General features: G+C 32.9%; 2 protein-coding genes across 2 annotated transcripts; one reads left to right on the top strand and one right to left on the bottom strand.

Annotated features, from left to right (window-relative positions):
- Nucleotides 1-37,780: 37,780 nt before the first annotated feature.
- Nucleotides 37,781-49,291, bottom strand: LOC143248120 (zinc finger BED domain-containing protein 5-like). The gene is made up of 5 exons (XM_076496553.1): nucleotides 49,242-49,291; nucleotides 43,182-43,252; nucleotides 38,780-39,634; nucleotides 38,239-38,529; nucleotides 37,781-38,010 (listed from the first exon to the last, which is right to left on the bottom strand). Exons 1-5 carry the CDS (start codon nucleotides 49,289-49,291, stop codon nucleotides 37,781-37,783), a joined length of 1,497 nt encoding a protein of 498 aa, XP_076352668.1.
- Nucleotides 49,292-62,632: 13,341 nt separating this feature from the next.
- Nucleotides 62,633-232,067, top strand: LOC143249080 (protein unc-13 homolog B-like). The gene is given in 30 exon segments (XM_076498292.1): nucleotides 62,633-62,970; nucleotides 77,761-78,075; nucleotides 97,948-98,012; nucleotides 102,737-102,811; nucleotides 103,414-103,633; nucleotides 109,692-109,812; nucleotides 118,272-118,378; nucleotides 128,960-129,101; nucleotides 132,692-132,819; nucleotides 133,095-133,210; nucleotides 142,231-142,247; nucleotides 142,249-142,381; nucleotides 145,466-145,534; nucleotides 148,562-148,651; nucleotides 148,968-149,257; nucleotides 154,610-154,695; nucleotides 155,511-155,637; nucleotides 161,953-162,049; nucleotides 164,999-165,136; nucleotides 167,977-168,054; nucleotides 171,038-171,115; nucleotides 187,287-187,375; nucleotides 200,346-200,562; nucleotides 201,572-201,640; nucleotides 204,563-204,661; nucleotides 219,786-219,999; nucleotides 220,452-220,550; nucleotides 224,247-224,406; nucleotides 230,777-231,006; nucleotides 231,009-232,067. Coding segments are annotated over 27 exon segments (3,339 nt in total). The 5' UTR covers nucleotides 62,633-62,970; nucleotides 77,761-78,075; nucleotides 97,948-98,012; nucleotides 102,737-102,739; the 3' UTR covers nucleotides 231,062-232,067.
- The last annotated feature ends 4,731 nt before the right edge of the window (nucleotides 232,068-236,798 follow it).

The raw sequence follows: 236,798 nt of genomic DNA, 5'->3' as shown, positions 1-236,798 counted from the left end.
GCAGTATTCACTTAATCTGTTTAGTTGTGGTTGTAGGTTAGTGGCTGCTATTTCTGGTGTAGGGGCACCTTTTCTAACTGCTACATCATCAGCGAATTGTGACGCGTATCCATGGTTTGGGTCTTTAAGTGGCATATTATTTACATACATGATAAAGAGAATAGAACTAACCACCCCTCTTTGAGGGACGCCAAACTCTGAAGTGAAGAACTCCGAGAAAGTTCCCTCTACGTTTATTCTACATTTTCTGTTTTCCAAAAAGTTAGATAACCAGCTAATAATTCCTCGCGGTAGTCCCATTTCATACATACGGAACCGAAGACCATTGTGCCATACAGTGTCGAATGCTTTCTTGATATCGAGAAAGCTGGTGACAGTGCATTCTTTATTGTTAAAGCTGTTTATTATTGTTTCAGTTAATCTAATTAAATGATCTATTGTTTGTCTATATTTTCTAAATTCGTTTTGTTCTTCTGGTAATTTAAAAGTAATCTCCAAAAATGTGGAGAGTCTATTACTTAGTATTCTTTCAAGAATTTTGCCTACACAGCTGGTCAGGCTGATCGGTCGATAACTGTTTGACTTATTAGCTGGTTTTCCTTCTTTGTGGAACATTAATATATTAGCTTGCTTCCAAGAATCTGGTATGTATTCAGAGTATAGAGATAAATTAAATATGGCTAACAGATGGTTAAATAATTTTGGAGTGCCTTTTTTGAGAATAATTGTTTGTATTCCATCATTTCCCGGTGCTTTGTGTTTTGAATTTTTGATTGCTTGTTCAAGTTCAGTTAGTGTGATTTTTTTTTGGTGAGTAGTAGGGTATTATAGTCATATGTATTATTAGTGTTGCTGTTTATAATGTTGACTGGAAAATGTGGCTTAAATAATGTTATGTTGTTTGTTACATGGTTGTTTACTTTATTTTAGTAATATCTGTTCATGTCTGAGTCATTGTGTGTTTTAAATGTGTTTTGTAATTGATGTTTGAAAGCTTCTGCTTTTTCTTTGTTGGTTGTGCTAAGGTGTTGTTGTATTCCAGTGTTGAGTATTTTCTTGTCGTTGGTTAATTTGTGAATCTTTTTAAGTGTAGCCAGAACTTACTAAAGTCGGTTTATTCGTTTAGTTGGGAGCAGAAGTTGTCCCATTTTTCTTGTTTTAGCTGTTTAATTTATGTTCTAATTTTATTTCTAATGTTGTTAATTTGTGTTTTTATTTCTTGTTCTCTTATTGCCACGAATAGTCTTCTTTATTGTCTTCGTTGTTCTATCAAAGTTAATAGTTGTTTGGTTGGTTTTCATGCATTGTTTGTGGTTGTATATTGTTGTTTTGGTACCGTGTCCGTAGCTGCTTTTAGAAGGCACTCCATGATTATTTGACTATAACAATCAATTTCAGATTCGTTATTCGCTGTATGCTTAATTTTGTTTGATAGTATGTTGTCTAATACTTTTTGAAATTCTTGCCAATTTGCTTTTTTGTAATCAAATTCGTCTTGCCTACAGATTTTATCTTTATGGGGGGTGAGATTGAAGACACACCATATTGGGAGATAGTCGCTGTCAACATCTTTTCCCACATTAAAACTTATTAGCTTTTGTCTAAGATTAAAAGAGGTGAGACAGATGTCTAAGATATCATTTGAATTTATTGCATAGGTAGTATGGGTAGGTGTATTATCATTAATAAGGGATATGTTATTATTATCTATGAATTGTAATAAATGTCTGCCATTAGAGTTAGTGGATTTACATCCAAAGTTCTTATGTTTGCTATTCAGATCACCTATTACAATTGTATTTTGGTTGTGGGAAAAGCTGTTGTAGATGAGATTTATATCTGTGCACTTTGTTGAAGAACAATATATTCCTGCAACTATTATTATTGGGTGGTTTTCTAAGAGGATATCAACCATTATACTGTCATTGTTGCTGTTCATTTGGATTTCAGTAACGGAAAGGTGGGTTTTATATAATAACATAATTCGTCTGTTGATGTCTTGATTATTTCTTCTGTCTCTTCTTATTGACGTATAGTTACATATTTTGAATCTATTCTTGAGATAAATTGGTGTTTCACTTATAATAAGAATATCAGGGTTAATATCTTTTATTAAGTCTTCGATCTCGTGTTTCTTGGAAGCAAGTGCACCTTGGATTTTGATGCTTAGAACTGTGAATTTAAGATTTTAGCATGTATCCTGTGATTGTTGTGATTAGTTGTGGTGTTATGTGTTTTTTAGCTATGTTTATGAAAAGGTCTATGCTATTTTTCGATTGGGTCGGTTTTGTAAATTCTGTAATGAACTCTGTAAGAATGTTTTTAATTAAGTTTACTATTAGACTTCTTTCATCGTTTGTATTTTCTTTTACTGTAAGATTGTTGTTTCCTTGGTTGCTTGTATATGTGATTTTGTTAAGTTCTTGTAAATTGCTTACTGTTTTGGTTGAATTTTGTTGTTCATTTGTTAGTGGTTTTGGTTGTGTAGTGTTTTCTTTCAACTTTTGTGCATATGTAATTGGTCCTGTAGTTGTGTTATTGTGTTTGGTGTGTTATCTTGTGTTGGTTTTATTGTTTTTATTTTATAAATGCGTTGTTTTGTCTTTTTATATTTGTCGCATCCTTTATAATTTGCTGTATGTGTTCCTCCACAGTTACAGCATTTTGGTGTAGCTTGCTCTTTTTTACAAGCAGATATGTGGTGTTCACCGCCACATCCGCAACACCTCGGTGTTGCTAGACATGCCGCTGAAACGTGTCCATATCGTTGGCAATTATAACACTGTGTAATTACTACTGCTGGTGTTTTAGTTGTTCCACTTGGAATTTTTGGTACCACAAAATGATACCATTGTTTATCAGTTCCAAGATATTATAATGTTGTTCCATGTCAACTCTTACTAAATTTGTTGCTTTATTTGTGACCTTGGAGATAATTCTTTCCACTTTAGTGTATGGTATATTTAGGTTGTGTAATGCTTGCTCAATATCCTGTTTTGTTATGGAGTGGTGCACCCTACGGATTAGTAAAGCCTTAGGCTGTGGTTTAGTTCCTGGCAAATGTATATTTAAGTTCTCCGGTGTGAAGCCGTCCTTGGGACATTCTTTAAGTAGTTTATTTAGGTCAGCAGCTCCTTGACCTCGGACAAGGACACCGCCTCTGGTGATAAAATGTCATTTGGCATCTAGTAGCTATAAGTCAGCTTTAACGGATATTTCCTTAATTTCTTTCTATAGCAACAGTTCATGAAATAATTATTGTAGAGAAGGATCTGATTTAATTTTCTCAAAATGATTTTGGTATCTTTAGCTACCGCATTATTCCTGAAACACTTTCTTTATAGCTGTATTATATTTTTATTAATAACGTATAATTTTCTATTTTCGGTTAGTGATGATAAAAAACCTGGCACGGAAGGTTTACAGCCAAAATTTGAACCACTGAAATATATCTTATCTCGGGTACGATACGCATAGAAACAAAAATCTTAAGTTTTGAAGGAATTGAACCTCCAAACTTATGTGCGAAAATTAAGACACATTATGCCTTCCCACTGGCTAAAGCTAATAGTCAGACGTCTAAATGCTAATACTAGCAAGGCTAAGGATCAACCGTCAAAATGCAAAAGCACTGAGTTCCCAAAGCGTGACGATACACGACAAAGCGGAGAGGTAAGAATAAAAAGTGTTTAAATAGAAATCCAGTAAATAAGAATGTATGTAAGACAAGCAAAAGTGATAGCGACGATGGTAATAACAAGGTTAAGAGTAAAATAAGTAACAACAAAGTGAAGTAAAGTAAAGTAGAAAATAAAGTCTTTAAACAGGGAAACAATCAAATCCCTGAGATGACTCTACAGTTGTGTCTAACATAAGCAACAAACATCCCAACAAGAGGGTTTGAAAGAAAGAGTACCTGTAAGATTGGTTAAAATAACTGAAGTACTTGCAAGAGTCAATTTATTGTTGAAGCTAAAGTAGATGGTTTTAAACATAGTGATTGAACCTATTGGGTTAGAAGAAACAGTTTATATAGCTGCTTGTATTAGTAAAGTGTCCGGGAGAGATACAGTATCTATAAAGGTGTTGAACGTAAATGAAGAAAAAGTAATACTTCCTAAACATGTAGTAGGTAAGGCTACTAGCAGAGAAATATTAGCTGCAGTAGGACAGCATAATATCAGAAATATTAAGAGAAAAGCACAACAGAGTAAGATGAATTGGGATTCTATCTTAGGAAATATAAAGTAAGAACATAAACAAGATTTGATAACGTTGTTAGAAGAATATAGAGATATATTTGAAGGAGAAGGTGATCTAAATGGTCGTACAAACAAAGTTAAACATAGGAGAGTGTTAAATGACAGTAAACCTATAGCACAGAGACCTTATAGAGTGCCAGAGAAGCACAAGGTCGAATTAAAACAATGTGTAAAAAAAAATGTTTGAACAAGGAGTAACAGAGAAGTATTAGTCTTTATGCATCACCAGTCGTATTAGTTTTTAAAAAGGACGAAAAATTAAGACTTTTTGTCGATTTTTAAAAAAGTGAATGGAGTAACAGTTAAGGATATTTATCCGTTACCTAATATCCAAGAGACATTAGATAGGTTAGGTTATAGCAAATGCTTTTCATCTATGGATTTACAAAGTGGATACTGGCAGGTAAAAATAGGAGAAAGAGATAAAGATAAAACTGCATTTGTACTACTTTCATGAAAATATTAGTTTAACCGAATACCCTTTGGTTTATGTAATGCTCCTTCAACATTTCAGAGATTAATGGATGTTGTACCAGACTCAGTATGTTTCTGTTACTTTGATGATGTTATAGTGTTCACTGCGATATTTGTAGAACACTTAGAAATATTAAAACATGTACTTGATAGACTACGAGAAGCAAATTTAAAGCTTAAACCAAGTAAATGTCAGTTCTTGGGAAAAGAAATAGAATATCTAGATCATTTGGTGACTGCAGATGGTATGAAACCTGACCCTTAAACGTTAGAGGTCTGTAAAAATTATCCGGTGCCGAAAAACAGTAAAAGATGTTCGTACATTTCTATGACTTGTGGGATTTTATAGAAGATTCATACCAAATTTTGTGTTGTTGGTAAAACAGTTAACTGAATTAGCTAAGAAAGAAAGAAAATTTAATTGGACAAATAAAAGACAAGAAGCATTCTAGAAATTAAGAGACAGTTTATTAAAAGCACCCATTTTAAAATACCCAGACTTCAGTAAAGAATTTATGCTAAGCACAGATGCTTCAGGCTATGCTATAGGCGCAGTATTATCACAGTTAGACGAAAACGTAAAGGAACATCCTACAGCATATCATAGTAGACAGTTAAGAGAAGCTGAAGTAAATTACACAGTCACAGAAAAAGAATGTTTAGCCGTAGTACGTGGAATTAAAACTCCAAGATTATGACTTTGAAGTTATTCATAGATCAAGCAGAAAACATTCTTATGTAGATGCTCTAAGCAAAATTAGAGTAGAAAGCACTGAAACCAAAGAAACCCAAGAAAAACAGCCTATTAACTAAGTAATAGAAGTTAAACCTGAAATTGATGAAGAATTAGAAGTAATTTGGAATTTATGTAATGTAATTAGTGAACAAAAGAAAGATAAGTTAATAAATAACTTACGAAATAAAGTATTACAGGGAGAAGATACAGAGTATATGTTAGACTGAGATATCTTATGTAAAAGAACTGATAATAATAGATCATTACAGATAGTTGTACCACATAGACTAAAGACGAATGTTATGAAAACGTCATGATACACCATTTGCAGCACATTTAGCTTTCGCAACACCATATAGCAGAATAAATAGACGGTTCTTTTGGCTAAATATACGCAAGGATATTAAAGACTTGTGATTCATGCATAGAATGTCAAAAGCGAAAGAGAAGTCTACATTTTAAAAATGCTCTCTTACAACGAATGCCAAATTTAACCACACCATTTCAGTTAGTAGCTATGGATATTTTAGCTCCATTACCAAACTCATATACAGGAAACAAATATGTGTTAGTAGCTGCAGACTACTCAACTAGATATCCATAAGCTATATGCTTACCTGATCAAAAAGCAGAAACGGTAGCTAAAGCATTTGTAAGTAGCATATTGACACGGTGTTCCCCAGCATTCACTAACAGACAGAGGAAGTAACTTCGTTTCTAAGTCAATAAAATATATTTGTAAATTGAAATAACTGCTTTTCATCCAGCTGCTAACGGATTAGTAGAAAGCTTTAATAGAACTTTGCTGGATATTATTTCTAAACATCGTGAGAAAGATCAATTTCTTTCTTTACTTTTAGCTTACAGAAGTGCCGAAAATGAATCTAGACAGGAAAGTTCACTCTTTCTATTACATGGTAAAGATGTAATGTTGCCCATGCAAGAGATATTAACTCCTAAAAGATTTAATCATGCAGTAAATTATGATTACAGAGCTGAACTATAACAATGTATGCAGGTAGCATTTGAATTAGCTAATGAACATTTAACGAAAACTATTAATATCATTCGAGAACTCGTTTGACGTAAGTACTCGTGTTAGGTTTGACAATAGTAATTCAGAAGACATGATACCTTTCCACATGACAAATCAGTGAACAGCTATTTTACGTAGGGTAGACATTTTACAAGAAGGATTAATTAAGAATTATAAGACATTAGTAAGACGATTTATTATTTGAGTTAAAAACATTAAGGATAGCGTTTCAACAAAAACGAGGTTTAATAGAGGCAGGTGGAAATGTTTTAAATTTTTTGTTGAGAACCGCAACCATAGACGATTTACATGACTTGAACAAAAAGTAGAACATCAAAGACATGTGTCTAAAGAAATGATTAATTTAATAGGTGAACAAGCGACCATAATGAATTCATTAAACCAAACATTGGAGTTACATGATCAGGAAATTAGAAAAATGTGTAAAGCACTAGTAAATATTACTGACACTTTGATACACACTAGAGTAAGACAGATTGAGCTTCATAAGGTAGGAATTGAAATGTTAGTTTTCAATTATAAAATTTTAAATAATTTACAACAATTATCATTTACAGTTGGAAATAGTAGAACTGAGTTAGCTAAGTCAGTACAATCACTGTATATAGCTGCAGACAGAAAGATGAGTTCCTAGTTTATACCTCCAAGTAAACTAGAAAAAGTATTGGATGAAATTGAAAGAAAATTGCCTCCACATATATGATTCGTAATTCTTGAACATAGTGAAGATATTTACATGTATTATACATGGTCTGATGTAAATACAGACGCAGTAAAGGAGACGCTAAGAATGTTTATAGAGATACCTTTGTAAGCAACAGACAGAATGTTTAAATTATATAAGATCGGCCCTTTACCGTTAACATTAAACCCTTCATTAGCTCTAGCTGTAGAAAATAACAACCCTTGCAGTGTTAAGTGACCAACATACTTATGGAGAAATGACAGAAGAAGACATGCTGAAATGTATAGAAGGACCCATAAGAGTATGTGGCTTTAATTCAGAAATTTATTCAGTACCCATTATGACTCGTAGTTATGCAATATTTCAAGAATAAAAAGCAGGATAGCTGAGCAATGTAACAAAAGAACAATTATCCCTAAGACATTTTACTTCTATAAAACAAAGACCCTAGGAACTTGGTTGTTTCATGTAAAAGATGCACTTACCTTATCGGTAGTATGCCCCAAATCTAATGTAAACCAGTTCGATTATCAAACTGAGGTAATTAAGATAAAGAATAGTGGATATCTTGGATTGGCTAGAAATTGTTCTGCTCATAGCCAAGGAATTACATTACCCTCTAATTTTAGAAATAAAATTAAAATCGCGTTAAATATAAGAATACCTGATTGGCAAAAGCTATTGACTATAAAGGTCACAGTTAATTCAGAATATAAATGTAGATTCAGATCTTAAAGGACTGTCAAAGATCTTAGACGAAGTCCGAACTTGCTCCGTTCAAGAGCAGGGTTATGTATCAAGGAATTTCTACAACCATGTAGACCACTTGAGAGCTACAGCAAAAGAAAGTAAGTTATATAAGTGGAAGTTGACTAATTTAGTAATGATAACATTATGTTTGGTGGTAGTACTAGTAAGTATAATGTTATACACAATACGTGAAAGATGGGGTTTAATGATATTTTGGAAGTTATATGGGCTGTGTAAATTCAAAAAGAAAAATAAACCAAGGCCGAACAACAATAAAGAGTTGTCTTATCCAGAGACCACTGAGGTGATTGAATAACCCATCTTAGATAACCCATCTAATTAGGATGTAGACTAATTTATAACAGCTTGATGTCAAAATGAGATTAGTCTAGCCAATTGGCGAGGTTAGCTAATCATAAAACAAACATATAAGTCAAAATTATCAGAAAATTGATAGGATTTAAAGAGAGAATGTTCGAGAATCCAGAAATGAAGAGTTCGAGAGCCAGTGTCCGAAAAACAAGATTAATTACCTACAAGAGAAGTGATGAAATATTATCACAGAACAGTTAATCAATGACAGATAAAAAGAAAACTGATGTTACTATATTTCGATAGTGTTATTCGAGTGGATGAGAACACGAGTGAAGAAGTATTAAGTGATAAAGATATATCGAAGTACATTTAAAATAGTCTAGTGCGCGGGTGACTACGTCTTCAGTCCGTGATGGCATCCAAGTGACTTGAAAACCAGTCGTGACTCGATACGACATTGACTAGAACGTAGTCGAGACAGCATTAGAGAACACTGTAGGTTAAGTAAAGTTACTTATACCTAACCAAATGTTATGTTTACAGGACAAGACTACTACAGTAGAAACAGAAGGGTTCCAAGTGGAAAATATTTCCATAAGGAATTAACTATTCAGTTGGACTGATAACTATTGCTATAAAGCTCCAATCCCGAAAGAACTATTAAGTCAGGAAGACCAAAGACATGTAGACTGGTGTAGAACTTTGGGTGTCCAGCATATAAGAGGATGAGTATTCAACTACCCGGTAACGTGTATTTACCATGCATATCCACATGAACATTGTGCAAATTGAAAAGCGACGTTCTTATATTAGTGGATTTTTAATAGCTACGAGGCAGTATTTCAACATTTCAGATAAGGAAGAAAAATAACTTTTTTATATTAGAAAAAAGAAAACGTCAAGACATCATTATTGGTTAAAAATGAAGCTAGTGTGATAGTTATAATAAGAAATGTATTAATACTAATTTCTTTTCTATTTTTCTTTTATTTTTTATCAATTTTGTTTTATTTGTTTTATGAAATAGTATATAGTTAAATGGTATAGTTGAGAGATATTGTGTATGTAATTTCATATATGTTGCCTATAATAAACATTACTATGAATATAGCAGATAATAGATGATGTGTAAGTAATAATAATAGAGGAATAGTAAGTGATAACCTATGTGTAAATAGAAGGATGGAAATAAAGAGCTTGGTGATGAAAATTTTATCGGAGATAAAAGTAATGTAATGTAAGTAATTCTAATGCTACTGTTCCGTATCATTAGTCATCATGTTAATAGAATTAAAATAATTATCTATGATAAGCATTAATAAAGACAACTGTATATACATATACGTGTGTGTAAGTACTAAATGTGTGAAGGCTTAAATAAAAGTGTTATTGGAAGTCTTAGTCTCGAGTCTCTTTGTTTTAACTGTAAAACCTCGAGTTAGTACCTGTGTGCTACATTCGCCCTCATCCTCACTTCAAGTAAATATTTCACGTGACAGCAGGTAGTATTAATCGAAACTCCAACGACTACACCCAGAGAATCCACTCGGTCTGCCTGAAAGTTAGCCCACGACGACGTTACAGTTTGGCGCTAGTGTTTTATTATTTTTCTTGTATAACAACATATAGAAAACTATAAATTTCAACATTCTCTTAGCAGTGTTTATAAATATTTACATGCCGTTACACACTTGTTATGTATTCGTAAACTACAAAACAATATGTAATTTTAATGTAAATATGTTTCTGTAATTCAACTTTATGTTCATGACAGGGATTTGTATTCAAAACTTTGTGCTTTATATCCAACTATGTTATAGTAGAAAGTGATAGTCTTAATTCAGAGTAGACATGTTCACCCAAGTGTTGTATTTAATCGTCACAAGCTAACCACATGTTTGAATGCGGTTGTGTAATTGAGAGTAGGAATGTAGAGGGCTTGTTTAGATGTTGGATACATTTATTAACATAATCCGTGATGACGAGAAAACCCATTTGTACGGAAAATTATATATTTATAAACGGCTGGTGAACCTGACGATGACCGAAGAAGGTCAAAATGTTGTTCGCTCCTCTATTAATGCCTTTTCTACTCGTACCAGCCGTTTGTAAATATGTAGTTTATTAATATAGGTATAAAGGTGTTCCTTTGTATTGGTTTATTTTGGGCTTGAGTTGTTGTATAAGTAAGGCTTCTTTAATTTTGCGTTTGTTTATGTTTGTTTCTATATTTAGTATTTGGGTGTCTTCTATGGTTATGTTGTGTTTATTTGATTTGCAGTGTTCGAAAACGTGTGAAGATGACTTTTTGTGTTCTTTGAATCTGGTTTCCATTTTTCTACTTGTTTCTCTAATATAGAAGTCGTGGCAGTTATCACATTGTATTTTATAAATAATATTGGTGTTGTGTGTGTCAATGTAGTTTTTATATAGTATAGACCTTAGTTTTGTGCCTGGTTTTTGAATAAATTTGGTATTAACTGGAGTGTCATATTTTGTTATTAGTTTTTGCCAAATGTTGGTTATTTTTCTGCTGATGTCGAGAATATATGGTATGTAGCAGTATAAGGTTTCGTGATTTTTTTAAATCGTGTGGCATATTTACTTTAGTTAGTTGATTTTGCTTTCTGTCTTGGTGTGTGCGTATAATCTTTTCTTCGGTTTGTGGAGGAAAATTGTTGATGTTGATGAAGTATTGTTTTATTTAGTCTAATTCGTCGTTAATTTTATCTGATGAGCATAGTTTTATGGCTGTGTTTATTTGGTTTCTTAGTATGTTGAGTTTTTTGTTTTGTTTCATGTGCTAAGTCCCAAGGAATGTGTAGTCCAGTAAGTGTGATTTTTTCAGTGGATTCCTGTTTTAAATTATGCATCGGTTCTTGTAATTTTGAGGTTAAGAAATGATATTTGATTGCTTTCTTCCTGTTTACATGTGAAGTTAATGTTAGGATGTATAGCGTCAATGTGATTGAAAAAATTAAGCGTGTGTTCTGTAGATGTGAATCCCGTAATCGTGTCGTCTACATATCTGTACCAGTATAGTGGTGGTTGTAATGCTGTGTTAACTGCTTGTGTTTTAACTTGTGTCATAAAAATATTGGCTAGAACTGGTGATACTGGGTTGCCCATGCTTAGGCCATTTGTTTGTATATAGTTGTGGTTGTTGAACAATACGTTTGTCTTCATCGTGGTAAATTCTATGAGGGTTGCTGATTGGTTGCTGGGAATGTCTGTTGATGGGTTACGGTCTCGGATATAAAGTTCTAAGGCTATCTTGCAGGCTTCAGCAGTTGGGACTTCTGTAAAGAAGGATATGACATCGAAACTGGCCATTAAAGCTTTATGACTAAGTTGATTAAGGTTAGATTTGAAATTAAAAGAGTCCTTGATGAATGAGCTGGCTGATGTTACATATTTGGAGAATGCCCATGCTATGTATTTTCCAAGATTGTAATTAAACGATTCATATGTGGACATTATTGGACGTAGTGGACAATCTGGTTTATGAGGTTTGGGATGCCGTATATTTGTGGTGTGCGTGAGTCGGTTTTGTGTAGGTAGGAATAAAGTGTTTTCGAAATTGTGTTGTTTTTTTTCATTTTTAGTAGTATTTTGTTTGGTTGAATTTTGTGTGTCTTTGTTGGATTTGTGTGTATTGGTTTAAATTTGTTTGTGTCTGATAGGATGTTTTTCATTTTTTGGATGTATTTATTCGTGTTCATTATGACTATAGCATTTCCTTTGTCTGCTTTTAGAATTTTAATGTTTTTGTCTTGTTTTAGGTATTTAATGGAATTAATGTCTCTTTTTGTAAGGTTGTTTTTTTAATTTTCTGTTTTGTGAAATTATGTTGATGGTTTTGTGAGAAAATTCTTTCAAAAAATCGTTTGAGATGTTGTTTTTAGGTGTTTCTGGAAAATATAAATTTTAATTTTTCCTAGGAAGTGTGGCTGTTGGATGTCAATAGAATTGTGAAAGTTGTCTTCTTTCTGTTGGTTGGTTTCGGTTGTTTTTGTTTTCTGTGGAAAGTATCACAAGTCTCCTGGCTAGGTCTTCTAAACATGCTTTAATTTCTAAGGTTGGAATGTACCAAGGTACTATTGCGAAGTTGAGTCATTTGTTAAGTAGATGTATCTCGTCTGTGTTTAATTGTTGGTCAGATCTGTTAAATATAAGGTTAGTCAATGATTTGTCGTGTTGGTGTCTTTTCTGTTGTTTGCACCTTAGTTTCTCTAGTTTTTGTTGTGGAAATTGTTTTTGTCCCTGTCTTCCTCGTGTTGATTTGATTGATGTTTCGTTGTGTAAGTTGGTAAATCTCTGGTTTAATGCAGCATGCCAGTTGATAGTCTAGGTTTATTTTTTGTTTCTGTAAGTCATGTAGTTCTTTGTATTTCGTATTCAGCATGGCTTTAAGTAGTTTTTTTTCTGTAAATTTTGGATAATGTTTGTGCTTGATTAAAATGTTTTGATAGTTTTACCTTTACAAGGTTAGGGGATTAGTTGTTCCTCTCTACATTGTAAAATGAAATAGATGTCGTTTCTTCTGTTGATAATTTTTTGGTTTTAGTTTCTTGACGATCGTTTTGAGCGTGTACTCTTTATAGTGGTATAACGTATGTTAGTTCAGATATAATAGATACGTAGATAAGTACAAATACATTTAGTCTGGAATTAGGTAGTTTTGAATATATATACATCTCTGTACAAAGATTATTTATCATTGTAAATATTCTAGTTATATCATAAGATGGCCCATATTTTAAATAATAATTTAGTTTTTTCCTTTTCAAAAGATACAAAAAGAAAAGTACTTTCAACATTTCTCCATTACATAATTGAGTAAACAATCCTCTAGTTGCTAAATCTCAAGCTTACTAACACTACCTTGTACTTCTGTTTACTTTAAACTTGTGCGATATAATTTATAGTATTTTGTAAAATTCTTTTATTGACAATGAATGGAACTTAAAACATACTATATACTGTTGACAAATGGATGAGTTTAATGGAGTTTAAACTTTATTTAGTGTAGTGAGATTTGCTCTATCTGTATTCGTTGTTAACTTTCATCAATTTTATTTTATTTTACTTCAACCTTAATCATCTTTCAGTTACTGTATACAGAAAAAAAAATTGATCAGGGAGATGTTTATAATAACATTAATTTCTCATGTGAAGTACAATACCATTTTTTATCAAGGTTCTGGTGTTATTATTAACACTAACCCTGCCTAGTCTATGGCCACTAGAAGCTACATGATTGTGGATAACATTACTACAATTGTTCAGTATGTTGCAGGTTCATATTTCCTTTCTTGCCTTGTCTCTCTCCTACATCAGAAGTGCATTTCCCACTTTCTGAACCCAATTTTGATCAGCTCTCTCCATCTCCTGAGCTTGCACTGTCTTTTTTTTTTTTTTTTTTTACATGTAGAGGAAAACTTTCTTTGTCCAACTCTCTTTGTGGATTTGATTTCTCAGGTTTATGCTATACTGAGTGTTTTGTCAACTAACAGTTTTTGTGGACAGGGAATATATTATTGATGGAGGATATCCTACTGAAAATATTATTGAATGTTTATTTTCAGCTTATTTACCAGCTTCACATTATCTGTATGTGCAGATCTATGTCTTTTTTATTCTTCCTAGTTCTTTTGAAATATTTCTCAGGCTAAGGACTAATTATTTTTCTTCCTTTTTTAGACTTGCATATACATATGAACATGTTTCTGAATTAGTCTCATTCATGCTCTAAAATGTCTCATCTCCCTTACTTTAGGATTCCTTTGCATGACTTATGATTGTTCTATTTTTCCATTCTGGGATTTCCAATCCCTGGGGTCCAATTTTCTCCCTTGGAGATTAGATATCCTGTTTCAAATAACTCTCTTTAGTGGTTAGTTTCCCATCTTTGCCTTTTTTTTTCTTACCTCTCTTCATCTCCTCTCTGAAAGCCTGCACTGTAATCCTTATAGTTTTTCAGATCTATAGTTGGTTCATTTTAGTACCTAGAACATGATTTCATTATTTGCTCTGCCCCTGTTTACATGGTTTCTCTGTTGTAGGGATCTTCTACATAATATTATTCCTCTCATTGATATCTCTTCTTTCAACCTTTATCTGAGATGGAGGATTTCTTTTCTTTCCATTAGTCCTTTTTTCCCTAGACTATAGATTACTAAGGTCAATGTCTCAGATGCCTTTCTGTGTACTCCAATTGTCCAGTCCTTATAGTAATTTCTTCAATTAATCCCACAGGATCAGGTGTACTAGTTTTGACCTCTCTTCTTCAACACTGTGTTCTATCTAGTCATAATAAAGAGAACTGAAGATTGAGAATTTGTTTAAATATTTTCTTCTGAAATTAAGAAATTAAAACTTGTACAATATTAAAATGTTAATTACATGTTTTTTTTTAATGCCATATATATTGGTACACATTGCATGTAATCTTTTCAAATTAAATTTTGAATGTAACCATGTAAGAAGGTTATGAGTCTCACCATGTATGGTGTCCTGGCATGGCCGGGTGGTTAGGAAGCTAACTTGTAATCTAAGTGTCGTGAGATCGAATCCTTATCACACCAAGACATGCTTGCCCTTTCAGCTGTTCAGCTGTAAAGGGTGTTATAATTTTACAGTCATTCCCAATATTCATTAGTAAAAGAAGAGCCCAAGAATTGGTAGTAGATAGTGAAGACTGGCTGCCTTCCTTCTAGTCTTAAACTGCTAAATTAGGGATGGCTAATGCAGATAGCCCTTGTGTAGCATTGCAACAAGTTCAAAACAAACCACTGTATATGTATAGAGAGATAAAAACAGTTTGTTGTTGAAATGTTAATGGTGTTCTAGACAGGATATATTTAATATAATAAATGGGAAATATTATTTTCATATGAATATTTCTTGTTAGAACTTTTACTTTTTCTAATCTCTTGGAGTTTTTTTTAATCTATGGCATAGTATATTATATAGTATATTAAAGAATGGCTCTGAGTTGCACAAATACCAACTTTTTGCCTATTTCTTGACCAGTTTGTGATCTAATTACAGTTTTGCACTCAGGACGTGAAACCCTTTCAATTGATTTATTTAACCTTGCCTAAGGTGTCATAGATTAATTTACTCTAATCATGTCTAAAATAATTTGAATTTGAGGATAAGCTAATCCTGATAAGTAGTGAAATTAAATCAAGTATACAGGGACCCCACACTTGGTATTGCCTTGGCATGGCCAGGTGGTTAAGGTACTTGACTTGTAATCTGAGAGTCATGGGTTCGAATCTCCATCATACCAAACATGCTTGCTGTTACAGTTGTTGGAGCATTATAATGTGATGGTTAATCCCACTATTTGTTAATAAAAGAGTAGCCCAAGAGTTGGCAGTGGGTGGTGATAATTAGCTGCCTTCTCTCTAATCTTACACTACTAAATTAGGGATGGTTGACAAAGATAACCCTTGTGTAGCTTTGCGTGAAATTCAAAACAAACCAAACCACTTTGTATTGTTGGTGCACAAAAATGTAGTTAATAAAAAGGAAAAATTATATCCTAGATTAATTTATTCTAATCTTGCTTAAAATAATTTTAAATACTGTGGCAATTTAGGATCTCCTCTAGTTTTGAGAAAGAAGTAACCTAATGAGTTACAGTTTTTTTACTTCACATGTATCTGAAAACTTTCACATATAATCAGTTTTTAAATATGAAATATATGATGATTTGCCTGAAAATAAAGACGTAAATAAACGCATGTCTCATTGAAAATTTCTTGTTCTAACCAGAAGCAAGTTATCTATTTGTCATGTTTAACATCTGATAGTTACATTTGTTAGATTTTCTATCTACTATGAAACATTTTTATTTCTTTCATATAGTGTCACATTATTTTTTTAAAAAATAAATTTGATTATCATTTTATATTTAAAAGTAAGGAGCAACTATATCCATAATGGAGTTTTACGGTTTCTTGTTCTTTCAAGAAATAATCTGATGTAACACAATGGTGGGGGAAGTTTGGCTACAGTAACAGACTTGAATATAAGAGTGACCAAAGTTTTTTATTTGATACAAATTACCAGTTTATGTATCATAACTATGAAAATAGGTATGAAGGAGAAATAATTCAGGCAACCCCTAATTTACTTGAAGATTTATACATCAAAAACAGTTTGAGGAATAAGAAAACTTTGACTAGAAAATGTTAAATGATATATTTGAACCATCTCAGAATGACTGTCAACAAGATTCCAACACTCCTTACAGTATGGATACCTACAGACAAAAGAGTGCAGATAGTGCTGAGAAATGTCAGAAAGTAATGTGTGGTTTATGTCAGATTTCTTTGGATCTAGAGGTTTAATCATTTGAAACTGCAAAAGTGATTTCCTTTCTCAGGAACATTGGAACTCTGTTGAACAACCTTCTATTCCAGAAGAGTTTTATGAAAGAGCTGAATACCTACTTATGAAACCAGATGATATGTCTCTGGAATGTGAAAAAAAAGAAAAAAAAAGAGCAAGATATCATAAATAATCTAACATTTATAAAGACTGATACTAGAAATTATAGAGAAATGATGTCATAAGCAAAGGATCTATGGTTAACAGCATTTAATAAAACAATTTCTCAGCTAAATGAGGTAAGAATATATTTCGTTGCAATACAATCGAATAATTGTTAGCTGTATCTGTTGAGTTGAACAATTGGTATTAACAAAAAGATTTGGTAGAAATGTTAGATTTTGAAATTATTTGCTACATAGTTTGTTGACCTTCTGTTAAAATAATAGCTACACACATAAGCTGTGTCTGTTTTGAGTAAATAATTTTAATTGTGGTTATTACTACAACATAATGTATGTGTTTAGGATAATATAGCTTCTTAAGACTTATTATTATGACAAAATCAATAACTCAAAACTACAGGATTATAAAATTTGAACTGCTCATTACAAAAGTATGTCTATATATATATTAAGTGCACTAAATCATAACATTTATAAGAGATAAAAACTAATAAAATTTGAAAGAATAATAATTAGAAAGTAATCTTTTGATCAGTATAAGCCAAATATACATATATAATGTGTGTATTTTTAACTATATATATATTAGTTTGTTGTAACTTAAAAAACAAGCTGAAATAAAAATAAGTTAAACAAAAAGTGCTGCACTAATTGAAAAGAGCCCAGAGTATATACTGTAATGTGGGATTTGGAGATGACTGAAGAAGTAGGACCCACATTACAGTGAGGATACATAATCTACCAGTCTTAGCCTCCATTCACCAGTGTCACATAAGAAAGAAAAGAGTAGCAACAGATACAGAAATATAAGTTAGGAGAGCAAGATGTGGGTACTTATGTAAGCTTAATACTAGTTTTTTTACTTAATTATAATTTACAAATTTTGTATGATATTGCATTTTACATATTTGTTGTTAAATCAACCTCAATAAAGTGACTCTTATTGAGAACCAATGATATGATTGGTGAAGGAAAGTTTAAGGGTATTGTGTTTGGTTTTTACAGTACATGCTCTATAATCTTGAAACTATTTAAATGTTCTGATTATATGAATTATATACACAGATATATGCTTGCTCTGATAACATTCATCACTTGACTGTTGCCAGCTAACTATGGAACAGAGTTGTAGTAGTTTGAGCAGATCAAAATCATTGTTAAGCATAAGTTATCATTGCAATCATTTTCTGAGCTCCCTTGGTTGTACATTTTAAATAAAATTTGGGTTTATTTTGCATGTTATTTAAGAACAGCAAGTTGTAAGAGTGAAATGACAGGTCCATATTGATCAGCACTATCGAGTTTCATTCATTTACAGGCTGAATCTTTTGAGTTCAAACCAGAATATGCAAGTTTTCAACAAAACTCTACTGTCTTTTTCTTTATACTCTTTACACCAGGGGTGTGCAACAGGCGGCCCGCGGGCCACAACCCGGCCCGCCAAGCCATTTAGTGTGGCCCTAGTTGTTGTAATCTAACCATGTGGCCTGATCTGTAATCCAACACAAATGGAATATTTTTAAAAGCATCGATCCTACGGGATTCCCAGGCTTCGACTCGACAAACTTCTAAAATTATCTTTGCTAGAGAGGAGCAGGCCGAATTCGATTGGTCGGCCTCCTTAGGGCATGAATAGGTGACGTGCACTAGCACTATTGTCTACGACTCAACGTCATGTCCTGAACCTCGCCTTCGCCCGCTGGCGACAATTTTCCCTAACCTCTGCTGTCCGTCATTCATTATTGGTGAAAATTTTATTACCTTTTACAGTTACTACAAGAGATTGAAGGTAAATTGATTATTATTTAGCATATTGTTGTGACTTTACTGAATTTATTAAAATTTTTGCTTTCAGATGCATCTGATTCTATGTACAGTGTGACCTCGTTATTCGCGGGGTTACGTTCTTTACCCTCCCGCGAATAGCGAAAACCGCGAATATTGGACGCAGTTTTAAAACGTATATGTATGCGATTATATACTATATGAAATGCTTCCCAAACACTAATGATACGTATACTCATTGATGCAGTAATAATGTAGCAATATTGCATACTGTTATGTATTTCACTAAATTGTACCGTGCGTTACCGGGCTGTGCTTTGCCGTTTGCGTTGTTGGGGAAGCTGAGGCAGTCAGCCAATAGCAGTCCAATCTTGTTTGGTGAAGACGACAATTGATAAAAACGGCTTGATTGAGTAAATACAACAGAAATCTCCTCGAAAAGCCCTTTCAGTCTCTGTGACCTACAAAAACGCAGTTCGCGCATAACCCGCGAATGGCGAACCGCGAATAGGCGAGGTCACACTGTATTTTGCTATTCTCAATTAATTTAAGTAAAGGAAGGCTATGATCGGGATGCCAATTTAGAAACATGTGTTTCTGTCCATAAGAGGTTCCATGTGTAAATAAATTCTATGTTTTTTTCTACTTTGCTATTTTCGTGAGAATAATTTTTGTTTTGATTTCAGGGCTAGTAAAATGTCAGCAGTTAAGAAACGAAAAATTGATGATGAGGGAGGGTTATTCAACAGTGAATGGTGCACAAAATATCTTGTTGTCCCACATAATCAAGGTGTTGTCTGCCTCGTCTGTCAAACTACAATTGCAGTCATGAAAGAGTACAATATTAAGCGACATTACGCAACTAAGCACTCCTCCCAGTTTGATGAAATTGTTGGTCAGGCACGAAAGGACAAAATTGAACATTTAAAAACATCCATTGAAAAGCAACAAGGTGTTTTTACCACTTTCAAGAAAAATTCAGAACTGGTGACAAAACTGAGTTTTAAGCTTTGTGAATGTATGGCAGAAAAGGGAAAGCCTTTCAGTGATGGAGAATTTATTAAAATTGTTTAACAATATTCACAGAATATGCATGTCCAGAGAAAAAATATTTGGTGGAGCAAACTAGCCTTTCCCGCTTTACTGTCTCACGCAGGACAAAAGATCTTTCAGAGGACATCAAAGAAACTTTGAAAGAGAGATTGAATTCTTTATATCACTGAAGAGATTGAATTCGTGTGAAGCTTTCAGTCTGGCTTTGGATGAAAGCACTGATATCAATGACACATCCCAACTTGTCATTTTCATCAGAGCTGTTACTGCAGGCTTTGATGTTTTCAAGAGTTTTAGATATGGCAAGCCTTTCCTCCACAACCACAGGACAGGATATTTGTGAACAAGTGCTTAAGGTTGTAGAAAAGTTTGAACTGAATCCTTATAAATTATGTGGTGTTACAACAGATGGTGCTCCTTCCATGACAGGTAGGACAAATGGATTCACCAAGAAATTTCTAACTGCAATTGGAGCACAAGACGTAGTTGTAAGCCATTGCATTATTCACCAAGAGAGCTTGTGCACCAAAGTTCTGGATTTTGCAGAAGTCATGAAAAATGTCGTCCAATGCGTAAATTATATTCGAACACGAGGATTAAATCATCGACAATTTAAAACTTTTTTAGATGAGCTGGACAGTGAGTATTCAGATGTTTTGTACTTCTCTGCTGCACGTTGGCTTAGTAGAGCTGCTACTTTGAAGAGATTCTGGAATCTGCGAGAGGAGATTAAGTTCTTCATGGAGAGCAAACGTCAGAATGTGGACTTCTCGAGCAATGAGAACTGGCTGAATGACTTAGCATTCCTCACAGACATTACACAGCATCTGTCTGATTTAAACTTAAAACTACAAGGGAAAAGTCAACTTGTGAATAAGTTGTTTGAGCATATTTGTGCTTTTGAGAAGAAATTGGAACTTTTCCAGGTTCAGTTGAGAAGAGCCATATTGACCCATTTTACATGTCTTGCAACCAGGAAACTGGAATTTCCTAATCTGGATTGCACCAAATATGGAACCAGTGTACAAAAGCTGCGTGATGAGTTTGCAAACAGATTTCCAGATTTCAGACAAACTGAAATTAGATTGAAATTGTTCGCTCAACCTTTTGATTTGGCAGTGGAAGACAGTCCTGATGATTGCCAAATGGAACTCATTGAACTGCAGGCTGACATGGACACTAAAAGGAAATTCTCTGAAAACAGTTTGCTAGACTTTTACAAACTCTGTGTAATGTGAAAAGTTTCCCAATTTGTCCGTCATGCACAAAGAATTGCCTCCCTTTTGGTAGCACCTACTGCTGTGAGCAATTTTTCTCCAAAATGAAGCTCATCAAAACCAAATGTAGAAGTCAGCTGACTGATGAACATTTGACCAGTCAGTTAAGAGTGGCAACCACTTCTGTCAAAGCTGATATTGACAAGCTCTGCAAGGACTCTAAATTTCAAGTGTCGCACTAAAATGATCACTCATGCAAAAATATAAAATATTATTGCTTGCATTTTGAGAATTTTTTTTAATTTATTGTGCATGTACATGAATAAGCTTGTTTTTTAAGTGGCCCCGCTTGATTGATGAAGTTGGTTATATGGCCCACCGACGAAAAATGTTGCACACCCCTGCTTTACACAAACCAAAAAGAAACTTAGTAAATGATTTGGTATTAGTAGCTATCAGCATTTTTTTAATTTTTTAGTTAGTTGAATGTAGTTTGAGTTAAAATTAAGGCAACTTGTAGTTATAATGTGACTTTTCAATGTACATGTTTTAGCAAAATTAAAACTGAAAGTAATTGAGCTATGCTGATTCATCAATTGTGTATCATTGCTGTTAATTATGTTTTCAGCTGTTATTTTCATATTGAGAAGTAATGCAAGTATCAGTTGTAGATGCAGTTTTGTCTTTTACATTTAAGCAAGGATAAGGATGCTTGTAAAAAAAAGACAAGCCAAATTTTACTGTTTTTAAGCAGTAGTAGATAAAATATTTACTTCAAAAATTATTTAAAATTTTTAATCAAGAATCATATCAAAATATATTGTGGAATTTACTAAATTCTGTGTTTAATTGCTGTTAGGTTGCCTGATTTTTTTTACTAAATGTGCCAATTACACAGTTATCTACCATCTTTTGGATGTTTTTTGGAATGAATGATTTTTTTATAATCATATATATTGTTGTAAGCAGTTAGAGAACCACTTTTTTTATACTATGGCTCACATACAGGTCTTTTAAAAATGTGCAAATTGTGATTTTTATTTTGAACAGGTAAAGAAAATTAATAAACAACATGTATGAATTTAAGAATTTAAAGTTACAATTACATATATTCATCATTTATGCAACTCAAATTTTGTTTCATCAACATCAGATTAGTCATAAAAATATTTACTTCATAGTTATTTATTGTATAATTGTTAGCTGTACTGTTACTTCTTTCCACATTGGTGTTTAGTGTTAAATTATAATTGTATTGCACATTATTTTTTATTTTCCAACTTGTTTACATTGTTGTTTTATTGTCGTATGTTGGTGTCAGCTATCATATTTATTGCTTGTTTTTGTGCATTTCCATCTTTATATTCACTGCAGTAGTGGGGCTTATTTCTTAATATTTTATTTATTATAACATTATTATTCTAATTGTATTTTATACATTATATCCACTATATTCGTTTTCTGTTATGTATTTGCCTATGTTTGTTTTGGATGGTATTGTTTATTTTTGTCTTTTTTATTGTTGTTATAATGTATAATGCTGTATTTTACATATGTTCAAGATTAAGTCATCTAATTCAACCATTAATAATATTCATTAACTCACAACTTGAGCTTAATTTGAAGTCAAGTTATTTTGTGATACTAACATCAGCTTTAAAATATTGACTATTTTAAGTGAGCATTTAATTCTAATTTATAATTAAATTTAAGGCTCAAGTATTATGATGATATTCTTAAGTAATGATTAATGTTTTGCAACAATAACTTCCGATGTTTAAGTGAAAAAGAAAAAATCCATGTTATGTTACACTTCAGGTATAAGGTAACATCAATATTCCATGCATTTAGATTTAGGAAAATAATTAACAGTTCATTTTGTGAGATACAACTTCATAACTAAGTGAAATTAACAGTTTTAAGTTCATTAATAGTTTATGTTTTAGGCTTAAAATTTAAATAAAGGTCCATGTTCTGTAATAGTAGTTTAAAGTTATAATTAATGGCCAGGTTGTTAAACACTTTAGATTTAAATTTCTGGTGCTTGTATTGATATAACATTAATATTTAGAGTGAGATTAATAGCCTTTGTACCATGACAGTAAATCAGATTTCATGTGAAATTTTCCTGTGACAGTAATATAGTATACAAAATGAAATTAATTATCTTTGTATAGAGACACTTGAGGTTCAAAGTAAAATTAATAATTCATAATTTATTATATTAATCTCATATTTTATGCAAAACTATTATTTTAAAAAAATTGCATTCCATTTTTGTTTCAGACATTTTTATTTGCATGTACACACAAAAGCAATTCATTTGTATGTCTTACTACAATCAGTAAATATTGTGAATTATAGCAACTTCAAAACAGTCATTTTTGAAATACTTTTAATGGACTTCATAACTCACCATTAACATTATGTTAAGATCATAAAAGCTAGAGATAAAATTTGGATCTCTTCTTGTTGAAGTAAATTTGAAATGCAAGCATTTAAAAATAAAAATTTAATGTTTTTAATATGATTATGATGATTTTTAAATACCAGATGGAACCTTTGGTTATCTTTTTTGTATTTGGCAAAAAGTTGTATTTCAAAAGACTCTGCATCATGATGATTTATAGAAACTTTAAATATTTACATAAAATTTTTGATAGGTATATTTGGACTGTAATTTGCAGTTTTAGCATAACTTGTTAATTGTGCCAGACTTCTCTGTATTTTTAAACAAATTAGTAACTAGCCTAGTGCATAAGTAGCATTGGAAACTCAAAGACGCAAGTTTAACAGTAAACACCAAAATGTTTTATTTATTAAATTAAAATATATGGCATGACGCAAGACTCAATGGAGAAAAACAACTAAAAATATATTACTTCGCTACCCAGTGAGAAAGAAAACAGGCTGCGAAGCAACGACTAGTAAGATAATATGTACATGTACATTTTAGGAAATGTGTGCAAGTATTATACGTACTGACAATCTGCTTTTCCCAAATTGATAAACTCAACCACAAATATATATACATATATATGTAGGGGCGTAGATTTTTTACATCCTATGGGGGGGGATGGTTTTTGCAACCACTTATGTGGACTGTTCAATTTGCAAATTGGTAATATCTGATTACGTGAACCTGAAAGCTGTAAACATGCAGTCACAGAGTAATCTTGTTGCCAACGATACTTGCATGTATACTTAGGCCTACTGACTGATACTTACGAACTATCGCTTAGATCGAAAAGCTTAGAAGCACGCCTTTATTGAAGATGTAGACTTCGGCTACTGAAAAAGCCTACATCTAGGCCTAATTATGCAATTCGATTGGTAGGAACACGAGAATCACAAGAACAAACACAGTTTGTAGGTCTGTGATGCAACAAAACAATTCAACAGAACAAACTGTAGGGGGGATGATTGTATGCACTATACCCCCCACCTAAAATGAAGGGGTGATGTATACATTCCATCCCCCCAGGATCTACGCCCCTGTATATATGTAAACTAAGTATCACAATTAGCAAACTTGTATTTGGAATTTTTAACTTATTGCAAAATAATTAAAATATGTCAGCTTTTAACTGTACTTTGAAAGTATTATGTGATTGAGAACTCTTATCCCAGCATTATAAAATACAAATGCAATTTGAAGAGACAGTATCCATGACGCTGCAGATATCATTAGATGCAGTGCACTGACTATTATGTTTGTATGCAATCTTGTGATATGCTTGAAAATCATGGGACTACTGAACAGATAGATATTTACGATTAAAGATATCACGTACATTCCAGTATACTATTTTTATTGCTATGTCAAACTGTGTTCATTATTTATAAATAATTTTTGACGTAAGCCGCATGCTTTACTCTAGTATCTCACGTTTAAAAATTCAGATGCTCACATAAACCAAATTTGTTTCAGTTTACCGAAGTGGTCATCACAAGTTGAAATTTTATTAACTTTTCACACAAACAGCACATATAGACAGTATATTCGAGTCTGTACTATTACCTATAAGCCGTTTGTTTTTTTTGTCTTAAACACAGATAGCTTTCATAGCTTTCGGTAAATAGAAAATGTGATAACGTACGAACGGACTTAGGTTTTTAGTACTCTAGAGAATGTTTTGTAACGGTGTAAGAACTTTGTCTTATAGTACAGATATTAAAGAACATTGTGAAACTTCTAATATTTTTCAAGTAGTAAAACCTGCAACAAGATAAATAATATTGAGCTTCAGTTCGTCAGTGGTAAATATGTGGACTAGCGAAACAAAAATCTGTAGCTCGATTTTCGCGGTGAACGGAGCGCATTTAGCCCATTGTATAGCTTTCTGTTAAAAAAACAACAACAAAGTATTAACTTGTATTGAAAAATTAAATGTTTTGAAGGAGGTAGAAAAATCGATATTTATTTTACACACGATTAACTTTATGCCACCTAATAATTTATACTTCTTGTACTTACCTTTATATTTTTATTAATATAAATCTCCCCAAATCTGCACACTATAAATTTGATTATGTTAAAAAAGTTTCGATGAAGTGATGTGCAGAGAAGCTTGTTTGAACAATAATGTTTCTGACACGTATTTACAAAAGGTAGGTTGTGTTTAGCCTAATAGCTAGCATATGAGGTCGCGGTTTGAGGGTCCAAGGATCCAGATGTAATGTCGTTGAACACATTCGATACTGTCAAGTATAAGCAGATGATAGCCGTTTATGTGGTTTAACCCTTTGAACACTGCATACCTCATTACTCGTTACGTATTACATACTACTAATTTCTAATATATTAAGTGAAAATTACAAAATTTGGTAGACTACTAAATATTACAAGGCTTTTGTACAGGAAAACCAGATTTTATGATGAAGTGTATTTAACACTGAAAGGGTTAAAGAGCTGAGGAGACCGTGCATGTAGGTGCTATTGGCTAGTTAGCCTGAATTTTCCAATTTGTAACGGATAATTCTTACTGAATGTGTAATATATATATGTGAAAATCAGATTTTTGTACATATTTAATGAATTTTGCAGAAAGCATGATTATAACTATGCTACTTATTAATTAATTTGTTTAAGGTAATTTATGAAACAAATATAAATATGATATAGGTATTTGTTTTTTTTTCTTCCACTTGAGTAGTATTTTAAGGAAATAAATTGCATCTTGAATGTTGTCTTTATACGTGTTTCTCGACAATTTGATGGATTATATAATTTTGACGTTAGGATTGGCAGCTGTTTACATTACCCGATGATTTTTATATCAAAAGTGCTAATTACATGAACTTTATAAATATTTCTTGCTGACTTAAATCAGGAGTGATGTTACTTGTCTAGTCTTTACGCTTCAGTAATAATTTTACGAATTGATTTCTTTAAGCTTTATATTTTGGTTACTATGACTTAGTGCCATTTTACGGCACCTTCCATAAGTTTATCCATACATGATGGCCCGGCATGGCTAAGCGTGTTAAGGCGTGCGACTTGTAATCTGAGGGTTGCGGATTCGCATCTCCGTCGCGCCAAACATGCTCGCCCTTTCAGCAGTGGGCGCGTTATAATGTGACGGTCAATCCCACTATTCATTGGTAAAAAGTAGCCCAAGAGTTGGCGGTAGGTGGTGATGACTAGCTGCCTTCCCTTTAGTCTTACACTGCTAAATTAGGGCCGGCCAGCACAGATAGCCTTCGAGTAGCTTTGTGCGAAATTCCAAAACAAACAAATCTTTTATACAGATGAATGTGAAAGGAGAGGTTTATTCAATTATAAGGCTGTTAATATCTGTGTGTACAGATTTTAAAAAGAAAAGTTTCAATGTTTGACATGTGATAAGTTATATTGAAATCATGTTTTCATGATGTACTACTTCTCCACAAATTACATTTGATTACTTTTCCAACATCACAACGCCGAGCACGGCATGCCGGATTGTGGAACGGAGGTGATCTGGTTTGCATTAAATTAGGTCTAGCATGGCCCAGTGGTTAGGGCGCCCAACTCTTAATTTAAAGTCACGGGTTCGAACCCCAGTCACCTCAAACATTCTCGCCCTTTCAGCCGTGCGGGCGTTATATGTACGGTCAATCCCACTATTCGTTGGTAAAAAGACTAGCCCAAGAGTTGACGGTAGGTGTTGATGACTAGCTGCCTTCCCTCTAGTCTTATCTTACACTGCTAAATTAGAAACGGCTAGCGCAGATAGCCCTCGCGTAGCTATAGGCGCGAAATAGCCAGATGGTTAAGGTATTCGACTCGTAATCGTAGCTGTCGTGTAGCTTTGTGAAAATTCAAAACAAACAAATTGCCCTCTTTGTCTCCTCCGAGATCGCACAAGCTCTGTTAATTATCTCATGGATAGGGTCGAAAAGAACAGAAGATAATGAGTCTGTACGATTCGAATAGAATTTACAGTAATCAGTCATTACTTAATTACTAAACTTAAGTCATTACAACATATTTGTGATAAAACTTGCCACTATTTTAAACAATCACTAATATTCCCATGTGATATAGTTTTTAGGACAAGCATGCCAAATTAATTTACAACATATATAAAGTATTTGAATATTGTTATGATCAGTTGAACAGTACTGAGAAACTGACGAAACTTGTAGCATTTCATTTAGCTTTTAAAAGGTAAATAGACAAAACAAAACATACATTTCATTTAGCTTATAAAAGGTAAATAGACAAAACAAAACATTATTTATCTTTGATAATTGACTGACAGTTTACTAGCATGTAGCATTACCGCCATTTTATTAAAGCTCCACAAGCAGTTGGTTAAAGTGCAATATAATTGAAAAGTAAACCTCTGCAATTATTCGACAATCTAATGCAAGTTATTAAAGTTGTTCTTGGAGGTCCTGAAGTGCTGGACCGTTACTTGGAAAATCCAGTTTCTAAACTTGTTTTAGTTCTTACTGTAATGACACGAGGCACCAGATCTCGTGTAGTCAGACTATCCAATCATTTCGTTAGTGCCTTGTAACTTTTAAGTGGTCTTGTGAGTTTTAGTTAATGAAAGGAATGTTATGAAGTGTTTGTTTATCATATTGTTTATTTTTACTCTGTTTATGAGTAATTACTGGAAGAGTTGTTTTCTTTGAATTTGTGCGTACATTAATTTATGACTGTCCATTTAATGCAAATATTCAGTTTATTCGAACGTAATAGTGTACTGATTCGATTGATGTTGAGGAATTTTAGTTGCTAATTATTTAGAACGAAAATAGTTTTTTTGTGATAGATCTGACCACTTAAACGCTTCTAGTGGCGCAGATTATTAGTTATTATGAAAATTAGGCATTATTTTGCCGAAAATAATTAATCAATTAGTAAATATAGTTTATACTATATAAACGTACTTTGAGTGCTTTACTGTTAAGAATTATAACGTGCGCAACTTCTAAGCAGTTCAGATGCTATATTGGTAATATTTTTATATTTTACAGATAGAGGAAGAAATCAGTGGTTTCTATTAACAATTAACTTACTGTTTATTATACCGTACACACTCTGTACATGCAATTCTCGTTACTGTTTCCTGTTCCGTTTAAAAAATCAAGCCAAACATTTGTTTGTTCTACCAATGCCAAATTTCACAACCCGACTATGGTCAGTGCAATCGACGTTTGGAAAATTTATATTTGTCAGAAAGAATAATTAAAAGAGTTCATGAACGGGAAGTTTTTGATTCGTGATGTGTACTTGACAAATGACATTAGCTTCAAATGGACTGTCTGGAAAACGACATAAGAATGAAATATTATTGTCTAGATCTAATTATCTCCGGGCAGAAGTATACATCCACACAAATGCACTCATAGAGTATGTCATGCCATACTTTGACATACAAGGATTAAGCAAACTGTTTTAGACAGTCTTTTTTTATACTTCAGCAAGACTATGTTTAGTAATACATTGGAGATGAGAAAATTCTATGGCTATAACGTTCGTTATTGGTGTTTGTCATCATCAGTGCCATTTTCGAGATCGGGATATATCCCAGAACATTCTTAGGGGAATATATGATTTTATGTGAAATTACATTTTTGTCACTGTGAAACAATAAAAAAATTATTAATTGATTTTTTTAATTTGTTGTTTGACAATATTGAACGTTTCCATCTGGTTTTTCACAATTTAGTAGTTAACAAGATTGGGTGATTTGTCAGTTCTGACGGATTGATTAATTGGGTATTTTATAATGGTTTATCAGTACAAAGTGTTTGACAAGATTATGCTGTTTCAATGGTATATTAATACAGAGAGTTTGATAAAATTGGGTGGTTTGTAATGGTTTATCAGTATTATGTGTTTGACAAGATTCGATGATTTTTGATACTACAGTGAACAGGTTTTAATTTTTTCAGTTTATGCTTTACGCGCAAGTTTTGCAGAGGCCATAAGACTCCTGGTATTCGACACACTTGATATTAAGGCCCTGAAAATTCTACCGAAGTGTTTGAAGAGAGCAGAGCCTTAGGATAGCGTGTTGAACTGTGGAATGAAGAGTCCATGTTTTGAAGCGCATTGACGTTGAACACGTTCATAGTTAAAAGTGTACAATGACTATAGGAAAAACAAAGAGTCAATGCAGGGGTGTTGTGGGCTAAGTGACTAACGAACCGAACTGAGAATCCTGAAGTCTGTGGTTCGTGTTTTTTGTCCCAAAAATTTTCTCCACCCTTTGGTCAGTGGGTGTTACAAGAATAATGATCAGGTCATATCATAGTATTCAATTAGAATAGCCCGAGAGATGACGGTAATTGCTGTTGACTTGGTCCCCTCCATCTATTGTATCGATTCAAATTGGTCACGACTTGCGCAGATAGCTTTTATATAGGTTTGCGCAAATTTTCGAAACAAACCAAATCGCTAATTAATAATTTAAAATTAGAGAAAACTGTCTTGGGGATCTCTGACCTGACCTTACTTGCACATGAGATATCATTCAGTTTGAAAATTTTAATTTCATTATAAATTTTAGTCAACATATAGATATGGAATACGGTATTGTAGAAAACAGCGTTCCTACACATTTCCGTCACACTAAAGATGCTCGCTCTTTCAGCTGGGGGAACGTTATAATGTTAGTCAATCTCACTATTCATTGGTAAAAGAGTAGCCCAAGAGTTGGCAGTGAGTGGTGATGACTAACTGTCTTCCCTCTAGTCTTACACTGCTAAGTTAGGGACGGCTAGCACAGATAGCCCTCGTGTAGCTTTGGGCGAATTTCAAAAACAAACAAACAAAACGCTGAATAATCCGATTTTAGTTAAAACAAGATTTCAAAGAAAATGTACATGAAAATGGTAGGTAAGGTGTTTAATCTTGATGTTCGTGATGTGAGCTAATCCTGTTATATGAAATTAAATATTTATTTATAGGAATTTTGTAATTAAAGATATTAAAATCTTTGACTCTAGAATTACCAATGAGGTCAATATGAACTACATCGGCTTTTGTTCTTTTAAACTTGTATATTTATAGAATAGTTATCCGCATTATTGTTCGTTCATTATGACAGTTTTTTTTTAAATGGTCCTTAATAACCTCGAAATCACATACCAAAATAAAAAGCAAACACCATTAGTATTGCAGTTGTATTGCAGTAAGTTGTTTACTGCAGCTACATTTTACTTTTATATTGAGTGTTATAACAGGCAAAAGTATAAAATTAGACAATATCATGCTGTACGTGGATCCTACCGGTAATGACGAGTACAAAAACAAGTCAGTTATTTTCAATATAGTGTGTAAACTTACACATACAATTGTAAATAAATTCCAGTTTTCGTGTCTCACGAACTTAAAGTAGAATCTTTAAGTTTAGCTTTACGAATTTAGTTAGAATGATGAAGGTTGTATTAGTAAGCAAAGTAAAGCTTATCACTTGTTGTTGAGACGTAATATGGCGGCTGTGCACTTTGCACTCTTACTAAAGCATTGGCCCGGCATGGCTACGTGGTTAAAGCACTCGACTCGTAATCTGAGGGTCGCGGGTTCGAATCCCCGTCACTTTAAACATGTTTGCACTTTCAGTCGTGGGGGCATTATAATATTACGGTCAATCCCACTATTCGTTGGTAAAAGAGAAGCCCAAGAGTTGGCGGTACGTGGTGATCACTAGCTGCCTTCCCTCTAGTCTTACACTATTAAATTAGGGACAGCTTGCGAAGATAGCCCTCGAGTAGCTTTGAGCGAAATTCAAAAAACAATCTGAAGCATTTGCGTATGGGCAGCTGATCAAGGATATTTTTTTAATGGAAATGTGTGTAATTTTATCCTGTTTAGAATTAGAACTATTGTACTTGTAACGTTGTAATTTTATCGTTATTATAACATTGTGAAAGGGTTAACCTTTACCTTGTAAAAGTTTTAATAACTAAACTACCTATTTTATAGATAATTAATATGTTATCAGACATCAATATCATACTTTCAGTGGTGAATATTTTGCATAAAAAACTTTCATCGTATTGATTGAGCCCCACAGCGGCTTACCTGCGAACTTACAACGCTTCAAACGGAGTTTCGATACCTGTGGTGGGCAGAGCACAGGTAGCCCTTTGTGAAGCCTGATACTGAATTATAAACAAACAAATTCATATTGAATGAGGTGCGCGCAAATTTACGATTGTTGTATACTTGGAGAGAAACTCGTGCTTTGTGTATGACGTATTACTAATATTATTTACGTACTGGAACATAGTTTATGGAAAAAAAACGAATGCAGAACGAATTGAATTTGCGAATTTCGCATATAAAATGTGCTGTACCATTTGAACCACGGCGCAACGATGTTTGTGACATATGAAGCATTATTAGATGGAATATTACATGTATGAGAATAATGTGTGTTTCAAATAGATTATGTGTGTGTGTTTTTCTTATAGCAAAGCCCCATTAGGCTATCTGCCGAATCTATCCAAGGGAATCGTTGCAAATCCGTGGACTCAGTTATACCAGCGAGGGACGTTTAAATAATGTTGTGTTGTTGTATTGGGTAATAAATAAGCACAAAATGGGGTGTTTGTATTTATAGTTAAAGTGAAGCGTACAAACGCAGTATATCAGTGTACACATTTTTTGTAGAAAAATTTTGTCTTTATGAATAACTGCTTTTTTTATGTACAATATTTACATTTTTTTTCCTTGATCAAATTCTTAATAAAGGGACGTTACAAAATAGTAAATTTTTTTTATTTGTAGTATGAAGAAGAATAAAAATCAACTATCCTCGTTAGTCTTGGTCGCTGTTTCACTTATTTTTTTCCTTCCCTAACGGTATCAATGAGTTTAGGCCTAACCGTCGATTTTTAGGCACATATTTTGGGGTAGTTGAAAATCTGTAACAGTTATAAAATAGTGAATTATTAAAATTATTATTTCAAGAAATGTAAAAATCAGCTGTATTTATTTTTCGCTATTTCACTTATATATATATATTTCTATAATGAAATCAAATATTTTCTTTTTTTTACTTTCCCTAAAATATTAATAGAGCGTTGGGTCTACCACCACCAAAAACGTATCAAATGTATCATTTCCCCAAATGCATAAACTTGTTTTATTCTTACGAATATTTTTTAAACTGTAGTTGTTTAAATTGCGATTATTTGGACCTATATATCCCAACCGTGTTTCCTCCTAAACTCCGCAAACTAAATAAAATAAAACAAGAAATGGCTTATTTATAATCAGTCTCTGGTTTCTGTGTGTTTTTGTTTTCTGATATTCCCTCTGTTTAAGTTCAAACATTAATAGTGAATTTTTAGCCATGGCATAATGGCTTATAGAATGGCTCTGTGTTTGTTCTTTTTCAAAATAAACTTTTAGCTCATAACACATCATCTCTTGACCAATTTGAGATCTAATTACAGTTTGGGACTGTTAGATGTTATAATTTATCTCTAGCGAGTTCCCGATTTATTATGTTACGTATTTTAATTTAGTAGTAATTAATTGAATGTTGATTTGCATCAAATTTATATTTGCCAATAAGATTGATACACAGAGCTGTCTTTCCTAACTTAAATGGCCCGGCATGGCCAGGTGGAATAAGGTGTTCGACTCCTAATTTGAGGGTCGTGGGCTCGAATACCGGTCGCACCAAACGTGCTCGCCCTTTCAGTTGTGGGGGCGTTATAATGTGACGCTCAATCCCACTATTCCTTGGTAAAAGAGTAGCCCAAGAGTTGGCGGTGGGTGGTTATGACTAGCTGCCTTCCCTCTAGTTTTACACTGCTAAATTAGGGACGGCTAACACAGATAGCCCTCGAGTAGCTTTGTGCGAAATTCAAAAACAAACAAACATCCTAACATAAATGTATTTTAATATACAGAAAACAATACAGTTTATAATAACAGTTGTTACAAATAATTATTTATAAATAAAATTTTAATAAACTTACAAACAATACTGAGTTTTCTATCTGGTCTGGAATTGAATGTTTTATCAACGGTGGATCATAATGAGCAAATTAGTTCAGTGTTGATACACAGGTACTCTTCATTTGACAGGAAGCTAGCTGGCTCTATTCTTGACTAACCTAACACTTTTTTTCAAGCTGACTTTTAATCGAGGAAGATATTACATACACACATAGCATACTGTTGATTCTTGCACTTGAGAATCTTCTACAAATCTAGAGAATAGGCAGGACTTTCGATAGAAACATTTAACAATACAAGTGACATTCATTTCTAAACATATATATTTAACTAAAACAAACATCAATATTAAATATGTAGCAATAAATCCGCTACAGGATTGATGTATTGACCATGCTCAAGGTCTCGTTGGTTAATTTGCTCTAATCCTGCCTAAAATGATTTCAATTTCATGATAGGCTGGTAGAGATCCTGATGAGTAATAAAGTCGAATCGGTTACATGCGCATCCCACGCTTGGTATTGCTGCCAGTCTGGTGTACAAACAATATAGCTAATATAAAGGAGAAAAAAGTATCATGGATTAATTTCTTCTAATCACGCCTGAAATAATTTAACGTACTGCGGCTATGGAAGACACCCTTTCCTTTGTGTTACTGTGTCAGAGTTTTAAATGTGAGTGGGCTTAGGATTCTTTAACACTAGGTGTCTGGGAGTTCTTGATGACAAAATTGAAAAAACGAATGGACAGCGCACAATTCACCTGCACTTATGTACATTATAGGATATTGGTTGTATTTAAGATTCTAAATATATTTTTCTTTTGACAAATGTTCACTCGGGGTGATTCAATTACTTGAGAATCAAATTGATAAGATGAAATATTTTTCTCTACTCTTATCAAAATAGTATCGTGAATAATTCGCTTGCGTTATCCCGTGAGTTACAATAGTTGTATCCTGAACGTTAAGTAATTGTCTCCTTTTCATCAACGTCCACATAGATGAATTCAATTATTTTAGAACATCCTGTGACGAGACAAATTGTTCTCCTTATCCCTATTCAGTTGTGAAGCTCATTTTAAAATAGCACATGTTGCGACTAATCACTGTAGCTAATTTCACGTTTTCTAACTTTTTCGACTGATCTTTACCTTCACCTAAATTGCTCTTACGCGGTCACCTATGTAAATATATCGTTTTTACTGAGGCCTCGAACTTTTTGTAAACTGTGACAGCGATGCTAAAATGTAACAATACCTACTTAAGGAAGGTAATGCTAAAAATTCTAATAATCGATAACTTTACGTCAACAGGACTAAAACACCTGAATCACAATTGCAACGTACGACTGTTATTTCCCGAATTACGTAACCAAACCTGTCATAACTATTGACTTTAAAATTGCATTTAACTCTTTTGGTATGAAAAGTAAATAATCAGTAAATATTAAATCACCAAATAAATTAAATAATAACTCTTAAATTAAACTATCTTTTATTTAGTCAACACTTCATACTAGGCTATCCATGACAAGCCTCATTCATGAGCGGGATAAAGAGAAATACATTTTCTGAACATCCCCGGTTGCCTTTGGTCCTGAACCGTTTATGAGTTTTGGGTCAAATAACTCAACTTCGAATTACTACTAATGTAGTCAGTCGACATTTAGGAACGTATATTGAAAAATGTGGAAATATATAATTGTTATAAAATAGTAAATTGTTTAGAAATATGAAAAGAAGACAAAATATCAACTGTTGTCATGTGTTTTGTTTTTGCAATTTTTTCATGTATATTTCTAGAAATTATATTTCTATTTCATCTGCAAACTTGTAATTATTTTCTTTCATTCAATATATTATCTCTAGAGCATCGAAAATGAATGAAGTGGCAGTGACTAATTAATGCTAATTGGGTAAATAATAGTGGATAAATTTCTGCTTTTCGTACATAGGTATTTAAATTTTAAGACTAATTGTTTATTTTTAGACGCCTGTTGGAATTTATGCCGATATACTAATAACATAAAACGTGTAAGTAAAAAAAAGCTAAATGTGTATCTTTCCTTATTTGTTTGTTACATAAATAACTGTCTTTTACAGAAAAACATGACTCAGAATATGGTATTTTGGTAAAGAGAAAACTAATTACTTAATTGTTACAAAACGATATTTTCATTTATGATTTATTAATAAACAATTGGCAGCACAACAAACGTATAGTATTGGAAACAATTACAAAAGTTGCCTCATCTTCCATAATGTCGTTTAAGATAAAAAGGAGCCCGTGCTTTCGTTTTTTTACCACAATGGACAAATTAAGCGAAAATTGAAAACAAAACTGCATTCTAAGCGATTCACATCACAATTATTGAGCCCATTAAGTCCGAAAAGCATAATTATAAATGTTTATACATAACACAAGTTCGAACTCAGTAATGAATAAAATAAAAGAAATAAAAATAAAATCTGCAACCTAAAAGATTTGTATCACAGATTTTAGGCGTATGGATTATTATTATGTCATATTCGTTGGCAAAATAGTAGTACAAGAATTGGCGGTGGATTGTGATCTAACTTCCAAGTATATCATTGCTAAATTACGGACGGTTAGCACATGTAGTCTTCGGGTACCTGTGTACGAAATTCAGAAACAGCGAATTTGAAATACAAAAATAAATTAGAGCTAAAAGGGTAAAACAGATTTCTTTGAAGTATAAGTTAAAACTTTACCTGAAGTAAATGCCACATAAATCTATAAAAATGAATTGGAAAGTGGTATAAAAGCAAAGAATAATTACTCGAAAAAGTTATATTAAACGAAAAGAATATTACAAGTAAAGCTAATATGACCCTGAAATTGAAAGCGAAAGCGTTGCAATATATTTGAAGGGTCGTGAAAAAGGAGTAAAAACGGAATTTATGAACAGTTTCCAAAAACAATTCATTTTAGTGTCAAACAATTACCCAAAAATCATCAAAGATCGTCCAGACTCCTATGGTTTCTGAGTTCCGATGTAGTTCCCTAGTCACCCTGCCTAATTTTTATCTTGGAACAGTTATTTTCTTGGTTTTTTTTTTTTTTTTTGTACGAACTCATAAATACTGTGACGCAGAAGACTGTGTTTATTCCCATGAAATTATGTGTTAATAAAAAATATCCGCCAAGAGCTGCAATATATTTCTCGGTGTGTAAGAGTGTAGCGAACGATATGAGAGTGGGTCTACAGAAGAGTTAGCAACGCAAACACATCTCTTGAAAAGCAAGTGTTGAAGCTGGATCTTAGTGTTGTTATTTCAACATGAGGCTGTAGCTGGTAAATAGACTCCAGAAAATGGCCTTACTTCTAGCACTTAAAATTTACGTGCATTGTATAACTGGCAGAAAACTGCCGTGGAAAGTATAATAGCAAAAGCAATAAAGTGGACAATTTACGTTGTTTGAATTAAATGGCAGTTGCACTATTCTATTATGGTACAAACATTTACAGAATGAACAGCACAGACCTAATCTATATATCGATTGATCGGCCCTGCATGGCCAGGTGTTTAAGGTGCTTGACTCGCAATCTGAGGGTCGCGGGTTCGAATCCTAGTCACACCAAACATACTCACCCTTTCAGCTCTGGGGGCATTATAAGGATGGTAAGTCACACTATTCGTTGGTAGAAGAGTAGTCCAAGAGCTAGCAGTGGGTGGTGATGACTAGCTGCCTTCCCTCTTACACTGCTAAATTGATCTTTATTACTATTTACTTCGTTTTTGCCAATGCGTTAACCAACCCACTGGGAATTTGATACGTATGGAATTTTAAAATAAACGTTAAACGCAATTTTAAGTTTTGTATAATTTTGAATTATCAGTCAAGTCAAATTTTTATTTGATAGAAAAACATACTTAACTTTCACGGATTGTTTTCAAGTTTAGTACACTGATCTTTAAAATCTACGAGTAGATGTCATTTTTCGTCTATGTATAAGTCATCTGTGGAAAGTTAATTAACAAAAACTACTTAGTTTTGACCAAAATACTTGCGCACGTTTATGCAAAGAGTCACATGATGTGGACTTCACCCTAAAGAGTAAAGGTAGACCATTTTCTTCAGTTTTTGTCATTTGGATTAGAGACTGAGAGACAACTGATTTGGAACAGCAAAACCATAGGGTAAAAGTATGTGCAGACAAAAAGTATTGGTTAGGCCACGCAAACTAGTTCAGCAGTTTCTAGATCAAGTTTTCAAATGAAACATATGGATGAACGGTTATTATTCATTTATTATTGCTGACTTTTAACCTCAAATTTGCTAAATTTTATGAAGTTATCCTAATTAGAAAACGTTTAACGTCACATGATATAATCGAAAGTAATGATGCTTGATATAGCTGTACCAAGTTTACGCGGGTAATGACAAGAAACTGTTAATTTACTTTTCATGGGGTTAATTTAAAGGAAGTTAAAGATGTTGCTTTAGAGAGGAGAACTACTACCATATACAGTAAACTCTCATTGTTTCGAAGTCGCTAGAACCGAATATATCACTTGTATCGAAGTTGTTGACTGGTCCGACCAATTGTCCATATAAATACATCGTAACAAAAAACCCCTTGAACCGAACTGCATGTATCGAAGTGTCGGCTTGTAACGATGTATAATTATAGTCCCTAGGGCAGTGCTTTTCAACCTTTTTGCAGGCGCGGATCCCCCGAGGAGCTCATTTTTTTCTTGCGGATCCCCTTGTACATGAATATATATATATAAGATTTTTTCAATGAAATAAAAACGGTTTATATACACAAAAACACAATACAGTACCATCTAAATTTGTTTATTCAAGAGAATTACAAATTAATGTGAAATTTGTCCTTGGTGATTTTTGAACAGAACTGGATAGTTTGGCCTGGTTTTAGAAAGACATACACGCATCTCTTCTTCAAGTGCTAGTAATTTATTTCTTTTCTTACTTTTAATGTTCGTCATGGTGGAAAATCCTATTTCACACAGGTATGATGTAGAAAACTGCAGGAGAATGCGCAGAGCCTTATTCGAGATTGATGGATATTCTTTTGCAGTTAAAATCCAAAATGAGTCCAGATCAAGTTCAGTGTGCTTCATTCTAAGTGTCCGGTCATTTGAAATACCTGCCAACTCTTCCTCGTCGGTCAAACTGAAATCCACGTTCAAAGATTCAACAAATGGATTTCTAATCCAATCATACTCTTCAAGCGATATTGAAGGGAAATATTTATCCAATCCTTTAATTAAAGATTCCAGATGGTTAATTATCAATGGCAAAATGTCAATTAAATTTGTTCTTTGAACTAAAGTGGGAAACATTTCACAATTGCCTCGCGAAGCATGCTTTTCCAAATAATCAATTTCCTTTTGAACGCATTGATTTTATCTACCGAAGTTAGAATGTTCTCCTTTTCCCTTGCATACTCATATTCAAATTATTCAGGTGCTGGAAGATGTCAGATAGGTAGGCCAATTTTAAACACCAACTTTCGTCACTCAGAAATTTCACATATTCAATATTGTTGCTTGTAAAGAAAATCATTAGTTCTTCTCTAAGTTCATAAAATCGAGATAGCACTCGTCCTCGAGAGAGCCATCGGACTTCTGTATGAAATAGAAGCGTGACATGTTCAGCATCCATGCTTTCGCAAAGTTTAGTGAACTGCCGGCATTTCACTGGCCTTGACTTTAAGTAGTTGACCATCTTGACCACCATATCAAGTACCTCTTTTAGCTCTGGGCCAATAGCTTTGGCAACTAGAGCTTCACGATGAAGAAAGCAATGTGTTATGAAAATATTTGGCTGAGATTGCTTTACCAATGTGACAAAACCTTTTACACTTGCAATCATTGAAGGACAACCATCTGTGCATATTCCAACACACTTTTCCCATGTCAAGTCCCAGTGATTCAAGTACGAGGTAAGTGCATCATATATATCTTGTCCTTTCGTTGTTTCTGGTAGTTCTCTGCAACATAAAAAGTCTTCAACAATTCCATCATTTTCAATAAATCTAATAAAAGCAAGTAACTGTGATTTTCCACTTAAATCTGTGCTTTCATCCACTTGAATAGCAAAAAAATCAGCAGCTTTCAATTTTAACATAACCCCTTTTTCGATATCAACTGACATGTTCGTAATCCGCCTGCCTATTGTGTTGTCAGACAGAGGGATGTTCTTAATTTCTTCAGCAGCAGCATCTCCAAAAAAAATCTTCGCAATGGTAACACATGCTGGTAATATTAACGATTCAGCGATTGTATGTGGCTTCATCTGCTTGGCTACGATCTCTGCCACAGCAAAGCTTGCTTGGTTCGCTTTTTTTGCTGATGTTGAACTTCCTTTCAAATATACGAGCTTGTTTTGAAGTAGATTCTTTCAGTCTTTGAAAGTATTCTTTGGTTTTATCAGCCAAATTAGGATGTTTTGATATCAGATGACGCTTCAACTTAGATGGCAGCATTGAACTGTTTGATAAATTCTCACCACAAACTAAACATAATGGTGATGGGCAGTTCCGATCGTCGCTAGCAATAAATCCAAAAGCTAAATAATCTGAATCATATAGTCGAGTCTTCTGATTTTTATCAATTTTTATAACGTTTTCTTTCTTCAAATCCATTTACAAGCATTCAATAAAAAAAAAAAAATTGAATAGGTACTCACACTTCACGTTGTCTAGCCGATGACGAGTAATCTGAGACAATGTTTTATGGTTTAAATTAAACTACGCTAGGCTATGCATCAGTAGCGCCTGGCGCTGCATGATTGGATAACGCATACAGTTCTGTAACCCTGAATGACGCCTATTCTACACCGTTCTTTCGGCAATGCTTCGTCATCGAACTCATACAAGCCGATACGCACGCATTTCTTCATTCATCTATAGTTTTCTCTTCAGCAGTGTTGCAGTAGCCTCCTGCCTGCCTTTCCCACGCTCCGCATAGACGTCACGTGCGCACGTCTGAGTCCCGACCTTCGATTAACACTGATGACCTTATTTGGTAATCTGCCACCTCGCGCTCTCATTCGTTCCTTCCTTCCTATTGTACCTCTCCTAGTTAAGCGAGCTCGAGGTAAATTCAAATATACAATAAAGCTGATACACAAGAAGTAAACAAGCAGAGCGTCACGCCGGATAGTATTGGCTACATTAAATGTTTCAATTAAATGACGTAGGTCGTCGTCATAACTGGACTGCTCGACTGCAAATGTGCGCGCGCAGTTCTTCCCTAACGTTAGCGAAGGTTGCTGGTTTCAGATGTGAACGACGAGTTATCTCGACAAGATGCACTAATTACATTGATACAGTGTACTACTGTACCTACATTGATGTGATACTACATTAATTGCACATTGTACATCTGTCGGTCTTGCGGATCCCCTGGGCGAACTTCACGGATCCCCAGGGATCCGCGGATCACGGGTTGAAAACCACTGCCCTAGGGTGTGAAAAGCATCAATATTACATCCTTTGTATCGAACCAGGTACGGAGATATTTATTTTTCTCTTCTTCCCTAAATTAATTGTCACCGCTTCCGGCTGCCGACCACCCGCTACGCCGCTAGCAAGTGCAATTAGTCAGTCTCCGCGCAACAATGTGTGGTGCCACCATCAAAATCTTACACTTGAGAAATAGCGGACTGCAGATGGGGTAGTAGATTAGCCTAGCAATGTTTTTACAACAATTATGGTCAATAACACTTTAAACCCCTGCCCGCCCCAACTCACTCGCCCTCCCAGCAAAAATTAGCTTAGATATAAAATTTTCAGATTATGGCTTGAGTAGATTATGCCTGGGCAGCCTGCATGCTGTGGCCTATAAAAGGCTAATCACAGTCAAATTAAACAGATCATTAATCATTGATTATGGCGAAGCGCAAGCTTGTATCGATAGAAACTAAAATTGCAGCAATAGAAGAAGTTGAAAAAAAAGTTAAAACAAAAACAGAAATAGCAAAAGCATTTGATGTGCCTCTGAACACTTTGTCAACATGGTTGAAAAATAAAGAGGCCATATTGTCTTCTCGAGACAACTTTTGTCCCAATTGAAAACGCATGCGAACTGCAACACATTCTGACCTAGAAGCGGCATTGCTTCTGTGGTTCAAAAATGCTAGATCAGAGAATGTTCCTATCTCTGGGCCTGCTATGCAAGAAAATGACAGTGAAAGTGAAGATGACGACAATGAGGAACCCCCCATCCCAACACATTCTGCAGCTCGTGAGATGTGCCTGCAACTTCAGAGATATCTTGAACACCAGGCTAACGCAGGACAGTTTATCTCTCAATTAAACATGATGGAGCGTTTTGTGACCAAGTGCCAGAGGGACAGCAGTTCGCAAAAAAGCATTGTGCAATATTTCAAGTGACTCCAGTTAGACGTTCTTGCTGGTGTTTGTATCCTGTACATTATAATTACATATGTCTATATTATGAATGTTATTTTTTTTTACAAGTGCTATTAATTGTCCTTTTGAATTTCATTAAATGTGTTTTAAGTGTTTACACACGTGTGACTTCTGAGTCTTTAATCCAATTACCGGTACTGCAACAGCCGTCAGTTATAGGGCCTACCATTACCAGACTTGGCTAGTGAATGAAAAAAAAAAAAAATCCTTTTTAACGAACTTCCTTTGTAACGAACAATTCTCTTTGGTCCCTACGACTTCGTTACAACGAGAGTTTACTGTACTTATTTTTATTATTATTAAATAATCTGTTTGGTTCTTTAAAGTATATACCTGTTCCAAATAATTTGGTTGCTATCGTAATGCTGTATGATCAGTGATGTCGAGAAACCCACTTGTTGAGAAATTTATATGCAAAAACGGCTCGTTTGGGTTGAGAAAATATTTTACATAGAAGAGCGAACAACGTTTCGACCTTCTTCGGTCATCGTCAGGTTCACAAAGAAAGAGGTAACTGACCGGAAGCTGACCACATGTTTGAAAGGGGTTGTGTAACTGTGTGTCGAAATGTAGAGGGCGGTATTAGATGTTTGTCAGCTTCCGGTCAGTTACCTCTTTCTTTGTGAACCTGACGATGACCGAAGAAGGTCGAAACGTTGTTCGCTCTTCTATGTAAAATATTTTCTCAACCCAAACGAGCCGTTTTTGCATATAAATGTAATGCTGTATGATTTTACTCACCATTATGCCCCAAGTTGAACGAAAAACGCGGCCTGACAAACAAATAAATGAATATTTGGTGCACAGTTCTTGGTGGTTAAGGCACTCGACTCGTAATCCGAGGGTCGCGGGTTCGAATCCTCGTCACACCAAACATGTTCGCCCTTTCAGTCGTAGAGGCGTAATAATGTGACGGTCAATCATACTATTCGCTGATTAAAGAATAGCCAAAGAGTTGACGGTGGGTGGTGATGACTAGCTGCCTTCCCTCTAGTCTTAGTCTTACACTACCAAATTAGGGACGGCTAGCGCAGATAGCCCTGGTGTAGCTTTGCGCGAAATTAAAAAAAACAAACCACTCTTTATATATATATACCGAAATTAAAGCTTCACATGACGGTATTAAGGTCGTTTATTTGCATTTAGGCGTTTTATGTTTCACTGATCACACTGCATTATAAAATGGCGGGAAAATACAGAACGTTACTATATTCGACTGTTGATGAGAACGTCATCAGAGTCACGTGATTTGTATAGTTTTCATAAAATTATTCATACCACTATTTTAGAGGAATTTTATTTAATTCCGGCTTATATTTATAGATAAAATGTTTCTCCATAGTTTTTTTTTTATTTGCTCACAGTCTTTTCCAACCTTATAGAATGCTATTCCATTGAATTTCAATTGTTTTTCCTTCTCACATTGGTCTAAATGCTTACTCAGTCCGATCTGTCGCAATTTTCTGGTAATTTACCTGTTGTCTGTGGATAGTCATTCTGTTCTTTAATTGGTCCCTGGTCTGCCCAACGTAATCCAATCCACAACCTGCATATTTTATGCAATATATTAATTTTTTTATGTACAGTTCATCTCTGCGTTGATATGAAAAGTTTCTCCTGAACTTCTGAATTTTGTCTTTGCTTTCTTGCAACGTGGGTGACCGCATCATGTGCCCCCCTTTTCCTTGGTTAACTGCTTAAACTCCGAATTTGTAAGAATTCATTTCAAATTAGGGACTTGTCTCTGGCTTTTAACCCAAGTTGCGTTTGCCAGATTTTGTAGACTTTCTTTTTTCTGATCCATAGAGTATTTCCTTTGATGCTTGGATTATCTTGTAAATATCTGGATTATTTGGATTGTGTGTTTGTACAAATGTAATTTTTTTGTCATCGTTTTCTCTTTGTTTGACTGTCCTCAGGGTTTCCGCTGGTATATTTTTGGCCCGATCTATTCCCGTCTTAATTAAAGTTATTGGGTAGTTTCTTCGTTGAAGGCGGACTGACAATTCTTGCAATCTTTGTTCTTTTATTTTTGGGTCTGAGATTATGGTACATATGCGCCTGGCCATGTTGAAAGGAATGTTAGTCTTTGTGTGTCTTGATGACAAGATGTGAAGTCCAAATACTGAAATGTATCCGTATCCTTATGATAAATATCTGTTTTCAATTTGTGACCTTCTTTGTATATTTTAATGTCCAGGAAAGGTGTCGCATGTTGATTGGTCTCCATTGTAAATATGATATGGTCATTGATGTTCAATAACTGGTGGAAGTCTGAAATATCCCCCAGGTCTTGCTTTCAGAAGATTAAACAGCCATCCAGAAATCTCCACCAGTTGTCTTGAATATAGATCGCGCCCTCTGCTACATACCTTTCTGCTATTTTGGATACAAAAGGACTTATTCGATGTACCCCATCGTAAAGGTGGCATTCGGAAAACGGGGCCAAACGATGCGGTCACCCACGCTGCACAACATGTGAACTCATTCAGGAAAGCAAAGACTTAAAATTCAAAAGTTCAGGAGAAACCTTTCATCTCAACGCAGAGATGGACTGTACATCAAAAAAGCTAATATATTGTATAAAATGTGCAGGTTGTGGATTGAATTATATTGGGCAGACCGGGGACCAATTAAAGAACAGAATGACTGTCCACAGACAACAGGTAAATCACCCAGAATTGCGACAAATCGGACTGAGTAAACATTTAGACCAATGTGCGAAGGAAAAACATTCGAAATTCAGTGTAATACCATTCTATAAGGCTGAAAAAGACTGTGAGGAAACCCAAAAGCCTATGGAGAAGCATTTTATCCATAAATATAAGCCGGAATTAAATAAAATTCCTCTAAAATAGTGGTATGAATAATTTTATGAAACTTTTACAAATCACGTGACAATCAACAATTGAATATAGTAACGTTCTGTATTTTCCCGCCATTTTATAATGCAGTGTGATCAGTGAAGCATGAAACGCGTAACTGCAAATAAACGATCTTAATACTGTCATCTGAAGCTTCAATTTCTATATCAAGTTCGTGATTAGTTCATTTTTACTCTTTGTATATATATATATATATTGCCTGACTGAGGCCTAGAACTTTTTATAAAGTACGAGACGTTATGATGTAACAATATTCACTTAAAACAACGAAAATATTCACAAGGCTCCAGTAACAAGATGAAAATCACACACTAGTGAATTACACAACGTATGATTTGTATGCAGTTACATATATAAATCTGCGATAGATATGATTCTAAAATACCAAATTTGACATTCACTATTTATAACTAACTAAATCATAACTCTCGTGTTAAATTTAAATGAAAAATCTTGCATATCTAACAGCACGTTTTTGTCAGCAAGACTTGTAATATATTTTTGTTTTTTTGTTTTTTTTACGCCACAGCATGTTAAGGTTGAACTTTAAGCTATTATAATTGTGGCTTCAAGATAGATGTTACCAATTCAAAAGTGTTATATTCCCACAGTACCTTGTGGTGGAAGCTAAGATGATGAAAAGAAAAGAAAATTGTGTCACGAATTCCATTAACTAATCACTGACTGTAAATTGCGCATGTTGAAACGTTGAAAAAATTATTTCATTGATGTAGCATAAGTCAAGCGTTAAAAGTTTAGTTAATTATGCTAGTTATTCGTTGTTTGGTTAATTTGCTTTAAAATAATGGTATTTTTACATAAAATAATAAATGATAATTAGCGAATGCTATAACTGTAATCAAATGTAATCAAAATAAATTTCAATAAATCCTTTGATCGGTGAAAATTACTATCTAAACTGTTAAATTTTTACTTTAGCCCATTAAAGCACATATGTTTCTCTTTTTACTTTTTGATTATATTATGCTATATACATAGATATATAGTAAAAAAAACAAAAGCGTTCAGTTTGTGTAATAAAAGCACTGCCATGGCTTAGTGCTAAGCTCGAGGTTTATAATAGTAAAAATAACAGCTCGATACCCGTAATTGACACAGTACAGATAACCAATTGTGTAACTTTACACTTAAAAACAAAGAAAAGCCGCGTGAATCTATGTTGTAGGTATAGGACGTTACGGCGGTTTGTAGATTACTGTGAATTTCCAAATGCATGAGCTGCATTCTAGATGTATGTCTGAAATTCATAAAATGAAAACAGAAATTGGAATTAAAGATTTGGAATACTTTCCAAATTTTGAATGAAAAAAGGGGTTATTATTAAAAGTATTACTTTATTTTTAAAGATCTACTGTTTTCATACAGAGGTGTTTTTTATTTTGTTTTTCATAGGATATATTTGAGGTGATCAACAGAAGAGCAAATAGCCGTGTTTTAATGATGCCTGAATTTTCAGCCTCGATTTTGTCAACTAAGGAAAAGAAAAGCTGTGTTTGATTGTTTTAAGAATTTGTCATCAAAACATAATGTCTCTCAGAACATAATTACCCAATATAAAGTTTCTTCTCTATGAAAATCAATAAAATATTGGTACGCATTTTGAAATAGGTAAGTTTTTAGTCAAGAACGTTATTATTCCATCTTAAATGAATTCGTTATTTGATACTGGTATTATGTCTCGTCAAGTTAAAAGCGGATTTCTGTTGTAATAAGGCGTATTTTTTGATATCGGAAATTTCAAAATCCATTACATTTAAGTGATTTAAAAACAAGAACAACAGAGTATTGCGACAAATGTTCACGCTCATGCTCTGCTCTTTTAAAAGTACCAATAATCACTAGCTTGTTCATTTTGTGCAATAAAACTGCAGAATGAAAAGAAATATTTCACTATAAACTTACATTTCATTTTGGAACGTCGATTTAACATGCAAATGCTGTTAGTTTTAAATTTAATTTTCTACAGTTGTTAAAGAAATAATTTCATTTGCCATGAGTGAAGTAACACAAAATACAATGTAAGAATTACAAAAAGCCACGCTGTGAACGTAAGGGGTCTACCAAACTTGTTGTTTTTGCATTTACGGTTTGTAAAGTGAATTTCTCACTCTGAGTTAATTTTATTAAGAAGTATATTTTCTTACTAAGATGTATGTTTTCTTACAGCAAAGTCACATCAGGCTATCTGCCCAGTCTACCGAAGGGAATCGAACCCCCTGATTATAGCGTTATAATTCCGTTGACTTACCGCTGTACGAGCGAGGGACTCTTACCAAGATATCTAAAGTTTAGGAATAATATGTAAATATTTTAGTACACATCTCATTTTGTTTAAACTTTTCGCAATCTGAAATATAATGTTCTGTACTTAAAGAGTACGAGAACTTCATTTTAAATGAAAAGTAAGGAAAACAAGATCGTGGTGAAGTATGATTAATAACATGATTAATTAATACATCAAGTAAAATTATATTTTACACAGCGAACTGTGTTATTTCACTATTATCCTTATAAATGCATTTACGGCCCCAAAGTGCACAGTGCATTTTGTGTGTATGTTAAAGGGACTCGAAAATGGGAATTGCAAGTACATCGTCTAACATGATAACCATTGAGTCACGCTCGGATTTCTAATAACCGGTAATATAATGAAAGGACTAAAAATTTAAATCAGAAATGTGAAGAAACGTTTTTAACGAAACTTGTAGCTTTTAAGCCTTATTAAAAGATCTGATAAAATAAAGTTTGTTTTCGCCTCAACTCAAAATTACTACAAATTTGACAATGATGTTAATAAAAGCAAGTAATACGATTATGAGAGTTAGGGTTTATTACCTTTTAATGTGATTGTAAACGTATGTACATTTCTGATCAATACAGATGAACAAATTATTTAAGATACGTAAGACATTAATCAAAACTTTAATGTGAACTCTTTGGTAACTGAATAAGTTGTTAACAAATATATACAGATACCAACATTGTACACGTTGATCCTGCATACTTTCGTATAAATACATTGCTTACTCTGTGTTTGTTTGTTTTTGGAATTTCGCACAAAGGTACTCGAGGGCTATCTCTGCTAGCCGTCCCTAATTTAGTAGTGCAAGCTAGTCATCACCACCCACCACCAACTCTTGGGCTACTCTTTTACCAATGAATAGTGGGATTGACCGTAACATTATAACGCCCCCACGGCTGAAAGGGCGAGCATGTTTGGCGCGACGGGGATGCGAACCCGCGACCCTCAGATTACGAGTCGCACGCCTTAACACGTTTGGCCATGCCGGGCCTTTACCTTACTCTGTGATTATCCGACTCCCCGGAATATAAAAAAAAAGCTTTGGAATAATTGTCTTTTATACAGTTCACTAAATCGTACCGAAGATTACTTGTAAACTATAATTTTCGTAAGGATGAATTACCGTTGATTTCGTTTTTGATTTTCAAACCATAATAAATCAATTCTTTGATAGATTGATAATTAAGATAATTAATCAAATTTATTTGCTAAATGTTTTATTCATACTCAATGAGTTAGTAGTAATTGATTAAATTATTTAAATAATATTCAATATATACATATATGCAATATATACAAAATTGTGTTGAGTATCTTGCCACACTAGCATATGACGAAGCAGGGCTTAGTATCTAGAATTCCTGTACCGTGAATCAGGGTTATCGTGGCCCATATCCTTTTGTCTGAATATTATTTTCGCACTTCAAACAGTGGATACCTTAAAAAGTGATAATCAAATTCCAATATTCATTCAAACAAGGCTGCCCTAAGAGTCGGCGGTGAGTGTTGTTTACTAGCTGTCTTCCCTCAAGCTTATTAGCCCCAAACTAGGAACAATTATATGCAGATAGCCATTCTAACACTTTTCCCGAAACTTCCAAAACAAACAAATACTGATATTTACACCAGTATTGCTGTTGGTTGAACCAACATCAGAAATTTGTTAAAGACCAAAATGATTCACACGAGAAAATAACTTATCGATGATAATACAGATTCCATAATGTCTAGAATTACTAGAAGAAACAAAGTCATAGGTTTCCACTACAGCGTATGCACGGTTAATCGCACTTTATAAAAAATCTTTTTACCTGGTATACAGTGACATGACGCCATAGTTTGCATCTTTGGTATCAAGGGTGGCATATTGAGTATCCACATATTTGATCCAGTGCGAACTCTCAACCATTCAATAGTGAAATGATGTCAGAGTAGATTTATGGCTGGAAGAAAATCTCACATCCCTTTCTAAGCAAGATTACTTTTTAAACAAAGTTGGAAAAGAATGCCAAGCCCCGGCACACCACTTTCAAAGACGAATATCCATTATACTGGATATTTTCGGTAAGGGAGGTTAAGCGAGTCTACATTACGCTATCGTGCAAAGATTACAGATTGGTCATTCAATAACTCTCACCTATTTACCCTCTGCACAGAAAGAGGTTGTTAGCAAACTACACATATACAAATAATCTGTGGCAAAATTACATTACAAATATTTTGGCGTTGTGTGTGTTTTCTTATAGCAAAGCTACATCGGGCTATCCGCTGAGCCCACCGAGGGGAATCGAACCCTTGATTTTAGCATTGTATATCCGTAGACTTACCGTTCTACTAGTGGGGGACTATTTTGGCTTTGTAAAGAAGCATAAACCATGAGTACTCAAGCCCTAGACACACTGTGAAGAAGAAAAAATCTATAAAACTGTACGAAAAATATGTTTCATGTGTGAGAGGAAAGTTTGTAAGATTGTACAAAGCAAGTGTATTGCGCTTGAAGGTCTGCGACAAGAAACGTACAATCTGCCTCAGACCGCTCCCACGATGGATCAGCAATAAGTTTCCTGACTTTCAACACTGAAATCAGGAGCTCAATTTCCATGGTGGATACAGTGCAGATAGTTTTGTACCAAGAAAACAATAGCTTCCGGACATGAGATGATAAAAACTTTATAACAATATAGAGTGAATCTAAAAAAAAACATTCTTAAGGCTTCATGGATGTCAAAAGTTCTTGTACGAGGTCTGTTCAAAAAATACGCGGAGTGACGTCATAAAACAAAATGTACTTTATTTAGAAGTTACAGGTCTGGGACCCATTCAGAGTACTCTCCTCCCCAACGCACACACTTATCCAAACAGTGTTTCCACTTGTTGAAACAGTCCTGGTACGCTTCTTTTGTAATGTCCTCCAGCTCCTTCGTCGCATTTGCCTTAATCTCGGGAATCGTCTCAAATCTTCTTCCTTTCAAGGGTCTTTTGAGTTTGGAGAACAAGAAAAAATCGCAAGGAGCAAGGTCAGGTGAGTAGGAGGGGTGGGGAAGAATAGTGATCGAGTGTTTGGCTAAAAACTCACGAGTTCTGAGGGCTGAATTTCGCAGCAACGCGGTGCACCTTCAATTTTTCGGTCAAAATCTCGTAACAAGATCCAACTGATATCCCACACTCTTCAGCAAGCTCCCTGACAGTCAGACGTCGATTTGCCCGCACCAGGGTGTTGATTTTGTCGACGTGTGGGTCGTCAGTTGACGTGGAAGGACGTCCAGGACGCTCATCATCTTCACTGGACTGTCGACCATCCTTAAAACGTTCATGCCACTTGAAACATGCCGTACGCTTCATAGCAACATCACCGTAAGCCGTGTTAAGCATAGCAAAAGTTTCAGTCGCAGATTTTCCAAGTTTAACAGAAAATTTCACAGCAAGTCGTTGCTTCTTCAGGTCATTCATTCTGAAATCCGCCAAGCGAAAAAAAATCGCATTTCACTTAAAACCGCGTAGCTAATACACAAATGAAGATATCTGCAATCGGGAAATGGCGTCGTAATCAGCTGATTTGTGCAAACCTAGCGACACCAAGCGGATTCCCCTGGAACCAACTGGAGCCGCGCAATTCAAACAGTCCGCGTATTTTTTGAACAGCCCTCGTATAATGAAAAATTTTAAATTTACAAACTACACAATAAATCTGATTTTAGCTGTAGTAATCATCAGAACTTGTTGGCAAAAATTATGGGAAGTGAAATTCCTGCACTATATGGTCGCGCTAGAAGAACTTCACTGTTTGAAGTTGGAAGGGTTGAAAACTAGGAGCATTTCCAAATTAAAATAAATATATAGTTAACCTCATAGGCGACAAAGATATAAAGATTAACGAATAGTTTTTAAAAAGTCGCCAAGTGTTTCATTTTTTTTACTTCAAGAAAATGACATTTCGAACTAGCGCTTTTCGTCAGATCGTACAACTTAGCAACAAAATTGCTTTTGTTGTAAGATGTACAACCTTACGAAGAACGCTAGCTCGAAACGTCATCTTCTTAAATTAAAAATATGAAAAATTGGCAGTTGCTTAGCATTTTACAAACAGCCATAAAAGATGTGATTCCTACATTTTAACTGTATTTCTTATATCTTTGTGAGTAAATTCATCACTTCCGTAGCATAGTGGATTCCATTTCTAATTCTTGCTGAAAATTCTTAACAAAAGTTTATGAATTTAGATATAATTTATTTTTAAATTTGTTGAAACAACGTATCATCTTCAGTAACATAGTTAGGAATTTATTCGTTTATTTTTAAACTATCAGGTCAATTTTAAATGTGTTTACTCAGTTTAGAACGATATTATTTGACCTATCGTATGGGCGTGTGGTTTATCAGCTGTTCTTAATTTCAAACACTTAATGAGAAGATTCACTGTAAAGAAATGAGTCTCTCAGTAACTTTCTCCTAACTGCGAGGCCAGGTGGTTGAGGCACTCGACTCGTAATTCTAGGGTCGCGGATTCGAATCCCCGTCACAACAAACATGCTCGTCCTTTCAGTCGTGGGGCATTATAATGTGATAGTCAATCCTACTATTCGTTGGTAAAAGAGTAGCCCAAGAGTTGGCGGTGGGTGGTGATGACTAGCTACCCTCTCTCTAGTTTTACACTGCTAAATTAGAGACGGCTAGCGCAGATAGCCCTCGTGTAGCTTTGCGCGAAATTAAAAACAAACCTAACCAAACCGAACTGCTGAGGATCTTTTAGTTGTTAGGTTCATATAAAATACCAAAATGTAAATGAAATAATAACTCTCGCTCTCTTTCAACAATTTTAAGTCAAAACTGTTTAGATTTGTTAGCTTGTAATAGGTATTAGTATAATTTGCAAATAATTTTTTTTAATGTCCCAACTTTCATTTTTGCACGAATCCGGATCTTCCCTGCAGACAAATACACAGTATATTTTTCGAATTTTTCTTTCCATTACCAAGCACTGTATCGTATTTTCTTAGAAACTATTATTCTCCGAGAATATAATTATTCAAGTCTTTTTCTTTCCTCACGTGTTTTTTCTTCCTTTCTAATGGCTTTATTATAATAGCTCTTCGTTTTCATGTTCTCACCCTTTTATTATGCCCCAGCTTGTGGTCTAAATAATTACTAATGAAGCACAGCTTTAAAGGTAGCTGCGTTTAAATAGATTGGATGGAGCAGCTTATAAGCTACTAACCATTAAATAAAATGGTTTGCGGTAGCTTCCAGTTACCTGAGAAAGTGACTAAGCGGAACTCCTGCAGATAAAGTAATCTAATGGGAGGTTTAGATTTTGAAATAAACAACTACTCAACCAATCTTTTTTATAGCTCCTTTAGACGTTCTTTTTTTTTTATCTTTCCTGAAAATGGCCCACCAAACAGTCTCTTTTTTTCAGGGACAAACTCAAACATCTGTCATAGGAATTTGACAGGACATTAAATTATCTGACAAAATAATCTTTTTATGCGTGTTAGTTACCGTTCTCATCAGATGACTTGAACTAGTAAGATTAAGTACTTTTCAGGATTAAGATAAAAAAAGATTTACTTGGGGGGCACGTGATAATGACAGTTTTCTGGATGGGTTTGAAAGCAGCTGGTGTCTATACTGAGTGGTTCTTTGAATGATCGCTTCTAAAGTAGTAACATTCTCAGTAAGAAAAAAACAACAAACCCCTCTACATTTTAATAACACGTTATGCAAGAAAATTTATTACTGCGCGACGGGGATGCGAACTCGCGAACCTCAGATTACGAGTCGTACGCTTGGTCATGCCGGGTCGTTTTGATCAACACTATTGTTAGTATAAATCACAATGCATTTGTCCAACCTTTTTCATAGGCCGTGGCCATGTATCAATCACACAGTGCCAACATTTATGCGTAGTGAACACTTTTTTTTTTATTCTAGGTTGGTGCGGTTGCCCTACACACTCACTAACAGTTCGTCCCGGCATTGGTAGATTGTTATTGCACCCGACTCATAATCCGAGGGTCGCGGGTTCGAATTCCCGTCATAACAAACATGCTCGTCATTTCAATCGTAGGGATGTTATAAGGTACGGTCAATTCCACTATTAATTGGTAAAAAGTAGCCCTAGAGTTGGCTATGGGAGGTGATGATTAGCTGCTAAATTAGGATGGGCTAGCGCAGATAGCCCTTGTGTAGCTTTGCGTGAAATTCAAAACAAACAAACAAATCATGGCATGGTGATATCGTTTTGAAAAGTTAAGTCACAGGAGACTGATAAATCTTTGTTTTTTGGTGGGTTTTTTTTCTGTGACTTTCCGTACAAGTGGTAATTACTGCAATTTGCAAAGTAGCAAAATATATATAACGCTAGAAACCGTTATGTGTGAGCAGGGCACAAATACCCCAATTTGTGGCTTTGTGCTTAACTTCAAACACACAGATACTATTTAGCATGATTATGCTATCACGCAATTTCCACTGTCTTGTTGGTTTCTTTTAGCCCAAAGCTACACAGTTCACGATTCATTCATAGTAATGAATTGAATAACGGGTGTAAGTGTTGTAAGTACTTAAACTTACAACGCTATAATCCAGGGTTCGATCCCCTGGTGGACACAGCAGAAAGCAAACAGATCCATTAGGGGACATCCACTGGGAGAAGGAAAAAAAGAAAAGAAAAGATATCGGTGATAGTCTTGTGCTACGAAAAAAAGTAAACCTCAGTTACTTTTAACATGTCTTTTTCAAAAAATATTTCTAGGTTTGAAGGTAAAAAATATTACTGATTTCAGTTGTTTTGTTTTAATTCGGATATTCATGCAAAGTTACACAAGGGTTATTTGGTAACTACAGTAGCTGTCCCTGTTTTTGAACCAGAGACAAGACAGCTATTCAATAGCCAACATCATAATCTGTTGATAGTTAGTAGATGAAATTAACTGTCACCCTTAAAATGCATCCGAATCTAGTGTTGCCTAGTGCTTAACGTACCGAACTGTAGATCCGTGGTTCCATGGTTTGCGTCCTATTACCTAAAAAATCATTTCGCGCTCAGTCTTTTGGAGCAGTGAATGAGTTATAAATATGATAATTATATCCCACTATTCAATTATAGTAGTCCATGATTTGATCGTGGATGGTGTTGACTAACTTATTTTCCTCTACTCTTTCACTTTAAAATTAGCCGCAGAGTAGCTTTGCACAAACAAAGCCCTCAATTTCTGAGCGTTATTTTATTTTTTGCGAAACATGTATTCTCAGATTCACTGTCCAATATGCTAAGCACTAAGCCAAGCCAGGTCCAATAAATTTGAAACTTATGCTGCTAATATTTATTCAAACTCTTAACTAGATTATGAAAATATGTAAATATTATTCATAAATTCCTAGTTTTGTGTTCAAGGTATGCAGGCATTGTAAGTCAACAGAGGTACTGTTTATCATGTGGCTTTGGTCTAGTTTAGTCAGTGTGATGGAGATACTACTTTTCACATAAGACAATTTTAAAGATAGATATATGTTGTTTGTCAGATAACTTGATGAGATTTAAGAATATATATTGATATTGCTCTTCTTATGACTTTTGTGAGTGTTGAAACTTTGCAGATACTCTTTATAACATAATATTAACAGTGTTTAGTGGTAAACAATTTTTTTTGCAACAGTAAGTTTGATATACCGGATGTTTAGGATATGCAGATACTTGTTTATCCAATAATATTTATGGTGCTTGGGAAAGTGTTCGTACTTTTATTCATAGGAACTTGAGAAGGCTTGGTTATATTCAGGAGTTGTCTATAATATAACTTTAATGAAAACTGAGAGAATGAATATAATATTCACATTTGCTTTGGTTGTCGTGTTTATATTTTTTTATGTGTGTGTGTGTGTTTTACGTTACGAGTTAAAAGGCGCAGGTACTGTAATGAGCTTAAATAATGTTCATCGCAGTAGTGAGGTCTTAAGATATAAGAAGATTGTTTGTTAAATGAGCTTGGTAATATGTCAAGGTAGTTTGCACATATTATTTGGTCCCTAATATTATTCTTCATTAAATATGTACAATCCTTTCATCTTTCAAGTGCAAATAGTATAAGAATCATAATATGTTTGGGGTTAGAAGTTAAATGCTATCTATTTACGTAGAGCATAGGAGTGTGTTGTAACTGTGTTTGTTTGTTGTTAAGCGTAAAACTACACAATAAGCTATCCGTGTTTTGCTTGTTGCGAATGTCGAAAACGGATTATTAGCGTTATAAGCCACGAGACATATTGCTGAGCTATTTAAGAGCGTTGTAGCTTTGTATCTTTGTAAAATGTTGGAAAACCTAACTCACACCACCTTCGAAGAACAATGTGCAATAATTGATTGAACGACTTTTTCTTGCAGTATTATATCACTACAAAACATATTATTATCTCATAACACAGTAACAGTGACTAAACATGTTTTCACATCAATATGAACCATCATTTAAGACAGCAGGTATAAATAAGCAGACATATCAACTGTTTCGTATATTTTTTATTTAGTTAAGTGATATCTTAAGAAGTTTACCAAGAATTGTAAGAAAATTTTGCACATACACATGTACATATGTTAATCAAGAAAAGTTCATTTCACCATATTTTCTTTTTCATCACCATAACCTCAAGTAACAATGATTGATATACTTCCGTGTTGTATTTGGTTACTTCGATACGAGTCATCAAAAAAACATGTGACAAAATTAAATACTGTCTTATGTTTTTTGGTGGCTTTTTTTTCATTTTAGATCTTTCACATATATATAAATTCCCTGTTTTAGTTTGCATATATTGTTGATTCTAATTCAGGGAGTTGTTATACTTTAACACAAATTAAAATAAAATAATAAACGTATATTCGAACTTCATTATGAAGTAATTTTTGTTATTAAAACACGTTTACACTTCTCAAGTTATCTTAAAATATGAATAATTCACACCATTTTAGTTCGATTTCTGTATCCGTATTGCTAAGTTTATTTCCTTGCCATACTTTAGATGGTTAGTGATTTCCATTAAATTATTATAAGGTTTCCTCACACTGTTAGTCCGGAACAGTTCTGTTTCATGGCATAAATAAAGATTAAATTATTGCTTTATAGTCAGCTGTAGTATAAAACGTTTCTGGAACATCGCTTTCACTGATAAATTTTAATGATATATATATAGGAATAAGTCCATCGTGTCATTATTTATCGATAGTATATTTTCTGTATGTAACAATGAGTATATTCTGAGCTCTACTTTCTCTGTCATGATGTGTAAATAGAGCTGCTGTGAGCTGTATTCGTGTTATGTTTTCCACATATTTAAATCAATTTATTGTCATATTTTATATATTTTGAATGTGCGAGTGAACTTGTCGTGAGCAACTTTCAGGTGTTATATTGTCTGTATATATAGTATCTCTAATGGTCGCACTAAACATGCTCGCCCGTGGGGCGTTATAATGTGACGGTCAATCCCACTATTCATTGGTAAAAGAGTAGCGCAAGAGTTGGCGGTGGGTAGTGATGACTAACTGCCCTCCCTCTAGTCTTACACTGCTAAATTAGGGACGGCTAGCGCAGATAGCCCTCGTGTAGCTTTGCGCGAAATTCAAAACAAACCAAAACTTAAAAGCCTTCCGGTTATGCATGTTAAAAATGGACAGTTCCTGTGTCAGTGGTTACCTATTTGCCTTGTCTGGAATATAATTATATCTTCATAAATCATTTTTCAAAAATCAATAATGAATTGATCACCTGTCTTTAAATTAACCTTTCTTTATAAAGACACGTATATCTAACATGATGTAAGTAAACGATACATCTATGACGTATGAAATTATAACTAAATTGGTTTATTTTTAGTTCACTCTTCTAAGACAATTAACTATAATATGTGACCTAATGCAACAGTTGTGAGGTTACTTAATACTCATACTGGTAATTAATAACAGTATTCTGATCAACGATATTCATATCACGTGTCATTTAATAACACGTATAGTGGTTAGAACGCTTGATTCGCAATCTAATGGTTGCGGGTTCGAATCCCCATCCCACGAAACATCCACGCCCTTTCAGCTGTGGGGGGCATTATAATGTAATAGTCATTCCCACAGTTCACTGGTAAAAAAAGCCCAGTAGTTGGCGGTGGGTGGTGACGATTAGCTGCCTTCTTTCCAGTTCTTAACTGCTAATTTTGGGATGGCTAAGGCAGTTAGCACTCTTGTAGCTTTGCTCGAACTTTCAAACAAATCATACAAAGATTTCCTAACATTCAGCATAGTGGTGGTCATATTAAGTTTTATTAATACACATTTAGACAAAATTTAAATAGTGCTTTTTATATTAAATTACATCATTTATGTCATGCGCATATGTGTCTTTAACATATGTCGACAGTTAAAGAATTCTTTTATTACAAATACCTTACTATTTTAGTCAGTTTTAGGTCAACGAAATATTGTAATAATATTGTTACACTATTTTTATGAGTTTGGTGTGGTCTTGCATAGAAAGAGCTTTTGTAGACTTAAATATGCAGGTTGCCATCTTTAACTTAGGAAGCCATGAAGCGTAGAGAATAAAAAAGTACAATCTTTTTTTTCTTTAAATATCAACTATTATTTGATTTTATGATATGTTATTTTTGGAAGTGTTTCATTTGGCGGAAGGGTTGTTATTGATTTTAAAAGCACAAGGAACCAAGCCTTTGTGTGCTTAAACATCATACCATAAAATGACGAGAGATGAGTCTTACGGTTTGTAAAATAAAAATTGATTAATTAGCTGGTTAAGTTGAGAGAAATTGACAAAGCAACAGCATTTCGTAGCAGTAGTTTATTGATTTATGGGGAAGGTATTATAGACAAATACTTTGACCTGGAAAAATAATATGGAATCATGAGTTGCTCGGTTTGAAAATTTATAATTAATACATCAGTTTGGAGACAGTATTGATTTACGTACAGTAGTTATTCTGTATCATGTTTTGTGGTAGATATTATATGTCGAATGTATCTATACGCTGTGTATAAATGCTTTTATGTACATGGGCAGTTTCAGGTGTTTAGAATTTTCAAATGATATCATGGTAGACTTTAGGCGTCAGTTATTAATATGCAAGTGAAAGAGAGTAGTAAATACTTAGCTTTCTGGAAGTACAACCGATTTACGAACTACTGCGAGTCGTAAAGTAAAGAAATATTTCAAACGTAACGGGTCGATCAAGAACCTTCTCTCCCCCAGAACTGTTAGTGGTATATCCTACGATCGTTCAACCAGTAACGCTTCAGCCCCACTACTTTTGACCATAGAAGCATTCACTGCACAATGATACCCTCGATAACCGCATAATTACATTCTGGTATACTATATTTGTTTAAATACTGTAGTAGGAATGTTGAGGGTGATTTCTAACCTTTCAAACTGCCGGAAAATTGCACTTACTTCACTGGGACAGGAGATCATACAAAATATTAACTGCTTGTGTGTACTGTGGTGCGTGCGTTTTTATTTGCGCGTAGTACCACCAATTCTTACTGCATTTCAAGTGATTTGTCACGTAGATTATATGGACTAACACAACAGTATACTCTGACTTTACCGTTTGTTCTGAGGTGTATACGTGTTGTAGTTTGCTATGCAACACACCATAATATAAATGTTGCTCTATAAGATGTGTTTTGTACTGTATATACGTATGAGCAGAAACCTGAACTCACGTCAGACAGAAACGATTAGTACAAGCGTGAAACTATTGGTTCCTAACTACTTTTAACGTGTTCTCCTTGACAGGTACGTAAGCAGCTTCGTTTTCCATTAGATTCAGTAGCTATTACTAATGTTAGCTACCACACTGTGCCTAATTTTTGTCAAAACAGAAGTTTTTGTGATTTATTTCCGGCGCTTCTTTCAAAAATAAAATAAAAAGGTATTCAAGCAAGTATGGATGGAAGGAAGAAAGGCAAATCTGATCCTAATTGTTACAGTACGATAAACACTCGTGTGAAGAAAGCTGTAGATGCCTTTATGGAAAGAATGGGAGGTAGACTGAACGAGCTGGAAGTAGAACTGAGGTATGCTTGGCGAGCAGTGGACTTGTTGTCACAAGAATATGTACGAATGTGGGAAAAGCTAGAGAAGCTAGAAATTTTGTTGTATGAACAACAAGCAGTCATTGCTCAGCTGGTATATATCATTAACTGTGGAGGAGAACGAAGAGATCACGATTTTATGAACTCTGCCGATTCTGCGATTTATGACATCTTGTCAAGAGATGGTAATGATCTCAGATCCAGATTCAACCAACACGTATCTTCAGACAGTGTGGACAATATTATTTCTCAGTCTGGTATCACAGTGGAACCTGCTGACATTTTAAACAGGTGCCTAGTAGACGAGAGAAATTATTTCAATACGACATGTGCAGGTTCCAGAGAATGGAGAACCCAAGACATTTATGATTCGGACAAAAATGGAGAAATTTCACAACCTACAAAGGACAATTTTTCTTCTTCAGATTATATTCACTATAGAAGACGTACATCTTACGTTAGTGATGCGGATTTAGAGCAACTTGGTCTAATGGCGCAATCTTTGCAGAATACTGCTGTCACTGCTAGTGGGATTTCTGAGGCTTTACAACGAGCTACACAAGATTGTCCTGAACATTTGGGGAAAATTCGACAACAGATAGATAATTTGAACACCTTAAGGGGTTCGTTAGGTATTGGTGAAAATGAATCAGATCAAGATGAAGACGTACGAATTACATCAACTAATAATTTTCAGAGAGAGGGTGTGGAATCCAAATCTTCATCTGTTGAAATGAAATTCAATGAATTACTTAAAAATCGCATTGCTTTAATTAGTGCTACACACAACGAACCTCCTCCAACATCAGAACTCCCATTACTAGAATCCTTTTCAAACCCAACCTCTCTTCCCTCTGAGTACAGTGTAGATACACAAGAAACACAGATCACTTCTAATATGCCTGTTGAATCTAGTCTTAGGGCATTTTCAGATAATGACATCAGCTGTGAGACACAGGATAAGATCAGAAGAAATTTACATGATTCTTCTTTGCGTAAATGGGATAAATTTATACACGATAACAATAATTTCCCTGGATCTGTCAGCAGATCTATAGTAGATCTCACCATTGAAGTAACAAATAAAGATAAACAATTAACTATTAACGAAGGAAAACAGTTGTCCGATGTGTGTTCATTATATTCTGGAAAGAGTAAGTCTTCAGATTTCCAAATATATAACAGTAATAGTGAACTGAACGTAAGAGCTTCAGCAATAGAAGCGAAAGAAAACTCGGGAAAATACCAAGTCGAAAGTTACTGTGTGAAAACTCCTAACAGGTTTCAGTCCCAGGGAGTAAGTGTAGTACCGAAAGGCATACTAAGTAACAGCGAAATTCGTAGAAAACTTCCAGAAGCACCTTTAAAAAACGAGTCCCAGCAAATATTAGAAAGTTTGGGAGATGATGATTTTTATAAACGCAAAATCTCGTTTGAAAATGGCGATTCCGAGAAGCCAGAAGGCTTGCTATTCATAGAAAAGGAAAATGTACAAAATAATGAAGTTTGCAAATCTTTTCAAATCGAATCTTCTACTGAAACCCAAGTTTTAACTGATAATAACTTTAAAGAGGAATGTAATGAAAATCATTCAGACTGTATTAAAGGTAGCTTGCACAGTGAACTGTCAACATCAGCCATGACATCTGCAAGTATTAACGAAACGTCCACTAAATCTGCTAACCATTACGTAATAGCGAATATAGAGAGCCAAAAATCTTCGCCAGTGGTTGAACAAAGATGCGCGGCAGAATATATCGATAGATCAATCATTGAATCACAAGATACTTACGTCTTTAGGCCACCAGGAGCTAAAAAACAGGATATGGTAAAACAGAAAAACCAGGAAGATATTTCAGCTATTAAAGACGAAAAGTCACTTTGTTTTCAAAATTATAATAGTTTTTTAAGTAAAATCTTTCTCTCAGGAATCACTAAAAAAAAGAGAATAAGACTTTTGATTTAGTTAATCTCTCTTCAGAAACACATGAGGTACATGACTCTGTTTTGGATGTTAACTGTTCTTCAGAAATAAATATGAGCCAGTGTGTCGAAAAATGTATCGTTTCTGAAAGTAATACTACTTTAGGAATACAAAAAGAAATTTTTATTTCACAAACTGTTGATTCGAAAAATAAACCTATTGAAGAAATTCAAGTAGAAGAAAAAGAAAGTTTTATGTCTCATATTAATTCAAAGGATAATTATTCTTTTGAAATATGTAAGAGTGGTGATGTTTCTCTAGATGTGGAATCAAAAGACAAGTCAACCAAGGAAAAGCTCAGTATCGATTTGATGAGAAAGACTGTGGAAAAATTTAATATAGAAAATGAAATATTTATTATACCCAATGGTGATTCCAATAATATATCTTCAGAAATATCTGACCAGAAAAAAATATGTATCAGATACCACTACCGTTAACCCGAAAGAACTTAATTTTGCAGAAAAAAAAAGAGAAAAAGTACAGTACCCTCTAATTGTTGTTGATTCGAAAGAAATTAATTCATTTGCTGCTAATTCAAAATGTACTCAATCTGCAGAATTGAACGTAGAAGAAAAAGGGCATTTCAATACACCTTCTGCAAGTATCAAAGAAAAAAATTCTCCAGGAAAGCTGAAAAAAGAAAAACAAGTATTTGATCCCCCTGCCGCTAATTCTAAAGTTAATCGTTTTCATAAAACGTTTAAGAAGAAAAAGAGAGAATTTCGCACATATGCTGTTGGTCTCAAACATGAAGATGCAACAAAAAGCCATAATGATACTGATACAAAAAAACTTAGCTTTCATCGTGACATAAAAGGAGGATCAAAGGAACAGTTTTCAAGTATCGGTTTTGATTCAGAGGAATGGAGTGGTTCAACATTTGAGAAGGAATGTGATTTACCTTTGGGCGTAAAGTGCGCAGAGGTGCTGAATGCTGATGCTGTTACACAGGGGGCTGATCGTTCTTCTTTGAAAGGAGAGGAAGGTTTACCTCTCCACGACAGAAGGGCTTCAACATTGAAACTGGATGTTTCATTTGATGTTGAATCAGATTATAGTAGTTCATCAGAAGTAAATATTGGGCAAAAAGATGGAAATGATGTATATATACATCGGGTAGATTCTTCAAAAATGTATAAGGAAGAGGAAGGACTTGTTGCCAATTGCATGGATAATCTTATAAGACATGGCGAGATTATAGTTAACAGTCCTAAATTAGAGCAAAAAGCACAACAGGACACTTTCTGTGCAGAAGAAATTAATAAAAATTCAGAGAAAAATGAAGCGATTGACGTACAAGAAAACAGTAATTTTCCTAAAAATAATGCAAGGCTGGTGAAATATAATGAAATTAGCAGTTCAGAAGCATTATTTCATACAGCTAATGGCCAAGAATTAATCAACCATTCAGATAAATATGTAACAAAAGAAAGGTTATCCCAATGGGGCACAGAGAAATGGTACTCAGCCACTAGGAACAGCAGCCTAGACGGCAGTGTAAACTACTCATCTGATATTGGCTCTGATATCTTAGATGTAACAGACAAGGAAGCAACAGATCTACCACTTGATGATCATATTAGTGAAATCCCTGAGTTTGCAGTTGAAGAACAAAACAATGATAACAAATGACGCTAGACATATCTTTGACTTTGCTTTTACAACTAGTACACCTTCAGAAGAATACCTCAAGTAAAAAAAATTGTCACAAAAACATAAGGGAACTTTGGCAACAAAAGATCATCAAGAGGATCGTAAATCATCGAAACAAATAGGTAGATCTTCTATTTGGTACAGTGCAGACAGCGATACTACTGAGTATTCAGAGGTTTCATCTTCCTGTATTCCTTCTCGACTTGGATCTAGAGCCTCGTCTGAAGATGTCAAAGATGAATTGGAAGTCAATAAACAAAGCCAGGAAGATGAAGATAGTCGCAACAATACAAAAAGCAAGTGGCTAGTGGTGGTTAGTGTTTTTGTTTTTCTTTTACTTAATTGTATATCTACAGATATATATATATATAAGTATCTCTTATAAGATAAGTTTTCTATTAGCTTATGAATAAATGAGATACCAAGGAAAGATAAATTTAATGAGAAGATCAACAGACATGATTAAAATTAGTAATGATGAATAAGACCTTTATTGGTCGTCTCTGTTTTGCAGGAAACCAAAACTATTGTTTAGGACACTCTTTTGTATAGGAACAGCTATTTGCTTTAAGGGTCACTAGTCGGGTAAGAACCAGATATTATTGTTTATAGCAGTACTTAGTAAATAACTAGATTTGGTTCTTTAGATCATTACTTAGTATACAACTAGATACTGTTGAAGAGGACAGTATATAACAAACGATTGGTTATTTGTTGGCAAAACACAGTTTATTAGAGTCAGGCGCACTTGTTGATAAGCTCACAGATTGTAAATAAATGTACATTTGTTGTAAAGAACATTATTTAGTAAATAATAGGGCATTTGATGCAAGAGTAACTATTTAGAAAAAGAAATGGAAATTTGTTGTCAAGGTTACAATTTTTAAAGGATTGGCTTTTTATTGTCAAAGTCATAGTTTGTAAAGGATTGGTCGTTTATTGTAAAGGATACTGTTCAGTAAAGAGTCAGACGACGTTTATCGTAAAGTTTAGTATTTAGTAAAGAATCAGATATTTGTTGGAAAGGGTACTATTTAGTAAAGAACTGGACATTTGTTGTAAAGATCACTATTCAATAAAAACTCAGACACTGAGTTTTTATTAACTAGCAACTCGTACATGTTGGAGTTGTATCAGTTAGGTTATATCCCTGGAATCATAAACAGAATAAAATTATTGTCAATAAATGTTAAAAGATGAACGAAATCTTTAGACAAAATAAAAAACAACAACATATAATAACCAAGTTATTAGAGAAAACAGAAGATATGACAAATAAATAACCGAATTTCTGCACGAAGAAAGTATTGCGTTAAAAGTTGGACAAAGTAAAAGAAAACAAAGACATTCTTTGATAGATTATTTAGGCAGAGTACTCGTGATGAAACTTTGTAGAATGGACGACAACTGCCTGTTGTAGAGACACAAATGTAGAGGACGACGTTTCGAAAGCCTTCCGTCTTTCGTCTTCTACACTTGTCTCCATAACAGGCAGTTGCCGTCCATTCTTCAAAGTTTTATAACAAAGACATTATAAAAAAGCGAATTCACAATTCAGTGTTCCGAACTTAACGTATCATATTATATTTTTAACTTTATATATTTCTTTAATCAGAATTGGACATTTATTCCAAAGATCGCTATTTCATAAAAACTCAAGACGTTTGTTGTTAAGATCACATTTTCTAAAGAATCATACACTATTTAGTAAAGAATTGGAAATTTGTTTTAAAGGACACGTTTTTGATTGGTGAATTTGCTACTGCAGTTGCAAATGATGGCATTTTGTTGTGAATTGATTATCATAAATAAAAGCCTACTGATAATGAGTATTTACTATTTCATAGTATTACTGGTACGCGTTCTGGTTGCTATACGTGATTAATTGGAAAGTTATGTTTTTTTTATTCATTTTTTACTTTGTATGTTAAGCTTTCATAGAGAATACCTTTTCTCTTTAAGTTTTCTCGCTCTCGTTTTTTTTTTTTTTTTATATTGCACTTCAATAAACCAAACATGTTGCAAATGCGTAAAACCCTATGCCTGTTATGTTGAAAATGTATTTTTATACATTTTTGGAACAGCATTAGCAAAGGTGCTTCACCTTGATCTTTAAAAGAATGGATATATATAAATATACGAAACATATGGAAAATGTGCCAGTTTTTGATATTATGAACTTAGTCGCAGTAAAAACGGTAGTGATCAGTCCTTATTTAAGCAAAATTACCCACCAGAATCCAGATATTAAAACATTTATTGACAATATCAATACTGTGCTATTTTAAAATCCTAGGTCAAACTTGATGTTAGATTTGTTTTCTGTATTGATAGAATAAGACTCAAATATTTCAAACTCATGTGATAAAGTGAAGTACATTTACCTTTATTAGGCATACTGTGATATATAAAAACGCAAGTCATTTCAACAGTTTAATATAAACACGCTTCTAAGGTATTCGCAGTAACATGACAAACTACAATTTACTTTTTTTATTCTCACAATAACGTAATAAAACGCATACATTCCACATTTATTAAATTCAAAGAAACATAATGAGAAGTATAATTATAGTACACTTTCATTAGTTTCACATTGATATGATAAACCACAGGATGCCTCTACGATATTCACACTGACATAATGAAACACAGTTCACTTCCCAAATACAGTGTTTATTACCTTCACAGTGCCACAATAAAACATATGCAGTTTACTTTTATTACGCTCCCAATAACATAATGAGAACTAAGTTCAACTTTCTTAACTCTACAGTAAACTCTTAGCAGTGACGTCGCAACACAAGCTTTACATTTATTAAACTCAAGGTCACTTGATAATATTTTTCTTTTTACCAACAATACAATAAAACAACTTATTTTTGTCCATAGTCTCAATAGCATGATGTAAGATAATTTCTACGTGCTAGTCTCACAATGATAAGATAATACACGGTCTTCATTTTTGTTTACATTAAACCTTTCAGCTGATCAGTCTATGGGGTCCCTACAGTACAATCTAAAGTTCGATTTTTCAGGTGTACAGATCGCAGACAGCCAATTGTTAATTTTTATCTGTTAAAACAATCTCATATTCTAATATCAGTTTGGCTAGATAAACCAGAGTTTATTTATTTCACAGTGGCATAAAATTATAACGTTTCATTTTTACGACATATACACTATTACGATGAACTTCCATTGCAATTTTACTAGCTGGTAAACTTGACCTGGTAAATCATAGTTTATTTTCCATAGTAGTGTGGTAAGCTACTATACAGGCTTATTAGTTTCACAGTGGCATAGTGCAACAAAGCTCGCTTCACTAGATCCACATTGATAGTTTAAAACATCGAAGGTATTTTTTGCTAGCATTACAAATGGTTTAGTAGCTATTAATACGGGTATCACAGTGTGGAAACATAACTCATGCTCACAGTAAACTAAAAGCTCTGCGACAAAGAATATTCATGTGACAGAAAAGTTCGTTTATTCATATGTATTGAAAAGTTATTATTACTCAAACATCATATAAATATGAAAGAAATAAAACAAACTTTATTTTCTTAATGTTATTCATCATAAAATCCCCATTTTATATATAATCAATGATAAACCGCAGTTCAGTTTTATCACCTCCACAACGACGTGATAAACCACAGAATTTTTTTACAAGCTTCGTGTTGACGTTATTAGCTTCACGAGAACACAGTGAACGAATTTCTCCCTTACTGATTTCTCTTGTCGGGCGTAGCATAGTAATTAATACACTGGACTTTGGATGCGGGTGTACATGGTTTTCGTTCCTAGCCATGAAATCGAATTCCGCTCTTGGAGCCTGTTGCATGTCATATGAGATTCTGTCAAATCTCACTATTTCAGTAGAGTAGCCCAAGAGATGGTGGTGGATAGTGTTGATGTTCTCTTGTCTGCCAATTTCCAACAGGGACAGCTAATGCATGTAGCCCTTGTGTGTGAATACCTGAATAAAACAACAATAATAATAATATATTCTCAGTCAAATAATAATAATAACATCAAATTGTTATCTTAAGACAGTACAATATTGTCTTCACAGTAACAGGACAAAACGCAATTTGTTTTTATCTCTAACATAATATGACAAAACACACGAAACAATAACTTTATAAAGAAACATAAAAATGCTTTTACTGTCTTCACAGTAGGATGAATCTCCTATATTAGCCTCAAAATGACATGACAAAACACAGTGTATATTTAATAACAACATGATAATACGCCATTTGCATTCATTGTGTTTCCTGATTTTAGAAACAACAGTTCATATCTACAGTGTTGGTGATGACATTATAAAGCAGGGCTCACTTTGTTAGTTATACAGTATATTATACAATTTAATCTACGTTTCACAGTGACATGTTAAAATTGTTTATTTTTACCAACTTCTTAGATATATCAAATATACAAAAGACAGTATTCTTAGTTGATTGACAATTAAATAATAATATACAGTTTCATTAAAACACACTTCATATTTACTTTAACAGATACATTTTATTATTACTAACATGATTATGTTATGATAATACACAGTTCATTTACGTTCACAATAAATAAGCGTACACCTTTAGGACCTACATAGAGGTATGATATATTGTATCGTACTTCTAATACCTTTTCACTAGAAGGTGAAAAAGGCAGTTCACTTTTAGTAGCTTTTCACTCAGCTGAGTTTTAGTAACTTTGCAGTGACCTAATAGCGCGCGCTCACACAAACATTAAACGCTTACTGAAAACTAAATGTACAGTGATATTGTAAAGTTTGTTTTACAAATGTCACATAAGAAGGTTAAACAGTTTCCTTTTACTCTTTTTACAGTAACCACAGTTCCCATTTTCTTGCTTTATAATAACAGATAAAAATACTATTCACTTTCAGTGAGTTCACGGAGATATGATAATTCACAGTTCACAGTTTACTCTTTGCGATCATATGATATGATAATTAACCTATTTTAACAGTAGCATAAAACGCTGTTTACTTATAGTGGTTTCACAATGATATGATACAACAGTGTTTCGGTACTGTCTTCACGATACTACGATGAAACACAATACTTTTTTACATCTTTATAAGGGAACCGGCATGGCCAGGTGGTTAAGGCACTCGACTTGTAATCTGAGGGTCGCGGGATTGAATCCCCATAACTCCAAGCATCCCCGTGTCGAATGCTTCCTCAGTGTCGAGAAAGCAAGCTTTCGCTTTTGTTAAAACTGTGTAATTGTTTCCGTTAATCTGATCAATTGGTCTGCAGTTTGTCTGTATTTTCTAAATCCATTTTGAATTTCAGGTAATTTTAAATTTGGTTCTAAGTATATAGATAGTCAGTTACTAATTATTCTTTCTAAATTTTTTCCTGTGCAACTGGTTAGACTAACCGAGCGGTAATTGTTTGGTTTATTTGCTGGTTTTCCTTCTTTTTAGAACATTAAAATTACTGCTTCCTTCCAAGAAACAGGGATATATCCATCTGAAGTTAAAATGAGCTGTTAGGTGTTCACATAATTTTGAGTACCATTTTTTAGGAGGATGGCTTGTATACCATCATCTCCAGGAGTTTTGTTTTTTGTGTTTTCGATGACTATTAATACTTCTGTTACTGTTATATCTTTTATTAGTTGACGAGTGCTGCAGTCTATTGTTTTCTCTGGTTTTATTGATGTGTTTAGTGGGAATTTTGGCAAGTATATGGTTTTGTTCTGTTCAATGAAGTTATTGACTTTATTATAGAAGTATCTGTTCATGCCTGGTTCATGGTGTGTTTTGAACGTGTGTTTAGGTGGTTTTTAAACATTTCTGCTTTTTCTAGGTGAGTATAAGCTGTTTTGCCATGTGATTTGAGTGATGGGTACTCTTTGTTTGTTTTCCTGTGTTGGTATATCTTTTCAGGTGTGTCCAGAATTGTTTTGGATCTGTTTTACAATTTAATTGTGAGCAGGTGTCCCAACTGTCTTGTTTTTGTTGTCGGATTTGATGTCTTAGTTTATTTCTTATAGTGTTTATTTGTGTTTTTAGTGTCAGATTCCGATTTTGTATGTACTGTCTTCGTAGTTTTCTTCTTTCTTTTATTAGGTGTATTATTTCTTGATGTGGTTGCCATATGTGTGTTGTTGTGAAGTATTTTTGTTTCGGTATTGAGCTGTTGGCTACATGTTTTAGGCACTCGAGATTATCTGCATCTATATCTGATGCGTCCGCGGCAAAGTTTAGTACTTCAGTTGGTAAAATTTGGTCTATGACTGATTGAAATTGTGGCCAGTTAGCTTTCTTAATTTAATTTATCTTTTATTTTAGTTTTGTTTAAGTGGGGGTGAGATTGAAGATACACCAGACTGGAAGGTGGTCACTATCTATATCGTGACCAACAGAGAAGTTTACGAATTTGCGACACATATTATATGAACACGGGCATAAATCCAGTATTTCACTGGTGCCATGTGTGTACGAGATATGTATCGGTGTTGCATCATTTAACAAAATCATATTAGTTTCAGTTAGAAATTTATAAAGTATTTAACCATTAGAGTTTTACATATATAGTTAAAGGTGATATGTTTACTATTTAAATCTCCTATAATTACTATATTGGGGTTGTGGTAAAATATGGAATGTAATAGATTGGCATCTAATACTTTGTTAGGCGAGTAGTAAATGCCCGCGACTATTATTTCAGTGTCATTTTAATTTCTTACGTCTATTACTACTGATTCATTGGAGGAAGGTCTTCATACTTCCTGAACTATAAGTTCAATTTTATATAGTAAAAAAATTCCTCTGCCTGAATCTCTTTTATCCTTTCTATTCTATCTGATAATAGAATATCCTTTTATTTTAAATCTGTGGTAGTTATAGAAGGCTGTTTTACTAATTACAAAGACATCTGGTTTTATGGTGGTGGTTATATCTTCAATCTCATGTTTCTTGAAAGCAATAGCACTCTGGATATTGATGTGTAGTACTGTGAATTTATCCATGGTTGATAGAGTTCATGATATATGTTAAGATTTGTGGTAGGTATGTTTGGATGTTTTTCATAATTATTTTAATGACTATGTTTATTAAACTGTTTTCATTATTTGGATTAGTGTATTCGGCCATTATTTCAGAGAAAGTAGATGTAATAGCATTGTATTTTCAATATTCATAGGTGTAGTTTTATGTGTGACTGCAGTTGTTTTGGGTAAATCTTCACTAGTTATTGGTGGTTTTTTTGTGTAATGTTTTTTGTTGTTTTTTTTTACTGTTGCAGCATGTGAGTTTAGTTGTGTGTTTGTGGTGCAGGTTATGTTTTCTGGTTGGTTTTGGTTGTTTATGGATTGTGTGTGTCTTTGACTTGTGCGAGTTTTTATTTTGATTTCGTATATATGTGTTTTAATTGATTTTATATTTTTGGCAACCTTTATAGTTTGCCCTTTGTTCTTCCCCATAGTTACATCATTTTGGTTTTGGGTTTTGTTTAGTGTATTGAGATATGTGGTGGTTATCTCCACAGCCTACACAACGCACAGTTGCTTGGCATACATCACCAAAGCGTTAGATTGATTTCGGTTTGCTTTGAATTTCGCGCAAAGCTACACAAGGGCCATCTGCGCTAGCCATTCCTAATTTAGCAGTGTTGACTAGAGGGGAAGAACCTAGTCATCACTACCCACCGCCAACCTTTGAGATACTCTTTTACCAACGAATAATGGGATTGGCCGTCACACATTATAACGCCCCCACGGCTGAAGGGTCGAGCATGTTTGGTGTAATGGACATTCGAACCCGCGACCCTCAGATTATGAGACGAGTGCGTTATATACCTGGCCATGTCGGCCCATATTTTCGCAGGAACCTAACCTACCTATACAGCTTAACTCTCTCTTCGTGTAGAGTGGCATCCATGACCAAACAAACTGTCGATTCTACTATGTTTAGAACGTCTTTCACATAAATGAATGAAACCAAAATACTTTTAATGCTTTAGTACTTACTAAACTTATGTACAAAAAACAAAACTTAAGAGAAGTTGGAAGTACTTTAATATTATAGATAATATTCCTTAATGCATTCTTATAACAGCGACAGATTTAAATATAGAGTTTTATTATATTTCTAGTGTCACTGTCATGAAAAATAAAAGTAAACCAAGACTATGAATTTTTGAGGACGAACTTAATTAATGTTACGCACGTTTATGTTAAAAATTCACGTGTTTTACAGTTTTAAATGAAACCATCTTGCCCTATTTCTAATAATGAATTTTCATTTATATATATGCATATATACATTATAACCGTAAATTTTTAAGCCATAAACAAAACACATTAAAATTAAACAAAACACGCTGCATAATTTTAAAAGTATCGTAGGGTACAAGCTACAACGTGGAATTATAAGATATATCATAAGTTTTGGAGGTGACAGCGCAAATAGGACACACATTACGTTGGAGATACACCGTCTATGAGTCTTAATAGGCCCGGCATAGCCAGGTGGGTTAATGTGTTCGACTCGTAGTCTGAGGGTCGCGGGTTTGAATCCCCATCGTACCAAACATGCTCGCCCTTTCAGCCGTGGGGGCGTTATAATGTGATGGTCAATCCAACTATTCGTTGGTAAAAGAGTAGCCCAAGAGTTGGCGGTTGGTGGTAATGACTTACACTGCTAAATTAGGGACGGCGAGCGCAGATAGCCCTCGAGTAGCTTTGCGCGAAATTAAAAAATCAAACAAACAAACACTCTTAACTTCCAATTCGCTAGTCTCACATAAGAAGATTAGAAATTTAGAAATCGGAAGAGCGAGATATAGGTGCTGAAGCCCGCAACGTCCAACATCTACAGTCATGTGAAAAAGTTAGGACACCATATGAAAGCCTGTGTATTTTTGTAACATTTTTGGATATATAGATATTTAATCTCAATTTTAACAATATTGAGAGATTATAGGAATATAACTAAACAATTAAAACTAAAGAAAAGACTTTTCAAGATATTCTGTAAATGTAATTCTACAAAAATGCATATTCTAACTGAGGAAAAAGTAAGGACACCCTACCCCCTAATAGCTAGTGTTACCCCATTTGGCTGAAATAACTGCAGTGAGACGCTTCTTGTAGCCATTTACCAGTTTCTGACATCGGTGTGAAGAAAGTTTGCTCACTCCTCAATACAGAATTCTTTCAACTGTGAGATGTTTGAGGGGTTTCTTGCATGTACAGCCCGTTTCAAGTCACCCTACAGCATCTCAATGGGATTAAAATCTGGGCTTTGACTCGGCCATTCCAGGACTCTCCATATATTAGTTTTCAGCCAGTCCTTGGTGGATTTACTAGTATGTTTTAGGTCATTGTCGTGTTGCAGGGTCCAGTTCCAGGTTCTTTTCCTGGAATGCTGTATTTGGTTTACGCAAAACGTGTCCTATATTCTGGTATACAAATAATTCAATTTTAGACTCATCTGTTCAAAGAACATTATTGTAGAAGTCCTGGCCTTTGTCTACATTCTCTCTGGCAAACTTCAGTCTGGCCTTGATTTTTCTCTTAGAGAGCAAAGGTTTCCTCCTTGCACACCTCCCATGCAAGTTAAACTTGTTCAGTCTTGTTTCAGTCTGATTGTAGAGGCATGCACTTTCACATCAACAGTAGCCAGAGCCTGCTGTAGGTCCCGTGATGACATGTTAGGGTGTTTGGAGACCTCTTTTAGCATCTTGCGGTCTGCTCTCGGGGTGAACTTGCTTGGATGACTAGACCTGGGCATGTTGGCAGTTATTTTGAAAACCCTCCACTTGTTGACTACTTTCCAGACAGTGGAATGGCTGATTTTAAAATCTTTTGGGATCTTTTTAAATCCCTTACCCAACTCATAAGCTGCTACAATTTCTTTCTGAAGGCCTCAGACAGCTCTTTTGCTCTCACCATGGTGCTCACTCTCACTTCAACAGTCAGGAGCACACCAAACTAAATGTCTGAGGTTTAAATAGGGCAAGCCTCATTCAAAATGCTGAGTAATGATCTTCTAATCATGTGCACCTGGTGTGATACACCTGTGTGTGAGTTGAGCCATTTTAAGTGGGAATAAATGTGGGGGTGTCCTAACTTTTTTCTCAGTTAGAATATGCGTTTTTGTAGAATTACATTTACAGAAGATCTTGAAAAGTCTTTTCTTCCGTTTTAATTGTTTAGTTATATTCCTATAATCTCTCAGTATTGTTAAAATTGGGATTAAATATCTATATATCCAAAAGTGTTAAAAAAATACACAGGATTTCTTAGGGTGTCCTAACTTTTTCACATGACTGTATATCACTCTCCACTGTTTGCAGACTGCTCTCTCAAGTTAAATTAAGAATAAGATAAACATAAAAAGATAAGAAATAAATAAATAAAATAAAGTATGAAAAATAATAAGGAAAATAAGGTACTGGGTTTATCTAGTATTAAATGCTGAAGAAAATAGTGTACTTTAGAAAGCTGTGGTTCTGGTTTTATATAGTATTAAATGTTATACTGTAGAAAGGTATGATTCTGGTTTTATCTAGTATTAAATAGTGTACTTTAAAAGGCTGTGGTTCTGTTTCATCTAGTATTAAATAATGAAGAAACGTGATGAAAACTTCAAAAACCATAGTTCTCATTTTATTTAGTACATAGAGCTGAAGGGACACAGCGTATTTTTTAAACTATTAGCTCAGAAGTTATTGAAATCTAATATTTAATAATAAAGAAAATATCTAACAGTATATATAATAACAATGAAAATACAATACGTTAGAGTTCGGGGAAATATTATTATATACCTGCAATCTCAATATAGTTTTGAAGATCTGTGACTTTATTTTTCGGCTCGGAAGGTTATTGTTTTGAATTAAGCACAAAACTACACAATGGGCTATCTGTGCTCTGCCCACCACGTGTATCGAAACCCGAACTCTAGCGTTGTAAGTGCGCAGACATACCGCTGAGCCACTGGGGGGCAGGTTTGGAAGGACACATAGATATCTGTAAATACAGTATCCGAGAAGGTATGAAGCATTACTTTTAAAACGAACGTAGCATTCTTGTAAAAAACAAATGCTTCGATTATATATAACGTTAGCTTTTGGTGAGAACCTGCTGGATCTGTATTAAAAATAGTTTTCAACTTATGTAAAATTAGATTTGTGGAAAACATAATGCCTAGATGAAATTTACTAAGCACTTGTTTGAAAATAGCTTTCCTCATACTTTCTTAATATGATGTTTGTTATTAAGCATAAGGTTACGCAATGGACTAACTTTCTGTACTCGCTGTGAGTATCGAAACCTGGATTTTAATACTATAAGCTTCTCCTAATATAAAAATGTATTATAAGATACATATTTTGCATACGCTTAGACTGTGTTTCTGTTCGTCATTTTTGACTGACCTTGTATATTAAGTAAAGCTGTAAAACATTTCATTTGTAAAAGAAAATAAAACATGATTAAACCTAAATTCTTGGAAAACATTGCGCTCTCATTTGAAATCTTTATAAATAGTAATTTGAGACTGAACGGCAAAAATGAAACTCAAATAAAATCAATAAATCTGGTTTTAAGGGAAACTTGTCTTCAAGAGATTTTGGTTTTGGATAAGCATTGTGTGAATAGAAATTTGGAAAATCTCGTGCAGGACTAGGAGGATCTCTGGGTTCATATGAAATAAGTATAACCTTATAAGTATTGGGTTTGTAGGGCCTTTGAGTTTATATGAGGTAATAAATTTATATGTAGCTCCAAGAAAAATGTTGTACTAATGTAAAAGCAGTAAATTCAACATTACGTTTTTTTTAAACATTATGTTAATGAAAATCAATAAATCAAAGTTATGGTTTGGAAGGACCTTGCGTCATACGAAATGAATACATCTCGCATTAAAACTTGGAGGAAAATTGCATTCATATGAAAGAGATAAATACAACATCGAGTATTGGAAGAATATTTAAATGCAGGTAGTTTAACATTTGATTCCAACGTTAGGACCTTGAGAGTTGTAGGCATATTCTAATTCACGAGTACTGTAGCTACTTAGTATTCTTAGAAAAATATTAGCTCTATCAGCCGTATAAGTTAAACCAAAAGTTGGATAAATTATAGATATATATTATACATTCTGGTTTGAAATGTATGTATTTATATGCGTATAATATGTACTTGCTGGTTATGTGTGTTAATACACTGTAATTAAATATCGGCTGTACATTTATGTAAATTTAAGTACACAAAGTATTCCGTATATACAAAAATATACCGTATAACTTAAATATGCACAGTAAAATGTTTGTTTCGTGTTTTTATGCTTATTATTTTTTGGCCCTTTAATATTAACTTTTAAGGAAAATTTTCATGGACCCATAGTGTTCTTAGGCCTTAGGCACTGTGCCTATTATGCCTAATAAATAATCTGGCCCTGACTGTATCCAGAGTTCAATGAAATTTTACCAAAACAATACTTTCAGACTGCACCTAACGATGAGTGTGTTGTCGTTACAGGGAACTGTACGAAAATAATACTTTCTTAGTGGACTTAACATTGAGTTACATAGTTACGTGGTGTATTTAAAAAAATAGTTTCTGAATTGATCTAACATTAAGTGCCGTTGTTACATGGTATTGTAGGGGCATATTGCATTTGTGAAAGTTACTGTTATAACTTTATCTTGTAATGAGTTCTAAAGGAATATTGTGTGTTTGAAAAGAAATTATTCAAACTGTACGTAAAAAAGGGTGCTGAAAGTATTATATACTTTCAAAGCCATGGTTTTCGTTTTATCTAGCAGGATGAATGTGGCGTATTTTTAAAAGTGTTTATTTATTTATCCTTGGAGGAAAATAATTTTTATGAACCGGAACATTCAGAAATATACAATTTATTTTTATCTCACTCGTGACAAAAAGGATCAAATAAGAATGTGGAAAAACCGTGGTTTCATTCAAGTTAAAACTGTATAATGAAGTAACGTGGTGTACTTTTAAAAAACATTAACACTGATATTATCATATTCTGATATTTGATGATGAATGAAATGTGTATCAGTAAATATAAATAATAGGGTTAGGAAGAACATTAATACGTACATACAAACCCGATATTTAACATAGCTTTGAAAATATGTAGCTTTAAGTTTCGGTTTGAAGAGACATATATAGCTGCAAATATAATACCCTAGGTGGTATAAAACATTAAGTTTAAAAAGAACATAGCGTTCTTGTAAAAAAAAATGTTTTGATTACATATAGCGTTAGGTTTATGCGATAACCTGTTGGATTTGTATAAACAATAGCTTTTGAGTAATTTTTAATTAGGATTTAGGAGAGCATGCTGAATTTCTAAAAATAGTAGCCATGAAAACGTGTAACATTATTTTTGGGATATTTGTAAAATAAATTACACTTGCTTCAAAAAATGCACTATGAACTGCGGGGCCTTGGTTGTCATATAAAAGTGACTGTAAAACCCTGATATTTGATGAGACAAGAGTTGGCGGTAAATGCTACTGGCTTGCTTCATTCACTTTCGTTTACCAATTCAGAAACAAGAAGGGACGGTTATGTTCCGATAGACCTCATCTAGCTCTGTTTAAACTTTCTGAAACAAACGAAATTCATGATAGTGTATAAATTTATATAAATCAGTTTTTTTTTTTGTTTTTAAATCTACGATTGAGTATGTCTGCCCATGTTACTAAACGGTAAAGAGAATCTTTCAAGTCACCGATCTGTACTGAACAACATTGTCAAATAAATTTGTCCTTTTTTTTATTAATTTATTTTTCCAAAAAAAATGCTACTTGCAATTTTATGTAGGATGTTCAAACTATTCTTCCATAATTATGAAACTAATTTGCAAAACAATTCAAACTACGTTGAAGAGTAAGAACAAAACATTTACTGACATTTACCAACAAGCTCACGACGAAACTTTACCAAGAGGATATATGATGTTTGAATTTCATATATCCTTTTCATATATACCAAATTATATAGCTTTAATTTCCAATATTTATTGTATATTTGTTTTTTCACTATGTTTAGTTTGAACTTATGTAAGCACGATCATTTAAGTTTTAAAACTATATATTCTGTAAAAGTGATTTTTTCTAGTTATTCTTGCTCATAATTTCACATTTTTCTATGCAGTCGAGGTAAAAGCGCGTGTTTCTTCATAGGGATACTGTCTCTCAACGAATACGTTGTTTTTTGTTTTTGTTATCACTAAGTGAAACAAACGTTCCCGTGAGTTAGCCATTCGTGTACAAAATAAACTAACCACTTTTACTATTTATTAGCGTTATTGGTTATGGCGACTGGCGATTCCATTGTGATCGTCTGTGGGAGACTAGACATGTATCTGTAACATAGTAACTCAATAAAAAGTAAATATTGATGTTGCCAGATACTGCTAGTACGTCAGTCAGCGACTGTAAATACTTTATACAAACCATATAAAATTTTATAAGCCCCTCATTAAAAAAATAAACAATTTCAGAACCTAATGAACTTCGACACGATCTTATTTCTAATATTGAAGTAGTTGTTAACTTAATGTTCCGGGAAAAATCGATTGCCTTTGATAGCGTTCTAGTCGTTCTATTTTCTATTCGAAATAAATAAAATACGACGTTTTTGCCAACTAAACTTAACATATTTAGAAAATAAAACATAACTTCTATGCCAGTTAAACTTAAGATATTTAGAAAATGCAACATCTATGCCAAATAAACTTATAATATTTACACTGCCAATGATATTTCTCCTGAATGAGTCGAATACTAGTTAAATAGTTTGAAATGGCAGGATGCGTTTCGTTAAGAGAAAAATATTTAAAAAAATATTTTTATATTTTTCTCATCTTCATTCGTTTTGTAATTGAAACTAACTCTAACTGAATCAGTTGTAGGTAGTAAATACGTTCTTCGATATTTAATATTTGTCTCAACTAATGTGAATAAAATAACAAGAGTTTATTTAACTAGAAGTATTGTTACTTGCAACAAGTAATACGTTAAACTTTGAAGAAAATTTCATTTCTAATAATTATATTTATCGTTCCTACTTGTAGATTCTGTCTCTTCTCGCAGGATGATTGAGTGTCATGCTTATAGTAACAACCTGGTGTTAATGGTGGCTCGTGGGAATAGCTGTTCGGATTGCACTTTATGTTGTGGATAATTCGCTGCTACAGCTCTCCACATGTTATAAAAAGACAAGAAATGGCTGTGGATTTTTTGCTTTGTTCTTGATGTTCATGACGAGAAATAGTGACTGATTCAACTAGTGAAGAGTTCTACAGTGTATAAATATCATATACAAGGAGCGGTTGAAGGCAATGAAGCAAATATTTACGATTAGGTTCTTATTATACTACCTAGTTTCTGTGAGTGATAACTAATATTCCTAGCTTTTCATGACAGAATTGTGCGAAAACTTAATAATGTTTCAACCAAATACATCACCTTAGTACAACTTTGCTTTAAGTAATTCTTAAACAAGCGTTAAAAAACAGAAATAATTTTAAGACACGTCAGTTGATGAACTATATCTCGCTAAATTATGTAAGTACTTTAACTTCTGTAACAATATTAAGACGCAGGTCAAAGTGTTTGAATGAGTATTAAATAAATCTCTGAGAGTGAACTGCATTAGTTTCTAAGTTATATTTCTTTAACTGGATACATTAAACTTGAAGGCCGTATTCTTCATGAAGTTATTAAGACTAGTAACAAGAGTAATACTTTGGTGGATAAATATTAATATTTTTGTGTTAAAAACATATTTGTTTTGAAGCTTTTAACTGATTTAAGAAACTTTTTAAATAACTCTTGGAGTTTTTTCTGTTAAATGTAAGTTGAAAGAAAATAATAGTACGGATCAACAACACTCTCACAAAACATAATGATCAAAATAGGTTACATACTTCTAGAAATACAGTAAAAATGAACAGTATTGCATTTGTGTAAAGCTTTTCCATACTATCCAAAAATACTAACAGCTGTTTTTGTAATCTAATCTATAAACTGTTTGGTTATAGATTAGCAATGAACAAAATCATGTCTTGTATGTAAACGATCCCAAAATCTGATCATCATCCTTTTTTTGTTGTTATTTTTTGTCACACTGTTTTTTTCTTTCAAGTAACGATTATTTAAAACAATGGCTAATTATAACATTATTTCCGTGTTATGAATAATTCTTAATGTTGATTTTGAAAAATTAAACTCGCGACATTTCATGACATACAGAAACACTATGGTGCTCTATAATAGGACCTTGAAGCTTGACTTCTGATTTATGTACACGTTTATAAGACGGAGAGACCGATGAAAAACACACACTGCGAGACCTTGTACCAACTGTATTACTGAATGCGAATTGCTGCTACATGTATATACATATACTATTCTGTGTGAATATGTGGCTGAAATTATCATGTGAAATATTGTGCTGTATAAAATTACAGCTTCATCCAGTAAAGATTTAGAGAATTACTGAGTGGCTAGCTTAAGTTATAGTGACTTATGGTTCACATTACCTTTTCGAAATTCAGATAATGAAAACGTGATGTGACATCGTAAAGTTTGAATTACAGGTACGTAAGTTTTTAAAATCTTCCTTTCTCTAGGCTTGGCTCGGCATGGCCAAACGTATTAAGGCGTGTGACTCGTTCGCATCCCCGTCGCGCCAAACATGCTCGCCCTTTCAGCCGTGGGGGCGTTATAATGTGACGGTCAATCCCACTATTCGTTGGTAAAAGAGTAGCCCAAGAGTTGGCGGTGGGTGGTGATGACTAGCTGCCTTCCCTCTAGTCTTACACTGCTAAATTAGGGACGGCTAGCACAGATAGCCCTCGAGTAGCTTTGTGTGAAATTCAAAACAAACAAATTCTCTAGGGTGGCCTTCCTTGACAAATATCCCATAACTGTCTAAAAGTATTAGGAACTAGATCATGGTTATATTCAAATCGATATATAAGCTGATAAAATTAAATTAAGCTTTTTTTTTAATTAGATGAAGATATTAAGTTTATTCAAGCAGTATCAGTAGCACAGTGAAATATTTAAGTGATTTATTTTTAGTGTTCATTATGTTACTTGTACATTATTTCATTACTAAACATGTGTGAAGTACGTTATGTAATCTCCTACGGTGCTAAATATGTTATTTTATTACTGAATACGTGTGAAGTGTTCCGAAGTACAACGTTACAACTACACTGCTTGGTATATTATTTCTTTGCAGAAGATGCTTTACATGCTCAGAGTAATCAACTACACTGTTTAATACACGATTTTATTACTAAATATCCGTTAATGTATGATGAATAATCAACTACCCAGTTTAGTACACTGAACCTGACGATGACCAAAGAAGGTCGAAACGTTGTTCGCTCTTCTATGTAAAATATTTTCTCAACCCAAACGAGCCGTTTTTGCATATATATATTACTCACTGTTTAGTACACTGTTTCATTACTGAAAATGGATGTAGCATTTTGATTAATCAACTACACTGCTTAGTACACTAATTGATTACTAAACATGTGTTTGAGTAATCAAGTACGGTGCTTAGGAGATTATTTCATTACTGAATAAGTGTGAAGTACTCTGATGAGTCAAATACACTGCTTAATACGTTATTGTATTACTGAACAAGCGCGACGTTCGCTGAATAATCAATCACACTGCTTGATACATGATTTCATTTTGTGAATATGTCTGACGTATGTAAGGTAATCACTTCTCTTCACCACTTCATTACTCAACATGTGAGCAGTACCTAGAGTAGTCAACTACGCATTTTTTACATTATTTCATTATTCAACAAGTGTGGGCTGTACTGAATAAGCAACTATAGTGCTTAGTATATCATTTCATTACTGAACGTGTTTGACGTATGTTGAGTAAACACCTAAGCTATGTTGTGGATTACTTTTTTATTATAGATGTGTGAAGTGCCTGTAGTATTCAGCTACGTTGTGTAGTACATTATTTCATTACTGGACAAGTGTAACATTCGTTGAATAATCAAGTATACAATAGTTAATACATTAGTTTATTACTGAAGCCCCACAGTGGCACAAAGATATTTCTAAGGACGAACAACTCTAGAATCCAGGTTTCAATGCTCGTGATGAGCAGTGCACCTATGTCTATTCTGTAGCTTTTTGCTTAATTACAAACAAACAGTCATTACTGAACAAGCAAGAAGTACGATGAATAATCAACTACACCGTTTAGTACGTTATTACATTATTTAACAAGTGTGAATTACGGTAAGTAATAAACTACGTTGCTTAGTCTTAGTGAACATGTGTAAACTATGCCGAAAAATCAAGTACGCTGCTTAATATATTCTTTCATTGCCGGTAGTCAGTTATACAACTTATTGCCTTAATTCATTACTGATTATGTGTGACGTACGGCGATTAGTATATTATTTCATTTAAGTCGTGTTGTACATGTCAACAACGCTCCTTAATGCATTACTTAATACATGTGTGCATTACGTTAATCAATTCACTACACTGCTAAGTACGTTATTTTTTACTAAGCATGTGTGAAATTGGCTGAGTAAGCAACTGCAGTACTTATTAATTTATTTCATTACTGAACATGTGTGACGTACGTTGAGTAATCAACTGCGTTGCTTATAATATTATTTCATTATTGAAACTCGTACTTTATTGATTTTTTTGAAAATCTGTGAAGTATGCTGAATAATCATCTACACTACTTAGTACATTATTTCATTCCTGAACAAGTGATGTACGGTTATTAATCCTCTACGTTGCTAAGCGCACATTTTTGTTACTGAACATCTGTGAAGTACAGTGAGTAATCCACTATGCTGTTTTGTGCATTATTTTATTACCGAACATATGTGAAGTGCGTTAAGTAATTTTTTAACTACGCTGTGTAGGACCTTAATTGATTACTGAAAATGTGTGAAGTATATCTAGTAATCAACTACCCTGATTTGTACATAATTTGATTACTGAACATGTGTGATGTATGTGAAAGATTTGCTGTTATAAGTTTATTTTAATACCTCTGTGTTTGATGCATGTGACGTGTATTGTTGAATGTGTATTGCGCAGGTTACGCCTGTTCTGTTAATTTTTAGAAGATTCTTGAAAATAAGAATCAACAATATCTGTTTTACGAAAACTCTAGCGTTTTTATAACAGCGTTGAAAGTTCGAGAATTCCGCGTGATTGGTATATAAAACCGACGCGCCGATAGACAGTATTATTATTGGTAAGCTGCAGTCAGTTTGCTATAAGCAGTGTGTATAAAATATGCACTCTTACAGGATAAAAATTATTGAGTTATAGTGTCCTGAAAATATGTAAGATAGAGAATCCTCGACTTTGTGAATAATGGAAATAACAAATAGGAAAAAAGCATATTTGTATTGCTGGAGAGAAATAATTGAACACAAAGATTATTGATGAAGAATTAAAAGAAATAAACCGAGACTGAACAAAAAAAAAAAAAGAACTAGTTAGGAATTTGGGTACCTGAACATACAAAGAACAGGGATCATGTGTTATGGAAACAACAAATATGAAATCAATCATTGTATACGTTCACGGCGTTAACCGCAGAGCATACGAATTACTAAAGAAAAGAAAGTGCTCTCGTCTCCGAAGTAGGGTTGCTATAACGACAGAAGATGGTAACCTTATTGAGAATAAGGGAGTTTGTAGTAGAAAAAGGAAAATGCCTTTTTGTTACTTGTATTTCATCGAACCAAGGGGCAGCTGTTAACCTGTTTAGCTTTATGCCAATGTTTCAAAAGAGAAATGATTACTTCATACTCTCTTGGTCAGGAATAGTTTAATTTAGTAAAGTCAGAGATTTGGAACATTGTATGTAAAGGCATGTTGTTAATTCCTTTTGCCAAATACAGTATTAGTATATATGCCACAGTATATATATATAGCAAGAACACAATAGTTCACGAAAATTTGGTCACTAAATTATCATGGTATTATTTGTGAACTGCTAACAAATTTTATCGACTCAACTGCCAGAGTAAGAAAAACAGTTTTAATAGCACAGTGGAAAAGAGTTTACATATTCAGAAATGCAACTTCATAAAACTGTAACTTTATAAACTATATGTAAAAACTGATCAATTAGAATAAAGACCGACTACTTATTAACCAAGTAACTCACGCCTCCCAGTGGTACATCGGTATGTCTGTGGACTGAAATCGCTATCAACCGGGTTTCGATGGCCATGATAGGCAGAGTGCGGATAGCCCATTGTGTAGCTTTTTGCTTAATTTCAAACAAACAAAAATTTACAGTGGGAACCATCAGTCTTAAAAGTCCTTTTTAGGAGGTGTTACTTATATATTATAAAACTCGGGCAAGTCATACACCTCGTGTGGTATTTAGAGAAGTATTCTGTTAGAAAGCATTACTTGTAAGTCTTATATCTATAACAAACGAGTGAGTAATCGATTCATTTGGTATTTATAGAAGCCTTTGGTTACTAAGTGTTTTATATAATATGAGAAACGGACAAGTGATACTGCTCATTTAGTATTTACAGAAGTCCTTTGTTAGAAAGTAGTACTTATATATATTATAATAAAGTGGAAGTGATATAGTTCATTTGGTGTTTACAGGAAGCCACTGAAAGGTCTTATATGAAATGAACAAGTGATGCAACTCTTTTGATATTTATAGACGTATTTTGTAAAAAGTGATAATTATATATTATAAGAACGGGGCAAGTGATTCTGTTCATTTGGTATTTCTTGATGTCTATATGTAGAAAATATTGCTTGTATATCTTAAGTAACGGGAAATGATACGGCCTGCTTGATATTTACAGAAGCCTTTTGTTGAGAGTCTTATTTACATATTATAAGAAACGGGAAGTGTTACAACTCATTTTGTATTTCCAGAAAGTCATTCTTAGATGTTACTAATGCATTATAGGAAACGGGAAGTAGCATGACCCATTTGGTATTTTTAGAAGATCTTTGTTAGAACCTGTTAGTTATAAAATATAAGAGACGGAAAGTCATACGATTTATTTGCTCTTTATAGAAAACCTTATCGACTCTGAGTTTTTGTTTTTCAAGTACGCTCATAGCTCCGTCTTTTCTTGACCGATTTCAGATCTAATTATTGTTTCCGACTCAGTAGGTCAAACCCTTTCGATCATTGTATTTAACCATGTCCAAGGTCAAATTAGATTAATTTGATCTAATCCTGTCTAAAAGAATTTCAATTGCCGCGGCTATTGAGGATTTCCTCTTGCTTATGAATATTTAACAACAATTCCTATCTATAAAATACCAATGGTAATTTAGGATATTTCAATAAAAATTGTGCTTGTTTCCTAAATATTTATCAAATATTCAGCATTATTTGCATGTGTTTAAATAGTAAATATAGCGTCATTTCAATTATTATTATTTTTTTTAAATATTGGTTCCATACATTGTTTAAAGGTACTACCGGGCTTAATGTGGAGACTGCCCTTTTAAATATTACTGTGGTTATGGGTCTCATAACTGCGTCATCTTATTCTACCATGTTATCACTTCAACTTTTTTTGCATATATAATATTGGCGTACAGCCATATTACCGACAAGATAAAAAGCACTTTACATTTGTTTAATTTCAAGCTACCTAAAAAGGTTTTTTTTTTTTTTTAAGTGTAAACATATGCGTTACACTCAATATTTCAATTTGTGTAGCGCCACACTGGCTCAAAGTTTACTAGTTTCTTCTTCAAAGCTACATAATGATATGTTTCAGGCTAAGTATGATTATTCGAGAGAGAAAGAGTTAAATTTACATACACACGCATGTACGTATGTATATATATTCTTAAGCCTTAATGTAATATCTGTAACAAAGCCTGTTGTCACTATATAACGTTATAACGTTCATGCGAAATAGAAAAGACTAGGTGAGTGACAAAAAATATCATGAATTCATTTTCTCTCTGATTAATAAAATAATAATTTTAGGAAAAAAGGAAAATATAAAGTCAAAGTAATTAAACTAATTTTATTTATTCCATAAATTCTATTAATAGATTGAGCTTTTAGTATTTTAATATATATATATATATATATGTAAACATACACATAAAGAGGAAGAAACGAACACATGTTGTCAACGTGTAGACAGCCAATGTAACATGTTAAAGAACACTATCATGAGCTTACCGTGATAATCAGTTAATGATAGATCAGGTGCATACTTCACGATCAAGTGGTTGAAGCGTTCGTCTCATACTCTTAGGATCGAGGGTTCGAATCCCCGTCGCACTAAACATGCTTATCCTTTCAGCCTTGGGGCATTATGAAGGTACGGTCAATCCCACTATCCATTGGTAAAAGAGTAGCCCAAAAGTTAGGATGAGCAGTGATGACTAGCTGTCTTCCCTCTAGTCTTACAGTGGTAAATCAAGGACGGTTAAGGACAGATAGTTTTGCTCGAAATTCAAAAACAAACAAACAAGCGTGCTTTACAAAAATAGGTGGATGGTCTGTCATATAGACGTGGATAAACACAATGAATTTTATAAATCACCTTTCTTAACACTTTTATAAAATTCGTATTTGTTACTTTTTGATTGCGGTAAGTAAAGGAGTTGCGAAAACTTCTTTAAGGTGAATTTTCAACAAATTTAATAATTGCCTTAGAAACTGTACTTTGGTTAGGTATAATTCCTCTGTGGTTGTCATATTTTTAAACACTTTAGTTTTTGAGTAAAAAATGAAACAAAATATGCGGGTTTCGAATTCAAGTTCCTCTCGGTCGTTTAGCTGTTTCTGTGACGTTTTACAACTGTGACGTAATAGTTGCCAAACACGCTTCGTTGCGCGCCGACCATTTTGTTCCTTTCAGTGCTGGTGTTTTATGTAAATCTATCGGTGCTTTTTTCGGATTATATACTTTGTGAGACTATTTTTAGTCGTGATATTGCTACTTTATGTTTGTTTTATGATAACATGGTTTACTGCGTTGCTTATGGTTGTAAAAACGGTTCGGCATCAGGCAAAAGCTTCTTTTCGTTTCCGTGCAAGGGAAGAAACCGGCAAGGGGGCGACAGTGGGTGCAGATGGTCAATAGGAAGAACTGGACACCTTCACACCATGCAAAGCTTTGTCAAGATCACTTTGAACGCTCATGTTTTGTGTCGAATCCCATCGGCAGTAGACATGATCGTCTCCACCATCTTTCCTCGTGTAGAGCTGAGGACTGATCTCAGTCTGCTGCATACAGGTTCCACCTCTCTGAAGCCATCCCTTGCCATCATGAAAAGAACAAACTTAAAGGTTTGTGTGCAGTATAAAGCGATAAACAATAACTAGTATTATATAATAATTTAAAAAGTACAAGTTTTTGAAGAATGTAACTGGATATACACATTTCACATTCATGAGCGTGTTTTGCATTTGTGGCACCTAAAAGTCAGTGTAACCTTGATTTCCTTCTAGACAGTGGACAAATCTATCCCAGATAGAGTATATTCCAAATTTAAAAGCTGGTAGATCATTCTGTAGATGTTTTTGTAACATTTTTACATATGGAAAAGTTTGAATACCATTTTTCAAATTTAACATTTTAAGATAAATTTAAATAATACTATGTCTTGAACATGTTGAAGTAATCAAGTACATGTTATGTACCTTTAAAAAAAAAATTGTAGACTTGTAAACAATCAAATATAAACTCCATAACATATTTCCATAACTCATCATAATAAAATTAATCTTAACACAGTACTTTGACATTATCATATTACATTTAAATCTCATAAACCTCATAAAGCATGTTGTTTTAATATATAATCTTATTTCTTCAGTATCACTCACAGTTCCGCTACTCTCGCTCGTGGAACTGTCCTCATCACTAGAACTTGTCAGATCTGTGTTAAAAGTAACTGTTCTAGGTTCGTTCAGAGTAGGTTTGAATTGATATGGCGCTACTCGACACTGTTCAGAACACAAAGTCAAAACAGACTCCGCCTCTGTTTCTCCGTATGCTATGGCCATGTTTATTTACATTCAACGCGCTGGCGTTGGCGGTTTGTGTGGCAACTATTACGTCACAGTACTTTTCCTAGCGGCATACGTAAAAACTAAAACGTTCGGATTGCCACTCGGAAAGGGCTCTTTCTGCACGAAGTTCTATGTTTCATTTATTAGCACATAAATGTGAACCTGCAAAATTAATCAGTATGAGTAGTTCTTCTGACTGCAAAGTTTTCTTTTTTCTGTAAAATTCACCTTTAACTATACTCTTCAAAAAAAGAAACGCAAAAGGCAAAATATGAGACACATTGTTAACAAGTTTATTCCGGGTAGTTCTATATGACATGTGTGAAACTTTGCACATTCACTGCTGAACATCTAAAGTCTGCAAAGGCGAAGTCCACGCTCACTAGGTGAAGTTTAACGTCACTCAACGTCAATAACGAGTATGCCCCCGTGAGCATCAATAACTGCTTGGCATCTCCTGCCCATGGAAGCGATGAGATGACGAATCACGTCCTGTGGAATGGCTGTCCACTCAGCCTGCAAAGCTGCTGCAAGCTGAGGTAGAGTCTGCGGTTGAGGTTGTCGCTGTCGCAGACATCCAAAGATGTTCGATGGGGTTTAAATCTGGTGATCTGGAGGGCCAGGGAAGAACGTTGATGTTGTGGTGTCTCAAGAAGACGGTGGTGAGTCGGGCTGTGTGAGGACGGGCGTTGTCATGTTGAAAAACATCGTTGACGTTCACCATGATGGGTTGCACATGGGGCCTACGAATCTCGTAGACGGTTGCGTACGGTCTGATCGGAAATCCTACGCAGCCCTGGTATGGTTGAGGCAGTAGACGTCGCAGTGGTGGTCCTATCCCGAAGGTGACGTAACCGCATGTTGCGATCTTGTGCGGGCGTGGTCACACGAGGTCTGCCAGATCGTGGACGGTCACGAGTTGATCCATGTTGTTGGTGACGATTCCATAGCCTTGTGATGGTGCTTGGGTGGACATTCACAGCTCTGGCAACATCTGATCGAGATTCGCCTGCTTCCAAGCAACCAATGGCGTTGTTGCGTTGTGCTTCAGTCAGTCTTGGCGTAATTGTATTGCGTGTCGGTGGCTTAACACTGAGCTATGGAAACCGAGAACCCGTCACTTTTATAGGAATTTTGCACATGTTGCACTTGCAGAACATGCAGATATATCAAACAAATTTATTGGACATGCATGCGTTTTGGCGAAAAATCCGATGTTTTCCTCCGTTTTCAAAGTGCACAACTTTTATTGTCATTTTGGTCTGACAATCAGTGCCTTTACACGTGTAACATTACATACTCTGAGCTTGTAACGTTATTACATATATTTCTCTTTAAAATAACAAATATATCCCTGTTGCGTTTCTTGTTTTGAAGAGTATATAATAAACTCAGGATAGTGAGTCGAATGTTGCTAGTATATAAGTTTAGATGTTGTTGTTGTTTTTTTAAATCGTGATGGCATAATATTTAAAATTTAAAAATCAATTATATAAAATATTCGAGTTAGTTTGTCTGAGGGCCCGGCATGGCCAAGTGTGTTAAGGCGTTCGACTCATAATCCGAGGGTCGCGAGTTCGAATCACGGTCGCACCAAATGCTCGCCCTTTCAGCCGTAGGGGCGTTATAAGTGACGGTCAATCCAGATTCGTTGGTAAAAAAGTAGTGCAAGAGTTGGCGGTGGGTGGTGATGACTAGCTGCCTTCCCTCTAGTCTTACACTGCTAAATTAGGGACGGCTAGCGCAGATAGCCCTCGAGTAGCTTTGTGCGAAATTCAAAAAACAAACAAAAACAAAATAGTTTGTGTGGTTAAACTCGAATTTTAAACGACGAAACTTTGTAATTAAAATCACCAACAGAGGGCTCAGTAAAACTTTAAGATCCGATTTTTTATTTCCAGCTATGTTAACATGACTGTTGAAGAGCATGAGATTAATAAATGTGTTCTTTTTTTTTTTCATTTTGCTAGGTAAGTAGGTTTCAGCAAAACATTTATTTGAAATATAGCGTTGAAGTGTAATAATTGGAGACTCTGGAAATTGCTGTGTCTAGATGCTTCAGTGGAGAGGAACTCTTTTAGACTTCTGGTATTGGAAAAAAGTCTGAAATTAAAGAAACTCCATTAGATTCCTTCACCAAACAAGTTAGATGAAGTTGAGAATCCAAACATATTTCTTAGATGTCAATATTCAACTTACCCAACATGCCAGCAGGAACTCAGTCTGTCCGGTATTCTTCAGTTTGAGTCAAAATTGAATGTCTAATTCTGGTAAGCTTTATAAAGTTTTCCTCACGGATGAGAACTCCGTAAGGAGTATTTTCTATGCAGCCTCAACGTGTGGTTCAGACTGCATAATTAGATGATATAAACGACAGTCTCGAGTGGAATCCCCTTCACTGGATAATAAGCTTCTGGTGAAGGTGCGCAAATCAATTTTAAAAAAGAATTGGAAATAAGTTGTTAATAAAAAGTGATAACACTAATAGCAATATAGACATATACGGTATCTCGCTGGGACAACAGTAAGTCTCCATATTTACAATTCTAGGAGAAAAAACACCTACACACACGATATACGTTGGGAAAGTCAGTATTTTCATCAGTTGCAAGGATAATGCTCGAAAAAATAACAGACAACAGTGCTTTCTAACTTGAAAAGCCAGTTTACTATGTGGTAGGTAAGATGAAACTTACCTCTTGAAATTAGCATTCTTGCCCCCAATATGGTAGAGGCACTAATGAACACGACATCAATAAAGTGATAGCTTACTGCGACTGTCGTGCTTTTATATGCGGCTCAAGGTGTACATCCGCATAAAGTTAAGCCAAGTTATTAAATGACCTTATTTAAAAAAAAAAATATATATAAACAAACTTTGTGAGGCTTAGCCATCGTTTTTACGGCCATCTTTTAGAACATGTTCTTGCGAGTTTGCAAATAATCAAATTGTTGATTCAAAACGGCTCGTTTAGACGTTGTTCGCTCTTCTAAACGAATATGTATTCGTTTAGACGTTTCGAAACGAATATGTGCTAAAGTAGAGGATCAGTTTATAAGACAGGTGTTACCTTTTATATTTTATATTGAGAAAACAAAAATGTTTATATAGATTTAAACGTATTTAGAATGTACTATTGAACGAAATCAATGTCAGTGTACACCAGGAAGTATGTTTTATTTGCAAACGACACTTCAAATAAGTATCACTCATCACGCCATTAGCAACACGTGTTAATAAATGTATATCCTAAAAATCGTATCTTTACATTTTTTAAACACATTTATTAGATTTATAAGTTTTTGAATTTATTGTTAACTATATTTAAATATTAGTAGTGAAAAATGCTTTGGTTGCTACACAACCCACCCAACAGTGGTGTCATTGATGAATTAGTAATTATGTTTAATTCTAAGAATAATATCTGCTTCATTAGGGATACCCAGATAATATGGTGAATGCATAAGAACCGTTTTTATGGTGAGCATGTAGTTTATTGGCTAGTCATGCTGTATATAAGTGTGCTCAAAACCGATTAAAAATGTTTATTTAAAAATGGGCAAACTTCGAAACATTTCACTATAAACACTTGAACATATGTTTAAACATATTTAGGACGAACTAAATCAATTATATGATCTCCAGATCATAAAATAACTATCAGCAAGATTTCATCGTTGTCCCAGTGTACCCTTTTATCACCCCACAGTGGTGCAACGGCATGTCTGCGGACTTACAATGCTAGAAATCGGGTTTTGATACCCCTAATGGGGAGAGCACAGTTAACCCTGACGTTTTGTGCTTAACTTCAAACGAACGAACCCTTTGTATCATTCAGAATGGTTATTTATAAGATAAATATATAGAGAGATATTTTTAAAATAGCGTTTATTTTCTAAAGCAGCAGTATGATTACCTTCTAAACTCAGTAGGCAGTAGAAGGTTCCTGAAATTCTTAAGAGGAATAAGAATGTGTAAGCTTTTACCTACCTGAAGGTGTGAATTTTTTACACTATCTACTGTTGTTAACGTTCCATACACTACCTGATGGCGTTTATTAAATGGTATTAATCAATTCTAAGCATTTTTTATATAAATACATGTTTTTAATGTACTTAATTATTATTATGCAGTCCAGCCTCTAGTTATAATGGGAGTTACGTATATTATGTTAACATATGCAAATCAGTTAATCATGTAACAACCACCATCTGTTTACAGTTGCGATGATATTGAATGTATCAGAACTATATTTTGACATTGTTTGACATTCGTAAGTAATGTGAAGACACTGAAACTTTATCACATTTACAAAAAATATGTAACAGTACTTTCCTACGCAAAATCTTCTTACATTCAAATCATAAACATGCCTTAAGATATGGAATTTAGAACTTCCAAGATGTGGTTAGCCATTTTACTCAATGATATTGGAAAACAAAAGAATGTTCATGAACTTGGGGAACCAAGAGATCTGCAACGAATCGTACCCTAGCCGTAACAACTGATCACTCACGAACACAAAGGTTAATGACAAAATTCATCCATGCACCCCAGTGGGTTGAGCGTGACTTAATGGTTAGTGTGGCAGACTGTGGATGCAAGGTTCCCTAGTTCGCAATCCGTTATCTTCCAAGTAAAAAATCGCATTCGCACTTTGTGGTCATGTATACGTTATAAAAATGATGGTCGAATCTCACTTTTAGATTAGAATAACTCATTGAGCTACCTTCCCTTTAGTCTTTTACTCCAAAATTAGGGATAGCTCGTGCAAGTATCCCATGAAACTTTGCGATAAATTTAACAGGTGAACGTTACGCATCATACTCAAGTACGATCTCCGTATGGAAAAGCGACGCAAGTCATGCGTTTTTTTGTTTGTTTGGGAATTTCGCACAAAGCTACTCGAGGGCTATCTGTGCTAGCCGTCCCTAATTTAGCAGTGTAAGACTAGAGGGAAGGCAGCTAGTCATCACCACCCACCGCCAACTCTTGGGCTACTCTTTTACCAACGAATAGTGGGATTGACCGTCACATTATACACCCCCCACGGCTGGGAGGGCGAGCATGTTTAGCGCGACGCGGGCACGAACCCGCGACCCTCGGATTACGAGTCGCACGCCTTACGCGCTAGGCCATGCCGGGCCAAGTCATGCGTACATAAATTGTTTCCCTTGCGTATCTGTTCAACAATCGTTGGAAAATGAAGCAGATATTCGTGCTATTCCGTGCGAGGATTGTTGTCCAATCGGCTGGACGTAGTTTCTATGAATTTCTGTGTGATTGAACTTTTAAAACGAGTGTTGGGAAACTTTAGTTCTCGTATGGGCCCGGCATGGCCAAGCGTGTTAAGCGTTCGACTCGTAATACGAGGGTCGCGGGTTCGAATCCCGGTCGCACCAAACATGCTCGCCCTCCCAGCCGTGGGGGCGTTATAATGTGACGGTCAACCCCACTGTTCGTTGGTAAAAGAGTAGCCCAAGAGTTGGTGGTGGGTGGTGATGACTAGCTGCCTTTCCTCTAGTCTTACACTGCTAAATTAGGGACAGCTAGCGCAGATAGCCCGCGAAATAAAAACAAACAAACATACAGTTCTCGTATACTAGATGTATTATGGGAAACGCACAGGGAGGTGTGGTGTATTTCGGACATGACAGACTTGCGATGGAGTGTTTTACAATGGAAGCTACATTATGGGACTATTGTCTAGAGGCACATCGTCAGATAGAGCATAACTGGACGTGGCGACAGGTATTCTAATGATGTGCTGAGGCTCCAAAATTCGATTTTATATGAGGTGTAGTACTACTTATCCTCTGGAGAACTAGCTATTTTACGTTTTTCTATTTGATCATGACATTTTTGCTTTGATTGGTAACATAAAACTAAATTAGATTTATCTTCATGAATAAGTTTAAAACTATCGTGTAATAGTTCATGGCAAGAGTGCTCTCATCAGACATATGAGTAGACAATTGGCCTTTTTAAGACAAGCTGTCATTTTATCATGTTTTTGCCAGAAGGTGAATCACTACCGAATGAATCGTGCTCCTGTATTCTGAAGATGGCTGGTATGGGTATTAGAAGTTTATTTTAATTAAATTTTTAATACCCAGACCTGAGGCCAGATTAAGGGTTTTATTGGCCCTAGGCTTTTCAACTTATAGAGGTCCCCTTGAGACACAACCTCTATGTGCAATACGTTTATAGTCATAGCTTGAGGTCCCCTGATTAGTGTGAGTCTCTGTGCTTCAGCCCAGTAAGCCGATACCGTAATCCGGGGTTGCCCATACCAGGCGTCTTGAGAATGAATTATTACATCAAGTAGGTTTCTCATCATCACGAATTGTGCTTCTGATGGAATGATATGACGAATCGGAGTATGCCTGTATTTGTTAGCAGTTGCTTTGCCATCAGTTTTATGGTTGTAATGTAGGCTTAAACTTGTACTGATTTCCCAAATGCTTCATGTATATTTTGTACATTGCTGTGATACTGTTATATTTTCTTCCATTGATTGTTGTTGAACAATTTGAACGTGGATTAATATATAAGGCATATTTGTCTCTAGCGTTATTCTTCTTTCTGTTTATGTGTAATGGCCAGTTCAAACTTGTAATTCTCTCTTCTCAGAAGTGGTCTTCAAGCATCTAAACATCTAAACGTTTATTTAAATCAATCATGCTCATCTTAATTTATTATTCTCGAAGTTTCTTTGTTTGCTGTTATGCACAAAGCTACACAAAGGGTTACCCACTACAAGAAGGAAAACATGGTTTCTAATAGCATAAGTTTGCAGACATATCACTGTGCTTTCCTCGAAGTAACTTCCACACATTTGTATTCCGAGTAAGGTCTTTGGAAAGACGTGTTCTCGATTATCATCTACCTTGTAAAGTACATACTGTGAGAAACTTAACATCACTTTCAGAATAAGAAAGATTCAGTTTTCTATCTTGAACATTTTTTAAAATTAATAGTGCTAGTTTTTCTTATCATTTTCAGAGTCTTGAACTCCTACTGAAACATGGAGTTCTGCCTTAATGTTTTGCATAAAATGTTCTTTACCAGTCAAAACTTTAATTTCAACTTGCTGTCTTGCAGTATTTCAGTCTTGGAAGCTTTAACAGAAAGAATATTGCTATTACTAGGTATAGTATAATTGCCTGTATTTTTATATGCTTCATACTAGTATAGCACTCTGACTAATTAGGTAAAAACTTGCAAATACAGTGTAAACTGTCAACACCTGACTGTACCTGTACTCTGGTGTAATTTATTTTCATACTATGCAGGGATTACATTCCCTTAGTATTTGACTTGTATACCATTTTCTACTGGTATTTACCATATGTATATTGTGTAATATCTTGTAGGGTTTGTACTTATTATGATGATGCTTATAACAAAGCCTGCAAAAGTGTGGGATTACATATATTGTTTAGGTAGATATACTCCCTTTATAAAATTGTAATTTAATATTTTGTTTTGAAAAAACAAAAATTAACAACTTGAAAGTTTAAGTGTGCTATGTGAAGGACTTTACTTCCTGATAAACATACTTAATATGCAGTGTATTCATATTGAAGAAAACAACACCATAAATTATAAATTATAAGTGTACTCATCCTTTAAAAGTGGTTACTTTTCAAAATCACACAATAACGTGGAAATGTGTAGAAGTCTTTGCCTTTGATCATTTTCTATAAATGAAGGCTAGTAAAGCTGTGGAAGTAAATGTTCTATATAAATATTTGTGCCACAGTGAAATATATTTTGTACCATAGTATTGTGAAGGTATATGTACTGTGTAAATATGTGTTTATACACACACACATATATACATATACTTCACTGTGATATTCTTTACATGTAAAAACACTTGGAAATGAGTGTTTCTGCTCAATGAAAGTATACTTCAAAATAAACCTTTTTCACTACCAAATGTATACAATGGAGAAAAAGATGTGGGATAAAATATTTCATATCAGCAACTCTGATATCTTCTAGAAGTGCTCATCTTTCATTTTAAGGTTTAAGTAAAGTAAAACAATGGTGCAGGAGTTTGTGTATTGTATAAATGGCTATACAAGCTGATAAAGGCTTTTACTTAATTTATGATTTAGCAGTGTGGGCTTGTAAAATCCAAATACAAAAAAAAAATCAATGGTAAAGGTATAAGCTTAAATGAAGATAAATAGAAAAAAACTGATGCAATAATAGAAATGTTATGCAATTGTTTTCTGAGATAATTAACATTTATATTCTTGTATGAAAATGGTGTGTGGGTTCTATAATGTAAGAAAGGTTGAAGATAGCTGTAAAGGATCTTTTTTTTAAATATTATGAGTGATTTAAGTTTACCACAATTGAAGAAGCTGTTTTCAAAAGTACAGTTAGCAAACTTTTCATTCCTATCTCTATCCCATCATTGAATAGTGGGGGGATTGCTTCAAGATCTTGATTGTAACAGTCATCTATGTATAAATGAAGGTGAGGATGTTCTCGATGGTAGCAGAAAATGTTGGTTTTATTATAGATTTCTTATGGCTAATTTGCAGATGAGAGTGACTAGCAAAAACCGATGGGAAGGAGCAGAAATTGGCCTTGAATTTTTTCAAAAGCTTTTAAAAGAGGGGAGGCAAGCACTCTCTGAAACTATTCCTTTTTAGGTAACTGTCTTGTGGACACCCCTTTTTTGAAAATTTTGGATCCTACCCTGACATGTGTTATATACATATAGATCGTTATATTAGCGAGTAAAGCTGTTTTCTTGGTATAACACCGATATGACAAAGACGACAACAGTGTGAATGCTTATATACTGTGTGATGCGTGATCACTATATATATACACACATGCACTAACTGGTAAAGGTGTTTTATTGATATATCACTGTTGTAACAAACACAGTAGCAGTGCAGATATATGAGTATTATGTAACTGTCTAAATTTCTTCGTATATATGTTTAGCATAACTCATTGTCATAAATATAAAAGACCATTTGGAAGGTTAATGCTGGATAAACAAGTGTATTCTTTTGTAAAAGGTTTTTATTTAAAATAACTCCATTTATAGGCAAGAAGAATAAACTGACTAAATAGTATACAACTGTACTTCATTTTAGTTGTAGTTGCTCATTACAGTGCTGTCTATAAAAATATATGTGGTGCATTGTAAAAATGATTATACTGTATAATGTTATTATAATGAAGAAAACTACAGTGTTAAAATTTGTTACTTAATGCATGGTTAATTCCTTTGTTTATTATAATTTATTTGTATTAATGATAAGCAACAGATTTAAACATGTGTACTTTTAGAAAAAACATTATGATTGTAGCATTCAAAATGAGCATAAAAAGGAACAACTGGAAACAAACATATTAGATTGGTATATGACAGCTATCGGTAAACATATTAAATTGTTATACTCACACACGAAGATATTTTCTTAGTTTTATGTTTTTGTGATGAATATATATATGTTGTTCCAACTTATATCTGTGTTAACAAACTAGATACATAATATCAAACATTATTCTTATTGAAAGACTAAGAACTAGAGACACCATATTACACATGACACTAATTGTCAAATTAGATACACAGTATTAAACGTGACCCATCTTGAAACATTAATAAACAACATATGCAATATTAAACACAACATTGATTGAAATATTAAAATAGATACACCATATTAAACATAACACTGTCTGAAACATTATCATACTAGATAGACAATATTAATTGAACGATACTGATTGCAACATTATCAAACAAAATAAACAATATTAAATATAATTCTTATTGAAACATTAACAAAGTAGATACATAGTATTAAACATGATACTGAACCAAACATTATCAAACCAGATATACAATATTAAATGTAATTCATCTTGAGGCATTAAAAAAACTAGATAGGCAATAATAAATAAAACTGATTGTAACATTATCAAGCTAGAAACATTAAGACAGTGGATACACAGTATTAAATGTGACATTGAATAAAACATTATGAAACTAAATAAACAATTTTAAACAATGCACTGATTAAAACATTAACAAACTAGACACTTAACAATGAAACCTTACTATAAGTACATTACTCCAAAATATTATCATAAAATATAGAAAATGAGAAAAAGGAAAGAACATTAAATGTATTAGGTGTCAACTGTGGGGCTTTCCCAGAAAAGTGAATAGTAAAAAATTCATTTTTTCTTTAATATCTTATATTTACTGTGTTTTTAGCAACCTAATGATTATTACTTTTGCATATGTTTCACTTGCGTATTTTTTAGTAAGCCTAATTGTTTTTTTAAATTCTACACACATCTTAGTACTTGAGTACATAGTTTTATTGACTTGTTATATATATTTTTTGGAACTATTTACTGCATACCTTTTATGGTTTGTTATATTTTTTCGTTTGGAAAATTACAAGTATCTATAATGATGTGTCAATTTTCTGTAGTACATTGAGATGGTTTTTGCAGATTTACTTTGAATGACTTTCCAAGGTATACCTGGAAAATCTTTATTGATCTATAAAATACATTTTTTTACTGTACATTAAACACATTCTAATTAATTTATTGTTTGTTTCTTATAAAATATACTGAGAATATTTTTATTTATTATTACAATGAATTTTTTTTAATTACATTAAAATATTTTGGTTGATTAATGAAATATTTTAGTTGTACTGCATTGGGGAGATCTCTGATTTGTTTTACACACATCTCAGGTACATGTGAAGATCTTATTGATTTATTTTATGGATTTTCCCAAGTTTCACAAGCAGATATTAACTGCTTCTACATAAACATTTTAAAGTTATACTGATTGGAAGTCCTTTACTTTTGAATGAATATTTTAAATTACATTGACCATATTTGCCTTGGTTTCTTTTATAAATATTTTTATTGTATCCAAATGAGGTGCTCTTTACTTTTGAATAAATATTTTAATTGATACTGATTAAATATTCATTGGTTTTGCATAAATATATCAGGGTTGCAGTTATATTAATTATTAGATTTTTGTAATTTTAGCTGTTTAGGTACATGTATAAATAATATAATCCTTCTATTTGTCATGGTAGGAAATTTTAAACAATCATTAAACAAAATTATGTAAATTCAGTCTGGCTTTTAAAATAAATCTAACTATTGAAATAAACTTCTGTTATTTAAGAGTGGAGGCTCCCTTCGTCCAGCTAGTAAGGATGCAGGAAAAAGCCTGTGGCCACGAAGTGACAGGTAAGACAATATTCAGCATGTATAATAAGAAGTTATTTTTATTGTATGGCTTAAGAGTCATTAATTTTTATTCACAATCATCTTCTATGATATGTATTGAGTTATGGCACCAAGTATGTTGGTTTATTTTAGAATTCTGGATATTTTTATATATGAAAAAAGTAAAGAGACAATCAGCTAATAACAAATTTTCAAAACATAATGTTTATTAATTTATCATAATAAAGGCTTAAGCCCTACTTACAGTTTTTGTGTTTAGGTTATTACTTTGAAATTAAATTTTTCTGATGTTGACATGCCACTTTTAGCCCCTCACCATTGTTTATTTCCTTGGTTTGCTGGAAAAACTTAATACAAATTCTTATATGCAAAAACGGCTCGTTTGGGTTGAGAAAATATTTTACATAGAAGAGCGAACAACGTTTCGACCTTCTTCGGTCATTGTCAGGTTCACAAAGAAAGAGGTAACTGACCGGAAGCTGACCACATGTTTGAAAGGGGTTGTGTAACTGTGTGTCGAAATGTAGAGGGCGGTATTAGATGTTTGAATATATAATTTTATTTATATTAATATAGGTATAAAGGCGTTCCTTTATATTGGTTTATTTTGGGTTTAAGTTGTTGTATAAGTAAGGCTTCTTTAATTTTGCGTTTGTTTATGTTTGTTTCTTTATTTAGTATTTGAGTGTTTTCTATGGTTATGTTGTGTTTATTTGACTTGCAGTGTTCGAAAACGTGTGAAGGTGACTTTTTTATGTTCTTTGAATCTGGTTTCCATTTTTCTACTTGTTTCTCCAATATAGAAGTCATTGCAGTTATCACATTGTATTTTATAAATAATGTTGGTGTGGTGTTTGTCAGTGTAGTTTTTACATAGTATAGACCTTAGTTTTGTGCCGGGTTTTTGAATAAATTTGGTATTAACTGGAATGTCATATTTTGTTACTAATTTTTGCCAAATGTTGGTTATTTGTTTGCTGATGTCAGGAATATATGGTATACAGCAGTATATGGTTTCGTGGTTTTTTGATTCGTGAGCTGTATTTACTTTAGTTGGTTGATTTTGCTTTCTGTGTAGGTGTATGCGTATAATGTTTTTTACGGTTTGTGGAGGAAACTTATTGATGTTGGTGAAGTATTGTTTTATTTTGTCTAATTCATCGTTAATTTTATCTGGTGAGCATAGTTTTATGGCTGTGTTTATTTGGTTTCTTAGTATGTTGAGTTTTTGTTTTGTTTCATGTGCTGAGTCCCAAGGAATGTATAATCCAGTATGGGTGATTTTTCGGTGGATTTCTGTTTTGAATTGTGTGTCAGTTCTTGTAATTTTGAGGTTAAGAAATGATATTTGATTGCTTTCTTCCTGTTCACATGTGAAGTTAATGTTGGGATGTATAGAGTTAATGTGTTTCAACTTGTGTCATAAAAATATTGGCTAGAACTGGTGATACTGGGTTGCCCATGCTTAGGCCATTTGTTTGTATATAGTTTTGGTTGTTGAACATGAAGTTTGTCTTTATCGTGGTGAATTCTATGAGGGTTACAAACTGGTTACTGGGAATTTCTATAGTTGGGTTAGGGTCTCGGATATAGAGTTCTAAGGCTATCTTGCAGGCTTCAGTGGTTGGAACTTCTGTAAAGAGGGATATAACATCGAAACCAACCGAACTTCTGTAAAGAGGGATATAACATCGAAACCAACAGCATTAAATAATCTTGGATCACTGTATGCTTTTTCATGATGTGATTAGACTCGGAAAACCTAGGTGAAGTTAACTCTCAAATTCTTTTTAAATATGAGCTAGGACATTGCACTTTTATAAATATATTTTGATTTTTAACATTTTTATTCAGACTGTAAAATGATAGAATATTCAGAAACCAAATTAAGTATAAATCGAGTTTTGTAGTTTTTTTTAAAGAAAAACCAAAGCATTGGGTTTGCTATCAGTTACAATCATTGTCTGCATCACACATTGATATATTGATTAATCTCTCTGTTTTTTGTGTTTTTTTTGCTTTCTGTGGCCAGGTGCTCAAGGTATTTGTCATATGGTCTTTTAATGTATTTAAATCTTATTCTCAAAATGATACGTGTTGTGCCCACTGCCTACTGAGCTTAGAAGGTAATCATACTGCTGCTTTAGAAAATAAACGCTATTTTAAAAAATATCTCTCTATATATTTATCTTATAAATAACCATTTTGAATGATACAAAGGGTTCGTTCGTTTGAAGTTAAGCACAAAGCGTCAGGGTTAACTGTGCTCTGCCCATTAGGGGTATCAAAACCCGATTTCTAGCATTGTAAGTCCACAGACATGCCGCTGTACCACTGTGGGGTGATAAAAGGGTACACTGGGACAACGATGAAATTTTGCTGATAGTTATTTTGTGATCTGGAGATTATATAATTGATTTATTTCGTCCTAAATATGTTTAAACATATGTTCAAGTGTTTATAGTGAAATGTTTCGAAGTTTGCCCATTTTTAAATAAACATTTTTAATCGGTTTTGAGCACACTTATATACAGCATGACTAGCCAATAAACTACATGCTCACCATAACAACGGTTCTTATGCATTCACCATATTATCTGGGTATCCCTAATGAAGCAGATATTATTCTTAGAATTAAACATAATTACTAATTCATCAATGACACCACCCAACAGTAGCATATAATACTGATGTGTGTGCATTAGTCTTCAGAATAAAGGTGAAGTCTTAGAACTTTTTGATCACATCTTGTATTCAATTAAATATTAGTAGTGAAAAATGCACACACATCAGTATTATACGCTATCCCCTTCAAAGTAATCCCCCTGAGCCAACTTGTTCCAATGTTCCTGCCATATTTGGAAGCAATGCTGGAAGTCTTCAGTTGTTATGCGACTAAGTTCTGCTTTCACATTGCTATGGATGATTGAAATGTCATCAGATCTCTTTCCTTTCAACTTAATTTTGATTTTTGAGAACAGAAAAAAATCACATGGGGCAAGATCAGGAGAACACTAAGGGTGTGGTATCAAAGAAATGTTTTTTTTCTGCCAAAATTCCTAAACAGACACAGCAGTGTGTGAAGGTGCATTATCCTGATGAAAAAACCAGTGATCATTCTCCCACAGCTCATGGCAGTTTCTTCTAACTTTCTCCCTCAAGTGAATTAAGACCTCTTTACAAAAAGCTTAGTTAATTGTCTGGCCATAAGGTATGAATTCATGATGAGCAATACCTCAAATATAAAAAAAAACAATCAACATTGACTTCACATTTGATCGAGACTGTCATGTTTTTTTATGACGTGATGATGATGGAGATTTCCACTAGGATGACTGAAGTTTCGTTTCAGGGTCATAATCATATACCCATGACTTATCACTAATAATGATATTGATGAAATTAGGATCAATTACTAGCCTTCTTTTCAGATCCTTGCACACTTGTTGAGGGTGAAACTTTTGGTTTCAGCAGCCTTGTAACAAATTGGAACATGCAGAGTTTTTCATTTAAAATCACCTGACACAATCCAAAGGAAATGTTCAGTTCATCAGCAATTTTGCTGATAGTTAATTGTTGATCACTTCAAAAGTTTTCTTTCACCTTAGCGACTTTTTTATCAGTGGATGATGTTGATGGTCACCCAGAATGTGGGTAATCTTTGATCGATTCCCAGCATCTTGGAAGCATTTTACACACTGATAAACGACAGCCTTGTTTAAACAATTATCACCAAAAGCAGTTCCTTTCAAGGATTTCTGTTCCTCCTTTACAATTTTCACACAAAACTTGATGCAAACACATTGCTCTTCTTTACTGTTTTTTAGTATGACAGGGGCAAGAGATATGTTTGTCTTTGAATACGATTTATGCAACACGGGTATAAGGTCTGGAGATATGGCTTGTTCATGGGGTAGATCACTATTTGTACTTTTTACATGACTCAGTGAAGCTCACTGTCTTTGTACTGGCACCTGTAATAGAAGAAGTTTTATAATTTTTTTTTTATCAGACCTTGTATTTTTAACTGGCATAATAGGAACAGAAAATGTCAAATTTAAAATTAATGTAAGAAATTATTAACACATTTATTGTCTGCATATGTGTTTAAAGATTATCTATAAATGAAATTCTTGCACATGTTTTGCTTCACCACAGGCTTGTAATATTACCATATGAATTTTTGTGAGAATATGCACTTACATAAGTAAGTTTAGTTGTTAATTTTGTCTTTTTAACTTGTAATTTAAGATTTTTACAGTAAAGCAAAAATAATTAAAAACTGAGATATTAATTCTCAAATCATGTTGAAAATGGACCATTAAAATCTGCATGTTAAAATAATGCATTTTATATAAAACTGTTTCAAAAAGAATTAATGATTACTAAATAAAGTTATGTGATAAAACAAGTAAATATTTCTGTTTAAGAACTATGTTGATTGTTAGCACTTATCTTACATAACAGCTATTTCATATTGAAAAATGCAAACAGCAGATGAATAAAACCATCATAATTTTGCTATGTTTCTAAGTAGTAAAGTGGTGTTGAATGAACATTACCAATCAATAAATGTTCAAACTGCTGCTTATTTTAAAATTTGTAACATAAAAACTAATTTATTAAACAAAAATAAAAGATACTAATTTTATCTGTACTTTTTAGTGTTCACTTGTATTGTTACACGATTAAAGTCTAATTTTCAACGTTTATGAACTGTTTAGACCATGGCAGCAACAAAGAGAAATGCTGGTTTGACATCTGTAGTACCTTGGCAGTGTTTAAATGATGAGGAATTGGTTAGTACAGATGTTGAAGAAATTATAAAAAAATGTTTATTCAATAAGATTTGTGTGTATTTGTTTTCACTTAAATATGATGTTTAGAGTAATCAATATATTTTTATACTTCTGTTTGCACTTATTAAAACCAACTCACAACAATTTAGGTTTTTTGATTGCAGCTTAATGCTTCTACATGGTCAAAAGAAAGAGTATTTAATAGTATGGTATTTTTACTAAGTTAATTTTATGTTTTGTTACTAAATGTTGTTTAAAGGTTACCATTTTCATAGCTAATTTCTGCAACTGTTCATAAAACTGGATTCCACAATACTTCATCTATATGTCTGACCTTGTTTATAGTTATTATCTTAAAATATTAACTTCTCTAATTATTGAAAGAAAGTCATTGAAAAATTATGTAATGCAGTTTTGCTCCCTTTTTGATGCCTTTCCCCTACTCCTATGCAATATTTTGTAACAAATATCAGAACACCCCTAATCCATTATGTAGTGCTGACATATTAGCCCCTCCCTTCTTAATCTGGACTATTTAAGTGTAAATAACTCTGTATATATATATATATATACTAACATCTTTTCATGTTTACCTGCCATAGAAGATGCATGTATACAAAAAGACACTTCAAGCATTGCTGTATCCCATCTCCAGCACTTCCCCTCTCAATTTCCAACCTTGGACAGCCACCTCACCAACTTACTGTTATGAATGTGAAGGTCTGCTGTGGGGAATTGCTAGACAGGGTGTTCACTGTATAGAATGTGGAGTAAAGTGTCATGAGAAGTGTAAGGACTTATTGAATGCAGACTGCTTACAGAGTAAGAAAGTTTTAATTTTGAATTATTAAGAGTTTCTTAAAAATATCAGTGCATTTGTTTAGCTTTGTCAGTTAAGCTCATCTTTTCAGCTACTGATATTTAGAGTAAAAATTTATTATTCAGGTTTGTTTTATGATGATTATAAAGTTTTCTGTTGGTGACATTTTTTAATGGAATTACCTCAAATTGGTGTTAAAATGTACAGAATCTGCTATTGGTGGTACATATCATGTACTATCAGGTAAATGTTGTATTTATTTATTCTCTAACAGTTATGATGGTAGGACATGAAAGTATCCAAAAATTTAAATGTATTGTTTTTTCAAAAAGTATAACTTCCTAGTTATTTCTTGAACATGTATAGATCATGTAATAACTCAATTAAACCAATGACTAATGTGCAGAAACGTTCCTATAGGTGGTACAACTTGATTTAGTGAAACAGTAAGCATAAATCTGTGTTTCAATAACAGTTTTATTATTGTTTTGAATAGATCTAATAATCATACCTGCAACAAAGATTTTGTTCTCCATATTGAAAATAATTTATTTCATTATTTGACAAATTAAATTACCTTATAATTAAATACTAAATGTTTTATATTAACCATATATAATATTTTTATTCAATGATAAAAATTGGACATGGTAATATGATTAATTACTGAATTCCTTGCTTTATTAATTATATTACTTAATTAAATAAGTCATAACACCATAAAGAAGGGATTTATAATGTTTTTGTATGTTCATTTTATATATTTATATAATGTCCTTTATTTGATGTTTGTTACAGTTGCAGGATAAATAATGCATTTAATCATTATTATGTTTTTACAACCAGTGCAAATGCTAGCATTTCATCAAAAAAGGAATCAAAATATCATTATTGCAATTTATAGTTGAAAGTAGTTTGAACAGAAAGTACATTGAGACACTCAGCTAGGTATATCAGAGGGCCATCCTCTGGTGTTACCAGTTAATGGTTAAAAACATTTCTTATATACTCTCATTTGATGCGCATTTAATTGGGAGTCACATTTGCTATCACACGATTGAATCAAATCAATAAAAATATCTTTTCAATGAAATAGACTACAGTGACTATAAATAACAGTCAGTGGCATGTTTGAACATAGTTAAACCTTTAAGGAGGGGACAGATACATTTTGAAGGTCGACAAATTAAAAATATCCAAGACTGTTCTTCTTGTAACCATTACTTTTTAAAAGCAAAACTTATCAGGATTTTCTGACACTAAATACTGTACAATGTGTATGCCACAATGTCAATGAAATCTGGATTTATTCAGGATGAAGCCTGTGATGATAAGGTGTCTCTGTCACAGTGGTCTTTGCACTTTATGATTATACTGAAAAAATGTACTTGATTCAGATTCATTGACAACTCTTAGTTTTTAGAATAAGGGTATACTGAATAAAAAATCTACAAGCACTTCATGTACTTGTGTTAGTTGTTGTAAAAAGCCTGAAGACAACATTTCTGAAACTAATTATTTGCCTCTTACTCACAGAAAAACACCAGGCTGATGTCAGTATGAATAATGTTATTACAGAGTTTCAAATACTGTCTGCATTATTAGGAAAACAAAATATAATGGGAACATCTCTGGAATTTGAATACCAGGATTAAAACATAAAAGAGAAAAAAAACAATATTCTTTGCAAAATGACAGTATTTGTATTCAGTACCTCATTTGCCATTCATGGAGCTGTCCTGATGGTGGAGAACTACTTCTTGTATTTGTAAATACATTTGTAACATTAATACTCTATCAGCCAAACAAACGTTTTTTTGGAATCTCATTTATGGAATTTATCAGATGTTAAAGTGATTAGCATGTTTGGTGGCCCTAATCATGATATTGAAGGAAGAACAGAATATGAGCAGACTAATGTAATATCATTCAAAGATTTTAAAGTGATAAGTGCTGGCATTTGAGTGAATAAAAAATATATCCAGAGTGTTGAATCTCTCTTGATGGATTATTATATGAAGTGCCAAGTGTTGTATGCTAGATAGGCTAGATTATTTACAGTATATGTCCGTGACTTGATGATGATAAATTTCAACAATAAACAAACAGTAAACAATCCACTTTGACAAAGATGCTCTTAGCAAATAATATACTTTATTTTTTTAAAATGTGACAAATTATTTGGTTCCATATTTTTTTTCTAAACAATAAGATATAGATATTCCCTTGTGTTTAATTTTATTGCTGCCTCATCACTGATTCCAAAAACACTATGAGTGAACTTAATTAAATGAAGCTAAATGCCATACTGTATTTTTCTCTCTTTGAAACAGGCATTGCATGGGATGTAGAAGGTTTTTGCCTTTTTATAAAATGTTTTGTTCCTGAAAACAGCAATGAAGTATCATTTAGCTTCATTTTTGAAAATTTAAATAAAGTCATATATTACCAATTTAACATATTTCAAGAAACTTTATGTAGGTTAAACACACAGCACCTAAACTAAGAGTTGAGCAATTAATACAGATATTCATATTATCACTATTATCACAGCATAAAATTCAATTCTAAGAGAGCAATCACTGATGAATAAAAAGCTGAATTATTTGTGGAATATTTATCTTTAATATTCATGATCCTCAAACTAAACACATTTGATACCCACACATATAATACAGTTAAAACACATGTCATGACAAAAATATAAACCTATCTCAGCCAAGAATTCAAGTAAAACTTGGAACATCTCAGAAACAATACCAGCAACCCTAATCACTACTACACAAGACTTATAACCAAAACAGAAATAAACATTAACATTAAAAACCTAAAAATACAGCACCAGGTGAAGATGAAATTTACAAAAGCAGTCTTTATTAATAGGTTACTTTCTTTAAGAGGTGTTAAATTCACTAAGATTGGATCAGAAGCTTTCCTTCCAACAAAATGTTTAGACAGATGTATGTGTCTTTTATAAAAGACTATCGTTTATAAAAGATGACTATGTGGAGACTGTTATATGGCCATGGAATATTTTTGTAGAATTTTTCCCTGCTTGGCATTGTTTTTTTTGGTTAAACAGTAATTTGGTGTAAAAGCTTTTATTGTTTAACTATATATGTTGGTTATAAAATTCAGTAAAATCATTTACTGTGTGTTTATGTTTGTCACTGTAATTTGCAGCAGTTATCTTTGTTTAGAAATAATTGTAATCACAGCATCAATGTCAGTATATTTTACACCTGTTGAGAGTAGTTATAGAAATTTCAAATTTGGCATTGTCAATACTTGATTCAGTTTTCTTTTCATCATCAAAGTAGTATTTGTCTTATAGTTACTGAAGTTTCTTTCAGAATATTGTATCGTTCTGGTTTTGTTAGTGTATTTTATCTTCTATTTATATATTGTGGTTATTAGAATTTTTAAAAGAGTATTTCAGTGTTACATTTTTTTTCTTAAATGAAATAACCTAAACAGTTATTAGTTTTGTAATTACTAGAATTCAGTAAATACTTCTATTGTTTAATGCTATTTTGTAGTTATTAAAGTTTTATTAAGAACAATTAATAAATTTGTGTTTTTAGTTTTGTACAGTAATAAACAGACATTAATTTATACTTTAAACTTATTATGATTTATTAATTAGGTATTACTATCTTTTTGTGAATATTAATTCTTTTTGTCTCAGTTTTTTAACATATTCAATTGTAAAGAAATTTCTAACTGAATAAGTTTTTTTGTGAATGCTTATGTTTGATAATGAACCTTCATTGTTCATATTTGTTTTATTGTTACTAAAGTTTAATAAAAACATTTTTGGCATTGTTTTATGGTAATTTTGGTTTTTAAAGAAACATTTTATTACTTAGGTTGTTTTTGTTATTATTATATGTTAGTACATAATCCTTCATTATTAAGATTTGTTTTATAAGTTTAATCAGTCATTTAATATTCAAACATATTTTATGGCACATAGAAGATGAAAAAGAGTGGTTGTGTTCATTTCTATTTCATATTTATTGGAGTGATTGTAGATTCCTCTACTGACTGATTTGCTTATTGATCACTGAAGACTTTCTAGTAATTTGTACTTGGTTAGCTTTATATTATGGTTATTATGCTTTAATGGATAATGAATTGTTGTTTAGTTTTGTTATGCAGCTACCAAAGTTAAATTTGTTTTTAATTCTGTTGCCTTGTCTTATGATTATTAGGGCTAATTTAACAATATTTCTTATTATTCAAATTTTGCAGTAAAAGGAATTAAGTGTAGAGATTTCCACTGTTTTAGTTTATTTATTATTTAATACAGAATTTGAAGAATTATACCTTTTTCATATTTGCTATGTGATTATTAGAGTTAAGTAAACAAAGATTTCATTTTGACTATATTTTTTGTGTCTGTTATAGTATTTCATTGCTCACCATAGTAAATACCCTCTGATGATGATGGCCAAGAATTCTATTTTAGTACATATGGTGGGCAGAGTGCAGATAGTTTATTGTGTAGTTTTCTGCTTAGCAAAAAACATTACTAATTTTGCTAAAATGTCTTTTATTTTCTAAGTTTTAGTTTTCAACCAAAAAAGTCCCATAGTGGGACAGCAGTAAGTTTACAGACTTGTAATACTAAAATTCAGTGGGCACAGCAGATATCCAATGTGGCTTTACCCTACAACAAACAAACAAATCAGTTAAAAGTTCAATAACTAATCTTTCTCGCTTATCATTATTGTTGAGTCATTTGAATAACCAGATATAATTCTTAGACTCGGTTTTTATGATTATTAAAATTTCTTGTAGAATCATGTTATGTTCAAATTTCTTATTCATTCCTAGAAATAAATATATATTTTCTTCTTAACATCTTATGAGGATGTTATAAATTTGCAAAAATAAATTCACAGCTTAGTTTTGTGTAGTTATTAGAGTTTACTGAAAAATCTCACAAAGTAAATAATATCATATTTCTTTAAAGCACTATAATCAAGTCATAAAAATTAAAACTAATATGTAATAAAATATTGCTAATTCCTTAATTTTTATTACTTTATTTAATGCACAAATTATTTTTAGTCACAAAAAATATTTTTCAATTTGTGAATGTATAGGTAGTTTTCCTTCTGTTTTTGTGTCATAATATGTTCCAATAGTAACAATATTTATTAATAGATTTTCCAGATAAGAGAAAATAGTGAAGCAGTATAAGTTAAACACTTTTATTGAGTTAATGAGATTAGTGAATATGAAATTCATAATTCTCAAGCAAATTAAAACCAAAAGCTAAAAACATGTAGTTATTTAAAGGTGAAAAACTATATATCCCTTGTATCACTAAATCTTTGTCTTTCAGCAATTGAAATTTTTTTTATCTTTTTAGTCTTCTGTTTTAATGAATATTTTTTATTTTCTGTAGTCATTGTTGAAAACTTAACTTAGTTAGCTGTGAGTTTATTTCTTTGATAGAAATTTAAGTTATGAAAGTAAAACAGTATGAATCCACTTAAACTGTGGCTACCACTAGAAAGCTTGTGGTTTCATATTTTAATAAGCCACCCAAACTTGTGCGACTACCAATTTTTATAAGACTAAAATATTTGAGAGAGAACATCAGCATCAGTATGGGTACTCCTTCTATGAGGTTCATGGTTATCTTCTTTCCTGCATATTATTTTACTTTGATGAGTAAATAAATTGTTATAAAATAAGAAGAAAAAGCCCTTGAAGCCATGGTCACAAGGCTGAGAATTTGAAGCATTATGGGATATGCTTTGAAATTGTCCCATACAGTTTTAAGCATTTTGAAAACTTAGAGTCCATTACATATGTAAGCATTAACTACAGGAAATGGGTACCATTGAGTAAGTTCTTAATTATTTAATCACTTCAGTTGGCCTGTAGCTTTAGGTGAATAGTTTAAATTAATTTTCTTTAATTTTTTAACTGACTGGAAATTATCTGCTGTTTAAATCACTTTAAATACTTGTATATATATTTCTTAAAATGTTTTGCATAGGAGAGGATAACAGGTATAAAATAATGATTTTATTTTGAGTTTAGGAGCTGCAGAGAAAAGTTTAAAACATGGAGCTGAAGATAAAACAAACAACATCATCATGTCCATGAAAGAGAGAATGAAAATGAGAGAAAGAGAAAAACCAGAAGAATTTGAACTTATCCGGTTAGTGGAAACAAGTTTTTGTGGTTTTAAAATTTACAAATTTTATAAATTAGAGGAAGAAGCCCAAAAATGTATACTTTTTTTGAGAAAATAACTGACCCATAGTTTTATAATGAGATTAACAATTTTTTTTTAGATCTACAAAGCCAGTATGTAACCTATGAATAATTCATTAATTAAGTTAGTATTTATATGTGTTTATATTTTTCTTTAATTATTTATCTGTTTAGGTTTATGAAATAAAAAGTACAAATTTCAACTAAGGTATTCAAAGGGCATTTTCTGAAAAGGCTTTGTGTAGAAGACAACCCAGCTGCAGTTACAAAGCTATTTAGCAATCTAAAATCTGAACATATTGAAGAAATATATGCTATTTCAGTTCACTTTGTTAGTCTTTCAACTGTACTTATAGTTTTACATGTATTTTTAATTATTTAAAGTGTGTAATATTTTAAGCTCTTATGTTCTAAGTTAAATTTATTGTTTGAAATTTTTATCCAAAGTATAAGATTGCATAATTTCATTTATTCTTTAAGTTGCATGGGTAAGTAAATATTTTCATGTGATTTAATTGTTGGCATTCTCTTTTTTACAAAATTGACATATTATACTTTTTAGTAACTGTAGACAAATAATTAATTAAAAATCTTTCTAAATGAGTCAAGAAATATAAACACTGCATTTTTGTGTTGTAGCAAATAAAAACTACAAAGTTGTACCATTTTACAGTTTGAAAACTGAATAGTTGTAGTTTTTCCAACATTTTATTTTTTTGTTAGATACTCTGTACTTAATCCACACTCTCATGAACAGATATAATGTACCTAAACTTACATATTTTTCATCTTGAGCTAAAATTACACACTACATTGTCTATTCTATAAAGTTTTTACTTACTTAGCCATCCATGCCTCTCTGTCTTTTTCACCATGAAGTGTGATTTATGTGTGGCTTAAATGAATATAAATCAGTGAGGTACTTAATCTAGGATTTTGGTCTGCCTTAACAATGTATTATGGGTGCAATTATTTCTGAATATTACGTGCAATATCTATTAGCTCCAGCAAACAGAGGAACTACTGAGAAACTTAGAATTTGGCTAGTATCAAAATAAGACATCAGCACATGTAAATAATTCAACTTTGTGTAAGAAATAAAAACATACTTTTCTCAGTTTTACACTTAGGTTTGAATATTTTCTTTGCTGCTCTTTATAATCTTATGTTCTGTTATTTTTCTTAAACAAATCTTTCCAAACTTCCTAGTTATGTGTTAGTTCAGGCTTTATTTGTAAATACTACAAATTAAGTTACCATTTTGGTGCTTTGGCCAGGGACTTGTTTTTGCAGAGTTTATTTTGAATATGCCTTTTTGTTCCATTTGACTCCCTGGTTGTCAAGTTTTAGAAAAGCCATAATTCTTTACAGTGAGTGACTGGGACTTGTTGGTAGTAAATTTCAACAATAAATGGACAGCACACTTATAATCCACTTGTTTCAAAATAATATATCTAAAACAACTTTAACATATGTACAAAACTTCGTTGCATTGTTGGTTATCACAACTGTATCCAGAGTATTAAATAACTGTTTACTTTTCATCCAAATTCACAGATACTAGACTGGTTCTTACTGCTGCACTACTGCACCAAGACTTTCTTGTCCTCAACATAATATTCATCTACTACCATGTTGTAGTTGTTGGCAACACGTGATATCTGTCACATGCTCCACTCACTATTGGTACTCTTTATCTGTTTGCTAACTTGCATGGAGATAGCACTTTATTCTTGTGGTGAATCTGGTGAGTTCTCTGTTCTGTTTCTTCTGGCATCAGAATCCATGGTGACAGTCACTCTTCTCTTGTTTCTTACCAGCAACATCTTTCTAAGTAACTTTTGTTGACTTATGTTGATATTTCTGCTGGTGCTTGTTGGTAATGGACTTACACTCCTTTGCAGTATACCCTGTTTTATAACAAATATAGCATGTGTTCTTTCTTTTAGTCATTCAGTCACCTTTAGTAGTATCTTGTTTTTGGTCAACTACTCTTGATTTTAAATGGATATTCTTGAAGTTGCCAATTATACTCCCTTCATAAGCTTTGATATATTGTTCTGTCAGTCTGATCATCTCAAATGCCTTTTGGTGCTCTCTCCTTTAGAAATAGTAACATGTCAATTGAGCACATGATCAGGAACTGCTAGTCCTTCAAATGTATTTTCCTCTTTAGCCATGTCAGTCCATCTTATTAAGTATCTTCACAGATACTGAAATGCAGTTTCTCTACTGTCAGGTTTGACTTCTCTAAATTGCAATTAAAAACTTTCTTTTGTATGTTCATAGCATTTCAGCAAGGGCACTTTTAATTTGTCATAGTCCATGGCATCTTCTGATGTCATACCTGCATACACTTGTAGGCCTCTTCCTGTAAGAAGCGGAAAAGCATCCATATTGTTTTTCATTTCATCAGACTTGGGTCAGCTGGCCCTGATTCCATTGCCGTTCTTGGGTCTTTCCTCATTCTGTTGGATGAGATTGGTAATCTCAATTTGTGCTCTTATTCTTTCTTTTTCTCTCTATTTCCAGTCTTTTCTTTTTCTCATTTTTTCTTTCTCTTTTTTTACATTTACATTTTCCTTTCTCTTCTTTCCTTTCTTTTCTATTAATGCTCATTTCTTTCTAGACCTTCTTGTTTTTTAACAAACTCTCATAAATCACTATCTTGTAGCTCAAAAAACACACCTCTCTCTCTCCATTTACCAAAATCAATTGGCATGCTTATATATTGTGATTGTAATCTCTACACTATTTTTGCCACAACTACAATTGTGCATATATAGGCCTACTTCCACTGTTTTCCATGCCCTCTTACACTTACCTTTTACCACTATGTAATCCTGCCTTACTTGCCAAAAGTCAGTAAATTCTTTACAATAGGTGTCTCTGACTTAAATGGATAGCACACATATAACTCACTTGTTTTAAAATAATATACTCAAAACAAGTTAAATATATGTACAAAACTTCATTACACTATTGGTTATCACAGCTGTATCCAAAGCTTTAAGAAGTAATTGTTTCCTTTTCATCTAAGTCCACACAGATAGGTTCAATTACTTTAAAACATCCTTTATCAAAACTGATTATTCCTTCTGTTTTCTATTATCACAATATAATCAGTGATCAATCCACATATGTTACCCAGGGGGTTACCACAGTTGTATTCATAGCTTTAAGTAATTATCTTTTTGACAAAAGTCCATACAGACTAATTCATTTACTTTAGAACCTTATTTACAAGAAAAAATATTCTTCTCTGTCTGTTTTTATAATACAAGCCGTGAAACTCACTTTACAGCCACCACTGTAACTGTTGGTTACCACATTTGTATCCATAGCTTTAAATAATTGTCTCCTGTCCATCAAAGGTTAACCTGGTGAAGTGTTGTAACCACAGATTTTATACTCTCTATATGTGACAATAAACAGTGACATATTGAGGCTCTGGTAGGCTGTGGACAAAGTAAAAAATAATGGAGTCTCCCTACTTACCTTTACTGTTACTTTATAAAATGAACTTATTAGTGATAAAAAAACAACAACAAAGAAATGCCCCTCAGAGGTATTGCAGTAGGTTTACAGACTTATAATGCTTTTAATTGAGTTTGATACTTGTGATTATGTAACAAAGGAAGGTACTTTTAAAATTAGAAGTTGGTCAATATCAAAATTCAACCTCAGTACAGCCTTTATAGTTCCAGTTTGTGTAAGGAGTTTGTTTGTTCTTGTGTTTGAATCATTTCTTTATTCTTAATGTTTAATTTATTACATCATTAAACATGTTTTATCCTCCCATTATTACATTACCTAGTTCTCTGTTATGCTATGTTTTCCATTACATCATAAACCTTAGTACCTTATAATTTATTTAAATAGTCATTCAGTTGTGACTTTGGATGTTGTAGCCCTACTGACATAGAAAACTGTAATATTAAAAGAACCCCCAGATTAATTTTAATAAATAACACATTAATCTAATCTGAATTATTTACTATTTTTATTACAATGTTTGATGAGGCTGTCAAACTTAAAATATTTTACAAGCTTTGGCAATATATGGTTTATCTAAAACCCTACTTAGTGGAATTAGATAAGAACAAAGTTAGCTAAAGTGCATAGCACCAAAGCTGGTAAAGTATTTTAAGTTTAACAACCTGAGGAAATACTGTAGCAAAATTGCAATTAAATCAGACCAAAATAATCTGTCAGTTACAATGTGAAACAAATTTATTACTTCTGATTAATGATGTATCATACAACATAAATTCAAACTAAATGAATTTGTCCTTAAATATATTTTTAAACAATGATGCAACCTTCAATAAATTAAAAAAAACAACTTTAATTTACCAACAACTATAGTGGTGATAGATGACACAAGTTTGTTGAGTCAGTATTATTTACAGCAGTAACACTAGCAGTGTAAACTAAATATATAAGATACTACCAACTGAAACAATGTAAGTATTACTACACTAAAAGTAAATAAACTTTTCAGACTAGTAATACATTATGATTTTTTCAGACTATCAGAGTAAACCCAAAAGGATCTTATATACAGATACAAAAAATTGTTTAGTTTATTTATTTTTGATTTCATAAACCTTATCATTCATTTCAATCCAACCAAGCTAATTTTATGATGGTTATCAAACAATATTTACTGAATGCATCATAAAATATTAATATACATATTTATCCAACATGAACTGTTGTGAAGTGTTGCTACAGTGCTTTTATACATACTTATTCAACATTAACTATTGTAAAGTGTTGCTACAGTAATTCTGTCTATATTTATCACATATTAACTATTATGATGTGTTGCTACAATACTTTTATACATAGTTGTCCAACATATACTATTTTGAGGTGTATCTACAATGGTTCTGTACAAAGTTATCCAACATTTGCTATTCTGAAGTGTTGTTGCAATGGTTCTATACATAGTTATCCAACATTAACTTGTTACAGAGACTCTATACATATTTATCCAACATTAAGTATTATGAACTGTTGCTACAGTGTTTTCATAAGTGATTGCCAACATTAACTATTGTGAAATGTTGTTACTGTACTTTTGTAGATAGTTATCCAACATCAACTGTTGTGAAGTGTTCCTATGGTGCTTTTATACAGTTATCCATCATTTACTATTGTGAAGTATTGATATATTATTTCAGTACATTGTTATCCAACATTAACTATTGTGAAGTGTTGTTACAGTGCTTCTGTACTTTGTTTTCCAACATCAGCTATTGTGAACTGTTGTTATAGTGGTTCCATTCATGTATGTCCAAGATAACTATTATCAAGTATTGCTACAGTGTTTTTACAAGGTGTTGTCCAACATTTACTATTGTTAAGTGTTTCTACAGTGCTTCTGTACAACGTTATCCAACATTAACCATTATAAATTTGCTACAGTACTTCTGTACATAGTTCTCCAACATTAACTATATTCAATTGTTCCTACAGTGGTTCTGTACATAGTTATCCAATAGTAACTGTCATGAAATGTTGCTACAATGCTTTTCTACATACTTATCCCAACTTTAATATTGTGAAGTGTTCTTACAATGCTTCTGTACATAGTTATCCAACATTAATAATTGTAAAGTGTTGCTACAGTGTTGCTATAGTGATTCTATATGTATTTATCCAACATTAACTGTTATCAACTGTTGCTATAGTGTTTTTATAAGTGATTTTCCAACATTAACTATTGTAGAGTATTGCTACAATGCTTTTATACATAGTTATCCTACATTTACTGTTGTGAAGTGTTGCTACAATGCTTCTGTACAAAGTTATTCAACATTAACAGTTGTAAAGTGTTGCTACAGTGTTTCTATACATATTTATCCAACATTAACTATTATCAACTGTTGCTATATATAGTGTTTTTATAAGTGATTTTCCAACATTAACTGTTATGAAGTATTCCTAGAGTTATTTCATACACGGTTATCCAACATTTCCTATTGTGAAGTGTTGCTACATTGCTTCTGTACAGAGTCATCCAACATTAACTATTGTATAGTGTTGATACAATGGTTCTGTACATAGTTATCCAATATTAGCTACTGTGAAGTGTTGCTACAGTACTTTTGTACATAGTTATCCAACATTTACTGTTGTGAGGTGATGCTACAATAGTTCTATACAATTTATCCAACATTAACTATTTTGAAGTGTTGTTACAATGATTCTGTATGTAGTTATATTAACTGTTTTGAAGTGTTGTTACAGCACTTCTGTAGATGGTTATCCAACATTAACTGTTGTGAAGTTTTGCTGCAGTGCTTCAGTACATAGTTATCCAACATTAATTACTGTGAATTTTTCTACATTGCTTTTATACACAGTTATCCAACATTAACTATTCTAAAGTGTTCCTACAGTGCTACTGTACATTGTTATCTAATATTAACTATTGTGAAGTGTTGCTACAATGTTTCTGTACATAGTTATCCAATACTAATTTGTGTGAAGTATTGCTACGGTGCCTTTATACATAGTTTCCAAGAATTACTATTGTGAAGTATTGCTGTATTGGTGCTCTACATAGTTATACAATATTATCTCTTTTGAAGTGTTGGTAGAATGTTTTTGTTCATAATTATCCCACACTTACCATTGTGAATTGTTGGTATAATGCTTCTGTACTTAGTTATCCAACATTAACTATTGTGAGGTTTTGCTGCAATGCATTTATATATAATTACCCCACATTTACTATTGTGAAGTGTTGCTACAGTGCTTATATACATAGTTATCCAACTTTAATTATTGTAAAGTGTTGCTACAGTTATTCTGTACATAGTAATTCAACATTAACTGCTGTGAAGTGTTGCAACTATGATTCTGTACATAGTTATCCCACACTTACTATTGTAAAGTGTTGCTACAGTTCTTCTGTACATAGTAATTCAACATCAACTGCTGTGAAGTGTTGCAACTATGATTCTGTACATAGTTATCCCACACTTACTTTTGTGAAGTGTTGCAACTATGATTCTGTACATAATTATAGAACATTAACTATTTGAAAGTGTTGATACAGTGATTTTATAAGTAGTTATTTAACATTAACTATTGTGAAGTTTTGCTGCAATTCTTCTGCACATAGGTATTCAACATTAACTATTGTGAAGTGTTTTTACAGTGATTCTATACATATGTATCCTATATTAACTATTGGGAAGTGTTGATACAGTGCTTGTATAAGTAGTTATTCAATATTAACTATTGTGAAGTGCTGCTATAATGCTTTTATACAGTTATTCCACATTTATTATTGTGAAGGGTTGCTACATTTCTTCTGTACATAGTTATCCATCATTAACTATTGTGAAATGTTGCTGCAATGTGTCTGTACATAGCTATCCCACATTTACTATTGTGAAATGTTTCTACCGTGCCTCTATACATAGTTATCTAACATTAACTATTGTGAAGTGTTATGAAAATGCTTCTGTACATCCAACATTACTTGTCATGAAGTGTTGCTATGATTGTTCTGTATCTTGTTATCCAACATTAATTATTGTGAGGTGTTGTTTCAGTGCTTCTTTATATAATTATCCAATATTAACTCTTGTGAAGTGTTGCTATTGTGATTCTATACATATTCATTCAACATTTACTATTGTGAAGTGTTGCTACAGTGCTTTTGTACACAGTTATATGACATTAACTATTGCAAAGTGTTGCTACAATGCTTCTGTACTATTGTAAAGTGTTGCTATAATACTTTTATTCATAGGTATTCCACATTAATTATTGTGAAGTGTTACTACAATGCTTCTTTACATGGCTATCCAACATTTACTGTTGTGAAGTGTTGTTACAGTGATTCCATACATATTTATTCAACATTAACTATTATGAAGTGTTTCTACATAGTTATCAAACATTAACTATTGTGAAGTCTTGTTATAATACTTTTGTACATAGTTATCAAACATTAACTATTGTGAAGTGTTGCTTCAATGCTTCTATACACGGTTATCCAACATTAACTATGTTGGGTGTACTGCTATTGTGCTTCTGTAAATACTTATCAAAATTCATCTTTTGTTAAGTATTGTTATTGACATAGTATTTTGAATGAACAATTTTTTCTGGATAAAACATAAGATACAGTGTATTTATTATTATTGAGTCCTGTATGTTTATATAGTTATGCGAATGTTCTGAAGTATTACTTTTATGCTTTATTGTTCACGTTGTTTTTCACAAACAGTGTTCTGGGTGGAACATAAAATATTCATTATTCGTTAGTTGTGCATCTGTGTATAATTATCTAATTTTAACTGTTGTGAAGTATTGCTTTGATACTTTAAAATTAGCATCTTGTCTTTAATAAGATTTTGTTGAATATTTTTATTACAGGCTGACATTTGGTGTTGATCCTGATACATACATAGATGCCTTGCTCCAAGCTGAACAGTCCATGATGGAGGGAACTTCTAACTGGTCAGCTAAAATTGCTATCACAGGTGAATATTTATCACCTGTAGTTTAATTAAACTGACTAAGCCTTTGTTAAACATAATCTTACCTGCAACACAGGTTGGATGACCAGTTTTCATGTTATCTTGTAGCATGTAAATGCATAAGATGGTTATTACTTGTAGATTTACCTTGCAGCTTAGATGGACAATTAAGTGTAATTATCATTTAATATAATTTGAAAAGATCTGTCAAGTTGCCTTCCTTAATTGTGTCATAGACTGAAAAAATTGTTTAAACAGTTCTTTCTTATTTTTGCACCAGACAGTTGCTATTAGAAGTAAATTTATTGTATTTGTAAATTTTTTATAACAAATGAGCATGCATTATTTGTTATGTTAAATATTAAATTTAATATGTTTCCTTTTGCAAAAATTACCTAATTAAAGACTCCTTCATGTATTTTCAAGATAATGAAATTGTCAAATGTTTGTTACACTGTGTTTGTCCATATAATTTTTATTTGTTTTAGTGATAATTCAGAGTTGTTTTACATTAACTAGTAGATTAATGTTTCCTTACCATTTTATTTCAGACTAGGTGGATGTTTCAGTCATCATCAATAAGACTATATTGGGTAGTATGTAAATACCTTGCTCTTTTATAGTCTATATTCTACAAGTATAGAATTTTTATGATATTTCAATAAGGAACATCCTAATTCCAAAATGAAGTGACTTCCTGGATTGTTGCTAGCCATATAACCATTTCTAAAAGAATTGTTAATAATTAGCACATCAGTATTTATACCTCACCAGTTTTATACCATTTCTAAACACGTAAATATCATGTGGCTACTCTCCATCAACAGTATTATGCCACCTATAATGACATAGCAAGAGTTCTTTGTTATTCATGCTGATTTCAAACTTTCTCAGTTGGCATTAGACAGTTTAGATGTATTTAATTCTTCCAAGTGTGACTACCATTTCTGATTTTGCTTTGTTCCCATTTCTAACAAAGTTTATTCAACAATTTCTAATCTTTGTTAGTGATTTAATTTGTTTTTACAAATTTTCATTTGAAATGTTCTTGTTCCCGAATTCTATGAATTTAAGGTTTTCTGTGATAGGCAATAATATTACTGTGATAGGTAACAAAGCACATGAAAAGACTTCCAAGGAATTACATGCCTTGGTTCACAGGAAGTTAAGAGTCTAACTTTCAGTTGGCATTTTATTCTTCTTTTCAACATGACACTATTTCTGAGAAAGAAAATACACATTGGGTTACCACTTTAGCCTTTCCTTTTTCAATCTTCATCCCAAAATTGGTGACCACCATGTCTTGTTCTTCTCTTTCTTTTTAAATGATTTCTTCCTCAAGCTCAAGTTTTCTCAGGAGATTTGGGGTAAGTTTTTCAACATGTACATTTCACACCAAATTTATATACCCCTTGGTAAGCCAAGTTCTTATACCTTTTGTGTGACTTTGCCCTTGTTTACCTATGGAAAACTTAGGTGTTTCATATCTTTGGTGCTTGGACTGGTAAGATAGATATTTAGGCATACTTTGTTATTTATGTTACTTTAGTGTAATTGTATATTATATATTGATTATTTTGTAATGTCAGTAAATTTAATAATTATTCATGTTTAGATATTTTGTTATTTTTGATGAATGGTAACCTAGATATTGCTTATTCAAGTGTTTTCTAGGTAATTTTCATGAGTTTTCTCATTTGTTATTACTATTAGACATTTTGGGGACTAGGTACATTTAAATGTTTCATTTGTTTTCTATTTATAAGTAATTTGTTAACTTGGTATGTTTTGGTACTTTGTACCTTACTTATCATTATTTAGTAGCATATAATTCATTGTTCCATTTGTAATTTGTTAAATGTAGTTGCTCACTATGTGCCTTTTTACCCTCACTTATGTCAGTATAAAACTTCGTTGCATGTCTTTTGTCATCTCAGTTAATTTCGTGGAAATATATGTTGCATATTGATTACTTATGTGATTTTTCAATAAATTTCATCTGTTTACATGTTTGTTTTTACTATATTCTTCGTGGGTTGGGTCATTTAGATAGTTTGTCCATTTCATGTAAAAGTACTTTATTAGTTTATAACTTCCACATTATTACCACTAGCAATGATAATTATTTTCATTAACTATGTTCCTTCTTTTCCTAATTTAAGTCAATGGAGATCTTAATTCTATGTCCTTGTCATCTAAGTTACTTTCTTTGTCTCATATCTTAGATATTACTTATTGTGTTTTCTCAGTAATTTCTGTTAGTTGGCATGTTCATTATTATATATTTGGACTATCAAAAATTTTATACTTCGACCATTTGATGTTTGTTGGTACTTTGTTTATTGAATATGCTTCAATAGTTGGTACATTTCATATCGTTACTACTAATAATATATATTTTATTCTATCTGATTTTTTTCATAAGTGTTCAGTTGTGCCATTTCTTCCTAATTTTCATCAGTGTGCAGCTTAAAATTTTGTTTTGTTACTTTAATGATGTATTAATTTTTTTCTTCTTATAAGGCTAAGATTAGCTTTGCTTCCTTTTTCTATATTTGTGATTCTAGACAACTTATTACAAGTTTTGTCAGGAAATACAAACTTTTGCCCAACCTTTTAACTTTGTTTCTTCTTTGGTTTGACTGATTTCTGCTTGCATCCTTCCATTCTCAGTCCAGAGTCCATGCTTTTCTGCTCCAACAAGATGCAGAAGGAGTTACTTTCCTTATGACAAGGAAAAAGTTTGTTCTGACTTCTTTTCAATACCTCATTTATTTGGGGAGATTGTTACTTCAACCTCAGTTGGGCTTTGGTTTTATATACATTTTCTTTGATGAACACTCCTTGATTAGTGGAACTTCTCAAATCCCTATCTTGGTAGCTGAACAGAGCACAGATTGAGATGAGGATGGTGCTTAGTCTGCCTCATCCAAATCTATGTCTGTGTCCATACACCTCTTTAGAGGGCTGAGGTTCAATCAAAGCATTTCTCCATATTTTTCTCAAGCCTTTGGTGATTCATCAAGTCTTATCCCACCTACCTTCTCTTCTATGTGGTGTTGTGATTATGGTACATTTCTATCTCTTCACTGTGGTCACTTATGTCAGTGAGCCAGGAGTATTGACTCCTGGTTTCTGTGCTATCAGATCATTGGTCTCTTTTCTGATCCCACTGTCATCACATTGTAGTATTCACTTGTCTGTTTCTTGGCTCCTTTCATGTGGTGGTGGTTTGATTATCTTCTAATAAGATTCTCATCACAAAGATGTCACCACTTTCTGTCTTCACACATGATTTTGTTCTGTCTGTTGTCTCAGTTTTATAGTTTGACTATACATTTTCATCCTTCTTTCCTGATTCATGAGACTCGCATTCATGTCCATTTTTCACTTATGTTAGTATACCTTCAACATTTGCCTCATCTCCATGTTTTCTATTCTTCCCACCCTTCCTTTCCTATTCTTCACCTGGTAGTTTGCCAAAAAACTTTCTACTTTGTGGAAAATCTCCCATGGTGTTTGGACAAGGCTTATACATTCTCCATACATTCTGGCTATATTTACATCTATTCACAGATACATCCCTTTAGGACTGAGTTGTGTTGGTCAATCATATGAATGCTCTCAAACTTCTTGCAATTTATCAGACTTTGGATTATTTTCTTCCCATTTTCAAAGATCATCTGCATTTCGATAATTTTGAGATTTCTGTGTTTTCTAACATTGATTTTCTCTTCTGGGCTCACAGTCATTACCTTTATTCGATGGCATGTCATGTGGACTGTCTTTCCTAACCAGACCAAGTTTACCCAATGGAGTGGTCATTTCATCCCCTTGGTTTTCACCTTTTTTGCAATCAGTGGGGTATTCCTCATATTTGCCATCATCCTTAATCACCAGTTACCTTTGTTTTGGTCTGCAGTTCCTCATCCTGAAGCTTTGACTAAAAATGTTTTCAGCCAGGATTGATCAAACAAGTTCCATTGTGTTCATCCTCCAATCCAATAACTCCATCAAGTAGTCTCCCTCATTCATACAACTCTGTGAAAAGCCCTTCTGATTACTCCTTGATAGCCTGCTCAATTGTGATTTCCTTGATTACTTCAGTTACAGTTGTTCCCCCATCCCTCTTTCTTTATTCCCTGACCTTCTTCATAAACTCCAGTTGCTGGTTCTAGATCTTACACTTCATGTTCTCCAGCTTTATTCCTGGCTTTTTTCCAGACCCTTGTGAAAAGATCCAGTTTCTCATGCCAGGTGATTTTTCATTTAATGCATTACATTGTCCTTCATTTGTAGCTGTGTATAAGTAGAAATGGAATGTTTTTCTCATCTGGGTCCTGGCTTTGGGTATCCCAGTTTTTCTTGTACTATAGTTACTGGTATCTCAATTTTATTATGAGGCCTTTTGAGAAGGGGTCTTTGGTCTCCTTGATATTGAGTTATTGGGCAGCCCTATCCCATACTTTCCATTTTTCTAATTACTGCAGGGTCTTTCTTTCCCCTGTCCTTGCAATTTGATCCATTCTATCCAGATATGTTGGTTTGCCAGGCATTTGGTACTTCTGGATTGGAACGTCTATTCGAGCCCATTGCCTCTTGCTGTTTGTTTTACCTATCCCTCTTAAGACATATTCTCTTCTTCTCTTGCCCTGTAGACAGCATCAGTAAAATCTGTTCTCTTACTGACATCACTTGCTCACTGTACCACCAAATTTATCTTCTCCTTTATCTGGATCATTCCTTCCTTCTCAAGATCATGGCTGCTTATGAGGATAACTCCTCATTTTTGCCCATTTCTCTTTCCTCTGTTCTCATCTCTACCATTTTCCTGATCTGAATAGACTTCTATACCTGTTCCTGTTCCCATCTCTTCATCCTGTGGCAACACTTCCTCTTGAAATCTTTCCCTCCTTTACCCTTACCAGTTGAGTTCATCATTTAATCCATTTGGCTTTTTGTCTTTTTCCCCTTTCCAACATGCATTGTTCCATCTTACCTCTTATCAAATCTGAGATTTGATTTCACTTTTACCCTTCTTGTTTTTGTCAGCCCTTGGAGGAGATTCTGCTGTCAGGCATGTTGACCACCCCTCAGACATTCATCTCCCATTACTTGCATCAAATTGCAGTTTCTGTTTCCTCCTGTAGTTATACTTCAGGTTTCTGTAGCATTAGGTAGATCTTTGTTAATACCTTCTTTTCTTTCAGGAGCCCTTGTTTTGAATTTTGTTTCCTGGAGGCTGCATTTTGATAGTGATGTCTGACAAGGATTTCTTTATATACACAAACAAATATACACTGTATGTTATTTTGGTTTGAACACTCTTTCCATGGGTCTGAACAGTCCTGTTTAAGATGTGTTGTTGTACAAGGTTAATGGATGGTCAATACCTTATGATATTTGCTTGATAAATAGGCTCATCCCAGAATGTACCACCCATAGAGAGCATGGGTAAAACAGAAGGGGATTGTTGTTCATCCCTTCCATGCCTTGATTAAATAAATCCATATGGTCTGCTTTTCAAAATAGAGTTCTGTAATCACCCATTGTAATCTTTTCGATGTAGCTATTCCTCCAATTCTCTTCCCCCCCTTACTTCTAGTGGAGTTTGAGGATCTTTACCACCTACCAGTTCTAAACTGCTGGGATGGTTGACCATAAAGGCATCCTGCTTGATTGGTTCCACATATATAGATATAACCATTCAGTTCAGTGTAGGACAATGGTACTCTGCCAGCTTGGAAGGTGTAACATCCTCTGGATTGAAAGATGCATACCGTGGAGTGAAACTATTTCAATTCTGTTCACCCCTTTGATTGGGTGCACTCATCCTACCATCGTGTGGATGTTGGCACTCCAGAGGCTATTTTTGAATACTAAGCAAACCAGTTAACTTAATTCCTCAAACAATTTGATTCTTCTTTCAGTGTCGTCCCCTACTGAGACAATGGAAAGTCTATGCATATGCAACTCTAAAATTAGGGATTTGATTCTTCTTGATAGACACAATAGATAGCCTAATGTGGCTTTGCTATAAGAAAAAAACACACACCTTCTGTGTAATGAGTCATAGAAGATATACGTGGGATGTTTATATTTCTGTCCATGGCACTCCCACATCCTCTCCTCTGATGTAGATGTTATTGACCTTTGCACGTTTTGGACCAGTCTTCCTTCTCTCTCATATTGGATTTCTAACTCATTGCTAATCTTATGTCATGCTCTGGAGTGAGTGTTTTCCTGCCATCCATGATTTATGGGCTTGCTACCCTTTCCTGGATATTGAGGTTTTGGATGTAGTTGACTATACCAATTAGAGTTTTTATTGTCCTTATGGTTGAGTTTAGGAAATGCCAAGACCCTATAATACCAGGTTTCATTTGTCATAGTTTTTGCTCCCATGGGTTTTTTGGGAATTTGTCTAGTTACAACTGTTGCTTTCATCCTCTTTGTAATTCCTGTTGTTTCGAGTATGAGACTCTATTTACTTACAGTTGTGCTTGTTGGGAATTGATAAAGTGGTTCAAATGGCCTAGCCATTTGTTTTTGCTCTTTTGTTATACGTTGCTACAGCTTATGTTTTCTTAATACTTTCACAGTCATGTTCCATTCCTCGTTCCTGGGTGAAGAGCATTATACCTCTTTCAGAAGTAGTGCTGTACCTCACAGGTAAGTTCATTTTGGAAGTTAACATTTTTGAACACTGAAAATCTAATTTCAATACATACTTTCCTCCTCTCATTCACTTCCCACCATTTCTCTCAACTAAAACCAGAATTTTATTCTAGTACCTACCAATTCTTGAAAGCAAGGATTGCACATTAATAGCAGAGGAACTAGCTGTGCTGTTATAGGTAGCACAATACTCTTGGTTGAGATAGTCACATAATATGTGCATGGTCAGAATAGTACAAAAGTGATAAGATATAAAGAGTGGTGTGTTGGTTACAAAAAATTATTTTAGCAATGCCTAGAGGGCAGACAACAATCAAGATAACTTTTGTGCAAGGAAAGATAAGTATCTACCAAATATACATTTTCAAAGTAAAAAAAATGTTAATCTCGAGTAATTATGTTAGGTTAAATTTAAGGGTGTTATTTTCTGTAGACTAACTAATTAAGGAATTTATCTACAGTCTCATGGTTTAGTTTTATTGTATTCTACATTACCTTGTGTGTAGAGGACTACTTTGTGAGGGTCAACACAAGTAACAGAAATATGTTAGCATTACGGTGCTCATTTACTCATTGGTCATTTGTAAAAAAGGTGATTTGCTTGAGATCTGATAGATCCAAAACATCCTATAGAAGTTTTGTCTTTATTTCACTTGTTTCACTGCAGTATCTACCTGCTAACCTTTTGCACTTCATTTTTTACTTCTTTTCATTTTGAATTTAAAATTTAGTATATTTTTATTCAAATACAATTTATTTCATTTTCTTTTAATTCAACTTTAAAGTTATACAAAGTAATAGTTGTTATTACTATAGAATCAACCATATTCTTCTTCAGCCTTATTAAAATACTGTATTTGATTCAGATGCCTATAACATGCTCTGTTTCTTTCATTTGTAACAAATCACTACACATATTCTTTCATGTATTAAATACACAAACTTCTAATTCTATGAGTGATTCAGTGCTTGTTTTCTAGATTATTCTACAGTCACCATCATTCAGACAAAATTAACTTATCATAGTTACTTTAGAATCAAGCAGAATATAAAAATCATTTTACATTGGTATTTCTTGCCATCTATAGGCACAAATAGGATGCACACACACATACAAGTGAAAATGCCATAATAAAGTAATAACCAGAAGTAGAATTATTTCTAATTATTTTGAGTTATGAATTTTTCATTTTTGCAATATAATTTGAGGCCCATGCAGTATTATATTACTTTTATTTTGTGTTGTGCATGCATAATACTTTGTATAATTCTATTGCATAAACAAATATTTTACTTCTGTATGTTAAAGTCTTATCTCCTCAAGATATTGTTTAATTATCTTTCAGTAGTAAAATTGGATATGTAAATTACACAGGGTCATTTCAGTAATGTACTTTAATTTAAATGATGTGTTTTTAAGCACCAGATTTGTACTTAGACACTACGTAGCTTACCCAGTACACTCTGAGAGAACTTGAAAAGCATAAATATAACATCAGATATGCTATATAGGTAGATCAATTATGATAACATGTAGGATTGTGTCAAAACGTTGTAAATTGTGGCAGATTTAAATTGAGAGGTTTTAGTTTCTATAAATATAAGACCCTTGCACAATGTTAGAGACTATTCAGTAGTATGAGGAATTTGATAGTTCAACTGGGTTTATGAAACATCAAAAACGTTTCATTCTTGACATTATAAATGTTCCAAAATTCATTTTTGCAACAAATTCATCACAACTTTATCACTACATCAAAATGGCCCATATGTGCCTAAGTGCTGTTTCTGAAGTCTATTTTCAGATGATTTTTCTGAATATTTAGATTATATAAATTTTATGTTGCTTCAAGAATATTCAACATAATTTGCTTACTTTAGAATCCCATTTTTATTTACCTGAAGGGAATTTATCAGAACATTTTCCAGAGGCCTTATGATAAGGTTTTCAGCAACAAAACCTATGCCTAGTTTTAAAGTAACAGCATAAAGATCACAGCAGGACACAGATCTACTCTACAGAAATGTTTTTGTGGTCAAACTAAGGGACTAATTTAAAAGGTTAAAACAGTTTTTTTCTTAATTTGTAATTAAACTGGAAATTCTAGTGAGAGGAAATGTTGAAAGTAGTTAAATCTTTAAAAGTGGTGAGGGTACATAAGAAGTCATCTCTTTATGTAGGGAAAGGGTGCAAAGGAGGTCTCCCAAGAATTGTTATATTTGTTTCTCATTTACTAAGCACCTTATTTACACCCTTAAAATTAAATTAATGCTTAGGATATATAAATTCTGATCACCCTAAGATCTCTATAAATATGAAACATCCTTTGTATAATAAATTTCTCATCAGCCTTGTACAATAGTTTCTTGAAATTACTTATAATTTCAGGTCAGGGTCTACACAACCACCATAGAAACATAAAGTCGAATAATATCTGTGTGCATAACAACAACTAAAATGTTGTGCTAGAAACTAGATCTATTTTATAAAGGTAAATTTAATAATTTGTAAAAGGTATAAGTATAGTTCAATGGCTAGGGCTCATAAATTTTTAAAATATTAAACTTATGGAACCCAAGTAGTGCATTCCTATAGGTGAAATAGGTTTTAGGCTTTGTACATATCTGCTTACAGTAAATACATCACATGACTCATGTCTACTGGTACATGTTTTGTGAAAACACAAAAATTGATTAATAGCACTATTATGTTTATAATTGGATCTAACACTTCTGTTGAAATTGAGTTCTGGCTTACTTTAAACACTACTTAATCACCACCCGTTTGGTGAGTTTTGGAAGAATGGATTCTGTTGGAAAGTAGATTTGATCATGCCTCATAGAATGAACAGACTAAGAATGATGCTACACTGTATTAGTACAATGATACAATTAGTATTCTATGATACAATCAGGATAACTTTGGCAAGGGAGTTTACTTTGAACATGTACACATATTATATTGTTGCTTTCTATATCAGTAAATACCAGTGTTAAAATGCACCTGTGTTGACTGTTCCCAGTGTTCCTCCATTCTGAAAACTGTGATTTTAGTGGTCCAGTTTTTTAAGATGAAGTTAAAGTTTTTTATATTTAAATTTGTAACAAACTTCATTTTAAATAACTCATAATTCAAAAGAAAGTAGCTTATTGTATTTGACATTTAATTCAAATTTAAAAGAAAATGCTAATTGAGAGCTTAAAGTATTCACATGTAAGAGAATAATATCAAAGTCCATGAATACTGTATAACTTCTACATTGATTATTACATGAAACAAATACAAATGATAGCACATAGTCATTATTACTATGTGAACAATAGGTGGACTTATTCATTTACAATGATCAAAAATTTAAATCATTATAAGAACAGTCAACAAGTACCCAAAGTATAAATTACAAGAAATCCATGAAAAGTAAGAAACAAGAAAGAAAAGGAAATCAAACATACCATTGTAATGTTTTACTATTGTCAAAGGCAAATTATCCATCCTCTAATGAACAAAAGTATCTAAATCCAAGAACATATCACAAACATTATTTCACTATTCATCAAAGCAGCTTTGATGACTCTGTGAATTATTTTAAAGCTATTTTGATTCAAACATCAATTATCATAAAGTTAATTCTTTTGTTGATATGCTGATAAGTTAAATATTTTCTTACCAATGGTGTTATTAGATATACACTCTGTTTACTAATATGTTATTCTTATAAAGAAATATTTTTATTGATGGGGAGTCATATAAAATGTCAGCCTACCCACAAATACTGTAAGTTATCTGTACTTACAATCTTAGTAGTTGTATAATATATTTATTATTCATGAATATTTTGCAGTTAAGACTACTGTACAATTCAATGGTGACAGGCTACATTTGTGAGTCCCTAAATTCTGTTACAGTTATTTGTGCCCAGGGTCTTATAGCCAAAGATAAAAGTGGGACAAGTGACCCTTATGTAACCGTCCAGGTTGGGAAGACTAAAAAACGCACACACACCATGCCTCAGGATCTAAACCCTGTATGGAATGAAAAATTTTACTTGTATGTATGTTTTCTGTAAAATTAGTAAATACTTAATGAAAGAAAACTTTATACTTTAAGATTCATTTCTAATCAATTTTACACTTTTGCAAAATACTTAATATTATAGTGATGTTCTTAAATGGCTAAAAGGTATTAACAAATATTTTGTGTAGTTATGTTAAAAGAAATAATGTATGTAAGAAAAATGTTCTCATAACTGGCCATGTTGTGATAAAGGTTAACTATCTTGATAGCTGTTGTGCAAAAACGAAGTACATATATTTTTATCCAAGCATATATTCAGCTAATCTGGCATTGTATTTGTAAAATGTATTTATGACATGGATGTAATTAAATGCATTAAACTTGTTGTTACTAGTGAGTCTTCAGTTGATAATATTCTTTACATTTCAAGTTATCTGGTTTGTGTAAGTGATAAATATATATATAGATGGTTTTCCCTCATTTTTGTTTAAATGGTGAGAAAAAATATCAGGAATGTTGCTTCATGTGGAAATGTATTGTGAATACTAAACCATATTTTGTACTGTACTATTTGGATGCTAGATGACAAAAGCAATTTTAATTTCTGTTCAGTCTCATATTATTGAAGTCTTCCATACCCACATTTGCATTGACTGTATTTCTGTTAATTAGTCTTACTACATAAAATTTTGCTGCATTTATATAACAATATTCTTTAATTAAAGAGATGATACACATTTTATTGATAAAGATGTGATTCTCTCTTCAAAACATTTGAGATAGAGAGTGAAATGGCATGTTTTATAGAAACATTGAAGAAAACTTTTAACTTGCAGAGTTGTAAGATGAACCAAGTTTTATTTACCTAAAGGTATGAGCATAGAAACAACTCAGTAAACAAAGAAAGTTGATTTTGGATAATTATGTGCTGGGTATAAACATTAAAAGACTGTCCTTAATTAAAGTAAATATAAAAATTATTTTAGCTTAAGGTATTTCATTCTTTTAAAATTTTGAAAAAGGGTTTTATTAAAATATTTCTCTCTCATTAGGAATATTGCTGTTTCTCCTTTAAAAGGTTTAATTAATAGAGGGTAGGATTTCTCTTAAAGTGTTTTTATTCTTATGTACTCATGTATTAAAGTTTGTTTAAGATTAATATTTTAATTTGTTAGCATAATTCTTCACCTTTATACACCATCTTAAGACAGGAATATTAAATTCAATAAGGAACAGTAGAAAAGGACCTGCATCACTTCATAAATTTCAAAATATTTTGGATATTTAAAATTGTTTCAAAAATACTAATTCTCACAACATTATACACTCAAACTAAAACACTAATTTTCTTAATATAATATTAAACACTGTTGCAATATCTCTTTACTATTCTTCTCCATTGTTTATGTAAACTTCCTTTCTTATGTAAGTGAACAGGACCAATTCTCAAAGAAATTATCACCCATAATAATACTTATATTGCAAGTACATGCTTATATGTACATTTTGGTGCTTTCAAAATTGTATCCATGAACATCCACTAAATTACTACCTAGAAAATGTAAATACTGATTCGAGAAAAAACACATTTATCATAAAAGTATAGGTATATTTTTATGTCATTAATCTATATGTCATGTAATTTTTGCAGTTTTTGAAAATTGTTGTAGAACATTTATCTACCTGTTCATGTTGATCCAGTCATTAGATAAATGAGCAGGTATAATATCCACTATGGTGAGACTTCAAAAACAAGTTGCTAATGCTATCTGGTTTTTATGTGTATATGGGCCAGATTTTTTTATAGTTGGTATTTGTGGTTTGTTGGCAATACATTTTAATAATACACAAAGAGCAACACAGTCCACTTCTTTTAACATAACATATTAAAGCAAGTCAAACATATATACAAATGTTCATTATGCTGTTAGTTATCACAGTTGTATCTAGAGCTTTAGATAATCATCTTTTTTATGTCAAAGTCCATTCAAATTGGCCCAGTTACTTTAAAACACAATTAACCAGCCAAATTAATTTTTCTATATTCTGTTACTACAATACAGTTTATGACAACTTCACTTTACAAGTTGCCACTCTATATACTCTGTATGGGTAATCATGCAGTCTAGATCTATTTAGCTATCTTATTCCATAACTGCCTGAATATCTTTTTCTAACTAACTTACTTAAACTTCATTTTGAACATCTATTTATATAATGACAGAGGACTAGAATGTTTCACACACTACAGATGCTATGATGAAATAACACTCAACTGATAAGAGAAAAACTTAGAAGTTTTTAGTAACATGAAGCAATAATACAACAAGCACCAATTCACAACAGTTGAACTAACATCACATATAATATAAACACAGTTACATGAACAAACCTACAATAAACTATCACTTCTAAAAATAACTAAATTTAACTCTCATTCTATACTTAAACCATCTAAATCATAACACGCAAATTAACTTAAACATTTGTGTATATCTATCGAATGCTGTTATCATAAATGATGTTTACTCACACAAACAATATACTTTCTTGTTCTAGTGAATGTCACAATTCTTCTGATCGTATCAAAGTGAGTGTTGGTTTTGTTTGTTTTTATTTTAAAGAAATTCTCACATTATTAACAATTTTAAAATATATCTCTCACGTTTTAGCAAGAGAGAAAACTAAAAACCCATCATTATGTTTCCAAGTGTATTGAAACTTAGCTTGTGCTTGAAAGAAACATCATGTATCTTTTTTTTCTTCTCAGTCAAAACTAGAGGTGTTGCTAAGTTCTAAAAATATTTGAGGCTCAGGTCCATAGACTCTGGAATTTTTGGCATTTCAGCATGTTACAATCATGTTTTTTTATATTTTAATATTTCAAGACACCAGCTGGGGATTTTGGGTATTTTCAACTAGATTCAGGGCACAGGTTTTTTGTACCAGTGCCTAACAATGCGTCTGGTCAAAATTGTTTTGAGCTTGGATTTTGTAATAACTATTGCTGAGCTTAGGTCTTAGGTACATTCTTATTTTGATTTATATAACTTATTCTATGAAAGCTCATCTCTATATTTTGCTATTACTGATAACCGAATTAAATATTTCAGCTCATTTCATTAGGGTTTTATGATTCATGTTGCATGTAGTATCTAAGTTTTAAGAAACTTTTTATTATATTTACTGCCAAGTGAGAGTTGACTTTCTTTCTAAATCTTATCACAAGTTTTTTCACCTTTGTTTATTTTATTATATTTTTCACTTGTAGAACAGATTTCAGTGCAAATGTGGGAAAAATATAATCTTCATATTTTCAATAAAATGTAATTATTGTAATCAAAGTGCATAAAAGCAGATATCATCTTGTGAATTCTATGATAATTCATTTTCTAAACATACATTTAAAATTTTCACTTCCCAGGTATAATATTTTATAGAGAGCATTACACATTGTTAATCTAATTACTTTGTTGTTGTTTTTTTATTCAGTACCAGAACAAAAAAAAATTAGTCTGCAACTTGGTCCAAAAATATCTTAAATTTAGCTTTTCATTTGAGCAATAGTTGTGACTGATTTTTAATTACTCATAATTAGTGCTTATGATTTGAATTTTCTGCAGGGATGAAGATAATGATCTCAAGTCTAAATTGCGACAAAAACTCACCAGAGAGAGTGATGACTTTTTAGGACAATCTATTATTGAAGTGAGAACTTTGAGTGGAGAAATGGATGTTTGGTACAACCTTGGTAAAAATAAGTTTGACCTTTTTTTTTTTAATTTGTATTCTATGATTAAAATAATGTTTGTTTTAGATGGTTGTATTTTACCTAAAACTTAAGAATGTATAGTGAAAATAAGAGCAACAATTAAGTTATGCAATGAGTATGTATAAGATTTTGTAACTTGCAGCTGCTGAGAAACCACAATTATGACAATTACATGACAAATAAGAATAGATTTATTATTATACGATAAATTTGTCACTACTTTAAAAGTTCTTTTACAATAATCTTTTGCTTAGAGAAAAGAACAGACAAATCAGTTGTGTCTAGTGCTATTCGCCTTCACATCAGTGTAGAAATCAAGGGGGAAGAAAAGGTAGCCCCATACCACATGCAATACACATGTCTACATGAGGTCAGTTTATGTCATAATGTCATATATAATGACTGCTAAAATTGTACTAGGTAATTATATAGAAAAATTATATAGAAAGTTCTTAAAACTTGTATACTTCTATAACAAAGATTCTTTATTCTAATTGTAATAGAATAATTGCATTATAAGAATGATAGTTAACTCCTATTCTTTATTGTAATTCTAACATGGACAAAATAAACTAAGAATCTATACATAAAAATATATTTCTTTCAAAGTTGGTTTAGACAGTATATTTTATAGATTAAGATAATTTCTTGTTGTTTTTCTTTGTTGTTGTTTCTTACTTTATGCTAAAACAACATTGAGTGTTCTTTGTGTGGCCTTGTCTGCACCTGAAGAAGGATTCAATATGGAACAGAAATTTTGGTTTACAATCAACATAAGAGACAAGAGAAGGAGATAAAAACCAGAGGCTGTTTGTAAAATATATCTTTGATTACTTTATTAATGTCATCAAGAAATTATAGAGAGTACTTGCTTTATTTTTATCAATATGTTTCTAAGATACAAAATGGCGTATTTATTTGAAGTTCTTTATAATTACTTCTGATGATTTTAACAAACATTGGTTTTGAAATTTATCTGGTGGTACTGATTTATTTATTTGAAAATACACAGTGCAGAGTGCAGAGCTGAAGTTCCAGAGTTCTTGTCCTGTTACTTCCAAAAGCAAAATAATGCTTTGCACTTTGGAGTCATGGGTGCATTATAAGAATGATAGTTAACTCCTATTTTTTTGGTCTGAAAACAATAGTCTAAGAGTTGGATATGAGTGATGTTGACTAGCTTCCTCCCATCTAGTCCATCTATAACTTCAACATTAGAGGTGGCTAGCATTGTAGCTCTCACGTAGTTTTGCACAAAATCCAACAAGCAAAATCATCATTTGGAGCTGATGGTACAAATAAAATCAATCTTTAGTGTTAAGTATTGGTTTTGTAAACTAAGAGTGGTGAAACATGCAAACTCTAGCAGAGGGTAAGTTAGTGAATATAATGAAGAGTTTAAAAAATGATGTAGTAAAAATTCTGTAACTGTCAGGTCTTCTGTGTATGGGCTGGATTCTTTAAAGGATGTCTTTGACTTGTTGCTGATAAATTTTAACAATAAACAAAGAGCACATAGTCCATATGCTTTAAAATAATATATTTAGAAAGGTTTAACACTGGTGCTATACTTAAATTGAAATAGCTACAAGATTTCTTATACTACATACAAAGACTGTTTTCAGTTATCGCACACAATCTGCTCATACAGTTTGCACCAACATTTGCAGTTTCCTAGATGACCTCAGTACAAAACAGGTAGTTCCGGAGATACAACACCTACCTCATGATCCTTGTGCTGCCATTTTTGTGCCTCTGGATATATGCAACGGAATGATGGTCTACCTAGATAATGAACCCCTTTCTCTAGGGATAGTTCAGGAATTTCTAGATGGCAAATATGATGCAAAGAGACCTTTGTTCAATTACGGAGAAGTTCTTTTGAGTGCCCAACAGCCTTTTTACTTATGCACATTATGGAAAACAGTTTGTTTTCATGTTCTTGCAGAGATACTGTTCCAAATCTAACAACTAAGCCTTAATGAGGAATAGTTTGTTAAAGTCAGGCATTGTAAGGATTAATGAACTTCTTAACATGTTTTATAACTTTTAGTGTGCTATCTGCTGTGGTTGTTCTCACTCCACCTTGTTTGTTTGGCTCTTCATGGTCAGGTCAGTCAGTGGTGCAGCAACTTCAGCAAAGTTTGAGAAGGACTTCCTATATTATCCTGCTAACCCCAGGAAAACTCTGACTTGTTGCTTAGTTTTGGAGCTGGTACATTCTGTATGTGGCTTAGCTAGTGCTAACTGTTGGTCACCCACTCTGAGTACAACAAAGTTCAGCACAGAATAACTTATGTAGTGATTACATTTATCAGACCTGCTGCCCTCATTTGCCTGAACAGCTGTCTGAGTTTCTTCAAATGGTCTTTCCATCTGGGTGTGGGCCAGAATGTCATCCACATAATGCTCAATGTTTATGAGCTTGTGAAACATTATCTTCATCATGTGATTGGATGCTACTAGTTAGTAACGTTTAGTTGACTAACCCAAATTGCATCCTCTTAAACTATTAGTATGTATTTGGTGTCACAAAGACTATCTTCTTGTTATATTAATTCTCCATTGAAATTAGCCAATAACTTTTACTGAGATCAATCTTAGTAAGGAACTTTGCCATTTTAGCCTCTAGGTAACACAAAGATGGAGATGAACTTTGTCATGAGGTTAAGTTCAGCTTTTGGAAACTTATGCAGAAGCAGTATGAACAGTTCCTCTTCTTTATGGTTACCACTGGTGAAAAGTAGGCTAGATTTGAAGGCTCAGTAATTCTGGCCTTGACTTCTTGTTAAGGCCTCTCATTGCATAGGAAATCTTGCGTGGCTTCACCTTGACTGGATCCGTGGTTGTTGTCTTCATCTTATGTTGCACTTTTCTAGTCTATCTGTGAGGCATTTGCATACTAGCACAGTAGATCTTGTAGCTCTTTCTTCTGCTTACTGGTCAGTTCTTTATTGATGTTGATGTCTTTATATGTTCCATCTCTACATAGTGATCTTAGGTTTAATAAGCCTTCATATTCTGTGACAAAGTCACCATCTCCTGGTTATGCATCTATAAATGCCACATTTTCAGTGTCCAACTGTGCCTTGTTACTGCACCCATTAGGTCTTCTGCAAAGTGTCTCTTCAACAGATTGGTTTGGTAGATCCTGGTTCTACTATCCATTTTCATCTAATATTCCATTTGTTGACCATTTCCTGTGCTTCAAAATGTTCTTTCTACAGCATGGTGAGTTTGTTGTTGACTATTGGTAGCTGAATAAAGACATCAGCTCTTGACTTTCTTGTCATATAAGTGCTTCTGACTACCTTGAGTTGAATACAAACTTTCTTGAGCAAACTGGCAAGTTTTCTTCATTTAATTTCTGTGGTCTAACATGTACTGATACATGTTCCTCACTTTTGACTCTTCTCCTGTTCATAGTTCTTTCATTATCTGCATCAGATCTTTTACTGTTCTTTTGTACAGTAACTCAAAGGTTGAAAATCCTGTGCTCATTTGTGAGACTTCTTGGAAAGCAAGTAATACTGCCTATATGTACTTGTTCCAATCATGTGTATTTTTCTAGCACATATTTTTAACCATGTACTTTAAAAGACTTCATTAACACTCTCACAAAGCCCATTACATCTGTATTGTACAGTGCTTTAATGAGCTGCCTAATACTAATGAGTCTTCACACCTCTTGCATCAGTTCAGAGGTAAACTATGTCCCTCTGTCACTAAAGACTTGTATTAGGAAGCCTACTAACCTGAACACTTCCAAGAGGGCTTCTGTTATTTCCTCTGTCTCTATCTTTGGCAGAACGTTTGGGTGACATACAACATAAATGACTAGTGTTAGCATTTACTGGATACACTTGTGAGATCATTAATCAGATCAAGTTTATATCTAATCTGATTAACAGCTCTTCTGTGAGAGGTATGCCACTCATTGGCACCCTGACTAACTTCCCTCTAGGGACTGTTCTTTGGCAGATGTCACATTACCTGCAGAAACTGGTAACATCTCCAATGGCTTCTGGCAAATAGAAGTTTCTGATTATTCTGTATGCCAACTTCTTTGCTTTGAGATGTTTTTCCAAAATTGACTCAAGAGCTAATAACCTGGCAGGTTATGATCATTACCATTATGCTAGAGAAAGTCCTTTACAACTTCTCTTACTCTGCTTTCTCTCTTCACATTGTCAACTAGGTGTCAACATTGGTTTTATGCATTTTCTGTTTTTCAATGCTGTTTTGTTTTACCTTCATTTCCTGTTATGTATTTTACTACATTTTATTTATTTTTACCTTTTTACCAGACGTTTGGCACAGATAGCCTAGCTGCTCTGTGCCATAAAACACTAAATCAACCAACCAACCAACTTCCTTCTTGTGGTAAATTGACAAGTTGTCACTATCACTTTTCTTCTGGCAGCAGCACCTATGGTAACAGCCACTATTTTCTTGTTTTTTGCCAGCACTATCTTTGTAGGTTGCTCCAGCTATTTTATTTTGAGATTTCTGCTGCTACGTGGTGACAGACATGCATTCACTCTCAGTATGCACTCTCAGGGTGAAGAGAAGGAAACGTTTCCAACCATCCTGGGTTGTCTTTCATATCCAAAAATATTTTTTGAGACTTGAAATAATTTTAAACATAAGTTCTTGCCATGAATGTGATTTGACTTGATCAGTACATTGTTGTGAAATATTGTTGAAATATCCTTTGTTACTCCATAAATTGTGTTATTTGGTTGCCACCTCTGATGTTTTAAGATTTTGTATAAGACCATATAGCCATATTCATATTAGGACTGTGCAGCTAAGCCATGGTTTCAGTTATTCTCTCAGTCTTTTTGTTTTTCCTTTAAGGTATCATTTTACCAGATTTTTTGCAAAATTGGGATCAGTTCCTTGTTGAAAGATGAATCCCTGTCCAAAATGTCTTATTTCTGAGGTAATGAGATGATGGATAAGAATATACTTACACCTGTCAGCATTCAGAATGCCATAAATGTTTGTGAAGATTTCCATTATCACTGTATGAAGTACATTCTCATTAGCATTCATCTACCAAGATATATATGCTTCACTATATATGTAGTATTACATGTTTACTGTGATATCATTTTTCTCTCTGCAAAATGAACAAACTGTTATTGATTGTTTCTAAACAGTTTGAACTTGGATTAATCTTAAAAGAGCACCCTTCTCTTTTGTTTGAATCATGATGCCTATTTAAGCCTTTTGGTTTTGATTATCTCTCCTTAGCAATAGGTTTTGAACAGCTACACATCTACTGAAAATACTTCTGCTAATATATACCAGGGGTGGCCAAACTTGCTAAACATAAGAGCCACATACAATAAACTTCATATGTTTGAAAGTCACAAGAAATGAAGAAATATTACACACGTTTTTATTGTTACACTCACATTTTATTACACAAGTTTTATATAAATATTACGAAATACATGAATGTAATAATATTTATTCATGTATATAGTTTTTAAACTATTAATTTGTATTAGTTTCAATAATCACAAAGTACACATGTATATTATATACCAAATATTTTCAAAATCCTGGCTGATTATTGTTTTGACTATATTGAGCATATTTAATACAGTAATGGACTACAGAAGCACCCAAGAAAAATGTGCAAACTTGCATTTCATTTAATATTAAATGAAACTGCCAAAAATAAAAATAAAAGAGGTAAAAAGAGATATTTTTAATGATATTTATTTGTCTTTATATACGTCTGGTCAAAACATGGAGGAAAATAGGTAAAACAATAAAATTGGAGATATTTGAATCAGATGCCACCTTACAAAATTTTAGTCTTATCATAATGTTTTTCTGACACAAACAGACATTGATGCAAGTATTGGGCTATTTACTGCTAGTAGAAGTCTTATGAGTTTTCATCTTGATTGTGAGTCATTGAAATTCTGACTGATATGTTATCAAGGCTGTATGAATTAGCTCTGTCAGGTGTTAATTTGTAAGGTTTGCATGATGCCTCCACTTCACAAACTTTATTACAGAGTACAGTGATTCACAGCAGTATGTTGTGATGAAAATTGAGATGAGTTGTACACTGGTTTTCTTCAGTTCAGGATATTTTATTTCTGGAACTTGCTTCCAGAACTCAACTCCAAGGTCCTCCTGTAGTTCTAGTAGTTTCATTAGCACAACAGATGATTCTGTAACCAGAAGTTTGAGAACTGGACAACCATGAATGGATTTACAAGAAAGGTGAAGCAGGGCTTCAGCTCTGCAAGTCCTCAAACAGTTATTGTAATTTATCTTTGTATTCTTCCAGTTTGTGGTCTTTTATTTCAATATCAGAGAATGTATTTACTCTCCTTTTGAGATTGGGAAAGTAACTGAAGTTTTTTAACTGTATGTTTCATTGAAAAAGTCTTATTTTATTTTGAAAGCTGAAAATTGTCTGAGTAAAATCAGAAATGATCTTATCCCTCCCCTGCAATGCCAGGTTGAAAGTATGTAGATAATTCATTATATCAGTAAGGAACATTAGATTTTGCATCCATTCATCATTTTCCAGTTGAGGATAGAGTCTTTTCCTCAAGAAAAGTAATAACATGCTCCAACAGATCCACAAACCTATTTTAAAACACTGCTGGTTGACAGCCACCTCACAGTGCAGTAGAAAGAGACATCACTGGATTTATGTTCAAGCTCCAGTTCTTCAATAAAATTTTTGAACTGTCAGTGGGTATTCCCATTTAAGCATATAAAATTGACAGTTTCAAAAATAAATTTCATAACATCTTTATGCTTGAAGTATCTGGCTGCCAGGTGTTCACGATGAATAATGCAATGAACAGGGAGAAACTCTGGAAAATTGGGATCACTTTTCATATGTGCAATTAATCCTGCATTATCCCCCACAGTTGCAGGTGCTCCATCTGTTGCAACACTGACGAGTTTATCCAGTGGAATATCAGCATTTGTTAAGGCTCTGTCAAGCACATTTTTAATGTCAACATCACGAGTTGTTTCATTTAGTGCCACTAAGTCCATCATTTCTTCTTTCACAGTTACATCAGAGGAAACATGATGAACAAATACTGCCAGTTGTGGGTTGTCTTGCTTTTTCTGTAGATTTGTGAAGGGTTAAGCTGAATTCAGGAGAATTCTTTAAAGCATTTTGCATTTTCCCTGTAACATCAGCACTGATCTGGGAGATATGTCTCTCTGTAGTGTGGTGTAAAGCAGATGTTTGTGCTATTAGTCACTCAAGTTTTGTGTTATTTGGATCTAACACTGCAACGACTTCAGCTATATTCTTCTCAACAAATTCACCATCAGAATATGGGTGTTTAGCATGAGCAATATTCCATGATATAAGAAAACTAGCTTCAGTCATTGTATCAACTTCCTCACTGAACGTTGTCAACAGTGTCTGCTGGCTGTTTAGAGTTAATTCTGATTTAGGTGGATAATCAGATGAAAAGTTTTTATGATTTGTTTCATAGTGGCATTTTAAGTTACTGGCTTTGTAATGACTGAGTAACACTTTGCAGATAAGACACAAAGGTTTACCTCCTTTAACAGTGAGTGCAGAATCTTTCTCTCACTGTAGCTTAAAATTTCTGTTTTCATCTTCATACTTTTGCTTCTTACAATTTGATGATGCCATCTTCCTTCACAAAATTTTCACAGACACAATTTTCACAAAAATTAAAGTGAAAAGAAACAATAAGCTTCAACACATGCAATCAAACTCTACAGTGCCCAGTATCACACTAACATTACTAATTTAGGATGACCTAGGAAGGTTGAAACGTTGTTCTCTCCTTATCAATACCAGCCATTCTGAGAAACATTATTTCAAGTGGGTTTCTCGTCATCAAGGATCGTATAAGATTGTGTTTTGATGTACTTTGATGTATCTAATGAAGATACATGTGAGTGCATAATGTAAGTGCAAACTCAGAAGGCAGTTTGTCCATATAAGCAATGTTTAGCAGGCACTTACCTGCTAAATATCATTTTAAAACAACCTGCAGAAGAGTTTAAAATAGTGTAGCCTATCATGATTAAATTAAGATTCATTAATATCTAGAAATATTTTGTGTTGTTTAATTAAATTTTCATTTTTTTATCTCAAATTTTTAGGAAAAAACATCCTTTGCAAAGTGAACAATACTAGACACGTCTGTGCAATGCAAAATGATCCAGTGGAACACTTTCCTTTGTATTAATTGTAAATTTTATGAGGAAGTATAAACAATTTTTGTGTTTACCTCTAATAATTAATTTAGCATTGCTTGAGAATTTTGCTGATTTCTATTTTAAAAGAACGATTAATTCAAGACTGAAGTAACATTCAAGCACATTGTTTGTTTGATTAAAGCACCTACTGAAATACCCATTCAGCTGCTTTTATTTCTTCCAAAAAAACATAAATGAGCAATTTGTTAATAATTAACATGTTAATAATATGTTTCTCACAGGTATGTAAATTTAAGTTATTTTTGTAAAAAATATATGGATGATTATTTAGTAATTCTTTCTGTTACATAAATAATGTTGATGTCACATGTAGAATTTTTTTGAAAGTTTAATTAAAGATCAGAATAACTTTTACTGTTTTTTTAAAAGTTTGTTCTTAACATTTGGAACATATTATTTGGAACATTTAAATATTATGTTTAAGACACTGTATTATGTATGACTATGAACTAGCAATCCTTTTGGTAGTTTATAAAACTGCATAAGCTTCTATGTTATTTTTCTGTATATTTCAACATAAAATTTACAGTGTATATTAATAAGACAATTATTTTCCAATTTAATTAGAAAAACACATTCAAGCTTAGAAACAGGTTAAAAACATTTTTTTTTGTTTCTGTGATTATTTTAGGATCCCAAGTACAAAATGTCTTTTCATAGTGTATATATCTTTAAAATTTATTATCAACAGGGTAACACTTTACCTAAGTTGGAGTGGTACATGGTACAACCACGTGGTTGGCTTAAACCAAGTTTGGTTTTGTTGTTGTAAATCATCTGACTCTTATTGGAATTGATATGTAGGAAGAAGTGATCTTACAAAAAGTAATTACATAAAATATATTTATACATTTTTCAAAATGAAAACAAATGTTGTATATGTAAATAACAGAAATAAATTTTGCATGCTAAGTAAAAGTCAGTGTTTTGTTTTTCACTTAGGATGATGCTTGGAAAGTATATTTTGACAACACATCTGAAGAAATTGTAGATGAATTTGCAATGAGATATGGAATTGAATCAATATACCAAGCCATGTTTTTTGTAGTACAACTCTATCTATTGTTAATTATAGTAGAAAGTTTAAAACATGGTTTCTAAATCACCAGATCCATTATTTTATTTTTCTTTCAGTCATTTCCACTGTCTGTCAACCAAGTACATGTGCCAGGGAGTTCCTGCTGTGATGAGCACATTGCTTGCCAATATCAATGCTTACTATGCACACACAACAGCATCTTCTGTTGTCTCAGCCAGTGACAGGTTTGCTGCTTCCAACTTTGGGGTATGAGTCTGAGACACACATACACTTTTAAAGAGACTTTATTTGTTGTGGTTTTCATTTATTTTATTTTCTCAATTAGTATCAAAATTGTTTCACTTATACTATGGTTATTTTCAGCATAAAGTTAAATCTGATGATGAACAGTTCAATTTTTTAAACTGTTCACTGCTTACATGATGCTGTAATTTATGCTGTTCATAATACTATGTATTTAATATATCACTTTGATATACTGCTTGTTTAAGTATTCATATACTGTTGATTGCTTACCTGTTACTATAGTATTGACATCCTATTTGGTATTGTAGAATTTTAGTTAAAGCTTAAATTTTATTTGATGTTTCACTGCTATTGCAGTATTTTAGTTTGAATACTTGTGTATTGTTGACAATATAACTGCTACTGTATAATTGCTGATTAAAAGTTTATATATTGTTGACTGATTACCTAGCTACTAAAGTGTTGACATTTAAATTATAATACTTTCTGTTCATCTATTATAACAGTATTGGTTAAATACTCATATGGTTTTAACTACTTACATGATGGTGTAGTATCATTAGCAGAATATTTGTATATTGCTAGGTAATTAACGTTTACAAGAAGTATTTGCTATTAAATAATTTGCAACTTTATTATGTTGACTACTTACCTGCTATTGTAGTGTCGTTTGTACAATAGTTAACTGCTAACCTACTACTGTAGATCTATCGACATTATATGCATATGTTATTGAATTTTTCTTTTGTTATAATACTGCATGTTGTATGGCTGATTTCGAAGAGGTATTGTCAGGTTTTTTGATACTATAGTACTAGGTATACTTCTGCAGGGTCCCCCAAAGTGTTCTGTTTCAAGAGTAAATAAAATCAGAATTAAGAAGAACAAATATTTTTATTTCTTGATTTGGAAGTTCCTGTGTTGTAGCATACAGAGTTTATAATTATTCTCATGATTCCTATTGTTGTTGTTTTGAGTTAAGCACAAAGCTACACATTGGGCTGTCTGTGCTCTTCCCACCACGGGTATTGAAATTCGTTTTTTAGCGTTGTAAATCTACAGACATACCGCTGAACTACTGGGATGCCATGATTCCTGGCATGTACACATTTTAGTGATGTCATGAATGTGACAGTACAAATTGCAGTATTGAGCATCCTCTATTTAACTTAATTTCAATGTCCACTGACTGACTGACAGAGAACAAACTAATGTATTTTGGTGGAATTTGGTTACAAAAGGTAACCCCTCCAGGTGACCTTAAGCCCACTTTTAGGAAAATGTTTGGTTAAATGCCTCTTTAATGTTGGAAATAATTATGGAAACAGTATAAAGCTTGCAAAAAGGGATGGGCAGTCATGTTATATCTAGTAGTAGTGTGAATCAAGTCATGGCTCTCAAAAACTAAAATATTGTTAGACAAGTGTGTAGAAATGAGATACTTCAGTGGAAAATTTATGGAAAAATGACATTCTTCAGTAAGATATAACTGTATACAAGTCTCTGAACAGGGTACATGAAGTGTACTGTTAATGATAGAACAGGTTAAGCCAGAAAACCAGAACTTTCCAGAATTTATCAAGTATCTCAGAGTATGTTCTTTATGAGGTGAATGATAGTCATGTACAGGTATTGTCAATGGCATTATTATAAATACAAATGTTAATGCTAACGTGAGAGCAGTAAAATATGTATTAGTCCAAAGTGGCCTCTGTAAATATGCAGCTGGTCAAGATCTATTGCTGAAAAGATATAACCAAATGAATAGGTTGAAATAAGCATCAGACCACAAAGAGTGTAATACAGAAAGCTGAATACAAGTACTCTTTACTGATAAATCAAAGTTTTAATTTTTCAGTAACAATGAACAACAGTTTGTTTGATGGTGGTGATGAGCACATTATAATAGCCAATGTTCAACATGTGCAATGTAGCATGGAGGAGAATTAATGTGTATTTTCGGAGTTGATACTTCACATAAAAATAATGACATTCTGACTACTGACAAGTACAAGCAGATTCTGATCCATTTCCTCAGAAATATAAGTCATCAAGTGAAGATTCATCTTCTATCGTACAGCAAATATAATGTTACTATACATTAAAAGTAAAGAGGTCAATGGAACTCTCAAATCAAGGGTTAGCTTGCACAAAAAATGTAAAAACTTAAGTCAAAAGATGACCTTGGCTAAATTGTTGGAAGAATATTTTATAGTCATACATTGATAAGTTTATGGTAAGAAAAACAAGATGTAATGTTCTATTTAAAGCAAATACATAATATTAGTGCATTATACAACTTCTTCATTTTATTATGATATTTTCTGCTATTATAAAATTCACAACTTAGTTATCTTTATGCATTTTTTGTGGTTTTCAAGTGAATTGATTATGTGTTTCTGTATTTATTTTTGTTACTATATATAGCATTAATAAGATAGATTACCAAATATTTGATTATTAAAATTTTAATATAGTATTCAATGATTCTGTTTGTATCATTGAAAGATGGATTGCTGTAGTTTTAATTTGTAGTATTCTATATTGTTGATTGTTGCATTTTTGGTGTTGATCAGATACATTACTCCACAGTTAACTGGCAACATGTTACTCAGAGCTTTGAATAGTTACATCCATAGCACTTACCAAATATTTTGTTATACATTTGATTCACATGTTACTGTAACAATAATTGATTACATAAATTGCTAAGTTTTTGAGTAATAACATAGCATTGTAATATTGATTAGATATATTCAAGTCACGCCCCAAACATATACTGATTCACAGTCTCTGTACTTTAAAGAGTTTATCTTAAATATTTGGCAAAGATTAATCAGTGTATCAAGTAATCCACATGAAAAAAAACAGCACCTAAATGATGTGATTGCCATATTCAACCTTAAATGAAAAGAGCTTAATTGCCAGTGTGAGTATTATTAGATACAGATTAAATGGTATTTTGATGAAGTGTATGACACTGTAATTTTCTTATGCATCATCTCTGTAGGCTGTTACATGTCATTACATCCAAGTTTGTTATTTTCAGTATGGTTGTAACTTGTTTCCATTTTCCTTTTGTAGAAAGAAAAATTTATTAAACTACTTGATCAACTTCACAATTCCCTAAGGATAGATCTTTCAATGTATCGTGTAAGTTTTTCACTTTGTATAAATTATCCTACATCTTATGAAAGTCATTCTTTATGTATTTTGAACTACTGATAAATAATGTTGTTTATTTATTTTTCTCATGAAAGTATTAAATTTACAAGCTTTTAAGCCTTGTTTTTTATAAGATAAATCTCTGTGTGGAAATTTGCTTCTGCTTGATAATGATTTTAGCAACGTGTTCTGTCATGTGAATATTTCTGTGACGCATGGTATTTGCTGCACATATGAAACTTCATTAAAATATTTCTTTTTCTCTATATCCATTTATCCATCCATCAAGTTGTTTGTCTGCTTGTTCTCAATTTTGAAAGTAATTTTCATAACCATGGTTTTTTGTTGTTGTTTTTTTTTGGATTGGAAAATGGGTTTTACTAACTATCAATATAAGTATAAAGTTTTTGCTAATTTAATTGTACAAAGAAGATTAGAAAAAATTACAGTTTCAGAATTATTTATTTTCTGAGCTGATCTTCTTTTTTTTTCTATAAACAATTTTTCATTACAAATTACATTCAACTATTATTATTATAGCAAATACAAAATTTTCAGTTATTGAACTCTTTATGAATGTTTTTAGTTTGGTGTCTGATTCAATTAATATTAATTTTATCAGAGGACAGAGGAAGTGTTAGGGTTGTAGCAAAACTGAAATTGCATGTGGTAACAATAATATCTGTAAGCTAATTAAATAATTGCATTTTTATTTATAAAAATTCGAATGCATTGTTTTAATGTGTTTAAACATTTAAAAACAAATGATGTTTGATCCAGAATATGGAAAATCATTTAAACAGACTATAAATAACTGTTAGTATCAAATGTTGTGTGATTTTTAACATAATTCACTCATTCAATTAGAATAAATTTCTTTGAAAAAAATATTTTGAACCATTTTAGAAATATTTTTATTGTGGCTCTAGACTAAAAAACAGTAGGTTTATAATACACTGTAGACAGTGTTATGGTAAATAGTAAGAATATGTTAGTCAGATAAATTATGAAAGTCTTAGATAGGCCAAGAATGAACATTTTTCTGTGATTCAAAGAAAGTGAATAAGTGGTTACAGAGCTATTTTCCAAGGCTTTGTAAGTTAGGTAACATATTTCTATAACCAAACATCTCATTTAATATTCTTATTATCAATACAGTATCTTTGAATATTTTAATGCTTACCCTCTTTTCATACAGAATAAACATTTTTGAAGCTGTTTAATTCAAACAACTTTTTTAACTTAATGAAGCAGGGAACAGTTGGAGATGTAAATATTTGTTGGCATATAACCTTTTTAGATCCCTGTAAGAAATGAATCAGCTTGTAAAGCTTGCAGCAAGTGAATTGTTGAATTTTAAGGCTGCAAGCACAGGTGATTAAATAAATTGAAACATTTATCACCACACACCCATTCTTTAGCACCTGGTACTTCTATGGTATAGTATGGATGAATGAACAACAAGGGAGCATTTCAGTATGTTTCTCATAATATCTCAAATGAACAGTATTTTATTCAGCTTTCTATTTGCTTTTTTAATTATTTGGAGACTTTCAGTAACTTATAAAGTTTTATTTTCTCTGTAAAATCACTTCAATTTTAAAGAATCTATTTGAAATACTAGTTTACATCTTCACAAACTCAGTCAGTGTTATATTTATATGGAGACATACAACTGAGTAAATTAGTTCTGGATAATAACTATATTTTCAGCATAAGGTTCAGTTTTTTGGTCAAACAAATATGTATAAGCACAATGACAGACTGTAACTTTGAAATTTATAGAGGAATACCAAAATCAGTAACATATCTTTGCAAACAAACACTTTGAAGCTGTTGCTAAAGTAGGACTTTCTTGCATTTCATAGTAACTTTGTTCTTAAAAGTAAACTCATAAAGTCCAAACTTCAAGTTATATCTTTAAGTAAAGGAGTCATGTTTAGAAGAAGGAAGCATAACAGCTAACTATGTATTAGGTTGAGGAATAATTTGTGAGCATTTTTAAATAATTTCATTCAAGCATTACATGCAAGACTATACAATACTTCAATGCTTGAACACATTACACCCAAAACATTTATTATGATACTTTATTTCATGTAATACCTAGGTATATAGTATGCATTGTTTTAAACGAAATTGCAAGAAATTAAATGCGAAAAGCAGATGCTGTCGAAAATGCTCGATTTTGTCCACTTGACATTCCATTTAATGAGCTGAAAATGAAAGCAAAAATTAAAGACATATGAAAATCAAACACACCATCTATTAGAGCAAAAAATTATCTACCAAATGACATGACATATTTTGCGAAAGCGTTTCATTTATGAATATATATTTTTAACTTGAAAAAACGCTCACGAATTATTCCTCAACCCAATACTTATCTTTCTTTTTGTAAAAAAACATACCTATTAGGTCACTAGATGGTGCATCAATAAGTTTATGAATGTCCAAGCTACCAAAGAGACATTTATTAAATACTCCCTTAAAGAAAGGCATAAATACTGGAATTTCTTTTTCTTTTTGTTTATAAGTATCCAAAGTACTAAAAACACATTTGTTAATAAATGAACACAGGTAGTTTTGGGTAAAGGAATATAACAAGCTTAAATAGAACATCCAAAATAAATGGAATGCAAATGACATATGTTATATAGTATCAGAAATAGTGTGAATATAAATTCTTTTTTATGCAACTTTCATTGAAATGGTGTTTGTTATATTCTGAGAACAGTTGAAAAGTACCAGTGTCAGTAGCATTCATGGTAGTATCAAACAGAATATAGGATATATGTAGAGATTTTAAATATGTAATATTATAGAACAGGTATTAATGTAATAGTAAACAATCATAAGCTGTTATTCTAGTATATGTTCTCAGCTTTTACTGTAAGTATTATTGTATATGAATAAGTTTAGTTATCGAAAAAAAATATATAATAATATTGTAGTGAAAATAAGCAATGTTATTTGACAGTGAATTTATATAATAAACTTCTTTTTTATGTCCAGAATAACTTCCCTGTCTCATCCCCTGAGAAACTTCAAGATCTTAAGTCTACTGTTGATCTTCTGACCAGCATCACTTTCTTTAGAATGAAAGTAAGTTTTGTATTTTTAGAATGCATTCAGAAAGATTGTCACAAATTATTGATATAGTGCATATTCGTAATTAAATGTTATATCATGCTACTATCTGATTTACACTATCTGTTACATAAATGATGCTAATTACTGTTTCTAATTTCATACTACTAATTTCAGTTTAAACCAAAACATATCAAGTACCCTTTTTACATAACATTAAATATTGATAATTAGATCTTCATATATTAAGTTTAATAAAACATTAAAAAAATAAGTTTTTATACACACAAATCTGTAAGGGTACACTAAGAAGAATTTTTAATACCGTAAGGTACAGAAACTGGCCAGTCCACCACGGGCTAGTACTGTGGTCAAAGACTGTGTGAAAGCTTGTCTTCGATCTACTTATCAGTTTTTATTTGAAAACTGCCATGATCTGTACAGTCGAGAATTTCAAGTGGATCCTCAAGAAAAAAAAGGGCAAGACAACTCAAGCCAAGAAGGAACTTTAGATGACCATGGGCCAAGTTTAAATAATCTTGACTTCTGGCACAAGCTGATAGCACTGATGGTATCTGTGATAGAAGAAGATAGGAATACGTATGTACCAGTATTAAATCAGTAAGTTATAAATATGATATCTGTTATAGAAGAGAATAACAATAGTTATGCACTGATACATGAAGCAGAAGTTTTAACCATAGAATCTGTGCTTTTAAAGATTAAGTAGTTATGTGGAATTAGTAAGTTTTAAGTGTAGTGTCTGTGTTAGAAGAGGATGAAGTAGTTATGTAACAGTGTGAAACCAATAAGTTTTAGCCATAGTATCTGTGTAAGAAGAATATGAAGTAGTTATGTAATAGTATTGAACCAGTAAGTTTTTGACTAGAGTGTCTGTGTTAGGAGGGTGTGAAGTAGTTATTAAACCAGTAAGTGTTAACTGTACTTTGTGTTCTAAAAGTGGATAAAGTAATTAAGTAATAGTATGAAATCAGTAAGTCTTAACTGGAGTTTCTATGCTTGGAGAGGATAAATAGTTACACAGTAGTATTAAACCATTAAATGTTAACTGCCAGAAGAGGATAAAGTAGTTATGTCACAGTATTAAACCAGTAAATGTTCACTGTAATGTCTGTGCCAGAAGAGGATAGTCATGTAATAGTATGCACCAAATACATTTTAAGTGTGATGTCTTTGCCAGAGTTATATAAACATATTTATGAGTTGTATTAATCCAGTAAGTTGTAAGCATGATATTTGTGTCAGAAGAGGATAAACTGCTTATGTAATAGTGTGTAACTTGTAAGTCTTAACTGTGGTAACTGTCCCAGAACAAGAAAAAGTAGAAACCAGTAAGGATAAAATACAAGATAAAGTAATAATATTAAACCAGTAAGTCAACTCATGCTTTTTAAGGCATTTCTTGTGAAATTGCCTCTGAGGGTTTGAAAAATATCCAGCTCGTCTTTTGTTATATTTTCTGTTTGCAGGCTTAACTAAGGAACAAGAAGCACATTTGTTTATGCTTCATATTTTTGTTATTGTAGGTCTGTAATATGCAGACACTTAATTATGATATGCTTTATTATAGTCTGAATTTAATATGACATAAAGTCCACAATACACATGAAGGTGTCTTTTCTATTTTAGTCCATTAATTGAAGACTATTATTTATAGTTAACTGATTCACATCAGAGAAAGAATATGCTAGTGAATTAAACAAAATTTCATTTCAAAGATAATTGTATTAGAGTTCAATGATTGGGCTTTGTTAATAAAGATGTCTAAAGCGACTGTCATGCCTTTTGAACAAATTTCTGGAAATAAAAGTATAATGAATTGTTGCATCATGGTAGAGTTCTTGGCCAATAAAGTAAAAAAATTGCATTATGTTCAAAGATAATCAGCAACAGACCCAGTCTTTGTTATGATAAATAACATTATTACATCACCTTCACTAGCTTTCACTATCATGAAGACAAGAAGGATCACTCCGTTACGAAGTTTTATCAAAAATATATTCTTTATCCTCTCAGTATAGAATGTGAGTCATAAACAACATGCTCCAAGACATTAATTGTGCATAATTATACTGTGATCACCAGTGAATCTGTAATTTATTGCTGGCACCTGAAATAAGTGTTTTCAGACTAGTTTATGGATGTCATGTAACAGTTTTTGCAACATCCTTCATATTGTACACTTGGAAGTAATTGAATACAAACCACTGTTAAAGAAGTTATCTAGTTGAGACATAACCAGATGTCCATTGCACTTTTTAACACTGTTCATTTGGTTTGGGAATTTATGAAAAACAATGTAACTTATTATTAACTTCTTGTATAGAAATGATTGATAGGATGGAGTTTACAAAACATCTGCTTGCAAGTGATTATTGCTCAATTTTGCTTGATGTTTTACTGCATATGGAGGTAAGACATAATGAGATTTTGGTTTTAAATTTTGTGATTTGGGTAACTGAATTAATTGGAAATATTGAGGAAAACACTATATGAAAATAGGTTGGCTAAAAATGTAATAATTAATAATAAGGATAATAGTAAGAATTTCTTTAAATACATTCAGGATAAGCACAATTTTAGGATGGGAATAGAGCATTTGCTCTATGATTATGATATGATTAGGTTACTAAATTCTACTCTTTCTCCAGTTTATAAATGTAGATGTAAGCAATATTCCTTTTCATAAGTACTTGCTAGGTGGAAGCTAGGCTGAACAAGGCTGTCACATTACTTTCAAGCTTGTCAAGAAAACTGAAAAGTTTAAAGAATGATAAAGCTTCTGGCTTAAATGATATTCATGTAAGAGTTTTGAAGAAGGTTTTATATTGTGCATGTGAGCCACTTGCTACTGTTTTTTTTTCTAAGTTCTGGAATAGTGAGAACATACCAGAAGATTGGAAATTAGCTAATATTACTAACTGTCTAAGGGAAATGATAGAAGCTGCTCTAGTAATTACACACGTATTAGTCTTACATCGGTGGTGGGAAAACATTTTGAAAGTCAGTTAAAAATGCTTTGTGAAAGTTTAAAATTTATTTGAATAGTTAGTCACAAGAAGAAAACTGTGTTTCAATACCCATGGTGAGCAGAGCAGAAATAGTCCATTGTGTAATTTGTGCTTGGACTACAAAAAAAAAGAAAGAAAATCATAAGGGGCAAAATTTACCTTATCCATATATGATATACTTTTTTAAATGGTAACTGCTTAGGTAGATAAGAGTATAGGTGTGGATTTGGTGTCTTTAGATTTTCAAAAAGCAATTAACAAGGTGCTATATCAAAGGCATCTTAAAAACTTATGTCTTAGTGTGGGAGATAGGTTTGTTCAATGAATAGAAAACTGGCTGGATGGAAGAAAGCAGATGGTTGTTATAAAAGAAGTTCAGTCAGATCGGATTAATGTTGAGAGTGTGGTAACTCAGGCCCCTGTGTGAGGACTCTTTTTGGTTTATATCAATAACATAGATGAAGAAATGGTCAATAAATTATTTAACACTCCTACGAAAAGACGTTTCTAGTCCTGATTTCTCCAAGCCCGTTCCCCTGGCTGTGGTTTCGCTAGATAGTAGATAGGGACAGTGGGAATCTCGTTAATCCATTCATTAATGGATTTAAATGGCAATTTCATTTAAATACAAAATTATTAGCCTAATATTAATAACCTTTCAAGTTGCTCTGGGGCCTATTAGGCCCAACTTTTCGTAGGAGTGTTAAACTTGCTGATGATATTAAACTTTTGGGTGTTGCTGTGAGGATGCTGTTGCTAGTTTAGAAAAGAGTATGGATTATTTGGTGAGATGGTTTTAGTAGATGAATTTTAATTATACTAAATGCAATGTAATACATATGGGATATTACTATTTGAATTGTGAGTTAATTTTGATAGAATACCCTTAACAGTGTTACAGAAAAATAAGATCTTTGTGTTCTGGTTCAGGAGTCTATTAAGCCATCCAAGCAAAGTGCTGTTGCTAGTTACATGTCAAATAGGATTTTATGTTGTATCTACAGAGGTATTGAAATAAGTCTAAAGAGGTTATAATGTCATTGTAAAGGTCATTCTTTAGGCCACATTTGGGGTAGTGTGTTCATTCTTGGGCTCCTCACTTTAGAAATAAACATTGAATTGTTGGAAAATATTTAGAGAAGGGCTACTAGGATGATGTCTGAGACAGAGAGCTTATCATATGAGGATAGATTTTAAAAAGGAGAGGAGTTTAGATAGATTTAAGATTGTTAAACTAAAAAAGCTTTATTTTTTGAAAGGGTGGTTGGCCTTTGGAATGAGTTGTTTTCAGATGCAGAGGCAGTTAATTTCAGGGTGTTTAAGGAAAGTCTTAACAAATATGTAAATGATAAGGGCTGGTTTTTAGTGTTTTCATTTTGTTTCAGTGTTTAGTGTAATAGATGGGATGGCCAAGATGGGCCAATTGTTATCATTAATTTATAAATAATATAATGTGTTTTTCCATATTTTTTAAATAGTTGACACTGTTTATAGACCATGTATGAATTTATGACAAATATCTTTCAACATCTTTTCAATGAAATAACAACAGTTGTGCCCTTTTCAAAATAGGAAAGTTATTTGCTCTTAACCAATGTATTATGGACAAAGCATAAGATAATTGCATTTCTGTATTTATTGGCCCCAAGCAATCACTAATTCATCACATCATAAGTATTGTTATGTACTCTATAAATGCATTTAAATATCTTAATAAAGCAGCCACTCAGTGTCTGTCTGCATTAAAACATTAGATGATTTATTTTACATTTAACTTTCACTTTTTACTTCCAAACATAATACTGTAAAGTGGTGAGCTCTTCTTAAATAATGATTACACAGTTATTTAGTCTCTCTAAATTAAATGACAGCTCTTACCTGTGATGTCAGAAGCAGTGATAAAATGTTACTTGTTTGTATACGAACATATAAATGATAAGCTATAGATATTACAAGTGTTGATGTGTATAAAAGTAAAAAGGATATGATGGATGATAAGTTTATAAAATTATTTTGTTGCTGAACATAAAATGGATTTGTGGGTGTTATAAATAATTCAGATTAAAGCATTCTTTACAGGAATATAACAAAAATAAAAAAGTTTACCATAACTTTACAAAAGTCAAAACCACAGCCAATGGAACAGGCATTGAGAAACCAACACAGATTATGTGGAGGATATCTGTGTAAATGTATATATATATATATACACACACACACACACACACAATATTTATATATTGTAATAGTGGCTGTGGTTTCACTAGATAGTAGATAGAGATAATGGGAATCTCGTTAATCCATTCATGCACGTCACTAATTAGATGACGAGGCATTTGGCTACCTTGAGAGAGTAACATTGCTTTAAAGTGACATATTAATGTATAAGCAAATGCAAATCTTATGTTTTCTTATAATAGAATATGAAAAATAAGTTACATTGCTCAAGATTTGATGAACAGTGTGATAAAATGTGATACTTCTTGAGTTTTGGCTAGAGGTAACCCAAACCAGGTGAGTGAATTTCTTCCTGTGTATAATTTGTACAACTTTTAAGATTAAGAAGTAGCCAAATACAGTGTTTTCACATATGATGAAACACAATTGTATTGGTAATAAACAAGAAGAAAAAATACTTTATCTATTTTCCTAGTAGTAACATTTCTCCTGAGTTCTACCATTCTTTGTACATAGGAAATAAGCTCTGCCTTCTTTTATTAACCTTACTCAGTTCTAGCTGATCCTGAGAGTCTTTTGTGAGGAGCCTCATAATCTTCTAGACCAAGGAAACCAGTTTAATTCCAGATCTAATACCAATATTGAAGGATAGGTTGCCACTAAAGTTTCCTGAAAAACTAAAATTAGATCCAATTATGTTTAGTATTGTGTTTGATTTTAAAGCAGAGAGAAAAACTCATGGTTTTCATGCTTTGTATTCTAGATTTCCCCAGGAATTAAATGTTGGTCAGCTTAGTGCTTCTACCATGTGGAGTCTTTTTGCTGTAGATATAAAGTATGCCTTAGATGGTGAATTTACGTATATTTTGAGTGAGCACTAGGTTAAGATTCCTTTTGTTTCTAAAGACACAGTTAATTTAACTTAATAACTACTTTATAATTATTCTATAGTTGTGTGTAAAAGTATGTAGATGAGTACAGAAATGTATATTTAAAATATAAACTGAGGTTATTGAAAGAGCAAGAAAAAATGTAATTTAAAGCTTAAGTAAAGAATAAAAGACTTACTTTGCAAAATAATTTACCAAATTTATTTACAAAGAAGTCTATCCATGAATTACCAGTAATAATGTCGATTGTAAAGTTACAATGCAGGATTACATTATAATTATTTAATACATTTTGACAATTACATGTGATTTTCAAGTAACAACATGAGAGAAAACATTAAATGTAACTGAAAATGTTTTATATTCTACTCTACAGTATAATTATTAATCATATTACTCTGTGTTGTAAACTTATGAAGCTTACTTTAAATAATGGTATATGTAATCTACTTTTATGAATATCAAGTTTTGCAGCAAGAACTTTGAATGTCAAAGTTAATAAAATCAATTTGTAACTATGAAATTATTTAAATATTTCAAGATGTTTAAAAGTCAATATCTAAATAATTCACATAAACTTCAAATAAGTAACAATAATATGATGCAGTGTCATGGTATGGCACATGTTTACAGCAGATAAATAATTTATCATTCTTTTAAACATTGTATATTTCTCATGATATACATTTTCTAATGTAGGTAGATAAGTTCATGTTGGTGCATGGAGCTTTTCTTTTGTTTTCTTTATTCATATTCACTGTTCCTTTTCCTCAGAGCACGAGCAGCACCGTTTGTGTAAAAGTTCAGCATACATGAACCTGCACTTTAAAGTGAAGTGGTTCTACAATAACTATGTCAAAGATATATTTACTTACAAAGACACTGTGCCTGAGTACCCAACGTAAGTATCAATCATTTTCAAAATATTCATGAAAATCATATCACATAATTGGTTAAACTAGGATTTAAGAATGTATATAGGGCTAAAAACTGTACTGGAACTTCAAACATCTGATGGTCTTTAAATAATGGTATGAAGAATCAGATAGAAAATAAAATGAATAGAGTCAAAACAGAAAGTTACTAGGAACCTCATAAAGAAGTTAAAAGATAAAACCAAAAACATGACGAAAAATAAGAGAATGAGATTCACAGATCACCTTCATGAATAGGTTAAATATAGAGGGCTATGAAAGGTCATTATTTTACCAAGTGATACTGAAGAGCCCTTTTACGACTGAGTGGTAAGTTTGAGGATTTATGTCAGATTCTTATGTAAATATAGGTTTGGACTCTTTTACAATAGGTGTTTGCGACTTGTTGATAATAAATTACAACAATAAATGGACAGCACACAATCCACTTGTTTTAATAGAATATACTCTAAACAAGTCAAATGCATGCATAAAAATTCTTTACATTATAGGATATTATAATTGTATCTAACTTTTTCTTTACTTTGTTTATTTCTGTACAATCTGTGATAGATTCATTTATGTTACACTATAGGTTACATCCATAGCTGCAGTGAACTTAAATAATTGTTTCCTTTTTGTCAAAGTTCACACAGACAGGTTCAATTAATTTAGAACACCCTTTAATAAGACAGATTATTCTCCTTGTCACTGTTAAACTGTGAAACTCATTATAAGGTATTACTTGTTTTGGCTAATCACTTACACACTAGTTAACTTTATGTTTACTAACTTTTTGTGGCTGAATTTTACTTTCACCTTGTTTTTTCTCTACTTGTGCTAAGAAGTCATATTGTTATATGTATATAGATATCTTGTTCACTGAGGCCTCAAACTTTCTATAAGGTATACAATGCCATAATGGAACAATACTCACTTAAGGTAATGAAAAAATACCAAAATTTCAAGTTACATGATGGCAACAATATTACTAAAACCCAATACAACACTCATCTGCAAACACGGCAGATGACTTGTACTGGGCTACATAATGAAATTTGATTTAACTGTTGTCTTTATAATAATTACTTTTAACCTTTTTGTTAGGAAAAATAAATAATCATTAAATATTAACTCACTAGATAAACTAAATAATAATTCTTAAAAGAAACAGTCTTGTATATCCAAAAATTTATGATGCTAAATATTGGGTTTCAACAGCACATATAGCCCATTATGTAACTTTGTGCTTAACAGCAGCAGAGTGACATTGAAGAAGCCTTAAAAGACAAATTTGGCGATGAACAGAATTTAATTGAAGAATTAATGTAACTGAAAACTATGTATGGTAGAGTTATCACAGTATTAAAGAAATGTAAATATCAGTATTGACAAAGTGCAGGTAGATGTAAGTTAAAGACACTAACACTGCTCCATAACAGTCAGATAAATGCTCTAACAATGAGAACATACCAACTGTGGTAATACTGGTAAGTTCTTCTATTAAACAGTATATAGCCAATACAAAAGAATTTTATCTCATAACTATGTTAGTCTTCACAGCATTTTGTGAGGGTTAATTACACTCTTTAAAAAGAATGTTCCAAGGTTTTGTGCTGCCCTTTGAACTACTTTCTACATTGCCAACTATGCTTATTGTTATAGCTATGGCTACGTACTTTCCTTTTTAACTAGTTTTGATGAAGACAATTTTAAGACGTAAAAACTTTGAAAAATTGTCAACAGACATGCCACATTTAAAAGTTGTTACAGTCGCATTAAGAGGACTTGATAGGAAAGGAACCAAATGGCATTACTTGATTCCAGTTTCTTCAGCCAACTTTCTCTTGAACCAGTCATTGATTTCAGTATGTGACTGAAAACTAATAAACATTTGCTTTCTTCGAAGCTTTGTATATTATTGTGTTATTGGTACAAGGAAATGCACCTAAAGTACAAATAACACCTCCATAAATCTACAATTCATGAATATGCATGCATTTTCAAATACTATCTAAAAATAAGCTTTTTCAAATGTAACTCCTTCCCTGAACCCAATGTTCATATCCAAAGAAAAACCAATGCATCACTGCTAATTTAATTTTGAGATTAATGCTCATGGGAATGGAATTATTAACAGCAGACTATTTATCTTGTTGTTTATCTGAAAGCACCAGTTTTAACAAGAAGTCTGGAAGGATTATCAGTTATTAGTGTCAGCTTTTTTCAATTGGATCAAATATCATGAAGTAAGTTCAAGGAGAAACTTTTGCACTGTTTGGTGAAGATGTGAAACATTTATTACATCATAGGCACACTGATAAGAGTGTTTTAATTCATTGGCACTTGGTAATTTATTCATGAATTACAGTTGAAACACCACAACAAAAAACTGTTTAACTTTTTTCAGAGCTAGAATTATTCAAGTTGCAGACAGTCACTTTAAGATACCTACAAGTTGTTACAAAAATATCAATCTAAATGATATTTGTATAATTTCTGTCTCAGAATAATGCTCAAAATGACATAAATGGACTAATTTAGCAAACCAAATTTGTAATAGCCAGGGAAAAATGTTTCAACTGTGAAAAGTAGAGTTTTTTGTTTCTTCTAAGGGCTGTAAATAGAGGCCTTACAATATTAATTACCAGTTATATTGAGTAAGTGAAATGTTTTTTGTCATCATTATTGTATAAAACAGTTTTCTAGCTGGGCCTCTTAGTTTTTAATCACTTAAATGTGTGTGATTTAATTTGTAAGTTGTGGAGCTCTGCAAAAGTAATATCTTAAACATCTGTGTAAAATAGCTATAAAGGTAAAAGCTGCAAACATTCACTTGCAGCAATACAAATTTTTGTCACTGTTTCACAACTACAGCTTTCTAATAAACTAAGATATAAGTCTAGTTATCTTATACAGCCATGGTGAACATTTTTTCTGTAGGCATTTTATTTCTCATAATGTTTTTTAATTTGTGTATCTTTGACCCAAATTTTCTTGCTACATGATCTGAAAATATTAAAAATTCACATTTTACCAAAACAACGATTTTTTGTATTCAATTATAATAGTGAGACTGTTCCCAGTTTCAAAATTACAATTAAATATTAAATAACTTACTGTACAGAAAAACAAAAGGCAATGATATTGGAAACTGTCTCATACACTCAACATGTTTTGACATATACTATGTCAATTTTTGACATACCTGTCATATACTTTTGATATACCAAGTTATATCTTGCAACTTAAAATACTTACTTTGTCATTCTTGGGTATTCAATGTTTTTTAAGAGTTAACGTTTATATGCTTACCAAATCACCATAATACTATTTACAGATTACAGAATTTCACACTATCTGCTGATATGATAGCATTTATATCAGGTCCATCATTCTTATTCAGCATGTTAAATTTACATTTTTATACTGAAGTAGCTCAGTAGATTCACATATATTAATACTAGTAACATTAGAATAAGGATAAATTAAAAAATACTATTTATTGAGAACCTGTCTTTATAATCATTGCATCACATTGATAATCTTCTCACACTACTAATGAAATATTATTATCTAAGTACATAGCACTAGAAAGATGTCTTAATCCTGATATTGTTGATAGGGCTGTAAAAAAACTAAAAACAAAGATGGAAATATTAAGCTAAAACCATTTGTTCAAAAAAGTAAAAGAATAATTTTTAGTACTGTCTTTGATACCTGGCTTAATTTGTCAAATAATAAAATAATTTAGTAAACAAATAAATATTTTTCCAATATATAAAGAAATAAACAATTTTAGTAAAATTCTTGATATAACTAAAAATAAAATTGATTTAATGAAAAACTTTGGTAAATATAAAATATCGTGTGGATATGATAAAGAAAAATTACCATATAAAAATGCACTTTGAAATGTGTATTTAAACTCACCCATGGTAAGTTGTATAAACGTTCATTGGACTTTATTTTGCCAAAAGGGCTGAAGCTCTTATTTGCTTGGCATCAGCTATTTTTTTTTTTTTTTTTTTTTTCCAGTTCTTCTTTTCCTGTGAAATATATCCTCATATAACTGTTAAAGTAAGTAAATATTGAAGATACTTAAGACTACATAGACAGAACTTATGATCTTACAATGTAACATTTTTAATTTTAAAATTCATCACATACTTTAGAAATAGAACTTTCTCTAACACAAACAGATCTCTTCATTAAATCATATCATATCTAAATAAATATTCTTTCATATTTTTGTATAACTACGAATATTCACATACCCTATATAAATAGTGAACTAATTTCTTTCGTTTCAAAGAGTGTTTGAAGAATCACTGTAATTCTAAATTGATATTTAATTTACTTTACAATGTAAATTTGTTTCTGCTTCATTAGATTCAAAATATAATGTCTTGTTTGATAACTTTAGTTTTTTTCACTTTTCTTTGTTTGTAGTGCAATGAATGATTGGCATGCTATTCAAGTCAATAATACCACCTACTACTTTGTCTCATGTGTCTGTGAGAGATGTTTTATTATCTACAAATATAAATGTAGAGCTGAAATATATCTCAACACTGATCTTATTTCATTGTATTTTAAAGGATGAAAAAGAGATTATTTAGCCAATCTATCTATATTTCAGACTGAATTGGAATTACAAAATTAAAAAAGTGCAATAAATATTAATTATACATATAAACTATAATCAAATTTACTCTATCAGTTAATAATCCACTTTATTCCAAACCTAGATCTGATAAATTTACAAGTTAGCTGCATTATCTATAATATTATTCATTCACTTTTTAATGTGCTATCTGTAGTTTTTGCTTAACAGCTGGAGTATTCTGTACAATTTTCATAATGGGAACGACATTACATCCATAACTGCAAATAAGGGCAGATAACATAAAGTCACAAAGAAATTTAGGATGTCATTCTTGAAACCCTAGTGAAACAAAGGAACAAAATAAAGAAAGAGTAATGATGGTGCTATTGACATTTGGAAAAGCATAGATTACTTTATATTTAGCTGGTCTTTTTTTTTTGTAAGAAAGTATTTGATACTTATGGAAATTTTCCAACACCTTTATAAAATCATATATTATATAGCTATTTTATGTACTAATTAACATCTTTTCCTAAAATATAAAAATACCTGCCCAAATGAGCACTAGGTACATGCAGATTGTAAAATCTGAAAGGGAAAATGCAACCTTCGGAACTCTTCCATTCATCGTGATAGATAGACTTAGAAAAGAAGAACATCAAGCTAAAAATTGGGACAAACAATTCTTTGTCATCTAATTCCAAAGTAACAAGTATTAGTTTCTAGAAGTGTATGTAACCATTTTTTGTACTACCAGACATATGGCTGTTATCCCAGTTGAAAGGGAATTTCTAATAGATGTGTTCATATCATATCTAAAGTCAGTATTTATCATTAATGTCTCATCAAGGTATAAGCTTTTTTGCAAAATACAAAAATACATTGCATAAGAACATTAAGAATCTGAAATAAAAGGAAAGCATGACTGAATTGGAATTATAAAATTAAAAATGTTCATTACTTTTCCAACACCTTTAACACTTAGTATACTAGGTGTTACCACTTTCACAACATTACTTAAATGAAATATAATTACTTCTAAACTAATACATTAAAAGTTTTGTTCCTAGAATTACACCACAGCAGTAATGCTGCTGGGATACTAGAACTATTATACAAAATACAAGCACTGTTAGTATACACCTAGTATACTAACATATACTATTTCAGAATTGCAAACCACTTATCTTGCAAGTCACCTCTGCTAATTTAACATATATAGGTTACAGCTACTACAACTATGAAATAAGTTTCAACTTTTGCTTCCCCACTTTCATCACAAATTGGTTTTACTTGTAAACTGTTATCATGCCACCACTTTCACAACATTACTTAAATGAAATATAATTACTTCTAAACTAATACATTAAAAGTTTTGTTCCTAGAATTACACCACATCAGTAATGCTGCTGGGATACTAGAACTATTATACAAAATACAAGCACTGCTAAATTACTATCATATTACATATTTTATCATATTATAAGTGTGGTATTAAATACTGTTTATATTACCATGTACAATAAGATGTGCTAATACATGAAAAACTTTATCACTAAATATTTTTGTTACCAAATACTATCATATTACCAATCTCTCTACTTATAATTACATCTTGTACTAGTTTTGCTACTGAACCTATTTTGCAAAGCTATTTTCTGATGTACTGTTTTCCCAACTTTGTGTGTTTTAGGTGGTTTCAACCGTTTGTGATGCAGTGGCTAAATGAGAACGATGATGTTTCCTTAGAGTACCTCAACAGTGCCTTCCTAAGAGATAAGAAAGATGCAGTAAGTTTTTCACATATCAACTGGAATAATAACAATTATAATAAATTTTTATTTCATATGTTCTTAATATTTTATCATGAAGATTTAATTCCAGTTAACAAGAATATCTATATCACTTAGAATAAAATATTAACAGATTACACTTGTTGTTGAAACCAAACAGAGTTTGGAAATTGACTATATGCTTATAATTTAAAATAAATTTTAGTAGGGGTATTAGAATTGTTTATGAAGAAATGAAAACTGACACCAACAAGTGGGACAGAATTCTGTAGCTATTTGGTAAGAAGATGCTTTCATATATTAGCTTACAGCATCATGAATATATCATGTTTTAGTTTTGTTAGAAAAAAGTTTGGACAGACACTTATGTCTACCATATTGCCTTATAAAGCTAAGAATCCATGCATTGAATATTTTTGTTTGGAAGTGCAAACTTAATTTCAAATTGTAGAAACATTAATAGTGCCTCATTGCCTTATGATGTTCGAAATGTGAAGGATGGTCATGATAACGTAGAAGTTAATGTGTTTTAATAATTTTAAATGTTAACTTCTCTTTGTGTCTAGAATACTTCAACAGGTAAAAGCTGCCTTTTACACTGTGTTATTGATGTATACTAATATATATATATGTTAATCCAATATTTTTCACAATAAAGCATGTTCTGGAAACATTATAATGAGAATAAATATTGAGAGCAAAGACAAATAAAAATAAAGAGAACATATAAAACAGTATTTACTTATTCCTAATAAAGTTTTATTTATTCATGTTATTTGTTGATTGACTTCTGTTTATCATTGTGACTTCAACTGACTTCTGGGATTGGAAAAAAATTCTAAACACTTCTGCACAGGACAAGGACAAGAATAATAATATTATATTGCACTTTAGAATGATGTATCCAATAATTCATGGAATACCAATGTTACTCACCATTCAAAATGACGTTTCAGGGAGTGAATCTCAACTCATTCTAACTTATACAAATTTGTGTCACCCCTTGAGATGGTCTTGCTCCACACCAGGAAGAGGACAAAGACATTAAGTCAAGCTAGTATAAGCTTTCTTGCATTAGCCATTGTTGTGTGTAAGTTTTACCTGTAAAAAATAATGTTATTAATTATTTGCAGAATGTCTCTATCAAAGTTCAGAAAAGTTAACTGAATATATCAGGTCATCCCATAAGTAATGTTTGAAATTTAATACAGAAAGTGTATCATCATTTCTGTCTTTGTAGAAGGCTTTAATGACTAAAATATGCAGTAGAATGTGTATAAAAATGTTTAGGCAAATAAAAGAAACTAACCCAACTCCACTTTTTCAGATAATTAATCAAATAAACCCTTATGAAGATGAATGTGTCTGAGGAGCACATTAGCCATATAATGCTTTATGAGTTTAAAAAAGGCAACAGTGTAGCAGGAACTACATGAAACATTCAAGGTGTTTATGGTGCAGAGTATCTTAATGACAGAAAATGTCGAAGGTGGTTTCAGAAGACCACATCAGGTGACTACAGCTAAAGTGATGTGCCACATTCAGATCGTTCTGTTGAGTTTAATTATGACTTGCTGCTGGTAGCATTTGATGAAGATTGTGCTGTAACAGTTGAAGAACTAGAACAGAAGTTTAATTCAACCAATTCAACAGTTTACCATCATCTGCAACAGTTTGAATAGGTGTCAAAACTTGGAAAATGGGTCACCCATCATTTGACATAAGCCAACCTTAGAATAAGAGTGGACATTTGCACTTCTTTGCACTTTTGTAAACGTAACTTTTCTAAAGGTGTTTTCTGGACAGGTTAGTGATTGGAGATAAAAAATGGCTCTGTGCAGGTAAACTGGCTAAAGCACAGCCCAACAGGAGCCTCCATCCTGGGAAAGTCTTGTTAAGTGTTTGGTGGGATATTGTTGGTGGGATCCACTTTCAGTTGCTGCTACTCAACATAATGATTACATCGGACTTCTGTTGTCAACAGTTAGAGTGCTTGAATGTTGTACTGAAAGAAAAGAGGCTTCCTTCAATCAGTCGTAAAGGTGATGTGTTACACCAGGATATTGCATGGCTCCATACAGCAAGAATCACATCTGCAAAAATTGAAGAGCTAGAATGGGAAAAGCTTCCATGTGCTCCTTATTCTCCAGACCTTGCCCTATCTGATTATCATGTATTCCAAAGTTTGCAGAACTATCTTGATGGAAAAGAGCTTGGAAGATGTCAAAACTACTCTCTCTAAAATCATTTCCTCCAAACCCCAAGAATTTTATAGAAGTGGTATTCAGAAGCTTGTGAATCATTGGCATAAAGTAATTAATAATAATGGAAAATACATTATTGATTAAATAACATTAAAAGCATTTGAAATCCTTCTTCTTTTTCTGAATCTAGAATTGGACAGTATTTAAGGGATGGCCTGATACTTTACTTCAAAAATATTCTAAATTCCCTATGAAAGAATGAAGTTACAGTTATTTCAGATGTGACAACACTTTTCAAAACTGAGTATTGCTTCTCTCAAAGATGTAAAATCATCATATAATCAGCTAGTAACACACACATATACAGAGGCACATACTCTCTGTTTTGGTTTGATTCTTTTTTATAATTGAATGAATAATTTAAGAACCAGCTGTAAGCGTACACTGAATTCACAGATTGTTGCGTAAGACCTGATTCGCTCTGTAAAGAAGTTCTTAGTTAAGTGATTTGTTTTTTCAAATAGTAGACTTAATTATCTAAGTATGTAGTTGGTCATAAAAAATTTGAATTAATGTTTTGAAATTCTATAAAGTATAATTGTAGTGTACCTAGAACATTTAATATGAAATTATTAGAGTGTCATATTATTTTATTTTGATCTGCATAATTAGTAAAGATATTCTCCCATGCAAATATAATACACTTTTATCATAACTAATCTATGACTTTCTGTAATTCCAGCAGAGTTCTGAACACTCTCTGTTTTCTAACTCTGTAGTAGATGTCTTCACGCAGTTGACTCAGTGTTTTGATGTTATAAGTAAACTGGAATGTCCAGATCCAGAAATTATGAAGAGATACATGAAAAGATTTGCCAGGGTTGGTTTAACTTTTGTTCATGTAGAATTGAAATATAATTTGTGAGAAAATCACACTTAAAATGCAACATAAATGGTAAAAAATTATGTTTTATTTCTAACTAACATCGAATCATCACATAAATAAGACCAAGAGTAAATTTATATATACCTAAAAATAAAAAAGCATATATGTCACAAACTGCTGCTCATAATTTTTGTATTTCCATCTGTCTGCTCTGATGTTTTCCTTCCTCATTGTTCTTTCATGTCCATGTTTTACATTATCTGGGTATTAAATAAAAAAAATCAGGTAAAAACATTTAATATTTAGAATAAGTTTACAGAGTCAACATACATAATTAATGTAATGATACTGTGTTCAATTTTTATACATAAACAGCTTAAGATAATGTGCAGATTCAAATACATATTCTTTAAAGAGACAGCATACAGAACTGAAAATTTTTATGAAAACATAATGAGTAGAATCAGCATACTTAATAATAAAGATCAAGACAATATTCATAATGAACATATAATCAATGTGAAGAAATAGTGTACATATTATAGTTATTGTAGTAATACAAAATTATACTTTCACACAATCATGTGATCTCAAAACGAAAGGTTTGTGGATTGAATATACAAAAAACACGTGAAATGATTTGTTGTAGGTGAAATAAAAGTTAAAATATAGTATTTAAGTTAAAAATTAAAAACATATTCAATAATGCAAAAAAAATAAAGTTAAAATATAAACACATGACCAGTTAAGTGGAAGAAAATGGAAAAAAAAGCACACATGATTGGTACAAGAATAGCACAAAATAATAACAGGCCTTCTATACTTGGCTCTCTCAGTTAAGACTAACTGAATTCTTCAAAGGTCTAAATGAATTTCTTTCTCAGACTACCTAAACTACACTCAAAACACACATCCCCTCTTCAGATAACTGATCGGAAAACAGAGTGCTATGCACCCATTCCTTAAAACAGCATATGCATTCTTGAAATGGTCAGGCTGCAAATAATTATACCTCAGGTTCCATTTAATACATTACCTCAAAAATTTGAACTTAAAAAAAATTGAAAAATTATGTAGCTACAAAACATATATTATAGAAAAGTAAGATATATAGTTTTTACATATTACATTATCACATCTAATCAGTTTGCTGTATAAACATATATAATCAGTGTAAGGAAACATTGTACTATTTCACTGTAATAGTATCATATATTTTTCACCATAAGAAGGTCATATTAATAGTGATCAATCATAATTACTGTAAAGATACAGTGTACAAAGTCAACACGTATAAGTATTGTGATTGTGAATAACAATGTATTTTTTAATATAAATAATCAGGATCTGTAATGAAAATATTTTGACACACACACACAATAAATCATTGAAAAAAAGTATAGATGGTCAACATTAGCTGACAAATGCTTGAATAAACACACTAAATACTTTTGCTCACATTAAAAGTCCCCCTTCTAAGTTTTCTGCTCTGTAAATATATTAATCTCAGCATTGAAATCCACACTTTGTGCTCATTCTTGCTTAGTACTGTAATATTATGTTTCTCAAAAAGTATATGGGATTTTTAACTTATTGAATTGTAGAGTCACAGAGATTACTACACTGATCTTGTTCACAAGTGAATATTTCACAATGGTAGTGTGTCAGGAAGTTCTCTGGCTCCTAAATATTTTAATTTTTTGTAACTTAGAAATAGGTGTATAACAGTTGGAAGTGAGTACTGTTAGATGTAGCCCTACAATGCCAAAGGTATTGATTTTATATATCTCGCAAGTGCATCATTCAAGAGTTGTTACTGAAATAAGTCAGAAAGGACTGATAGTAGCTCTGACACCTATATGTACATTACTCTAAATAATTATCAAAGTTAAGAAATGTTGAGATGCAGTGTGCAGAAAAACAAACATTAATAGTTAACACAACATCTTTATTAAACCTTAATAATAAACAGTGATCTATCATAATGATTTGATTCATGTTAGGCATTAAGTATATAAAAGAACTCTCAATACTCTGTATATGTTCATGACTTTTTGCTTTTCTTCATATCATTACATTGTTTAATTACAGGCTTCAAAAATATCTACTTGCCTTTGACCAAATCCTGAAACCCAGAACTTAAATTTGAAAATGGATTGGAAAATGTTACACTCAAATATAATTTTTCTTTTAGTTCCTAGTTAGAGCCTCCTATATAGAATTTGGACTACAGTAGAATCTTTCTTACTTTGATTTGTATTTTAGACTGAGATTCTTGAGAAACATTCTTTTAGAACACCAATTAGTCTAAAACAATACAAATAGCAATATTTGAATAAAATGAAAATTTAATAGTAGAAATGTTCTAGTAAAATTTAAAATTTTGAATTACAAACTGGTATTTAAATTTTATGCTTAGAAATTTTCTTTTAGAATTGATTTTATAATGCTGTAAGAATTGTTTTATTATAATTTATAATTTACATACAGAAATGATCTGTTTGATTTAGAACTTACTTTTAGGATAATTTTCAATTTACCAATATACATGTAGAATTCTAGTCATGTTGAAAATTTGCGTGGAAATGTTCTAGTTTGCATATGAACATAAATCCTGCTGATAATATAATTGTAGTAGTATCATTTTTTGACACACACACACACAAATATATATACACACATACAGAGAGAGAGAAGGTGTTAATTAAAATATTGTGAAATCACAAAGTTCATATGTCTAAGTGAATTTTCAGGTTCGTGAATTTTAGATTATATGAAAAACCTGTATAAAATATCATGTGTTTTGTTTAATGTTTTTGTATTTTTATATACAGACCATCCATAAAGTTCTGACTGCATATGCTGATATAGTGAAGAAAGATTTTGGAAAGTTTGTCAATCAAGAGAAAATGGTAATTTTTAGCTGTATGACTAAATTTAGTTGAATTATATTACTTTGTTGAACAGTTAACATACACCATTTGAACAGTAAAAACTATTGAAAAGATACTGATTAAATACTGCCAAAGGATGTATTTACAAATATTGTTAACATTTTGAGCTACTGTTTTATTTTGTTAATTTCATTGTTAATTTTATCAGGTGAACATAGTTTTGTCGTTGTATTTATTTAGTTTTTTAACATGTTGAATTTTTTATTTATTTCATGTGCCAAGTCCCAGGGAATATATAGTACAGTGTGGGTGATTTTTCTGTGGATTTCTGTTTTGAATTGTGTATCAGTTCCTGTGATCTTGAGAAATACTGTGTGGTTAGTTTGTGTGTGTGTGTGTGTGTATTCGCAGGTGTACTTAATGTTGGGGTGTATGGAATTAATTAATATGGTTGAAAAATACTGTGTGTGTGTTCTGTAGATGTGAATCCAGCAACTGTATCGTCAGCATACCTGTACCAGTATAATTGTGGGTGTAAGGCTGAATTGATAACTTGATATTCAATCTGTCGTCATGAAAATGTTGGCTAGAACTGGTGACACAGAATTCTCCATACTTAAGCCATTTATTTGTTGGTAGTTTTTGGTCATTGAACATAAAGTTAGTTGTGGAAGTAGTGAATTCTGTAAGGGTTGCAATTGGATGTTGAGGTATATCAGTGGATATAAAGTTTATATCCAGTGGTTTTAGAAGTTTGATGGTGTTGTCTTGTTTTAGGTTGTTTATAGAATTAATATATTTCCATATGAGGTTGTTTCTTAGTTTTCTTTTCTGCGAAATTATGTTAATGGTTTTGCATGAAAATTCTTTGAAAAAGTTGTTTAGGGTACTATTTTGAGATGTTTCGGGGAAATAGATATTTTCCGTCCTGTCTAGAAAGTTAGGTTGTTGATTGTCAATGGCATTGTTGTCTAAGTTGTTTTCTTTCTTCTAGTTGTTTCCATTGTTATATTGGTGTTTTCAGTTTGTGTAGAATGGATCACCAGTCTTCTAGCTAGGTCTTCCAGACAGGCTTTCATTTCAGTGGATGGAATATTTCTAGGTGTTACTGAGAAGTTGAGTCCTTTGTTGAGCTTAAAGAAGCTTTCAAACCAAGATTAAACCAATATAAAGGAACACCTCTATACCTATACTAATTAATAATACAACATATACTTTAGTGTCCCTTACAATCTCATACCCATTTACACTCTTGCCCCTAAGACATGTGCCCAGCAACAGTCAGTTGTAAACTCTTTTTGTTAACCTGAAAATGACCTAAGAAGGTTGAAACATTGTGCTTTACTTTATTTTAATAAAAGGTTTATACCAATACCAGCTGTTTTGAGATACATTTTTAACATACTTATAGTTTATCAGTAGCTCCTGACAAAGCTGTAATAACAAAACATTGAGCTAATAAATATATGTATTGGATATATATATCTTTCTATATTAATAAAAAAAATGGAAGGCACTACAATGAATTCTTAGTTCTTCAGTCATTTCAGTTGTATTGTGCCCATGTGTGTAACAAAATATCTTCAGTCAAAGATATAGTGCTAAGTATTAAATATTATTATAATTTGTATAGTATTTCACCGTGGGTGATACAGCTATTACTTAACTTCCACGGCTTCTTCCTTTACTTATATAAGCATTGGTCTGATTTTATTCTTGCTTGCTCCAATCATTTCTACTCCATTTAATTACCCTTAGCGATATTTCTCCCACGACACTACCTATATCAATGTACTCTCTCTAGTCTGTATAAAAGCCCCTCATTCAGATAATGTTATTGCTTTTTCTCGACAAAACGCTCACTAATAGGATTCTGTGTTCTATAATTGTTAAAAGATACTGAGTGTTTGTAGTGCTACCTACTTGATTTTTCTCATAAAAAACAAACAAACATATTTTTTGTTTCACAGTCCAATATATAGCAGAAATTTCCAGAGATGGAAACATACATTTGGTTTAGTGGTATTATTTTGAAGCTCAGAGGTTGCAATTTAGGGCAATCCTACACATTCTGAAGATAATTTAGATTCATTTTTTTTGTGCTTTCTTTCATTCTGATGGCTTCTCAGTAGACCACTTTAGGATAAGCTGCTTCAGACTCCTTTTTTTTTTTTTCATCAGTTGATCCACCAAGTGTGTGATGTTTTTGGTCTTTCACAAGTTGCTTTTGAGCTTGAACTTTGAAGGCTGAAAGGTGTGGGAGCAAAAACTTAGTTTTACCTCCATCCATGGACATTGTGGCTCATGCAGGGAGTTTTACTGCTTGGTTACATGAATGGATAGCTATCTTACCCACCACAGTTGTTGGAACTATGGGATTTAGCCTACAACCACCAGGGGTAGGTATATTCCAGCTCTCAAATAATACATCTGCTCCTGGAAATTATGGGTTCTGGGGTAAATTTTGTAGTTAACCTGAATATATTAATATTTCCTGGTTGTGCAGCATTAAGTCTATGGACTTACAACTCTAAAGTACAGTGTGTTGTTTCCTAAAACTAAACTTTCTTGAAAAATTCTCATGATCACTAATTCCATTGATAATGAACTGGATCTATTAATACCATGTGTATTGGTTTTATTGTTGACATTTTTATTTATTCATGTCCTTGATGACAAGAAACCCACTTGAAATAAAAATGTATCTCAGAACGGCTGGTATGGGTATTAACACTTTTATTGATAAGGAGTGAACAACATTTCAACCTTCCTAGGTCATCTTCTTAACCTGTTCTGATAGTTGAGTAATCACTGTAAGTGTTAACTTACATACCAATTATATTTAATTCTTTGATTAACATCAGAGACTTATATGAATATGATCACTTAAGTAAAAAATCCATCAGTTTCTATTCTATTTGCCTTTTTGATGCCTAAAAACTTATAGAAAATATAAATATTGATACACAGAAATAAATTACTAATGCATTAATATTTTCAGGCTTGTATCCTAATGAACAACATTCAGCAGCTAAGAGTGCAACTGGAGAAGCTCTTTGAATCCATGGGAGGAGATAAGGTAAATGGAAAGTACACTTTATATCAGGATAAGAAAAGTTTTCATAACTTTATGTTAAAAAAGTGTTAAGGCAAAGAGTCAAGATGCTAGAAAGTGCAGTATGTCAGTCTAAAAGTTTATTTTCTGAATGTCTGTAATGTTCCACAGCATCGTAGTTCATTTTTCTATTACAAATTGTTTTTTTCAAAAGATTTACTGTGGCTTAGATAATCTTTTGGACACCTGTTTATGCTCTCATAAAGGTAGTTCCAAAATCTTTATTTTCATTCAGATAAAATCTAGTTGTTTTCTTTTAAAGTCACTTCAGAACCTTTATCCTAATTTAGATAACATATTTGGCATTTACCATCCTCTAAAAGGTAACACCAAAGAACTCTTTTAGTTTATATAACATTGTTCCTATCTGGCTTTATTATCTAGAATGATTTGGACAGCATTGGTACCGTGTTTCTCTGAAAATAAGACAGGGCTTATATTAATTTTCACTCCAAAATATGACACTAGGGCTTATTTTCGGGGGATGTCTTATTTTGATATATTAAAAAAATGAAGTTACAAAGTAAAAATTATAAGACCTCTAAATAACTAGAAATTACGAAAAACATTCAGAAACTCATTAACAGGAATTTATTCAAAAACAATCATATCATCATCCTCTGGAATGTCTTGCAAATCATCTGTTTTTAAAATTCCTGCTGAGTTTTCACTTAACTCAATTTCTTGTAGAATTTTCGCACCTACCCTCTCATGTTGAGCAATAGAGGTTTCATGGAATGATAATTTCTAATCCAAGTAGCCTGCTCGTAACGCGTTGGCAATACAGTTGTCTGTAATTTGGTTCCATGAGTTTATCACCCAAGTCACAATCTCTTGTAACCCGGGCTGGAGTGAAAATGACTAAAAAAATTATATTCTATTTAATGTTGCAAACTATTAAACTAACCATTTAAAATAAACTATTATTAAACTATTAAACTAACTGATTAATACTTAAACAAACTAATTAACTAACTATTAAACTAATTAATAAATTAATTTTTTTTTATTTCTTTCCTCTTCCTGCCACTCTTAACTAGGGCTTATTTTAAGGGTAGGGCTTATATTAAAACTATCCCCAAAAATCACACTAGGTCTTATTTTATGGGTAGGTCTTATTATCGGAGAAACACGGTAACACTTGTATGAATACTTTTACAAAAGATTCATTGTTTACATAACATTATTGACACCTCACAACATCTTTTAAGCATTGTTCCCCAAACCTATTGATTTTTAAACTGCAAACAATCTATGGGAATGCATAGTATATATTATAAACTAACTACATTCTGCAGAATAATTTCAAAGATATTCATTGTAGTTTAAATTAGATTATTGTCATCTGTCTGAATTTTTCTGTTGATTCTTCCAGAAGGGGTATTTATGTTTAAAATATAGGCATATCTATATTTGTTGGAAGGTAGTTCCCAAAGTAGAATAATTTGTTTTAGGTAACATTCTTTTAAAAATACTTTCTAAACTTTTTTCTTGGTTTCAATAACATTTTGACAAAAGCATTCTCATGTATTGAGAACATTATTGAGATCTTTATGTATTCTCTACAGTGTAGTTCCAAGTTATTTATCTCAGTTAGTTCTTGACAAATTCATGTTTTTTAACAAAGGTAGCTCTACAAAAATTATCTGGGTTGAGAAATTATTTTCATTCCTGATTATTTTCTCCAAAAGTTGATTACTGTTTAAAATTTATTGGTGGAAAGCAATGTGACTAACTGCACCAAACAATAAATTGAAAAATAACATGTAAAGTAAAACTCTACAAAAGTAAAAAAAACAAGTTAAAAACTAAACAATACCCAAACAGTAGTTAAAATTCTAAATAGAGAGTTTAAAAAAGGCCAATAAAAGCTAAAAAAACAATCAAATTAGACAGTATCACCATCACAAATTACACTGTCCCATGTCAAGAGTACCCCTTTAAAAAAGAGATCTAAAATGGTTTTACTGCTAATGTTTGTAGTAATGGCATGAAAGCAAACTGTGAGCAGATGTGAGTTAAACGTGACAAAAGCTACACATTAGCAGGCCAATCCAGCGTATAAGAAAATGATGGGTTGAAAACTGTGACACTGCAAAGCCTAGCCAAGACAACTTCCTCCCATCAATCCTTATGGAAACTAAATGGCCAAACAAGAACACTAGGTTTTATCTATAAAAGCTTGGTATGAAGCTGTTCACCTCATATTGACTACCAGCTGCCGCAAAGCAAGGTCTTGACTACAGGACTATATGTGGTAGAGGCATGGCTGTGATAGCAACCTAACAGATAGACTTAGCTCAATATGTATAATTCTGACATAGCCAGGTATTGAAAATAACTGGATAGAAATGGATGACAGAGAAAACTGAGCCAGTCTGAATGTCTAACAAGACAGAGTGAGTACTGACATTAAGTTATTCCAGGGACAGTAGAGCACTAAGAAAATGTGTACACAGTACTATTAATGTACTGTTAAGCTTCTGTATGGTCCAACACAAGTGTTTGTTTGTTTCTTTTGAGTTTTGCACAAAGCTACTCAAGGGCTATCTGTGCTAGTCATCCCTAATCTAGTGTAAGACTAGAGGAAAGGCAGCTAGTCATCACCACCCACCGCCAACTCTTGGGCTGCTCTTTTACCATTGAATGGTGGGATCGACTGTCACATTATAATGCCCCCACTGCTGAAAGGGTGAGCATATTTGGTGCGATGGGGATTTGAACCCACAACCCTCAGATTACGAGTTGAACATCTTAACCTACCTGGCCATGCCAGGCCCCAAGACAAGAGAAATGATATACAATTTATCAGTTAACACAGATCCTGAACAACAAACCATCCATAAAAACTGAAACAGAAGAATGGATTGAAAGATGTTTGGCAAACAGAGATGGTACTTCCAATCTGGAGTATCTGCTTTCCCTGGATGACTCAGAAGAAAGTTATAGGTGGGAATGGTAAATAGCCATGACAGGATGGGCTGATCATTGAACTCAGCTACATCATTCAGTGACAGACTCAATTCATCCAGCTGTACCTGAATACAAAGGTCACAATGAGGACTGTCTCTACTGAAAGAGCACAGCCCACCAAGGAAGGAAGACACAAGCACAGGTGGGATGTTATGGTAAGGATCGTAACATGTTACAAATAATGGAGGTGAAGAAGAGGTTTGTGGGACTTAGTATACAAACTTTTGACTTGCTAATTGCAGAAAGACCGAGGTAGAACCAAAGCCCCAGATACTAAGCAGGGTCTGACACTTTCAACATTCTGGCAAATCCATAAACCAGACCCATTGTGTAAAGATACAATACATCTTTAACATGGAACATCTACTTGCTTCCCAAGAGGTGGAATAGGGGACATGAAGGATGTTCAGTGCCCTAGTACACTTCACACAAAGCTGCTTAATATGAGAAATGAAAGTAAGCATACAGTCAAATGTAAGCCCCAGGAACTTCACCTCAGGAACCACGGAAAAAAAATAACAATACTGAGACAGAATTTCTGGATTATGGTGTAAACACCAGTGGTGGAAAAAAATGAATGCAAATAGATTTAGAGGAAGAGAAATTAAAATCCTTTGTTGTTATTCACTTCAACAAGTGAGTGAGATCACTTTGTAGCTACCTCTCAATAAGTCTCATGTTTGATGACCTACAAAAATGTGAAAATTGTCAACATAGAAGTTGTTTGCAACAGTAGGAAGATTTTGTTTATTGATAGCATTGATCTTAATACTTACAAGATGACGCTCAAGATACATCACTGAGGGACTCCAAGTTCCTGTGTAAAGGATTGAGCCATGTTAAAAGTTAAAAAAAGTGATAAATAATCATGCAACCTACATGAATAGCAGTCTCACAAAATTTCAAACCTCCATGTAGTGTCATAAGTCTTCTCAAGATCAAAGAAGACAAAAACAAGATGTTCTTTCTTGAAGAAGGTTCCCTGATCGAGGTTTCAAGACAGATCACGTGGTCCTTGATGGAGTGCTGTTTACATGAACCTTATTGGGTGGGTGACTGGAGGTTGTTTGATTCCAGAAACCAAACAAGACATGCATTAACCATCCTCTCCAAGACGTTACAGAGATGTTTAGTCAAAGCAATTGGAAAATAATAAGAAGGAATCTTGAGATTCTTTCCAGGGTTTGAAAAAGAGAGAATAATAGCCATGTGCCAAGTATCTGGAAAAACATTGTTTAACCAGATATAATTAAAAATAACTAGAAAAAAAGCAAGAGAGGCAAAAAGGAGACAACACAGCATCTGACAGTGAACATCTTCAAGTCTGATTGATGTACTGCCAGACCAGTGAAGAGCAAGCTTAAGTTCTACCAATGGAAATAGACATCTATAATGAGAGAGACAATCTGTCCAAATAGAAAAGGGCATTCTCTCAGTCCCATACTTGATGTCCAATAATATGGTAGAAGAGATAGAAGTGGGAAAAGCTCTCCCAAAGAGTATTTATGGTTTTCTATATATCAGAAACTTCCTGCCATTGGAGAGCAAGATGAAAAGGGGATGAGAGGCATACTTTCTGTTGATTTTCTGAAGCTTGTCTCTAACAGCTTTGGCACTGGTGAGAGTAAATATGCTCATAGTGAACTTAATCAAAGATTGCCTCTGGCTTTGATGTCTGACCTGCTGAGTAATAGCACTTGCCCACTTGAAAGCAACATAATTGGAAATAATGGAATACCTGTGAAAGGTATCCTAGGCCTATTTCTGAGTCTTCAGTGACTGCTAGCAGGCCACCAGGATGAGAGTATACTGTGGGAAACATGTCGAGGTGTTAGGGGTAAAATAAACAGCTGCTCTAGTTATATGATCAGTTACTGTCTTTTCACAGTTGTTAACAGGTGTTAGAATACAACTTCCACTGTGTACTAGAGTCGTGGAGCATTGAAAACTGTCATTCTCACTCAAAATGATAAGAAAATGATTTTTGTTTCATGGGTAACTGTCAAACTTCCAAGAAAAAGAGAAGGAAAACAAATAAATAGATCAAAATCAGTAAAAGACTGGCTAGGTGCATGAAAATAGGTAAGTGAAATTATGTTGAAGAGAAAAAGGCTGCAATCTGAGAGCATATGCTCCACAGAATAACCTCTCATTTATATCAGCATCAAACCACAGGGGATTGTCTCCATTAAAGTATCTAAAGATGAAAACGAGAGCTGACAATTGTTCTGAAAGAGAACTGAGGTTTGAATGATCAAAAAACATTCCTGGAGACAGATAAAGAGAAAAAAAAACCACAGATATGGATGTCTACAGCCTCCAAGGATGTACTGAGTTGCAAAGACAAGGTGGGTAGGTGCTGGTCGACCAGCTGTGCTACATTTCCATGAAATCGTTTATTGCACAATCTGTCATTCCAGTATAAAAAAAACTGCTAAAAGTAACAGTATCATTGGGTCTCAGGAATGTTTCTTGTAAAGAGAGATACAGAAATTGATCAAGATCTTAATGTTATCCAAATTAGAATGGAAACTTTGACAGTTCTACTATATCAAAATTGCCAGGTCTTTTTCAAAGAATGGAGACTCCAGAGACTGAGAACATGAGTGAATAATGGTTATGCATCTTGGAGCTGAAAGAGATGGACCCAAACAGTCACTGGATACAACAGTGGAGGGCAAAAGGCTCATTATATGATGAGAGAAAGTATCTGATGAAGGAATGGAAACATCCATCTGCACTTCCAATGTAACAGTGAAATATGGTGTAGTAGCATATGTCTGAGATGGAGCAGGAGGCAACAAATTCCAAGCTTCTGGATAAGAAATGTTTTTTTTACATTCCTTAAGCACTGCATCTTATTTTACTCTACCCAATTAGGGCAATATCAAAAGTAAGATGGGTGGTAACCACCACAATTGATACAGTGAGCTGATACTCACTGGCATCATGATCTTTGCTACCACAACAAGTACATGTCAAAGAGCTATAACAAGATACATTTTACTGCCCAAACTACTGATGCTGGAAACATCTGAGAGGGTTAGGAATATAAGGCTGTACCTCAAAGGTCACATAACCTGTCCTGAGAGTGACAGGTCAATATGTAAACGTCAATACAAGAACGTTGCTAGGCAGCATAATTTCATCTTTATGAATGGAGATATGTCACACAGCAGTAACTCCTTGGCTGGAGAAGGATCTCCAGCTTAGGAATGTTTCTTAAATCCCTTTCAATGACAACTCCTCATGAAGAATTCAACAGCATAGGGAGTAACCTCAATAGGTATATCCCAATGGTATTTGATATTAAGAAGAATTTGCTGTGACTTGATATAGTTTCTTAACAGACTATGAAGAGCTAGCAAACCCCTCTATTCCTTCTGAACTGAAAAGGGGCACATTTGACCTAAATGCTTGTGAGAAAAAGAATTCAAAATAAAGAAATGAGGTGGTGACTGATGTTCAGAGTCTTCCAGATGCTGTTACTTTCTATCAGTAAGTTTTTGTTTTTTGGGAGGGTTTACTTGGTGCAGAATCCATGCAAAATAGAACAGGTTTAATGCCCACTGACCCCCATCCACCATGGAGTTGTACAAAAGGACACACTACAGTGCTAAAATATAGCATTGTAGATATGCCAGGGTTTCTTGGTCACCATACCCAAACACCAGTATCAGACACAATATTCACATCTACTGGGAACATCTAACACTGATACTTAATCCCAGCTCAACAGGACCAGCCAATTTACCCTAGGGTAGCCACATCAAGACCACCTGTTTACAGGAATTCAAGGCTAAAGTAATGTGTGAAAGTGCCACTGATAGAATCTGACCAATCAGTTACACTCCTCTACCGCCAGGATCATCTTCTCCCTTTCACAATGGTAGATGTTTGGGTCCCAGAGCATGTAAACTGAAAATACAGAACTCTCTCTCTCGAAGGTCCTTTTACCACATATAGGAATCCATCTCAAGAGGATCCAACAGTTCATTCCCATGTCTTTTTAAACATTTCATATAAAACATTGTGTAAGACCTGTCTTATTTTATTCAACTTAGCTACAAACGTTTTAAGTTACTGGTTTAAACAATATTACTCACATTTAATGTACTGGCTGGCCACTTTTATATTTATTATAATACTGAACTAATATCACATTGTACAATAATCTACCTTGCCATTAACCTAGACTCAGCCTAATAGATATCACTGAATGCTGGAAGGTATCTTGTTTGATTGCAGCTCGTTAGTCAGTGATTTTAGGTTATTCAAAGATATCAATAAGAGGTTATAGTAGTAAGTGCAACATTCAGCTTCATCCGAAGATGCATAATTGGACTGAGATTGACAGTTGTGTTTTGCCCCCAAAAATTATTAAAGTTATTATCATATTTTTTTAACATTAACTGGATCTTTCATTTGGTCTTTTTGGAGTTTCCAAAACATTAATCATGGATCTGTTCCTTTGTGGAATCTCCCACTATATGGCTTATTGTTACTATGGTATAAATGGTTTGAACTCAATACAAAGTTCAGGGTTTAGGCATTCCACAAAATGACAGGGTTTCATCGTGTAAAAAGTACAGTTTTTCAGAATATTTTCACAACATGAGCACAGTAGATTATTGCATAATTACCATGTAGAAGTCCTTGTCCATCAGGGTGAAAAGGCTGCATTGTTGAATGGGCATAGCTGATAAGAGTCCAAATATATTCTGTTATGTTATTTGCCCTTGTATAGAAATCAAAATCTCCAGTTAACAAAAAACAGTATCTTATCACATCATTCTAGTAATTCAAGTAGATTGTACTATAAGGCCAAGTGCCTGATTTTAACTTATTATATTCATAATTTTAATAAGTACAGAAGGAACTCAAATGCAACTCATCAGCCCTCATAATGTTTTTCCAGTCATTCAGTGCTCACAATTGATAATCCAAACTGCATTTTCAGATACATGAAACTTTCTGCAATGGTTTTTTTTTTTGCATACTTCATTTTAGAGTATATTTTTAACTCCACGAAATCCAAGCCTGCCAACAGGGGTGGGAGAAAAGGGGGCAACTGCTCAGGAGCCTGGGCAAATGAAAATGGTTGTGCTGCAAAGTCTGCAAAGCAACTTTAAGCTATATCTTCATATCATCCTAAAACAAGCATAATTTTAGTGGCTTTCCTTTGCATATAGATGGTTGATACATTAAGAATGGTTGATATAATTAGTACATATTTCTTAATTTATAGATTTAATAGATATTTGTGGTTAGTATATTAATGTTTTTATGGTTATACTTTGAGCTAAACTAGCTGATGCTATGATCTTGCCTTGTATATGTGCTCGTTACTGTCCTAATTTGGGATCTTCTTTTTAATAAGTTCTAAAAAATGTTAAAAAGAGAGAGAAATGGGCCAGTAAGGATATTTGCTCTGGGGCTCTAGCTAAGTAAGTTCTTTCTTTGTTTTGATTTAAACCATTCACAATTTCACTGTATTTAGGACTTGTGATGTACAATACAAATAATTATTTCACCATACACCAAAATTATAAACAAAATTTTAATGGTTAATAAGAAGGCATCAGTTATTATATGTACCACTTGTTAACCCTTCATATACATATTTTTGTATTTTTGTTATATGATTTTCTTTGCCCATACAAAGTTATATAGGCCAATAAGGCCTAACACAACTTAACAAGGTTTAAATAAAGTAAAAAATGATAAAGCAAACTTTAAAAAAAATCTTTAATTGTGGAAAAATTTGTTTAGGAATATTTCTTTTAAGTAACATGTCACCACAATAATCATTTATCACACTGTTCCAATATATATGTAAAAAAGAATTGTAAAAGAGCATTTATGACACATTTAGATCATTTCTTAAAGTTGAAATATTGGAAATAATATTACATCATAGTAAATGAGGTGGAGAAACATTAATTTATTAACAAAATTGATAAAATTAGATTTTTATGCAATTTACCAGATCAAATTAGCATTAATATTCAAAATTAATATGATTTTTCTAATAAGTTACTTCATATGTCATATTATACTCTGAAAAAATTTAGAAATTTCAAAACTAATAATTTCATTGAGAGCATGTTGAAATCAACCTTTTAATTTGCAGTTTGGTTTAGATTTTACTTATTAAATTAGTAAAATTTTTCTTTTAAATATATCTCAATGCTGAAGCATTTGGATTTGTAATATGTGGAAGAACAATTACAAATTGTTTTCTTTAATTTTTTATTTCAGTGATGTAATCTTGCTCTGAACATGAATGTAATGATTCAGAGCATAAAAAGTTAATCCAAATGCCTGTATTGTTTTTGACTGGAGTGCTAGCAAGTTTTCCTATCACATTTTGAGTGTGTGACGTAAATTGTGAAATCATGTTCAAAGTATTAGAACAGTTTCAACTGTATAAAATGCAAGATAGGCAATAGTGCATAGATTATTGGTTACTGAGTCTGCTAGTAAGTTACAGTGAGTCTTTTACAGTGAGTTGTTGAGTAAATTGAGTTTGTGTTCTTGGTGTGATGATAAGAGATGTATGTTATTTTATACTTGAGAAATTAGCACGTTTATAAAGCTGTTGGGTTAGGCTTAAGTTCATAGTGAACACTGACAGAGAAAGTTAGTTAAGTTAATCAAATATGTTTAATCTAATGTAAGACATAAAACATTTTTTTATAAGTTAAATTATCAATTGGCATTATTGTTTTATCAAATAATCTTTTAATAATAAAAATCAATGCAACACTGGTGTGTTGTGGGAGTGAATTTATTTTGATATATAAAGTAAAATTCATATTCAACTCTACCTCAATGCTCTCAGCATAAAATTTAAATTGTAAAGGAATTCATGAAACAAAGGAAAGAAGACCAAGAAAGAAAGAGGCATAAAATTTGAAAGAAGAGAAAGACAAAATCAAGAAGAAAGTAACAGAATATTAGAAGATCAAAAAGAAAGAAACAGAGAATTAGAATAAAAAGATAGGAATTTAAGAGAGGAATTACAATACATAAAATTTTCTGAAGAATAATGAGCAAAAATAAATTTGATTAAGGACAAGATCAGAGAAACAGTGAGAAATATACAAAATGAGATAAATACCTGAAAATGAACTTGGAAATACAAAAGTCACACCAGCCAAACATCTTCCTGTATCTGCTCAAGATTTTAAACTTGTAAATTTTAAGTTATGAAATATGGAATAAGATAATTAATCTGGTTTGCACCTGTTACTACTGTTATTGTGTCCCTGTTGTATTCCTGCAAGATCCTCCTTAACTATTGTCAAAATATAGAATTTAGAAGGCAAGGTCAACAATACTGTTTAATCAGGAAACCAAAAGTACCACGTGTTTCACTTTTAAACTGACCAACTATAATAACATTAAGCAACCATTTTGATAGGTGTAACAATCATTAGGCTGTTTTATTAAATATACTTGAAGTGTCATGTTAGAGGAAGTTTTTAATATAAAATGTTTGGACGGTTAAGAGTAAAGAATCAGATTTTAGACAAATCTGCCTAAAGTTTTTTAAAAGGTTTTACCAGTTACCTTGTTAAGGTGCTTCATGTGAAATGATGGATTAATTGACACACAACTAATTCATTGTAGTTATAGTGAATGAGAATATGCAAATTATTCTAAATCAAAATAGGTGTCAATCTTTAAAGAACATTGTCTGTTTAATGATGAAACTTAATCATTTAACATCACAGATGAATACTTAAAGATACCTTCCAGAAATTATGAGATTATCAGTAGTACAGAAAAATCAACTCTTTATAGTGGAAGTCTAGAAGAACATGAAGGATTAATTAGATAACTGTTTATTCAGAATAGAAGAAGTAAAATAAAGAACAAAATGAATTTCAGTTGTAATTCAAAAGGCTATATTTCTTGGAACTGCAGAAACTATATTAAAAAACTGCTTTCAAACAATGACAGTAAAAAAGATTCTGCTATAAGTTTGGAAGTATCAACATATTATATCCAAAATTGTAATGAATAAACTATTTATAAAAATAAAATGAGAGGATGAGCATATTCTATCTACCACAATAAAAATAAGGAGCTCGTTACTTAAAAGGAAACACTTTATAAATCAGTATGCTAATTGATAGGAAGACATGCACCATGTTGGTTCACATTCGTTCTACATCTGTTAAGGCATAACAAAGCTTCTTCTTTTATAAACATGCAAAGGTTTGTGCAATAATGTTTTACTTTATTTTTTGTGAACGTTTTAATGCTCTGCAGAGTAAAAGCCTCTGCAACATGAGACAGCCATAAGATGAACTTACAGTAAAAACAGTGATGGAAGCACAAAATTGTGAAGACAACAATTACTAAAGTGTGCCTTTGGAATGTGTCAAAGCTACACCACTATCTAAACTGTGAACTTGTTCTTTCACTGTCTAATTTGGTAGTGAAATTGGGATATTGTCTTCACAGAGTAATCAAGAATATGGATTTATGGAAACAGCAAATGTTAATAAAGTTCAGCAAGAAGTAGATTTGAAGTCACTCACTCTGTGGAAAGCTTCTCCACATAAAATAATATGTCATAATTTACATTGAGGAGGAATGCTTACTTGGTATAGAAATCATGTGTGAACACAGTATGTAAGATTAGACTTGTACCAAACATTTTTGCAGTGTATAATCATGAAATCCCTGTGTGCTGCATCAGTTGTTCTCAACGTTTTACTCAACACCCATCCTTTCATTTGTCTGTGGTATTTTATACCCCTCATTTGTACACATGTAGAGTATAAAAATTGTGGTTTTGAAATGCTGAAGTGGAACCAGCAGTAAGAGCTTTATTTTATAAACATGCAAAGGTTTGTGTAATAATGTTTTACTTTATTTTTTGTGAACGTTTTAATGCTCTGCAGAGTAAAAGCCTTTGCAACATGAGACAGCCATAAGATGAACTTATAGTAAAAACAGTGATGGAAGCACAAAATTGTGAAGACAACAATTACTAAAGTGCAGCAGAGTAGAACCAAGATAGTTAGGTGATTTAAACCAAAAGTAATATTCATATGGTTTTCTCCAGAAACATATCACTGAAAGAATGATCTTCTGGACAGCCTCAAAGAAGAATTTATCAAAAGCAAATCAACCTTCTGAAGAGCCTGTCAAACTCACTTCCAATGTATCATCGAGGGTGAAAACACTAATGTATTCATAGTCCATCTATCTGAAGAGAATTCCAACATGGAAAAGATGAAAAAAATGAGAGGCCATACTGTATTTGTACCATAAACAATAGGATAAATAAACACCAAAAACGTTGGAAACTAGACAGTTCAGGGAGAGTAAATGAATAAAGAAAGAAGATTCTGTTTTGTTCATCAAATTTTTGAATGCACTTTATTTCACATACTTAATTTATAATATATAAATAGTAATGTTGTTAATTGTCAGAGTAGAAAGCTATGTTTTTTATTTAGACTTTGGTATTCTTTCCCAGGGAAAGGTTTTACATGATATGTTGAGTATGTGGCTTAATCTCCGAAACATTCACCAGAGTATTAAAGCAGTTTAAGCATTGTAAAATGCAAAATAAAACAGAATAAATGGATCATTCATTATTTATTCAGTCCTTTAGTAAGATACATTTAATTTGTTAGAGAAAGTTGTTGAGTGTGGCAAGTTTTTTAGTCATTTAGAGGTCTGGCATGGCCAGGTGGTTAAAGCACTCGACTCATAATCCAAGGGTTGTGGGTTTGAATCCCCGTCACACCAAACATGCTCACCCTTTCAGCCATGGAGGCATTATAATGTGACAGTCAATTCCACTGTTTGTTGGTTGAAAAGTAGCCCAAGAGTTGGCAGTGGATGGTGATGACTCGCTGCCTTTCCTCTAGTCTTACACTGCTAAATTAGGGATGGCTAGCATGGATAGCACTTGTGTAGCTTTGTGCAAAATTCACAACAAACCAAAAACCAAACTTAGTCATTTAGCTAGTTTAGAGCTGTAAATATTAAGTCTTATTTTACTTATCATTTAAGTAAAATATTCACATTAGTATGTACTATGAACTAGGCTTATTATTAAACATTAAGTACGTTAACTAATGAATCTGCAGTGTGATATTTTCTTTAGAAGGAAAAGAGGAAGTAACATCATACAATGTTTATGAAAAACAAGGCACCTTTTAGTCCATTGAGGCTATCCTTCAAAATTCAAAACAGAAATCCACCGAAAAATCACCAATACTGGACTATACATTCCTTGGGACTCAGCACATGAAACAAAACAAAAACTCAACATACTAAGAAACCAAATAAACACAGCCATAAAACTATGCTCACCAGATAAAATTAACGATGAATTAAACAAAATAAAACAATGCTTCATCAACATCAATAAGTTTCCTCACCAAACCGTAGAAAACATTATACACACGCACCTAGACAGAAAGCAAAATCAACCAACAAAAGTAAATATATCCCACGAATCAAAAAATCACGAAACCAGATACTGCTGCATACCATATATTCCTGACATCAGCAGAAAAATAGCCAACATTTGGCAAAAACTAGTAATAAAATATGACATTCCAGTTAATACCAAATTTATTCAAAAACCAGGCACAAAACTGAGGTCTATACTATGTAAAAACTACACTGACAAACACCACACCAACATTATTTATAAAATACAATGTGATAACTGCCACGACTTCTATATTGAGAAACAAGTAGAAAAATGGAAACCAGATTCAAAGAACATAAAAAGTCACCTTCACACGTTTTCGAACACTGCAAGTCAAATAAACACAATATAACCATAGAAAACACTCAAATACTAAATAAAGAAACAAACATAAACAAACGCAAAATTAAAGAAGCCTTACTTATACAACAACTTAAACCCAAAATAAACCAATATAAAGGAACACCTTTATACCTATATTAATATAATAAAATAAATAAAATTATATATTCAAACATCTAATACCGCTCTCTACATTTCGACACACAGTTACACAACCCCTTTCAAACATGTGGTCAGCTTCCGGTCAGTTACCTCTTTCTTTGTGAACCTGACAATGACCAAAGAAGGTCGAAACGTTGTTCGCTCTTCTATGTAAAATATTTTCTCTATATTTCTCTACAAGTGGGTTTTCTCGACATCACTGATGATATGGATTAAGTTATTCATTTGTGTCTATGTTTACTAGAAAGACATGCACACTACTTCCTTAGAATCATTTCTTTCTTGGTTAGCTGCAGTAATCATTTTTATTTCTAACTATATTGATTCAGAGCGGAAGGATAAGTATTCTCACATTTTTCCTTCTCGTTTTCTGGGCTAGAGTGTTATAAAACAGTACTCTCCTTCTTCTCTGATTGTTGGTTAAGCTAGTTCTTAATAGGTTCATTTTTAATGTATGGACATAGCTGGATGGTGTGAACTGCATGATTTTAGTTTGTATCAGCTACTGTAATTTATGTGTAAGCTACTTTTGTGACACTGGCATGTATCAAAGCCCCGCCTATTCTCCATACTAGTGAATTCATTCTCTCACTGTCTTATCATTACACTTTTTCAATTGTGTGGTGGTCATGCCCAGGTTTTGATGTGTAAACTAGCATATTTCTGTGGATATTGCAGGATATTTACTCTAGAGAAAGTACCATATATCATGTCTACAGAGTGTAAAACCTTCTACTCAAACATCAGCATTTTTGGCAAACACCCATTTGACTTATACTCAGTTATTAAATGTGCCATCATGATGTATGGTAATTGTACCTTACAGTTTGAATGGTATTAACAAACTTAACAAACACATACTTGATATTCTGTATTACCTACTTTACTAAACCATTAGACTTGGAATGATAAAGTGAAGTGTTCATTTTCACCACATCTAAAACTTTGCACATTCTACAGAATAGTAGACTTCTTAAGTTAGTTGCTTGATCTTTTCAAGTTCTTTAGACATATCTATTAGTTGCTCCATCAATGCATCAGTCACAATCTGTGAAGTAGTTGATAGCCATGAGTGCATATATATATAACCTCATTACTTCCATCTGAGTAGATCATTGATATCCAAGACTATTCTGTGTTTGGATGTAACAAACTATTCTCTGTTGAAGCGTAACATGTTTGTGATGACTTTTTCTCTGAATGGCACACATCAACAGTGTTAATACTAGCACTTAATATATTGACTTAAATGCATCCAACAGAACCACCATTAAATGTTAGCACAAATTTAGGTAACACTTTGTTATTCCAATCTGGAAAAAATCTCATACCTCAAAGTACTTAAGTCCACTAGCCATAACATATGCTGAGAACCATGGCTTAATAATTGATAACAATGGTAGAGAAAAAAAATTCTTACACTCATAACTCATACAAGTGTCATAGTTAATTGCATCCATGCTATGTTCCACAATTTCAGCTGATCAGGCTCCACCTTGCTGCATGGCAAAGTGTATACAGGATAGATCTGGGTCTATAGATCTGTAGATTCAAGGAATAATGTATGATTAAATCAGACTATTGGTTATGGTTCCAAACGTGGTTTTTCTCCAGTAGAATTCCATTTTCAGGGTTTTAACCACAAACTTTAAATGTAAGAGTGAGCACCAAGAAATATTCAACATAAAATTATTGACTCTTGACTGTGTTTGATTTAATACAATTTTGAAACACTGACTGCTGATATGGATTAAATTATTCATTTCTGTCTATATTTACTAGAATACAGTTGTTAAACTTTACCCCTGATATGAATTGCATTGTTCATTTCTTTTTATGTTTTAGAATACATCTGTTAATGCTATACTCTTGACATGGATTATGTTATTTACTCACATCCAGTTTTGTTCAAGTACAGCATCCATGAGAATATTGTTCTTAAACCTTTATCCTAGTGGGAAGTGAAACATACTTTAAAATCGGATAATACCATTTACAGTATTCATAGTCTTAGGAGCTATATTAGTTACAGAAAATGCTGTATGCATCTAATTATTTTTTATTCCTTAATTAGATATTTATGAAAGCTTTGATGTGCTAGGAAGTTATATACTTTATATCTTGTTTGTTTGTTGAAAATACTTTATTATATAATTGTTAGTGTACATTTTCTGTATTCATTTATTTCAGTTGGAAAGTGATGCTGCCAACATATTGAAGGACCTTCAACAGTCACTAAACACCGTCCAAGATGATTTAAGCTCAGAATTTGCTATTAGGTAAATTTACTTGATATATATTTATATGCCTAGCTTATGTATTAGTGCCAATGTATTAATGTAAGCCTAGATGATGTACTAGTTTTAGGGTGTTAGTATTCATTATTTTATGTAAGCCCAATTTAGGAATTAATGACAATGTGTTAGTGTAAGCCTAATTAATGTCTTGTGTAAACACTGATGGTGAAACAGATTTCACTGTGGTTTTGAAAACAGTTGAACAAAATTGTAACTCATTTATATGATGGAAACCAAGCATTCATAGTACTGGAATAATTAATTTACTAACAACTGAGTAGTTGGTAACCCCTGTTCACAAAGATAGTAAAGTTTATCGTTACATTCTTTTTCTAACACTATTAGAAGGTGCCCAGCACTCTTATATTTAAAGCCAAAGCATGCTACTACACCTCAAACACATCTATTCCACACATTTCATTTGTGTAACAAACTAAATGTTTGTTTTAGTGCAACTGCAGAGTTTAACTCTCAAATTTCCAACTTCATTTTACTTCATTCTCCAGACAGTCTAGTATATCCAACAAGTTTATCATTAATATTAATTAAAAGTAATCCAGTTAAATGGATCAGAACTAAAATTTATGGTTGGTTGCTCGGTTTGGTGTTTTATGGTGTAAAGCAACTAGGCTATCTGCACCAAACATCCAGTAAAAAGTTAAAATTAAAGTAAATTTAGTAAAATTCATGAAAGTAAATTATGGTAAAACAAAATAAAGTTTAATTTTTGAATAAGAAAACATAAATATCATTAAATTAAAAACAATTTATACTCTACAGTAGTAAGAGAAAAACTACAGTAATACAAATTGTAAAGAACTTTCTGTAGCATAATTGTAATTATCATAACTAACCAGGAAGACTAACAGGTAAGTTCAAAAACCACTGTTAGTCACCTGAAGTTGGCCTTTCCAGTTCTGGTTCTGAGTTATTTGACATCATGACCATTTTTAGAAAGTAAGATAATACAAGTTTTTAAAGACTTGTAGCACAATTTTAATTATAACTCACCAGGATAACTAATGGGTAGTTCAAACAGCAGTATTAGTCACCTGAAGTTGGCCTTTCTAGTCCTGGTTTTGAGTTATTTGATGTTATGGCCATTTTTAAATTTCAAATCAGACTAGATGTACTATGATTCTTAAATGGCAATCACATTAAAAAAGATCTGATGTATAAATTAAAAACTTAAATAACATTAACAAAATTAATGGCCTTTACAAAAGTAAAAACATTTCTAAGGTTGACTGTGTCACCATCACCAGTCTGATGTTACGGATAAACCTTGGGACAGAACATGTTTAAAATGGTGCCATCATTGAGAGTCATAAGGATAGCAAGACAGTAGAATGTGACTTATTGTGACCCGAGTGTTACACAGACAACACATTGGTGCATCAGTACCAGATAAAGGAAAACGATGTGTTTAAAAAACTGTGACTAATGTGTAGTCTGGTTAGAACAACTTCCTCTTTCCAATCCTAATGGAAGCAAGATGGCCAAAGTCCAACAGAGGGTTTCATTTGGAAAAGCTTGTTTTAATGTTGTCCACTCTATGTCGACTGCCAACTTGCATGGAGCCGATTATTGAATATAGGACCATAGTCCATGTATGGAACAGGCAGAACAGTGGTAGTGTCAGAGCAGATAGATTTAGCTGCAGTGTTGGCAAAATCCTTCCTGCGAATACCAATATGGCCTGATATCCAGACAAACTGGACAGAAGTAGATGTTAAAGAGAAATGGGTCAGTCAGTTTTGAATATTGGTGAGAACAGGGTGTGATCTAACTTGAAGAGATTTCAGGGTCATTAGAGAACTGAGCGAGTCAGTATAAGTGGTGCAATTTGAGTACCGCTCAGCTTCTTTGTGATCCAGGGCAAGAGAAATGGACTATAGTTGAGCAGTGAACACAGAAGCTGTAGAAGGGATTTTGTGCGCAACCACTGAACCACAACAAGCCATAGCAGAGCCCACACAGTCACCTGATTTTGAACCATCTGTATAAATATCAATGGAAGGATGGTTCAAAAGATGTTCAGCAAATAACAGACAGTATTTCCAATCAGGAGTGTCTGCTTTTCTCAGATGATATAAAGATAGGTCACAGAATACTGTATCTCTGAACATAAAATAATAACAAGTACAAAGCAAACAGTGTAATATAATTATTATAATTTACCTGCCCCCTGCTAGTAAAGCGGTAAGTCTACAGATTTAAAATGCTAAAATCAGCAGTGTTATTCAAGGACAGACTCAATTCATCCAACTGCACCTGCATACGAAGGCCAAAAGAAGCAATGGCAGATCGTCTGTTCTGAAAAAGTATAGTCCACCAAGGAAGAAAAACACAGCCCCTGGTGGGATGCTTTGGTAAGGAACAAAGTTTCGAAGCATATAGTAAAGTCCTTGATGATGAAAGGGGTCTTGCATCTTTTAGGCCGAGGTTCTGGCAGAGCCATAGACCAGTGATCCATAGGCGAGTTTCGATCTATTAAGGGCACGATATAACTTTACCATAGAACATCGATCCACTCTCCAAATGCTAGAAGAGAGGACATGAAGGATGTTCAGTGCTCTTGTACATTTGACCCACAGCTGTTTGATATGTGGTATAAAGGTCAGCTTACGATCAAAGATAAGCCCCAAGAATTTTGTCTCAGGGACCACAGGCAGAACAATACGAAGTTCAGGATCAGGGTGTATTGCCCATTGATGGCAAAAGTGCATGCAAATGGTTTTAGAGAAAGAGAAGTGAAAGCCGTTTGCTGTGGTTCACTTCAGTAAACGACTGAGAGCAGTCTGTAGCTGCCGATCAACATACCTCATGTTCGACAACTGACATGAGATGTGAAAGCCATAATCATAGAGCCTGTTTGCAACAGCAAGAGGGAGTTTTCAGTGATGACATTAATCTTTATACTGAAAAGTGTGACACTCAAAACACAGCCCTGAGGGACTCCAAACTCCTGTACAAAGGAACAGGAAAGTGTCGAAACCACATGAACTTGGAATTTCTTGTCTATTAAAAATATTTAATAAAAAGTGGCAAATGACCATGTAACCCATATATAGGGAGGTCGGTCTAGCAATATGCTATACTTCCATGTTGTATCATAAGCCTTCTTAAGGCTTCTCTGATTGATGTTTCAAGCCAACTCAGGTGGTCCACAGTGGAGAGCTGTCGTCGGAACCCACACAAGGTGAACAAGAGGAGGTTGTTTAATTTGAGGAATGAAACAAGATAAGTATTAAATGTTCTCTCTAAGGTCTTAGAGAGACAGCTTGTCAAGCAATTGGAATGTAGTTTGAAGGAATTTTGGGATCCTTCCCAGGCATAGAAAAAGGTAGGACAATAGCCTGGTGCCAGGCATCAAGAAAAATATTCTTCTGCCAAATTCAGTTAAAAACAATCAGAAGAACAGCAAGAGAAGCAGGAGATAGATGGCACAGCATTTCATAGTGTACATCATCAGGTCCAACTGATGTACTGCAAGACTGATGAAGGGCCAGTTTGAGTTCCACCAGTGTAAAGGGATAATTATAGTCATAGAGACAATCAGCTCAAAAGGAAAGAGGTGATTGCTCTGCCTGAGTCTTGATGGCTAAGAGGGTAGAGGAAGAAGCAGATGTGCTAGATACCCAGCAAAAGCTTTCACCTAGAGTACCAGTGATGCTCCGGGTATCAGCTACTTCCTGGCCATCAGAGAGCATGATCGAGAGGAGGTCAGCATTATATTGCCCACTAACCTTTTGGATCTTGTCCCCTATGACTTTGGAACTGGTAATAGAAGATATGCTGGTTGTGAACTTGATCCAAGATTCCTTCTGGCTTTGATGTCTTACCCACCAAACGTGCACAGGCCTGCTGGAAAGCGAGAAGGCTTGAGGGTGTGGGGTACCTACAAAAAGTATCCCAGGCTCGTTTTTGAGCCTTCTGTTCCATGTGGCAGGCAGGATTCCACCACTGACGACGATATCATGGAAAACATGTTGAGGCTTTAGGAATACATTGAGCAGCTGCCTGTATAATACAGTTAGTTACTACTGGCACACAGTCATCTATTTATGGCTTACAGATCATGGCAGGATCAAGTACTGTGATAGCAGGGAAAGAGGGCCAGTTTGCTTGATCCAATTTCTGTCGGGGCATGCAGGTCAGATGGCATCAACCACAGCCAGTCTCTCTCAAAAAATTACAGGAAAATGATCACTGCCTCATGGATTATTGTCAACCCTCCATGAAAAGTGGAAAAATAGTGAAGGGGAGCAAATTGAGAGATCAGTAGCAGTAAAGGACAGACTAGGTACATGAAAATAATTATAAGAACCAGTATTGAAAGGAGAAAGGTTGTGATTGGAGAGCATATGCTCTATGGAACGACCCCTCCCATCAATATCAGCACTTTTCCAGCAGGAATGATGTGCATTAAAGTCTACCACAGTTAAAAATGGAGACGGCAACTGTTCAATGAAAGCATCAAGGTCTGATTGATCATAGGTCTCTCGAGGCAACAGGTAAATGGTACAACCCTCCAAGGGTGGGCACATGCTGATCAGCCAACAGTGCCACATCTCCATGCACTCATCCATCACACAGCCTGTCATTTCTGTACAAAAAAAATGTCAAAAGGTGACTGTATTGGCAGGTTTCAAAAATGTTTCCTGTAAGGAATGACATACAGGATGGAAGGAAACAATCAGTGCTTTGATGTCATCCAGATTAGAACATAAACCTCGACAGTTCCATTGTATCAAGGTGGCCATTTTTATTTATTTGTAGGAAAATTGGGTGGAGAGTCCTTCTGTTTACAACCATATGTTTTTCTTTACTGTCTTTATGCGAGGGAAGTCTGTCGATTTCCATGGATCCTACCCTGGGTCGATTGGGCAGGTCTTTGCTGTTGGAAGAGGATTCCAGTGAATGAAGACGTGAACAAATGATTGTTTTGCATCTTGGAGTGGGAGTAGAAGATGTACTCCAGGAAATGCCCATATCCAGAACCAAAGGAAGTGCATCCTGGAATTTGCTGGAATGTATGTTAGGGACAGAGATAGGTGTTGAAGTTGATTCATCAACTTTTATATCCACGGAGGTCAAAAGACTTTTCACATGGATTGAGAACAATTCTTTTGGAGGCACAGAGAGATCCATCTGCACTCCCACTGTAGTAGTGAAATGAAGTGCAGAAGCATACATTCGAGATGAAGTGGTGGACAGCAGTTTTCAAGCCTCAGGGTAAGTAATGTTTTGAATCATTTTCAAATGCTGCACCTCTTTTTCTTCCAACCATTTAGGGCAAGCACAAAAGTAGGATGGGAGAGAGCAATTGGAACTGATGCAATGAGTGACCGTTTCACACTCATAGGCATTATGGTTCTTGCCACCTCATTGAGCACACGTCAAGGAACCATGACACAACATGATGTGTTTGAGTGACTGGACCGCTGACACTAAAAACATCTGAGAGGGTTTGGAATATATGGCCGTAACCTGCAATTAAGATAACCTGCCTTGATGGTGGATGTGGTGATGTAATTGTCAGAATGAGGACATTGGTCGGTATTATAATTCCATCTTTGCGAGTGGAGATACACCTCTCTGCAGAAACTCCTTGGGTGGAGAAACCAGCAAAAATCTCTGACTTGGGGATGTTCTTCAAATCCCTCATAACAATAACTCCTCGTGATAAATTCAAAGTAGCATGAGGTGTAACCTCAATAGGTATATCCCCAATCGCCTTTGAATGCAAGAGGGGTTCACTGTATTGAGATGTGGATGTTTCCACCAGTATGTCACCACAGTGAATCTTTTTGACTAACTTTGGAGAGCCAGCAAGTCTCTCTAGTCCCTTCTGAATGAAAAAGGGAGACATCTGCATTAAAGGTTTGTCTGAAAGAGAATATAGTATAAGAAAATGAGGTACAACAGGTGTTACAGATGTTGAAGATTACTGCTTAGAATCTTCAAGACGTGATCATTTACCTATGGACTGTTTTTTCAACTATTCTATTTAAGTTTGTATTTGTAGGATCCATAATAAAAAAAGGGATATTTCGGTCCTCACTTACCCCACCCACCATGGAGCACTACAAGGGGACACAGTATAATACCAAACAAGGACACTGCAGCAATGCCAGGATTTTGTGAGCACTATCAGCATCAGATACAATGACCACAACACCTGTTGAGAACATCCAACACTGGTACTTGGTTGATCCTACCCCAAGTGGACCAACCCATTGACCCAAAGCGGGCCACTCCGAGACTGCTCGTCTACAGGAATTCAAGGCGAAAATTGGTGTGTTAAGGTTGGACCCCTCAACCACCAGGATCCTCTCTCCCCCTTCATGAGTCACCATGCATGGCTAACAAGTGAGTGGATGTTTAGATCCCAGAGGAGGTAATCTGAAAAAGGAGAACCTTCCAGGGGAGGTCCCCTCACCATGTACAGAAATCCATACCAAGAAGTAAAACTTGTAAACCAATGAAACCTCTCATATATAATCAAGTAATAGGAATATATATGGTATCAAAAATCAGTATAAAGAAGGTAAAACGTACTGTAATTAGAATGCATTGAATAATTAGTTTAGTATCCTTGCTGTTAACTGTATTTTCAGGTGCAATCATTATAACATCTCATGAGATTTGGCCAGCATAGAAAGTTAAGGTCAGTTCTAAGTCACTATACTAATAAGCTAATAATGTTAAATAATATTCATAGATATAGAAATAAGTTTAAAGAATTAATCAAAATTATTTTGAATCTTATAACAAATAAATACAGCTAAGTATAGAGAAAACTGAAGTAGACCAGTACTTACCAAGCAGTGTTTTCTCCTGAGATTTACAAAATATGAGAGAATACCATTATACAAACCTGGGTATACTTTTAAGCATTTATATATTTGCATTAGTACATACCCAGCACCAAAAATAAAGAAATAGAACCATCTGCCTACACAATTTATGTTGAAGTATTTTCAGTTATACTGCTTTTTTAAAGTGTAGTAATTGCTCTAACAAGATGTTTAGCAGGAAATTCATTATGAAATAAACCTAACTTTGATTTCACTGAATCAGAGAGAGAATATGGAGTTTTGCATTTAAAAAAGAGCAACATAGCCGTAAGTTCAAGAATTTGGCATAAAATAATTAAAGTCAGGATAGGTAACAACTTTGGTCAACTTAATTTCTGACACATCAAAAGTTCAGTCACTGCTATATGGTTGACAGCTTTTATTGGACAGTTACAATCAAAATATTCTTTATGAGAAGGTTTTAGATACTGGTTTTAAACCAATATCTGTATTCCAGTGACATTTCTATAGGCTATGTATGTGCCTGATGCACTTACAGAAGCAACCATGTCTTCCTTAACTGTCTCATTAAACATCAGAGAAGTTTTCTGCTTCACTTAGCCATCATTTATTTATGGTTTCATAATTAGCTAATGTACACTAACATCTCAGCCACCATGTGGGAGGGACACATCTTCTTGCCCAGGGACTTCAATACTTCACTAAACATGCAGTTCTACTTTCAGCCAACACAGCTGTAGAATAGATGTTATCATTCTGTTCTACTCAACCTTGATTCTCCAAATGATGCTTAATGTTTTCAGCAGTCCATCTCTCTTCTCAGAGAGGTTTTCAACTGTTACATTGGGCACAAGTTTCTTTCAGAGATACTTTCTTTCTGTCTAGTACTGTTATGACTTTGGTTGTAAGTCATTGTCCTCAAGAACCCCATTCCAGTATTTCCTAGTCATGAGTAACAGAAACAATTCTGTTGTGTGATCCCACTGATTAGCAACAACTTGGGAGCCATAAAGAGACCTATCCACTTGGTATCAACAACTCAAAACTACAAGTCACCATACTGACAGTGATTCATACTGTTGAAGTTTAAGTTTAGGAGCAGAACGGATTCATCATTTGGAAAAATTCTTGACTGAGGTTTTCTCAATGATCCTGTAATTGTAGTAAGACTGCAGATATGGCCCTTTGTATAAGCAATGAAAGAGCCAGCATCCAAAAGATAAATATTCTCCCAGATCACATTACTTTATGAAATTGTGATCTCTCTTAAGCACTGCTCTTTTCTGTAAACCTTTCTTCTGAAAAATGCCATTTTCAACATTTTATAAGTTAAATATTAGGATTTATAAGAATATATACAGGGTAGAAAAGCATACATGTTGGAGCTAGCTTCTGTGCAAAACCAAATAATATTATTGTGGAACCAAAATTTCAGTTTTATCATATCACTCTCTGGTGTTCCCAGGTACATTGACTTCCTACTCATAATGCTCTAATGAGAGAAAAGAGACTGAACAACAGATTTAACAATATACATAAATACTGTTTAGTCACAAGATGAAATGTAAGAAATAATGCATTACTAAATTGGTGCTTCACTTCAGATGAAAAAGAATCGCCCTCTCTGATATGTGTTTATCAGTGTTTCAGAGCTGGTTTTACAATCTGATCTATGCTAAGAAAAATAATCCCTATATTCTTATTGAAATAAGAGCAACAATTCTAGATTATCTATGTCATTTGTTTGCTTCAATTAGGAGGAAAAAGTAAAACAAACTTTTGGTATTTTTTTACATTTGCATGAATTATATGACCAGAAAATCCACCAATATATGCCTAAAATAATATTTCAAGAATACCATCTAGAAAGACCACTAGAGAATCTATGAAAAAGAGTGACTAGCTGAAGATTAAAGTCTTCATTGTTCAAAGCACCTATAAATTAACATGTGTACCAGTGCATTTGATGTGAAAAATCGTAAAAATTTCATTAACAAGATAATACTCAGTTTTCTAAACTAAAAGAAAAAGAAACACATAATATGTTTGACATACAACAGTGTTAATCCATTTTGCATGATAGTATGGATAACCATAATATATATTGAGGTTATTGTTGTTTGAGTGCAAATGTACTTATAGTTGATACAGGTTAAGGCTAGTCTAGTTATATGATAGTTTAATTATATTTGTTACATATTAACTTTAGTTTACTGAATCTGTTAATGTAAGACTAGTTCTTGTATGTTAGTTTTAGCCTTCTTGATGTGCTAGTGTTATGTTATTCAGGTATGTTTTCTATCCTCTAATTTGTTTGTCATACTTTTTCAAACTTTTTCGTTTACTGAGGTATATATATATAAAGTTTTCATACTGAATGTATCAGACAAAGGTCATTAAAATTGTTGTTGCTGTGGCTGTCTACTGTTCTACAGATTACAACTAACCTGCCCATGAATGAAATAGCTGTAAATCTTTACCTTGTGTAGGAAACAGGAGATCAGTTTCCTCCAATAGTAGGTCAGTTGATATCTTGAGGTTTACAACTACTCCTATTTTGAAGTGGGAATTACCAGTCATGTAGGTAGCATTAGTTTATCTGGGTAATTTTGTCATTACCATTTTAACTGGTTTTACGTCTAGCACCATCCTTTTCCAGGTGTTGTTGGGGGAGACTAAATTGGTCCAGGTAGAATATCAAGGAACTGGATTTTGCTATGTGTAGTTCAACAGCATGTTGGACTTACTGATTCAGATGGCTATAGACTCTTAAGCCACATTTAGCTCTGCCTCTGGTGTTAGTCAATCTGAAATAGAATTTTGAGTGTGTTGGTCAGCTTGAGGTAAATATTGAGAAAATAATACTAGTTTAATGAATTTATCTTTCCAGTAATGAAAACTGACCATCATCCCAAAGCATCAACTCATTATTTTGATTGTACTTGTGAATTTGAATATGAATTTAACATCATATTTTGTATGTACTTGTGTCTAGTTTATTTTTTTATTAGCACAAACTCCAGCGATTTTAGCAGAACTTATTATATAGAAAACTGACATGATTTATCTTTTGGGAAGTCATTTTTACCTGTAATATTACTGTGAAAGAATATGTAATATGTACAGTGCTAGTGTAATTGTACAAGCATAAATGGTATATGTTAGGGTTAATGCAGTTATTGTGTTTATTGGATATTTCTTATTTGTTAAATTTTCAGTACAAGTCTATTTTATATTTTAGCATCTTCACATTAAGGTGGATTATGTTGTTAAACAATATCTTTGAAACAGTATTTTAATATCACCACACACATTTATGTTGAACAAAATATTTACAATTTTATTTTGTCTGATAATGTGCCATCAAACAAAGTGATTGAATATTTATATTACATTTTTTATTCTACAGGGGAATGAGTATGTATATTAAAACAGTATGAATATGTAATTCAGCAAGTCATGTGAAAGCTACTGCCAGTATAAAGTCACATGGTATCAGGAATCCATTTTAACATAGTTTGGTGTGTTTTAGGTTGTGTGATGCTACCAAAAATTGATTGTTTTTAGGAAGAGTATGGATTTTTTAAGACAAAATTCTTAATACATTCTTATCACTAGAGTGTGTTCAGGTCAGGAATTTGAAATTTCCAAGAAGTGCATATCCCTTATATCAAATGGTATTGGAAAACAAGGAAAGATGGATCAACTTAGGGCACCAAAACCGCCAAAATGAGAACTGCAATAATTTATAATCAGTCAAAGAAAACAATATGTGGCATCTTATAACAGGTTAAACTCCACAAACACAAAGGTCAGTGGTAATACCCATTCATGTATTTCAGGAAACAATATACCATGTAATCAAGAAGGATCTCCATTTGGAAAAGAGACACAAGGTACTTCCATGAAATATTTATTCAACTATAACTATCTCAGATAGCTGGAGAATGGAAGTGGTATTCATGGCATTCCATAATAAAACATATTGATCAATTCTCTTATTGATTTCTGTGCACTTGGCCTGTTGAAATGGGCAATGGGAAGCCATTATTCTTGTATGTTAGATGGCTTATGGATAGCCTGCAGCCTTACGACAGAGCCTTTTGTGTAGAAGCTAAACTACAGAACTGTTTTCAAACTAAAGGGCATTCAGACAGAGTTTACAAACTTTTTGTTAACAAGGAAGGTTTAAACGTTGTTCTGTATTTTATTTTAATTAATGTTTTAATACCTATACCAGTATTTTTAGAATACATAATTTCTTTTCTGCTCTTTGTTACATTGTGTTTGGAAATTTATATTTATAAATTAGTACATTTAATGGATTAAAATCTACATGAGCTTCTCAATAATCTCGGTGAAGTATTCTAATCAATGAAAATTGTAAAAAAGTCTGTATACTTGGTTTTAATCAAAATGGTTTATGTTGCAAAACAAAACGAGTTTTATCCATGTCTTCATGAAAAACAAATAGCCCTTTCTGTATTACATTTTAATACTCAAAATTTTAAACCAATTTGCAGGAACGAGAAAAATGACTAATAGCACATACAGATTATTTCTCACTATTATTGGAATAAGTGAGAGATGTTTTAAAAATAGTGAGTACAGGCAAAATAAATTTGATTAATGTATATTTATAATGGGTCACTGAAGGATTAGTAGCAAAGGTGTCAAGAAATATGTATTTATCAACTATGTTCCAAATCTAACATTAAAAAAATCAGAGGGGATTTAAAAGAATCACTCAGTGATATTAGTGCAAAAAACTTTATTTTTTGCAACAAAACTACATAACTGGGAGAGAAAAATAATTGCCTTTATACATCACCATTCTAGTGAAACTGCTACTTTTTTAAGTGTGTACATTGTTGATAAACAAGTTAAATAATTGAAAAAACAAAAGTGGTTACATTATAGGTGTTTTTAGTTTGGATTTAAATGTAATAAAATTTTATCTATTTATATTTATTGAAAATAATTTTACTCTCTGTGATAATAAAAAACCCACTTGAAGTAAAAATGTATCTTAGGACAGCTGAGATACATAATTTTACTGTATTTATGATTCCAGGGATATAACCTGAATGATACAACTCCAACTTTAGTAAATCAAATAGTTTGAGTAAAGTATAATAAAATATTACAGATTCAATACGTTGCAAGTAATTTTATGTGAGAAAAAAATGCACTTATAACAGTAAATGAAGAATATAATTATCAATTAATAGGTATTTAAAATCATTATATGTATCACCAACTAATTCTCTGGAAAAATGCCTGAATTATTAATTCAAAATCATTTATATTTTCCCCATAAGTGATACAGTTGTATGTCTGTGGACATACAACACTAGAAATCTCGTTTTGATACCCATGGTGGGCAGAGCACAGATAGTCCATTGTTTGGCTTTGTGCTTAATTACTACCAATAAACAAAGTATTTCTATTATAAAAAAAGAAGATAATGAGTTATGTACCAGTCATGGGCCTGTTTCTTTATTAATTATATTTTCAAAGGGTTCATAACAGATAATAAAAATATCAATAAATAAATTCATTGAAGCAAATAATTTATTGTAACCATCAGTCAATTTGGATTTCTAGTTAAATAACTGACTGAATTAACAATTTAAATTGTATCTGACAATTTAACAGAGAAAATTGAAAATATTAAATTTTGCTTAATTTATTTTGAGATTTAAGTAAAACCTTTGACATCATTAATCATGAAAACCAATAGGAAAGTTGCAAAATTGTTATAATAGGAGTAGCCCTGTAAGGGGCAACTAGTTGTTTAGAACTGTTAAACATTGTGTAACCTATTAGAATATCCGTTATAATAACAGAGAAATTATATGCCTCAGGCCACAGGGCTTGTTTGTTTTTTTTAAGCACAAAGCTATACAAATGAATTATCTGTGCTGTACCCACCATGAATATCAGTAGCTGCTTGTTAGTTTATTGAAAATTGTGTTTATTAATAAATCATTTTATTTGCTGATTATACAAAGGTGTATATTTTGGTTCTGATAGAAAAATATTTGAAACTTTTCAAATTTATATTACTTTCCAGCTTAGAGTATACTTTAAAACTAAATGGTTTCATATTTTTTAATTTATATCAGTTTGGAAACTACCATTACACAAAGCATACAGGAACTGAGTACTTTGCTTGCTGGTGTAAAAGGAAGTGATCGTGTAGCAATGCATCAAAATTCCCAACTGTCAGAAGTGACTGCTGAAGCTGATCATATACTTCATCCAATTATGGACATTATTGATGGTAAACTCACCATGTTTGCTCAAGTCTGTGAACGAACTGTACTGAAAAGATTGCTTAAGGTTTGTACAACTATTCAAATCTACAAAATTGTTCGATTGAGAAAAGTTTTAAATACAGTAACTTAAAGTATACATGTCTTTTCTTTATATTTATTAAATGATATAATATTGTACATTTAATTACTTAAAGTAGTACTGACCTAATGCTATATACTGTTAAAAAAATAACATACAAGTTACTGTGATATTTTTTTACTTATTGATATAGGAAACTAATGACCCCTAATATCTTTGTTGCTTTAATACTGGGCTTGGCATGGTCAAGTAGTTAGGGCACTCAACTCACAATCTGAGGTTCATAGACTCAAATTACCATCACACTAAACGTCATTATAATGTGATGATAATCCCACTTTTTGTTGGTAAAAGAGTAACCCAAGAGTTGGCAGTAGGTGGTGATGACTAGCTGCCTTCTCTCTAGTCTCTTACACTGCTAAATTAGGGATGGCTAGCACAGATGGCTCCCAAGTAGTTTTGCACGAAATTCAAATCACACAAACAAACCATTAATACTTACATACCAGCACCATTGAACAATAATGGTAAAAAGGTGTACTATTTATCACCTTTTTGTTTAGCCACCTTTAAACTGATAACAAGGTTATTAATGATGAGGTTTTTAAAGATCTTTTCTGAGATCAAGATGAAACTTATAAAAGTTCTAAGAATGTTTTGTAGATATAATCATAAACAATCTTGATAAAAACAATATGTTATTAAAATTTAACTTAAATAGTAAAGAGTTTCAAAATACTCATAGTATTATTGGTTTTCACATCATTTATGAAATATAATTTTTACAAATTTTATTACATTTAAAGACTTATGAAACATTAAAAAATATGAAAGGAGCATTACAGGTTCAGGTCTAGAGATTCCCAAAAGTTATATTCACAATTTATGTTGTTGCTTATAAGGAAATATTATAGAGCTAAAGGAATCCAAATTGCTAACAGAATGTATGTTATTCTATACTTATTCTATGCTCAGATCTTGATTTTGTTTACAGGATATATGGAAAATTGTAATGCATATTATGGAAAAAACAGTAGTTTTGCCACCCAACTCAGAGAAGAATGTAAGTACATAATTCCAAAATATGGAAACTAAATATTTTATGAATTCTTTAACACACTTTTTTATGCATTAAAAGGTGCTTAATTTTTATACTGTGCCTAATTCTGTCAGATGTGGTATCCTGTAGTGTCATACTCATAAACTGCATGTACTAAAATTGATATTATATATTGTTAAGGCTAGATACACGAGTTCTTTCTCCTTTTTTATATTTTATCCTGTAAATTTCTTTTTGATATTGTTGTCTTGCTGAATTGGTGAGTTGCATTGACTAAGCTACATATTACAGAGGGTTATGTATGATAACAATTTGCGAAAACAGTCATCTAACCATTTGCCAATTTTTTGGCCTTTAACTACACAGATTAGAAGTCCTAACTCTCTGTTTGTAAATCAGTTAAAGTTTCATGATGTGTATGTGTAGATGATGCATAAAATTCTCAGGACTTACATTAAAGGATTTTTTCTGTATCATATCTTACACATAATAGTTTTTTCTTCAGTGCCTTCCTGTATGCATATACATTTTTTGTTCAACACCAACTTTAAAACTCCCACCTGGGTACATTCAATGTAATTCTGCTATATCTTTGCAATCAAATAAGTCCTTGTCCTGCTATAGATATAGTGTACTAATTGGTTGGGATATTTCATTCCTCTAGGCTTGTGTGTTTGGTATTGCAAGGAGCTGTACTAACTGTAAGGCTAAGGTACCCTTGACATACCTCTTGGTAGTGCATTGAGCTGGACATGAAACCAGATGTGCAATTATATATTTAAAAATGGCTGGTATGGGTGGAGAACAACGTTGTTTACTCCTCTACTAGTGCTTTCTCTACCAATACCAGCCATTTTTAAATATATAATTTTCTCTACAAGTGAGTTTTTTCATCATCACAGATGTGCAATTTTTATATTTGAGTGAACCACCACACTGACACTTCCTATTCTTCTGTTGTTTAGATATCTGGTTCCTGAGTGACTGGTGTTGGTTGAGAATTATGTCTCATAGGCTTGAGGTGAAAATGGTAGTGACCCTCCTTCTGTCAAGGAACAGATGATAAATATCTGATGCTGTCTGATTTTGGACTAGAATTAACACACCATATATGTATGACATGCCCTAGCCATTCTGTACCATGGAGACATATCTGTTTAATTTTCCCTTCCATTACTGTATGTGGTTATGAACCCTCCATCCTACTATCTTTTGAATGTCAACTCCCAGGTGTTTTATTAGGTTTTGAGCTGAACCAACCAACATGTATACATTATTGGATGTGTCCCAACTCATTTCTGCCCATTTATGCAATCCAACCTTATTGGGCAAAGAGTCTACCTGGTATAGATGTGGTTCATTCTCCCAGAGGTGTATTCCTCTCTCAAGAGAGGTCATATTCCATGGGCATTCTATTAACACTTTCCAAAGGTAATTTTTCATTGTAGGATTCTAGCTGTTATGTGAGAAGAGGTAAGATACTTTGTTAGAAGTAAGTATATTCCTACACTGAAAATATAGTTCTGATAAGTACTTACTTCTCTTACACTTCCTGCCTTTCCTTTTTTGCCTAATCTTGAACTGAAGATTAAGATAAATAGTACAGAGGCCACAACCTGTTTCATGAGAGTGTGTCATACTCCATTTGATAGAGAGGTGTTATAAAAAAATGTAGAATTGTGTTGAACATGGAGTATATGGGAGATTCAAGGATAGTAGCGAGCAAAACAAGTTGCACATGTAGAGGCAGTATTAAATGAGAAAATCTATGATATGAGAGAGAGTAAGTACCTATTAGAAATACATTTTCAGTGTAGAAAAATATTAACTTTGACTCAAATCTCATATATTTCATGATTATAAAAGCATGCAAGTCATGCATTTTAATATTTTACAGTAAACAAGATAATCAGACTAAGTAAAGTAGGATCTATGAACAGTATAATTCACTATGTTTAGGTCTGAAATAGTGACACAAGAGTCATGTTCATAACTTTTTCTGAAAGCACAAAGTTAAATAGAGAACAATCTGTCAAAATTTTGTACTGACTTATTTGGCATATGCCCATTGGAAATATATCATCATATTAGACAAAACATATGTCTGCTTAAGTGTCTGCTGAAGTCCAACCAGTGATAGAATGATACAAAAATGATCCACTAATCATGACACAAACATGTTTTATGATGGACTTATGATAGTTGCAGGTCACAGTCAAGCATCTGAAGAAATAAGAGTAATATTAAAGTTAACTGTATTACGATCTCTATATTCATCTAAAACAATATGAGAGTTCCATTTCAATATGCAAATACAAATGGGAATTTATGCTGTACCATTCTCATGCACTTTCAATAGATTTTTATGCCTTTTGGTAATCATGTATAGAGAACAGAAGCAGCAGTAACCTAGTGTTTTGTACAAAAGTTTCTAGCAATGAAAATAATGTTACAGAGTAGTAGCATGTAAGCAGGGTCTCATATACAAGACCATTAGTGGTGGAAAAGGAGGTTGTAAGGCCTAGGACACTTATGTTGTTATCACTGCTATAGATCATGAACACCCCTCTATAGTTATGCCTAAATTTATGTTCTACACTTTTGAAGCTACTAGATAATTTGACATACGCTGTCAAGCATGCATATATATGTGGTATATGTGATGTTGTGTGAACTTTATCACAAACTTCAGTGTTAAATAATTTGTACACAGAAATTGTTACAATTTTGTTAACCTATTGATTGGTATGATATAAGTGTTATTTATTTAAATTAAGTTTTGTGACATATAATTTCAAAATATTTTAAAATTTAGAACAATATATTTTTTTCATGTTAATGTACAAAATGTTATAACCATAAGTACTTTCTAGTAAAGTGTTTTATACATATTGGTATTTTTTTGTTCAATCTCTTTTATTACAGTTAATTTTAACAAACTTGCCAAATACCAAAATTGAAGATGTTTCTAGATTATTCAGCCATCATGTGACTGCAAACAAATTACCAACATTAGGTGGAATGGTAAGTAAAGAACATGATTAAATACTTCTAATATACTCAGGTTTTTGTATATTTCAACCAATGTATAAATTCTAAATTCACATGCTAAATTTACTTATAAATGCCATTGTTTCTTAGTACTAACTGTATTTTCTTAATAACCACAAAAAGTGGTAATAAACTAAGCTAATCATTCATCCTCACATAAATCTTTGTTGTCACTAGAATTGTCACTACCGTCAGATTTGCTTCCTTGAACTTCTGCTTTATCCACTTCTGATTCACACAGCATATCACTATCTGTCCCATCCAATGCATGGATATGCAAATTTTTTTAAACCTTTAATGAGCCCAACATGGCCAGGTGGTTAGGGTGCTCGGTTCACAATCACACTAAACATGCTCGCCATTTCAGCCAGGGGGCATTATAATGTGATGGTTAATCTCACTATTTGTTGGTAAAAGACTAACCCAAGAGTTGGCAGTAGGTGGTGATGACTAGCTGCCTTCTCTTTAGTCTTCCAATACTAAATTGGGGACTGTTAGTGCAGATAGCCCTCATGCAGCTTTGCAAGAAATTCAAAACAAACCAAACCAAAACCTTTCATGATTTTTCATGGTAGCTTTTAGCAAAAGCCTATCAAAATTGAATGTGCTTGTATATAATGCAGAGTCATTGTTTAGAATGATATTTGCATGGAAAAAAATGTGCATCATATTTTGGAAAATACAGTTTACAAGGGCTTTTAATTAAAATAATTGTAAATGTCATAAGAGTTTTTAAAATGAATTGTTTTCAGATGGACAATTTTTTGTGTGTTCACATGTCACTCACTGTTTGTAATTAATCATTATTTTCTAGATGCAGGAGTTAAACCATTAACAAAAATTAAAATCAGGTCTCATATGAAAAAAACAAAAAAAGGCAACTCTTCACAAGCTCATAAAACTATAGAGTGTGCAAGTTTATGTGCAATAATTATTAATTATTCCAGTTTCCACATAAATCAGAATTATCTTGTTATAAAATTGAATGTTTCTTCTTGAAAAGAGCAATGTCTAACTCATTCATCCCTCTTTTTGTATACCTCTTATGTTACACAAAAGTAATTTACTACAGCAAATACTATATAACTTACTTTCCCACTGTGTATGCAGTTCTGATTTGGAATTTGCTAAAGTCAGCTTAAGAAAAATTATACAATATTTACTAATATAGTATAAATCATACTCTATTTAATAACTGTTAGCACAATAATAAATATTAAAAAAAATAACTGTTTTCAGGTCTGGATAAGTGATTCTAGAAAGCTAAGTTCACAAATTTATAATGTTATCCAAAAGGAAGTATTACAAAAGACAAGGAATTTAAATTTGTAATCATTCTTATTTCAACTTTAAGTATAGTTTATTTTTCTTTATATTTAGATAAAGTTTCCATTACTTTTATTCTTATTTTAAGTTAATTTTATTTTCAGTTTACTTTGCTCTATAATGTAGTAGTCTATTAATTTAATAATCAGCTTCTAATTTTAGGTTAACTGTCAAATTAATGTCTTGATTACATACCCATTAGGACTAGTATGGTCCATATATATGTAATTTTTAATGGTTTTATGTTTTGCAAGTGACAACATTCAATGTAAACAACTCAGTAAAATGAGGTGAAATCACTTATGTAAATTATGTAGCAACATCAGGGATAATTAGTGGGATTAATTGCAGCAGTGATGTTTTTTTTTTTATTTACAATTTTTGTGTGACTTTTGTTATTAGTAACACTATAACCAACAAAGTCATGGACCCACAAACAATATGATGCACAGACTTCTTAGAAAAATATGTTTAAAATGCTGATGGTGTACTTAGACCTCATATCTAATTCTGTGGTTAATAAATAGTTTACTAATACTTCAACTTCACTACTGTGGCATGTCTCTTCCTTTCCACCTACAACAAAATCACACTACATCTGTCTTTTCACATACTAGGTCCAAAAATTTCTAATTGTTGTGGAAATCACATAACTGTGTGCAGTAAGTGATAACATGGTGTTATGAATGGTGAGACTGGCAATGAAAATTAGTAATTTTACATATAGTGTGTTTGAATTTCCTACTGACCAAAATCTGTTTATATGTTTTGTAGATACATACATGTTCATGGTAAACATATCACATTAATGAGAACATACAAATTGATTAAAGTAGCTATATCTAGGATATTAAAAAAACAAAATTTAAAAACAAAATATTAATAAGATGTAATTACAGCTTTTGAAATAATGAATTAAAATTTTTCTATTTATGTAACTGTTTTGCACAAAGCGACAAACCAAATTTGATAATAGTGATTAAAGTGTGCAACTTCAAAAAATAAGAAAAGGGCATTCTTGTTTAGTAAATATTTTAAGGTTTTTCAAAAATAGGTATTCCAGAATTCCTTTTGAGTTAGTAGAATCTGCCAAAAATATTTGAAAGCCACCAGCCTTGTGAAAACTCTCTGATTATCTCATGTGAAACAATGTAAATTTGTGTCACTGCATGATGAAGTAATTATGCAACAGACCCCTTTACCAGTAGATATGCAACACCTCCATGTACAATGACTTTCTATACTTTTAAATTTGTGAACAGTCATTCTTTTCCTCAGTACTCTTGTGAACAGATGTGTTTTGAATTTGTTGGAAATTGAAACCTTTTCAATTTTCAACATTCATTTGATTGAGTTTTAACATACTCAGTATGATTTCACAATTGAATATGAACTCTTCTTCTGCTGATCTGAGCAAAGATATTCCTTACCCTGAAAAGAAGATACCAGTAATTTAGCAGAAAGTTCTTTATTAGTGGAAGACATGACAATATTACCTAATGTGTTGTGGCATCTATGATGCAGCCAGGATGCTCTGCTACAGTCCTTTCCACTCAATTTCTTTCAACCTCTTTTGAGCCTGAAATTAATTTGAGTGTTTTTTTCCACCTCCATATTTCATTTTGTGAATGTTCATACCTACTGAAGAACACTCATGATCTTCTTTGAATGTTCAAAACCTTATTACTCAGATGTGTACAGTTCTTTATCACTCTCTCTCCCATATTCTTTTATTCTTCCTGTTCTTTATTACACAACCCTTTCCCTCAATTTTGTTTTCCTCCCTTCCTGATATTGCTGTACGTGCCAATTCATTTCTAGATTATCTTTGTTCATGTAACTTTTTGCGTTTTCTCCCTCCCTCACTACTTGTCTGTCTTTTATGTTCTTACATATAGACACTCAAACTTCCCATTCCTTGACACCCAGTTTTTGGAGTCACTATTGCAATTTGGAGTGCAAATTTATTATCATCTGTTTTGCTATCTAGTGCACAATTTTCCTGACTTCAAACATTTCTATCTGCCCTTCTTATATACCTGTCTTCCCTACATTTTGTAACAGAAATGCTTCACCATTTCCCTGATGACTTCTCTAGAACAATTCTTTTCTATGTGATGACCCATTCCAGCTTCTCTGCCCTTTCTCTTTTCACTCGATTCCTTTGTTGTTAAGACTTTTTTGAAAAGGGATACTTTACTTTCTCATGTAAGTATTCTCTCCTTTAAGCCATTTGTTACCTTTTTTTTCATTCATAGATTTCTGGTGGCATCCCTGATTCTCCTGAACACAAACTGAAGCTGTTTGCCATCAATATTTCCTTGCCTTTTTAGTTTCCCATTGTCTCAAACTTGTCCCAAACTTTTGTCCCTCATCCTTCTTCCACTTTGTGTTCTATTCCTGTGTCCTGACCTTAAAACTGTTTCCATTCTACTTCCATCTGGCATCCCACCTTAGGGTCTAATTGCTAGTAACCACCCAGTCAGTTTGGGTCTTGTTGGACTACATCTGTCTCAGGTTGCAGAATTATAGACACATTTCTCTGCTGGCAGTTTGTTTCCCATTGTTTTTCTCTTCATCTTCCTTCCCAACCAGTTTCCTTTTAACTCTCATCCAAGTTGGCTTACCTTCAATGTTTGTGAGAAGGGTTTGTTAGAGAAACAAGGTATCGAGTGGGATCATGTCCTCTCTCTTTGGGTTATTACTTCCACCTCTTTGTTGTTCTCAAAAAAACTGAGGACTAGTTCCCATTGTTGACCATTCCTGCATTAATTGTTTCCTGGCCATTCCACATTTTTTTTTCTGTTTTTGTTCATGGGCCTTTATAGCCCAGCCCATAGATGACAAAAGTAAATGTGTTGAACACTTTTTCACATTATAGTCATCCTGTTATTATGATGTTTTTTCTAATTCGTCTATTCGTATTTTCCAGTCTATGCCATTCCATTCAGAATATTATCAGCTTGTTATGTTTCCAATTAAGTTATGTGGGCCTTTATTCAAGACCTTCATGGCTTGGATCTGCTATTCCTTTTCTACATGAAGAACTGGCTTCTCCTGAACAATTTCCAGACAGAATCCTCTAAACACACTTCTCTTGCTGCTCTTCTCAATGTTGCTTGTATAGGGTGGTTCATCAAGACTTCCAAGTTATTCTTTACCTTGACCAAGTATCACATCTACCTGGGAATTCTTTTCACCTTTCAACCTTGCCCAACCTTTTCTGTTTCACTAATGAAACTTCAAGCAGCTCGTCTTCAGAATTTGTGCCCACATTGATAATCTGTATTGGAGGTTCAATCTGTTTTGGAAGCTTTTCAAGAATCCAGTGGTCTTCACTGATCTTGCTTTTTGACAAGACCACTACAATATCACCTCCAGTATTTCTTTACCTCCTCCCAATCTGGATAGGGAATGCTTTTGAATGACTATTTGAATAAGGGGTCACAGACACTGGAAGAACTTTTACTACATATCAATGTCCTCAACTTGCTTACAGCTTGTTGAGTATGCTCTTAATTTTTTCCTCTCTTTATTTATTATGATGATAACCTTATACAGTCACATGTGAATGTCTTATATTGACCACCAAGCGAGGACCAGGTCCAGGACCCTCTGCCTACAGATGCTTATATCCTTTTGAGCTAATTTCAATCAGGTGACTTTAATAGCCTATAATGTACCAGGTAGGTGCACTGAAAATCACTGTAGGCTTTCTTCACAAGACCATCATGTCCTACTCACAGAATGGTCCCTCTGTTCTCAAATCCTCTGATGAATATGCTCCAAACTTAAAATTCTCCAAACAGATGCCTTTGGCATGCCTTAAAATACAAGTTTTGTTCTCTTTTGGTTTCTGATAATTTACTTTTTACTGAAGCTGCTAATTTTCTCTCAGTCAGGACTATTCCCATTTCATCCTTTATGCCCCTGTTATTTTCTACCCTCTTCCTCAAGTTCTTGAGGATTTAGAACATGTATTGTTGAGCCCTGATTGTTTCTTGTTAATGGCCTGCAAAACTGTGGTTTCCATTACCTTGGCACTTTTCCATCTGAGCCCCTTCCTCATCCCAACATTCTCTACTTTCTGATCCCTTTGTACCACATCTCTCTTTCATCAAGGAATGGCATCTTTTCATCCTCATATGTGGGATTTGTCTGGTCCTTTGTTTGTTGAGTCAAACTATCCAATCATGCAGTTTTCTTTTTTCTGTGTATAATATAAATGGTATTCTTATTGCCATTGGTCTATCCTTCACCATTTCCCCTCTGACCAAGCTACCTTAAAATATGTTACTTCCTTTTTCATATGGCTATTCAACCAGGGCTTATCTGTCTTTATCATAGCATATTATCAGGGAACACTATCTACTGCATTCCATTTTTCCCAGTATTGCAGAAGTTTATATTCACATGTCCTTACCACCCTCTCCTGTTCCTTCCTTATCCATAGTCTTTCTCAACTTAATCCTTTGCTCAATTAGGACCTACAGTCATGTGAAAAAGAAAGGGCACCCTATCAAAACCTGTGTATTTTTGTAACATTTTTGGATATATAGATGTTTAATCTCAATTTCAACAATTCTGAGAGATTATAGGAATATAACTAAATTAAAACTGAAGAAAAGACTTTTCAAGATCTTCTGTAAATGTAATTCTACAAAAATGCATATTCTGAGGAAAAAGTTAGGACACCCTACCCCCTAATAGCTAGGGTTACCCCCTTTGGCTGAAATAACTGCAGTGAGATGCTTCTTGTAGCCATCTACCAGTCTCTGACATCAGTCTGAAGAAAGTTTGCCCCACTCATCAATGCAGAATTCTTTCAGCTGTGAGATGGAATTATAAGATATATCATAAGTTTTGGAGGTGACAGCGCAAATAGGACACACATTGCGTTGGAGATACACCGTCTATGAGTCTTAATAGGCCCGGCATAGCCAGGTGGGTTAATGTGTTCGACTCGTAGTCTGAGGGTCGCGGGTTTGAATCCCCATCGTACCAAACATGCTCGCCCTTTCAGCCGTGGGGGCGTTATAATGTGATGGTCAATCCCACTATTCGTTGGTAAAAGAGTAGCCCAAGAGTTGGCGGTTGGTGGTAATGACTTACACTGCTAAATTAGGGACGGCGCAGATAGCCCTCGAGTAGCTTTGCCAAATTCAAAAATCAAACAAACAAACACTCTTAACTTCCAATTCGCTAGTCTCACATAAGAAGATTAGAAATTTAGAAATCGGAAGAGCGAGATATAGGTGCTGAAGCCCGCAACGTCCAACATCTACAGTCATGTGAAAAAGTTAGGACACCATATGAAAGCCTGTGTATTTTTGTAACATTTTTGGATATATAGATATTTAATCTCAATTTTAACAATATTGAGAGATTATAGGAATATAACTAAACAATTAAAACTAAAGAAAAGACTTTTCAAGATGATATTCTGTAAATGTAATTCTACAAAAATGCATATTCTAACTGAGGAAAAAGTAAGGACACCCTACCCCCTAATAGCTAGTGTTACCCCATTTGGCTGAAATAACTGCAGTGAGACGCTTCTTGTAGCCATTTACCAGTTTCTGACATCGGTGTGAAGAAAGTTTGCCCACTCCTCAATACAGAATTCTTTCAACTGTGAGATGTTTGAGGGGTTTCTTGCATGTACAGCCCATTTCAAGTCACCCTACAGCATCTCAATGGGATTAAAATCTGGGCTTTGACTCGGCCATTCCAGGACTCTCCATATATTAGTTTTCAGCCAGTCCTTGGTGGATTTACTAGTATGTTTTAGGTCATTGTCGTGTTGCAGGGTCCAGTTCCGCTTCAGCTTTAATTTTCGTACAGATGGTCTCGCATGATCCTCAAGCACCCTCTGATACACGGTAGAATTCATGGTGGATTCTATGATTGTGAGCTGTCCAGGTCCTGCTGCAGCAAAGCAGCCCCAAACTATGACACTTCCACCTCCATGCTTCACAGTTGGTATGAGGTTCTTTTCCTGGAATGCTGTATTTGGTTTACGCAAAACGTGTTCTATATTATGGTATCCAAATAATTCAATTTTAGACTCATCTGTCCAAAGAACATTATTCTAGAAGTCCTGGTCTTTGTCTAAATTCTCTCTGGCAAACTTCAGTCTGGCCTTGATTTTTCTCTTAGAGAGCAAAGGTTTCCTCCTTGCACACCTCCCATGCAAGTTAAACTTGTTCAGTCTCTTTCTGATTGTAGAGGCATGCACTTTCACATCAACAGTAGCCAGAGCCTGCTGTAGGTCCCGTGATGACATGTTAGGGTGTTTGGAGACCTCTTTTAGCATCTTGTGGTCTGCTCTTGGGGTGAACTTACTTGGTTGGACAGACCTGGGCGTGTTGGCAGTTATTTTGAAAACCCTCCACTTGTTGACTACTTTCCAGACAGTGGAATGGCTGATTTTAAAATCTTTTGGGATCTTTTTAAATCCCTTACCCAACTCATAAGCTGCTACAATTTCTTTCTGAAGGCCTCAGACAGCTCTTTTGCTCTCACCATGGTGCTCACTCTCACTTCAACAGTCAGGAGCACACCAAACTAAATGTCTGAGGTTTAAATAGGGCAAGCATTATTCAAAATGCTGAGTGATGATCTTCTAATCATGTGCACCTGGTGTGATACACCTGTGTGTGAGTTGAGCCATTTTAAGTGGGAATAAATGTTGGGGTGTCCTAACTTTTTTCCCAGTTAGAATATGCATTTTTGTAGAATTACATTTACAGAAGATCTTGAAAAGTCTTTTCTTCAGTTTTAATCGTTTAGTTATATTCCTATAATCTCTCAGTATTATTGAAATTTAGATTAAATATCTATATATCCAAAAATGTTACAAAAATATACATGTTTTTATAGAGTGCCTTAACTTTTTCAAATGACTGTAAATGTGATTCTTCATGTTCTCTCTGGGGTTTTTCAAATCTCTTGTCACCTCATCCTTGTATCATCTCTCTCTTAAAAGCTATTTTTTTCCTTCTTGCCTGTTTTTGACATCTCTATGATGTCTATGTCATTATTTCCTCCTCACTCACCTTTTTCTTTAGCCTGGCTGATTATTTCTTCTCATGACTTTTGCTGCTTTTCTCCAGTATCCCTTTCTTTTATATCCCATCTTTATGAATATTCTGACCCATCTGTGCTGCACTTCCTCCTTTAAGAGTTTAATCATTTTCCTTTTTTTCATTAGAATCCTTACTCAGATACTTCTCTTCCATTTCCTTATCAGATGGATTACCAACTAATCTATCTAGTTTACTTTTCTTTGGGGTTGAAATAGCATTAACTCTTCTGGGTCTCCTTTGACCAGTTTCAACACCTTACATATACCCTTGTAGTTCATTTTGCCATTTTCTAGAGAAGGTTCTTTAGGCTGGCAAGTGGACTACCCCACCCACCTTTATCATTCACTATTTACACCACTTGGCTATCACATCTTTGGATGGATTTAGATTTCAGCCAATAGGACCTCCTTCAATCCACCTTGAACTTTAATATCAGTGTACTTATATTTTGCTCATCACTAAGTTATTATAGGATCCCCCAAGGTGCCTAGTGTTGCCTCCCAGGGTATACTTATTAAAACTCTGCATTGAACCAGAATAATAGAAAATGTTTATGCCATCTGCCCTGAAACTGCTAGTGTTTATTGTGAGATGGAGTGTTCTGGAAGAACACCTGAGGTTTCTTTGTAATATTTTTGTGTATACCTATATTATATTTTGTGTAAGATCCATACTGTAACTGTTTCACTGACTTTCATGTAAAAAAACCAGCACCAGAATTATGTTTCTCCCACTTCTCTAGTCAGTGCTTACCAGCTTTTAAAAATAGGGTTTTATAGTTACCCATTGCACTATCTTCAATGAAAAACTTTTCCAGACTGAAGGACCAATGGAGATCTGGTACATTCTCTGGGTCGCCCCAACACAAATTCTGCCCTCCTTGTTGAATGAAGTACAGGGGATGCTTGCCACTTACATTTCCTAATTTCTGGTATGATGCACCATGGAGAATCTCCACCAATTGCAACCTAACCTTAGGGGTTAAACCATGGAGTCCATCTATGGTGAGAAATGGGTTTGAGGTCATACCAAAGTGTAGTGTAGGTCATCCTGCCTCTAAAACCATTATACATTACAATATTTAGGTAAAAAAAGAAAAATGTTGCAACTCACTGTTTCAGTCCTTATACATCTTGCCTCCTGTAGCCAAAGTCTATTCAGTAAAGTCAAGGTGATCACTATCTTTCCAGTCCATTTCATTTCACAATGAAAGCAAACAAATAGTATCATACTCCTGCAGCTGCCATGTGATCTGTAGAGACTAGTAATAGAGTTGAGGTAACTGACCACACCATATACATCAGTGATGTATCACTTTCATTCTGTATTTCCACAATACGCAAGGAGCTCATAATGACTGATGGTCAAGTACAGGTTTATATAAGTGTCCATACTGACATGATTACATACAGTGCTCTCCTCTTTCAACTGCTTTCAACTGTCTGTAATAGAGGAAGTGGGTACAGATACTTATCTCAAGCACATTTCTCAAACAGCTGATTTTAACCCATCCAGTTTGATGGTAGAGGAGATGAACAAAAAGGTAGTCTGAATGAGACCTAACCTCACTATGCATATTGATTATCAGTTAGCTTGTTTGCAAGTACTTAAGTGGACATGTACCTATTTTACCCATTTTTGCAACATGTTTATGGCTTTTTCACCTCTTCTATTCTCAAGCATGGACAAAGAGTATACCCTGGACAAGAAGAGATGTGATCTCCCACGTTTATACCCCTATGAATTCTCTACCATTATGTATCACACCCCATTGGATTCCTTCAGATGCTTTCTGATGAGAGTTTATCTAGCTAGTCTTTGCACTCCACCATCTGAGCATGGGTTTGTGTGAAGAAGTGAGTATTAATTTCATAAGTTAATATTTTCCTCATTTGAAAATTTATCTTAAACAAATATTCACCTAAAACATTCTCTCCCATTCACTGCACTTTCCTAGTGCTAATTTCTTTATTATCTAGTCATAAAATGAGAATTCGTAAGTCCAAATTTAGATAGATATTGCACTTGGAAATGTGTTGCATTTGTGTTGGTGGAGGGTTCTACTGCATGATGAAATCATCTTGAAGTGGTTCAAATTCAGTTAATTTCATATGAGATAAAGTGAGATTTTTACAAGGCTGGTAACTTTAGTCATCTCTGGTATACAATGTGCAAACTCAATGTGTGTGAGGAAAGTTTAATTTTTATCATGTTTCTACATGGGAAAAGATGTGGAGTATAACTTATTTCCTGTTTTTCGTTTTTTGTTGCACGTGTACAGAAGTTATATAACTTAACAAAAGGGCTCTTCACTTTTAAATATGTCAATAGAGGAGTTGGAAAGTTGTGAAATCAGACAACCAAGGCAACAGTATAGGTGATTACAGTTTTATAGAGTTCATTCTCTAAGACATTTGCTGTAGTGATACAATTGTCTTTTGTTTTAACCTCCTTTTACCACTCAGTAGAGTGCGTATTGGAATGCTGTTCTCACAATACCTGAGAACAGAATAAAGCATTTATGTGGCAAGCAAATGAATATTCAGCTATTATATGTTGATGAACATGTAGATCTAAAGTACAGTCTAGAGAGGTGCAGAAGTCTACCAAGGTTGCTACAGCAGAATTTGCTTTGTTTTAAACGTTATATGTGACATATGCATACTCAGGTGTACATTGATAGTTTTAATGGCATTTCCTGAATGATAGTAGGTAAATAGCATCCTTGAATTTAAATCTGATATAAAGGGCTGCTCTATGGCTTGTGAAATGGAGAAAAGTTCTTGTGATCTAGTTTTCTTATTAATCAGTCATAGAGAAGAGATTTGGCATTTGCATATAGATTCAGTTCTGAGTTGGAAGGTTTGAAACTAACTATAGCAGTCTTCTTGTTTGTTGCATCTTTCAACCTACTTGTTGTATAGGTAATTTTCCATTCAGTTAATTATCAACTTAACCAGCTTACTTTCAAGTATAGTTTATTTCACATTTAACTTCATAATAGTCAATACACTAGTCTTCTGACTGTATGATCAGTCATTCTTCTGTCTTCTCAAACAAATAAAATGTTTATTTTTATTTCATCTTAACACTGAGTCTTATCCTTTTTTCTACCTATGACAAATTGTCTTTTTTGCACACTAAGTCCTTAAATCTCAAGCTATAGCAGAGGTCAGATAACTGTGTGATATAAAACCATGATAAATATATATTAAAAGACTACCTTTTTATCTTTTGTCCCAATACATTGTATTTATATCTCATAGAAGTTAATACCATTACTTTGCAGTGCATTTTAGCTTTATTACATAATATTTTCTATCCTACTTCCTCACAGACTTTTCTTCTCTTATTATTTATGATTATAATGAGAGTTTTATGGGCTATACAATTTAAAAATTCCAAAATTGTTTGAAAAGAAAAGACAAAGTAATTATTAAAAAAATAACATTGGATGCATCATTCGTCAAGTTGGAAGAGACACAAATTCATTGTTTACAGTAAAGTTATGTAATGAAGAGTAAATCAGGTTTAAAAAGATAAGTATTTATTTGTCAGTGTATGTATAAGTATGTATAAAAGATAAGTGTATGTATATGTAATTAGCCTACTTCATTGAAAATTGACCACTGATGAATTTCTCAGTCATACTGGGTAGAGCAAATACCTATCTGGCAGTTATTTTGATGAAAATTAATTATTTCTTTGGTATCAGTGGGGACATATGGCTTAATGTGGCAGCCAGTAAATGCATCAGCAGGATAGCATAGTCCTTGGGGTAGGTGCACTTATTCATTATTCCACCTCTGAGCAGTTGGTGGATATTGCTGAACACGATTGCAGAGAACAAATGTCAGACATTTGAGGCAACTTGTGGTTGTTCTAGGGTAGCTGGTATACTTCAATGATGTCATCTGGTGGGTGCTTAGAGGTTGTTATTGTATCACTGTTGGTGTTGGTATGATTGCTAGTTTGCTGGTCTTTAAGAAAGATAGTGGTTGTAGTATCTTTTGGATATACAATGTTTTGTTGTTTCTGTGTGAGTGGTGAGATGTGTCTGTGAGTGCTGTAGTTGACAACAGAGAAGAGTCTAAGTCTTCATCCAACATAACAGATGGCTTTGCAGCATCAAGCATATTCTAACACTCTCCCTAAAGAATGAGTCTTCTTTTTCTTCTTGCTGACACAACTCATGCTCATAGTATCTGAGCGACAAGAAGATACTTTTTTTCAAAGTAGTAGTATTAATGAGGACTTGTATTTTCTGGGTGGATTTAGTGAGACTAGTTGCAACTTCAACAATTAAGAGATAAGGGTTGTTGGGTAGTATATTTGAGCAAGCAAAAAGCAGTAGTTATTACATGTGCTCTTAGTCAGTGTTGAGAGTAAATTGTGAATGAATATGACTAATCTATAGCACTAGTAGTGAAAGAATCTCTGCAGATCCTGCTAAAATAGCAGTTACATGAGATTGGCCTCAACCTGTAACCAATCAGTAAGCCCACAGTTTCATTGGTTATTTTGCCATACTACGTACAGTTTGTGGTAAACATTGCAAAATCACATCAATATCAGAGTTCACTAAAAAAGAAAAAGAAAAAAAGACACATTTCAGACAGAGTGGTAAATGTGGTAAAGCACATCAATCTAAGCTAATGATTAAAGTTGATACGGTGTGTTCTTGTTAGATACTAAAGTTAGTCATAGTGGAACGAGGTTAGTGTTATCATATCAAAATGGAGTATAAAACATAATAATGGATACAAGTCACAAGACCATAACTTTATAATGCAAATACTTTAGTGATGAAGAAAGAATTGCTGGTATTCACAGCTTTCATAACACAATATCAGTGGTACTGTACTGGTTATCAAACAAGTATTTCCTGAAAAAGAATAGTGCAATATTTAAAAGTGCTCACATTTTGAGTATTGTTTGAAAAGCATTATAACTTTTGTTTGTGAACCTTTGTGCTGTCTTTTTTATCAGAACACTATCTGTATAGTAGAAAGTTCATTTTTAAGCTGAATGGTGAAATAGTTGATGAATGTTAAAATCAGAAGGGAATAACTGCTCACTGAATGATGGCATTTCAGGAGTATGATTTTTTTTCATACAGCATTATTTGAGTCTGTAACACAGAAATGGTGAAAGATGAAACCCTGTCTACTTGATGAATGTCATAATCCTGAATGCATTGTGAAAGATGAAACCATTTTTGTCATAGTGATAACAACATTTCAGAAGCTTCAGTTAGAACAACCAAACAATCAGAACTAACATGACTGTGTCTTGCTGTGCAGCATGGTAAAGCCCAGCAAGTTTAGATTAAGGAATGTAGTACTGACACTATGGTACTTATATAAACAGTTACATGTGCAAAATGTTGTACTGTGCAATTTTTATAAACTACTGGTCCCTGGTTGTCAGCCTGTGTTGCAGCTAGTTGTGCCTATAGTTTTATGGAACAAGATTTTTCATTCTTTTCATAGTTCAGAGACTATAAAGTGCCAAGATGTAATCTGCACTTATGTTCCCTTTCTGTGGTTATTCAACTGGCTGCATTTGTATCAAGATAGTGTACATCACCTAATGAAAGAGGGTAAACTCTAGTAAAAGAATGTTGATCCTCTTCTGCAGGGAATAGTCTTGAATATCTTTGTAAATAACATATCAATGGAATTATCTGCTTCAGGAAGTGACCTAAAACTTATCCATTGGTTGATATGTCAGCACATTTCAAGGCTAATGTAAAAACTCTTGTGAACTGGATTACCCATGACTTGGCTGAAGAGACCAATAAGTTATAGGAAGTTGAGTGTGTGCCTTGGAAGACCCAAACCTAGCAGAGAAGAAAAGAAAAAGTGCCAGATCTGGAGGTGAGATATCTCTGACTAACTTTGTGATTGTTTAGGCCAGAGTTAACCATTGTTATAAGCAACTAGAAAAGTCATTTGGTTGCCAAAGCAATGACTGAAAGAAAGTGATGCTTCTTGCTTTTCAAGCTATAAGGTGATGTTTACTGTATATAACTTATGCATTTCTTTGTAAGATATTTTTCACTTCATCATCAAAAGCCATGACATCTGATGCAAGAAGATGTAAGCCCAAATGCATTTGTAATTTGAACAATTGAAGACAGCTAGGAGATGCAAATCGTCAGTTGAAAGGATGTTGTTACCCTTGTTGCTTGAGGTGTTATTAGTACATTTGATATATGGTGGTATTATATGCTGAATTCTATAATGCTCTATTCTCAAGATGTGTGTGAATTACCTATATTACTGTTGATCAATCCCATAGAAAGATAGGGAGGTTATAATCTTTAGATAACGCCTGACTACCAAGAGAGAAAAGTCCTATCTATTTTAATATACTTAAAGTGAACTGTACAGCCATAACTTCAAGTAGAGCATGGGTATAATCTCAGTGAAATGATAAAAACAAAGGCAAGTAAAAGTATCTTAACAGTTTTCTGAATCATGTGTTTCATGAAAACTACACATACTTGGAATAACTTACTAATTTTGAAAAATACTATAGTAAAACAATGTAGAAAATGCATTGGTGTGGCTGCTTCCCAGAAAATTAATGTTTAACGCATAAATAAACTACAGATTTTATGCAATCATATTTAATAAACTGAAGTAATTAATGATATATTTCTATTTATATGTATATAGGAAGTTGAGAAGAATCTAACACCTAAACAATGTGCCGTATTAGATGTGGCTTTGGATACCATTAAACAGTACTTCTATGCTAATGGTAATGGGCTGAAAAAGGCATTTTTGGACAAAAATACTGAACTTCAGTCATTACGTTATGTCTTATCATTGTACACACAGACAACAGACACTCTTGTAAAGACATTTGTCAGCACTCAAACAAAGCAAGGTAAAGTATACACAAAACTTTGTTTCACTATTTTTGATACCCTTGATTAAAATGTTTGCTAGTACTCAGCAAACAATGTAAGGTTTCTCACAAACTTCTGATTATGAATCATAAACTCTAAAACTTAAAAATTTTAATATGTAAATGTCATTCTTTCTCAGACTACTGAAATTATGGTTTAGTAACAAGTATTTAAGTTCATGTCATTGCAAATATATGCTACTGGATCTATGATAAAGGCATTCTTCTTATTACATCAGCCATTATATATTATATTTAGTAGCACATGTTGCTAAGAATATAATTCAGCTTTTGTTACAACTGTCATCATAATAAGCCATTTGAAGTTGTATTATTTTTTTTATAGATTCCTGATGGAGTAACATAAACGAATGAAATATATTTCTTTAGAGTGATAAGTGACAAATATTTTTAATGATTCTGTTCTTTAGAGAATTCAGCCACGGAAGAAGGAAGTGTTGGTGAGGTTTCTATTCAAGTGGACCTCTTCACCCACCCTGGTACAGGAGAGTACAAAATTACCATAAAAGGTAGGCAAAAGCTTCTTTTTTCTACTGTTTAAAAACTATTTTATTTACATATGTTCAAACATTGTAATAAATTTGTTTCTTAAAATTTCAAATTCTCCATATAGGTGTATAGGTCTATATTTGTACCTTGCCTCTCTGCATTTATGAAATGTTTTGCACAATCTTAGACTGCCAAAACATCTGGATAAAAATAATTTTAATCACACCTACCCATGTGTGCAAAACAGTTTTAAAAATTTACAAAAGTGTGAAAAAAACTACTGTCTTCTTTATTATGAATGATTTAAGAATAGTTTTGGAATAATCAAATATTATTTGAAACTAGAAAGTTAAAATTGGTTTTTTAGAAGCTTTTGCTTTTTGACTCTTTCCTTTCTTTCTGTTTAAAATTGAGATAATGCAGAATAAAGTGATAAATTTTTGTTGTATGTCTTTCCTATAAAATATGTTGTGTAATAAAAAGATAAAATGTGTATTAAAAAACTTTAGTTAAATGATGAAATATTCAAGATTTTCTCCATGTTATGCAGTTAACAATCACAAAGGAAATGTTCTACAGAGCCTTTAAAATTATAAGAAAATTCCAAGAAATAAAGAGATGAGGAATCATTATATCTGGTGGTGTGATATTTTTACTGTACACTTAATTCAACTAATAATAGTCTCAACTATAAATGTAGTAATGTATTCTACTTCATACCAATTAACTTGGCTGGCATGGCCAAGTGATTAAGTCACTTGACTCATAATCTGAGAGTTGTAGGTTTGAATCCCTGTCACACCAAACATGCTTGCCCTTTCAGCCATGGGGGCAATATAATGTGATGGTCAATCCCACTATTTGTTGGTAAAAGAGTAACCCAAGAATTGGCAGTGGGTGGTGATTGCTAGCTGCCTTTATTCTAGTCTTACATTGCTAAATTAGGGAAAGCTAGCAGAGACTGCCCTCTTGTAGCTTTTCACAATATTCAAAACAAACAAACAAACCAATTAAATTTATAATTGTTCTTTAAAAACAATTTTGAAACTTCAGCTTATCTCATGCTAGGTAAATCCTGCTGATTTTACTTTCATGTGTTTATTTATAACATTTAACACAGAGAAAACTCAGAATATTTCATTATTCAACATCACTCTCTTACTACAAACTCATATTCTTATTGAAGTTTACCTTCAAAATGTGTATTACCTACAAGTAAACATTTTATTTGTTGTCATCCAACATCTAAAGTTTACATCAGTCCAGTTTCAGAGTTGAAAGCTGACCCAGTAATTCAGCAAGCTTCACATGGTGTTACTTTAATTGTTATAGACAATGATGAAGTCTCTTTAACAATAATATAATTTTGAATGATCATCTATAGTATCTTAAACTGGACATAGTTGAACAAGTTCATATATAAAGGTGAAGTACATTATATTGAGGTAATTTGGAATCTCATTGTGTCTTTACATTCCATGTTGCAATTACATGTTATGCTCTGTGAATGACTATGCATTTTGACATTAGTCCTGCAGCTTAGTTTTCAATACCAAAAGTTGTGTTGTAAGATTGTCATGTCTAAACCACCCACTCCTCCCTACTTGTTTTTTATAATGCATGTAGGGGTAGGAAGATTATTGTTTCCCAGTTCCTGTTTGAAAAACTCAATCTCACAGAAAATTCATATGCTTCACCACTTCCAATAATTTGTTCAGTGTATCTTCACATCGAAAAGCATGAATATCACTTTTGTTTTCCAGTTACTTGAGGTATGAAGTGAGTGAATGGATATGTCATGAAAGTGTAACTTGTGCACATGTGACTTCTTTCAGATTTTCAAACAGAAATCATTTTTAGTTATGTTGCATGCTTTTGCCTGAACCACATGGGCTGCTGTTGTATTTACTTTGTGTTTGGGGATTTTTATCCTCCCATTACAGGATGTTGCATTTTGCTTGTCATGGCTGTGATGTGACTTGTTGCAGATCTCTTTCTGAATGATCCTGGCATCCCATATTAATCCATATTCTTTTGTTTTCTACTGCTGTTAAGTACAAGTGACATCCAAATCTTAAAAATTGTAAATTCTTGATCTAAACATCTTTATTATCTGCTTGTATGAACATTTTGCATCACAAAGGGCTGTTGCAAAAGCAGTCATTTTTGCTAGCATGATACTATCTATGAAATGTCAAACATTGTTAAAATGTAGTTTTGACATCAGCCATTTCAGTGCATTTTTATATCAGGTGCAGTTATTGTTTGACTTGCTGATTTACACATTCAAAATTGTTTTAATATAACGTAGCAAATTTCTGTAATTAAAATTTTTTTGCTGAATATGAAATACAAGTACAATCCCAATTACTTCTTTTTTTTATCCTGTTCATAAACTGAATTTTGATCAGTCTTCTAAATTTATATATTTTTGCAGTTATAAAGATTCAAGTTATGCTTATTACACAACAATGATAATTTTGGAGCTGTATCTTCCAGAGAAAACTTTTCTTTGCTATTACTAATTTAGTGTCTTTTCTTTTCACAAACTTTTAAATAATTTTGTTATTTGGATTACAATCTATGAGAAGATGCAAACTATATTTTTCAGTTAGATTCTTTTAAATCACTTTGAAACTCTTCAAATTTCGAAGATGAACTAGTATAATCTGTCTTAATGATCTTTGTTTCATTTCTGAGCTTTCTGTTAGAAAATTCGATAGAAGACATTTCCAAAACAAGTTCAACATATTCCCAAAGTACACCTGAGACTTGCTTTAGTTTGACATGTTTGTATTCATATTGACTGCATAAACTAAAATATGCAATGTATTCATCCAACTTTATTTATATTTCTTTCATCATATATCAGTGCAATGTAAAATTTGTTGATCAGCCACTTTACAGTCAATATTTCCAGCATTGTATTTCCATACCAAACTTCATCATCATGTCTTGTTCTTTTCAATCCACTTATAAAAAACCACCACACTTATTTTTCCATGTATTAAATCCTTAAACATCTAGCTTTTGTGGAGATCAACAGGTTAACATGTATGAGGTTGATCCTTTGTGATCAGAAAACTGTAAAATATATTCCATACTCTCTATGAGTTTTGTAAATGTTTCTCTCTCTACCAGTTCATTGTACTATCAAAAATCACATGAGAAATAACTTCAGAACTCACATGTTTCTCTTGGTACCTTTCTGTCACATCTTTTGATATACTATTCTGTCATTTTATGTAAATATCATATCAATAGAATCATCATATGTGACACAACCATACAATATCATTGCTAGGATGAAGAATAATCAGCCTGAAATAACCAGCATATAACTTTCCATAAAAATGAGGTCAATTGCAACAACATTTTGCAATCAAAAACTAAATGGACAGAGGTAAATGGTGAACAGGTTGTAATACATACACAGGAAAGAAAACTTTTTATTATTTGTGTATACTTACATAAAATGATGTTACAGTAAATAAAACAGTTTTATATTTAATGTTAATTCCTTTTCAAGTAATACAATATCCTAAATATCCTCTACTATAAATATAGTTGAGAAAATTAAGTGTTTTACTCAAAAATGCAAGTTTTGATCATGTTATTTGAATGTGAGACAGATTGCACAAATGAATAAAAAATAATTTCATTAAGGAAGGTCTAGGAAAACTCTATTTTATTAATTTAGAATAATTTGTTTTTAGTGGTTGCAGCAAATGACCTACACTGGCTAAATACCAGTATGTTTCGACCTTTTGTGGAAGTTAGTCTGATTGGTCCTAACTTGAGCCACAAGAAACGGAAATATGCTACAAAATCAAAAAACAATAACTGGTCTCCAAAATACAATGAAACTTTCCACTTGTAAGTATATGTTTCATGTTTCTAAACTGTCAGTAATTGATGAAAACAATAGTAAATATTTTTTACTATAATTCAACTCAGTTATTACTTAGACTTCTAAAAAAAAAGTTAGTGCAAAAGCAAACAAGACATACTTGAACTTGAATACTGGCCCAGCATGGCCAGGTAGTTAAGGCACTCAACTTGTAATCTGACGGTCATGGATTTGAATCCCTGTCACACTGAACATGCTCACCCTTTTAGTCATGAGGATGTTATAATGTGTTGGCCAATCCCACTATTCATTGGTAAAAGAGTAGCTCAAGAGTTGGCAGTGGGTGGTTGTGACTAGCTGCCTTCCCTCTAGTCTTACACTGCTAAATTAGGGATTGCTAGTGCAGATAGCCCTCAAGTAGCTTTGCGTGAAATTCAAAAAACTTGACGACTAGCTGATTACTTTCTGAGTGTAAGAAATAACACTAACTCTTTCACACACCTCTGTTCTTAAATTTTTGAGAGATTACATGAAATAAATTATGCACAAGAAACATGACTCATAAACTCATTTAGTATCCTAAACTAATTAGTGTTGGATGATGCTGATTTCATCTTAACTTTACATATCATTAACCAATTTGTTATCCAGTTTAAAAACAGTGGCACTGTGATATTCTTAAATTCACTGATTTTCCTTAAATTGGCATAAATTCTTTGACCTCTACCAATTCTGAAACCAAAAAAAGAGGCAGGACACAATGCTCAACACAGAGAAACAATGTTTATTCATACAGACAACAATCTAAGTTGTTTGTGTGAATTGTGTCGCTCTCTTAATGAAAAGCTTTCAGTGTTTTTGAAAGCAAATTACTAATCTTATATCACTCTCCAAGATCAGCATCATACAGAGTAAGAAAATGCATATTAATAACAAAAACGCCATTGTTCTCAAGCAAATACTACTCACATGAATGGTGATCAGTGTTACTTGAAAACAAGAATTTGTATCTTTGATACATCACCCGACATGCCAGTTCACTGTTTATTTATAATACATTATGTGTTACATTACAGGAATCTTTCCCATGAGAAAGTACAAGTCATACCATATTTGAATGGCCTAGTTCTGTGAGTAACTAGGATGAGAGGAATTTAATAGCTCTTCTAACCGTAGTATGTACAGAAATTTTGAAAATTTTATGTTGAATAAGATGTTTATGAAAAATGTAGTATTGTTGCATATCCTGCCATTACGGGTCAATTGTGCATTTGACTAGCCATATCTTCCTCCACTTATGACAATGAAGTAAAAAACTACAGTGTATGTGACAGTTAAATGATATAAGGTAAAAGATATGTTTGTGTAGTGTGGAAAGGATTTCTATAATCCTTAACCAACTTATTTTGATTTTCAATATTATAATGAAAATTCTTGTAAGCTTAACATTTTTGGTCAATCCTTTTTATATAGTTTGTACTTGAGGTTTGTGGTCTGGTCTGTCTTTATGATCAACTGCTTATTCTAACTGAGAACACCTTATATATTGTTATTTTTCATACTAAATTTGCTAATTTTGTTTTTTATTTTTCTGCCAAAACAATATATAAAAAAGTAATCAGGACATATTGCACTAGAACATCTATCCTAACTTGTTTGTAATCTCAATAATCTTTTGCCCAGTTTTTGTAGTTTTTATGATTGAATCTTTAGTGTTAAAGCATTTGAATCCTTCTGTTTTTATAGTTGTTTTATTACTTTTTAGATTGTTATTTGAGTGTGTTGTTATATTAAATATTGTCTATACCTTATTCCATTTCTGATTTGTTATCACTCAATAAAAGATTGGAACTTTTTACATTAGGTATCCGAGATTGTTGACAATTTCAACGACAAACAGACAGTGCACAGTTCACTTGTTTTAAAACAGTATAGATTCAAAACAAGTCAAACTTATATATAAAAAATTCATTATTCTGTTGGTTATCACAGTCGCATCTAAAGCTTTAAATAATTGTTTTCTTTTCATGAAAGTCCACATAGACAAGGTCAGTTATTTTAGAACATCCCTTGACAAACCAACTAATTTTCCTCTATTTCTGTTATAACAATACAGACTGTGAAACTCACTTTAGAAATCACCTGTTATGGCTAAACCCACATGCAGACTGACTTCACTTTTTCTTTCACTTTCACCAACTTAATAACTTAAGTTATTATATATATATATAATATGGCATGTAATCAACTGCACCAACCATGGAACAGGCTGGAGCCATCCAAATGGCAATAACATCCCTGTAATAATAGGATGGGGGACAGGCAAAGACAGAACTGTAACAATCCCACAACACAGATGGAGAAAATTGACGGAGGAAGATAGACAACCCTAAACCTGCATGAGAACTTACGGTGATTGATTCACTTGAAATTCAAAACCTGCCTGCAGGGTACTAACATTCATGTGAGGGTTAGGATGAGAGCTCCCAGTCAAAGGGATGAACTGTATTCTGATGCCTTACTCCATTGTATTGGTTATTGCAAATAGGAGGATATTACATCATCTATACCTACAGAACACCACTGCCTTATTCTGTAACTGAATAGTTATTATATGGAATTCATTCAGCAAGGTACATCCAGAGTCAACCTAGCAGCTTGTAAGTGGAAAGTGACTAGGACTTTTGTACACCACTCAACGAAAGGGGTGTGATAATGTGTTGGAGAGTCTGGAGGAATGTCATTACTGGAGACAGTAGAACAGGTGACCATGAAACCTTATTTTGAAAAACAGGCCATACTGCGATATTCACTCCAAGCATGGTAAGGATGGACGTCAATCCCCTTCTGCTTTACTCAGGCAGAAGTACTGGGTAGTACAGTCTGGGATGAGCATGTTTATAAAGCAAAATATTGCTTTGGACAATGGTGAAGAAAAACAAAGGAAAATTGAGGTGTTGGATCTAATGGAAGGACACCAGGAACAGAGTCCAAGATGAAAAAGATAGGGATGAATAGGCTAATCAAGTCAAAACTGGATAGGGTAGAAAGTGAAATATCACAAAATGAGGAGAATTACCAAGAGATGAAGAGTACTGAATGTGTACCTTGGGCACAGAAGCCTATCCAGATTGAGTCAAGGGTAAAGATAGGAAAAAAGAAGTAACCACCTTCCTGAGCTTCCAGTGTCTTCAGAAGAAAGGAACTATCTGGACAAAGGAAAAAGATAGGTAGGGTGATAAATGGTATGTGAAATATCAATGGCAAAAAAAAAAAATTAAAATCCAACCTTTAATGTCCACAGGCTAAGAGAGGAAGGAAATAAGTTTTAAAGGAAAGATAAAACATAGAACATGAGGAAAGTAATTTAAATGGAAGTAGAATAAAGAAAAATTAAAACCACATTAATGTCCCAGTATGAAAGAGTAGAAAGTCTTATGGGATAGCAACATGTTTGGAAAGAATGCATAAGCATGGTAATAACAGGGAAGAAAAACTATACAGTATCTGGAAAGTAAGTAGAACAAAAACCCTGGGGCCCAGCATGGCCAAGTGTGTTAAGGCGTTCGACCGGTAATCCGAGGGTTGCGGGTTTGAATCCCGGTCGCGCCAAACATGCTCGCTTTTTCAGCCGTGGGGGCTTTATAATGTTACTGTCAATCCCACTATTCGTTGGTAAAAGAGTAGTCCAAGAGTTGGCGGTGGGTGGTGATGACTAGCTGCCTTCCCTCTAGTTTTACACTGCTAAATTAGGGGCAGCTACCCTTGAGTAGCTTTGCAGGAAATTCAAAACAAACAAACAAAACAAAAACCCATAGTGGAAGAACATTTCTGCCATATGAGCCTTGGTGGGCCTGCCAGCAGGAAATCTCCTTTTTATAGATAAGTTATTGAATACCCTCCATTTGCATGGAAGATGGAACCAGATAACAGGGAAGTGACTCAACTTGTGAAACAAGACCTTGTCACCAAAAACCAAGCATGAAGATACAGTACTTGAATGTTGGAATGTAGTACATGTAATCAGAGTTGATGAAAAAGGAAGGAGAAAATGAAAGAGAAATGAGAGGGGAGAGGAGCAGTCATTGTAACTTTGGAAACCAAGGTTGAGGTGACCAATAATGAGCAATCAGGAGGATGCAACAAGGAATGGAGTGGAAGAAAGAAATCACTCAATGAAGTAATCAGATGGATGGGTATACATAAAGATACTTATATGACCAGTCTTTGAAGAGATGTGTAAAAATTAGGGGAAAGGGATAAAATGTTACAAACCATAAAGACTGAATTAGGTCTAAGAAACTCCTCAGGTTAGGAATGGGTGGTGAGAAAAAGGTGATCAAAATCCTCATCAGCCTGCATGGGTTCAGCTGGTTGAGAAGCCTGGGTAGTGTCCTGGAATAAAGGTTATCCCATGTAATGTTCAATTTCCTGATGTATAAAAACTGGTAAATCCACAATTGAGTCACCTACACCTAAGGCCTGAGAAAAAGTGCTGTGCTAGTGGTAACTTTAACTTCAGAATTTATAGTCAGAGAAAGGTTCACCAAATTCCAGTGCAAAAATAAAGCAACTAGAATTAACTGATAACAAAATAATTAAATAAACAAAATAACACATCCAAAGTCAAATCCTGCTAAAAGAGAAGTGATAGTTTGGTAGAGGATGTCACGTGCAAGTGTGAGTGTCATGGTGAAGAGGTGATGCATGATGATTTGCATGAGAGTCATGGTGGTATCTTGCAATTGAAGGTGGGGGAGCAGAAGTCTTATGAAATACATAAAAGAATGTTTGCATATAGAAGGCAGCACTGAACAGAAATAAGAAATCTTGTGGTAGGAGGTAAGTACCATATCAGAATTTCAACTTGTTCATGTGGGCTAGTGGTCTGCTGTATCCAAATTATCTTGTTTAATCACGAATATATAAACTCTCATAAGTAAGTATTTCATCCAGTCCCAGTTTCCATTAGCTGTAGGTGACAATAGAACATCATGTAAACTATCCATGTGGTCTGGTTTCACTACTTTTATCTTGAACAAAGAAAAAGGGTATTGAATCACAAAGATCCAGATGATCTGTTTCACTACATTTTTCTAGAACAATGTCAAAGGGTGTTGAGTCACCAAGATCCATAAGGTCTCTTTCACTACTTCTGGAGATCTTTATCTCTTCATTGCTTGTATTACTAAGTTTCAAGGTCTAAGTTCAGCAGTATCTAGTCTCTATAAATGTTTTAAGACTGGAGGTTGAAAGTATGAAATTGTTAATAGCATTCAATTTTAATTAATGTAAGCTTCCTGAATAGATTATATTTTCAATCCCATACTCTATTTTTTCCACTGCAGTGACTACTTATTTTAGCAAGTCAATTTGAATAGTAATTATTTATTTAAAAAGCAAGCATTAAATGCAAAGGTCATCTAAGAAAGGTTTGTTTTGACAACTTCAATGGCAGAAGTATCTAAAATTAACAATGCGATACATGCACAGCACTTATATAAGTGAAATGGGACACAACATATACATTAGAATCAAATAACATAACAATTTTCAATTTCACGTTTATAAACACAGCACAACAAATCAACATCGAATTAACATTAACAACTTTAAAATATTATGTAATGATGACAACAGAAATAGAAGAAAAATAAAAGAAGCATTCATTATTTGTGAACTAAAACCTAATTTATATCAAAACACAGATGTCATCTTGTATATTTTGTAAATTGGAACAAAATGACTTTGTGATATTTCATACAATAGAGAACAGTTGCCTGATGATGGCCATACAAGTGGTTGAAACTTTGTAATAAAATGAAACAAAAATACATAATACACTAAAAAGCTGTATCTCTTAGTATATATTTAAAGCACATAGTGAACTTTCCTACTTACAACAAGGTTTGGTTCCATTTTAAGAGGTTTAGTACATTTTTAATGCTTCTCCATACTCAATATTATGTGTAGCTCATACCTTTGTAAGTTCAAATTGCTCATGTTTTATAAGGATGCTGGCAACCCCTACTTTATAAGTGTTTAGTTATCATAGTTAGCATGTTTTGTAGCTATAGCTCTTAAACTGAAAAATTTAACAACTATTTATTAACTTTCCCATTTTATTTTAGATTCTTTGACAGTTGGGAATATGTGTGCTGATATTTTCTTCACAGTGTTACACTTCTTCTCAAGATATTTTAGAGCAAGGGTCCCAGAATATTAGTATCACTGTTGATTATTTAGAGAATAGGCTTTAAAATAAGAATTTTAATCCAATAAAATTTATGATAACAGACTGTCATTTTTAAATATGAATTGTAAGAAATTATAATACTGAAATTAAAAAATACTAAAAGTTTTTGGTAAATCTAATATTATAAAAACTTTTTGAAGCATTATTGGAATTGAAGAGGAGCCCTCATCTTTTGAACTGCACATTTGTGTGAAAGATTACTGCTTTGCTTGTGAAGACAGGTTGGTGGGTGTGGCTGTCATGCAGATGCGAAATATAATCGAACGAGGAAGCTGTGCATGTTGGCTTACTTTAGCTAGACAAGTACATATGGATGAAACAGGGTGGACCATCTTGAGAATACTATCCCAAGGAACTAATGATGAAGTGGCCAGGAGTTTGTTAAGCTAAAGTCTGAGATTCGGAGTGATGAAAACTTGCATTAAACACTGAAGAATTGAACAACTAATAACTGGTAACTGGAATAGTTGAAGTTCATCTTCATTTACACATACACGCATGTTAAAGTTTATATCACTATGCTACGGCTACAGATATTATACCAGATTTTTTCAGTTGAACTTCAACATTAACCATATCTTAAGTTTCACATCAGTAAATTCTAGGTTAAATTTTTATACTAGAGTTTATTCCATAATTTTGAGATTAAAACTGAACTTTTAGTTAAGCTTTGATGTAAAATTTATGCTAAAAACTGAGGTTTTATTTCTTTTCTTTCCCTTGAATCATGATTTTAACACTAAAATTAAGCTATTTATTGAACTTGTACATTATCTATATACTCAAAATTGAATTTTAATTCCACTTAATCTGTGGCTTTGAAACTAAGCCAGAACTTTCAATTGAACTTTTACATCAACTAATTTTGAATTAAAGCTTTATAACACTAAAACAGAGATTCTACTTTGTGCTTTACATCCTCTCTTGTCTCATATTCATCAGTACCATGGTGTTAATAATATAGTAGTGCTTTCAGTGAAGTTTAGCTTCACTTAAACATCTTTGATTGGAATTCCACATCACCTTGAAACTCTCATCAAAATTTAAGCATAGGTTTGGGTATAGGCTCTAAATTACTTACCTCCTTTTGTTTCGTATCTCCAAGACCATGGTGTTGATACTGTAGCATGCCTATCAGTTAAGGTTCTACATTGCCTGAAAATGACATTGAGGCTGAGCTTTAAAGTTTGCTCATTCAGTACATTTGAAGGTGTAGTTTAAAGAAGGGAAAATGCTAGATAGATAGATAAAGTAATAACTTTTTTCATGCATTTATATTTTTGTCATGGGATGAACTATAGTACATAAAGTTATTAAAGTTACTCTTTATGAAATATTCTATATCTAGTTTTCTCATGTACTGCATATCTGGTGTAATATGTTTTTTGACATGTTCATATATATGAAGTCACTGTTTAGTATAGATCTTCATTATTGCAGGTCTCCTGCGTGCTGATATATCTGAGAGCTGAAAGTTTATTTTTATAACAAAGTACCTTGTTCACGTGATGTAAAAGGAACTATTCAAGAATATAAAACCTAGTCACCACACTGATCTGTTTGTGCCAACCAGAACTCCCTAAATCCCCTGTATTTAATAATCTCTACTTTTTGAAAAATTATGTATAGTCAAACAGCTTAAAAGTCTATTTTTCTTATCAAATCCACATCCTTTGAAAGTTAAATGTGTGAGTTTATTGTATAAATTATCTAAGGTTTCAAGCACATCTGAATAATACTAACTAATAAGTTGTATTTGGTATTTTCTAGATTTGAGCCTTTTAATATAATTGTTATTGCAAGTATGTGAAATGTACATACATATTCCTGAAATTTGCTGCTAATAACTATTTATAATACTGTAATAAAAGATTGTTCTAACAATGGTAATATTAGTTGTAAACAGAAAGAGTCAGAATGGATTAACATTCAAATGCATATCAAGAAGATAAATATATATGTTTCCACTATGGACAAAGTTGAATGTTTGAGATTGTTAATTATTTACAATATCTGTTTTCACAACTTGGTAACATTTATTAGTGTTTGAATAGAAGCATAGTTCTCCTTTGCCTAATAAAATCACAAGTAGTGATATTGTGTAATAATGGATTAAGGATAACTGTTATTTCAGATATTAGTATTCTTAGTCAAATTTTGCTTGTTCTTTATTTATAATTTACTATATTTCTATAAATGTTGCACAATAAAATGTTTTTTCTCAGTGGTTCTTACTGTTTTTGTTTTGTGTATGTTATAATTTAAACACTAATATTTTTAGAAACTAGTTGATGCAGAAGTATTATAACATAAAATAATGATTGTTAAGTGAAAATATAAAAACATTAGTTTTAAATTAAGTAACTGATTGGTTAACAAGATTTACTTAACAAAAAACTCATAAATGTGAGAAAAGTTGTATTTGGTATTTTCTAAATTTGAGCCTTTTAATATAATTGTTATTGCAAGTGAGTATGTGAAATGTACATACGTATTTCTGAAATGGAGCTTTATTTTCAAAATTATTTCTCATTGAATTTGAGGATGACTATTTTTTAAAATAATAAAAAAAGTCAAATTAAAGTCAAGTTTTAACCATAAAAAAATTAACACATTAATCTCGCAAATATTACTGATTAATTTGAAGTTTTTTACTCTTACTGCTAATCCATTGTTTCTGTGTCACCTCCAATCGAGCAGTGAAAAAAACAAAAGCCAAACCCAGTATCTATTTACATTTACACCCTATCAGTAAGTGTTATGTCACACACTACCATTACACAAATCAAAGCTAAATGTAGTCCTAACAGTTAATATAAAGCTGAAACACGGAAAGGAAAACATACTAACATAGATAAAATCATATTATATTTTGTTTGTGTTGGTAAATAAACTCAAACTCCTCTAAAAGAAAGTAAAATCCTCACCATGCTAATGAATAAAAGGTGGTAAAAATATTAAAACAGTGAAGTTTATCAATGAAGATGCAATCAGAAATGGTTGCTAATTTGTGATTTAATGCAACCATATCATTATCAGTTTTAGTTTTTTGATGTGTTGATATACAAGTAGCTATTTCTAGTCATTTTTTTAAATATAGATTAAAATCTCACTGTGGTAGCAGTTATAACTAATTTTTATAAATGCACTGTTCTTACTTATAATGGTTAGAATGTATTGTTTCTTCACTTGGGTACCCTTGCTGTTCACAATATTTTAAATCATAAACTCTATGATATATCATCATATTTGGTCAGTTTAGGAGATTTAGATTAGTCTTAAATTCATTTACTAAGCAAATTCATGTAAAATTAATTCTTTAAAGAAATGATAATAATTAAAAATGATAAAATTTGTTATATTAATCATTTTAACTGTTAATCTTATGAAAGATACCTTAAAGAAATATTGGAACACAAATTATTTGAGTTCTGATCTCTCAGTAGTGAGCTTAGTTTTGACAAAAAAAAAACATGTTGAGAAGATGATTGCTAAAAGAATGTATGCACTTGTGCTAGCACCTTCTCAACAGTAGGCAGTAACTAGAGTTTTTATCTAAACAAGATAATGACTCAAGTCTTGAAGTACACATTAAAAAAGTATAGAAGATGTTGAAACAGTTAAAATATTTGTGGAACACCCTACATGCAACACACAAACAAATAATGTAAATCAAAGTTGTGATCATTTGTCATTATTTATATCATTTCTTATAACTTGTGTCTATTCTATGTTCCTATGTTATTGAGGTTTTATCATAAACTAATCCAGTTGATATAGAAGATGCCAAAAAACCTGCACAAAACAACCAAGTGCAGTACAAAAACTCTAGGAACTAGTTAGAAAAAGGAAAATACAGAGGGTTCAGTCCATTATGTTAAAATGATTTGGAATAGCTAAATCAGCCAATATAAAGTATTAGTGAATGACTTGTACCATAACTACTATTTGGCATTGTTTAGTATTTCATATGTAGTGCAATGCCAATGAAAATCAAATGTTTGGGGGAAGTATATGTAATAATATTTTCCAAAACAAAATATTTATATACTCAGATCATAAAATATCTTTAAATCAGAAGTTTATGGGTATCCAAAACAAATATAAAATGAACATCTTTCATGCATGATTACTTGCTCCATCTCATCCTAGTTATGAGAAAATCACACTTGTTTCACTGTAACTGTTATCTGTATCAGTGATGAAAGAAAAATCTTGACAGAAATTAGCAAAAATTAGTGCTTTACCTAAAAGGTGCTTTAAAGAGTGTACTTTCTATTTTATCAATTATTATATTCAAAAATACAACTTCTGTGTTACTAATGTGATATCTTATCATTCTTAATATCAGGTTTCAGTAGGGGTTGGATTCTTTACAGCAAGCATCTGTATTTTAAAATAATATACATTCAAAACAAATTGAATATATGTACAAAAATTCCTTACACTATTGTTTACAGCAGTTGAATCCAGAACTATAAATAATTCTCTTTTTCATGAAAGTCCACTCACACTGGATCAGTTACTTTGGTATCCAAATGAGAAGATAAATTATTGCTTCTCTGTTATCACAGTACAGTTGGTGATAAATTCATTTCTGTTACCCCATGGGTTACAAAAGCTGTATGCAGAGTTTTAAAAAATTCTCTCACTTTTTCTGTCTAAAGTCCTCATAGGCTGGTACAATTACTTTAGAACCCATCTGACAAGAAGAATTATTTTCCCCTATCTCTGTTTCTTACTATATAATTCAGTTACGTTACTCCATGCATTACCACATTTACATCCACAACTTTAAGTAATAGTCTCATTTTTGTCAACATACAAAACAAATTATTCTCTTTATCTCTGTTAAATCATGAAACTCTCATCAAATATTGCCTATTTATCACTGAGCTAACAATCACATAGTCTAACTTCACTTTTACCAACTTAATGTTTTCTGACTTAATTTTAACTTGTACTTTCACTCAATATCTTATCGTATTTATAACATGCCAAAGAATAATTTAGAAATCTACAGCCCATTAATGGCAACAATATTATATATAAGTAGAAAAGCTCTGAAGATTTGAATAAGGTAACATCAACAATAATACAAAAGCTAGCATAACAGTTAAACTATCTACATAAAGTAGGATCCATACTGAGTAACATAACGAAACTTGTCACAATTATTGCTTTTAAAATAATTAACTTTCAACACTTGTTATGACAACTATATAATTATTAAGTATTAAATCACTAATTAAAATAGATAATAACTCTTAAACTAAAGAGTTTTGTATATCCAATAATATTTGTGATATTTTTTGCACTGTATATAAAGACTGTTCCAGTTCATACACAGAGTCTCCTCAAATAGTCTGCACCAGCATTTACACTTCCTTTGTTGGTCTCTCTTTGCATATAGCATCTGATATGGCTTCACCTTAACTGGATCCTCTGCCTTCATCTTGATCTTGTGTTGCAAGAGATCTTGCCTAAGCTATCTCTATACTGAAATAGTAAGTCTTATGCCCCTATCTTCTGCTTGTCAGTCAACTCTTCACTGATGTTACCTTTGCCAGCAATGGAGCTTTCCGTAAAACATGCTACAGAAATGATAATGCTTTGTTACACTTTTTGGTTAATCTAAAATGCACATGGGCCTTATAAGTGCTGCAATCTTCGAGAAGTTGGTCTTCATCTCCTATGACAGTTATTATTTTATAGTTTTGTGTCTATGACAACTGTATCTGCCATATCCATATCTTCCTCAGTTGCTTTACTTGTTAGGTCTTCTTCCCTCTTGAAGTACTTCTTCAACAGATTGGTGCAGTGTATTTGTCTCTTCACATTCACAATATAGTCTGTTCTGCTGAAGATATCCTGCACATCAAAAGGTCCTTTCCACTGTAGGGTGAATTTATTGTTGGCTGTTGGTAGCAGAAATAAGACCTGTTTAACCTTGAAATGTCGATTTTTGGCCTTCTTGTCATAGAAATGCTTCTTACTTGTTTCGATTGATTTGGCCTCCCCAGAAGAATGCTTTGATAGGTCTGGTACAGTACTCCTTTTTAGTCCTTTATTTTTTAAGTATCCTTCTCCTTTGTCTCATACTCGACTTTTCTTTGGGCATTATCTCAAAATTTCTGCAGTGACAAGTTTTTATTCTGTGCT

The sequence above is a fragment of the Tachypleus tridentatus genome, chromosome 4 (assembly GCF_004210375.1).
Source record: "Tachypleus tridentatus isolate NWPU-2018 chromosome 4, ASM421037v1, whole genome shotgun sequence".
NCBI classification, from domain to species: domain Eukaryota; kingdom Metazoa; phylum Arthropoda; class Merostomata; order Xiphosura; family Limulidae; genus Tachypleus; species Tachypleus tridentatus.
Note: the sequence above shows the minus strand (reverse complement) of the source record. Positions and strands in the feature narration are given on the sequence as shown.

What these genes read in the sequence shown, in the direction of transcription:
- LOC143248120 (XM_076496553.1), bottom strand. Translation starts at nt 49,291, where the DNA reads ATGGTTTATGCTTCTTTACAAAGCCAAAATAGTCCCCCACTAGTAGAA. An exon ending in AGTCCCCCACTAGTAGAACG is followed by an intron (nt 43,253 to 49,241) that starts GTAAGTCTACGG and finishes TAAAATATGCAG; the next exon opens with GTTGTGGATTGGATTACGTT. An exon ending in TGACTATCCACAGACAACAG is followed by an intron (nt 39,635 to 43,181) that starts GTAAATTACCAG and finishes TATATTTGAAAG; the next exon opens with GAAGTTCAACATCAGCAAAA.